This window comes from Condylostylus longicornis, unplaced genomic scaffold, assembly GCF_029603195.1.
Source record: "Condylostylus longicornis isolate FDR11 unplaced genomic scaffold, ASM2960319v2 ptg000077l, whole genome shotgun sequence".
NCBI classification, from domain to species: Eukaryota; Metazoa; Arthropoda; class Insecta; order Diptera; family Dolichopodidae; genus Condylostylus; species Condylostylus longicornis.
Window position 1 is genome coordinate 3,391,321 of NW_026578045.1, and position 212,654 is coordinate 3,603,974.

Here is a 212,654-nt window from a genome sequence, read left to right on the forward strand (position 1 = left end):
AAAGAAAAACAAGAAAGTAGAGCATTTAAAGTCTTCGTGTTCATATCTTTAGAATTGTCAGCAAAATTTGATTGGACTAGATCAATTCTATTCCTGCCAAATTGACTTATTTTACGCAAAATTCTGACTTCGACCATTTTATACCCTCATTGCCTATCAGAAGTTTTCTATTTTAACATAAAAATTATTATAATTCATGAATATTTTGTTTGTTAAATTTTTTGTTTTCTTTTAAACTAAAGTTCCTAAATGTATAACATCATCACTTAATGAACTTAATCCGGTATCAGAATTTGATTCAAATTCATTACCATTATTATTTAGAAATCTCTTTGGACCTAATTTATTTGGATTTGAATTTATTATATTATAATGATTTCCGAGAGCAATATTATTACCATTATTATTATTATTATTATTATTATTATTATTATTGTTATTATAATTTCCATTATAATGTGGAATTGTTGATGTTGTATTTGTTGAAAATGCATCAATTGTTGTTGTTGTTATACCATTATAATTATGCATACCATTATTAACACTATTCATAGAATTTGGTAATATGGTTGATGTTTGTGATTTTATTGTACCAATACCATATTTTAATAATAAATTTTTATTTAAATTTGTTGCACTACCTTGACTTGCAATAGATTGATGATCTATTGAATACAAACTACAATTATTTATTTGGTTACAATTTGATGGTTGTCTTTGGAGTAAAATATTGGTTGTTGTAGGTGGTGTTAAATTTGTTAAAGTATAACTATTTTTTAATGTAAAACAATTCTCTGATATTTGTGGAACAGCAGCGTCACTATGCGGTAATAATGATTGATTATCGATATGTAATTGGGATGGTATCGATACTAATGATCTATCAATATGTGTTGTTGCTGTTGTTGATGATATTGGTGTTATTAATGATTTACTTGTACTATTTGAAACACCAATACCACAACCATTTGAATAATTATTATTAATATTTGATGGAGGAGTTTTAAATTGTGAATTATCGAGTAAATATAAACCGCCTGGTTTATGTAATAAATCAGTTTTTGATAAAGAATTTGTTGGATTAATATTTTTAGAACTTATTGTTGTTAATGTTTTGGAAAAATTTAAATTTTTTGCATGATTTAATGATAAACCTAATTGTTGATCAATAGATGATGCAATATTTCTTGTTGTTGTTGCATTTGTTCCCGGTGGGAATCCGCCTGATTGATTCAATTGAATTTGATATGGTTGATTCAATTGAATTTGTGTAGGTGCTGTTATTAATAAATCATTACTATTATAATTTGGTGAATCAAAACCTGGTGGTGGCGGTGCTATATACATTTGATGTGATGTTAAATTTATATTTGGTGGTATTAAATCTAAATTAACTGATTGTTGCTGTTGGTGTTGATTTTGCTGAGGTTGTTGTTCTTGATATTGCAATTGATTTGAACAAATCGAATTATAATTTATTAATGATGGAGTATTTTTATTTTTAAGAATTCCAGTAGATGGTTTTGATCTTAAAGGTAATGTATTACTATTACTACTATTATTTTTATGATTAGTAGTTGATAATAATGATGATGATGATAATGACGATGATGAAGGATTGGTTGTTGAATGTAATTTTTCATCAATTCCACGATTATTTTTTGTTTCATTCTTTTCATTAAAATCATAATTTGGTTTCGATATATATTGACTATAATTATAAAGATTTGTAACTAAATCTTTTTGATTTAAATTAGAAATGGTTCCAGTTTCATCAATATTAGGTTTATTAATTAAAGTTGTCAATTGATTATGATTATTTTCATCTTGATTATTATTATTGATTTCAGTAGAAATTTGATTTTCTTCTGAAATATTTTCTTTTACTAATTGATTTTCATTTAAATTATTAGATTTATCATTTTCTGATTCAGATTCTATATCATCCAATGGAATATCAACAACTTTTATTGAATTACTAAAACCAACTTTTCTAGTTTCTGATTTTTTCTTTACGCATTTTCTTTCTTCAGCACAATACCCATTAAGTTCATCTGGATTGATTCGTTTACTTGGATTTATTTCATTTTGAGATGGGGTTTGTGCCTGATTTTCATTTCCAAATTCATTGGTACTTTGGTTAAGCTGTTGCAATTTTAATTCTTCTTCATTGTATTGTATTTGTTCGTTGTCTTGTTGTAGTTGTTCTTCTTCTTCTTCCTTTCGTTCTTCTTCTTCCTTTTCCTTTTCAATTAATTCTTTATTTAAATTTTGTAATAAACTAAATCTTTTTTCTAATTGTTCTTTTGTTGATAACAAATCTAATTCAAGTTTTTCAATTTCCATATTACCAGTTTCTAAATGATTATTAACTTTTGATAATGCTTCTCTTATTTGATTTTCATCTAATAATGGATTTTCTGATTCATATTTGCGAATTTTAGCACCTAAACGTACTAAAAGTTCTTCCTCTCTTTGAAGATGTTTATTAATCATAACCAATTTTTCCATCCATTGAATCTTCTCCGATATATTCTCATTATTAGTGATTGTGTCATTATCATGTAAATCTTTAATTTTACTATTATAATCTTTTGAATTTTTATTATAACCAATATGAAAATCTTCATCTAATAATACAATGTTTTCTTCTTCATTATTATATTTTCTATTAATTCGGGAATTTTTACTTGAACTTTTAACATCCTTATTCTGATGATGATCATGATTATTACTATCAACATAATCATCATCAACAACATCTTTATTTAATTCTGTTAAGTTGGATGAAAGTTGATTTTTGGTTTGTTCAGTTTGGTTTTGTTTTTTTATATTAAAATTATCTAAAATTGGAAGTATTGTTGTTGCTGGTGTTGTTGATGAAGCATCAGCATCTAATGATGATAACCATGTTGCTGTTTTTATATCTTTTGATATTGTTGTTATTCTTTCATCTAATTCTAATCCTTTTAAATTAGCATCACTATATTGTTGAAGATATGAACTATATTCTTTGGTTTGTTTATGTTCTTTTAATAGTTTTTTTTCACGATGTGATGGTTTCTCTTTAAATGGAAATGTATTTAATGTTGACGATTTTATACTGTTGATTGGTAATAATGAAGTACAGATTTTTGCACCAACATTAAGTTGAGGTGTTGTTAATGATGTTAAAGAAGAAATATTATGATTAAAATTACTATTAATATTGTTAATATCATTATGATGCTTTGGATTTTGTCTTAATATTTTTGGTGTTGGTAATGAAGCTAATATTGTTGTTGAATGTGATTGTGCTGTTGTCGATGTTTCAATTATATAATCTTCATCTTCATTTGGATTTGAACTAGAACATATTTCTGGTGATGATAAAGCACCTTCTGTTTGTACACCGCTATCACTATTACCTGAAATAAAAAATTATTTTAATTAATGAATTTCTAAAAGAAAATGATAAATTTTGTTTTAGAATTATTAAAAGAGATTAGACTTAGAATATTTCATATAAAAACATGTCGAAACTACGCTTTTCTGAGAATTTTCTAGCTTCTTATTTTTCTTTCCCTATCGTAGGAACGCAACGGGTTGAATATTGCAGATGAAGACCCCGCGCCCCCTCATTGAAACGTTGGAATTTATATTCCTTAATGCCTATATGTAACAAAAACCTTCGTTGGGTCCAGGTCCGTGAATGTCTATTACCGAATAATATAGTGGCACCCAAACATTGCTGATATCCTTCTACCCACTTCGTTTACTCACCCAAAATATATGGAATCACATGAGCACCCGACAGTGGCTGATTAAATTTAAAGTAATTTCAAAATTGAATTTGCATTTCTACTGTCCTACATGATCTCTCTCTCATTTTTTTTTTAATTAAACTGTTTTCTCTATTTATTTTATTTATTTATCTTTTGCATAAAATAGAGTCATCAAGAAATATGCATGGAAACTATAATTATTATTTTTTTTTTTTGAAGAAATCTACATCAATTTTAATTGCAATATATGAGATTTTTGGAACAAAAACTACCATGTTTCATTTACTTTTGAAATTAAATTAAAAAACAGAAAAAAAACAAGAAACGAGAAATCTAAGAGTAAATTTTTTATTTCTCTATTTAATTATTTTAGAACAAAAAGCACGAAATAGTTTTTTCTTACTATATCTTCTATTTCTTTCCAACTCAAATACAAAATTTGAAAGAAAAAGAAAAAAAAAATTTTATTATCCTGTTACACTTTATCTCTGATTCCATTATATTCTCTCATTTCAGTAGATTGTTCTGATTACAACAAAAAAAAAAAAAATTTAGAAAAAAATAATAATAAAAAATATTCTCCCTTAAGTAAATAAATTCAATAATATTTTTTTTTTTACGGAAAATAATATAAAATTCCTTTGGCAAAATATCTTGTAATAGTTAGTAACAACAGTTAATTCAATTCAAACCTCCTCAGAAAAACTCTTCTCTTCTGCTCTTTTCTACTTCTATTTTGCTTTATTGGATTGAATATATGAGATATTAAAAGGTCTTCATTACAAAGTGTAGAATTACGAAAACTTACCAATGAAATAATTTTAAATTTTTAAAGCATTACAAACGTAATATTATTTTGTTTGTATATAGTGAATGTGTTTCTTCTTTTGTTAGACTGGATGAAAACAAAACTATTAACTTTCATATTTCGAATGGTATGAATTCTGCAAAATTTGAAGCCCCCTTTTTTGATAGAAAAATTAACGGGAAATTGATATATGCTTCCATTTTACCTACTATTAAAATAATGTGGAATTGCAATATGGAACTCCAGATAACATATTTATAGCAAGTACTACTAGAGCAATCAATGTGGAAATACTGGCTGATGTACCTACCCTCTGACTTTATCTCGTGACGAACAATAACCGTAACTAAGTCCTATTTCGTGCAGGTTTGTTGCTTTAGTTATTGTAATTTTATTCTTATAAAAATAATTCCTAAATTAAAATAACTTTTTTTTTTATTCAAAATTACTTCAAGTTTTCGAATCACATTTGATGGTTCCAGTTCTGGGGCTGATTTTTTAGGGACTACATTCTATAGAAGAGAAAATTCGCTTATTCAAATTTTGTTTTATACGCTAGTGAGAGCAATAATTGTTCTCTCAATAATACACGAATTTTTTTCGGACTTTATGGAAATTTTAAAGTTCACGATAGGAATTTCGAACCGTTAGTGAGAGAAGGATATTCGGGTGAACTCCTAAATTCCAGTGCACTGCCAATTTAAAATTTCAAATTGAATAACCGAATTAAAACAACTGTACACTATTCAATTGAATAACCTAGAGTTGAGCCAGTTAACACAAGTTTAATTCATTGTTTATGGGAAAAAAAACGAAAAATCAATTAATAGGTTTTCTTTTTCCATTATTATTTTTTGTGTGTTGCAATTCTATATTTTAAATTTTTCCCTTTCTTTTTTATGAAATAAAACGGTATCTTCTTAAATTTCAATTCTCGTATAGCTTGTTTTATTATTATTATTTTTTATAAAACTTGAAAACTTTTCTAGTTATTTAATTTATTTACTGTATATTTCTATTTTAGTAATAATATTTTGCTAAGGCGTTAAGTGAGTTCATTTTTAATGCACGAAAAAAAAAGAAACGAAATAAAAATTAAAATTTTTTACTTCACAATAGTGTGTGTTTGTGTGGGCTATATTGATGCAAAATTGCACCATGATTTCCACAATAAAAGAGTCAACAAAAGAATTACTGGGTTGAATCCAAAAATAAGAAAACAGAAAAAAAAAATCTAAAATTATTTATTGTACTGCAGCATCAGAATAAAAACTTTGCTTTTTTTTTCCATTTTATTCTAGAATTTTTTATTTCAAAACTGTACAGGAAAAGTCATATATGTATAATAAGAAAGTAAGTTTTGAAAACTAAACAAAACATTATAATTTTATTTTATTTTAACCTATTTTTCCCCCTCAGGGTGGTGTCTGTATGATATTTTTAAAGCAACATTGTACAAAATGGTACGTAAGGTATTGAATATGAGTTGTGTGTAATAAAATAAAAAATTGGCAGAATTGAATTCATTTGAAAGAAGTAGAACAAAATTTGAAAATTTACTAGCAACTAAAGTTTCTCTATCCTACATTTTTGGTACCATTTTAATTGCAAATTAATATTATGTGTTGAACAAAATTTTTTAAACTAGAAATACTTAAGATTTGTTGTAAGTCATTCCATTTTTTGTAGAAATTAAAGCTTAATTGGTATTTCATTAGCACAATAAATTTCACGTTTTTATAATTTATTTTGCCATTTTTAATTGAAATTTTAATTATGCGGAACTAAAATTTATTGTACACACTAAAATTAGACCACTGACCGTAAAATAATAATATAACAATAATTAGTAAATAAAAACTTTTGGATATAATATTGAATTCATAAATTTTATGTGATTTAGTTCATGTAATAGTTCATTTTTTCTCAGTGTATCGGTTTTATTTTGCCATAATATTTAAGATTTCAGATAATTCATTTTTTTTTTCGTCCAAATATCAAATATTGCTACAAAAATTATGTAATTTTGTTCTATATACAATGTAAAATTACATAATTTTGTAATACATTGTACGAAAACACATAGATACACTGAGAAAAAATTAATTTATTTAACAATTTAGTGATAACAAGCGTTCGATTTCCTTTTACATAAAAAGAGTGGAAAAGAATATAATTTTGCAACACAATAATTTCTTCTGCTCGATAATTTTCTAAGAACCCTTGTGGATGTATGAAATCGTGATTTATGCCTCACTTTATTATGCCTTATTTATGCCTTAAAATATGTGTACACATATAAATATTAACAGTGAATATAATGTTATATTCACTGTTAATATTTACCTCTTATTAAATACAAATTAATGTTACGAGTATATAACAGTAATTAGAATAAAAAAAGTAGATAGATTGACGTTGGAGAGGGAAGGAGGCTGGCAGAGCTGGGAGGTTATCTGTAGTCGGGTTATCTTCGGGTTTTTGTGAGAGTCTTCTTGAGAAATTATTTTAATAACAATAATATTTTCAGAACAACTTCCGACCCATAATATTTTTTTAAATAATTTTCAAACAAAACAATACCTGTTTTCGGATGCAAACACCTGTCCCATTTCATATAAAATTAATAGTGATTAGATTAGAACTTATAAGTAATATAAAACTACAATTTAACATCTACAAGTAAAAGCCTTTTTTATAAGGAACATGGGTCTTATTATGAAAGATCTCACGAAGCGGAACGAAATTCTGTTTCCTCAACTGTTATATTTTGTTCTGAAAAACTTTAATATTATTATATTGTGAAATAAAGTTGTGCAAAGTAACATTCGACGCTGTATATGTATACAAACAAAATATTATAGAGAAAAGAAAACTTTTAGGAAAAAGATTTCTAACAGAAGAAAGAAAATTTAATTGTTAAACCGCCATTGTTATAAAGAAAAAAAAAACTTTTCTAAAATGAAAACAGAATTTTATATTTTTACAAAATGGAAAAATTAGAAAATGGTGGTAGTTAATATGTGTATTGGAGTTTGTATTGTTAAAAACAAAAATCAAAAGTTAAATTGTGATATTCGCGGATGTTTTTAATAAAACGACAGTTAAAACTCATACAGTTGATAGCTGAAGTTTATAAAAGTTGATGGTGCCGCTGACAGAATTATTATATGTATGGCAGATATTTCTATTACTCGGAATATACTTTTCCACTGCCCAACAAACTTTAAATGTTTACAAAGAAGTTTGACATTTTTTTTTCCAATGCTATACCGTTAGTCAGGAAAAAATATTATTTTTTTATTTTGCAAAAAATTTTATAGAAAATTTCTAAAAATTTTTATAAAATTACCGTTTGCTCAAATGATCAAGAAAATTTTTTCATTGAATAATTGAAATTTTTCTGAGATGCCTTTACGAGATGCAGCGGTCGTTATTGGAGTACAATTTTATCATTAATTTTAGAATAGATAAAGCAAAAATTAAACCTAAGTTATAATTAAGAATAAAAATTTTTTTTAAATTTATGATTAAGAAAATAATATAACAGTTAATTACCCTTATAAGCTGAAATAGCATTAAAAGAAGATATTTTTGTTTTTTAAACAAAAATTTTTTCGAAAAGTTTTAACAATCAACTGCACATTTTACACATTTTCCAATTATAGAATATTATTACACAAGTACAAACTTGTATAAAATAGCAATCAATCATTTCTGTTATACTTTAAGAAAATAAAGTTTATAACATTAACATGAAAATTTTTTAGTAATTTTTACATAAAATACCTATATCACGAAATAATATAAGATTTATGAAATACAAATATTTTCGGTTATGCACGCATACATACATAGTAAATGCATTTTCTATTTAATTACACCTATCAGAGTAATTACAATTTAACTTAACAATTTAGTATTGTTCAGTTAAATAATTTACTGTTTCATCTTTTATGTAATTTATTAAAAATAAATTTAAATAATGGGTTCGCAAAATAGCAAATTTCCAAGAGAAAGCTTTTCTACGGTTTATTATCGTATATAAGAACAATATTTTAATGTAATAGACAACCCAATTTTTAATCGCACCTATACAACAACAACACACGGAAAAATTCTAATACGAGTTTGTCACATTCTGGATTCTGCCATTAACCATATTACTTGACTTGATAATATGAAATATTTTGTGCGAATGTTGAGTAAAATATGTTCTTGTTGTGCGGGTAACAGGTGTTTCGGATCCTCGATGTAACGAAATTACGATATTGAATAGTGAAATTATGATAGTTTAATATTCGCACGTCACAACTGAAAATTAAAATTTTGTTAGTTTTGAGAGGTGATGGATGGCTCTGCAGGATAGAATGTAAGTAAAAATTGAGTCAATAATATTATATAAAAGCTGCTAAGATTTCAGATTACGGCAGTTTGTATCAGGAGCCATATAAATTTTAGATTAGTAAAATTTTCTTCTAGAAAAATGAGTATCTAATTGAAATATCTATACATTTGTGTGTAAAATTTTAGACACCAACCATCAATGCCGTAAAACGGACGTATCAACAGAATGCAGTCAATAAGCACAAATCCAATAATGATGTAAGATTACCTATAGAACTTATATGTATAGTTCTTTTGAAAATAAAGTAAAAGTTATTTTAAAACAAAGTTGAAAATTATAGTTTTTTACATGCATATTCAGGCATTCATGCACATCTACATAACGTACGTACCTAGTTTACCAACCCACTATCCTATATGGAATTAGTTTTTGTTTAATAGCTTCAAGGTATACAAAAAATTTCCTTGTTTAGATAATGGAAAAATTATAATATTAATTGAAATTTTATCCTTTATAAAATGTTACCTTTTATGTTATACAATAATTTTGTATAAAAGAAATTTTATTTCTTAAAAGATAATTATTATTGTAACAGTAATTTGTATATACTCGTATGTATGTAAAAACAAAATACCCAATAATTTGGAATTAAATTACACTTTATAAAATTTGTTTCCTTAAATGTTTTTCTTTTTTTCGTTTGAAAATTTTAAAGTAATTACAGCATATTTTTTAATTATATTGAATGAATTCAGAAATAAGGTACCACTATGCACTTATCATAGATTTAAGTTTAAAATACATTACGTATAGTAGTTGAATTCACAATTAAGTAGTAGTTAATAATGTTATCTAGCACTTGTATTCTGCGATTGTTTTGTAAATTTGTCTAAATAGGTAAATCGGAAATCATTTTAACGAAATATGGCGATCACGTAATGTCATTTTCTTCAACTATTTTTTTTTTGCTGTTTTTTGTGAAGGGGAACGAGGCTCTTAGACCCCTCTCACGACGACCCATAAAATCTTTTGTAATTCCTATCCCTACCTAAATTAACACTATACCTATGCCGTTGGCAAATAGCAGTTTCAAGCTGCGAGACCTCCATCGGAGCAGCATCTCAGTCGTAGGCGAGCCACCTCACATCCAATTCACATAATGAGTGCTCCAGCATTTCGTCCTCTTTCAAGCAGAGAAGGCAACCTTTTCGGATGGACCATCGGGATACAGTGTCAAATGAGTACACCCACCAACAGGCTCAAATCGGGACGACCAAATATTGCCAGTTCCCGTCCACCTCGATGCCAAGTGATATATAAATTTTTTGAAATAAGATAGGCCCGGAAAATTTTCCTAATGATCGACCCTAGCCCATTCCCTCCAACCATTTAAGGCTATTGAAAATGCCCTTTTTTAAATTAGCCAGGAATCCTATTTGAAAATTTTTAATTTTTTTGCGCATCATGCTGGTACCGCATTTGGATTTTAAACCCAGAACAGTGGTATTAATGAATATTTTGCAATGTTAGAAATTACAACATTTTAATTTCAAAATTCTTAAAAAAAAATCTTTTAAATAGCATTCTTCCAAAACCATTTTTATTTCATTACGATTCAGTTACTAATCGATTTTAATTATTAATAACTATAAATTTAGATTTTTATCATAAATATCAAATCACTACTATAAATTATATAGATTAAATGACTAATTTATTAATCCAAAATGAGATTTAAAAAAATTGTTTTTTTTTTTGTAATTAAAAATACACATAGCATGCTATAGGGTTACACTAACTGTTACTTGCTTTTATTTGCTTCATTTGGTATCCTGTAAGACCCCGAAGACGAATTAAAAACAAAACTTGTTTAAATTAGTTCTATGCACTGAGTTTATTTTCGGTTCAACAGTAATAACAAATGTGTGAGCTAGATTTGGAAAATTTGTGCTTGTCATGTGGGTACCACTATCTGTACGAGGTTGAAAATCATCTGATTCATTCGTTTACGCAGCAGACGGAAAAACAAGAAATATTATACTCGTATATCTCGAAAAGAACGAGAACAAATGAATAAAATTATATGTAGATTCTAGCAACAGTAAAATGTATAACATAAATTTTCGATTTGCAATAGTTGTGACTTATAGCAGCGGCAGTATACTGTAGAACATGTGTTAATAATTTGCTTTGAAAAGTAATTGGGTTATAATTATTATTATATTTCAAAAGCAACATTGATTATTTCTGTGTAAAATAAGTTTTTATTTTTATAAAAATTATTTTTTAATTTTAATTAACTACCGTTCTTTTGCAATAATAATAAAACATTCTATATATGGTTCATTAAATCACTACTATTAAATTCATTTAAAATTTTTATTAATAATTAGATTAAAAATTTTTTGTAAAAAGAATTTAAATTATAAAAATATTAAAGATAATAATTATTATAGCATTTTAAAAACCGTAATAATAATAATAATATAATTTATGATAATAGGTGCTGCTAGTTTATAGAATGAAAACAGGTCGAAAATTTATTAGTATATCATATAATGTTTATTTGCAAATAAAATTAAATAAAGGCAACGATTTTGAATAAAAAGCAACTTTAAGTTGATAATGATAATTACTAATTAAAAAATATTGAAACATTGAAAGTAGAAATATAGTTTAATATTATAGCTCATTCAAATAAATAATTTGAAATAGTATTATTAGTTTATCACATGTATTATAACAGTATTTTAACATTTGATACTACACAATATTATAGCACACGCTTAACTCGGAATCCATTGAGAATTCGGTTCGAAAAATTATTTATATTCGTTCGGGAATAATTAGGGATCCGCACGAATTTCATTATACAATAAAATATAACAAATGAATTACGAACTTGCGCATTTCCTGAAATGTCTTTCATCTAGCTTTATTCAATAAATTCCGAACGACAGTAAATTACGGATTCAATAAATTTAAATCCGTTCGTGTACATTTGGCATGGGAAATCGTGTATTAACAAAATTTTCTGAAAAAAAAACGAGTATTTGATGAATAGAAATTTGATATCAAATATTTTACTTAGACTGTTATTCACGTCATAGCGTATATTAAATGATTTAAAAGGCGGCAAATTTCTTTTTAATAATAATTTATTACACATATTAAGTTAATGAGAATCGTATTTTAAATTAAAATCCGTAAATTTTTTTGTAATGAATAGATTCAAAAGCTCATCATATTTTTTATACCCGTACGGACGTGTTTCCGAAGGGTATTATAAATTTGTGTTACCGTATGTAACAGTAAAAAATAATGGTCTAAGATATACACACAAGTATATATTTTTGATCAACGATGAGTTCTGATTTAGCCATGCCATTTAGTTTAGCTAAGCTCACCCTATTATAACAAATAATTTATAACATTAAATGCCACAATCCTATTTTAAATTGTATGTGATCGAAATATTAGTTCGGGTAGGTTCGGCCCGAATATCTCAGAAATTATGGAAACTATAATATAAAAATTTCGCGCAAACAAATATATTATTGCGGCTGTTTAATAAAACTAGTTGACTACAAATCTTCATTCCTACGGGTATTACAGAATTGACAGAGGCAACTCTACATATTCTTGCTTTTTTTTGAAATTCCAATTATTACAGATATTAGATTACCTATGCAACATGGAGGAATATTTTTTTTTAAACTCATTTCTCCATTACATTGTGGTTTAAAGACATTGTTTAAATAAAATTATGTTTGAGCAGTTATCATAAAGTTTATGTTTTTATATTATTAACAATATAATATTAAATTACATGGTATTGTAATTCACAATATTTAAAGTTGAAAATTTTATATAAATTGCATATTTTAAACAGTATTGAATTTATTGTGTAGGCGTTATAATACGAAATAGAAGAAAATTTAATTTAAAAGTAATTTCAATTCATTTTGTATTACATTAAAATACCATTATAAGAATAATGACTAGCTAGCTATACATGTAAAAATAATTTGAATTAAATTCTTAATTTAAAATAAATTTTGTAAAGATTCTTTTTTTGTTGCTATTCTAGATTTTCTAATAAAAATTTAAATAATTTCTTTCGCTTATAGCGCGTTGAAAATTTATTATTATAAAAAGAACATCATTTCCATAAAAACTGTTTTTACAAGCACTCGTAATCTAAAAAAATTTATTAAATATAAAATACTGTTCAAATAATAGATTATATGTAAAGTATATTCCAGCTAAAGTATATTCTAGTATATTAATTTTAAATTTGACGTACAAAATTTCTAATTACACCAATAATTTTATGAGACAGCTGTCTTTAGTGTGAGAGCATTCAAAATCTCAACTACAAATAGCCTATATACCTTTGCGTAAAACAGTTATACTAAATTTCACCAAAGCTCGAATATTAATTAAAATTTATTTCAATTTTTTATTGGAGCTTAACAGTGGCTATGTTTATTTCCCATATTACCTTTAACAAAATTTGAATTAATGTACTTAAGAAACGAATAACTCAATTATAACATCAATTTTTAAAATATGTTATGAATTATGACAAATAAGAAGCAAATGGCCTCAGTTCGGTAAATCATTGAGTTTTAACTATAGAGATAATTTTTTTTCCTTTCTTCACTCCTAGGGGGAGTATAGGGCTAGTAAGTACATGATATCGTAGGTAGCTATGCCCCAGATTCATGGTGTCATAGAGTTTTCAACTGGGTAGGTGACTAGCCTGCCGTATTTTTTTGGTAGGTGCAATAGGTAGATGATTAGCCTGCTGTAATTTTATTTTTTATTAAATATTAAAGGTTCTTGATGAAACATAATTATAACAAACAAAATTATATCGACTGAAAAGCGCACGAAGGTGACCTTTCTTGTTATTAAATCACAACATTAATTTTCAGTGGGAGTGATAAATTTAGTTCCCCTCTTCGTAAACTCTTCAAATATCAATCGAACCTTTAAGTACAAAGTACAGCGCCCTTTTAGTGGAAAACTTTCTTCCGTGTACTCTCCACAGTTGAACTCTTTTTAGTATTCCGATAATTTTGATTCTGTAACGTTTTTAGTAGGTCTTAATAAATACAACGATAGTGATAATATCAGAAATCGCGATTTCCTATAACACTTTGTAAATACAAAAATATGCAAATATTTGTTTGATTCCAAAAGAAAATCACTATTTTGTCCCCAAAAAACATTTTGTTTTTCATTTCATTTCATTTTAATCCCCAAAAATAGAATTTAAAATCTAATAACCTAGTAACTATCATTGATTACCCACGTAATTTTATTTAAACATTTTTCTATCTCTTTGTTTTAATTCCGTTCACTTACACTACAAATTATTCACTACCTACAAAAAAAAAGAGCACCAAACAAATTTTGTTTTTTATTTTAATTTTTTCTTTTCTTTTACCTGTAACAACTTCCTTTTCTTCGACTTCATGTAATCCATTCAAATATGTTTCTAGAAGATAATTTTTTCCATGTTCCTTTTCTCGATTTTTATGCCGCTCCTCTTCAATTTTCGCAATCTGAAGCTCTCGATCTCTACTGGGTCAAATTATTTTTATTTGCATGTTTTATTGTTGTGTTGTTGTTATTAAGTTTTTGTTGATGATTTTATTATTGTTATGTTGTTTGAGTATTATTGGTATTATTGGCATTATTGGTATTATTGGGTATATTATTGATATTGATTGTTTTGTTTTTTTTTTAGGTAATATTTATCCAGTAATTTAAATGGTAATGATGAGTAAATAAAAAAGCGACCATGGATTTTCATTGCACCATAATAAAGGTGAATGGGTAATGAGGAAAAATAAAGAAAAAAGAAAAAAAAAATTAGTAAGCTTACAAGATTAAAAATTAAAAAGTTTTTTATATTTGTTTTTCTTATTTGACTAAATAATAATTCTTTATACAGATTACGTAAAAATTGAAAAAGATTATCAGAAGATTTCAAAAAACTACAATTAATTTTTTACTTTGTATAGTTGAAAATCTAGTAGTAGAATTTGAGACAATTGAAATTTTAGTATTGAAAAATCGCCTTCTATTATTGGTTCTATTTTGTAATAAATGATGGTTTTGAAATTGAATCTATTATGAGATTTATGAGTTATACGTAATTTTCTATTACGACTCTGTGTAAAAATAGTAGAGAACAATGAAATTACGTTTCGAAACCTTTAAAAGACAAGTTTAAGTGGTTTTGCGAAACCTTAGTTGCCATGAAACTAATTTTGACACCATGTTACAAAATAAGAGCTGTAGCTTTTAAATAGTCTTAATGATTTGACTCTTATCGGCATGGTCTTCATATTGAAAGAGGCACCTGTTCTAGCCAGTTGTTGACTAATTTCATTTTCAATGGGTTCATCAATCTGAATAATATACAAATACCTATTTGTGTCAAATTTCAATTACTGACGGTTCTACATATTTTCAAATTAACGTTTTAGTTTTATAGTTTGATCTACATCTCGATTCTGGAGCAATAATTTTTATAAAACTTTAAAGGGTTGCATGAACTCATGAGTGTCGTAGTGTGATGGTCGATATCCCGCCAATTTGTTAAGTTGACTCAAAAGTATGTTGTTCAAAATCATCTTATTGTGATATTTTATTTTATATTTCATTGGGCCAACACTAAGACTAAGAAGATTACAGTGATCATCAGTGGGTATTGCGAATTAGACTTCATTCTCAAAATTCAGTTAAGAATAATAATTTATTTTTGGAACTGCTTTAAGGTGTACCTACCAATCAGTATAAATAATAATTTCATGGTTCATAAATTTTTTTTTCAAAATTTTCTTAACTAAATATACCATCATTTACTTATACAGATTCGATTTCATAAAACAGATTGTAAATTTCTTAAATAAAATTGAATTCTTATTTCTGATTTTCTTATTTTTCAATTAAATTTTCTGCAAAAATAATTGATTTTCGATTTAATTCGTTTTTCGTTCAATGAAAAATGAGAAAAATTTCTAGTACACAGCCATAAGAAAATTACATAGTACCTAAATAGCTTCTAAGCCTCTTTTCCTACTGTCTATTAGAATAATTTATTTTCTTGTTCCACAATTCAACATCTTAAACAGTGTAATAATTTATTACAAAATATTTTTGAAAAAATAAAATTTTTTTTTTACCTTAATTTAGCCAATTGTTGTTGTATTGTTTCACCTTGCTCTAAAATCAATTTCATTAATTTTTCAATTTGAGTTTTTTGTGATTTTGGATGCATTGTATTTGCTTGTGTTACCCAAGCTGCTGTAGATTTTGATGCCCGATGTTTACGTCGTCTCATTATTGCACTATTTGAACTACCAATTGGACTACCCATACCACTATCTTTATCATTATTATTACTATAACATGATGTATCAAGTGTTAACGATGAATCAATTTGACGTAATGTTAATTTGACCTAAAAAAAAAAAATATTTGGAAAATAAATTTAGTTATAAATTGTGCATAATGTTACGGTCGCTGTATAACAATATAAATTATAGTTCGTTTAACAACAATTTAATTTATAAAGTTTGTGGAAATTAAGAAATAAATAAAAATTTAAATAACTCAATTGAATTTAGAAAAAAACTTGTCGCAATTTACAGAACTTGAGTAAAATATTATGCGGCCTAATGTAAGATTTTCGATAATTTTTTTTTTTTTGAAAGAATAAAATGTGAATCATGAGAATTTTTCAATTTAGTTATGCATATAAGATGGGAAATTTTGAATTACTTATTATTTGCATCTTACACAATATAAATTTAATTTCCTTGGATAATAAATTAAAATGTTCAATGAAAATAATTGCGTATAAAGTATATCTATGAGTATAAGGCAGTGATTTTAAATTATTAATAATACTTTCGCTGATAGTGTGTAGTACCTTCAAAGTAAATCTGTAAGAAATTTCGATCAAAAATCACCGGAATCATCATATAATCGACACAAAGGCATATTGTCTACTTTAGCCAAAGTACTGCACAAGATTGTGACAAAGCCTTTCAAGAAATTCCGCCAGTTATTTTCTTAGAAATAGTAACATCGGTCCTAGTTCGGTTTCTGACAGGCATGTCTACATCCCGTTAAAAATATTTTATTTATGCATCCTTACTGTGGAGAAGTGATTTTTCACCGAAAACCTCATTTAATGTATGCAATGCAGTCAATAAAAGTCCTGTTCACTAGAGCGCAACATCTTTTTTGTTTTCCAAATTATTTTATTTCATAGCCGTATAACTTTCAAACCATTTTTTTGTTGAATAGATCAATATACTACGAATTCCACAGGCAGATTTAACACAAACATGATACTACTTAAAGAACTACTAAAAATTCAAGTAACAAAACGGAAAATAAAAGAACAAAACCAGTCTAAACACCTTCTTACAATAAATTGTCATTATAAATATTATTTATTGCAAAATAATTATTTGTAATCCGCTATTATAATAGATGAAGATCAGCTATAAAAATAGTGCATCTGGTTATATAATAATTATTAAATAAGGCAGCTTAAATTCTAATTATTTGTAATTTATCGCCGTTACATAATAATTTAAAAAATTGTTAGAAATCTAACTGTTATTAAAAATATTACAAAATGTACTAGAAAAATTTTTTAATGATCTTTTATTATAGGTGGAAAGAATTTATCACCATACGAGCACATCTATGGAACAAAAATTTATATTAAATTATTTCCAATTCCACCGACCATTCCGCGGTTAAAAATTACATCCACACAAATTTCTAGCCATGTTAAATCTTTATGAATCTAAAATATTACTAAACCACTCAACTGACTGTTATTAAAAAGCATTCTTATAGGAAGGATCTTGAAGCATCCTAAAAGGGGAAATTAACATTTAAACGAACTGAAGGTGTAAAAGCGTATCTAATAAATTTTATTGAAAAACAGAATGAAAATCGTTAGTTACGGCCATATGCTTCACGCTGCATGCATAAAAGTCACATAACGCATGTAAGCCCTCAAAGAATTCAATAGTCCAAATGGCATTGAGACGGGTTTTGTTTGTAATTCCGTGACATTATCTCATAGACGGGTTAATTTTCCTAATTAACACAAAGCATTGCATCAGTTCAGTATGCATTCGGTATAACGTTGCTCTATGATTTCTATGTCGTACCAGTTTATGAATATTTCAATACTTTTGCATTAAAATTGTTTCCTATTATTAGGAAACAATATAAAGAATAACCACACACAAGCAAAAACAAGTTACTGGAATTTTCATAACGCGTGCCTTTCTTCATTAATATTTTTGAGATCATTAAACTATATAAAAATTATTATGTGCTGAGATACACAGTTAAATGAAACTATATTGAAGAGAAGATGAAAAGTATCAAAGGTAAAAATTCCATGTACTCGGAAAAGTATAGAAAACGAAGTTATTTTCAATTTCATTTGAAATAATTTACGCAATTTTTCTTTCACATCTTGCCAGTTTCTTTGCCAGTAATCACATATAATACCTTTCTTCTTCCTGAAAAGACTTATTAGAAGAGTTACAGAAAAAAAATAATAATTTCAGTCCGGTTTCTCTTACATATTTTCAATATTTCATTATTTCTCTTTTCTTTAATTTTTTAATTACGTTTAAGCACGTGAAAAGATAACGATTATTAAACGGAATACCAACAAAATGGTCAATCATTAAATCGTCATTATTACGTCAATGGATTACAAGATGAGAAATTGCGTATTATGATCGAAAAAACAAGTAAATAATTTTTAGACCTATTTGGCTACTGGAATTCATTTAAATTAAATAACAGATTAAATAACATAAAATCTAGTGATTTCTAGTATGTTTTAGGCGCTAAGTAACATACTAGATTAGATTTATGAAAATGATGTTGATAACTGTACGTAGCATTTAGGTAACAAGTAGATAACAAAAACATTACAAGTAATGTATAGCGATTAATAGTTTACAAAATAAATTAATGTTGAATTAATAATGGAAAATAATATTATTGGAATATTGATAAAAGATCATGGAAACAAGATCTATTTGTAACTAATCAAAATATTTTCGCATTTGAAGCGCATTGATGAAATTTGCTTGTAAGCTCATCACGGCATTACGCTGTTCTGTATTTCAAGTCACAAAAATATAAAGGAAAACGCTAAATAGGAATGGATTCAGAATTTCTCAACTAAGGAAAGATTTCTGTCTTTCATTGCCGAAAAGACCCCTGTCCATATCCGAGTGATACTAAACCAATGTAATAGCAGTATGAGTCGACCATTAATCAGTAGAAAAATATCAAACTACGTTTGGACTTCCATTTTCCTAGTTGTTAATATTGAGAATTAGATTAAAAGGAAAACAATTTGTCACTATCTCTGCGAGCATTTACTTGCCGACAGAGCATACTCTTATGTATCCCAGATGTATATGGGGTATGTTCCTAGAAAATGTAGAGAGGTGAGGCCGGTTTTTGTGCCGACGCCTGGTAGGAATGGTCATGTCAGTGCGAGGGATTTCCGACCAATCAGGTTGTCGTCCTTCGTGCTGAGGACCATGGAGAGGTTAGTAAATAAATATATAAGGAATGAGGAAAAGGATTCGGGTCTGTGAAGATGGCGCTGCACACGGTGGTCACACAGATGAAGATGTCTCTATAGTACAAGGAGTATACTTTGACTGCTTTCTTGGATGTTGAGAATGCTTTCAATAATATGAAGGTTGAAGCTATCGTAAGGGCTCTTGAGGTAGGGGTAGAGGAAGGTATAATCAGATGGATAGGGCAAATGCTTACTACGAAGGTGGTAGTGGTTGAGTGGGGCTTAAGTAAGGTGAGGATGTTGTCGGTGAGAGGCACCTTCAGAGCCATGGGGAATTCATTAGGTTCAGGGGGGATAGCGGTTGCCGAGTTACTGCCAATGCGGATAATGTGGTTTCGGGTAAGTATACGGAAGTAATGAGGGGTCTTGATAGACTGGATAACTGTGGAGGGAAAACATAAAAGATAGGGCAAGGAGTGCCAAGAATGGCTGGTAGGCGTTAGGGAGTGAGCCCTCGGCTGCTCTACTGGTTGTATGAGCGTGTGGTTAGGCCTATTCTAACGTATTTGGCATTGGTCTGATGACCAGCGGTTCGTTGGAATAGGGAGAGAAGGAAGTTGGAGAGGGTGCAGCGTATGACGTCTGTTGGGGTGACTGGTGCAATCGACTTGGATGCGGTGAGTGAGCATGTGAAAGCGGTGCCTACTAGGAGTGCCTTGAGGCTACAAGCGATAGGTATGCTGAAAAACAGGGAATACACACACAGTGGGACCCTGGGAGAATATGGAATTCGGCCTATGTACATTAGATCTGACATTGTGGTGCCACATATCAACTGGAGAGTTGATTACGAGGTTGTAGTTCCACAAAGAGAGGATTGAAGTACGGAAGGGCTATGCATGCATAAGGTGTTGTCCATCTATACGGATGGTTCTAGGTCCCCACGTCCATCTATTCGGTTGGGTTGTTTTTGGTGTGTCGATGCAGGAGGGCACTTTGGGCACTTTGCGTGCAGGATGACTGTGTTTTGCGTTCCCGGTCACAGCGGGATACGGGGTAATGAGATGGCCGATCGTCCTGCGAGGGCTGGGGTGGGCGGGGGCGCTGACATTGTGGATGGGTCGGTGCGTCTATCGCTAGGAGCTTATTTTAACGTCGTAGATGGTAAGTGTAGAAGGAGGAGTGGGGTCTTGTGGGCGGAGGATCACACGTGTAGAGTAGGATTGGCTACGATGGATGTATGTCGTAGATGTGGGGATGTGGCGGAGATGAAAGATGTGGAGCACGTTCTCTGTACCTGTCCGTTTTTAATGAGGAAGAGAAAGCATGTCTTGGGGGTTTGTTTTTATAGTGGCCTGAGGGACCTGTCCGCGATATCTCTCGCGCGGCTTTTGGGCTTCGCAAAGGAGGTTGGCTGATTTGGATAAGAAGTCTGGTGGGTTAGATTGCATGGGGGCTGTTGGGTGTTAGTTTTGGGGGTTAGATGGACCTTTTCTGTTGGACTAGTGCATGAGCTTCGCGTGGGTGTGCGGGTGGAGACCCCCTCCCTTTTACTGCTACTACTACTATGGATCAGTGACCTAAGAAAAATAATTGGAATCACACTCTCAGTATATCTATAACTTTGTGAGAGGCTAGATTTTTAGAATGTGAGGCCTCTGTAAGTGACTCGGGAAGAAATTACGTTTAATAAAATTCTAATAATGACATAATGTCTAAAATTTTCTTATAATACCATGTTTTTGAAATTGCATTTTATCATACTGATTTTTTGTTGAATTTAGTTTCCTCTTTCCACTAAAACATTTTCAATGGAATGACAATTTTTTAATAGTCTATCCCACAAAATATAAACAGTTAATCTTCAGGCATAATCATAACATCACCTTTTACACACCTTACATGTTTTTTTTTTTTTTTGTATTTTATTTTTACTTTTCCTGTTATTTTTATCTCAACAAATTTACCAATAGCGCTTAAAAAAAAACAATGTATTAAAAACAATTTAAAAATGTTAAAAATACAAAATAAAAATAAAATAAGAAAAATATTAATGTAATTCCTATTATTATTCAGATTTCTCCATAGGAATCGCGTCGTCCCTCCAAGGTAAATTGTCGTACTTTATGGCTATTACGTTTCAGCATGATAGTTTAATCGGCGTATATATTATTTTTTTTTGTTTTTCTCTTTATTTTTTTTTAATCGATATAAAATGAATGAAATAAGAAAAACGACAAAAGAAAAAAATAAAACGGTTTTTTGTAATCATTATAATCCAATAACCGCTAACCAAAGATTTTGCGGATTATTAAAGAAAACATTAAGAAAAACAAGAAAAGTAAACGAGAAACTAATCATTCCGCATAATAAAGAAAGATAGAAAGAAACAAAACAACAATGTTCTCCTTCTTATTAATGGCTGTTTATTAGTAAATTTATATTATTGAATAGAGTGGAATACAAAGTGTTATATTTTGTATTACCGTTTAGCACCTACTTTTATAATTTGATTGTCAATCCACTCTCCATTCCACTGAAATGATTACTCTCCAAACAAAATTTTTGTTTTTTTAAATACTTAGTATTATATTATACGATATCGGATATTTCAAAGACGAAGAGAAATTGAAAAGAAATATTGAGTAAAATCAAAAATGTACCGTTTCTCCGGCGGAATCCCTATTCTCAAACAAATGTAAGTTCCTTTTCCTGTCTTTGGAAATCTATTCAAAATATTATTCTTGCAATTTGCATTTATAGTAACATTTTTGAATTTTCACAATATTACCGCTCTCTGCACGTGACGTAAGTGCATCACTCTCTCTCTTTAACACATAAATAAGCTAAGGTAGTTTTTGCATAATTTTAAAAAAAAAAGAGCACATTTTCGAAAAACGATTACTCCTGGTTTCACCACAACTTATTGCCTCAAAAAAATCTTCATAATTTCATATCCTATGAGGTTTTATTTTTCTTATACAGAATTACAACAGTCTGCTTTAAATTTTATTCATTTTGAATTACCTATACTTTAAAAGTCCTACATAATTTAAAATGATGATAATATTAAATTTTTTTTTTTTTGTAAAACGTGGGTGAATTTATGACGGCGATTTGTGGTAACCATATTTTCTTTATTTCTTATCATTATTAAAATTATGCAATATTATTTTTGTTTTATTATTTTTTTCTATATACAAATAAATTTATACAGTTATTTTAACGCTACCACTGCGTTAAACATATTTTATGTATGTTAAAAGGTGAAAATATTATTGTAACATAAATTGAAAATATATATACGATATTATATGAGATATTATTTTAAATTTGACAGAGAAAAAAAATCAAAGAAGCATAAAAAATATAAAATATGGGTGAATCGCTTTTAATTTTTAATGTACGGACAATATTTTGTATTAATAAAAATGTCAGGATGACCATGTTTATAAGAACCGAAACACAGTAATTGTTTTAAATTTAGACTGAATAAAATGACGTTATTGTACAATTCAGCAACTACTGCACAATAGCTGAATTTTATAAAAAAGGATATATTTCTATAGTTTTATTTCTACATATATTGGGTTAGATTAGATTTGCACAGAATAGATAAGGTTAGATGCCACGACTCTCGAGGGGTACACCTAAACCAACTCGGTCCGTTGTGGTATCACCGGATCTCTGTTTTTCCGCCTGTTATTCAAACCAGCCAAACCTCCTCAAAAACCAGTTCAGACCTCTAACACTAAAATTTGCTTAGTCAGAAGCGAATTTTTGTGTTAGAGAGAATTAGAAGGTGGGCTACCGTTTCCTCCTCCCCTTCGTCACATATGTATATCTCCTTCATAATTCAGCTATGAGTATTAATTAATATATTATTTTCTGGTTCAATTCGACAATTTACTTTAAAGCTGAATTGAATTTAGAAGCAATGTTAGTGAAAATCAATGAAAGCGGTCGAAATTCAGGAACATTTAATTTTAATTGCAAAAATTCAAAATCAGTTAATACTTAACAGTTGTTATGGAAGGCAACGATGTTCTTCAATTTTTTTAAATTTAATTTTACGCAATAATATTTTTAATTCATTTGAAATAAAAAAAAATATAAATTTTTCTTTTAAATTTTATTTTTTGAAATGTGTGTGAATCCTTTTTATTAAATTTACGCACTGTTGAACAAAAAAAAAAAAAAAAATTGGAGAAGCATACAGCTATAGTGTGATTGTAGTACTGTGCGATTGCAATTATTTAATAAAATTTTATTTATTTATTTTTTTTAAAAGTCTTTATTATTAAAATTATTATTAAAGGTCAAAGGGGTCATTAAAAATTAATAAACCTTATTGTACAAATTAATTATTTTTAAATTAATTTTTTATTTATTTTCTGTTTTATTAAGCAAATTTATTAATCGTTTCACTTTTTACATTGTTTTTGTATAAAAACGTGGAGGAAATATTTACACTAAAGTTTTCTATAAAACAGAAAAGAAAAATCTTTTTATTAAGAATCAAAATGTGTTAATTATTTTTTAAATAATAATTAATTGCCAGCAAGAGAATCTCCTTCTTTTTTTGCGTTTAGCTGGTGCTATTAATTTTCATTGAAGTGCAAAAATATTTAACAAAAAAGAAGGTGATAGAAGCTTTAAATGAGCTTATAAACAATATACAGCATTTCACTTTACATCGCGTCTCTTACAGAAAATATTCTTATTTACTAGATATATGTAGGTCACTGGTTCTTGCCTTAATTCGTTCCCTTGGTTAAGTCAGGCATATGTTCTGCAGTTGCAAGAATAAGCTTTCGTTTATTTAATCAGTTCTAATTCGATAAAGATTTTAATTAATTTCGGTCCACGAAAAGTTTTTTGACATCGAATAAGTTTGCTTATAAAATGTCGGAAATTATAGTTTAATTATTTAAAAAAATACACTGGCAATAAGAATTTTTGAGGCGAAGAAAATTGTAAGTAGTCGCAAACGAGATATTGAGACTGAAAAAAGAATAAATGTTTATAGATAACGAAGAGGAGATCAATTGAATTCAATTGTCAGTTTAATTTTTCTCCACCGAGCACTGAAAGGATTTTTGACTTTGAAAAGAGGAGCTCTGGCTGGTTCGAATTTTTACAACTCCAATTGTTCAAATTTCCGGAACAAAAATATAAAAAAAATCTCAAAAATACTATAAAATATATTAAGGAATATTACAGAAAAAATTTCATGCCTTAAAATATATATTCTTGAAATTCAATACACAATAATAAATAATAAAAAATTAATGCCATTAATTACTGATTTCAGTGCCATTTATCAATATACACTAAACATTTAATTTGATCTTTCATTTAATGAAAATTTAATAAAAAATTTATAGATACTTTAATCTGTAAGCACTTTCATTATAACAATATTGTGCATATACAGGATGTTTCCATCATGACTGAATTAAATCGTGCGTAATGGAATTTTCGGAAATTGAGTTAAATTAAAAATTCTTTATTGGAATGTGTTTATAAATCAGAATAGAATTTATAAAAATGAAATCCAGCCAATACGATTTACAACAGAAAAAGCAGAAATCCAACAGAACTTGTAGAAATGAAACCACAATTCAATCGAACAATCTGGGTGCTATGAACTTGCACTTCTTTATAATATTATTCAATTAGTTACAATTAATAATAGCTGCTAAAATGAGCTTTCATTTAAACCATGATGAGAGCCTTTTAATGAATAATCTATACCGTTCTCAATTAATAAATATTATTATAATTCAATTCAACACGCTTGGAATACCTTACAAGTACTCCCACATATTGTGGTAAATTTTTACCGTGTTAATATCAATTTTCAACTCTAATGTTAATTGATAAACAGAGATCCAATATAACAGTTTTACTATATCAGAGTACTATCCAATAATTTCGAATACTATAACAATTAAAGCACAAGCTCTATATAATTATATAATACCGTGGATTTTAACTTTCAATATTTTATGTTACAATAATTATTGTAATGCGACTTCTACTTTTTCCTATACAAACTTTATGCAATACATTTTAAATTTTTATTCCAATGAAATCTATATGGTAATAATTATTTTTCTACGCCTGAATAAAATAACTTGTCATTATATTTTACCAATATTATTGTTGACTCTATTTCAAATATAAAATATTTATTATTTTGTCATTGTTAATCATTTAACCTGTCATTTGCTATTTTCTACTCGTACATTTATACAAACATTGGAAGGCATATTTTTACAGGAATAACATATTAAACACGCTATTCATGTTTTCATTACATTTTCTTCCCACAATTTAAAAAAAATTATTGTTTATATACCTATGTATACATTATTATTATTATAATAGTATATATAGGTTATATTACCCTTCTTCTTATAATTAAATAAGTAATTGAAATGAAATTTTACCCTTTTATTTTTTATTTCCTAGAAATTACTTAATAATTTTTATTGAATATTAAAAAAAAATCTGATATGATCAATACATCACCGAATTTTCAAGACCATCAGAACATATCCGAATTTGTTGGTCAAATTATTTGCAATAAATTCATTTTAATCTTGATTTCTGACCCTAACCAGGGCACAAAGTCATAAATGCTGTATACCTTATACAAATAGAGCACAACTTGTTTCTCTCTTTGAAAGATTTTAAGTCAAAATCTGGGTAGTAATTTAATATCTCACATAATTTAAATTCAAATACTTAAAATTTGCCTTGCTAGTAAGTAAGGGGTCTGGCCTTGTCGTGAATGACCAACCAAAATAATTTGGAAATATAATTTCCTGAAAATTGTTTCGGGAGATACTGAAACATAGTTAGTTTATCAGTCAGTCAGGTTTTTCAGACAGGCCAACAGAACGGCAAAAAAATCTCCCATAGGGTATTTGGTGCAAAAACAATACCTTCCTTCTTGTAAACCCCACCACCGAGGTAACAGAAAAAGTAAAAAATATTTGTCCTTGTTGACTATTATTATGCACATATAATACACCTGTTACATAATAATTACAAATTTATTTTAGAAGGCGGAAACGAGAGGCGGGGTTTAAAAACTATGCATGCATACAAAATATTGTTTGTAATTGAAAATGTTATATAATTAAATGAAATGCTATCAATAGGGTGAAAGATGAGTCAATTTTCATTGAAAATTTAATGTTGAAAGTTTAAATAAAAGTCATGTAGAAAAAGAAAACTATAAAATGTACAAAGCAATGAGTAGCTGACATAGTAGATAGACTTCTTCCTTTAGATTCCGTTCAGCTTCATTTTCCTTTACATATATAAAGAATAAAATAAGGTTCTTGGAAATTCTCATAGAAATTAATTGTTCTCATATAAAACTATTTGCAAATGACACTTGTAAGGTAATAAAAGGGTTTATTTCCATTACACCCAACAATATTTGTGATTTTTCAAAATTTTAACCTATACAATTTTTATTTACAACTCTGTGAGTTTAGGCACCCATATAACTTAACTCTATTTTAACGACCTTGCCGCCTACATAAATTTTTGTGACTTAACATTTTACTATTAAAATTTGCTCTCTCTTCAATGAAAATTTCTATAAAAAAAATATTTAGGAGTGTTTAAAAAAAATTGACCCCTATCGTAGGGTTTGTGCATATGCGAAGAGAAAAAATTATTTGACATTCTCAAATTAGTTTTTGTGCCACTAAAAATATGAAAGGATGTTAGCATATTTTATTTTTCCATTTTTATATGGTCACTAATCCTTCCTTCAGTTATTCATAAGCATAAAAAAAATTATTATGATGTGTAATAAAAGTGAAAACAGTTTGGTTTTATTTTAATCACATTTTAACTTAGAGTGTTAGATAGTACTTGGGCGAAATCAGACCTTGACAACATTTTTTTTTAATAACCATTATAGTTATGCATAAAGGTACATTTTCTGTTTGAAGTTTGGAGGATATAGGTTTTGTTATTGAAATCATGCACATCATCCACTAATTGGAATATTGTGATACGGGTGTAATTTAATAATACGATGTAATTCCGATTATACGATAACTTGGTTACGCACAGGTAGTAAGTTGTCATTAAATTGCAGAGAAAACATGTACACACTTTAACTTAAGTATACGAATTGAATTACTAATTATCTTAAAATTTTTTCTTTTAGTAATCTCATCTTGAAAATATTCACTATTGAGAAGCTAAGGGAGTTATTTCAGAATTAAGGATGGTAAGAGCGTTTGGTCACAGTTTTTTGCAAAAACGTTTATCCAAAAAAGAGATGATATTAGAAATTTGAGAAGTTAAAAGAAAAAACTATACAATAATGATCTTAGACATAATTCTCTCATCTGAGCTTAATTCTCTCAATTGTGCTTAATTCTCTCATTTGTGTTTACTTCTCTCATTTGAATTCAATTCTCTCATCCTCAAAAACAAATTATGCGAATTGCGAACACTCTTTTTGCAAGAACTTATGTAAATATTTCCACATTCTTCAGAATTCTCTGTAAGCGTAATGAATAGAAACTCACAACCACTGGAGTTCTCAACTACCGGCACAGTTCTCAACTACATAATATGAAACAGTGCGTATATGATCATGAAATATAAAAGAAAACAAAAATTTATGATAAAAATCTTAAGGACATTTTTTTTTTATATTTTTTAGCACACAATAATTTTAATATATGATGAAATATTGCTAGAAAGTTTGCTACTACTATGCTACTATGAATATGCTACTACCAACATCATAAGAGCATTTCGTAATTATTTATGTAGGTATATACGCTATCCCAACAGTTCATGCTCATATCTAAACTGATGATTGACATGAGTCTTGCGAACGCAGAGAAAGAAGAAAATTATCTCCTACCCCATATAATTTCTCATAATTTCTTTCTCCTCTGATAGAAATAATTTTGCAATATAATATTAAATGTGTTTATATGTGAATGTCCTAAATAGGATTAAAGGCAATAAAATAAAGGTCCTCTTATATTTTTTTTCTATTTTGGGTTTAGTTATTTTTTACGCCTGAAATAATTTTTAAATAAACATGTTGTTAGACAAAACTTAACATAAAACTAGACTAACAATACAGAAGAAAAAAAAAAATTCATAATTAATTCAAGGAATGAAAAAAAAAAATTGATGAGGAAGTAGAGAACACTGATAAAAAAAAATAAGACCATAATAAAAAAAAATTTTTTTTCTCACCTCTGATTTAGCCTGACCCCAAGCTGACCAAATTTGTAAAACTTTTGTATCATTACTAAGGATTTGTTCAACACGCCTCCATCTTTCAGTAATAACAAAAATTTTATTATTATCTATTGTTGTTGATGGTAATAATGATGCTGTCTGTGATGTTATTCCTCCCGTTGTTGCTGTTGTATTTGTTGTTTCTATCGTTGTTATTCCCGTTAAATCAGAATCATGTAATTTTGATGTTAAAAATCTTTCAGGTAATCCTATTTGCTTTTGTTGTTGCTGTTGTTGTTGATTATAATGATGATAATATTCTTTCGAATGGTTATTATGATGATGATGATGATGAGAATGACGATGATAATTTTGATATGATAATGGTGTTATAATACCTTCATCAGCTAATAAAACATTTATTAAATCAGAACATGTTGTATCTTCATTAACACCGGATATCCAACGTTGTTCACCAAATGCCCATATCGGTATTTCATCAGAAACTGTTTCAATTGAATCATTTGAATTTAAATCTTCATCATTATCATCGTCATCATCATCATCTTCTTCATTATCATTATCATCATCATCGTCATCATCAGCATCATGTTCATTTTCATTATTATTATTAGAATTGGTATTGATTTCAGGATTATTAATAGTATTATCAATTTTATATACTAAATCATTATCATCAATATCATCATCATATGAATCATTATTACTTTCATGAAAGTAATATTGATTTTTTGTATTTTGATGATGACGATGATAGCGTTTCTTTCGACGGTTTGTTAAATTAAATTGTTGTAAACCAGTATCAATTTTTCCTATTGCTGATGGAATCGCTGTTGACTGATGTGATCTGTAAGAAATGAAAGAAAAAAATATATTATTAGATTTAGCTGGTTTTAAATGTGAAATAACTTTAATATGAATTAATAAAGCAGTGATATTGAATAATTATACTTTGTTGGAAGAGTTGATTAAAATTCGATTTAGATTCACATACGCTAAAATGGTATTATGCAGTGTTGGGGATACAAAGTTTAAGAAGTATCATTCTTACGCAATATATGGGCGAAGTATGATTTAGAGCTTCAAAACTTTTAAAATAATCCAATTGATGGCTGATTCTTAACAATTATTTTTTATTAAGTAATAAATTTAGAATTGTTCCTGTATAAATAAGATGATTTCGCTTCAATTTAAGATTGTTAAGCATAATTACTCAATATAATACATGACTCAACTATTAGCCCTAGCAATAATTACGGAGGCACTGATTCGAACGCAATTGGAGTTGCGATTATTGCCAAATTTTCTGATAATCAATAATTATTGTCAAATTCTTAAATCCCTCATTCTCAGATTTATTGAAATTTTTTTGCAATTTTATTTTCATATGCTTTCTAATATTGTCAAAATTAATAAATTTTTTATATTTCGAAAATTAAAAATATTTTTAGTTGAATGAAGAGATCTTGTTCTAACTGTCATACGCTTACATTTTCAAAAATTATTATCCTTTAATATAGATTTATTGTAATATTACATTAATAACTTTTTCAAGGATTTTGATCCCTTAAAAACATGAGTATAGTCGTTTTATTCACTTCAAGTTTCATAAAATTTTGATTTTGTAACATTTTCAATACATTTCTTTCTCTCTCTCTTTCCCTCTCTCTTTCTTCACCTCCTATATATTTTATGTCAATTTAAATTATTTATTTTCCTATTTTCCTCTTCACATTTATTATAAAATAAAAAGAAACAAAATATTATTAATTCACCTACATAAATTATAATATTGAATTTTCGAAAATCCTTATTGGGATAAAATTTTGTTAAATGCTCGAATTTATTTTGTATAAAATAAAGTTGACATTATGTAAAAGTTGACAATGTGCTCTTTTATTTTATTTTCTCTATTAAATGCAAAAAAAAAAACAAAAGCCCCTGGAGGAATTAAGAAGAAGTTTCTATATTTATTTCTTTCTGGTCATTCAATTTTTGTATGTGATTGTGTATAGCGGGATTAAATGATTCTATTTTACGCAAAATATTTTATTGAATGAATTTTATTACAACTTTTAAAATATAAAAAGTTTTTATTTTTTCAGAACATTTCTAAAAACCTTGTACAAAAGATTTCCTTGTTAGTTTCATTCTATCAGTCCGTATGGCTATAGCCGTGCGTCTTTTATCAAGCTTCTATTCTGCTTAATATGAGAGAATTTAGCTAACCCCCTAACATTTATAGTAGCTCATTATTATACCGGAGGCTCTAAAATTTTCATTTTTTGACAACTCGTCCGGCCGAAATCCCTCAATTTTTCGCTCTTCAAAATTGTGGAGAAAAATTTGACTTTCGGCAACTTCGGGCTTCAAATATTTTCAAATTTTGTCAATTATCAAAATAATTGCTTCTTTTAATTTTTATTGATTTTCTCCCCGGAAGTATGCAATAATTTATTATGTCTTTATCGTTGAGTCAAAATGTGCTACCTTTCGAACCATTACTTCAATTCTCATTATTTATTAGGTAAATCCTTATAGGATTTTTAAATATGATATAATGAAGCATTTTTTGTCCTATTTTAGATCAAAATAAAATGTGTAAATAAGAAGAAAATAATTCTATTGGGAATTGGTTTAGTAGAATCAAAAATAGGAAAATTAATCAGAGATTTTGAAAGGAAAAAGGCAATTGATTTAAATGTGAAATTGTGCAAAACAATAGTAATCTACGCCATTTGTTCGAAGGTGATAAATTATTCGAAGATGTAAGTTTGAGCTCATCGAACTTGATGTACTTGAACTTATTTTTTAGATTTTAATTGATTTGATATATGGGATTCCGAATGTGTACTGAAAAAAAATTAAGAACTACGCAAAGGGTATTATTTCATCGTGCGCCGATGGCAGAGGGAAAGCATTTTCTATATGCTGTAAGAAAAATGTGGCCAGAATACCACCTTAGGGAATCGGATAGTCTACTGGTGATGTTCCAAAGGGAAATTGCCTGCTGAACGGAAATTTACCCCGGACAGTGGCTAGGATTGCCCTTCAACGTGACGTGTCGCAATTGTTTGGTTCTAGACAGGAATAGCCTGGACATATGGGTCATATGGACACAGCTAGTGTGCACCGGGTGTGCACCAAATATCGAAGATTGCAAATTGATTAGTTCTAAAAATTTCTGCAAACATTTATAAAATCCGCATTCAACCATTCTTCCATTAGAAAATAATCAATAAAACTATTTCCTATTTAGTTTAGAAAATAGTTTTCAATAATTTCTTGTATATATAAAATTAAATTAATTGTTTTCTTGTTGTAATTTGATTTACTTTACAATTAAAATTATTGACACTTTATAAAACTTCAATAAAATTGTTGTCACTTTTGTAAACTTTAACAAAATAAAATATTATAAAATTTACTTTATTTATAAAATCTAAATAAAATAATAATATGATACTTTTCTTCTTTACACAATTATTATAACCAAATAAATATGCTAGAACACAAACAAAATATTCATTATTATTTTATGTACAAACAAGGAACTTTATGTATAGTGCATTATCAAATTATTATTAGAAATTTCATAAATTGCTTATTTAGTAGAAAATTTATTACATATTTTCAGTTTATATACAAGAATAAATAGAACAGATGGATAGATGTCCTTTTACTAATACAATTTTCAATAAATTATTATAGAATTTCATATTGTTGTCTTTCATAAAATTTCTATATTGATCTTTATTTTATTTACAAATAATATTATATATACAATACATTGTATATTGTAGATATACACCTGAGAACAAATATTTTATAATATAATTTAAATGACTTTTAATATAAAAAAATTGTGTCCTTAATATAATCAAACTAGAATATTAATGTCAACTGGTAGTATTCAAGATGGAATTAAATTTATATTTACTCAGATAATTTGAGAAATTGTATGAGTATTGAAGAATATTATTAAAAATTATAAAAATGATCTTGAATGGCAAATTTTCAAAATCTTCTTTTCGACAATCCTCAAAAAACGGATGTGATTGCGATTAAACCGGGAAAGACAAAGAATTTTTATGTAAATTTTTTAGAATTTCATTGAAGAATATTTTAGTTATTTTCCATATTTGATATGGAAAATCACAGATTTTTTAGTTGGTTTACATGGTTGTTTGCTAAGACACTCCAATTTAATACAAGTAGTACAACGTGGAGCGGCTTTAATGCCATAATCCGTGTGATATGTTTTAGCTACAATCTATATCTATCGTTTTCAATCGGGAATTTATATCAACTCTTTAATCTTATAATAAAAAAATTGCCGTAAGTAAGTTAAAAAATAGTGATCCAAATACCTTAAGCCTTATTTTAAGGAAGGCCTAAACATTGGCAAAGAAAGAGGTGAAGGGGTTCTATGTTTTCCCTTTCTTCGCAGTCTTTACTCTTCCTCTTACGTGCAGCCATCTAAGATACCATAAATCTCTCAGATCTACCATTGTTCTAGCGACATTCTTACTAAAACTAGCCAGCATCAGCTTCGTTCTATTCTCTAGCCTCATATAACTGTTGGTTGCATCTACTTAGATGTTTTGCAGTCTGTCAAATCATATATGCTCAATTAAAACAGAAATTACAGTTTTAATTTGTTATTTTCAATTGAATATCTGATTAGCTTAACTAACTACATTTAATTTGGTTCCTCTTAATTTTTTCCAAAATTAATTTCTTGATACTAACATTTTAAACAAAAAAGATATAAAATTAATATTGACACACACACTACAACTTTAATTTCAAAACCTTAATTGGAATTGTTTAATTTTATTAATTAAATTTTAATTAAATTCTGTTTTTAACATGAAGATTTTTTTTACCATTATTAAATTATCATTATCACAGAAAATATTTTGGGTATATGTTCAAAAGTTTTTGAAAATTATTCTCATTAAAAATGTGATAACTCATGTTATATAAACCGCAACCCCGATAACCCTATATACTATTCATTTTAAGATATAAACATGATTCTATAATTAAATAAATTTTAATTAAAAACCACATATTTTGAAGTTCAAAATGACAATTTTACTGTTATTTTGTTTTTTTTTCGCAGAAAAACCTGTTCATTTTTATATAAAATAATTTTCAAACTCTCCTCAATTCTCCATAATTCAAAAAAGAACAACAAAATAAAACAAGTATGACTTACATAACGTGTCAATTAAATTTATTTATGATTTTTAGCACATTTCTTAGAACATTGTATAAAAATACGCTTATTACATTCAGTTAGTCCATACATTTTTCGTCGATTTAATTGTTTTGCAAAACTTTTACAAACTCTTAAAATAAAAAGCTAAAATTTTGTACATTAAATACTCTTTTCGAAAAACTGTCTCCAAATTCAATAAAAAAAAATTTATATGACCCTAAAGTTTCAGAAATACGAGATTTTAAATACCTTTTTGTACGGAAACCACAAAAAAATTTCAAATTCTGCATACGCAGCAGGGTACCAAAACTGCAAAACAACATATATCAAAAAGTTACAATGAGCAACGATCGTTGAACAGTTTAAGATTTAAATTGCTTGTAAAAATTAGCAAATAGTAGCTGCTTACTTCTTCTGAGCTATCGCAGCCAAATTTCATTTAGCAAAATTTTCAATATCGGCTCCTTGTTTTTCTGAAACGAAATGGTTGTCTGATTTTCTATAAAACAAGAAACTTTCGTTGGATATCTTACTATCAAAAATATAACAATTATTTTTGTTAACAGTTAATTGACCGAGCTAGGCACTTAATTAACCTTCTTTGGCTCATCCTAAAGATATGCAAATAATTATAATAAATTTGGATACTCATATTACAGAGAATAATTTAAATACAAGACACTTCTTTCCTAAAATTATTTCTCATTTGTTCAAGGAAAATATGCTATTTAACAAACCATTACTTTTATCGTTATGTATTTTACTTAGACATAAAATGTGTGTGTATGTGCATGTAATCCTATAAATTTTACAAATTATGTCAAACATCTACTTTTATTTTGCAAAAATATTAAATATCAAAAAATTAATTATATTCATAAATAAAACAAAAAAAAAAAAAACAATTAATAATTTTAATTGATATCGGAAATCATAATAATGGCCTATTCATTACCCAATTTCCTAATTAAAACTAACAAAAAAAATGGGTACATGAGCAAAAAAAAATATGTATATATATTTTTAATAGCCTGTTAATAGTCTAATAATAAATTATCCTTCTCGAAATTTTATCTACTATAATATAAATTGTAATTTTATAGTATGAACGGTATGTTTTTTATTATACTAAAATGCATGTAGGTTGGTTGTATAACAAACGCAATTATCTCTGCATTTAAATTAACCATGTGTATGTGTATATGTTTGTTATTTTAGCAGAAATACACTTAGAATGTGCTGATTATGATTTACTAGAATTACAATATGATAAAATTGTCAAACAATTTATAATGGACTGGATTTGCTCGCCAAACTTAAAAACTCGAAAAATAAAACATTAAAAATATAACACTCCAAGTGTATAACAGTTTAAGTGTATAACAGTTTAAGCGTATATCAATCCAAATGTATAACAGTTTAAGCGTATAAAACTCCAAGTGTATAACAGTCTAAGCTTATGACACTCCAATTGTATAATACCTTTAAAAATTAAAGAACATAAAACTCAAAAAGTATAGAACTCCAAGTGTATAACACTTAAAATGTATAACAGTTTTAAAAATTCAAAAGATGAAATTTGAAAGGTACAATACTCCACATGCATTACCATCTAATCGTATAACACTTTTAACCATCATTTATGACACTTGCAAAGTAAAAAAAAAAAAATATTTATATACTCGTATAATACAGTAGGCTAATAAGGTTTTCTAGAATGAGTAGTAATTTCCATAAGTTACAGTGTCCTATTTACGTTTAACTACTGTCAAATATAATATTATACTATTTGATGTTATTCTATAAAGTTATACTATCATTATTTAGTGTGTTATACTTATTACATCACAAAAAAAATACCGCTATCAATAATTGCTTATTTTTATTCATTTGTTATACGCAAATATCTTACAGTATTCTGGATTCAACAAAAAAATTCTCACATTTTCTAACAAAATAAAATTTTATATGAAGTGGAAATAATAATACGGTAGCATAGTTAGTTATAGAATAATAATTATTACTATGTAGTGCCAAATTAGCTAAAATGATATTTATCAATGTTTTAGTTGACGTTAACCATGAATAATAGCCACAGTAGATTAAAATGTTTTATAAATACATACTTACATACTTATTTATATTCTATTTCATGTCTACACTTCAAGTATTACAATTGACAGGAGTTTAGATTATAATATAGAGAACAACTATTTTGCTCGCAGAGTAAAGAATTAAGTAATGCATTTAATGATTTCATTATTTTACAAAATATACCGTTTACTGGTATAGATAGTATCCATGCACTGTGGAAAATAATTTTTTTTAAATTCTCCTATTTTATAACAATATTATTTTGTTGTGCTCGTTAATAAAATAATAAGTAAGTAACTTGATTAAACACAATTAAAGTGGTATAATGAAGTTTTATTGAAATAATTTTAACACATTATTTCTCAACTGACTAATAATGGAATAGATTTTAATATGACATTAAACATACATAAGTATTAATTTAAAATAGAGTTTAAAACGTGATTTAACTCCGAAGTATTTTCCAACACGTAAGAAAAAAATAGCTCAACTTGTTCAGTATTATACTCCCTTTTTAATCAATTCAGAGCTTCAATCTTGCTATCTAGAAAAAAAGAACTTTAAAATAATAAACTGATAAATGGCAGGCTAAAATTAAGATTTCTGTTCCAAAGATTGTGCCATAATAGGTAATTTTATATTCCAAGTTTCTGTGTTATTTTAGAAAACGAGTCATAAAAAATATTAACAAATAATTGCAAAATTCATATTAGATCTGGGTTGTTCTTGAATTAGATAGATCTTAAGATTTGACGTGCCAGTTGTTAATCAACTTAAATTGCTTAAATTTTAACTGCGTTTTGTTACAAACTACTAAGTTTTTCACTTTATAAATTGGCCGCTATTGCAAAATTTTAGCAAAAATTTTAAATTTGTTTTGCTTATTAACAAAATTATGATATTGCTACAACCATAACAATATCCTCATTAAATGTTTAATTTCTATTATGTCAGGATTAATCAAATCTACTTCACTTTCAATACATGTTAATTTTATTACGCAAAAAGCTAAAAGTTTCACTAAATGATCACTAACTTTTAATAAACACTACTCAAAATATAATCTTTTGACATTTTTATATTGTCCACCTAAAAATTCATTAAAATCATGTCCTTACCTTCCTTAATTCAAATCAAATAATCCAATAACTTTAATAATATACGTCTTTAAAGAAAAAACGGAAAATGCCAAAACCTACGCTAACAATTTTTTAATTAAATCTGATAAACACGTTTGACATGATTGAAAATTTAATTTTTTTCCTCCCTAATCAGAAAAATAAAAAAATCCTTAACAAGCCAACATCAAATTCTGTCGCCCTTTCAATCATTTCTCAATTAATTTTCTTTCACAAAAAAAAAATATATGTAAGTGGCTCTTTCAAATTATCAACATTATGTCGGATGTAATCTTTTTCGATAACATAAACAATATCAATACAAAAACAATTAAATAAAATGTATTAAATAAATTTATTAATACCTGTACTAAAGGTACTTTGATAAGCTGGAAAAAGGCCAACACACATACACATACAATATAGAGAATTTAAGGATCAAATTAATTTTTTTCTTTAAAAACATTTTTTCATCAAGAGTGAAAATTTCTTGATTACGGAACAAAAGATAAGGCTCTCTTTCTCTATGCCTTCCTTTTTCCCTATTTCTCACTCTTGGTATCTGTTTTCATGAATTTATAAAAAAATATAATACCAATTTTTTCATTTAAAATCATTTGTGCAGGTGGTACGAAAATTCTACGAAAAATATTAAAAACCGCATACCACATGAGATTATCAATAAAAATTGAGGATTAGATAATTTAAAATTGATTTTGTTTTTGTTTTTCTTATTTTAGAATTTTTCTTACATTCCTTGCCACTACCTTCTTCTTTATTTCTAATTTTATTCTCCATGATTCTTATTTTTTTTATAGCTACCTTTATAATAAAATAAAAAGTTTTAAAGGTGTTTTTCAATTATCTAGCACATATCGTCAATTTCCGCAACAAAAGAATAAAAATAAAACCAAAGGAAATATTTAAACTGAAAGATACAAAAAAGGATATTATGTTGGTGTTATTAAATAAACTTTAACACAAGATGATATTACATTACAGGTACGTATTTGGTGGAGTACATACATATTATACCCAACTTATTATGTACATTTTAATGTTATAACTATAATATATAGGTAGGTACATAATTTTGAGCAGTGTATCATAGGTATAGCCATCAATGGTTAGGTTGATATTATCTTGGTAATACAAAAACCTTTAAATAGAAATTGATTTTGATCGATTTTACAGGTTGTACTTATATATATATAAAGATACAAAAGTATAATTAATTAAATGAAGAGGAATGTTGTGTTGTATTTTATATGTATTTGATGGTTTGCTATATCAAATAAAAAAGATTATTAAGGGATTTTTAGATTGATTGAAAAATTGATGCTCATACATTAATTTTTTTTTTTATATTGAAAAAATTTACTTTTGTTTCTTGATTATCCTTACAAATTAAAGGATATTTTATTTGGATAAGTGTCAGGAAAGTTAAGATAATATTAATAATAAATAAAGATCCCAGTTTTAGCAGAATTTCAATTGTTGGTTTTCTATTATTCGAAATTTCAAATTAAAATTTCTTATTCATTAATATTTGAGAATGAATTGGTTATAATTTTGGTATTGCTTTTGGGTACTTGCTATATAGACATTATTTTAAAGAAATTATTTAATATACAGAGAGAATTGTACCTGCTATAGATAATTTTAATTAATTTCGAATAAGTAATATATAATTGAATAAACGGTACGACGTCTCGGACAAAATTTCAAGCAATATATTAAATTTTTGCTAATATATTCCGTATTGCGGATATTATAAATAACATAACATTCTGACATCGGAAACCAACAATAAATACCAACTGATGAACTTGTTAAATTCGGCTAATGATAAATTGAAGAAACATAAAAGATGCAGTGTATACAAAATCGAATGCAATAATTGTAACAAATTTTACATAGGCCAAACGAAGAGACCTGTTACAACAAACCTTAAAAAACATTTAATTAAGGTAAAACTACGTGCAAGGAGAGTACGAATTTCGATTCAATGGTTGCAAAACATATTTACGAAATAGATCACATAGTTACGGAAGACAATTTGAAGGTATTAAAAGAGTTAAAAGGAAAATACAGAAAAGAAGTTCATATGAACTTGGATTGCATTAATATCATACTGAAAAAATTTTATTATACGAGTAAAAGATTATACGAAATTTGAAAAAAAATTGCATACTTCACGGCGAACAAAAAAAATTATTTTTTTTTTGGAAAATGTTATTAAATTTCAAATAAATGTTAATGATTTTTTTTTTCAATTAATAACTGTTATAATATACACATCGATAATTATTAATTTAGAATACTTAATAAATTCATACTGTAAATTTTACTGTAATTTTAACAGATTACATCTTGTTAATTAACTAGTCGTCTTCAATAATTATTGTCAATTTTCACATTTTATTTATTAATAATGAATTAGAATATTCTTTAAAATTGAAATACTTAAAGAACTACTCGAATTTCATTCGGAATTTTATAGTAAAATAAAAATTTTATCCAATTGTCAATATTAATATAAGATTCATTATTAATATTCATCAAGGAAATCTAATATTAAATTACCATTTCTCACTAAATAATTAATATGTTAAGCAATGATAAGCAAAATGTTAGGTAATGTTATAGTGGTTATCAAAATTTTAATTTTATTTTTGATTATGTGAAATTGAAATCGATTGGAATTTCTAAATAAATTTCATATATTATTATGATTAATTGACATATAAGTATTATTGGTTTTTGGTTACAATTATAATTCATGAAGGTTTATTGTGTTGGATAGTTCGAATCACATAAATTTTAATCAATTAATTAAGTTGTTAAAACTAAATAATGTATTGAAGTAGTTTAAGTACTCTGAGTATAAATGAGTTCTTAATAATTTAATGAAAAGTAGAGTAATTTAACATTAAAATTGAGTTATAAAACAATCTTCTTAGGTACTATACGAAAGTAATAATATTTAATTTTTGAGAATATTTTTAACAGAAACGAGTAATTATTAATGAAATTTCTAAAAATTATGAAAACGTTGTACACAACCATGGTATAGTTCAATAATGACCTCGTCAATATTCGCAATATAAGTTTCTAATTGCCTGAATTTGCCACATAACCACCGAGACAATTTCAAATTTAACAAGCATAATGAATCTTTTAACAGTACCTTCCAAATTATTACCAAATTTGGCGAAATGTCCACTATTGAGAGCTACTTCTTAAAAATTACAAGTTTAATCGAAATAGTACAACAGCAATAGGGTAATATTAATTATCCAAAATCTGGTTAGACAAAAAATGTACTCCTATTGCTTGTTATCACACCAATGTAATATTTCATCCCAAAAGTATGCAATATAATGTGATAACAAAAGAATTATTTAAATACAACTCTGCTGATTTGCTTAATATAACAACTGGTTATATGCTCACTTGCATTATCTTATTCACTTTCATGTGCAGAGATTTTTTTTTGCAATACCAATATTATAATATAACATGAATTTGTAATCGTGATATTACAATGCAATCATTTAAACTATAATAGGTATCTGAAATACCATACTGAACAAAATTTAATTCCAAGGTGTTGTCAATGACATCAACACGTTCTATACAATATTCTACATAATATCTTCAATATTTTCAAATTATATTAAATTTTTTTTTCACGCTCATCCCTTGTTATGATTCTTCTAATTAATTAGACATTGCACATTCTGTTTTAAATAATTATAAATATTCTCATATCAATGATCATTTTAAATACATGTAATACATTTATAGTGAGGTGGGGGGCACACTTTGTTATTTTTTAATTAATCGGTTTTAGTTTTAATAGGTCAGTTGGTCAGAAATAACCTAATACATAAAAATGATTATTCAACATTATCTCTATAACTTGAAATTTTTCTTCTATTTTCTAGAATTTACTTAGACTCTTGATTTTAGTATAAATCAAGATTCAATCACGTATAATGTTGTCGTGTACTTGTTGTGGATTAAAAATTTAGGTTTACAATGTAATGAAAATATTTTAATATATATATATATCTATTTCTAGATTTTAATTAGTGTCTACTTAGGAAAACGAGTGATATAGTCACGTATTTAATTTCCATTTATGGTTTTAAAATAGTTTCAATATCATATTCTAACAGCTTGTATTACCCAATTAATTAAGAAATAATTTTAAATTTCTATTATTCGTTTATATTTCAGATTCTTGTAAATTCTTAAACTAAATAACGTGAGTTCATCATTTAGTTGAAAGTGATTGCAACAAATTGCATTTTCTAACTGAATTTCAGTAAATTCTATGAAATTTTCCTACTCAACACAGTGTACAGTGTTGGGAATCAATTGTTAAAATATTGAAAATATATTAAAATGAAAAACTCTAACAAGAACCATGATATCCTGAAATTTCAATGTTAAACTCACGCATTCCGGTTATGAATCAATAATTTTATTATTAATATTTCACAAATTTTGGTAATTTTTCAGGTTTAAGCACTAAGAGATTAAAATCCAACTAGAAAACGTACTAAAAATTCACATTACTTTTCTGCAGATCGCAAAAAATAATTATTAATAAATTTTTTCTGCCCATTCTCAAAAATTTTTCAGATGATTTGAAGGTTCTTTTGTTTGGGCCTTCTTTCGAATGTGTTCCTTTCAAAATTTGTTGAATTTCCAAAAGAATTTGGTTTCATTTATTTGATTACAACACTTAATTTACAAATTTAAATATTTCGTCCGTATTATAAAATTAAAAAGAATAATTTTAATTTCAAGACTATTGTAAGACAAAAGTAATTTCAACACTATTAAATGACCGCATATTTTTTCGAAAATGTAATACAATAAAATTCCAATACTTGTGTAAAGCTTAAACAATTTTTCTGAATTTTTATGAAAAGTATAAAAGAAATTATAGTAGTATAAAAGAATTATAATTCAAATTAATTTTTATACAATGATGAACGCACCATTCTGCATTGCAGATTAAAATGATTGAAGATTGCATTGTAGATTAAAATTGAATATAGAATGGAAAGCAAAATTAATCATAATAGCACAATTTATTTTATCATTACATTAAATAAGTAACTATACAAAAATATTTCAAACCTGATGATTTTTCTGAATTAACAAATATAATATAATGAAATTAATATCATTGTACTCTTATTGTCACAAGAATACAATGACATCCCAACATTTCATTTCTATATTTAATAATGGGTGATTCTTTAGCTTTGTGGTTTTCTATATTTTTAAATCGGCTTAATTTGCTTTCCTGTCGTTTTGGTTCTTAAAATTTGAAACTGGCGCCCGAGCAGCGTTTCCAATTATTATACAGCAAATATTATTGGCAAACAGTTAACTTTATACTTGGGTTAAGTCAGTTAGCCGTCGATATCTTGCATTAAGACGTTTGTGTATAGTAAATGAAATATTTTTTTCATATCTTGTATAGGTGTAGACGTGTAGTACGTGACATTTTGGTAAAAATATGTGAATTAATTAGCTCAACTTTGGATGTTTTAAATAGGATGTTTTACAACTTCGGAAATTTTTCGGTGCATTTTGAATTTAAAAAAACAAACCCTTTAAAAGATCAACCATTTATAACATGCAGATAAGAATTTTAATGAAAATTTTTGATGCTACATGAACAAAATGAATTTTATAATTTTTGTTTCCATAAATGAAATGTACACAAAATAAATTATTTGGTATCGCACTTTTATTCAAAAAAATTTTTTTAACTTTCGGAATTTTATTAATTAATTACTTTTTATGTAATTTTAAAAATATTTCAATTTTAATTACAAATCTTAAATTTAATACTGCGAACGCTTGCATTAAAAAAATGTAATATGAAGTTTTTCCAACACTTGTTTAATAATAGTGACTATAGGTGACAAATATTATTAATGTCCTTGAGCTCTAAAATCATTTTAATTTTAAATTCAAATCAGACAATTAAAATATTTTAACCGTGATAAAAGGTTTTTAAAAATTTTAACTAACAAAAATTTTTAATTACAAAATTATGTTTTCATTTCTTTCCCATTATTATGAAACACAAGGAACACGTGTCATCATATTTAACGTCACAATGAGTTAGAGTCAAAGGAAAATGAGTTAAATGAGAAAATTTCTTAAAGCAGAAGAAGTCTAAAGTTTTATTGAGATATTTTGTTTTAGCAAAAAGACATGTGTCACATAAATTGCTCCCAAAAACTAAAAAATCCACACAGACACTTTAAAAATATTTTCCGGGGGTTAGAAAATCCTAAACAATTTTAATTTCTATAATGTACTCAAAATATTAAAAATAGCTTTTAAGACCTTTTCAATTCTAATTAAATTTTCCAAAGTAAAATGCAAATTTTAATTAAATCAACACTGTCATTCAAAAAACAACAAGTTTCCTTAATGAATTTTTATTCTATAAAGGATCTAGCCTACACATATTATGTTGAAATTCAAAATTTCCTAATAATCAAAGTCAGTTATAAAAGGTCCTTTTAAAATTAAAAATTACTAGGAATAAAACTAAATTTCAATTTACTCACTAATTAATTAGGATAAATAAACTGTAAAGTGGAAAAAAAAACAAAATGTAAATGAAATTCAAAAAATTTCGTGAATTTCTACACAAATGCATAAAAATCCAAAAAAAACCGATTCATTTGAATAAATGATAAATTCACCGGAAAAATCAATTCAAACGCTTTGAGGAGGACAATTATTAGAAATCTAAAAAAACAAGAGAATTCTCTAAAAAAAACTTTTGTTCTCATTGCGAGAATTACCAAAAAATTTTACTTGTCTAAATTAATTTACTCTTAATTTTCATAATTATGTGAAATATTCCAGTAGGATATCGGAAAATTAATGTTTTCCATTGTTAATTACTTAACAACTGCAGAGTAGTTAGTCAGTTAGTCAGTTAACAATAATGCTTAGAAATATCTATATGTAAATACTAATTTGCGGAAACCCGAAAAACAACCCGATTACCTCAATGTTGTCATGGAATTGAAAACAGTAAACAGTAAAAATTTCAATTGTTTTATAATATTAAATTGGTGCTGAAAATCCCATAATATGAATCGATGTCCTAGTACTCATGTCAGTGAATATAGTGGTTTCAATATTGAAGCCTCGAATTCGATTTGTAGTTTCGAAATTTACAAGAAAATTAAAATTTTTCAATTTAGAAAATAAATAAAAAGTTGATAGTTTTTATATAAAACTGAAAAACCTCAATTACTTATTTTATCACTTGTAGGTAATGTCAAATGTAATGACAAATGTAATTAGTTGAATCCGTCTCAGAACATCTGCCGTTAAAAAATGTAAAATGATTTAACATAGGTAACACAAAAACTGCCACTAGTTATAATTATCCGACGATTAATAACACATATCTAATAACGAAACTAGTCTGATTTCGTACAAGTGATAAGAATACTACTAGGAGTAAGCACGAAATACTTAATTGAATTTATATCATAAGTACGTTACCTATAAAGTAAATGGTGTTTACTTATATAACTGTAATTATTGAAATTTTATACAGTAAAATTAATTACAAATTTAATTTAACTAAAATAATTTTTTTTTCGTTTCTGACATTTTGTTTACTTAGTTCTACCTACAATATGAGACACTAATTAACACCGTCGTATTAGTGTCCATATAATTTACATTAATTAATAAATAAGTGTTATTATTAAAATAAACAAGTTAATTTTATACATAATGAAAATCCAACTGCCATTCTTTTGGTGACATTATTGTAGTATACTGAGAGAAACTAAAAAACTGAAGCAGAATTAAATTTTAAATTAAAATAAATGGTGACAGCCTGTCTAAAATTATTATAACGAATGTTAATTCTGTACTACAGCTACAAAATGATTTATTACAGTTGACATTGTACGACACCGAGCTATCAATTTTAACATTCTATCACAAGATTTATTGCGATAATAGTAGAAAATATTATTTAAATAGGTGCAGTGTTTTAGAATTTCAAGATTGAGAATAATTTTCTTTGCAAAAGTAATTAGAAAGAATAATTTGCAAAGCATATTGGAAGTATAGCTATGTATATGTGATTATTTTTCATGAACTTTCTAATCATGGGAAAAAAATTTAATTTAAAAATTTTATATTTTTATTCTTTTTAAAACAAAATTCAACAATTTTATTTAAAGAACAGGGGACCGAAATCGAATTCTGTGGAAGTTTTACTAAAGATGATAAAAGTTTTATGTATGAATTAAGGTTGGTTTGTTAACTTTTTTTTCAAAAATTCTAAATATATACTAGACTTAAAATTGCAGAAGATAAGAGAAAAAAAAATCGAATATCGTCAGTTCGTAACTGACCCCGGAGCGAGTTCCCTGCTTTATCGAAAGTAATGCCCAAAATTATGAAAACTATTCTATCAAATTTTAAGATTGCTGGTTAAGCTTTTGAAGAAAAATATAAATTTTTGTCTTATAGGGAATTAACTTTATGCCATCCGATTTCTGTAAAAAGTTTGACAGTAACTCCTAGTAGCAAATAAAATACAAACATTAAATTTCAAGAAACTCCATTAATTAATTCATTAGATATAATAAAAAATGTAAAATCGACCCCTAGCTTGTTTGAAAAGTCCTAATATTGCCAAGAAACTTATAGGTTCATGATACACGCGCGTAACCGGACGGCTGAAAAACAGAAGGACAGATCAATATCTTGCTAAAAGCTGTTTATTTACGCTTATTTTATTGTTATTGCGTTTTAATTCGAAAACTCGACATCGGAAACTTAGTGCGTAATGCGGTCAGTAAAAACAATAATTTTGAACAAATTTTACAAAAAAAAAGTGCACAAACGCTTATTTTATAAAAATTCCAGAAAAGTAAAACATTTTCTCTCTTTAACAATATTTTGAGAAAAAAAAAGTTTGAAATATGAAAAAAAAAATGACAGCAGAATGAAGGAGAAAATTACTCATTTTTGTCATTCATTTCTCTTTTGCAGGATTATTGCTGTTTTTCCAAAAAAATTTGCCAAGAGAACTTTTTTTAATATTTCCTATATCGCTCGTTCTCTGTGAGTAAAAATATGTGGCAAATTCTCAATTGTCTATTTGAGTTTTTTTTTTTTAAATATTTTTATTTTGTTTGTGAAAATAAGTGAGAGATAATTGAAAATTTAGCATTATTTTCTCATTCATGAATTAAGAGAGCAAGATACTAACATTCCAATTTGACCTCTAGTGCAATGCAATATATTCCAGTACATCAGAGACTCATTCATTCATTCAGAATATATTTTCATTTGTTTGCCTTGAATTTATTTTATTTGCTCTTGGTATATATTTTTCAATTTATTAATTAATTCAAAATATTTAAATATAAAGTAGCTATATAAATCAAATTCCAGCATGAAATCCATAAATTATAATATAGAAAACTTGCTACAAGTTTGGATTGCTACATAAAGAATAATTTCAATATTAAAATGAATTTTAATTTCAATTAAATTTTAAAGATTAAAATGAGAAAACTTTCGGACCCAGGTATTGAAACTATGTTCTATAATTTATAAACAGCTATTGTGTGATTCATCATGATCACACAATCATTTTAAAGCTATACTATTAGAGTAATTATTTTAAATCTGACACAAATATAGTGCTATATTATTTATATAATAAAAAATATATTAAGAAAATTAATTATTTTTTTAGTTTAATAGATTATTATAATAAAAGGTGCCATATTGAATGTGAGAGACAATAATTTTTCCATATAATAAACTAAAATTTTCTAATGAAGAAATTTGAATAGAAAAATTACATGGAATATATTTGACTTGGCATGCATAATAATAAAACCTCTAGGAATTTATTATGGTAACTGCTTAATATGGTAAAAATACTATAAAATGACAGTGTTGGAATAAATTTGTATGTATATAAGTTACTCTGAAATTTTCTAAAATATTATTTTCTCAAGATTATTTTTAATGTCTTTATATTTTACATATAGGTAACAAGCAAGTTGAGTATTTTTAGCCGACATTTTTATAATTTATTCTAGTCAAATAAATATTAAAATAATTTATGTAATTTTATATGTAAAAAAAAATTTATTATATTAAAACTAAATATACTCGTATAATATTTTTATATAGACATTATGTTGTATAAATGATTGACATTAAAGAAGGTATACATAAATTTTTGGTTTTTTTTTTTCATGTATAACACTTAAGTAACTATAATGAAATGATATACAAGTTTTGTGAATAGAACGATTAAAAATTTAGTGAAAAAGAGTATTTTAATGGAAGGTCATGTTATATTATATAATAACTTTGTATAATTGTTATGGTTACTGTTATCTTAACAATCGTATCAAAATTTCTGTTGTATAACAATTGAAAACTTTAAAATGGCGCCCCATCCATGGAATATGAAAAGAATATTTTGCATTCCTAGAATTTTAAAAAATTTCGCACTCCTAATTAAGTTCAGACACATAAATAATTAATATATCAGTACCAGCCAGGACGCTCAGACTTATAGCACGATCAATGTATTATGGTGGAAAAGTGGTGCGGAAAAAGGATAGAGTCTGTTTGCAATATTAATTAACAATTCTTCGACAAAAGAAGCTAAGAAATTAAGAAAACTAACATATCGTCAGATGTTTGTCAGGGTTATGAGAATATTTTGGTGATATATCAAATGTGAATAATGTTCTGCGAACACTCCAAACAGTTTTATCCAAAAAAGATTCAATTTTATCAACTAATTAAAAATTCTGTAATTTATTTTAATGTTTTTGTCTAAAAATCGTAATACTATATTGACCAATAATAGAAGACTGTCCTAGTACGACTTTGTCTAGGCCAGATTAAGACCTAACGCCCTTTTATCAGGGTCTTAACATAACCAGTTTTAAAGAAAAATTAATTATGAATGCGTACAAAAACCATTTTAAATTAGCTATAGTCAAAAGTACTTAACATTAAAATTTTTCTAGCAATAGTGCCAGTAGTTGCATTTTTATTAATCTCATGACATATTTTGATAAAAATAATTTTGACAAGGTTGACAAAGCATATAAAATTTAAAAAATCGATTTATTAGTTATTAAAATTTTATCAAAATAAAATCATGAAAATATTTCAGAAGGTGTGTAATCATGAATATGTCAAAATAAAAAAAAATAATTTTTAATGCATTTTGTTATCGTAAATGTCATTGTGATCACATTATCAATATCAACTTGTACACACAATAAATTTCAATTTATTGTCAAAATCACGACTTTTTATTTGCTTATCATTTTTTTAATTTTTTTTCAAATTTTCAATTAAATTGAACAGCCGACTAAAAAGATAATTCACATATTAAAGAGCCTAAAGTTTTTAAAGCAACAGTTTTGTTTCTACCTGTATACATGATTTTAAAAATCAATTTTTAGAATAACACAAACACAGTAATCTCTCGCATAAATTCACAATGACATTGAAAATTTTTAATTCCAATTTTCTGATTAATTTTCTTTAAGCTCTTTGAACTTTGCTTTGATAATTGAAAAGTCAAAGTTTTTAGTTAAATTTTCGGACCCAAAACGAAGTTGAAAAGAGAGATTACTGTATTATAAATTATAAAATTTAATTTACCGGTAGTGAGCCCTTAAAATAATCCGTTGACTTAGATAACGTCATCTGTAATCGTACACTCAATTACGGCCTCAATGGTGGTCACAGGATCGTGATACAAAAACTGCACATTTATGCTAATTGCTAGGGCAGACCTGCTACGTTAATCAAATTACACTTGTTTAAAGCACCTTGTAAAAGAATATACAGAATTCTAACAAAACCAATATTAAACGAAAAATAATTTAGAACATATTCTTCTCATAAACCAATACCACACATTTAGAGTATTTTTATATTGACCATACCTTGCGTTACAAAATTTACGTTATAACGCTATTGTTTCATTTTGTTTGCGTTACAATTTTAATACTGTCGTTTTTCACATTTTTCTATTACGTATATTATAAGAATGCATGTCAATGTCATGATAGCAATAGTTGATTTCCATTATACCGTTGTTTTAGTCATTAAATTGCGTATGATATGCCATCTAGCCTGCTGTCATAAAAATTGCTTGAAAATCATTAAAAAAAAAATGTTATATGTCCAGGTTTTATTTTTTTCTCACATTTGAAACTTCATTACCACATTTTTTAATAAAATAAATTCACGTATGCAAAGAAAATGATGAAAAGCCCTATAAAAAAATTAAAAAATATAATATTTTTTTTATACGATCAAATTAAAATATTTCGACCAAAAATACTTTAAAATTTTATCTTTGAATCGTAAATTAAATAATAAAAAAAAAAATATTCTTTATCGCTTCTTTATAAAAATATTAGGCTTTGTTCTACATTTTTAACGCGTACGTATAACAAAAATATTGAAAATACCTGTTGAATATTATTTAGATGCCTATATGTATAACACATAAAATTTTTGTTTTATATTAATAAAAATTCAAATTATTGGAATAAATTATTTATATTCCAAAGATAAATACAAAAATATATATATATATATATATTTTTTATGCCCATATTTTTAATTCTTAAATCGTTCATTAAACATTGGAACCAATGATTCAAAACGAAATTCAAATTAAAAAAAAAAAATTATTCACAACTTTTATTAATTTATTATATTGTTATACCTATAGAGTGTGTTGAATTTAATCTATGTCTGCTTGTATGTAAGCATATATGAATTATTACAAATATTCGGAATACATTCGGAGCATTTAAATATTCTTATATAGTCATTCATAAATTTCAATAATATTTTTATCTTGAAATTATTATTATTCTAAAAACATAATCTAAACAGCTCGTATAAATTTTTACCATTTATACAAAGAGAATGATAATAAGAGAGAAAGAGAGAGAACGAGCTCAAAATAATATTCTGAAAGAATACTATTCTGAATTTCTGTTTTTTTTTTTTTTTTTGATAATAAACCATATTTCAAAAACATAATATGTGTACATATACACACTTATATGTGCAATACTATGCATACATAATTTATACAATATGAGTGTGAGAAAAAATTTTGGTATATACCATATAAAATATTTAAGATTATACAGTTATTTGCCTCATATATCATATCATTTAAGAAAGGTAAGGATTTTTAATTAATACAGAGGCTCTTCATTGTCATTTTGTGAATTTTTTACCAATTAAAGTGAAGTTAAAGCGATTCTGGTTCTTGGAATCTCGTTGGTCTGAAATATGCTACTGTAATCCAGCAGCCAAATAGATATATGCAGTCCCATTTCATTGCAGAATAATTCTAGCACAGCCGCAGCATACGTCTTAGAAAAATTAGCTTAAAAATATAAATCTCTGGTCTGTTAAGCCCCCTTCTCAATCTTTTCTTTCTGGACATACATTTAATTTCACCTATATAACAACTCTTATTTCTAAATTTAAAGTGAACATCAATGATACGTTGGGACTTAAGGTCTCAACTTAATATTATAAGGCTTTATCAAAGACAGTACAACACAAGAAATAAAATAGAGCATCTTGTGCCTTACACTTTTTTAAAATAATTTATTTACACCACCTTGGAAGCTTTAAGTTCTAAAAATGAAATTCGATATTAAGTTCAAGTATAACTACAAAATTCCTATTTAATTTTTTTTGAATATTTTAAACCAAAACCATCCTGTACTCAAAATTTTGATCTGAAAATTTATTTTTCAGCACTTTTTCAAAATTATATCTATACAATTCCAATATTTCTGCTTTTTTTGATAAACTAAGCAAAAATTATAGCTTTTATTTAAACAATAAAAAATTTTATGCAAGAACAGTAGAAAATAAATAAAGCGAATGTAGGCATTAAACACAAAGTAAACGAAACGGAATTTAAGAAGGGCGGAAAATTGCTATACTTAAAACTTTAATGCTTATACGTGCATGCCTCAATATTCAATGAGGCATTAAAATATTTTGCTAATATTTTGCTTTTATTTTACATTGTTCTGTTCTAATATTTTTGCTGTCGTTTAATTCTAATATTTCTTTGAAATTAAAAAGGAAACCTAAAAGAATTGTGGGTGTGATCTTAACTTGAAGTCAAGTAAAGTCTGATTATTCTGAATAACTTAACGAAATTAATAGACAACTATTAGATTATCAACTGATATACCATATTTTTGAAGGTAACCATATTAAAAATCGATACCAAAAGCAACGAAAGCAGTCCCACGAACCGACGTCAACACTAACGTAATAACATTTCAACTTATTTTGTGTCTACATTGGCTTCTTAATTTGAATGGTTTGTTGAAAATTCAGCAATTAAATATGGAAAATTCAGATATATCATTAGTTACTATTCGTGTGTAAAAAAAATTTTCTATCAGGAAACAATCTAGACAATCTAAAATTTTATTATAACCTCAAAAAATTTTCAAACTCCTATAAATTTTTCAAATCTTTCGTTCACTCATCATTCTTATGGTAAGAAGAACCACAAAATCACATTTCGTTCCTTTAGATAAAATTTCAAGTGCACCTTTTCTCTTTATTGTTTTCGAAATCGTCATATATAAATTTCAATTTATCATAAGTGTTTACCTACATAACAAATCTGTATACATACATAATATCTTTAAATAAAAGGGTATAACACATGCATACAAACACCAAATCTTTGACAATTTGCTGAAAATTTGAAGATGATTAAAAAAAACGTACACACATTAAGATGAAAACGAATTTCGAAAATTAAAAATTGAAATTTTTTTTCTTGAATTCAAGGTTCTTTCTCTTCTGTTCTACTCCGAGCCATCACATATATTATAGCGTTAATATTTCTTGTTATTGCCACAAAAATTTTTGTAGTTTGAAGCTAATTAGGTTTGTGTTCATGATTATATTAATGTTCAAATCATAAAACAGGAAAATTAATTAAAAATATTAATTGCTATAAAATTTTTAATAACTAGCTTAATTCATTTAATATTATTACCTTATTAAATTTTTTCGACAATAAACTTATAATTTAATAATAAGTGTTTATTGAGGTAAGCTATGAGATATAATTTATGAAATTTTTAGAATTAATAAGAAAAATAAAATTAAATAAAAAATTTTCTCGTGTTTTTTCACTCCCAAGAGTGGTAGAAATTGAAATGTTGCATGAGGCCACCATAAAGTCTATTCAGCTATTATTTAAATTTAGGCAATGCATAGAGTCATTGCAATTTAAAAAGAATTAATGTAAATTTCTTCATACAGCTGCAGAATAGATGGATGGCGTAACCAAAGCAACGAGTCAAAGCAGAAAAATGTATTAAAAAATTTTCCTCCTCGAACAGGACTCCAATCAATCATTAGTGTAATAGACACAGTACCTATTTTTATGTTTTTGTGATTGTGTGTTTCAAATAGAAGATTGTACGCAGCATCTAGTGTATTTGCTGTATACTGTAAACTACTAATCATGTGAAGAACAATTTGCCGGCAATTTTTCATACAACTCTGTAGCTCAGTCGAAAGAGCGTTCACCTAGAAAGCGTTGTATTACGAATCCAGTTCGAAAAGAAATATTCACACAAAAATAATCACAAATATATAGCAATAAAAAATAAAATTTAAATTAAACATATAAAAAAAATTTCCCTCATCTCTAAATCATTATTTTTTTTTTGCAGTAACTCAACCACACTTTATGTTGCAATAAAATATTGGAACAAGACTTGCTAAGACTATAAAAAATTAAATTTTTTTGTTTTTAATTTCATATTATGATTCCATAAAATTTAATTAATTTCCAATAAAATTTTGCTATTTTATTTACCATTTCTATACCAATATTTTTAATAATCGTAATGAATTGCCAACCACAGGATATTTTTTTTTCAACTTAAAATTTATAACTTTTTGTTTTTCAAAATAAATTTTTATTTTTTTTTTTTTTTGTAAATTTATTTAAATTATTTAGTGGATTTATAATTATCGTAAATATTTTGTTTGTAAACGCAATTAATTAAAGCACTATACAGGATGTGACGAATAAGGTGTGCAATATAAGGGATGATTATTTGATCAATTTCTCGCAAAATCATTCTTTGCGTGGGGTGAGGGGACTTTGGGGGGTTGTTCCAAGCTCTGGATGGTTTCTCAATATCGTATGATTCCAAAGCTAGAATCTGTACTTTTTTTTTCTAACAGTCTGTAACTCGAAAACGAGTATATCTGCACCCCACCCAATATTTACAATTTTTTACTGGGAATTAAATTAAAGAATCATCCCTGAAATTATTTTGAATCATTCTGAAATTATTCGAAACACCCTGTATACAATTTTCAACAAAAAAATTATAAAAAATTTTAAAGGATTTATTTTTTTTACTGAATCATTAGCACGTTATTTAAAGTTATTGCCATCAAAATTGAGTAAAGTTATTGAGAATAAAAAGAAAATTTTTAATTTTTTTTTAAAATGCTAAGGGAATGAATTTTAAAATGAACATTTTATGAATAAATTTTCAGAAAAAATTCACTTTGTGATGCAAATTAATTAGTATTGTATGACAATTTTTGCAGATTGCCAAATAGAGGGTAATTTGTACAAAAAATTTTTGGAAAATTATTATTGTAAACATTGTAGTCATCATACATTCTAGATTATTTCGAATGGCGTTTTTTTTCACAATTACATAATAAAGACACTTCGGAATTGAAATGGAAATTGCTTATCAGAATAAAAAATTTCATAATAACAAATTAATAAAAATTAATAAAATTGCATACTTTTAGGGTAATATTTAAAAGTATAGAATACATGCATATCACAAAATAGTCATGGTTGTATTACGATACGTAATATTTAAAGTAAGCGTAAATTGAAGAAACTCTCAGATTTTAAAGCGAATAGTTTTGTAACCATATAAGGGAAATCATATTGGAACATTGTAATAGAGAAAAATATTTAAAATTCAAAACCCAGCCTTTGAAATTGAATAAGTGCAGGTTCAAACAGGGCGAATTACAATATCACAATTATTTTCCTCCATTTATAAAAGAAATTACTCAAACTCTTTTGACAAAATTTATGTAGAATTGAAAAAATATTAAAGCTATATAAAAAAATCCTGTGACAAAATTCAAATTTAATATTTCATGTGTCAGGAATTTCATTTCAATTCCTTAAAATATTCTTTTTTAATTTTATTTGAATATCAAAATATTTTATATATTTCCGATACACCCTTATATACATTTATAAATATTTAAACAATTTAATAAAATTGATTTGAACAATATTTTCTTATAAAAAAGGGAACAAAATATTGTAGGTATCTATATGTATACCAACCATTATACAAGTCTTATCAAGATTCCTGAACTTGACCCAAATCATAATTTTTATTTTTTTTTTCTAAGAGATTTTCTATTTTCCATAACTAATATTAAAATTTTTATATACATATAATATGTGTATACAAAATATGTATAACACTTTATTTTTGTAATCTAGAAATCAACAACTCCATTTTCAAATAAAAGAAAAATTGAAAATATTTTCACCGTTCTTTTTCTTTTCTTTTCTTTATATAAAGTAAAAGTAAACCAAGGCTCCATTTTTTTGTCTATATATGAAATCCAGTGAAATCCAGAATAATCAAATATAACATTCGGAATATGGCCGGAAGTCCTTTAAATTTCTTAAATGTGTTATATATAATATATACAAATAAATTTCCTGTTGTGAAAAGGATAAGTAATAATAATATAAGAAAAAGAAAAGAAATATTATAACAGTAAAAAACATACTTATTGAAAAGATGAGAAACGATTTTAGAATTCGTAAACTATAAAAAAAAAAAATAACAAAGAAAAGGAAAAATATAAAATTCCAAAATTGTGAAGATGTACGTATAACAATGCCAAAGGTATAACTTTTCAAATATATTTCCGAATTCCGTTTTTTTTTTAGGTTACGTATTATTTTCCATATACACACACCAAACAATAGCCAAGAAAGCCAGAACAAAAAAAAAAAAATACCTTTAAGCACCTCAAACTCCTTTAGGAAAATATTTACCTTTATTTTTTTTCGGTTCTGTTTCTATATTTTGAGGCACTTTCATATTTTTATGACTAAACAACCAAACCAGAACAAAGTAAACCAAAAAAAAAAAAGATATGATTGCTCATAATAAGTGGATATGAAATAAGAACAAGGTAAGTAAAATATGAAAAAATTTCCATTAGGACATTTTTCATGATGACTAAAAATAATTTTTTTGGAGAAAAATTGAATTCTTATAATAGAATAATCTAATGAAATAAAAAATGTAAGATAGGAATTACTTTTGAAATAAAATAAATCCGACATTTAAAACTGAGTTTAGAAACCTAGGAAAGATTTCGGAGTAAAAGGAAATAAATGCGGGGTAAAAAATATTTAGAATTTTTTAAAAGAATTCAAAGCTAAAAATTTGAGTAGACATAATAAGGAAAGCACAAAAATCACTAGATTTGCATTCAAAAATTCGGAAACGAAAATTTGAAATTTAATTAATTGCCGGAGTTAACGAAAAAGCTTTAAAATTATAACGTCTACTTAGATATATGCAATAGTAGATATATTTCATAAGAAAAAAAAATTATCTTCTAAAATAACATTACATTCATCATATTTTCAATACTCCGAAATTCGGAATTAAAAATTCGGAGTAAAAAAATTTCGGAGTCGTAAATAATACGAGTTTCGGAGTGATCATTTAGATTCAAAATTTAAGTCGAAAAAAAAACAAACTATTGAAACTATATTAAATTCGTTTTTTAAATAGAAGAATCAGAGGTAGATTCAAAACAAAAATTTTAGAATTGAAATTAAATTTGAGTCGGAATTAAATTCGGATACAAAATCTCTGCTTTGAAAATTTGAAGGAATCAGAACTCCTTAAGATTGTGAGAGAAAATAATTTTACATACTGTTCAATTTGATTTTTGTGGAGCCAAAAATTTCCCATTACAAAACCAAAAATTATTTTACAGTGATTTTACTGTTATAACAAATTCCCAAGATATTATAATATAGGATCATGTATTAATAATCTTACATTGTACTTTTTAACTTGACCAACAGATGGACCAACAGTTTACAATTTAAAATAGAATATTCGCATAATAACAATGATATTTTATTAGGAAATTGTTTGAAAAATATGAAAGTGAACAATACAAACAAATAAAAAGGATATGAAAATTTTTTTTTTGTCTTCCTGTTTGTTTTTTTTTTCTTGTTATATTTATTTTTCTAAAAATGTTCTGGTTTTCATTTTTAATATTCTTATAATATTTATTTTACATTTTTTTTTTCTTTTGTATGTGTTCGGTCAAAGCAAAACAACTTACCACAATATGCAAACAAACATTAAAAAAAAAAGAATTGGTAAAAAAAAACATTTTTAAAGGCGACGAAAAAGGGAAAAAAAAAATTTCCCCTTTTTTTTATGTTTCTTAATTTTTCTTTGTTAACGTTTTTTATTGTATAGTTAAAACCGAACAACGACAACAATAACAATAAAAAAAAATTATGAATGCTATCAGGACGATGACGGAAATGTAGGAGGAATTTCGGTACAAAATACAATAATGAAGTGATAAAAAAAAGAAACAAAAATAAATAAAACCCTTAAAAAATATAATAAATATTTTAATAGCCCGGTGTTAAAGGTAACATCCTCCGAAAAGGAAATGAAACAATTACTGTAATTTTCCAAAAAAAATAAAAAAATGCCAGAGTGAAAAAAAGAAAATACCACAATATTTTTTTTTTTTTTGTTTAAAAGGTAAATTTGAAAAGGTGTGAACAAAACTGGAATTAAAAAAAAATATATAAGAAGAAACGTTTAGTAAATAACAACAATAAAAATAAACAAGAGAATTTGAAGCTTAGAATGCTTGTATAGTGACCCCACTTTTGTATAATTTAGTTCCATAGAATTTTCATATTGAGTTAAATGAACTTATGAAAATTGTTATTAAAATCATAATCTTGATCTTAATTTTTGAAATTATTCTCAACTTAATTGGCTCTAATAACAAGAAAGACTAGGAAACTCTTATTGTAATAGAGATTAAGTAAAAGGTCTTATAAATATCGCATGAGATTTTTTTGTAACATTTTCATTGAGATTTTTAATTTTTAAATTAAGTTTCTTGTAATAATATTTCCTCAACTTAATTCTTCAATATCGAGAAAATCAATGAGGCCGATATAGACTTGAACTTTTTTTCAAAGCATATTGACCAGATTTTTTACATTTCTGCTCTATCTCTTCCCTATTCTGGCATACTGGCGTTGACAGTGAAACTCTTTTTGCCCGAAAATAAAAACTCTCATGCTTTAACTAAGTTAGCTAGCGATTTAATTAAAATTTTAATGATAGCTAGAAATATTTTCAAATTTATTATAACTTTGCCATATTCATCCTAGATGTATGCAATATTACATTCTAATTACATAATATTATTATCACTCACGGAGTACGTCATTTTCATTACTAATACCTTATAATCTATTAAAATATAAATTTAAGATATAAAATGGCAAATGGAAGACATTTTTTAAATTATTAATATAATCGACTACATACTTATTAATCACCTTAATGTACCTTATAATTTTATTCAATTCAATTAGATCCGTAAACCAAAATTTTTAAAACAAATTACGTTTAGGTTTAGTTTGAGGCGGTCATGCGAGGATACACTTAGGCCAATTAGGCCCTATGCAACACCGATGCATCTCCAATCACATTCTCATTTACACTGCGGCATCCCATAATTTCCATTAATTTTAACATAATTTCCATAACATTCCCCATAATTTCCGTAATTTGAAAAAAAAAGAAATTCGCCTAAGGTAGCTCCGCCTTTCCCTTGTCAAATCTTCCTCTTAATCGTCACAGGCAATCAGACAGTGCCTAGTTAAAGCTTCTATGATAGCTCCAATTTCACTCCAAGGGAATGCAAAACAACTAACAATTTAATTTTAAAACAAATCTTCTGTGAATGATCATTATTTATTTTACACACAATTAATGTTTTCTTACAATATTTGTTTACAATAATTATGAAAATTAATAAAATTAATTAACAAAACAAAAAAATTTAATTATTACAAAATAATATTTCAAATACAAATATTAAAAAACTTATACCCCAACCGATCCATAATAAATGAAATGCACTCTGTAATATTTCTAATGTTAAAACAATTTTCAATGGTTGATTTAATTTTGATTTATTAATTAAATCACTATTTGCTTTTAAATTACCATTACCATCATTATCATCTTGATCATATGAATAATAATCTTCATCATATGATAATATATTTGTACTAGTACCTTTTAATTTTAATGTTTCAATTTCAGTAAATGATTGCCAATATAATTTTAAACCACTTTCAAATATTAAACTATTTAAATTATTTAATATATCAATATATGGTGAACTAATTGGCATATAATAACCTAAATATGATATTATTGGACATTCATTCATTTGATGATAAATTGGTTTATGATTTATTAAATCATATGTTTGTCGTATTATTAAACGATTATCAACAGCACGTAATATAAATGATATATTTTTTGGCCAATTAATATATTTTTTTTTAATATCATTAATATCATTAAATTGTAATGTTTCAATTAATTTATCATTTAATATTGACCATAATTTTATATCAAATTTTTTATATATATTTTCATAATTTATTTTATTACCAATTGTTATATGAATTTTAAAATTTTTATCCTCTAAATCTAATATATTATTTAGATCGGGTTCAAATTCTGGATTTATAAATATACTTGATAATTTACCAATAAATATTGTTGTTAATAATTTACTAAATATTATCCAAAATATTAATAATGTACGTAATGAATTAATTTTTGTTATATTTTGTATTGAATCGGACATTAATGAACGAAATATTATTTGAAATATTTTTGAATTATTTAAATTATTATTATTATTTACATCATTTATTATTATAATATTATAATTAAATATAATATTTTTAATAATTATAAATATTATTGATACAATAAAATATGATAATATCATTGCTAACCATGTATTTTTATCTAATGTTTGTAATAAATTCATATAACGTGGTAATAAATTTGATTTTGGTATAACAATACATTCTTTAACTCTTTGATATGGATATAAAATTTCAAAATTATTTTTTAATATTAATGATAAACCATCATATGATCTACCATTAAATGTTATATCAGTATTATGTTTAATAAGATCATTTAATACACCATAAAATGTATTATTTTCTAAAAAATAACCTTTATTTAAACCATCTGTTGCTTCAATATATATTGGTGTTGCATTTAATTTTTCTGTTATAATATATGCTAAATTACCATCAACACCATCATAATGATGATTTTTTTGTAATGATAAATTTTCTAATAATGATATATTTGAATTATATTTTATATTTGGATAAAATCTAGCAATATCATGATATATTGATATTTTTAATGGATATTTATTCATATTTTTTAATTTATTAAAAAATAATTCATTTGAATTTATAAAATTTGATTTTTTTTCATTATCATTATTATAACAGGAAGAATTAGAAATATAATCACTATTACTGTTATTATAAAAATTATTATTTATTATTATTGAATTTAAACTGTTATACGATGATAAATCAATTAAATTAATTGTTTTATTTTTGTTATATGAACCGGTAAATGGTTGAAAACCAATAATTTTATATATAAAATGAAAATTATTTAAATTATTATTTTTGGATAATTTTGGATAATTTTTGGATAATGTTGGATAAATAGCAATTGCATTAAGTATTTGATTTTTAAACCAAATATATTTAAAAAATTTTTTTAAAATATTATTTTCATATTTAATATTAATTATATTATTTGTTATATTATTAAAATTATTTAAAAATAAAAATATAAATTTATAATAAAATTTATTTGGAAATTTTATATGAAATTTTTTTACCGCTTTTATAGCTGATTTTATATCAAATTTATCGATAAGAATAATATGTATTGCAGTTGAATGATAATTATATTTACTATTATTATATAATGTTATACGTATATTATTATTAACTAATACAATTACTGATAAATTTTTATTTAAACATTTTAAAATTAATTCTTTTGATTTATTTATTATAAAATTTATATTATAATTTTGATTTTTTAAATTATTATTATTATTTAATGAGAATTTTTTGATTTCATTATGAAAATAATAATTATAATATGATTGTGATGATTCAATAATATGTATATAATTAACATAAGCATTTAAATCATTACATATATTACAAATATTATCAATAGTTTCAATTAATTTTTCATTAATACTGTCCTGCCAATAAATATTATCATTTTGTATAAATTTTAAATCATTATGATAATAATGATTATATTGATGATTATTATTATTATCATTATTATTGTTATTATTATTATTACTACTGTTATGATAATTATTATTATGATATCTTTCATTTTCAAAATAATAATAATTATTATTCAAGCTTGAGTAAATATTTTTTATAAATATTGCGGAGAAAATAATAATTATTCTGTTGGCGATAATAAAGTCAATTGACATCATTTTTGTTTTTTTGCTTTTATTTACAGTTGCCAATGTACCATAAACTCAAAAAAAAAAACGCTTATCCTTATTTTTTTATTTTTTTTTTAACAAGTTTTATTTTTTATTGAATAATGCAGTTTAAAAGTATTATTGTAGCGTGTTATAGCAATAAAATATTATTAATAATAAAAATAATATTGGTTCTTTGTTATTGTTGGTTCAACCTTTCTGACTTTAATAGTGTTCAAAGTTAACTGGACATTTTGTTTTTATATTATACTTATATAGAGGAGATAATTTAAAATTCGGTCTGTACAAGTGTTAGAAAAGACAAAATTTCGAAAATATTATGAAAAATTTTTGATTATTGTGCTCTTACAGACTAAGAATTGAATGTGGAAAAGTCGGAGCGAAAGGATCGAAATTTTGTAAATTGTAGATTGTAGAAAATCTTGTAAGTTTCAATTAAAGAGATGGGGTCCAAATCAATTTGTTGGAGTAGAAGACGAAGAGTCTGAGTAAAAAGATGGTAGTCAAGAAATCTAAGTCGAACAATCGGAATCGAAATATCAGAGTTGAGGAATCAGATTCAAAGAGCCAGAATCGAAGCTAACCATTTTAAGTGAAGAAGTCCGAACTGCAGAAAAAAATTACAAAGATTGCTGCTGACCCGCTTATCTAAAATTTGGAGTATTATTATAGTTGGAAACCAATTAAATATGAAATTCCCGTCCAAATGCCAAAGTTCAGGCATGGCCGAAGTTCATTCTGAATTTATGGTCGGAAAAGCATATAAATTAAACTTGAGGCTATAAACTGTCTTAAAATTAATCGATTTTAATTTTTTATTTTTTTATTTTTTTTTATATAGAATAATCCTTACACTTCTAAGCTAGTTTTATTCACATTGAAATGAAAACTGAGGTAAATTTTTAATTCTTTAGACAGAGGTAAAGTTATTATGACTTTAAAAAAATTGCATATATTAAGGGGCTACTAAGTAAAAATCCACAATAATAGTAAATTATTTTTCGAAATTCGAAATTTTTAATTTTAATTATACGACCATGAATTTGGCATCAAACTCTATTTTTTTTTCTTATTAGGTTATTGTTAAAACAATTTAAACAAATTTAACATTTTTCTTCTCTTTCTTTTCACTAAGTAAATTTCAATTAATTGGAACAGAATCGGGAGTAAACAAAATACAAAAAAAAAAAATAATACTTAATTAAGAATGATATCGTTACTAATTGGCCATATGGTGCAATAAAATATTCTCTACTATTTTTTATATAATATAATGAGTAAATATTATTTAAAATATTGAGTAGAGTAATGAAGAACAAAAATATTATTATTATTTTATTATAATATTTTTTAATTAAAATTTAAATACAAAAACATTTTGTCCTTTTATATTTTTTATTCTACTTAAATATACAATAATTTTTTAATGAAAAAAAATAGAATGACACTGCAATGCGTTTTCACAAGAATAATAATAATATTGAATATTTAAGAATTTTTTTGTGTTCCACAAAGCAAGCAGTTTAACGCACTAGTTTTAAAGTTCAATAGCTTAAGAGTTATATTTTCTGCAGCGGATTTAAAAACAAGCATTATTAAGCTAAGGATGAATTTTTCTTAATTGACAAGAATAACAATATAATAAAGGTTTTTAATCCTGCTTAAAGAAAATTTAAAAAAAAATTGCATACTTTTAGGGGGATTAATTTTAAAAAGATGATAATTTCAAATATTGTGTTATAAAATAACCAAATTAAAGAACAGGCAACTTGTATGGGAGTTGTTTTTGTTCCTTATTTTTCTTGTCATGTAAATAAACCAAATAATTTTGTCGCTCTCATATACTAATGCACTGTAATCCCAACTAAACATTCCTTTTCCTTCCTCATTAATAATGCTGATTGATTATTTTCACTAATCATTCGAAAATCTGATAGCCGCATTTTGTCTGTCCAAAAAATAATTATTGTTTCGGTTTCCATATTATTATTTTCGATTTGTATAACAGTTAATGATTAGCCAAAGCAATTTCTTTGATCCCATTAGTTTTTACATAGCTTCTACCACTTTATAATTTTTTCTACAATATTTAATTTTACCAATTTAACATCATTAATTTTTTTTCTTAAATTTTACTTTTATAACACAGAATAGAGAAAACAATTTTCATAGTAATAAATTTTCTTTTATCTACTCTTCCTAGAATAGAATATCAAATTATAAAATAGTTCATCTCTCATTTTCTTATCATCTTCTTAGTCGTCTTTTTTTCTCTCGTTTTTGTTTTTCTTAATTAAACGCTCATTTTTAACTCTTTTTGATTTGTGAGTATTTTATGGTAGAATAGCGGCGAGCGATTATCTTTTTCCTTATCAAAAAAAAGAATGAAAAAAATTTTTTAAAACTTTAATGTTGGTTTAACATCATGTAATTTATCATAAAATTGCAATGAGTCTACTGTATAACATAATAATATGTAATGATAAATTATGATAGGGAAAGAGAAAAAGAGAAAGAGATATAGGTATATAGTATAGAAGGAGAAGCAAGGAAATCGTACATAATATTAGAGATGTTTTAGAATTTTAAAATTGAACATTTTAATAATTTTTGAATTAAAAATTACAGTTCTAGTAAAAATTATGACCCATAAATAATTAAATAATTAAATCGTAATGTTAAATTTTAATACAAAAATTATGCAAAATTTTTGTGAATTAGAGATATAAGCTGGCTATAAGACAACTGAGATTATTTTGTCGTATTAGTACAGAAATATCAATACGAATACAATAGAAATCAAGCACAATATGCAAAGAGCATGAGAATTTCTAGTTTTCTCAATATCGTGAAATTTACCGATAATATACAACCCCATAATATATTCGATTTGTATAACAGTTGATGATTAGTCAGAGCATTCCAATTACATTTCAAACGGTTTTCTCACAAATTTCGGCATTCAAATTTAAATATTCGAATCCATACATTTTTTCTAGAAATTGTAATAACAATAAAAATTTATTGAAATTTTCTTAATTTTAAATCACAAACCATGTTGTTAACCGGATCAAAATACTATCCAAAATTTTTGTGTCATCTATTTTGCAATATAATTATATATAGTTATTGTTTTTTAAATGATTTCCTGTAGTGCACATAAAACATCCTTGTAATACTATTAAAATATAACTAGTACTTTTTTCACAAATAATTCTCTTCTATTGCTTGGATTAAGAACAGAAAAAAAAAACACATTATAAATGAACAAGTTATAACATCAAAGAACACAATATGTAGAGGAACACAGTTTGAAATAAAGTTAATAATCATGTTAACAGGATATTAGCCCTCTAATACAGTTAAAGTAATATAAGCCCTCTCATAATATTATCATTAAATACACAACACTAGTAATATTATAATTTAATATTTGCGTTAGAAAGTAATAGATTTTGAGTTGAAAATTAAAATTTTTTTAAAATATTAAAAATGTTTTCTATATTACCATCAAAGTTTGACAAAATTATTTTTTAATACATAAGGTTGATGTGGCTAAATTTGAAGTAATGAACTTTTATTTTGATTAAAAATCATGTTCTTCTAAAATGATAGTGGTAATATTAATTCAAAATTATATTATGTTACTTAGTTGCTTAATTTTTAGTATATACAAGTAAAATTTAAGGTCGGAAAATTAAAAAATTAACAATATTATAGGATTATAAAGGTTTAAATTTACAGGAGGAGCTCAAATTTAATAATTTTGCAAACATTACCGTAATAAGTATTGCAAGCTATATCCTATAATATAAAATTTCATTTTTAGGGATTAATAATCTATTAAAAGAACAAAACAAGCTGAAATTATTAAGAATACTATTTCCCATTAGGCTATTTATACTTGTAGAAAATTTGAATTAAAAAGCCTTTAAAATTCATATATACAATCAAATATTAAAATCTTTGATTAAAAGAACAAAATATATTGTTTTTTAAGTTAGTTGCAATTTCTAATTCTAATAATTCCCATTTTATTTGGGAAATAACGACAATTGGCGAGATTTTAATTGACCTTATTGATACTCTAGTACGCAAAAGAAGTCATAAGATAGCCAAATACAAAAACCATTTCGAGTAGCAAATTTTTTTTAATATAGCTATAGTAGATTATAGATTTGTACAGTTGACATAACAGCATACAAAGAGCCATTGTGCCACAGTCTAAGTGCAGAGCATGCCCTAAAACACACGATAGAGACCAAACCTCCTCATGAACACAAGCAACTTGTAAGATCCGATACATCTCAACTCCGCCATAGTAGATGACATCATAATAGATTATATTAGCCTTAGTTTTGCCTGGCATTTTCGTTAAAAAGGTGGCTAACCAGTCTGTTGTAAGCTATCAAATTTATTTAAGTAACAATCTTATAATCATCTGACTACCATTATTACTCAATCTTTAAATAATAATTTCAAATTTTAATAAATTCACATCTTATTTTTTAATTTAAATATAATTTAAGTTTGTCATTTTACTTGACAGCTCTGTCAAAACTATTTTGAATTCAAAAAACTAATCACTCCTCTTAATTAAGATTTTTAAATAGAAAAATGAAATTTTCATATTTTCCGTCATTTTTTAAATTGAATTCACGCCACCATCGTGAATGAACCGAATAAGAAATTTGGCAAAAATTTCAATAATTTTAATTTATTTTTTGTTTTGATTGAAATTTAACTTTTCAAATGTAAAAATTCAAATCAAAAATTTATTTAAAGCAATTAATTATAAAAAACTGAAATCTACATCTAAAATCTGTCATCACTCATTTTATAATTTCTAAAGAGTATAACACGTCTTGTATAACAAATTGTTGTAATACTCAATTTTTTTTTAAATTATTTTTAAATCAAATATTTAAATAGAAAATCTAGATTAATTTTTTTTTATTATACATGTTTGATTTATAAACAAATTAATGTACTAACAATCCCAAGTTGTTATTTTAAGAGTAAAGTTTAGCAAATCTTGTTAACAAAGACTTCTGGTTCATGTTACACAAAATCATTTACAATAACTACTTTTCTTCTGCCTAGTTACAAAGTATCTGAATTCAAACTCTTTCCTCCTCTTCTTACTCCCAATTTCATGAATTTCACGCACATTTTATTATCTATATTTTAAGAGGAAGCTGATTTGATTTGCTCGTTAAAGAAAAATTAAACTAAATACAAGAATTATTCGTACAAATTTTTATACATTTTTTATTTTATTAATAAGCTCAATATGCATTTTCATTGAATAATCGTAAATTAAGGTGTTAAAACTTTTAACAAAACTGTTTTATAAAAACTCAAGCACGTGAAACGTTTTTCACCTTTTCATTTCATATATATACGCTAGTGCTATTAATTAATTGAATGAATTATAGGGTAACAGTGTCAAGTAAAGGAACTAAATATTACAATAGTAATTTTAGCAATTACTTACCGCTCATGAGTGGATATTCACGTTACAGAGTGGATACAAATTTCAAGGATAATATTCGCACTGTAAAAGAGCTGAAGATTAGCAATAAATTAAGTAACTCTTATACATTTAAAGGGATTAACAATAATAATGAAATAAAATTGACTCGTTAACATTTCCGAGAAAAACCCGATTTTTTTAATAATTTTCACATTTTATTGAATTCATTCGGGATTTTGCGTTTAAAAATTCAGTTATGTCAAGGGTTCATTAATAAGTAAAATAAATTTCACTCAAAAATTTACTTTAAACTTATAAAATTTACTCAAATAAATTGACCGTACTCACAATAAAGTCTCTAAAACCACTCTACGAAATGAGTTAGAAATTTGCTTTTGTGGAGCAGCAATTTTGCCCATTTTTAAGTACGTATTACACATATAAGAGTAGTTTTGCTTTGCAAACATCCCGACAGTATATAGTGATTGAGTAACTCAAGGCACAATATTAGTTTAAGTTCGTTACAATAACATTGTTCGGATTGTCTTTAATTACAATGAAAATAGAAATTAAATTTTGTCACAAAATGTATTTGTTAAATAAAATTGTAATGTGTAAATTTACTCAATGTACACAAAATGTAAATTGAACTGTCAGAGGAACATATCGTATGACAAATTCATATTGTCATGTTTCCTTCCATTCATTTAACATTATTCTCCTATATGAGTGAAATATTTCATTCATAATATTTTCAAGACTATAATATTATACACATTAAAAAAAAAATAGTCTTAAAAAACCTGCCAATAAAAATATTTACTTTTTTATAGAGCAACTTATTAGTTATAGTGTAGAGTATTATGTATGTGTATAGTGCATTTAATAAAATCACCAGGAGCATTTTTATTGAAAAAGATTAAACTTAAGTTTCAATAATATTATATTGAAAATGTGTGTATATAACAATTATTCATTGTATCACAGTTCAATTTTATTAATACACCATAATGTATACAATCAATAAAATTGAAAAAAAAAAAATATATATAGAAAGAAAATGAGGAATAAAAAACATAAGGAAACGCTGAGTTGATCTAGAAACGATGAGTTGAATAGACCATTTGAGAGGAAAGAGTTTGAGCTTTCATATATCGTCTAATACGGAGAGAAACCAAAAAAATATTTGTAAGTGCCAATTATCGAGAAAAAATTAGTAGCGACACCTAACGGAATGCTTAAATTCTGCCTGTAAATAGAATTGTTCTCGACCACAGCAAATAATACAAACGTACAGTTAAAGTGTAACAGTTCATACACACAGATTTTTCGAAAAGTCAAATTGACAAAGTAACGGAAATGACATCTGACAGAATTTAAATAAACGACATCTAACGGAATTCAGAAGCAAAGCGTTATAGAAGAGCTTGTGTAAGAACACATGCTAATTTAAAACGGTAGCAAATAAATTTAAATATATATTATTAGAAAGGATGACAAATGAGATAAACTCCCCAAAATGAGCAAGAACAAAAACCAAATGTACCATCTCTACGCCTTTTCAACATAATAAATGGGGAAACTAAATTATTATACTTCTTCTCATATAACATTAAATCTGCTGTGTACAAAAGTGAGAAAAATTATAAAAAAGAAAACCAAAATTGCACAGTATAAAAACTTCACTTGCAATATCGGAGTTCAATTTGCAATATCTCGGCCTAGATATTTATTAAGTATATTTTTTTTTATTAAAAGCATAAAATTGCTTGTTAAATCCAATTAAAAAGTAATTGCTGATAAACGCCTCATAGTTTTGTGTTGTTATATTTTTTCTTCTTGTTACTTTTATTGTTTTGTTATACGAACATGTACGATGAGGCATAAATATTAAATTGCATAACTTGATTTTTCATTAAAATCATTTTGTGTATAATGATTTTTTGCTTAAAGAATATTCATTCAATACGCTTAAATACATAGATATGAACTTTTTTTTTTTCTTTAAAGTTCAAAGTGTTTATTGCCGCTGCACTTTTGATTTTATTAAATTACATTGATTTTTTATTATACAATCCACTATTATTATATAATAGTTATGATGTAATTATTATAATATCAATTAAATATTATGTGGTTGAAGAAATATATTATAGAATATGAATCACATTATCGATGAAAAAGGAAGATAACTATAATATACCTTGTATACATGACATTTATTAAAGATTTTTATAAAGCACATAAAATTTAATTGTGAAATTGAAAATATTTACCTACATCATGTAAAAGTTGTAAAAACTTAGTTCCACAATTTTTATAATGTTATACAGGCTGGATAAGATTGAAAACGTTTTATTGGTGCTTAACTATACGAAAATTTTTGAAATTTTACGATTAATGTTATGCTTCTCAAGGTTTCTAATTACTGTTATACTCTTCTAAAATTCTTCATTACAATTATAATGATACAGAGAGTTTCCAAGCATAGTTATACTTGTCGAGATTATTTTATTAACTTTTGTAATATCCGAGCATTTTCAATTACTATATTATATTTCTCAAGAGTTTTAGTTACTGTTATACTTCCTCTTTCTATTAATGTTATACTTGTAGTGAGTATGCCAACATACTCACTGAAACACTGTTGTAAAGCTATACTTCGCAATAGTAATCAATTACTGTTATACTCCCGAGAGTTGAAATTACTGTTATACTTTGTGAAAGTTTTCTATAACAGTTTTTATTATTGAAACACTGTTCGAAATTTTTCGAAAATTTTAATAACTGTTATATTCCCCGAAATATACTTTCTATTTTTCGAGAATTTTGAATGTTACCAACATTCACTGCTTTTATGCAATTTTAATTGCTTACAATTCTTTTTAGATTTGTTGTCTTTCACATGAACATTTTTATACAGTTCATTGAATCTCATAAATTTGTATAATGGATATATATTAAAACGCACCAATCAGAGCTCATTTTCTAAAATATTCATCTTCTAAAATAATAATGGTTTATCAAACTAAATTTTTTCTTAATTTTTCAAAATATTCTGAATATGAGGAATAAAATTATTATTATATAACAAATTCATATAACGTTAGAGATAATGTTATACACAACAACTACTTTTATTAATTTCCACTGTAATATTCCCATGAGTTTCTTAGACAATAATAGACAACTATAATATAAGCTATGAGTGCATATTATATTTGAACATGCAATACGGATACCATCACACACAATAAATTATTAAGTACAAATTTGCAATTTCCATCACAAAAAAGTTATAAAAAGAAGGCTAACTAAACTTGGTTAGCCAAACTTGTCACCACTATCACAACCATTTTTATATTAAAATAATCCATAGTTTCCAACTTAATAAGTAAATTAATTTTCAATTATTTTTAAAAAACCACCAAATATAAGCCTTTTCTCCGTCACTTAACTAAGAAATTTCTATATAAAAGATCGTGAGGCTAGATCATTCTCCTGAAGCAGATCAAAATTTTCTTTCCCAAAAAATTATATAGGAAATTTTGTTTATTCTACTCTTCTCTTCAAGGTTTCGGCATCAAGATTGTTCTGGTTGAAAGCTGTCTTCTTATTTTCAGTTTTTCCATATAACACCGAAAATATGACAAATACGACAGTCATAGGCACTTGAACTTAGGTTTTATAATGGGTGAACTTACTTTATTACTCTCTGACTAGTAATAATCTAACACAATTGCATCATTCTTGGTAAAATACCTTGGCGGGAATACCTTTATGCTTCAGTTATTACGTATAATTTATTGTAATTAACGTATATAAAAAGTGATGCATTCAACGGCACTCTGTGCTTAAATTATTAATCTGAAAACTCACTAAAAAGGTTTTATTTTTCAGATTTAGATTAACAATGCAAACAAATTCCTGTTTTTTACCTTTATTTTTTTTTTTGTTTACATGTAATTTTTTGGTTTAATTCTAAAAAAAAAATCACTGCACTGTTAACAATATGCAATGCGGTTAATTTAGAAATTCACAATAGATACTTAAAATATTATGGTATCAATAACGATAAAAAAAAATTGTCAATATTAGTATTATGAATAGAAGTGCCATTGCAACAAAAAGTGCTGTTTTTATTAAAATATTCTAATTTCCCATTATACGATAGGGTGCGCTGCGCTCTACATGCAGATATTTTGTATGATAGTAAACAAAAGGTGATGAAATTATTATAAAATTTTAACGATTATGTCAAAATTTTCTAAAAGTTTTTTTTTTTTTTGGTTTGGTGTTTTGTGGTTTGGTTAGAAACTATTTAATCCGATTTATTCAATATTATGATTTTTTTGTATATTGTGTATAATATTGAAAATTTTGTTTAATATTTCAAATTTTATGTTAGATTTATGGATTTGTCAATTCTATTTTCGGTAAAATATCAAAAAAAAAAAAATACAAAAATTTCATTTCACATATTTTATAATTATAATTTATGTTGACGTCTTGTCATCAAAAATGGGAATTATACAATATAATATGATGTACATGGTAAATTAAGTATTATAAAAAATGACAAGTTTCTATTATTAAATGACAAGTTATGTGAAATTGTTAAGCGTATAGAATTTTGCTATTGTTAAAAATTGATTTGACATCAATTTTGTTAACAGTCTGTGAGTTGAAAATTCTGTATAGATTCTATCATTATAGTGGCATATAAATGAAATGATGTATGAAGTAATTTAACCAAATAATTTAAAAAGTTTTTTTTTTTCATTGGAAGCACTTTAATATTAAAATATTAATGAAAAGCATTTTAATACTGAGAATGTTATAGTAAATTTAGTTATTTTAGTCCACAAAATATTGGTAATTCGATAGCAAAATTGCTTTGGTGAAATTCGAACAAAAACCCCTCTAGTCTGGGTGAATATAATGTAGTGGAGAATGGTGAGTATGAGTATTTTTGAATTATTTAATTAAAAGCACCCTTTTATACTCAAACCAACAAATACTGATGATCACTGAAATTTTTTTATATAAATTAAAATTTTAGAACCAGGGACCTTACTATAATATGTTATTCAATTTTCATGAAACGATTTTCGGAAGTTGAAGAAATTGTAAGGTAGTACCAATTAATTTGTATGGTACTATCTTTTCATTTCTGAAAATACAAAAATCGTTTTACGAAAATTTGAATTACATAGTAAGGGCCCCGTTAAATAGTTTTACTGTTTTAGTTAAATTAGAACTAATGAAGTAAAAAATTGGTTTTAAACGAAATATAGAGATTATCTGATGATTAGGTGACAATAAATCAATTTGACATTATAATTTTGGAATAATGTATACGATTATTAAAATAGGACTTCGATTTTTCGTAAAAGGATGTGGTGGCACATTAAATTGAAAATATGCCTGAGAAACAGGAATATTAAAGAACAGTGCACAGCGTAGACATTAACATTTTCAATTTAATATTTGGATCGTCGCCAAAATTTTAACATTAAAATATGTTATTTGTCTTCTAAGCAGACAACAGCCTTAACCTCATGAAAAAGAATATCAAAGCCGTCACCATATATGAATCACATTGCACTCATGGGTGTTTTTGAGATTGAGTGCAGAGATTGACGGCAGAATTTCTCAATTCTAGTCATTCGTAGCATATCCGTGATTATTTTTTCTTATAACACTTTTTTAGCCAATATTAAAAAGTGTAATGAAAATCTTTTACAAGAAATTTATTATTTCAATAAATCACAATCAAAACTTTAATATCAACTTTTCTTTAATATTATTCCGAACTTTTAATTTTAATGCCTCTTAAAAGTCATGCCCTCTTAATTTTTCTTAATTAAACACCTTTATATAAGCAATAATTATACGACAATTAGTATTAATTATTAAAGTCATGCCCTAATTTGCTATTTTGTTCTACATACGGTCATTAGTGTTTGCGTTTTATTTAATATTAATTTGAGGTCAAGTAAAGTACAGTTTATATTTCCATTTTTCTCTTACCGTATGCATGAATTCCCAACAAATCATCATAAAAGAAAACTTAAAAATTCTAATATAAATTTGAATGTAATTTATTTTAGTTCATCAAAGAAATTAACTTAATTAAAATAATATTACAACAGATGATTCTTATGGTAACCTTTATAACATTATTAAAATGTAATTTTGATATTGTAATACCTAGTTACAAATTAATGTGCGGTATATGAGAGTAGAAATCTAAGTAAGTGTGAAAGAAAACACGGATAATTTTAAACTCAAAACAAAAATTTACAAGACTTGTATTGTATAACTATATGAATAAACTCGAATCAAACCAATGATTTGTAAAGTAGCAATTTTCCTGTGGACAACTGAAAATAGGTGCTTTTTAAAAAAAAAACTATATACTAGTTGACTATTCAAATTACCTTCATATACCCGAATATATAAAATTATTGCATACATTTAGGTGGAATACAGAAACAAATTGAAAGAATTAATGGTTTACACAATGGTAGAGGTTTTTTAATGGGACGGCATTTACTGTTAACTCTTTGTTTAAAATGAAATTTGGATAAGCATTTCGGAAATATAAGGCGCCGAAAACTTGAGTTTTTGCAATTTTGCAAAAGAGGTAATGGCTTAGGAGAGAATGGAAGTGGAAAAAAATTTTCTTCCAATAAAGTAAATAAATGATTAGTGTCTAAGAAACCGTTAAAATTTCAGATTTGTACAACGCAGTGTCTAAAAAAAAGATAATATCAAAAACTAAAACAAACGGGTTCTAGAGAGTGACTATTGTAATAGTTGATTATGCTGTATCGCGGTAGAAGATGCCAGTAGTTTCCTTTCTGTGTTTGTAATTGATATTAACAATATTTGTGAAAAAAATGTTCAAGACGAAGGATTGTGCAGAAATAAGTTTCTAGTAAAAATCAGTTTGTGTATGAGATTTTAGTTTTTTCTCTTACAGGGTGTTGTAGCTTGAAATAGACAAATGGACGAGATGGCGGACAGAGTGAAACTAATAAGCATTATTTTTAAAGTTTTTTTTTTTGGAAAAGTACCAAAAAGGTCTCAAAGTTAATAATAACAAAAACGCAAATTTTTTTCATGGTCAACAATAATTTAATAATAAGATTAATACCTTTAACATTTTAATATTTGTTTAAGAAACGAAAAATAAATAAATAAGAAAATATTTTTTTTAAATTGAAAACAAAATAAATAATAAAATTTTTGAAAAAATTACACCTTAATTACCTTTATTTTGTTAATTAATTATTTATTTTGCATAAAAATACTCGACAAATAGGTAAAGGTATAAAATATTATTGTTGTTTAATCTCTCTAACACATTCATAACATATGTGATTTTAATTTGAATAAAATAATTAGTGCCGAATTTGATGAAGTAATCATTGAAAGTAGACATTGAAATCAAGGTTGTAGTTACACAAAAATAAAGTTTTTAAAATTTTATTTATAATTGAATTGTAAAATAATATTAACCAAATTAAACATTGAAAATATTATGTAATATGGAAGTTTTAGGAGAATCGAAACATTATGAAATTCTAATTGACTTATTATTTTATTCAATTATTTAAAATCATTAAGGTGCAAAATATTGATCTTAAATTGGCATTAAATAAATAAAAGAGTGGAATTAGTAAAATTTTAAAATTGCATATTTGTAGGCGATTTAAAAAAAAAAAAAGAGAAATTCTATCTTTGCTTTTCTCCTAAAACACCTGATAATTCCAGATAATATAGATTTTTCTCGCATAATTAATTTCCTTCCTAATATGGTGGGTTCTTCGTGGTACGTGCGCAACAGTGACATTCATAGGGATCTGGGTGCCACTCAAATAAGTGAGGATATAAAGAAGTGTGCCATTACAGCAGCATGTTAATGTCGAGACCATTCGACTTATAGGAAAAATGATTCGGACCACAGGCGAACAAATTCTATCGATTTGGCCCAAACCGCTGTGACAGCACTGCCTTCACGGAATGTAAACACAAAAACACGGATTTCGTTTAATTGGATTGAAGATATGACTATAGTATAGAACCACCACATCTCTGAATTGCCTTACCGATGACATGCAAGGTTCGGATTCAACTTCCAATAAAAACTACTTGTCATAGCTATCCAATTTTTTTTGAAAATTTTTAAATAAACAACAAGTTTGCTGAGATATTTTCTCAATACTATTGCAAAGTATTATGAATTTAAGAGGTTTAAATGCAAAAACAACCTACGCTATAATAATTACAACAAAATCATGACATACGTACCTAAATGTTATATAAATTAAATAAATTTTTTAAATTGTTGCAAAATTTTCCAACTATGCACATATTAAATATTTGCATTAAAAAATCATATTATTAAATTTTTTAATATTAAAGAAAAATCTTTAAATAAAATTAAACCGGATTACAGTAATCGGAAATAACATAAACGTCGTACACAAACACACACAAAATCACTATTCAATGTACTTGTATTCATAAAAAATAAGGGCAATGGTTCGATATCGTTACCAAGAACATACTCGTATAATGTACCACATACACTGTAACAAAAAAAAACAACCATGCATTGCTTTTGATTTTCAATTTTTCATGGTACTTAAAAGAGTGTGATGAATAAATCAATCAAAAACTAAATGAAAAACAAAAAAAAAAAAAACTATATAAAAAAAAAGTAATAATAATAAACTTTATTATGACTTTAAGATGTTAAGACTATGTAATTTTTATGTGAGTACATAAATATCGCATAAAAATTAATACTTAAACTCAGCTAGTACATGCTAGGATATTGATAATAATAAAGTTGATATATGAAGAACAAAGAAAAAAAGGCTGGTATAAACGGCACATAATCGAACGGTATGTTTTGCAAAATTCATTTGGACGTACACAAAATGTTCAAAAACTACACGAAGCTACTGACATTTCAAAAACAACGGAAATTACTCACATTATCTCTTAAAAAATTTGGATTGTTCATAAGAATTCAAAAAAACTCCAGGATTTTTGTCTGACATAGAGTCAAACTGTATGGCAAACGACCTGTGGCAACGATTAAATTCCTCCAAAACATCTGTTTTGTACCTTGTCTCAGTAATCCAAGCAGTTACTATTACTATTTGCATAAAATATCCAAACAAAACAGATACCTGGTAAAGAACATGTGGTCTTTTTACAAAAGCTAATGGAACCTGGTCTATTACAAAATCTAATCAATCTGTCGCATTTACAAGCTAAACTCACACATAAATTTCCACTTAAATTAATTTAACACAAAACGGATCCCGGAATGTACAGGCAGGCAAGCATTTTTTAAATACTTTTTTAAATACCCCTTTATTAATTACATTTGAATATTGCCTTGCTCTACATCAAATTATGTTGCCTTGCTTATCATGAAAATTTTAAAACTCCAATGATTGAGCTCTCAGATGACGTAGCGAACTGGGAATGGGCTCATCGGAAAAATCTCGATGACAATTTATTATTTTTTCTTTTATTCCTCCCATCTTGAAAACGTCTCCATCTTGGAAGTGACAGGTTAAGATTAACCAAAACATTACAAAACGGAATATCTGCTACCTATTTAAGGGTCGTACTCCATAAAACTTTATTAATTTCTGCACTAGAACACGTCATAGTGACCTGGAAAAAGACTCATTGGAAAGGTCTCGATTGCGGCTTCAATTTTACTAAATTCAGGTAGTTGTGCATGGTATTTGGCTTTTACATTTTATTCTTTAAAAATTTTCGCCTTCAACAATATTTTAGAAGAGTTAAATGGAGCGATTTATGAGAAAATGTAATAATTTTCAGATACAAAACTTCAACGCAACCATTTCTGAGCATTATAATAAGGGTATTTCCCTAAAATTCATGCGGAAAGCTTCATGCATTTCTTAATGTTATCACAATACTTCTCTTATTTTTATATAACGTTATCGATAAAAAATATTGTAAACAATATTTTTAGCTACCTACAAAATGTTTTATGCACCTAAGGTGCGATATGTTTTCATATAGGTACCAGCAAAAATGTCTATAACTCGGAGCATATCAATATTAAAAAACCTTACATTACATTTAAAAAAGAAAAAAAATAAAATTTTTAATAGTTTCTTACTTGTTTCTTTTTTTTTTTTCGTTCTTTGATTGGCCTAGTTTCTCATTTTTTATTACACTATTAACTTTAATGATATATTTATAACTATTATTCTTAACGATTTTTTTTTTTTTTAATAATTTTAACATTTATACTTAATATGCTATTTTGTATGAAAAAGGTAAACTTAATCTTATTAAGTTATTGATTTATATGCGCTGACATATTAATAAAACGTATACTCAGTTGCATAGTATGCCTTACTTATACATTACGCTATGTTATATAGGTTCACTTAACTAGATATACTAAAATAATGAATATTTTGATATTATTCATAGGTTAGGTACAATGCACAACACAGCATAGTAGTAGAAGACGGTAATATGAGTAAATGGTATTTGACGGTAATATGAGAATATGTAAACAAAGTATGTTGCCAGATGCATTATGTATATAGTAAGTAAATGGATATCTATACAATGTATAACAAATCAATAGTTTTGTATAACAAAATTTGAAATGTTGAATATTATATTTTTTTTAATGCAACATAATTTTTATAATACTCTTTATACTTTAGTATATCTATTACTCTCTTTAATTCTGTTTATGTATGATATTATTGAAATTAATGTAAAATGTTGTCAAATTAAATTTTAATTAAATTTGAGAAGATAAATAAAAACAAAATAAGAGAATAATGAGAAAAAAAAAATTTACAAGGTAGTAGAAAAATTTATGGTTTTTAAAAAATCAAATTTACGAGTACGGAAAATAAAATTTTTTTTAAGAAATTCTGGAACAAAATAATAATAATTTTTACTTGTCCGCTAGTGCTCCACTAAAAGTGATTATTTAATGTCCTGCTACACAAAGTGATGGCTCATCTTACCTTAGAAGTAATTACACAGTGGTAATTTGAGTATACTGCGCATTCATTTACTTTAGAATTTGTTCAAATTTATGGCCTTAAGGAGAAGAACTAAGCCAATAGAAACTACTAGTTCGAATTTGTTATAAAATTATTCACCAACAAGCGCAATTTATAGACAGTGCATGCTGCTCACTGCCAGAAATTATAATTGTAAGCAATCATTAATTTTAAAAATGCTACACAATTTAATTTGGAAAATGTGAAGAAAAAAAATGCCCTACAAAAAATAAAGTTCTTGTTTTTTTTTTAAATTATTTTTCAATCTACTCCAAATATACTCAAATATAAAATATAGCAAAAAAAATATTAGAATGATTTATGAGAGGTTAAGTGATATTTTATGCTAAAATTAAATTTAAAGTTATTTTTTTTTTTGATTAAATATTAAAAATATTAATTGATCGTCAAGTTGTTTAACTAGTTAGTAAAAATACCATTTATGATCAAATGAAATTAATTTTTTTTTGTGTTTTTAATTGAAATCAATCGGTAAATTTTTATCCCGATATAAATAAATAGTATTATAATTCTAAATTTCTGGTACATTTATAATACCTTTATTATTATTATTATAAGATTTGTAAAAACAATTTGTATAGGTGTCGCTGTGTATTTGTCATTCATGCACTCTTACACTGTTATCCTCGTTGAAACTTCAAGAGATTGTTAAGGCAAACTTGCGATGGCTTTAAATAAAAATTAAAAATCCTGTACATTCGAAAGTCATATCGAAAATAACGGTTTTAAGTCTAGTATAACACTTATTTAAAATTGAAAGTAGGCAATTGTGGTGATAAAATTCACAAGTCTCGGTGAGATCAATAATTTTTGTTTAAAGAAATTTACGAAAATCAGGTCTCCGAATGTTAGACAGAGGGTAAGTTCATGTTTCAGCCAAAGAAACAACTGAGTTTTCTTTCATTTCAGAAAATTTTATCACCTTTTTCGGTAAACTCAGGCAGTTCGCAGAGACGAGAAGAGATTTATTGCTCTCATTGCCACACTTTGCCACCACATTGGAAAACTCGAAGCTCAGGTAAGCAGGAGACGTCGACCATAATGAGCTCAGATAAATAATTCTAATGTGTATGTATAAGCGAAATATTATACTGTAAAGAGCCGATTTAGAAAGAACTTACTTAAGCAATGATACGATAGAGGAATTTATTTAAGGAACAAATGATTCCGATTAATTATTCCGATTTTAATGTTGTATAAAATTTTCTTAAATATTTTTTGTAATATCCCGGTCTCACAGGGTTTTGATAATTAAACACTATTGTTAATTATCGTTGCGTTTTATAGAAAATTTTATAATTCAACACTATCAAATAGCGTTGAATTACCAACATTTTCTATGAGTAGACAATCCTTTTCTTATAAAAACATTTGCCTGACAATGTTCTCGCTTATTTTTCATAATAATTCCTAGAATCGCTCAGAATAACCCTAGGTTATTTCACTTGTATATCTCGATTAATCCATTACCGGGGTAAATTTTTTTTTTATATGCTTGTAACTCTTATTTTTTTAATAAATAATTTAATTTTATTTTGATTTAATTAAAGTGTAATTAAAGAAATATTTAAAATACTATATACATGCACATTTATACTTATATAAGAACGCTTTATGTTTTCCGAATTTAAAATTTATTGCTAAATTGCAAGGGAGGTCAAAAATGTCATTTAATAATTAAATAACATTTTATTTTGATTTATAACCTTATTTTGTGTATGTAATGAATTTTTTTTTACATAATTGTCACAGTAAAATAAAAGAAATAAAATATTAAATAAAAACACTTGAAATTCCTTTAAAATTACTTTGAAAATAAAGGAAAAATTTTTTAATGAATATTTGAAATATTTTTGTAAAATTGAATGTAATTGGATTGCAAAAATCCACTTAAAATGTTAAAATATTAAAATGGTTATGTAAATATTATTAATAAAATGTTATTATAAAAGTAATAGGACCCCTCCACTGCCCTACCCTTCCTAACTATTGAATTAAAACATCTCCTTTGAAAATATTAAAGTATAAACTTAATTGGACCTTAAATTTTAATAAAAATTACAAAAATATTAAAGTGGCCCTCATATATTGTGTTTAACGATATAGTGAGGGCAATTTTAAATTTAACAAGTTCAATATTTGATAACAGGTTAAGAAGAAAAACTTTTTTTCATTCAGTTAATCATAGAAAACGAGTTTCGATATATTTTTTGTCAAAACCGTAAGTTAGTCCAAAAACATAGAAAATTACCAAGATGAGCCATACGAAAGCGAAATACAAGAGAACTAAACATCTTTCCTAAAGCGCTTCTTAGTTTCTTTTAAAATTTTTAGTGAATTTTTGAATTTATAATGAACCCAATTTCAATCGTAAAACTGTTATACTTTATATTTTTTTGAAAATTTAAAATTCTCAATTTTATCAGCGATTCACTGACATGATCATCAGAAATCCAAGGATAAATTGTGTTCGAATTACATCAAGTAAACAAAATGTTAAGGGTATGATGCCAATTTATAATTAATTCAATTTTAATTGTGAAACTGTTATACTCCAAGTTTTAATTGCAGCTTAAAAACGTCAATTTTTGTCGCTGACTCACTGATACGATCATCAGAAATCAAAGAATACTTTTCAAATGGAGTACTAAATAAACTGAAATTTAACATGTAATTTAATTTTAGTACATAAGAAACTAAAACATATTTAAAAAATTGTTATTTTTCACTCTGCAACCCCTTAAGCTACAAAATGGAAGTTTATATATGTAAGAATTCCGATATATACGGATTATTGTTATAAATAAAAATATAATAAAATATAAATTTCAACAAAGAATGAATTTTATGAAGAGCAGTACATCTTTTATGAAGAGCAACATCTCCCCCGGACAGTAACTAAAAATTATTACCACTACGACAGTGACCGCGTCAATTTTCGATTACCCTGTTTACTTCAAATTTTTTGGAATATACTTGCTTAGGTTTATCTTACAAATGCACAATCATAGTACTGTTACATTAATAATGATACTGTTATAATACTGTTATACAACAACAATATTTAATCCATGGACGACAGTATATACGTATAGGGTCCTCATTTAAACACAATATTTTACATAATCAAAATTTGTACCACAGCCAATTACTATAATGACAAAATTTTTTTCATAAATTTTCTTAAACTGTTATAATACAGGTGGTTGTTTTCTAAACTAATCACGTGAAAACTTTTAATTTTAAAACTATTTCGAATTGCTTTTTTTGTAAATTTTAAACAAGAATTCATCAAGTATTTAAGATTTTCTTTTTTGCAAATACACCAACATTATTTTCAAGATTGCAGAATGTTTTTTTAAAAGTTTTAAAATTTTTTTCTCTATTTTTTAAATACTTTTACAATTTTTTTAGCGTTCTTCGAATAGAAAAATCAAATCTAGAAAAAGGAATTTAAGTTTTTCTCAACAAAGTTTTTCATTTTCTCTCTTTTTGTGTAAAGGTTGATTTTTATTCTATCATGAAAACATCTCACGTTTTTCCTATGATTTTTAAAAGTTAATTGGAATTCAACGATCATAAATATTATTCAAAAAAAAAAAAAAAAAAAAATCTTAAGGAAATTTTTTTCTTTTCTTATAGTTTAAAGTTTAATAAAAACTTGATTAAAAATTTTAAAAGCGAAAAATAGGCATAAATTGCAAAGTTTTCCTTATAAAATATTTAAAATATTTTATAACAAAATTATTGAGCAAAACCAAGTTAATTATAACAGTTTAACTAAAACATTTTAATCTATTTAATTTAAGAAATTTTAAAATCAAATAATATTGTAATATTCTACAACTGGTTTGTCTGTGATTTTAAACCTTTCGACCCAGCTATCAAAAAATGTAACTAGCATATGTTTCACATGTGGGATCTTAAATTGCTTAAATTAGTTTTTGATTTCAAATGAGTTTTTTTAATAAAATTTAAGTTTTTGCACAAGATATCGTTCGTACTGGGCATAGCAATGGTCTATAGTGCTAATATCAAACTAATGTGCTTACCATATTATTTGTGTTTCATCATTATATCAATTTTTGTAATTACAGACATTCTAAGAAAGCACTAAGCCTTTGTTTCGCTACTTCGACCTTGTTAGCTATTTGTACCGCGCAGATTTCGAAAACTAATAAATGTACGTCACTAAAACCTATACCATTGAAAGAGAGCCGCTTGAAACTATTATCAGTGTTAAAAAAACGTATTTTGCTACTTAACATATCTGTGCACTTCACCATCGTTACGCGTTTTAACTGCCTCTTCAAAATTTTCAGAAATTCTTATGCATATAGGTATGTGGACGAAAGAGATAAAAGAATCTCGTTATTATTGAGCAGTATGGGCGACAATCTAATAAATAACTATTAATTACTTACAATAATTAGCAATTTAATAATTACTACAAATTTAAGCTTGTAAAACTGTTAGAACTGCTGAAAACGGGTAGTAGTATTGCAGCACCAATATTATAAATTAAAATTCGTGTTCAGTAATTAATTGAATATTGTTATTTTAATAATCAAATCCATATAATAGCGCAGTTATATATAGAACTCTGACCCTAATAACAAAAACCTCTCACCTACATTACATATAATAATTTGTATAACAATTTTTCAATTCATAATCTCTTAAATTTTTATTGAAACGTAAATTAATCAATTCAAATAAATTTATTTTCTATTTCCAATTAAATTTTCTTTTTTTAACTTTTTCTTTCATATAATTTCATTATTATTATTATTATTATTTAGAATTTTTATAAGCTCAATTGATTTTAAATTAAAAACCTTAGATTTGCATAAGTGCATAAGTTTTCTGTATACATTCCATATTTAAATTATAAATAGCTAGCTTAAACTTTACAAAAATTGTAAAAAAAAATATAAACTTCATGTGCATTTCAAAAAAAAAAAAAAAATACAATTTTTTTTTTAATTTAAATGTAATTGACCTTAAAATTAATGTGAACAAGAACTTTCTATTTTTATTTTGTACCATGTTGTTAACTTTATAATTTTGTACACATACATATGAGGATTTTCCACAGAAAATTATGTAATATACGAGTACATAATACAGTTTCATAAAAATAATAAAGTTGGGTCAAACCAATGATTTGCAAAGTAGCACTTTTCCCTTCAAGAAGTGAAAATACTAATTTTAATAACAATCTAACAATGTACTACTTCATTAAAATTGCTTGCGTTCATATACGAAAAAATTAAAAAATTGCATACATTTAGGATGAATCAGCAAAACAAATTAAAAGAGGCGTTAAAATAATTCTCGAATTTAAGGTTTAATTGCGTGAGTTAAGAAAAGTAATTATACTTTTTAATGGCATGGAATTTACCACTACCTTTTTGCATTTTTAATAATTTGGAAAAGCTTTCAGTTTCGCAAATATAAGTTGTAAAATATAAATTTTACGAATTTCGAGTGGTAGTGGGGGGGTTAAGAAAGGTAAATATATCATGTGTCTATCTTGTCATGTTAAGTTCTCACATGATAGTAAAAATTTTGACACACAGTCTTTTAAAACGTTGCTTTCTTGTTACTAAAATGTACTGTATTTATATACTGTATTCTGTACTATAAATTCGTAAATTAAAATATTGTTATACAAATTTTGAAACACTTTATTGGTATAGTGCTGCATGGTAAAATTTAAAGATGCCACTTCCTCCCTCAAACTAAGCAAACTAAGTAAATTATTATTAACTTACAATTTGCTCACGAATTTATATTTGACTCTCGTAGCAACACTATATTAATTAAATAAAATTTTTTTGTATTTAATATAGTCACCGTATAAAAACTAATTCTTTCTCTATTTAATTCTCAAACTACCGTTATACATTTTGATCAAAATAATAAAGTTGAATGTTGTATACTCTTTTATTAAAGCAATAGCATACCAGTTATAATCAATGTATTTAAAAATAGAATGCAATTAAATACAATGTGATGTTCGTTTACTGCAATGCAAGTATGGTGAGACAAAAATTTTTATTTCTCTTTTTTCTTTTATTTTTTGTCTCCTAATATTATTATACTAAAGAATAATAATTATTATTATCAATAATGTTATCGACATTATCGTGCAATATTCTTTACTGTTTACAAGAGTATATAGATTTAAGACTATAAGAATAATGTTAAGCAAGTACTCAGTTGAATATTTTAATTTTATTTTTTCTTATTTCATTCTTATGATTTCATATACAGCTTTTATAACATAATTTAATTATTGTGTGTACAATTATTATTTTGAGTTGATTTTACTCGCCATTATATGTTACTACATTCACAATAGTATATTGTATAACATTAGAATGTAGAATCTATACAAAATGGTATATAGGTATTTAATTTGATTTCATAAAGTTCATGCAAGTTTCTAGAATCGATTTCAATAATAATTCGATTTTTATTATTTCTTTTGCAAAATAGAACAAAAATATCATTTTTATACCCTGCACTTCGTGAAGGGTATATTAACTTTGGTATGGAGTTTGTAACTACTTGAAGGAGTCATCTGGGGTATGGACATATATATATATTCTTGCTCAGCGTAAAATTCTGCGTTGATTTAGACATGTCCGTCCGTCCGTCCGTCCGTCCGTCCGTCCGTCCGTCCGTCCGTCCGTCCGTCCGTCCGATCGCACGATAACTCAAAAACGAATAATGCAATCGACACCAAACTTTCACAAGTTGCTTCTTTTGTGCCAAGGACGAACCCTATTGTTATTGGACCAATTCGGACAACGGGTTCGGGTAGCTGCCATACAACTCCAAAAGCAAATTTTTTATATTCGGCAAAATAATAAAGTCAGATTCATGAAACTTGGCAGTCGTGTGTCCAATTATAGGTCAAATATATTTCTGAAGTTTTGATGGAATTGCTTGACAGGTTCGGGTACCTGCCATACAACTCCAGAAGCTAATTTTAAATATTCGGCAAAATAATAAAGTCAGATTCATGAAACTTGGCAGTCGTGTGTCCGAATATAGGTCAAATATATTTCTGAAGTTTTGATGGAATTGCTTGACAGGTTCGAGTAGCTCCCATACAAGTCTAAAAGCTTATTTTAAATATTTGAAGAATAATAAAGTCAGATTAATGAAACTTGGCAGTTGTGTGTCCAATTATAGGTCAAAGATATTTCTGAAGTTTTGGTGGAATTGCTTGACAGGTTCGAGTGGCTCCCATACAAGTCCAAAAGCTTATTTTAAATATTTGGAAAAGTAATAAAGACAGATTCATGAAACTTGGCAGTTGTGTGTCCAATTATAGGTCAAAAATATTTCTGAAGTTTTGGTGGAATTGCTTGACAGGTTCGAGTGGCTCCCATACAAATCCAAAAGCTTATTTTAAATATTTGGAAAAGTAATAAAGACAGATTCATGAAACTTGGCAGTTGTGTGTCCAATTATAGGTCAAAGATATTTCTGAAGTTTTGGTGGAATTGCTTGACAGGTTCGAGTGGCTCCCATACAAGTCCAAAAGCTTATTTTAAATATTTAGAAAAGTAATAAAGTTAGATTCATGAAACTTGGCAGTTGTGTGTCCAATAATAGATCAGATATATTAGCGAAGTTTTAGTGGAATTGCTTGGCAGGTTCGGGTACCTGCCATACAACTCCAAAAGCTAATTTTAAATATTTGGAAAAATAATAAAGTCAGATTCGCGAAACTTGGTAGTTGTGTGTTCAGTTATAGATCAGACATATCCGTGAAGTTTCTATAGAATGGTTTCACAGGTTTGAGTAATTGCTATACAACAATGAAAGGTGCAGGGTATAATTCAATCGGTTCATACCGACTGAAACGTTTTTACTTGTTTTTTGTTTTTATTGACTTTCAGGGACGTGTAAAACTTTGAAAGTTTGTTGTTTTTATATTCTAGTTTTACAGTGGTACATGCATACACACACATATTACATAATAGCATATAAAAATTTAAATACTGTTAAAACAATATATTTTATGTACATAATATGTATGTAAGCATAAGGATTTTAAATAATTTATGCGAGATATCAATGATTTTCTTGTTTTAATACAAAAAAAAACATAGAAGTAAAAATATTCGATATTATAATTTTAAGTGTTATACAAAGACATTTAAGTGCTTTCCAAACTTTTTGCTGAAAATTTAATATTCCAGATATATCAGTCTTGCCGAGCAGATTTATTCAATATAATACCCTCTTTAACATCTATGATGATAATCTCTAACACTTTCAACTGCACAAATCTAGCAGAGCAGAGAGAAGTCTAATTACGTACATTTATTCATCTGAAGATGGTTTAACAAAATAAGTGCGTAAATAATAGAAATTTTAAAACTACTTAACTGTTATATACTATAGTACAATTTAATTAAGGATTTTACGATAATTTTCCACACAAAAAATTCATTTATCAAATTCGAATCTGTTTGTCAGAATAAATGTGCATAATTTTATATTTTCAAGTACTGCTTTATGTATTGACTTTCGTAATTGGAAAAATTATGTTCTGAAATATTATACATTTAGAGTGTATCTTCTACTCCTGTAGGGGAGCAGCAATTGTATTGTTATATAATAATATTTAATATTTTAATAATATAATAATATTGAATATTTAATAACATTTCTCTTATTCTTATAGCCGGAAAAATCATTTTCTTATACAGACAAAATGTATAATAATAATGAGACATAATCACTTTATGTTAATTCTGGCAGATATGACATTACCCTAGTGCTAATCTAACAGACTAATAATTAAGTATTGACAATATGAGAATTTTTTCCTGCCTGTGACTTAAACTACAACCTGTGATTAAAACCACTTTCTGAATTTCTGAAAAAATTTTAAAATTACAAGAATTAAAACACATAACCTAAAAAAAATATCATATTTGTCTTTGTATTTTGACATTTTATTATTTTTATTACATTTCGACTTTATTTTTAACACAACAACTTGTATTGTTATAAAACCGAAACATTATGTTTTTAAATTAACCTTGACTTTGTGAATCGAATGACATAAAAAAAATGAAAAATAAATAAAAATGTTACCATTATAACACATAAAATTTTAATATTATACAAAATAATATGCAAACATTATGCATGAAATTTGTGTTATAACACAAAATAGAAAATATAAAAGATATTGAAACGTAGCACATATATATGAATACCAAATGTATGTACGATATATGAAATTAAAGTGAGTCTTATAAGCGCAAGTCAAATATTGTAACCTTTTATTATATGTAGCACCTTTCGAATTTTTGTGTTACAGTATAATAGTATAAAACATACATTTTTTTTAATATAAAATTTTTCTCTTATATTTTATATTTTTATTTTAATAATTATTATATTTTTTTAAACAGGCGCTTCAAAAAAATTTTAAAGTATAATTTTCATGAACTGATTTCAATGTTAAAATTCAACAAAACAACAATATAACACACAAATATACAAGTAGAAAATTATCGTGAAATTGTATAAATTAAAAAAAAAAATATATTAAAGACATGTTCTTGAAAGACAAGAAGGAAAAAAAAAATAATAAAATTATAGATAGAACCTTGAAAAATATTAATGAGAGTTATTAATAAAAAATTACAATAATAAAATATGAAAGTGAATTGAAGAGATAAGAATTACATAACACTAAATATACTAGATCACTAATAGGAGATAAAATATCAGATCATTAAAATATATTCGAGTACTAGCATGTTGTCTCAAAATAGAATCGATGAGATAATTAAAATCAGAAATAAAATCGATAGAAGAAATAGAAAAGTACACGAAACAAATGAGAATAAAAATTTAATTTGGTGTCTTAATAATTTATCCGAAATTGGAATTGTACGTATTGTGTATACCACCCTTCATGTACGACATTGACTTATATATAAGACTCTTAAACACCCGAGCTATGGCGTAAAATCATAGGAAAGAATAATTTTGTAATAATATTTTATTCTAGCAGATGCCTCTGCATTTTTTGTATGGAAAATAAACATCAACAAATATTATTCCGGTAGATGGCTTCACATTTTTTTCTACGGAAATTAAATATTCTTTCACTTTTTAGCACTTTTCCAAAAAATTTTTTGAAAAAAGTGCTTATTAGTTTCACTCTGTTCGTCCGTCCGTCCGTCCGTCCGTCCGTCCATCTGTCCGTGTGTCTGTTTACAAAACTTCTACACCCTTGAAGATAGAAAGCTGAAATTTTATATATACATAGATCTTTACTAGAAACTTATTTTCGTAGAACAAAATTTTTACCTATCTCCCCCCCTCTAGAAGTTATACCCCCCCAAAACCCTAAAAATGGCCTTTTTTAAATATTTGTTGCAATGAAACCATAAGTATTTTTGAAATTTTGCAAACGCAGAAAGGCAGCGGCTTGCTTCCCCTAGCGCGGTATACTATAGTTAAACTTTAGAAAAACAAAATGGCCGTTGAAATTTACCGTTATCTAAAGTCCTTTTTTTCCAAATTTTTGATGTCGTTTTTCTTCTAGATCCTATATTCTAGAACTTTGAAATTTTAGGGGCTTTTAGACATTAACAAATAGTTCATTTCGTTAGAAGAAATTTTTTTTCCATCTCCACCCCCTCTCAAGTTATCACCTCTTGAAAATCGTAAAATTTGAATTTTTGACACCCTATATTTCCGAAACCGGTAAACTTCGGTAACGGGAAACCGGAAGCTAACGGTAAATTTCGTGACACTAAAAAATATAATTATTTTTCTTAACTCACACAATTAACCCTTAAAATCGAGCATTATGTTAACCCCATTTTATATTAATTTTTGCTTTATTTCAAAGACTGCATATATGCGTCATCCTAAATATAGGCAATCCTAGAAATAGTTTTAAGTATGAATGAAAATAATTTTTATAGTGTGATAGGTATACATAGACTGTATTTAAAAGCAGAATTTTCACTTGTTGAAGGGAAAAGTGCTACAATACAAACCATTGGTTTGACCCAACTTTATTCTAACAGGTTTTTATACAAAACAGCATTTCTTTGACAAACAGCTTCTACACCTGTTTCGGAATTTTTTTGTATACTGCTATTCTGCTGCAGATGCACTCTGATTGATAATTTATAATGAAGTCATGGTCGATTATTAAAAATTTTCTTAAACAATTTTTTATGATAAATTTTTGGGAAATTCTTTAATTTTTCTGTTATAATAAGAGTCTTTGCTTTGCGATTGTGCCTCAAATATTATTTTCATTAAACTGGCTCATCATATCAAACCGGTTCTGATCTAAATTTATACTCATTGCTCCCCATTTTTATACCCGTACGTATGTTCGAAGGGTATACTAAATTTGCCTTATCGTTTGTAACGCTAAGAAATAACGGTGTTAGATATAGACTCATGTATGTTTTTGATCAGCGTCAAATTCTGAGTTGATTTAGCTTTGTCTGCCCGTCCGTCCGTCCGTCCGAACGATAACTCAAAAACTAATTGAGCTAAGTTCACCAAATTTTCACAAATGATTTATTGTAGCAAGTGCCAGAACTCTATTTAAATTGGACATGATCGGGGTACCGGTTCGGGTAGCTGCCATACAACTTTAAAATTTATTTGGCTATATCTCAGAAACTATTAAAGCTATGGTATTGAAATTTCACACAAACGAATATATTAGAAGGGCCAATCTGTCTGATAAAAGTCGTTGAAATTACTTGGCTCCTTCTGGTACCTGCCATACAACTTCAAAAGCTATTTGGCTATATCTCAGAAACTATAAAAGCTGTGATATTGAGATTTCAAACAAGTGAATATATTAGTAGGGCCGATGTGCTTGATAAAATTCGCTAAAATTTCTTGGCTCTTTCTGGTAGCTGCCATACAACTTCAATAGTAGTTTGGCACAACCAGTATTTTGAAAAACACATAGTACTGAAATTTTGCATAAATTAATATGGTAATACGGCAACTTAAAGTCATAGTCTTCCCCATAGTTAGTTATCGCACATTAGTTATTCGCACATAGGATAACAAATTCGTACGGGTATCACAGAGTTGACAAGGTCAACTCTACTTTTTTTCTCGTTTTAATATTAATGTAAAATTCAAAATTTACTTAAAATTCTCTTGAAATTCTTTAACATTCTTCCTTAATTAAATACTTTTAATTTTTTTACCCAAATGAACACAATTGAGTTGAAAATGTTCTCAAATTTAAATTTAATAAACGCAATTAATCATCATAAATTTACATAAAAAAAAATTTATTAATCTTTCTCTTTTAATATTAAAAGGATCTTTATTAATTTAAATAAGTAATTTCAGATTTTATTTCATATACATTATAGAAAAAGTTTAATGGAGAGTTTTCAACAAAATTAAACAATTTTGAAAAAGTTTATATCGAATACATAAAACAAAATTATTATAATGAAGACCCTAACAATATAATCGAGTTTTTATGCCTACATCAAAATTATTTATTTTTTTTTTTTTGGTATAAGCATATAGGACATATTTTTAAGTTAATTAATCATATAGATCACCCATTTCATCCCAAAAAACAAAAAAAACATTTTAAATTTTCATAATAAAAATGTTTCTATTACAATTTACAATCTATTACATAATAAAATGTGCTATTTAACTAGATATGAGATAAGCATGAATGTAATTTTGATTTCCCGATAAGTTCAAATTTTAGGTGAGAGAATTTTAATTTAAATAATTAAGTCTTAAATTTAATTATAATGAGAACTTAAAGAAAGAACAACAATTTTGCATTATGGTAAAGATCAATGAAAAATATTAACCAGCGAAAATTTAATTCGAAATATTCCAGATAAGTGTTGCCATGTTTGAGGAAAATTTAAAAATACATGCATTCAATTGAAATGAGGAATATTTTATATATAGGCTACCTAAAATTCTCACTGAAACGATTTGTAGGAACAACAATTTTGAAGTCCGGGATAATTTGTAAATGGCAACCAAAAACATTGAATCATTTTGTGATAATTTTTTCACTCACTGTATTTCGGTATTACCATTAGGCAACCAGTATAAAATTGCGAAAATGAATTTATTTACATATAGAGCTGAATTAAATGCAATTTCTTGTCAATGTTCAGATCCCTTATTATTATAAACTGCTGTTTCTCTAATTTCTTCCTTTAATATTTTTAACTCTTTCAATTTTGAAATATTATTGTTATATTTTTGATTTTCGGTTTCTCAAATTCTTTACATTATCGAGAAATTTTAAGTTCAAATTTTATAGCGCAATATAGTTCATATAACATTTCCACATAATTTCATTTTACTTGTCATAACACATGAATATTATATAAAATGAAAGAATGATGACAAAAAATTTCATAAATAAAAATTTATAATGATTATTCCTTTTTATGCCACAATATATTGTACTCCATTTTATTATTACTTTCATTTCCTTAATCATATATAAAATTATTCACCTCACCCCCCTCCTAAAATATTAATACTACCACATTCATAATATCTACTTAAAATTATGAATATTTAAAATACTTACATGCATATGAACATATTTGCATATAGGGTTTGATAAATTAATATATGGTAACCGATTTTATGTAATGGAAGGGGCGATACTTTAAGAGGTTCACAAAAAAAATCAAACTCATTTTCATTTTAAAAATTTCGTAATTTAATCGACATAATTAAAATTATGAGTCTATACGTGTGAGTGTATTTATGTATAGTAAAATTAAGAGTAAAATTCCCTCTTTTCTAAATATAAAAGTAAAATTAATTTGTTACATATAATTTAATTTTTATAGGAAATTTAATAAAAAATATTCAGAATGTAAAACCCTAGATGAAAAAGGATCCCAAAAATAACCTTGAAAATTGATGAAAATTATTTATGTAAGTATATATGAGTGATTTTATTTAAAAAAATATAATATTATTGCTTTACAGACAGGAAATTTAAAGGGTATAATTTTTTACATAACACACAACCATAACAGACTATATAAAGAAATTCATTAAGATTGACTATTAAAAATTGGTGCAATTAGAAGAGATTCTACGCTCTCATTTACAATAACTGTTCAAAACTAAATCAAGAGTGATATTAAAATGTAATACTTTGTTCTCATTTAGTTACCTCACCATAAGAAATGGTGAGTTACTCAAATGAACACAGAGACTCGAACAAAATTGTATAAAATATTGAGTTTATTGTAAAATTTATGATAAACAGAAAATAGAAATTTTAATTTCACTGACATTGCAGGGTAAAATGAATAATATAACTCAGTAACGTCATTCTACTCACTTAGTATGACTTAATATTCTTCCTGCCACGGCATTTTTTAAACATTTTTTTAATTGATTTTTGTGAGTAAAAAATACCTGAAAGAATTAAACTAAAAAATTATTTTGGGAGACACTTCGACCTGAGGAAAGGCTATTCGAAAATTGTCTCGTCAGTCATTCTTGGATTGTATAATTATTATTTTGAGAGACTGATTGTCATTATAAGTAAATTGAGAAAAATTTTTCGGGTCGTACGATAAAAAAAAATTATAAATTATAATTTATATTTTTTTTTATCGTACGATATTGTCGACCACAAAAAATGGTCGCAGTAGCAATTTCAATAATTATCTTTGTGGCCGTTGTTGACACTAATGTGTCATACCAATTTGACTGACATGGCAATGTTGAATTTCATTATTTATATAGGTATATTATATTCACCACACTACTCACTCTCTTGAGTTTAAATTTACCACCATAATCCGTTAGAAGAAAATGATGAAAGAATGGTAGAATCGATACCAAATACTAAAATAATTTGTTTGTCAAATTTAATTCGATCAATAATCTGTAGTATAAGTCCAGAAATTGGGGAATGACCAGAATGGCAATGAAATTTAACTGCAAAATATTCTTTAATATTAAAACAAAATTCCCAATGTTCTATATTGTTTAAATGACCTTCAATTAATAATAAATCATCATCTGTTTAAATGTTTTACATAATTTTAGGGTGATTTTTACAACCTCTTCCTCCTAAATACATATAATACATTCAACCATCTGGACCCTATATATATTTTACATAACAATGTCATAATATCATGTTAAATGATTGATTAGTTTATATTATTATTTTTTTTTAAGTATCATATTGTTATACATAATTTTAATATACATAAATATTTGGTTATATGTTCAAGGAAATTTGTATATTGTTATATAAAATATGAAATTTATATTATTAGGAAATATTTTAATTAATAATATAGAAATTTCGGAAGTTGTTCTAATTTCAACAATAAATTTTATTAAAATATATATATGTATTTAATTTATTTTATTAGTTTATAATATTGTAATTTATTAAGATTTAATAATTTGTATGTGTAGTATGAATATAATATGCTTCCTGAATATTTATATAGGAAATTATATAATGTAAAGATCTTAATGAAAAATGATTTAAATTTAAATAATTTAATAGAAAAATGGAACAAATATAGTAAAAGAGGTCGAGGTTGTTTTAATCGTATCGATTCAAATGGCATAGAGCACAAAGTCTTCATTATTACTTGGAAGTAACAGATTCTGAACTTAAATTACAATATCTAAGATTCTTGTTTAATATTTAAACCGAAGAAAATATTTATTCGAGGAAGTTCTTCAAAGAAGAATGATTTTGGGGAAAATACTAAATCACTTAAAACAAAATACTATCTTATAATTGTCATATGTAATACAATTCCCATGATATCTGTAATATTGTAATAGTATTCCATTCATTATTCTGTCTTCAAATAAAAATTCATTGAGCACTGTTACATTCACTAAATTGTTATGTACTTACATTCTTAAATTGGTATAAACATACTAATGATGACCAAATTAAAAATAATTTTAGATTTTTAAAAATTAAATGCCTAAAAATATTCATAAACGAAAATTTAGAAATTTTTTTTGTTGCTCTTCATGTAATGAGAATGTCAAAAACTAATATCATATGTAGACACAGACGTGCATAGGTAATTTCACTAAAATTCAATCGACATTTTAAATATATACTGAATACATTTTTATAAATGATCTGACCATTGGTGCTGTGGTTATGGCACCGGTCCTTTATCCGAAGGGTCTCAGGTTCAAACCCCGGTCAGGTCACTATAAAAATTAATATCAATATTATTATAACTTAATATACAATACTAATAAATATTATACAAGTAATTTTCAAATATTCATAATATTCGATATTAAAAAAACTAAGAAAAATAAACAGTAAATATTAATAACCTCAAATAATTGTAATATAAATAAAAACTACGGCAGGCTAGTCACCTACCTAGTTAACTGTATGACGCTATGAAACTAGTGCCTGATTATCATGCACTAGCCCTATGCTCCTTCTAGGAGTGAATAAGGAAAAAAAAAAATTAAATAAATGAATAGACACTTGAGACAGACTGAATTTTTTATTATTACCACCAGTCTATATTTAAAAGTGATATGAATTTAGGAGGCCACTAACGAGAAATATCTTTTCAGTCACAATCTCGTACCTCTGTAGCTCAGATTATATAAAGCGTCTGCAAACAAAGCTCTAAATTACTACTTACTAGTTCGAGTTTAATTTTGGAAAGAAAAAATTTTTTACTTCATTTTTCTCCCTTAAATCGCTTCTTTGGCTAAAAAATTTCCATTGTTCCTTAACGATAATCTTACAGCATACAATGCCTTCCGCCTGAAACTATTGAGAGAAGAGGCTTTACAATATTTTCTTAGTTTGATGCTCTCCTGGTAAAATAACATTTTCGACTTACAGCATAATCCAAAACGGTGATTGTGATTTGAATTTTTAATCAATGAATACGTAATAATTTTTAAAATTCATTAAAAAATTTTATTCTTTAGACTTGTTTTCAATTTATAATAAAATTGAAAGTTTTTTTAAAAAAAACAAAAAAAATACAATTGTAACAGAAAAAGATGTAACCAGAAAATTAAATAACGAGGTAAAAAAAAAAATTATGTCAATTTTTTTTACAATTTTATCATCACCTGAAATCAATGCAAACGGTAGCATTAGTAAAACAAAACTGTTATTCAATTTTTACCTTTATAACACAAAACTGGTATTTTTTTTTTTTTGCTCATACATCGTTTTACTACTCTCCTTCATTTTGTTAGATCACATTAAATGTTATTCTAAATAGTAGTACCAAAGTACTTGCATGCAATAATAATGCTGCTGTGCTACATATAAATATACGTATATTGGAGCGTTATATTGAAGCGTATTATACGAAGCAACTAAAATTGTATGGGTAATTTTATATTATTACTCTCATTGCCCATATTAAATTTATCGTATTCTGATCATCATCCGTTTGTGTAATACACACGTTATACATATTGTGTATATATCTACTATAGTAATACTAAAGGCTGAAATTAAATATTATACTTTACAATCAAGAGTTACTTCAGTACAGGGTTAGGAACAAATGAATCTGAAATATACGAAATTAACTTATTTTGATATAAAATTCTTCTGAATATAAGCATGACTGCCTAGGACACAAAATTGTTTGAACACTAAATTTGCCACTATCATTTGATAATGAATGTACAAACGTCAATATTTTTCTTCTCGGCTCTTCTTCAAATTCTCTTCCTCTCTTTCTCTTTTTCCTATTTTTTCATCAGGCAAATAATGAAGAATATGCATAGGCATGATATTCTGCAAAATGATTTTCAATAAAAAAATTAAAAAATTCGGGTTTTGTAGAGCTTGTATGACAATATTCGGTAATGCAAATTCGAAAGTGCCAAAAACTGAATTATTTTGATGATACCTCTGTACTATATGACCTGTAGAATGCTCGTTTTTTCTAGATATCCAGTTAATTTAGATATATTACATGAACATTTGTTATGCCAGTTTTAATTTCGCACAAAAAACGCAGAATACATAAAGCAATAAAAAAAAATATCACAAAAAAAATTCCAGAGAAAATCCAATTTCCCATTGAATCTATAGCCAAAATACTATATTATTAAAGTAACCCTGTATTTATAAAATTTTAACAAAATCTTATTTATTCTTGAATCTGTTTTCATTTCTTAAAATCTCTTGAGCGTATATAAACAAACAACAAGTCTTGAATTTAGAAAATGAAGGTTTATTTTACTAAAATGCATATACCATTACGTACATACACACACACACACATGTATTTTTACAATTAAAGTAATAGAGTGTAGTATAGCTCGTATTTGAATCGTTTTATAATCATATGGGATCATTTTATGTTTTTATTTATTATTTGAACTTTGTTATTGTTATTATTAGTATTTTATAGTTTCTCTATACTTTAATATTCCCAAATGTCGTCCTCTTACTCAACTTACGTTACATGGTGTGTATTCAGATATATTATAATTTCACATATGTTATGCGATGGAAATAATATAAGATAGGTTGATTCCTTTATAGGGAATTGGAATAATAATTGTATAAAATAGTTCAATAATAGTGTTATCGCATCGCTTTTATTGTAAATTAAAAAGAGCGCAGAATAAATAGCATTTGTCAGAAATAAAATGAAAAGGAAAAGAAAACTTAAAATAATCAACAAGTTGTCAAATTTTACAATACAAGTTGAGATGTTGTCATTGTATAATGTCGTCATTGCAATTTTTTTTTACATAATTTTAATTAAGAGTATGATTTACTGCTTAAGTAATTATCACTAGCCTAAAATCAAAAATATTGCATAATTCGGTAATTGCAGTGAAATGGTGTCCAAATATTTGCATATCTACTACTTAGATTTAGATTTGTTTGACCTATATATTTCACTCAAAATGTTGTGATTATAAAAATTTATGATTCAATTTCCTGATTTTGTAATAAAATTTACTAGAATATTATTAAAACTGTTAAGAAAGTGTATAGAGCAGAAATTCATGCTTAGAGGTTAAAACCTTTTTTATCTTTTATATAATCTTTTAATATTTTAATAGCATGCCAATGTTTCTTGGTCTACCTCTTCTATTTCAGCCAAAACATGCGTCAGTATTTCGACACATTTAATTTTAAATATCCAATAAATTTTTGTTTCAATAATATTTTAAAAATTATTTTATTTTAAAATTTATATAAGCCACAAAAGTGCAAAATCATTGAATATCACACGAACTCAAAAAATATTAATATGTGGAACAAAATTAATTCTTACTCCAAAGAAGATGATCAAATCTAAAATATTTATTATCATTTTAAATGTAAACGTAGCCAACCCTAATATCTTAACCATTTGTAAAATATTTTCTTAAAATAATTTAAAAATCTTATATTTTTTTTTGTTTATACGTGGCCACTGTAGGATAATCCAATAATTACTTTTTTTGAAAGAGTAATATTTCTGTGCTCCCGTCCTGGAGCTGTTACAATTTCTTTATTTTAGCAACTTATTACAATAATTTTTAAAAATTAATATATTTTAGTTATTCTTTGAAAATAATTTTTTTAACACAACAACAAAATAGCATTAAAAATCCAATTTGACCAACTCAATTGGATTTTTAGTTGGATTCCATGTACCAAGCAAAAAAGCAGCAGTTTTAATGTGGAATTAACAGAGAAAAATTGATACATTCTCAATTTTCAAATTAAAATTGAATTTTCCAATAAAAATTTTGTTGGAAAATTTGTTGGTACATTTTGCGTAATTTAAAAATTGTTTGGTACAATTGAAATTGGTATAGAATGGTCGACTGTAACACAATTATGAATGGCAAAAATTTCGTTATAAATGGCAAATATATTTCGTTATTAATTATAAATAAGGTTCCTCCAATAACTAAAATTAAGGAATCGTAGAAATGGTGATTGTATATACTAAAAATTTCATGATGTTTTTAGTGCTTGAAAGACTTATAAGCATTATTTACCTATAATATACTCGTACACACAACCGATAATACCTATATTTTTTCCAATCATAGGTACCATTCAATATTTTATTCGTTTCATGTACTTACGAGTATATATATAAAATGGTATGGTACTAAATTATTAAAAAATCTTGTATGATATTTTATGTAGCTACTAAATAAAACGAATTACTTTCTAATATTAGATTTATTAAGATATTTTTCTTTAAAAAATTTTATCCACAACATATAGAATACTAGAAATGTATAGACAAGTCTCCTGGAATCACTTGAATCTTTTTAGTTGTAAATTTATGTACAAATACAGAGTATATTTATAGTTTGTATGTAACTATATTATTGTACGACGTGTCAAGGTGTTATAAGGAAAAAGTGTGATAATAATAAATTTATTCAATCGTTTCTTTAACTTGTAAGAAAAACTTACATTAAAATTTTAAAGGAAAAATTGAAAGTGTTATTCCATCAAATACAAGGTTTTTAAAGTAGCGATTTTTATTATTTAAAATTTTTAATATTGTGACTTGTACTTTCTTTGAATTCTCCCTATAATTTTGAATTTCTCAATGAGTAGCCATACAATTTCACTACAATCTTGAAGTTACTCTATGCACCGTCTTATGTTTAAATAATTTTGATATTAACAATGAGTCGAACAGACTGACTTGATATTTTTAAGACTTAAGGACTTCCTTTTTTCCTCTAAAATAATATCACTATTTAAATCTATTTTTGTATTAAATTCCAATTTTCTATATTGAACAGCGTACCTTGAACAGACGGACAAGACTGAGTGAAACCACCAGGAATATTTTACTTTAAAAATTTTTTGGCAACGTACCAAAAAACAGATATTTATTTTGGATCTTTAATACAAGCAATCGTGTTGTTGAAAAGTTATTTTATGGCAGAATTGATTTGATGTTGAAAATTTTTTTATCAAGTACTGAAAAAATAAAAAAAATTTTCCAGTCAATATTTTTTCTTGTGCTCACAAAATTTTGCAATAAAATTTACATTTTCTATTTGAATTGTTAATTGTACTTCGGAAATATTTATGATTTTTTTAGTTAAAATTTAATTTATTTGAAAAAGAAATTATTGAGTTAATTTATTTTTTAACATAAATTTACATAAAATATTCATATTAGAAAATTGGCAAAAGAATGTATGAGTAAATTTTGAATTCTCTTAATATGGTGTAATTATAGTATAGCAGGGATCCTCGTGTAACTAATTAGATTCATTTTTTAATTATGTAAGCTATTTAATGACAAAATGTTTATGAAATGAATGCAGTTACTACTTTGAATAAATGCGATGAAAAAGTAATATGAAATGTAATTAAATTAATTCAAGGAGACGAAATCATTCAAAAGAACTCTTCGAGTAATTACCATATCTACCAAGTGTGGGTAAATTCTGAAATTGAAATAGAAATAAATGAAAGAAGTAATGGATCTTCTGTTAATTGAGTGATAGGTAATACAATTTCGGAAAATTTGTTAACATTTTCTGTTAAATGGTTTTTAAATTGTTATATTTGTAATTAAAAAATTGTAATTGCTTCCATTTGCCTCATTTAACCGTTTCCACCATTTTAATTTTCACCTTTATTATTTAATTTATATCTTCTAAGTTTGCCATAGACGTAATAATGCGGAAGTCAAGGTGCCTACAATGGACCTTAACAAGCCACCTGAAGCATTTGAAATACGCAGATGACATCGCTCTGCTGTCCTACACGCATTCAGACATGCAAACAAAATTAAATCAGCTACATATAAAAGCAGCAGAGGTCGGTCTGAAAATAAATACAAGAAAAACCAAATCACTTCGAATCAACGCCGCAAACACTATCCCCTTCATCATAAATACAACCGCTATACCAAGATGTCGAACAACTCAACTACCTCGGCAGCATAATATCGACAACCAGAGGGGCCAAAGAAGAAAATAGATTAAAGCTTGCTAAGGCGGTATTTGACAGATTATGGACCATATGGAAGTCTTCACACTTTCCAGGAATATAAAGCTTCAGAACATGTATGAAGTCAATCCTGTTGTATGGATCCGAAATATAGCTAGTCGAAAATTAATACACAAATAAAATGCAGGTATTCATAAATAGGAGCCTAAGAATCATTTGCCGTGTATTCTGGTCCAGGTGAATCAGCAACACAAACCTCTGGGCTTTAATAAAGAAGAAAAAATGGGGATGTATAGGCCATACTTTGCGACGTCTACCTGAAGCCATCGCCAGACAGGTATTGAAGTGAAATCTGCAGGGTAGAAGAATTGTTGCACGGCCAAAGAATACGTGGCAAAGAACAACAAAGAAAGAAATCGCCACGGCTAACATGACATGGGCAGAAGTAGAATGACAAGAAGAGAATGGCCCTTAACAGAGTTCGTCGGAGAAGCTTTGTGGAAGCTCTATGCAGGAACAAAAAAAAAAGTTTGCCATTATGTTAGCTCTTTGGTTGCTATTTAGTTGTATCAAAGAATTATCTTATCAATTTTTGCTCTTTTCTCACCAATTTTATTTAATGTAATCTTAAAAACATGCGCAATTATTAGTGGTTTTACATACGGTACTATGGAAAGAAGTGTATAGTAAGGTACACATCTAATGAACAATGTTAACAACATGTAGTGTACTAATGAAGTTGGGAAACTTTGTGATTGTTAAATTTTCAGAAAATCCTTTAAGAGCCTCCACCGCATAACGCTGTAATTACAATATGTAAAAATTCGGCAACATCCATTATTAACAGTACTGACTGTCTTGCAACTTTTAAGAATAATAGTAGTGTCTATGGTAATTATAATAACAGACTATGTTCCTAATTTCCGTGCATGTGAGAACCATACTACTTAAAAACTTCACTCCTATGAAATTTCCAAAAATACACATACAACATACCCTTCCAATTTCTGATATTTTCTATTTTCAATTCACTTTTTAACAACACTATAACTATACATAATATTTACTTTCATTTTTTAACTACTTGTAATACAAAATATAAATTATAATTTAAATATTATTTTCTTAGTATATTTTATATTTATTTATTTATTTAAATTTTAAATTTATTGTATAGAAAAAAACAAATAAACAGCATTATATACTTTAAAACATACGTGTACGTCCGAGATTTATTAAAATGTGATTGTAATTTAATACACACACACAAAATGTTCGAATTGATGATGGTAATTATGCAAAATATTATTTAACCAGGCATCAAAATAAACCACAAAGAAAAAGCAAATAAAAAGAGTAAATTTAAATTAATTTTTTCTGCTCTTTCTCTCTCTCTTCTTCTCTTCATTTGTGTAATATGCATCAAGCATTCAGTTACAGCCTCTTATAGGTGATATTTTATTCGTTCATACATGTGCACGTTACGTAAAAAGAGAAAACGACATATAAAATTCATTTTATGCAAATTACGAACATAATTTTAAACATAAAAGACTAGACATTTTATTAGGATAATAGAAAAAGAGTAATAATTTAAATTCAAAACTTGTGAGTATAGAGTATATTTTGACTACTGCAAGTAAATATAGTAGAAAACATTAATTTTTAGTCAAATACTTACTTATCTTTTAACTAACATTACAATTTATAATAAAGTCAATTTATCATTTAACTAAACATTTTAACAACAACAATAACATAAATAACATTATAACAAAAAAAGAAACAAAATTGTGTCTTGAAACTAAATATGTACACAGTCGCCTCTTTTGAAATCAACATACAAATTTTATATTAATAATTTATTTCCGACTTAAATGTTGTAACTAAGTTTTCTTATTTAATTTTTATATGTGAGTACAAGCATATTCTCCGAGAGAAAATTTTGTTATAACAAATATATTATTGTGTTATAACATAAATATAATTACAATTATGTTATGTTGTGACTTGTGATATGTTTATGTTAATTTATTGAACTGTTACAACAGCTTAATAGTAGTGATAAATGACTTAATTATATTTTTGTATTGGCTTATTTCTCTTTTACTATTTAGAGATTATATTCATGTATTGAGATTTAATTATTAAATTTTAGAAAATTAGATAATTAATATTAGTTTCACATCTCCTTGGAGGGTGCGATACTATAGTCCGCAAGAGTATCTAAACACCTGGTAATTATACTATCACTGAGACAGAAATTCGGCCCGTAAATTATCACAGTTTACTTCAATACATCTGGATCGTGTGTCTTGAAGGTGTTTTGCAAGGGGGGCAAAATTTATGCATGGGAGTCGTCATGCATTGTCACTCCAATACACGATCCACAATTTTTATTCATTCGTTTTCAGTTTATATTATAATAAAATTAAGATTAAGTGTAAATAATTGAATAAAATTAAGACCTAATTCTGTATTAAAAGGCAGTACATAAGGACTACAATCACCTTTATATCACTCACGAAATATTTACAAAAGGTCAAACCCAATAAATTATGTTCTCATTTGAAATTTAATCACTCTGTTATTACAACAATACTAGCAATTTACAAAAGATTTCGTTCTCGTTATTAAACACTTGGATTTGGATGAGACACAATGTAAAATAATATTATTACTGATTCAATGAGCATAGTATAGAAATAAATTGTGAATTTAGACGAAACAAATAAAGTCTAAGACGTAAACCATATTATATCTGCTGAACATCTGGCAATAAATTATGAACTTTTACTGTGCATTGGTATAAAAATTAGATGCATAAAATCTTTATTTCTCGCAATACCAGTAAAATTTTAATTTTGAAATTTCATAATAATTAACTAGACAGTAATTATGTCTTGCCACACATTGTCATTCCAATAAAATTCAATCGTAAAAGATTAACCAAGAATATGACATAAATTAAAAGAGAATAAAAAAAAATTAATAAAGGCTCGTAAGTCGTCGTTTATATTTTAAAACTTTCTCTCGTAAACAAAATCCGCTCACATCGGAACTTTTCGTATAAACAAAAATGTAATTAAAAACGGATTTCATGTTTTATTATTATCAGCTATTATAGTAGGTTTAAATAATTTTTTTGAATTAATGACCTACTAAAAGTATATTTTTTTAATTAAAATATCTAGTTCAATAATCTAATGATTCCAAATTGTCCAGACTGTAACTTTCGATATCATGTGATTTACATTCAGACAACAAACAATAAAATTACTGCGATGGCATCATAAAAAGTTCAAATGTTAATAAAACTATAAAATCTAAACAAAACAAAAAATCAAGAGGTTTCGTTATTATCATTTTAATCGATTTAATCTTATATGATACTTGCAAGAGTTTTAACAAACAATATTGATGTTGAAAATAAAGGATTGTTTACGAAAATTTTCACTGTTAGGACAGTATAAATTTCATTTAATATTCATTCCATTATAATATTGTTATTCAATGATCTATTATCCTTATACTTAAAACAAAAACTACATTATAATTATTATGATGTGTAATGGATAGCAAATAATAGATTTAATAGAATCTAGAATAATAAATAACCCTTAAATTCTTAAAATTGGAAAAATACTTTTGAAATGAAAGCAGAAAATTCAAAAAGTTCAATAATCTTTAAAATTTTTATATACTTGCTAGACACAAAAAATTATAATAGCCAATTAGCTACTTAACTATATAAAAATTTATTATGAATGAATCAGACTATGAGTACCTAACAAACATACTCATATAATTTATAATTAATAATCATTATTAATTCTGATCCTTTGTCTGAACTCTTAGCTATTATAATAGATTTATATTAAATTGTATATTGAAAATTTTCAAAAATTTTATTAAATTTTTCAGAATTTTACAGTGCATGATTCCATTTTAAAATATTTTGATTCTTAATTCAAAATTTCATTTATTATAGTAAAACGATATGAATGAAACATTTCAGTCGATCAAAACCATGTGAATTATACCCTACCATCTTGAAAATCAGATTATTAAAACTTGTTTTTGAAATATTTAAAACAATCTTTTGTAGTTATAACGCAGTTATCCGAACCTGCAAAGCCATTCTGCAATAATTTCAGGGATATTTCTGAGCTATAATTCGACACATAAAGGTCAAATTTCACGCAGCTATCTTTATTATTTTTTCAACTATTTGATATTAGATTCTAGAGTTGTATGGCAGCTGCCTTAAGCAGTTTAACTATTTGTTGCAATAGCAGCCGTCCTTGGCAGAAAAGAAAAAGTTTTTGAAAGTCTGGTGGTGTTTTTTTATCCATTTTTGAGTTATCGTGAAATTGGACAGGCAGATAATTCGAAGTCAAGGCAGAGCCTTACGCTGAGTAATAATATACTGCAGACAACTTCTTCAAGTGCTTACAAACACCATAACAAAGTGAATTATGCCGTTCAGTAAGGTGCTGGGTATACAATAATTATAGTTTGAATCAAAAAATATTATTGCAGACTACCATATTAACCCTTTTGTATATATGAGAGTATTTTGATTATTATTGTAGTATGCCATTCTATAATAGAATTTCTTTTTGAATATTTTACTATGATGTAGTATTAAAGTACACTTAAATGTGGTTATCTACCACATTTCATATACAAATACTTATATATCTGCATATTTGCTGTTCTAATATCATTCTCTTTGCTTCATATCAATTCTCGAGCAACAGGATGCTGAAAAATTCTAATAATATTCTGTTTGTACATTTTTGATTTTCCTATTTTAAATGATTTGCTCATTCTATAACTAAAATTAAGTGAATTCAATAGAATATTAAAATTATATGTAAATGAGAAATCATACAAGTATATTATTAATTCTTTTGTATAATAATCAATCAATTTTATATAATGTTATACTGTATATAGTTTTTTTTCGAGAATCCAAAGTCACGATACAAGATTATTTAGGTATTATCAATTCAAATGGGAAATTATATTAAAAAATTCCGAAATCTTGCAAAAATTACGTTAAAATACAGGGATAGAAAGTAAAAAATTTGTTAAAAATCAAAATTCATGATTTTTAATATTTGTTTTACTATTATGGCAGTAATTGTTAACAACATAATTGATGGAAATCTTGACTTTTTTCTCTCTTGACTATTTAGGTATAATATTTTGTACTCCATATTTTCAGTATCTTTCTTAAATAAAGTAATTTTCTCTATTCTTTGTAATGATTTTGTTACAATAGGATTATTAGCAAGTTCTAAGAACAGCAACTGTATTGTGGTGTAAAAATTACTACTCTTCTCAATTAATAAAAAATACCATATGAAATCTGAGGTCCAGATGCCGTACCACCTCTGGCTGTAATAGATGAATTCATGTTATGTATAAACTGACCAATGGGACAGTTGTTATTGTCTCGGTCCTTTAACTGTAGGGTCTCTTGTTGAAAACTCAGTCTTGAGCGAAGTAGGATATAAAATACAATCAAGTAGAGTCAAAAAAGGGGGCTACATTGTTCTATTAATGTCTCAATTTTTTCTAAAACAGGTTGGAGTATAGGGCTGTAGTATGATATTGTCCCAGTTTGTCTCAATTATTCTCAATTAACTGAAATCAAATATGTATTTTCTTCGTGAGTGTAGCTAATACAAAATTATTCGAATTTATTCATGAAAAATGAAAAAAAAAAAAAACTAAATTTACCTCAAGCACTATTTTGATAAAGTCATGACACTTATTAACAGCGCAAAATACTTCAAAAGAAAAGTCATCCAGTTCCACATTTCCTTTATTTTATATACAGTCCTTTTGAATTTTCCAGTTTAATTTGTAAAATTTTAAAAAATTCGAAAAAAACAAAAATTAATTTTAAAATTCCCTTTAAACAGGACTTTCTCTCTCCCTCTTTCTCTCGTTCTTTCTTTATCTACTTACTTGCAAAACGAATGTATTCCAATTTTGAAAAGTGTGGAAATTTTTTAATATTTTACATTTTATTATTACATTTTTTACTATTCTGACTGGCTGTTAACTGTTAAGAGTATGATGACATAAAATTTAATAATTTTCTCTTTATGAATAAATTGAAATATTAAAGACATTTATTATGTATGTATGTATGTATGTACGTAAATATACTTGCTGTTGAGAGTTAAGTTTAGTTTTTTTTTTGTTAATTTTTGTCTATTTTAAAAATATTTAAAACTTTTCTATAGTGTGTTTTAAAAAGAAATTTTACAAATTTTTTCAAATATATTTTAAAAAATGTTCATTCTAACGGTACCATGTTCGGCCATTTCTGAAATATGGCATTGATGTATGATAAGTATCAGGTATAATAAGTATGATTCTGTAAGCGATGACAATGCCATATTATTTATCAAAAAAAATATTTTTCCTCTGATTCTAAAGATCAAAACTCAACAAATTCTTAGACATCGCTCAATTTTGTTAACTGAATTGTGTAGTACTAAATTTGAATATTAAATCACGTTATTATTTTTATTGATTATGTTTGATTATGTTTGATCATGTTTGATGTCAAACCTTATAATGTTTGATATCATTAACGATCAAGTAAAATAACATTCGAATTTTTCAATAATTATTTTTCGGATGTATCTCAAAATATTTAATTTCCATTAAAGCGATTCATTAACTTAATCTTTGCTCTCCAATAAAACAGAATTATTTAAATAATTTGACTAGTTTGATATTGTTTGAACATGATCCATTTTTATTCCGAAAGAGACATTATTTCATACAATTTAGCTAACCAAACACTTTCATTGATTTCAGACATTAAGATTCAGTGTGTAACATTTCGAACATAATAGAGCAACCCCTTCGAACTTATTTATTATATTCTCTGAAGTTCGTTGTAAAAGTTTGATATGTTGAAAATGTGCTGCTTAAGACAAACGCTCTTAAAAGTATTATTTTTTCCTTGAGAAGATTTTTAACAATTATTCAAATTTTCTTTTTTCCAAAAAATGTCTAAATAATTTTAACACTATTTTTCAAAAATTCAGAAATATGGAACATAGGAGACATTATACTCATGTATATGAAAAATGCTCTCATCTCCATACAGAAACTCAACTTGTCTCATACAATACAAACTTTTTAAATAATTCTTTATTTTCAACTTGAAACTCTAAAGCACCATCATATACAAATACTATTTTCTTTAAAATTCATAAGAAATTCAATTTCTAATTCAGTTTAAGTCCTTTCTTCTCAAAAAAAAAAAAGAGAAATGAAAACAAAAGAGGACAAATTTGACTTAACAATGTTTACAATTTATAATTTGCAAATGCACTTTTTAGTTTAAAATGTTGAAGAAGAAGAAAGAAAGCATAAAAAATAAATTCTGTAAAACTATGGCAAAAAAAAGTATGAGAAAAAAACTTAAAATCATTTTTCATTTTAAAACATATTGGGTCTTTTTATTTTTAAAGAATTTTCTGAAAGGATTTTTTTCTACCAAAAGTTTTACAAGTACAATGATTTTCTTTTTTTTTCATATTTTAAACGATGATTAAAGTACAAGTTTATAATTTAAAATATGACAAAATTTTTCATGTGAAATTTTCTAAACTGCAGGAAAACTGGGAAAAAAATAAATTGGAAGTTTGTCTAACAAGAAAAAGTTTATTGTCTTGTGGCAACAATTTTAGTAAAACAGTCACTGATTTAAAATACACGCTGATTTTAATCAAATTATTGGAATAACCTATGACAGCAAACGAACAATACGACATATAAGACTGAAAGAGCTTAGGCAAACATGCAGTTTGCATCATGTTTAGTCTTGCAAATGTGTGATTGCTTATTTTGAAACTGTTTGATTGCTTATTTTGCAACTGTTTGATTGCTTATTTCATAGATAAATTTCAAACGCAGACACGTAATACTGTATGATCACACGCAATTAAGAAATCAAACAATTTAAAATGTTTTACAAACTGATTGCGATCTGTAGTTAAAAAGCAATCGATTTGAATTGACACAATAGTTTAGTTTTAGTTGCTTAGATGTGCGCGCAACCATTTTATAAAACAAACAGTAATTGCAAATTTAAAAATTATATATTCTCTTGAGCCCTATAAGCACCATATGTAAGAGGCACAATAAAATATTTTGAGATTATTGAATAAATAAAAGTATGAGAGTATGAAAAATGAAGTATAAACGACACTGATTGATAGATAAGTTTGATTGTATACTAAAAATGTTTTCAGTATGATTCTATTCCCTATTGATAATAGATGTAGAATATTTTGTATAACGGATTTTTTTATTTTCTAGGTCTGTTAGAAAATTTTTAATATACTAAGTTATTATTTATTCAAATATTACAAATTCTATCTTAATATAATGGTCGAAAAGATTAAAATAGCTCAATCGATAATAAATTATTAATGAAGAAATTCTATGTAATGGAGATAGAAGAACATAGCAATCTCAAATTTTCAAGAAGAGCTCAATGAAATCAGCGATCCTTTTGAACCAAAAACTATTTATTGTGCGATACTTTACATTTTGAATTTCATATTCATCTTCTTTCGAACAATCAAAGCCTTTAACCACTTGCATAAATACTTCATTCTTTTGAAGAACTTTTTAAAGTTTTTTAACTAAGAGGTCTGAGGAATATAAGCAAGGTTAACTTATATAATTTGTAGAACCACGCAGACAAAAATTTTTACAAATCTGTAGCGTATTAAAGTTTAAGATAACAAAGAAAATTTTGTCATACATATGTGGTATACACAATAAATCAAATTTTTTTTTATTACCAAAGAATAAAAATGCTTTGTAATAGGTTGCTAGAAAGTTACTTGGAAATTTCCCTTAACACATATAAAAAGTTTTCCAAGAACACAAAAATAAGAAACAGAAAAATCATGTAAGAGAAACTTTACAATCTTTAATAAATTTAAAATATTAGTGTAGATTCTATATAGAAAAACCAAAGAAACTTTTATTAAAATTCATTGTACCCGCCTTCTAAAGAGGCAAAATAATTCTCCTAAAGTTGTAGTGATTTTTTTAAATTTTAAAAATCAAAAAAAAATTTAATAAAATTTTACATTTTAAATTTTTTTTATAAAAGTCACGTTTTCTACTTTTGTGTCACCCAAAAAGTGTAACGTTACCCTTTATAACCTTAAAATTGCTTTTTTTTTTGGTTTTGTGAAAATTGTGCCAAAAAAATTCATTCAATTTTGTTAAAAAATTGAATTTTTTTTTTTTATAATCTAATAAAGCATACGTTCCTCCTTTACTATTGCGTACTTCACAGTAGAGTAACAGATTTTACTAAGTAAATTTAATGTCAATCAAAAAAAAGAAAACACTTGACTCCCATATGGAAAAAAAATAAATAAATTTATAAATTTCTAAGCAAATTCATTTAAAATGTAGAACAACAAACAGAAGAATGTAAAAAAAGCAAAAACTTGTAATAAAATTTAATAATAATCCCTTAAAAGCTTTTGGAAATTATTAAAATATAGCCTAAGGATGTAAAATATATGATTGGTACCATGTAGAGTAAAAATAATAGAGAACATAAAGTATAAAACTATAACGACACAAGCACTCATACACGTATGTGTATGGCTCGTAACAACGCAAAAAACTTTCAAAACAACACTAAAAAATTCCAATTAACACTAAAAATTTAATGTTAACTAAAACGTGGTAATTCAAAATTTTTGAATAAAATTCAAGTTGCAAATTGAAAGTGTTTACTATAAATTATTGTAATCATCCTTTATAATTTGAGAAAGTGTTTGATATGGCTCACACGCACAAAGTATGATATCGTACGAATTGAATTAACACGTAATGTGAACAACACAAACAAGTTCGATGAGACAATTCCAATCACGAGAATTAAATTTTTTTTGAATAGAGGACATTATTTTTGACATTAAGAATTTAAGTTTAGAATTTGAGTAATCACTTGTAATGTCAATTTAATTGACTATTAATATTGTTACAGAACAAGAGCAAATTGGCAAATTTGCCGAAACATATGATTTATTTCCGATCTCTATTTGATTGAATTGTATTGTTTTAATTATTAAGAATTTTAACATCTTAGGCTAAAAGGCGAGAAAATGTGTGTTAAATTTTACTAGCAGGATATCACAAAGTATTGAAATTTCATAGCCAAATTTCTAAAAGCATTCAGTAAGAATTCAAGCATTTCTTAGAGATTCCTGCTCATTTCCTAATTACAAACGAATTTCTTTCAATATAAACTTATTTTTACGAAAAACCAAGAGCTTCACAGTTAATCCATTTTTTTTACTTATAAATTCATATTTGTATTAACAAATCTCATAAAATCTCCAGGACTTAGTTATAATAAACATTTTTGATTTCTACATTATTTATACCATTTTCTTGCAAAGATTTTAAAAAGGTAGTTTACTAGAAAAAATTTTCATTTCTGTCACTCATTCTTGTCCTTATAAAAATTCACTGCTTTTTTTTATAACAGCCGCAATACCTGTAGTTGTCTGTACGTCATTCAAAATTTGAAAAAAATTTTCCTGTGTCTACTCTACCACAACATGAAAAAATTTTTTTATTAACAGGAAACCATTTTGTTTTTAACATTTTTTTTTAACATTTAAAATAAAAATTCTTGTATCACTTTTAAATTACAATTTAAATTTTTTCAGCAAAATTTTTGGAAGAGATGAAATTTAATAAAATATTTGAATACTCATGGTATATTGTTAAATTAAGTGCATATTGAATTAAATATTAATTAAATTACAAGTCTAGTTACAATTAATTTCAATCAACTAATTTGATTTTTGATTATTAATTGGTCTACTATAAGCAAATAATCAAAATTTCTTCAATTAATTTTAATAAAATGCATTTTATGTATACGTGAGCATTTTTCATTTCTTATCAATTAAAACAAAGAGAAAAGCCATAATATTTGCCTATTTCGAATATTTTACCAAAACCTAAAATCTAATCTAATTAATTTCTCTCATCTCACACTCATTTTTTTTTGGTTTATTTGATTGCATGTGCATACACCCATACATATCGTCTATGTTTTTCATCCAACGAATTCTTTATATGTCCAACACATTTCTGTTTTATAGGTGAATATAGCACGTATATTTAATGTATGTATCTACATCGATTACACACGTAATTTTACACAGAGAGGCAGAAGTTAATATTCCTATTATGACAGTGATAATTTTGTAATGCAATCCGTTCAATACGCACGACACAAATACCCGTTGTATAACCTAATTAATTTTAACTCACCAAATTTCTCTTACCTTACACGATTCTCTTCCATTGTTTTTAAATCAAAATTAATTAATTTTATTAATTGAAAGAGTGAAGATTGTCTTACCTGCAAAGAAAAAATGAAAAAAAACAAAATATTAAGTTTTTGCAAATTAAGACTCTAAAACGAAAATGGTTAATTTAGAAATTGAATTGATAACAGTAAAACAAAAGAAACCTTTTCAATTGCGTAAGGCAATAGCAACAGTAAGAAATCACCATAAATCGCATTCCTTTCAAAAAAATATTAAAGTGTATTATAAATTCTCTTTATGATTTTTGAGAGCATAACGTATAACTAGGCTATTGTGTGATGCTTTAAATTAAATTTAAATAACTGAGTAAACTTTCATATGTACTGGCATAACACCATATTTTCACTGTTGTGACAAATAATACTTTATTCTCTGTGATAAATAATTACAATTAAATTTGCTAATTTCGAAAATAAAAAGAGATTCTTTCTCTTATAAAAATCATATTCATAAATTTTTATTGCTACAGAAAATAAAAATGCTTTGTCTCCTATCATAACAGTTTAATATTTGTGGTCAAATAAACTCAATATGTGAAATGAAGGCTTGAAGAAAAATAGTCCGTTAAGTAACTTGAACAGCACAAATCTTTTTCTAATATCAAACATAATTATTAAAGGAAAACTCATTGTAATATAATTTTATTACTAAATCAATATTATTATTAGAATTGTTGAATATTATTATATTCACCACATTCAAAATTTCACCATATTGTTGTTAAGTTCCTGCCAATTCCAATTCCAGCAATGAAAATTTAAAAATTTTTTATTTCTTGCACCATTTTGCATTTATTCAATACCAACGTACATTATAAAAAGCATTATTATCATTGTTTGTGCCATCAATGGTTATACTTTTACCACATCACACCATAGCGATAATAACATTAATTTATCATAATAACATGGTAATATTTACAAAAACAATGTTATGATTTATGTCTCTAAATCTATCATTTATTCATTCGTGTTTTATTATTATTGCTGTTACTGCTTCAAAAAACATCTATCATATATTATCGTAATTACTAAGACAAATTGTTATTACAATTTAAAATTTGATATTCTATATTCTTTGTTCTCATATACTATTTTATTTACTATTATCCTATTACTGTACTCGTACTATACACGGGCTATCTTCTCTTTCTATACACGGAATTCTCGCTCTACATCTACTCTATACAATTACTGTGTTTTTACTTAAAAGAAAAACATAAAATTAATAGAATCCCTGTTATTGAAATATGTCTAATTTCAAAATTATACCCTCCAAAAAATAGAATTATCTTTTCTTCAAGAATGATTTTTGTTTCTATTTTACACAAAAAAGTAAAAAATGGTAATGTTCTCAATTCTTTTGTTTGTTTCCCATTCTCATTCACTTTTGTAAAATATTGTAATTTAAAAATTATAAAAATTATAGCCTTTATACTTTAGAACAAAAAAAAAATATTAATTATTGTCACTCTTGTAAATCAACACTTTTGAACAGCACGCTCGACATTAATGTACAAAATACAGAAAAACAAAAAAATTCCCGTCGTAAATATTATGGAATGCACCCAATTATAATCGGTTTTTCTTTACATAGCTAGTTTTATTTGCCTTTATTGTGGGAAAAAAAAATCTAATATAATTACGTACATATATAGAATGCATAATGTGTGCATGTTTATGCAATAAAATAAATTTTACACCCATACTAGAGCAATGAATCATCACTGCTCGCAACTATTTATCTAAGGCACTTGAAAAATCATAACACTTTATTGTCATCTCTCATTTTCATATCAACTTTTTTCTCATGTCTCCCATTATTTTTTGTTCTCTGTCATTATTTTAGTTGTTCCACAATTTGCATACTTCATACTTCTTCTCATCATTATTATTACCATTATTTTTTTTTGTTATTTCTTATTTTGTTTGTTTTTCTTTCGTATTTGACATTCTTTCTCTCTTTAATAATCATAATATAGCAAATAAACACAAATTATAATATATTGAGAGTTAATTTGTGCCATGTAAGATTTTTTAAGTTTTATGGGAAAATGAATTATAAATACAAAATTATTATTATTGTTTTATTGAAAGTTCTTGGATTTTTACTCTTAAATTCCAGTTGTGATGTTGTGATATTGAATCAACATGCACACGTTCCTTCATAGCCGGTATCTCTTGGTGCAATGATAGAACTGTTCTTAGAAAATCCAGCAAAAAATAAGACGGAATCAGATTATACTGCTTTGGAAGATAGATCAATCGATTGGAAGGCACTTTTAAGATCCAAAATGTCTACAACCATTAAAATTATGTAAGAGATTGCAAACGGAAGTACTTTAATAACGGAAATTTCCCTAGTTGCTCTATCTTACCCAGAGGTCTTGCTCTATCTTACCCAGATGCAGCTACACCTATATAGACTGATGTCAGTTTTGAATTGTTGTGGTGAAAATTACGAAAATTTCGTACATTAAGTGAAAAAATGTGAAAATTTCCAGTGCAATAAAATTGAAAGAGTGAAGAATTATGACACCAACAGTCATTGGAATTTAATCAATTATAACAATTTATTAATAACAATTTATCAAGGAATTTAATATAAAATGTAAAATATTTCATTTGTGAGTAAGCTTATAACTCAATTCTTTACCGGAACATTTTTTCGACTTTACAATATTTTTCCTTAAAACCACAAAATTACACAATAAAACAAACAATATTATAACTTTTATTATAGATATCAGTTGTATACAAGTTACATTTATGCCATAATACACGCTCTTATATGCAACTACATAAAATTGCATTATACTTTAGAATAACAAAAAAATATATACAAATCCATATAAGGAACACATAGACATAACAAAAAACTAACTATATATTCAAAAGTATATATGAAAAAAATTTCAACAAAAGTAACAATCAAAGCCTTTAAATTGCATCATAAATAACAATCAAACAATAAAATTATAACAAAAAAAAAAATACAAAAGAAATTTAGTTTAGCGCATTGCGTTAGAACTGAAGATGCAAGATGTAAAAATAACTTCATCTAGAAAAAAAATGTAATATATGAAGAAAAAAAGGATTACTAAGAAAAACAACAACAAAAAATCGAAAAATGTGTCGAATGTTGTCAACAACTTCTGGAGAAATGGAACCACTCATTCACATAATGAAAGACACATACGTTAATACATACTCGAGTAGCAATCAAAAGACAATATCATATTTTACAACAGAAATTAAAAGAATCCTTAAATTATTTAGCATAATTTAAAAAAAAATTTAATGAAATTAATAAAATGAAAAGATTTCTTTAAAATTGAGTTAAGTGTCATTAGGTTGATCTCATACAAAATCCGTATTGAGTTATACTTTTGAAGCAGTAATTGAGTCTTATACTTGAACGCATTTGACGCATTAATTATATCATACTTGTATAGTAATTAAATCATACTTGATTTAATAACATTTTTAGTCATACAAGTGCACATGAAACACTTAATTTAATCAAGTTTCGAACTGATCAAAATATGGAGGATTTTAATTTTATTTTACGCCTCATAAAAATATAAAGACATCTGCCAGAATGAATATGAGTAATATTTTAAAATGCTAGTCTAGTTAAAAGTGTTATACGCTTAAAATGTTATACAATTAAAGTGTTATACGTTTAAAATGTTATACAATTAAAGTGTTATACGTTTAAATTGTTATACGTTCAAAGTGTAATACACTTAAAGTGTTATACACTTAAAGTGTTATACATCCCCAAAACAGAGTACACCTCGAAACAAACGCATTGGAATATTAAAAGTATTTCAACAATTCGTCAACACTGGAGAACATTATTGATATGATTACGTTCTCATGCACGGCTTCCGTTTTGGGCATACGTGACCCGTATGTATTGTAGTTTTTGTAAAAAATATATTACTTGTCAAATTTTTTAAAGTATCCGAGAAAACCCGGCGGATATCATAAACGACTTTTGAATGAAAATTGCATAAATACATTTTGAATGTGCTTAATTTCTTCTCAGATGGAGTACATCTTTGGAAAGATCATTAGGTAAAGGAAATTTAATAATATTATTCTTAAGCAATTCAGAAGCGATATCTAATATACTACTTAGAAACCTTCATAAAATAATTCACCTTTGCAATGATGTTATTCACCACTAACTGACATTCACCATAATACTGATTTGCACATTTATTGTCCTAAAATATTGTGCAAGCAGGTTTTATATACTTCATCTTCACTGTATTTCTATATTATTATTATGACTCAATAAAAAATTCATGTTCTACTATGGATAGTAGCCCTTTTATGATATTTTTTATTTCTTTCTCTTTTCATTTCCATTTTTTTCTCAATTTCTTATTATTATTATCTATCTTTTGAGCTATTCATTCATCTGTCAAATAATATATGATTTCACATTACATCGTTTCGGATATAAAAACACATAAACTCACACAAGCAAACAAACAAACACAAGAGATAATCGAATGTGAGAGAAGAAAAAAATCTTTATTTGCTTCATTTGTCCTCATCTGTCATAGTTTGTTGAATTGTCATATTTTGTTTTTCTGTTTTGTTTTTCTGTTTTCTTTTATTTGTTTTTCCTATTACAACTTTTGTGCAGTACCATTAGTCACAATTTTTAGCTTCTTTTTATACTCATTTTACGTCAATTGTAATTTTGTATGTTTGGTTTGCTACAATATTTTTATATGTTTATTGCTTTTTATGTGCATCATGTAACAATACTTTCTACATTTTGAAATATATTTTTTGATTTCAGACAAATGTTTGTACAAATATGAGTTTTTCAAAATTTAGCCCTACAAGGTCAAAATATCACAAAGTTTTACATTGTATAATGTAGATTTTTCAACAATTTCTACATCTCGACTTTGGAAGTAATGAGCTTTAAAAAATGTCCACACAATTTATTAAACTTCGTTCTAGTCAACGTGAGTTGGAAGTTTATTTGTCTGTAACCGGGTAAAAAAATTTCTACCCTACAAGCGTAGATATGGAATATTTTTAATGAACTTGCAATTCTTGAAGTTGCGTTGAATGATGAATTTCTATTTTCTTCGTCAATTTATAAGTAGAACAGTGAATGCTTCCTAATTGATCTATACACTAAAACATCATATTCAGTTACCTTTCATTGAATTTTGATTGCACACTCCTGTTAACGCTTTGAGAACGTCATGTTATTCAATTATACTGATAGCGATTTATCACCACAGTTCTTACTTCTTTGCTCTTTCGCTATTAATGATCGAGTTCAAACAATTTTTAGTTATTATGTCAAGTCACAGTTAAAAGTCGCCACTTTGTTAGATACCAATATTCCCTGATGTAAAGTAACAATCATTTTATTAGACGTACAAATTCATTAGGACCGCATGAAATCTACTCATACTTTTGAATATGAAAAATTTTTTTATCTATTATTTTCACATTTCACATTCACTTGTTTTAAAATTCCTTTTAAGCCGACCCTCAATAAATTGGAATTACGATAAAAAAAAAGAAAAAAATTTATTTGTAATGCACAAGCACATACCACTTTACTTTTCTATGTAATGTGTGTAGGTAAACATTAATTTCTGACGAGTTAGCATAGAAGAGTGGCACATCAAAGGATGTAAAGGCGGAGGGGAAAAACCAAATAATACAAAGTTGTGTCTCTTTGTTTTTTGATACATTGTGTGTTGTGTTCATTCTGTTCTGTTTAATGTAATGGAGCGCACAAAAAAATAAGAGAAATAAAAAATTCAAAAGTGCATTCATAAGAAAAAAATAAATTTAGGATTTTTTTTTTCTTGAACATTGCTTTTGTCTTCTCACATCCTTGTATCCGGTTATATTATTTTGGTTTTTTATTAGAGAAATGGAATAGGTTTCTTATACAGCGAAACTATAAAGAGGATGAAGGTAATTTTTCAATTTTTTAGTTATTTACAATTTGTTTGATCACCCTAGATTTGATTATGATTTATTAAGATTAAAATTTTAAAATCTAAATATCTTAGGTGCAGTAAATTGAGCACTTTATGCGCAAATTTATTGAGTTTTGATAGCGTAACTCTATTTATCACACGATAATAAATGTCTGTCAATTATTTTTTTATCAAATTCAGTTAGAAGTTATAAATCACGTAATGTGAAATCAATTTACAACAAATTTTTGTTGCAACAGTTCTTTAAAAAAAAATTGCATATATCTTGGGGCAGTTTTTTTGAGAAAATTTAATGTAGAGCAAAATTATTGATACTTTTAACAGGAATAATGTCAAATTCACTTAAAATTTCATTATTTAAGCGCATTTCCTTCAAAATCACTTAAAAATATTGTCACAAGTAAAGTAATTATCACAAAAGAAAGTTGATTGAAGTAAATCCTACGATTTCTCGCCCATTTCTTTAAAAGAAACAGTCCCACATTTAAAATTCTATCTTGCAAAATTTGATAAGGGATTGAATGCAATTATGTTTTTTGAAATTTGTTATGTCAACCTTCAACTAAACTCTCTTTTCAAATTAGCTCAGTTTCTCTTGGACTGGAATAATTTAAAAAAAAAATTCTATTTAATTAGTCGTTTTAAAATTTATTTCTTATCTCTTCTTTCATGTTATTTAAAATCTACGATTAGATTAATTGCATAAGGTGAAATAAAAAGTAAAATTTTAATTTAAAGTCAATAAACTTCAATGAACTTACTTCTTTAATGACATTACAAATATTATTATTGAATGTTAAACACAAGATTCTCAGAATACGAGGGTCACTATTTATATTTCGGGTCCTGGCAATACTAGTGCTGCCGGGTGCAACTCACATCAAAAAAAAAATGCGTGGACAACGAGTTCAACACCTGAAGAAGCAGTCGATGCGTTCAAAAACCATGTTTTGGAGGTGTCTCAATCGGAGTGGAAAAAGTGCTACGAAAATTGGTTTCAGCGCATGCAAAAATGTATTGATCTTCATGGGGAATATTTTGAAAAACAATAAAACCATTTCCAATGATAAATGTTTGTTTTTTATTGCTAGACCCGAAATATAAATAGTGACCCTCGTAATATTATTATTGAAAGTGTTAATTCTTTCGAAGGAAGTGAAGAGTATTATAAAACTATATTAATTGGTAATAAATTTAAGGATATAATAAATCTAATCCTTTAGTGGTATAAAACTGTGTATTTAAGGAATAATTTATGTATGAGGTGGGTGATAAGCAGTCGTAGAAGATATTGTATTTTGTGAACTTTTGTGCCATTCCTCGTAAACATTAGTCTATGTGTTCAGCTTTTTGATAGGAGTAACAGAAACTGAATCTGATATTTTGAAAATTTATCTGTATAATGATTGCATATTTCTTGGATGAATTCAATTGATTCTATAGAAATTACATGTTAGTTTTCCTTCATTTTTCATCGTAATTAATAATACCGGACCTGATATCCAACATGATTATTTCAATTAAAAATTAACATACCCACTTAACTGAAGAAGACATTGCGGTCATTACAATCTCGTTGTGTAGTTATAAAGAAATAAATTCGATCATTAATAATATGACAATCATTATTCTTTTGATTTTTTAAATTCTCTTAGAAGAATTTCATCTTAAAAATGCAAAAAATTTTTTCAATATTTGAATATTTCCCAGACATAATTAATTAAAAAACAATAGCACAAAGGAATATACAATATAAACGCCAATAAATATGCAATTTATGTCAAATATTAAAATAAAATACAATTAAAATCAATGAATGCATTCTTCATGCGTTTTTATCTTGTCATTTACATTCTATTTTATTGAAAATCCATTTGAATTTTATTTAAAAACCAATAAATTTTATTTTTAGAAATTTATTCATGTTTTAGAAAAATCTTTAAAGATGTCGCGCGTATTAAAAACTTGAAAAGTGAAAAAGAATAAAGAAAAATCTCTAGTATATCAAATTTCAATAGAGAAGAAAAGAATATTAGAATGATAAGGCGATATTTTTTAAAATTTAATAAATTTCTTTGAAGGATGAAGAATATTTTTAGTATATTAGGTTGCTGTCTATGTCCTACAAGGTGATTTTAAAGATTCTATACGTAACACAAGAGTTGAAAACAAGATGCACATCAATTCAAGATTAACAAATCAATTGTAGATAAACATCATTATAGGCCGAACAACCAACGGTATTTCTTTTATTTTCATCAAATAATAAACGTCATTTTAAACTATTGTATTTGTGGTGCTTACAATTCGAACCACAAAAATATAATCTATTATAAAATTTTACTGAAAAAATTCAAGTAGCTATAGATTTAAAACAGAAAAAAAAAATATTCTTGAAGAAGATTTATCTCAGTTTTTCAGGAAATTTTTTAATTTTATTTTTGTTACCTGGGTAACATTAAATACACCATGTATAAATTCTACATAGATTCAAATATTTTCTAATATCAACTATAATATATTTGAATAATAAATAATATTTTTCTAAAAAAAGAAAATGCTTGAAGATTTCTTTTAAGTATATTTGAACAAAGAGAAAATCCAATAAAAAAAATTATTGAAATATTTTGAGTCCTGGAATATTATTCTATATAAAAGGTGAGAAATACCACTATATAGGTACATAAAACCAGAAACGATATATAAAAGAAATTTTTAACTAAAGCGTATATTGAATTCAAATTGAAATGCTTACCTTAAGCGTTTCAAGCAAGAGAAGAAATGTTTTTAAAGTGAGAATTTTTTTTATAGAAATTGAATGTTATAATTTTTTTTAATTTCTCAGAGAATATTTTAGTTTTTATGCAGCTATTTTGCTTACAAGTAAAAATATCACAATAGTTTTTATAAATTTTGCATTTCTTCTTTTAGAAGCCCTGGACCCAAGAAAGGGAACGCCATTTATCGGATAACCGAAATGCTTACAGAAAGAGTGGATCTGTGAAGATAGCGCTTCATGCAATAGTGACTCAAGTATATTTCGGACATCACCAAAAAATATTGTGAGACAGCACTTCAAGGAATAGTGACTCAATTCGGAACATCACTAAAATATTGGAAATACACAATAGCCGTCTTAATATCAAATTTTACAAACGGAATGACAGACAGAATAAAACTAAATTTAGGCACATTTGTTTTAGAGTTTTTCTGTAACTGTGCTAATAAAGCAATTCATTCATAAATATTTAAACAATTTCAAAGTATAAAATTAATATTGATTGTTGTAATTGTAATAATGAAAATAATACATGAGAGTATGAGGCTGAGGCTTATATGGTTAACCACAATAAAAATCATAATGAAAAAATATTTTCTATTAAATTTAATACAAATTTCTTTTAGTAATATTATTAAATACAAAAAAATCTTTTATACAAAATAAATAATAAAATTTTATTAAATAAATTTCACATTACCTATTATAGTATTTTTGGATTTTAAAGGTAATTTATTGTAAAATTTTCAGTAATATGTTATTGGTTAAATAAAAAAAAAACTGTATGTAATTTTAAGCTTCGAGGTTAAACATAAAATTAATACAATTTAAATATTTATTATATTTTATCATAATAATACAATTACCTCAATGTAATATAATAAAAAAAATGGTGGACACACATATAGTTATAGATGTATATGCATATGGAGTTTTGACAGAATACTTGTTATTCGACATCATCGCTGTCCTGACTATATTACCTTTAGATATAGATTACCTTTAGATATATTACAAAACCTGCAGTAATTTATCATACAATTGCAGAACAGATGGATGAAGCAATCAATGGAGCGGGTCAAGGTACAAAAATTAAAAAATTTTCATCTTAAACTTAACTCGAACCAGTGACTTACTGCTTTCTGCGCGGTATTTATCATCATAATAATGTCTGAATTGTCATCTGAATTGAGTGGAGCAAAATGTACCTCCTGCGCCACCACAGCCATTCGCAACTTATTGTAGCCTCCCGTCGCTCCTATTTATAATATCTCCGATTCAAGTAAAAAGCTCCAGATATTCAAAAGGGAGTTACACAGCAGTTCCCGAAATCCTGTCCAAAACAATTGTGACACCAGACAGCCAGTTTCCTCTACGACTCCTGGTACTTGTCTTACTAAGCATATTGAAATTCTAATAGCAGAAATATTTGTAATCTAAATTTTTGTATGCATGTTTTTATATTGAAATGTCAAAATGATTTCACCTCAATTTACCAATCAAATTTTATTATGTTGACACATAAAGTGAATAGTTTTAAATTCTCGCAGTGTTCGCAAAATAGTATCTAAAATCTCACCAAAACCCTTAACCTTAATCTCACCTTAAATACCAAAATCATTTCCAGAAAATGCCTATAGTAGCTACTGTATGTACATTACTAAATTTCCATTTTAAAATTATAATTTATAATGCCTAAGGTTATACAAAATATAATGTTGAATAGTGTAAAATTGTTAACGCTCCCAATAAAAATTATTGTGTAAAATTTTGATGTGGTTAAAATTTATTTTTCATTTTCAAATTAAATTTTCCCTCACATTCCCATTTAATATTATAACAATAAATTTATTTATGACAATATAAAATCAATAATTATTTCAATAAAATTATAACAAAAATAGAAATTATAAAATTGCTTAAAGTGATAATACCCGATTTCTCAAAGGAAAATTTAAATTTTATTAAATTAAAATATTTTTAAACAATACACACATTAATATTAAAGGTATAAAGGTATGCTATAATCAATTTTAAATAATCAATTTCTGTCTAGTTAAATTACACATTAATTAAATTACTTTCAAATTTCTTGTTTATTATAATTATAAGAAATATTTATTGTAATATGCAATTAAAATATATATATATGAAAAGCAGAATAGGAAGAGTTGATCATCTCAACTATGTGATACTCGTACGAATGAATAATTTTAAGTGCTCTGTGTTAATTGCGACGCTCTTTCAGACATACTCCTGGTTTTTTATTCATTTATGCAAAATTTCAGCATTTAAATTTCAATAGTTTCTATAATAATACCACCAAATGACTTTCGAAGTTATATGGCAGCTACAGCGACCAATTTTAAAGAAATTTTAATTAGTTTTCACCAAAAAATTTTAACTAGTTTTATTAAATATAATTTAATTTCAATACTGTAGGGTCTATAATTCCTGAGATTTAGCCGAATAATTTTTATAGTTGTATAACAACTACCCGAACAACTACCTTAATCACATCCAATTAAAATAGATTTGCGACATTTACTATTATGAATGATTTTTGAAGAATTGCTGAGCTTAGATCAATTAGTTTTTGAGTTATCGTTGTGATGGACGGGCAGACATAGTCGAACGAACTTCAAACATACGTTCGTACGAGTATAAAAATCATATTTAATAGTTGATCTGATGAGTCTCCTGTTAATTCGGAATTGAAGTACCAAAAGGTCTCTGAATGCTGAAATCACAATCGAATTTAAAAAATATTGAGAATTTTAATAATTTTATAAAACTTTCGAAAGTATTTTAAATATTTCTGGAACAATATAAAAACAAGGATTATGAAAAAGGTTTTTTTTTTTGAAAGGATCAGGTGAATTTATTACCTTAAGAATTTTGGATTTACAACAATAAAAAAAATTTTTTTTTTGTTACATTTTTTTTACTTTTTATAATTTGTCAAAATTTAAGTCTCTTTGTTTGCAGCAATGCTTTCTTTACCCCTCGGAAAAATAAGATTTATTTAAAAGAGAAAATATTGAAACTGAAAAGTACAAAGCCTTTAACCATGCAGCATTCTCAATTTACTTAAGGTGCAACATAGAAAATGGCAGTAAAGTATTTTTTTAAAATTGTGAGAATTCGAAAATTTCACAGTGTCAACTAAGAGGCGAGCGGATAACACAACTTATTGATTTCATGAGTTACACACGAAAAGTTCCATTTGAATTGACACAATTTTGAAAGTTTGCTATAGTGACAATGTCATAATAAGAGCATCGAATTTCAGGAGAGAAAACATTTCATCGTTAAAATACGCCAATTTCTTTTGTGTCTCGATCTATAAGTATCTAAAGAAATATTGTAACTATCGGACAATGGTGTGTTGTCATTATTCGAACTACACTTTATCTTCAAAATTTTCCGAACATTAAACAATAATGAACTTTAGGTGACATAATGACTGAATTTCTCTTAATTTTTTTAATGTTTCCTTTCTCTTTTTTTAATTTTTCTCTTTTTGCTCTCATAATATTATTATCTTGACCTTACTGTTATAGTAATGTCATAATATAGTTTAATAATATTAATAAGTCAAGTTAAGTAAGTCAAACAAATTTTTATTTTTAATAAAAAACAAAGGCACATAGATATGTAGAACAATCTACATACATACATATTGTATATACGTATTATATCATAAGATCATAAATAATTCAGTGAGAAGATAATTTTCACAACAGCAAAATGTCATAAATATTTAAAATATTGTACACACTTATTATTACATTCATACATACTTATATTTTTTAATTAAAAAATAACAATTATTATTGCAGTAGAAAAGGTGAAGAAAAACACGTTGAGACTAATTGAGAAAAGCATAAAAAGCAATAGAAATGTCATAACATAATTAAAAAAAAAAAATAAACATGACATTTTTTTTCTCTTTTAATTTTCTAATAATTTATTCGCTATAAAAATTAATTTCTTTACATATAATTTAATTATTTTTTTTGGTGCCTTCTTCTTCTTCTTACTTTTCTTATTCATTTTTATTTTGTTCTTACGTTATGCTTATTTATTTTGACCAGCACGACGATGACCGACCACCATAATAATTTCTCTTAATTAAGTATTCTGGCCCTCCCCCCTTTTCTATCTCTTGAATGGCATTCTATTATATTTGTCGTTCCATGTACAAGAGAGAGAGAGAGAAAGAGAAAGAAAAGCGAAAAACAAAATGAAAAAAAATAACAAACAAAACACAAGCACAACATGCAAATTTTTTTAAACTTCATTTCTTTTTTGTTTTTTTTCTTATCATTATGCCTATGTTTACCGGTTCATGGTAGCGTGATCTTTCAAAACTACCATTCCGATTTTAATTGTTGAAAATATTCTTTGTACTTTTTAACCACAACTTTAATTGTCATTATTGTTTTATTTTTTTTTTTCTTGAAAATACTGACAGACATGTCAATTTAGTTGTCTACTTAATTATACTTGTAATAATTAATTGCAATTCTCGTACATATCAAAATAAAATGTTATGTAAGCGACGAAAAAATTGTGGAATGGAGTTTAATTAAGAAACACTTATAACCACAATAAATTATAAGATTAATTGTAGAATTATTGATAAAATATTGAACTCAATTATTGAAATGTATCGGAAAACATGTGTTCGCCAATGAGAGCGAGGATAAGTTTTGGCCAATGAAGCCGATTACATAAGACGAAATCGATAAAATGTATAAAATTCTTAACAAATTTTCTAATTTTATTGGTATGATCCGTCTGCTTTTCCCCTTTAAATTACTAAATTTCCCGCATTTCCCACATTGTAAAAGGTACCTATATCCTTTATATTCTTACTAGTTGGGAATTCGAATCATACTCAAGTATGTTTCGAATTCGAATTTTAATCAATTTTCGAATCTTACTAAGTAAATTGAATTTATATACAATACTTACATAATAATCGTTAATAATTGAAAGTTATTTTATTCACTTTTATATTTTCAAAATCTCTTACATAATTTTTTATGGCCTACAGGCTACATAATTTGTAAATTCTCACATAATTTCGTGAAAATTTTTTTACCCACATAATTTCTTAATTAACATTGGACTCTCACTCCTATAGCCTGAAAAAATTTTTGAAAGTGACTTCGAAATTTTCGGCTATCATTGTATTTGTTAAGAAAGGGTCTTAGCTGAAATCTGTTGAAACTGAACTTTCTTTAGATATGCAATTGAAATGTTATCTTAGAGTAAGACAAGATGGTCACAAATTCCTTTTAATTTAAATTTTCTTTTCTCAAAAACTGAAAAAATTTCTTTTTTATATGCAAGTTGTAATAAAAGAGGAAAAATTAAAAAATAAAAATTGTTTTCTTTTTTTCTAAAGTAAAAAGTTTTCAAAAAAAAAAGAAAAACATTTTTTTAATGGGAATTTTTTTTTCTCAGTGGAAAAAAACATCATCTGAGTTTGTTTACCACAAATTCTTTTTAATTAAAAACTTTACAAATCTTCTTTTTTCCCTGAGTTTTTACATTTGTTTGTTTTTTTTTTCTCTCATTTTTTTCTTTTCACATTTACAAATTCTGGATATTTTTGTTCTTTTATTCTTTAGTTTGCCGGTTAGATGACGGGGTGCGTACTACAATAAAATGCCACCAGAGTGAATATTAGTAATTAAATACAAATAACTGTATAAATGATAAATGAGAGAAGTGTCATTTTTGGCACCGTTTTATTTATATTTTTGATTTTAATATTTTTGTTTTTGTTATTTTTTTGTAATAAAAATATTTTGTATTTTTAAAATTGGTATTGTGTTTTTTTTTACAAAACAAAAAATTTAATTTGTTTAACATACATAGGTACACTTGTAATTAAAAAGTAAAAATAAATTTATTATCAGTTCTAGATTATTAATTATCCTGTTTCAATTCAAAATTAGAATTCCTTTAGTTGCGCTTATAAATAATTATACGGGTCTGAAAATATCATTCAAACAGGCACAAAATAACACTCTGCAAAATAGTAAAATTACATACAATGTGTGTAAATTTTCTCAATTATAAATTATGATGTGCAAGGTAGCACAAAAATATTTTGTATTAAACGTAAAGTGTAATACTCACTGGTCTGAAATGGTGCGTGATTGTGATTGAATATTTTCAGCCCATCCTCAGAAATACTGAAAATTATTGTGTAATTTTACACTTAAAATAAAGGTTAGTTGATTATTACCTCTTTTTCTTACTTTATTCATTTTGTAGATTTTCATGTCTTTAACTCCACAATCTTCTTGTAGTTAACAAGAAATACTCATAGCATAATCTTTAAGTAATTCCGATAAATTTACATATAAAGACACGTTTAAATTTAAAACTTATAATAATAAGTTTTTAAGAGAATTAAATTTTTATATTTCGATTTTTTGTGTTGTTTTTTTTTTTGTTTTATGTAAATAAAAAACCCAGCATGAGCTTAATTTCCATTTTTATTGAATCATAATTTTTACGATTTAAAAGTTTAATTTTCTTATATTTTTAATGGTTTCTTTCTCAGCTTCCACCCCACTTTATTATCATTATGACCATAATTTAGTATGGGTATACTAAAATGGTCATTAAATTTTGTTTATTATACAAAAATGAAAACACTTATAATATCCCCAATTTTTTTTTTTGTTGATTATAGAAATAAATCAACAAAATAAAAATATTAAAATGAAGAAAATTATTAAAGTCTCATTCACAAATTCTATGTTATAATAAAATATTAAAAATAAAAATCTATTAAGAGCCAGCATAAATAATAATAATAATTTTTGTTTATTAATTTAAAACATTAATGCCATGTTCACCTCATATTTACAACTTACCTTATGTATTATACAGAACACTAATATAATATTTTAATGGCAAAAATAAAAGCGGTCAGGAATAAAAACAATTATTTAACATTTTTATTATAATAATGATGTAATATACAAAACTATTATAACAAAATTAAAATCAATATTTTATTTATTACTTAAAAGGTTAATTTTTTATTAAAACTAAATTAAAAATTTAATTTAAATAATAATAGACAACAATCAGAATCCGTATTTTATAAATAAAAGACAAAAAAACTTACATATTCGCTTAAAACAAAAAATGTGATACGTAAACATTGCTATATAACAATAAATTAGGAAAAAAAAATTACGATATATAAATACGATATTAATTTTTTACGATATCAAATTTACGATATAGCTAAAAGATTATAAAAATTTCGTAAGCTACACTTACAACCAATATCAATAAGTACTGCAGTCAAATTCAGCTATAGAACAAACAAAATTAAATATTTAAGTATAAAATTCATAAGCACAAATATTTTGTAATAATTTTAAGTTTTCTCAATAATAAAGTTCCACAATTTTCTTTTATTATTGTAGACACGCGCTACATATTAAATCTTGAGCAACAATTTCAATTGGACAACAGTTGAGTAATAATTTTTAAATATGAGTAAAAATTTTTTACAACAATATATTATAAGCAGAGCCGGATGTAGCATACCTTTACCAGGCATTATAGCCTCATTCAAAGGGAAGTTAAAGAGTAGGTATCGTTTAATGTAAAATTATTTCATTAAATTTGGGGCACTAGATTCGAGATTTTAAAAAAAACTTGTCAATTTTTACGAGACAAACAATTTATAAGAGCTTGGAATTTATGAGACACTTAAATTGGAGCAAAGACCAGAAATTATTCTGTTAAATAATTCTGTTTAGTTTTCGAGTTACCAACATAAAAACTATGAATCCAACACTGCTAATACTCAAATAGAAATTTTGTGTATGATAATAAATTAATTTTAATATTTTTAAAATTATTCTTTTTAAGAGCTCCCTAGGGTGATACGAAAACGCCATTATAATTATATTATATGGAAAAAAAAAAGAATTTTTTATGTTAAATGATTCCGAAAAAACAAAAAAACCATAATTTTAATTCTTTGTTTTGTATTTCAGTCCAAAATTTTGGTAAAATATTTAGATAACAAAATGAAATAAAAAAAAATATTCTTAAAATAAATAAAATAAAATTTTTTCTCCCAACATAAAAAAAAAATTTGTAAGAAATGTGTGTAATAAATAATCGGCCTAAAAATTTTATAAGAATATTTTCTCATGGAAAAATAAAAAAAATAAAAAAAAAATCTAATATCGTAATTAAAAATTAAGATTGGCGGCCTCCTTACACTTACATACATACATTCATAAACGAAAGTCCCACACTCCATTTTATAAAATATTAAACAAAATATACAAATAATATTTTGCATACTTATTATTGTATAACGGTTAAAGAAAAATCTAGGTCATGGAAATATTTTAATATTTTTTTTTATTTTTAATTATTTTTATTATAAATTTTAAAAATTTAACAAACAGACAATTAAATTTACATGATTAAAGTATAAAAAGTATAACCTTAATATTTTATTTATTATACGATGTTCATTGATTATTAAAACAGGTGCTTATATACAAGGTATATTACATTCAACTTGTATACATATACATACATACATATATGTATTACAAGAATTGATAAATTTTTTCCGTGCGACCAGGTGAGCAATTTGAATTATAATTTAATTTTATTACTAATTTTATAAATTTTAATTAAATTCTGAGTTTTGTCTAAATATTTTCAAAATTAAATTTGTTTTTCCCAAAATGAAGCTTCATAGATTCCAAACTTGACATTCATTGTTCGATATTCTGTTTCATTCATTAAACTATAGAGTGTAGACTATTAGAAAATTTTTGAAAACCTTGAAATTGGGAATACTATAAAATTAAGTGTTAGAAATAAGTTCTAAATTGAGAAGCTTCGGGTATAAAAGACGCATACTCTGATATCGGAATTGTAATGATGCCGTGTCGAAGCTGAATTCTGCATTAATAAAGTGGTATTCCAATTCTGATTTCAGAGATATTGTAATATTTGATATCAAAATTTCTAAATACGGTTTAATCTGCCCTATAATTTGAAGTATAAAATTCAATTATTTTGTTGACGTAACACTTTTAATATTCGTAATGTCTGGACCGTATATCATTTCTGTCATTTAGCGTAACGATTCGAATTGGATTTAAACACTGAACAAACTTACAATTTAAATTCGAAAAAGAAATTGTATAAATGTATCTAGAAGTAACAGTTTCAATTCAACGACAAATTCATTTTCACATATACACGATTAGAATGTCATTAAATACATTTAACTAAAAGTCTCACTTGCAACTATATTAAATAATCGTAATAACTGTTAATTTCTATTAATATAAAGTCACGATTTCAATATTTTTGAAAATTTTTCTATTTCTACCTTTTTATAAACATTATAATGTTAAGTTTAATGTTAAGTGTGAATGTTAAATGTTAATATGTGAAGTACATGTGCGATATAAACAGCTTATATATATTTATAAGAGGTGATTTGAGGAGATGATAGGCAACGAATTTAAAAATACAATAAACACAATACACCACAATAGCTACCAAGAGGTGTGCTCGAATTTTATGAAAATTGACATTTCATACAGACTTTGAACTTTATAAATTGAAACGAATTATTAACAGCTATGTTGAACTTAAAATTTTGTAAGATTAATATTAGATAATAGGAAATTTAAAAATCTATTGTTGAACATTTGAATATCTTACATACTTCCATTTAATAAAATGTTCTTGCGAAAAATTTTTTCTTTGATAGTATGTACACTCTACAATATTCTAAGAAACTAAGGAGAAGGTGGTGGTATATGAAATATAGATGGGGAAAACTTGTTGGAAGGAGCCTCTAGCTCTCAAGACTCATTTGAGTTACAAGGACTCCGGTTAAAATTGATTTTGCCGAAAGTGTTTGAACAAAATTTGTAAGTCTTCATGAAAATCATTTTAGGAGTATATCACACAAAATCATATTTGAAAACTTTCTAAACAAACGATAATGGCAAATATTTCAGAATCTTAAACCTTAGGTGCACAATTCAAATGAAATCTTGCAAAATTTTTTATATGGAATCATTGAATAAGAAAATTATGTATTACGGCATTGCTGAATAAGAAAATTCTGTACAATATTTCCTATATACAATATTTTGATTAAAACCAATTAAATATTCCTTAGAATGTTATTAAAACTTAATACCTATTAAGAACATTACAATAATTATTACAATATAGGTTAATGAATTCTATATAAACTATTTACATGAAAGCATCACATTATGTATAATATAACCCCCATGAATAAATAAGAAAATATATAAATACTAAGTTAACAATATTGTAAAACATAATGAAGCTCTCTAAATGGACCTGCATTCTAGGATATTTTCAATATACTATTATAATAATTATTATATCCAAAATATTAACATACATTTTCACATTACATTAAATTTAGAATTACCAGGAAATCAGTCTCTCTAGTACCAATCATATTGTGAATTTAAGAAGAGTATTATTAAATTTTAATGATTATTATTATTGTGTATAATAATATAATTTTTGGTAAATTAATGTCAATTGAATTTCTTAAGAAAATTTTTCTTATTAATTGACAATGTTAAGAACAAATCCAGGGCTATGTAAAATAGCACAATTTCAACGTTCCTAAGACGTTCAGTTCAAATAATTTTGCCATTTTCACATTATATTGTATATTACGTTATGTTACAAGCAAGAGTTTTTTAGAATTTCAGACAAAATTTTGAACTATAGTACACTGTAGAGCCAATAAAGGTTTTCAGGTCGAATAAATGGATAAACGAAAATCTCTATTTTACCTGATTTGAGATTGATCTTTTGCTCTGAAAGAAACGAAAAAGAAAATTTTTTCTAACGGAATTCAATATTTTAATTTATAGATATTTGGAAGCTATTGCCTTTTTATATCCCTCCGAATTGTCGCTAAAATAAGATCAAGAAATAAAGAACAATATATTTAAGATAAAAGTTAATTTGAAGATTCTGCATTTAACATTATGAGATTGCCGATGCTTCTTCGAAGATACGAGAAATAAGTCATCACCTTTTTTGAGAATTTACAAGAATTAGTTGAGAATAAAAATTTTAACAAGCTGGAGATACTATTAATTTGGGGAAATAATTTTTGTGAATATTGAGAAATAAGATAAGAAGTGGCTTTAGTAAGAAGTTTAAAGTAATGACATTAGAATGCGTAGATATTTTGTAATTGAGCGCTAAAAAGAACTACCACGAACTACCACGTACATTCTTTCTTGCGATTTTTTTTTGAAATGTGCTGAAAGTGCTATTAGGTCGAAAGGTTTTTTATATTAAACCCTTATTTCAATCAAAACCCAACAAATTTAGTTTACAAATTTAAATTTTAATTGTTTTCTTCAAAAACCATTTGAGTTTAAGTTATAATGTTCTCTAAGATTATAGTTATAGGTCAAATTAAATTTTGCCAATATTTATTATATGAATTGAGTTTGAGCAAATCTAAAGCAATTAAATTTTATTCTATATGTATGTATGTGTGAATAAATTCTATACCTATGTGGCTATTCTGCAAAAGAATTTTGAATTTGAACTATTGACAAAATTTTAATGGTTTATTTTGCAATTTTCAAAATTAATGCAATTATTCCAAAAATTTAAATTGTGGTATAATATTATAAGAATCTTAAGTATTATGAAAATATTTTTAGGGTTAAATCAATTGCTGTCCTCAATAGAATAATAATAATAAGAATGAAAATTTAAATTATAAGTTCATTGTCCTTCAACTTTTTAAATCTAGTACAATTAAAAGATATCTTGTGTTTAAATTAAAGTGTTATAATTTTAGTTTAAGAATATTAAGTGTTTTAAATTTGAGAATCTTTAATACTATTTTATTGTTTAAGGACTCTTGAATTTTAGTCAAAATTTTTTATTGCAATAATATGGAAGAATTTAATTATTAATTTTTTGATATTTTCAATTTATGTTGAAATAAAATTTTGGATTTTTTGAATAAATTTTGTATATTACTATAAATACCCCTTATAGGGAAAGTACGAGTAGGTGGTTCCCTTATAAGAGATATTTATACTCCGACTATTACTACAAGTGTAGACTTACTTGTTTTACTAAATACACAACTAAAGAAAATATTCTTAAACTCGAAATTTTGAATGAAAATTATTCTTTCTCAGAATAATAATACTTTGAGATCTCCGGCGAAAAAAATAGGAACAGTTTGGGAAAGGGGATGATGTAGTTCTTCTGTGATTACTATTATAATTTTTATTAGAACATATCAGAATAATGATTCTGATATGTCGCAGCTGCCAGGAAATTAACAAGAACTCTGCTCGTAATCTTACGCTTAATGATTAACTGGTTATCTCGAGGTAGCTGCAGCAAAATGACATATTTGTGTTAATTGCGATGCGATGGGCCTGACACGTCAACCAACCAACCACTGAATAACTATCAATAAGAATTGATGAAGCTCAGTACCAGCAATTCAAGCAAATTCCTAGCAATTTACTATCCTACAACAAATAAATGAGAAAACTCCTTAAAATATAGAAAATATTTCGATTTTTCAGCAACGAATTACGTTACAGTCAAATTCTTTGATAAACTATTGGACTTAAAGTAGCTATAGATCGTTTAACTGCAAAATACTTTACAACAGTCACATATCTCAAACACTTTCAATGATTATTAATGATATAACGAAGTAAATTACGAAGCAATATAAAAAATTAGGCGTAATTTTATTCACTCCCATTACTTGTACTTAAATTGAAAACATTTTTATTCTATTTCAACGCTCTCATACAATTAGAAATTTATTTAAAATTAAAGAGTAGATATATAAGGTACTACCCTATACTGAATGTATTTAGGTATATCCTGAAAATAAAAAATATGTTAAAAGAAGAATTAAAGAAAAAAAAACAAAATTCATTTAAGTGAAAATAATTTTTTTCTATTTTTCATACAAAATATTATTCGCGGAATTTATTCACTTGAACGGTACCTTTTCAAAAAAATAAAAAGAACCATAGAGAAAAATCAAAATGAATCCTTGATGTAATATGTAAATTTTTCATAGACTTCTCTCTCTCTCACTCTCTCTCTCTCTCATTCACTTTCTCTCTGTCTCTCTGTTTCCCTCTGTATTTATATTTAATTCCTCAACTCAATTGAGTTCACCTGGGATTTACTTGATTTTTAATTTACATACGTACATTGAGTAAGAAGCAACCTACCTACACCTACCTACTTAAAAAGGTAAATGAATGCTTCATTAGCATTTAATTTGTACTGACAGAAGTTAAGTTTTTTCTCTTCTTGTTTTCTCTTTTTCAAATATATTATCTTTTCTTCGAATATATTAAAAGGGTTTCACATTTCAATTCAAAAGGGTTTGAAAATGAAGTAAGAAATTTTTTTATAATGTTTTATAACAAAACTTGTGATACATTATCGCAAATAAAACGCGGTCGTATATAATAATTGCTGATTGGTATACCATGAGCTTATGGTCCGCTTGTAACAGAATAAGTTTGAATCTAGTAGCGAAAGAAATAATATACTAGCTAACTATTTAAATTACTTTCATTAAAATAGTAGAATATTTCAACTGATTGCATAAATTTGGGATGAAAACAAAGCTTTAGCATATTAGACGAGTTCAAATGTTGATTGCTTGAGCTAAGATAAATAATTATAATTTTTTTGTTGAGATAGGAATTTACTGCTACGCTTTTGCTTTTAGAGATAATTTCGGTTCAAATTGATAATTTAATTCAATACGATTTTTAAGACGAAATGAGGGCCTAATTCTAGAGGTGTTGAAAAGCTATTCGATAAAATTTTGATTTCCCTATTGAAGGGAGAAATACTTAATTCAAATATTTTGAAAACCGGAACCCTAAGATTCACCTGACCAAAGTTTACTCAATTTCATTTTATTTTTAAATACATATATATATATATATATAAAGGTCTATACAGTTCAGATCGAAATTTGAATAATATTAAAAAGGGTGTAGTAAGATGAGTGAAATAAAAAAACAAGGATCTTGAATATTTTAATTGGAACACAATGTCGGACCATCAGTTTAATTTTATTTAATTTGCAAATTTAAAAAACATGATCTATGAAACTGAAATATCAAGTAAACCATGAAAGTATTAGACTGCGAAACCTCTAATGCAATAGCTTGCCGCATTTATTTTAGTAGCGAACTTTTACCCAGAGGAATTTTTCTAACTCCTACTACTTTCCAACCAAAATCTATTCCAATTTCTTAATATCCTTTCTCGTAATGGTATTATAATCCTTTGTTAATATTATTATTATGTCAGAATTAAAAGTTTCCTTTTAAATAAATCCTTAATTTTAAGGAAATCAACTTTATGCAAATCCTTTCCGGTCTGATTAATTGCCTATTTCTTTATTCATACATTTTCTTTTTAAAATATCTGCCTTGTTTTCATTTTTTTTTGTTGTTGAAAAACCAAAACTGAAAAAGGATAAACGCATGTGACGTGAATAATTTTTCATATATACCGTTTACGTCAAAAGTACAATGTATGCGTGTATGTAAAAAAGAAAAAAATTTCATTGAAAATGAGATGAAAAATTTACAAAGTATCAAAAGGTTTGGTAGAAAAGGATTTGATTATGTTGCCCCCCCCGCTCTTTTGTTTGCTTCTTACCTTACTGTTTTGTTATTATTTTGGCATTTTTTTGTTTTTTTTTTCTGTTGCAAATGAATTAAGAAAGGTGAGATGTAATTTAGATGAAAAAATGGATATATTATTATGTAGCTGTATATAAATAAATTGTTCGACTAATTGCTGGCTTATAAACTTTGTAAAAACTTTTTAACATTTTCTTGTATTTTGTTATTTTTTGCTTTACTTGTAAATTTAATTTTGTAATATTTTGGGCAATAGTGCCACAGTACGCAAAATATCTGTAACGAAAATTATTGATTACAGCAAATTACAGCAATAATATCGGATTCGTAATCGATCGTAAAAGAGTTTTCTAAATGCGTCTTGGAAAATCTCATAATTTCAGAAACTAAAAATCTTCAACAAATTGTAAAATTAAAAATATTTCCTTAGCAAATTTAGAGTAGGTCAAATTTCTATTCTTTATAAAATTTTTGACCCCGATTTTTAGCTTGACATAGCTTCAATGACATTAAGGTACTACTGGCTTTCAAATGTTGTACGAAATAATACTGATTCTTACTGTTATATACGAATTTCCCACATTACAAGAAAAGGTTCTTTGCTTCAAAACAAAAGGTTCTGACATGGGACAAAATATGACATGGGAATATTTCATAAAGAATTTTTACTCCTTTCAAGCGGGATTTTTTTACAAAGGTAACGGAAAAATTTGATTTACTTCTGCGAATTTCGAATATTTCGTAGAAGATTTCACTCTTTTTTCAATTGGCAACACTACTCTCAACTTAAGAACACAGAAAACGAGAGTATGAATAAAAGAAGAAGAAGAGAAGAGTAAAACTCGTTCAAAAGGAGAGAAAATTTTCCTATATACAATATTTAAAATACAAAAGGTTAATTGTCGATTTAATGAGAAAGATTTTCTCATATTAAACAATATGTTAATATTATTAAGAATTTAATTTAAGCATTTGAAAAAAATAAGTAAATCTCATTTATTTTATTCTCGATTAAGTCATACGAATTAAAAATTTAAATAAGAAATTAAATAAAAATACATTGAGACAAATTAAAAGTAGAAAAGTAGAATAAAAATTTATTTTAAGAAAATTTTTTGTTAACTTTTAATTCAAGAAAATTAGTTTTGAATTTTGAGACTAAAGAATTTGAGAGTAATAAAATTGCTGGCAGACGAATTCAAATTGAAAATTTCGTTTAAAATATTTTGTTATCAATGAAAGAAGAGTATGAAATATATTAGACATTTTAATTACATTTTAAAAAATTTGATATTTATGAAATAATTTTATGATTTATGACGGCAGTCTTAAAAAAAAATACTTATTAAATCTGAATTTGGACAATTTCAATAGAGTTTAAATAAAGTACTATACAAATGTTGTATTTAGCACTATACAATGTTTTATTAGGGGATAAAATCGCAAACCCTGCGCTTAACTAAAAAAATTTTCAGTATTTTCTCTCTCAAGGCATATTTTTTGCAAAATATTCAAAAATATACTTTAAATCAAGCTATAGGTCAAAATTTTACAAAATCTCAAAAAATATTTGTTTGTCTCAATGGCCTATGGCTTATTATAATAATTTTTATTGGTAGATGCACAAAAACTATAACACTTACCTTATATAATCTGAATGTATACGATTTTCATTATTTTCGATTATATTGGTAGATTGCTGTTTAGATGAACGTTTACATTTTTCTTTGGTATTTGTTACATTAATTGTTGCTGCTGTTGTCGTTGTTCCTGGTATTGTAGTCGCTATTATTCCTGTTGTTGTTTTATCCATATTTAATTCTTAAAATTCCAAAAATTTTAAAAAATCTTATTTGCTCTTCTTAGTTTTTGTTTTTTCTAATTCTTAAACTATGATTAATCTTCTTAAAATTTTAATTATATTTTTTAATGAACCCATTTTTAATTATTTTTATATTTTATAAAAGTTTTTGTTTTCCGCAAGAATGTTAGGCTTCAGTTTGATCTGTAAAAGAAAAATTTAGAAAAAAAAATTATATTATTATAGAATTAAAAAATTAGACTGAAATTATTGATTTCATTATGATTTTATTATGATTTTTAAAATCTAATACTAGATGAAATTGGAAATATATTAGAGCAATGGTTTCAATTTCATTCCTACAGTTGAGCTTTATACAATATCAAATCAAGGAAAATAATGTAGAAATTTCGTTCTCCATATTAAAAACTATCATAACTCCACAATAAATAATAGGGGGCTTTCAAATTACATTAATATTCAATAGAAATTTAAAATTTTACAATACAGAAAAAATTGCATACTTATAAACGTTCCTTATTTAAATGAAGCTTTCCATTCCTGACTTTGTTATTATTTTGTCTTCCTTAATTACAAAATTATCAACTAAATTGAGTTCATATTAATTGTTTTAAATTATTATACTCGTAACTTATATACAAAAAATTTTCTTTAAGAAAATGATAGCTAGAATGTAAATTATAAAATTAATAAGCACCTGGATATCTACATAATGTTTTAACTTTTACTTTCATAAAGTAGGATCAATACCCCCAAATATTTTTAACAAAAGTAGTTAAATATATAGTTAGGACTACTTTGAATATTTAAATTAATTTTGCAATAACGAATGCAATAATTTCGGGTATTGGAAAACGCATATGAAACAATAATTGGAAACATTAAGTTGTTTGGTTTGTAAGAAAATTCAATTTATCTATAGGAATAATTTTAGGAAGTTCAGATAAAAGAAGTTTTACTGTGAAATATGCTGTCTCTTGTATATTGAACGAGTATGGAATAAGCCTAATAACTGAAAAAAATAATATTCAAAAAACAATGGCAACATCGGGAATATCAAAATAAATTACGTTACGACAGTATCAACACTCTCACGGCGGAGCAAAAAGATTAAGACCCCTATAAGTATGCAATTTTTTAATTACATTTATCACAAATCTAGAGTGACAAGTGAATACGAATTTATATAATACGAACTTTCTACTTATATTGCAGGCACAATTTTTCTCAGTCTATTCAAAATCAAATAATTTAAAAATGGTAACCCTACTAAATAGTATCGAACAATAATATGGGAAGAAAACCTGAGAATAATAGTAAAATAAAAACCGATTATTTTTCTCATCCATTGTTAAAAAAACAAAAAATTTTATTTCTCCAAAAATCAACTTTTAAAACCATTATTCAAACAAAGAACCTTTCAATTTCCTTTCCTTTCATTGCGAAGAATACAATATAAAATAAAATAAAGGATACCAAAAAAAAAATACTTACGAGTTTCCCAAAAAGAGAGAAAGAAAGCAAGAATGAAAAATTTTTAGCTACCTTTAAAAATTAAAAGATTAATTCGTTAATAAAAGAATCCCACAGAGATGTATTGAAGAGAAAATTAAGGGCGAACGGGCGGAACTAAATAGGAAACAAGAGACAAACAAATAAAATTGAGTAAAAAAAAACAATATTTTTTTTTCTCTTTATTTTGCTCTCTTTTTCATTGTTTTTATTTGTAAGTTAATAAATTTCTAGTTGTAATTCTTTTGTTATACCTCAATTTTATTTTCTGTTGTCCTTTTGTAAAGGATAATATTTCTACAAGGATATTAAGGATATTATTGTATCAGAGTTATTATTTTAATTTTATTTTATTTTTTTTTTTTGTTAATGGGATAAGAGAGAAGAACAATTTTTATTTAATGGATTGTCGAATAATTTTTTTTATTTTTATTTTATTTATTTATTCTAACTATAGTTAAAAGGTTCTCTCATATTTCATACAATATACTAATTTATAAAATATATTTACATTATGTATATATTATGTATATGTGCTAATTAATATTAAAAAGAAATAAAATCCATTGTCCGTAAAAGTTAATTTAATTAGTTCGTATTTCAAAAATTGTATGTACAATACGATAATAGAAATTATTTTATGAAATACAAAAATAGTATTAGAAAAAGAAAATACGCCTCTAAAATATACTTTTGTAGATTTTATCAAAAATTTAACCCTTTAATTCCTGAGTTAAGTGTGCTCTTCTTGGTTAATATCGTAAAATATAGTGCGGAATATACATATTTGATTTTACTTAATTGAGTTTGCATATTTGAAATTAATTGAAAGAGGCGAGTTTCGAATATTGAAATACAACATTTCATTGCTTACAATAACACCAGCTCCTCCTACCAGAAACAAATTTTGGGAGTTGAATTGATAATATTACAATTTACGATAAAAAAAATGATAGTAATAATGGATTTCTTATTAATTGAATTTCATATACAGTAGAGCTTCTATATCTCGACTTGTGTAAATATCGGAAAAGTATTCGACCTTATTCCAAGATATTTCATATAAAGCATCTAAAATATATGATAGAATATTTGGAAATTTTAGAAGTAAACAGCAATATGTAGTTCGAGTTAGTGAAAGGTTCGTTTTATAGTGAAAACGAGATACAGAAATTTAACTGTCAGCATAATAATGCGGAGTTGAAATAATTTAGGCATAATATACAATAATTATAAAATAGAAAATAAAGGGTTAATAATCGAAATGAAAGAAAAATGAGTTTTAAATAAAGTTTTTAATAAATACATAACATCAAGGAAGAAAGGGTTAATAACTATTTTTTATATTTCTTTTTTGGAAACAATAAAATGAAATTCGATTTTAACTTTTATAATTTCTAACACAATAACATGTATGCCATAACCATAGTACTTGCCTACAATTAAAAATTCATGACATAAGAATAAACAAATTAATATTAATTGACAGATTCAATTAAATTGTTTGATTTACACAGACAATATGGTGAAAATTAGAAGATGGGAATACGGGAAACATAATAAAACCTCACGAAAAGCAATCAGTCAGATTGAATAAAATTACAAAATTATTAGAATTGCATATAAAAAACCTTCCACACCACGCACTTATGTAACGTTCCTTAAAATTTATTCCACAAATTTAAAGTAAGAATTAAAATTTAAATTCAAAACCCATGCTAGGGCATTTTCCAAAAATATTAAATTTAATTCAATCTTATGTTTTACACCAAAAATAATATTTTTATTCTCAAAAGTTACAAAACAAGGAACTGACTGAGTTTTACTTTCGAAAAATTTTCTGAATAACTTCAGTTATTCCAAGAGGAATTTCAATTGTCTATAAATGTAAGGATTATACAATTTTAAATAGCAAATAGTTTTCTGGATTTTTAATATTTTCTTTACTAAAAAATTTTCTCAATTTATAAACCCTTTTAACTCCTTAATCAAGAAAACTTTTAAGTTACTCATTTCAAAAATTTTTTCTCAATAACATTGGGAAATTTTTTGTTCCATTCAAAATATTAAATTGAATTCTATTCAAATTATTTTATTACCGGGAGAATGTTTGCATTAAAAATTACACCCCAATTCAATAAATGATAAATGATCAAAACTGAATTCAATTGGAAATAAAGAATAGCTAGTTTCATTTTTTCCTACTTTAAAATACAAAACGATAAATTTATAATCCTTTCAAAATAATTTGAAAAAGAAAATGTTAATAATTGTATTTAAAAGAATTTTAATCGACTTTTAAAAGGTGAATTGAATTTTAAATGCTCATCTAGAATGGTTTCTATTTAAGTATAGGTGAACATTTTAGGTAATTCAAAAATTATTTTTGTTATTTGATAAAATATTAGTTAAAAAATTCTACAGATTGAAATTTAATGTAAAAAAAATTAAAATATACCAATAAAAAATTCTTTAAAATATTAAATTTTTGATTAGGTAGATTTCTATGTTGACACGTCCCCCCATAGAGTATACTAAAAATGCACTTAGGTTATTTAGAACCGTTGTGATACTGCCGGATCACTCACTTTCTCGTTTATTAGAACCAGCCCGAGTTCTTCAGAAACCGGCCAAGAAAAAAGTAGAATCCAAGAAGTCTTTGCCTGGAAATTGCCAGTGGCGGACACGAGCATACCAGGTGGCTCACCGTCTCCTTCTCCTTTTCGTCACAGCAACTTTTACAGAAAACGTTTGCGGGGTGGCCCATTCTCCTGGCAGGATCGCCAATTAGAATAGTGTTAAAGTAATACACGTATCACTACGCCAACATCCTCCCGTCGAAGAGACATCAGATCCCTTGTGCGACGCCAGTCTATCTGTGGTCACGAGTTCCTTGTCGCGTTACATACTCGTATATGCGTTAAAAAAACTAAATTTATTTCTTTAAATTATAAAGTGCTATAAATTTAATATAACTAGCAAACGAAATTTCTTTCATAATTGCACCTAGTTACATAAGTACCTAAAAATAAATTGAATTCTTTGAATTCAAATGGAAGTATCTAAATACGGATACTTATTATGTTATGCATGTTAAATTTTCTACGGAAAATCAATTTATTTTCCTCAATAGATTGACTCTGCTTAAGAAAAAATTCACAATAGTTTCTACAGTTACAGTTACACAATAGTACAAACATCACTATGAAACTATTTATTTAGTATAAGAAAAGATACTCTACTTATAGGGATAAATGAAGGATTTCTTAAGATATTTTCTATTAGGAATTGTTCATGTTTAACAATAATATATTCACCAATTCTATATAAATTCCATCTGTACCAATTAAACTATTTACTATAGTTGAAAGGTACTGACCAATTCTTGAACAATATTCCCTATTACATTAGTGTACCATTAATTAAATTTAGCACCATTACTGCATTAGTTAACAGCCACAAAGAAAATAGTAGAGAAAATGAGTAAAATCATTTTGTGATGTTGCGGTTCTAGAAAAAGAGAGATGTTGAGTGAGAATATTCTCAATTTCGTGTGTATGCAGTTCCAAGGAAAGATGCGTAAGAAACATGCATAATCTAGCGTATTATGCTCTAGGTTCAGTCACAATTTTAAATCTAATTAATGCCAATTCTTATTGAATTATTAATTGTTTATATTTAACTGTTTGCAAATGGAAATACAAATTCATAATACCGTATACGATATTAAATGAATATTGAAAAATTTATTTCTTTTTTATTGGTAAAACTATAAAAATAATGCTTAAACATGATTTAGAAATCACGTATTTTGCAATCCCATATGGAAAAATAAATAAAAAACAAAGTTTGTATCATTCCAAGGGATGTTATTAAAAAAACCAACCTAGCTCAATTTTATTACGATATTATGTTATACCTAACTTACATTACACTCATTCATACATACAAACTTTTGTTGAATTCTATAAAATATGAATTCTCTTCGATATTTATTATATTGGCGGTAAAATGACTTTTAATAACCTAGGATATTTTGTTAAATTTCTGTATTTTTTTTTTATTTTTGCCCCCCAATGAATTTAATTGATTTTATTTAGTTTTAATAGAAAATTTACTACATGTGTTAGTATTAAATGTGTTTAGTTGAACAACAATGTTGACATAGAAAAATTATAGAGGCTATAACAGCAAAATTAGGCGTCAACGGCACCTTTGAAGAAGTATAATGCTGAATATAGTGGTTATGAACAAGGGGAAAGAAAATGATCTAGGTGTAAAGAATAGTAAAAGTTTATTTTTTAATTTGAAATTAATGAAGCATTCTTCGGATCAATAAACTTACAGAGGCCAGGGCCGTATTAAATATAAAATCAGCAATATTTTGTCGAACATCAATATGAAATAGGGGCATGGAACAAGTCTTAAATGATATTAATATTGTAATTTCTAACAAGTAGTAATTTTAGAATAAATCGATAAAGAAAAATTGCATTTCTAATGCTTTCCAAATTTCAAATAATTTCCATTTCTATTCTTTAATCTTCAATTAAATTATAATTTATATCTAATGTATATACAATAGAAATATAAATAAATTTTCTATTCAAGTTGTATGCAACAGCTGCTTCAAAATTGCCATATTCTCAGAAATCTTTCAAATTATTTATTTGCATTTTGTTAAATGCAATTTATTAAATAATTTAAAAATATAAGGATTTAATTGCAATTAACATTTGGTTAATGTTTTGTAAATAGTTTTATTCATAAAATCACAACAACTTTATTACCGACCCCATTACATACAATAAGAAAGGTTATGTGATGGCAACAAAATTCGGATGTCGAGTTTTCAGTGGGAACGCACTTCTCCATAATAGGGAAACGTAAATAAGCAGTTTTTAGAGAGGTATCAATCTGTCGGCCGGCTTGTCTGTCTGTTTTAGAGTCTGTGTGTGTTTATACGTGTATCTCAAGTTTGACTACACCGAGAGCATTTTTGTGTTTGTAAAGAGAAACAATCAACCAATTTAATATTTAAATTCGAAGTGTTAAAGCAATGAACGTATAAATTGTTAAGAACATTAAGGGTTTGAGATGGGGGTCGATTTTACATTTTTTATCATATCTACGGAACGAATTAATGAAATTTCTTGAACTTTGATATTAATTGAATTGTGATTGTTAACGAAACTAACTGGTGAACTTTTCAGGGAATTCGGGTGGCACAAAACATACCACACACTGGCGATTCTAGGTACGTTAACTGAAAGCTTACCAACTTCTTTAAAATTGAAGGAAAGTATTCAAAATGCATTTTCATAAACCTGTGTAACACTTTCGCTAAACTAGACAATACATATTGCGGCCGGTAATGTGGTGACCACATCAGATTTATTTCTAATTTCTGGAAAACGCAAATCTGAAACCAGAAATATTAAAATTTATGGTTTATATTCTGAAAACCTACGCAAATTCGAAATTTAAAGACTTTGACAACATGATGTTTAAAACTTTTCTAACAAAACCCTTTCAGTTATTATTAACATTTGCATCAAAATGGATCTAGAAAATATAAACTCGGTAAAATGGATATGGAAAATATGTTTTATCGCTGGAATAGATCGACCAACTGGATTGAATGGACGACAAAAATTCTTTTATTACCTTACAAGAATTCTTTTATATATTTTTGCATTATATATTTCATTTGGTATGATACTTTATCCGTTCATGGCAAACGATACAACGGAAACATTTTTTAACGTATCACTTGGTTTAATTTCCTTAACGTATTGTTACAAATGGAGCATAATGGTTATTTTAGGAAAACAAATGAAAATGATTACAAAATTTTTAAATGTTGTAAACACTTTTTTTATACAAGAAAGTGAAATATCGTATATAAAAAACAAAGTTATAAAAACTTGTGAGCGTATATTTAAAGTTATTTTTAGCTTATTTGTACTTAATACGATTGCAAGAGTAGCAATGTGTTTTGGTAGTCATGATCCAGATAAATTTCTTTTAAAAGTTTGGTATCCATTTATTAAAACTTCTAGAGTATCGCTTTATGCAGGCTACTTTCATAATTATTTTACTGTTTTTGTACTTGTCTTTATTTGTGCAATGCATGAAGCATTAATTCCAATTTGTTTTTTTCTCTTAAAAGGATACTTTCGTGTTCTTTTAATGAAAATTGAAAAAATTTCGACAGTTTCAAATCAAAATTCATATTCGGAATTGATTAAATGCATCCAGTTTCATAAGATTTTACAAAGGTATAATAATTAACAAAATAAACTAGCAGAATAAATTTAAAATTTTTTCAAATATATTCTAGAACTTTCTATATAATTCAAAAACTGGTTGGTTTACAAATGTTTGTTCAGTACATTATGACTGGAATTTCTATGGCATTGTTAGCCGTATATTTTCTGCAAATCAAAAATTCAAATTCTGAATTATCCAGTTTTTTTGTTGTTTATATAACTGTTCTACAACAAATATTTTCAGCATCATTTTTTGCCGATATGTTAAAAACGGAAAGCGAAAAACTTACAAATGCCTTATATTCGATAAATTGGGTAGACAAGGATAAGAAATTTCGAAAAACTCTAATTATATTTATGCAAAGATCACAAAAAGGATTTTCTGTAAATGCTGCTTGGATGCCAGTAAATTTAAATTTTTTCATGAAGGTTATATTTTTTCGTCAAATTAATATCGAAAATTATTTTAATCTTGTAAAATATTTTACCTACAGGTTGTGAACTTTTCATATTCATCATTTTTGATGTTGAGGGAATTTCAGAATTGAAGGTAAACCAAATCCATGAAGATTCATTTAATGTGGCAGCTCTAAAAAAATACTGAACTAAATTTTAGATAATAAAAATATTGAAACTTTCTGAAAACTATTATTGTGATTTTACATTTTATATAAATACTAGAAGCTCCTAGGGCAACTTGTACTAAATATCAATATGCTAATTTAAGTAAGTAATCCATAATTAATTTAATTACGGAAGGAAAATTAAAGATTAGATCAGGCCTTTGACTCGCAAATTATAAAACATTACATCCATATACCAGCTCAATCTGTTAGTAATTTGAGGTGAGCTTGAATTTTAAAACAAAAAATGTTAAAGTATTGCATCTCTGGATGCAATACTTTAACATATAAGGATATGAAAATCATATATTTGACATGATTGTACTAACGGTTTTGTAAGAATACATTCATATTGAAATTAATCCACATGTCAGTTTCATATTATTCCAGAATGCCAGTTTCATATTATTCTTATATAATATTTTGATAATATAGGAATACATAAAAACATAAATGTTTTGATATCGTATCTAACCCCAAATTAGAGCCAAATTTATATTTTTTCTAGGCATGTTATCTACAACCTTGAAGTGGAGAAAAGTATTTCGCTAAACTGCAACATTTTCGCTAAACTGCAACATTTTCGCTAAAATAAACAATACATGTTGCGACCGGCCCAACAAATCAAATTTTTTTTATAATTTCCAACAGTAATTTTACAATAAATCGATAAAGAAAAATTCTATTTGAATTTATATTTCTAATGTTTTCCAAATTTCCATTTCTATTCTTTAATTTTCAATTAAATTACAATTTATATCGAATATATACACAATATAAATATAAGTAAACTTTCCATTTGAATTGTATGCAACAGCTGCTTTAAAACTGCCATATTCTCAGAAATTTTTTAAATTATTTATTTGAATTTTGTTAAACGCAATTTTAAACTATTTGAAAATATAAAAATTTAAAACATTTGATTATTGTTTTCATTTACACAGCTATATTAAATAAAAAAAAAAATTTGATGTGATCAGCACATAAACGACGGCTGTGTTAATAGTCTAGCTTAGCGAAAGTGTTCTTTTTTCAATTTTATGGAAGTTAGGAAGCTTTTAGTTAACAAATTAAAGAAAATGTAAATTTGGCTCATAGCAGACTTTCGGTTTTTTGCTATCTGAATTCACTGAAAAGTTCCCCAGTTAGTTTCGGAAACAACCACAATTTAAATATTAGAATTCTAGAAGTTTCATCAATTAGTTCCGTAGATGTGGTTTAAAAATTTAAAATCGGCCCTGGTTCGGTTCTCGAAGCCTACTCTTTCCAATAAATTTATAGGTTCATTGTTGTAATACCCCCAATTGAAATGTCAAATTTCACGGGAGTTGGCTGATTATTTTTCTTTATATGCGCAAATATGTAAAATTGACCCCGCAATAAGATCCGGTCCCTGAAACCTCACATATCCTACACGTTGATCAATATGTGACATAGGCCATAGTCAAAATAAACTCCCATATATAAAATTTCATCAAACTAAAATTTTAGGTTCAACCGAACTGGCTGACCGGCAGACAGACATATCTGTAAAAAAAAAAACTAATTTACACTTCCCTACTATAGATAAGTGCGTTGCCATCGAAAGTTCGACATCCAAAATTTTATTGCCATCACATCACCTCCCTTATGGTATGCAATGCAGTCGGTAATAATGGACAATATTAATAATAATAACAAATTTATATGCAATAAATCAAAAATGGTCTAAGTCAGAGAAAGAGACATTTCGAGTTCTTTACTGAGTCAATTCTTGAAAAAAATTTAGAAACATGCGCAAATCATGTTTCTTGAATATGAGTCATTAACGTAAATCTATTTTCATATTTGTCACTCACTTTTGAGCCTATTCTCTAGGGTAAAATAGAGAATCTCCTTATGTCAAAGTTTATAATTCGTACAAATTTTCGAAAAAGAAAATTGCTAAACATGTTAGAATAATAGACAAAATTTTATGAAAATTTTGTTGGAACAAAGGTCAAAATTTGCATTATCTCGATTTTGAAATTATTTGACTTGGTCAATTTTACATTTCGGCTACAACTGCAATTATGATTTTAAATCATTTTAATTTTTTAAATATTTTGCTGCAGAACACATACAGAACACATGATATGAGAAATACTAAAATTTCATAGCATATGTTTTCAAACTAAAGCAAATTCGAAATTTATAGACTTCGACATGTTTTAAATTTTTTTTAAAAAACAGTGTTAGTTATTGTCGATATTCAGATCAAAATGGATCTAGAAAATATAAACTCGGTAAAATGGATTTGGAAAATATGCTATTTTATTGGAGCTGATCCACCAACAGGATTGAATAAATGCCAAGCAAGTTTTTATTACTTTTCACGAATTATTTTATTCTGTTCCTCATTATATTTTTCAATTGGTCTAATGCTTTATCCATTTATGGAAAATGATACAACGGAAACATTTTATAATATGTCACTTGGATTACTTTGTTTAACGTACTGTTACAAATGGAGTACGATGGTTATTTTAGGAAAACAAATGAAAATGATTACAAAATTTTTAAATATTGTAAAAGATTTTGTTAAGGGAGAAGACGAAATATCATATCTGAAAAACAATGTTTTTATTATTTGTGATCGCATATTTAAAACGATTTTTTGCTTATTAGTGTCTAATGGGATTGCAAAAGTAATAATTTGTTTCAGTAGTCCAGATAAATTCCTTTTAAAAGTGTGGTATCCATTTGCTAATACTTCTAAAGTATCACTTTATGCAGGCTACTTTCATAATTATTTTACTGTTTTTGTATTTGCCTTCATTTGTACCGTGCAAGAATCATTTGTTCCAATTCTTTTCTTTCTCTTAAGAGGATATTTTCATGTACTTTTGATGAAAATTGAAAAAATTTCAAAAACTACAAATAAAAATTCATATTCGGAATTGATTAAATGCATCCAGTTTCATAAGATTTTACAAAGGTATAACAATTAACAAAATAAACTAGCAGAATAATTTTAAAATTTTTTCAAATATATTCTAGAACTTTCTATATAATTCAAAAACTGGTTGGTTTACAAATGTTTGTTCAGTACATTATGACTGGAATTTCAATGGCATTGTTAGCCGTATATTTTATTCAACTTAAAAACTCAAATTCTGAATTATACAGTTTTTTCGTTGTTTATATAACTGTTCTACAACAAATATTTTCAGCATCATTTTTTGCGGACATGTTAAAAACGGAAAGTGAAAAACTCACGAATGCTTTATATTCAATAAATTGGTCAGACAAGGATAAAAAATTCCGAAAAACTGTAATTATATTTATGCAAAGATCACAAAAAGGTTTTACTGCAAATGCTGCTTGGATGCCAGTAAATTTAAATTTTTTCATGAAGGTTGTATTTTTTATGAAATTATAATTGAAAATTATTTTAATCCCCTACAATATTTTACTTACAGGTTATGAACTTTTCATACTCATCATTTTTGATGCTAAGAGAATTGTAAAATTGAAAATATAACCAAAACATTGAAAATGCAGTTAATATGGCAACACTAAAAAAATACTGAATTCAAAGAATTTCATATAATAAAAAGTATTGAAACTTTTGAAACTTTCTAAAATAATATTTTTTTGTCGTTATTTTTCATGTTTGAAACTCCAAATATTTCCAGTTTATTACTTAGAATGTTTAGGTTTCGGCTGACAATGCATAAACGTGTTTCATTATTCCGGACTCTAAAATTCTAATAAGTGGTTTTAAGCACTTGTGAGAACTAAAATCCTGAATTATAATTATTTTTTGTACTGTCGGATGCACAAATTTTATGCAAGATTAGAAGCACAACATCCTGTAGATATTTAGAATAAAAATCGCTTTAATATAAATTCTAAATAAAGTCGGTTCAAACCAATGGTTTGTATTGTAGCACTTTTTCCTTCAACAAGTGAATATTCTGCTTTTAAATACAGTCTATGTATATCAACCACACTATTAAAATTATTTTCATTCATAAACGAAACTATTATCAGGATTGCATATATTTAGGATGACGCATATATGCAGTCTTTGAAATAAAGCAAAAATTAATATAAAAAGGGGTTAACATAATGCTCGATTTTAAGGGTTAATTGTGTGAGTTAAGAAAAATAATTATACCTTTTAATGTCATGGAATTAACGTTAGCCTCTTGCGTTTATAGAAATTTGAAAAAGCTTACCGTTTCGGAAATATAAGGCGTCAAAAATGCAAATTTTACAAATTTCAAAAGACGATAACTTGAGAGGGGGTGGAGATGGAACAAAATTTTCTTCTAACAAAATATCAAAACAAAATAAGGGTATAAAAACCCCTAAAATTTCAGGTTTCTACAGGCTGGGGTCTAGAAGAAAAACAACATCAAAAATTTGGAAAAAACGGACTTTAGATAACGGTAAATTTGAACGGCCATTTTGTTTTTTTAAAGTTTAACTATAGTATACCGTGTTAGGGGAAGCAAGCCACTGCCTTTCTGCGTTTGTAAAATTTGAAAAAAACTTATGGTTTCACTACAATAAATAGTTGAAAGATAGCATTTTTAGGGTTTTGATGGGGTATAGCTTCTAGAGAGATTGAGATAGGTAAAAATTTTGTTCTACGGAAATAAGTTTCTAATAAAGATCTATGTAAATGTTAAATTTAAGCTATCTATCTTCAGGGTCGTAGAAGTTTTGTAAACATATTCACGAATGAACGGACGGATGGACAGAGTGAAACTAATAAGCACTTTGTTTCAAAAACTTTTTGGAAATGTGCTAAAAAGTGGTACGGAAGGTCCGAAAGAAATCATCATCTTTCATAATAGGAATATTATTTGCAAATTAACCTTAACTCTCTCTTAGGTACTGGCACATTGTGATACCTCAATGATCTATTTGTACAGTGTTTTTTATACACTTTTACAATTTATAGTTCCAACGTTTTATTGCAATTTCATGCCGAGAAATTTAATATAAAGTTTAATTTCTACTCTTCAGTAATTATAAATATAATACTAAGGTATATAGGTATTCGTAATTTAATTATCTTTATTAAAGGTCTTATTTTAATTTATAATAAAGTAGCCTTTGACTAAAGCAACACAATACGAAGCATAAATTTCTTCATCATAAGAATCACTGTAGAGACTTCAACAGCTGGTCTAAAATTTGCATATTCTCAGAAACATTTTAATTTTTAATTGTAATTTATAGTAAACGCAATTTTTATTGAAGTTTACTGAGAAAAAGGATTATAATTTTATAATAACCTTCAAATTATGTGAACTATTAGCAGGCATAATAAATATTATAAATATCGGAATAAAATATATTGTGTAAACATTGCGTTAAAGGGTACACAGTTAAAAATTTAAGTATAAAATTAATATAATTTTGTTATTCAGAAATAGCTCTTGTTAACTTATTAAATTAAAGACTAATAAACTATAAAACATTAACTTGATATGAAGATTACATTAATTGAATATTAAAAATATTAATAAATTAGGTCTTACACTAATTTCCAAATCAAAGTCTTATTCAAACGACAGATGGTAGCTATTATTATAATCATATTTTTAACAGAAATTTCTTATTAATTTTCATATCATGGATTTATTTAAAACGAGAATAGAAACAGTTAACCGCATCAACTCTGTGATACCCTTACAAATAAATAATTTTAAATGTCAGAGATAATTGACGTACAGTTTTATACAATCTCTTGCTTTTTATATATCTAGTGCTATTTTATACATATATGTTAGTTACCATATAAATCCATGCAATCTAAAAGAGTTTTACTAAAAATTATTCTACTAATTTCATCTGTTCAAAATTTCAGCTTTGAAGGGACATTAGATTCTTTTATGATTAGATTCTAGGCTATGAACAACGAGTCGTATGAAATTATATCGAAGCTATCACAAACAGTTGAGAAATTTTAATAACTTTTATCAAACACAATTGCCCTAATAATATATTTGCTTGTGCGAAATTTCAATACCTTACCTTTTACAATTACTGAGATATAGCTAAATAAATTTGTAAGCTGTAAAGCAGATACCCGAACCTCGATCATATTATTAATTTAAATAGATTTCTGGCATTTTTATATAATAAATCATTTGAGAAAATTTGGAAAACTTAACTCAATTATTTTTTGAGAATTAATTTTTTGAGTTATCGTTGCGACGAACTAACAGACGGGCAGACAAAGCTAAATTGACTCAGAATTCGACGCTGATCAAAAACATATACTTGAGTCTATACATCAGACCATTATTTCTTAACGTTACAAAAAAATTATTAAATTTTGCATTCAAACTTATATCAGTGTATAGTTCTTGCTCTTAAAATTTAATTAGATGTTAAACCGTTATTATAATAAATTATAAGGTACTTACTTCCAGAGCATTCTATAAAAATTTCTTTTAATAAATGAAATAAAGTGGAGAAAACATACATGAACATTTAATTTTTACACTCGCGGACTGTCAGTATTCATCAGCGTTCCAAACAAAATGGATTTGGAAAATAGTAAATCAATTAAATATATTTGGAAAATATGTTTTATTATTGGAATTGACCCACCAACAGGGTTAAATAAGCGGCAAAAAGGATTTTACTACTTTTCACGAATTATTTTATTCTGTTCCTCATTATATTTTGCAATAGGTATGATGCTTTATCCATTTATGGAAAATGATACAACGACAACATTTTATAACGTATCAATTGGGTTAATTTGCTTAACATATTGTTACAAATGGAGCACAATGGTTATTTTAGGAAAACAACTGAAAAACGTTACCAAATTTCTACTTATTGTTAACAATTTTATCACCGACGCAGATCAAAAATCATATTTAAAAGACAACGTTTTAAAAATTTGCAATCGCATATTTACCATGTTAGTTTGCTTGATAATACTAAATACAGTCGCAAGAGCAATAATTTGTTTTGGTAGTCAAGATTCAGATAGATTACTTTTAAAAGTGTGGTATCCATTTGCTAAAACCTCAAATGTATCGCTTGTTATCGGCTATTTTCATAACTATTTTACAATTTTTATGTTTGCAATAATTTTCACCATGCAAGAATCATTTGTTCCAATTTATTTTTATCTTTTAAAAGGATATTTTCATGTACTTTTAATGAAAATTGAAAAAATTTCGACAGTTTCAAATAAAAATTCATATTCGGAACTGATTAAATGCATCCAGTTTCATAAGATTTTGCAAAGGTATAACAATTAACAAAAAACAACTAGCAGAATAATTTTAAAATTTTTTCAAATATATTCTAGAACTTTCTATATAATTCAAAAACTGGTTGGTTTACAAATGTTTGTTAATTATATTATCGCGGGACTTTCTTTATCATTTTTGGCTTTATATTTTCTACAGATTAAAAGCTCAAATTCTGAATTATCAAGTTTGTGTGCTTTATATTTGGCTATTCTGCAACAAGTATTTTCAGCATCATTTTTTGCCGATATGTTAACAACTGAAAGTGAAAAACTAACACATGCTTTATTTTCGATAAATTGGGTAGACAAGGATAAAAACTTTCGGAAAACTCTAATTATATTTATGCAAAGATCACAAAAAGGATTTTCTGTAAATGCTGCTTGGATGCCAGTAAATTTAAATTTTTTCATGAAGGTTGTATTTTTTCGTCAAATTAATATCGAAAATTATTTTAATCTTGTAAAATTGTACTTGCAGGTAATAAATTTTTCATACTCATCATTTTTGATGCTGAGAGAACTGCAGTTTTAAAGGAAATTAAACTAAATCAAAGAACATAATTTATTACAGTTAATTTATTTTGCACTGCAGCCCCATAATTTCAGGCACAAAATATATTAAAACTTTAGTAATGTTATAAAAATTATTATCGTAATAAATGTTAAATGTAGTTCTTTATAGATTTTATAATTTGTTATAAATATTTGACAAAAACCTAAATGCCCTATTAGGAATATCTACCAAATATATGAGTAGAGTATCAAATCTTCCGTCTTTCAGAAAATTCATATTATAATTGTGCATAAGAGATTTAAAATGAAACTAATCTTGCTAACAAATTTTTCCAAAATCCACTTTCATTTGGTTTCTTAAATACTACACAATACAATTTTGGTGGAAAATTTGTAATTTTCTTTGTAAAAATGATGTATAGCCTTGAAGAATGATGTCAGCTTGTTAGCCGACGAAGGCATGACGCATGACCCTCCCGTACCATACTAAATATTAGCCCACAAATTAGCACATTAACAACCTTCGAAAACGAAAATCTCTTCTCCGCCGAAAAGAAAAATTGCATGGAAGCACTGCCGGGATTTAGAAAAACCCAGATACATGACGTATAAGTGAAGGCAAAAAAGAAAAAAAAATATTGTAGGCAAAATTTCGATTGCATGCTATACGATTGTATTTTATAACATTGATTAGCTTCCTTGATTTTGGCGCAACTCATTTGCAAAAATTTTTTCTAACGCAAGTTATTGAGGTCTTCCATATCTTTCCTACATTTTTCAGGACCTTCTTGAAACTTTTTAAGATCTGATCCTTTGCACGACTAATTTTTGAAAAGGCTCCCAATCCAAACTTATGGAATATTAACATGACCATTTCTTCTGTATCTTATATCGATGTATTTGCCGATATTCGCTTTGACTAAAAAGGGCTTGGGATGCTACTTAAATCTTGCAGAAAATAAATAAGAGTTAACAAATCTGTATAACATGCATTAAATGCAGCAACAACAAATGTCTAAAATTAAAATGTTGGTCGACACATAAGCCAATTGTCCACTGCTTCGATAGAGGGTGAACAATAAACTGGGATATTAGAATATCTTTGACCTAAAAGAAGTTTCCCTGAATCCTTTTAGATCATAGATAAAGGTCACCAGATCCATTTATTCGTCAGGTTGTTTGCAGCTCTTGTGATATTTCGAGCACAATTCTCGATAATTTACATATACGTAATATATGAACTCACTTTTCTTTTTTTTTTATATTAAAAACAGACGGGAATTATAACACCCCATTGAGCTGATCACCCATTGTCGTTTTTTATATTATTGCAAATTTTTTATAACTGGAATCAAAGAGCTTTTAAAAACAACAAGTGCGACTAATAAATTTTTCAATCAAATCTGTTTAACAGCTGCACTATAACTTGCAGGTTCTCAAAACTTTTAAATTTTTAATTTTTACTAAGCGCAATAGTTTATGTATTTAAAAGGATAATAATTCTTAACCTTGAAACTATATGAACGCGTTATATTTTTTGCCCTAATAAATTAATTTATTGCCGAACAATAATTTTATAACTAAAACGTAAAAGGATAGAGTTGACCGTCTCAACTTAAAGATAACTATACGAATGTTATCCATCAGTTGTATTATAACACTTGCTAAAAGTAATCATATACTGCCAACACAATCTCACTTAATCACAACTAAGTATTTATTTTAGAATATTATCACTTAATCAATTGACACATAACTATGATATGAAAAATTTAATAATTCGATGAAAAATAATGCTTAGCACTAAGTAAATAATTTGCAAGGTTCTATGGCAGGTTCATAAAATAATGAAGCTCTTAGTACTTTGGAAAAATTTGATAATTAGCTAGCACAGACGATATGATAGTCAGGCATCTAAACCAAAGGGCTCTGATCAAAAATATATTTATTTTCTTATATATGGCGTACATTTCAGTATTCAACCATTCATTTGTTAATATCAAAAATAGAATGCTAAATTCATTATACCCTTCGAATATTCATGCGTAAGGGTGTAAAAATTCTCATCATATTAACGGAAGTGGTCAGCACATAACAGATCCTAATATATATTTTCTGAATAACATTCAAAAATTTCTTATTTATTCACTTTTATTAGTTTAACCAAAGCATCGCACCAAAATTATGAAATTTTACTTGGAACACTAATTTCAAATTATTTGAAAATTGACAGCCTTACTGATACTCACAATTTTATTTTATTGAAAAACTGGTTATTTCATTACGATTCGGTCAAAATTTAAATAAACGAGTATGCAAACACACCGATATGCGGACCGAAACCTTTCTTAAAATATTTAATTTATTTTTCACTTCCATGAAAAAAATATATTTCCGTTAAAAATTTAGCACTTTTTTTTAACGTGATTACAATACCTACCTTATTGTATGGAATTCTGTCAGAAAAAAGAAAAATTTCATTTATCATGCATTTAATTTTTTACACCCACAGACTGTCAGTGCTAATTGATATTTGAAACAAAATGGATTTGCAAAATATTTATTCGGTCAAATGTTTATGGGAAATATGTTTCTTCGTTGGAGTTGATCGGCCAACAGGACTAAATGGACGCCAGAAAGCCTTCTACTACTTTTCACGGATTGCATTATTTTTTTCTTCGGTATATTATTCAACTTCCTTAATACTTTATCCCTTTATGGAAAATGATACAGCTACATTTTTTTACAACATATCACTTGGATTACTTTGTCTAACATATTGTTATAATTGGGCCACAATGGCTATTTTGGGAGGAGACCTGAAAAAGATGAACACATCTCTAAATGTTCTTAATAGTTTTGTAACAGGAGAAGAAGAAACATTATATTTGAAAACCAAGATCTATATAATATGCGATCGAATATATAAATTGATATTTTACTTGGTAGTGCTTAATGCACTGGCAAGAGCAATACTTTGTTTTACTGTTAAAGATTCAAAAAAAGTTCTTTTGAAAGCATGGTATCCGTTTATTAAAACTTCTAAAGTGTGGTTATGTGCAACTTATATTCACAATTATTTTGAAGTTTTTGTATTAGGTGTTTTTTGTACCCTGCACGAATCTTTTATTCCTGTTTATTTTCTTCTTCTAAGAGGACATTTTCATGTACTTTTAATGAAAATTGAAAAAATTTCGAAAAGTTCAAATCAAAATTCATGTTCAGAATTGATTGAATGTATCAAGTTTCATAAAATTTTACAAAGGTATGACTAATAAATTTATGCAATAATTTCAAAACTTTTAAATTTTTTTTCCCCCAGAATTTTTGATATATTTCAAAAACTGGTTGGTTTACAAATGTTTGTTAAATATACTATAGCGGGAGCTGCTTTGGCATTTTTAGCTTTATATTTTCTACAAATTAACAGTTCTAACTCAGAATCATTAAGTTTATCAGTTTTATATCTTTCTTTACTTTTACAAATATTTTTAACATCATTTTTTGCCGATATGTTAAAAACAGAAAGTGAAAAGCTCACAAATGCTTTATATTCAATAAATTGGACTGATAAGGATAAAAAATTTCGCAAATTATTAATAATATTTATGCAAAGATCACAAAAAGGTTTTTCAATAAATGCCGCTTGGATGCCCGTAAATTTAAATTTTTTCATGAAGGTTGTATTTTTTGTCAAAATAATATCGAAAATTATTTTAATATCCTAAAATATTTTATTTACAGGTTATGAACTTCTCATACTCATCGTTTTTGATGATGAAAGAACTACAAAATTGAAGAATATCAAACGAAATCAAAAATAAAATTGCAAGAGATGTGGCAGCTCTGGGAAAATTATTCACCCGAATTCATAAGAAAACATTAATGTCGCCAAAAATGTTATCGTATTATCACAGGAAACAAATTTCATTAGCTGTATTCATTTATATTTTTTTTAAGCCAAAAAAAATTATATAAAAAATTAATTTAGTAAAGAAAAACACACAACTTCTCATATGAGAATAAGTAATGAATATTCGTTCATACAATTGCAGAGCACATGGATGACGTAATCAAAAGGAAAAATTAAAAAATTTTTTCTTCTCGAACTGGGCTCGAACCAATGACCGGACGCTCTACCAGCTGATCTACAGAGTTATAAAGAAATTACCGGCACTAATATTGTTCTTCACATTGCTTAATACAATAATCTATATGATTACCAAATATAACTTTACAAGAGATTGCTACTTACGATCATCTTTTTGAAACAAATAACCACAAGAATACACGAATGGGTGTTGCACCTATTGCACTTATGACATTAGAAATTATGCAACGTGTAGTTGTTTATTGTTATTATTAATTTCTTATGAGTTGTTTATTTACTATGAATTTTTACACAAACAATACAACCTTTGCTTTTTCACCAAATATTAATAAATATCTTAATGTTTTTCCTGGCTTTTATTTAATTTTCTCCATATTTAAAACATTAATATAGACTCAACAGAAAGAAATCATGACAAAAATGTAAATATACGCCAGAGCACAAAAAGTTGACTTTTCTTTATTAGTTGATCAGGGCTATCCGGCAGATATGCAAAGCTTACATCGTATTCATAAGGTGTTCATAACCGGAGGAACTTGATTTAATATTTATCTTTATTTATACATCTCATATGAACTGAATCGCTTCTTTAGCCGAATCGCACATAACAACAAAATAATTGCAATTCAATTGTAACCAAAATTATCTATATACCCAATTGAATACCGGGTTATGAAGATTAAATCTAATAGTGTTGGTGAAACAACTCAACTGTTATAAGCAGATCTGGTATGGTATTTGTGTACGGTGTACATTTAAACAAGTATATTTTGTTATATTTTTTATAGCCGAAGAAAATTTTTCATAGACTTTAAAATATAAATATTAAGATTATTGCTGTAGGCATTGCGCCACAATAGAATACAGCGCCTATAAGAACTATTAAACGTAATTATAATTATGTTCCTATAAATACTACAACACTAGCAAGTATATGGGGATAGATATTCCTGTTCGTGACATTAATTAAGATTTCCTAATATGCTTACACTTTCTGTATACCAGTTATCATAATATGCATACAAACTTTTGTATGATTTTCTTCTAAACGTAATATATTAAGTTTGGTTTGCATTCATGTGATGATGTTCCACCCAATCTCCATAACAATTGATTGCTACTTGTACTTTTAAATAAGTAAATTTTTTGATTTACATAGTTAAATTTTTAATACCAAAGAACATCTGCATACATAAGAGCCCTATGTTCAAAAAGACTAAATCTAGGTTTCTTTAGTATGTCCGCAATCATTGCAACACTTCAAACCCCATTTTCTCAATTAGAATACTGAATATAGGCTTAGTTATCAATTCAATCCAGGCATTGAATAAAAACCCAATTAAAATGTCAAATTTTTAGATCATGGACCCTTTCAATACCCTATCGTCTTAACCCTGTAAGACAATATTGTATTAACAGTAACAGTTTTCAAAAGAATCTCTTGATCTTATTCAATTGTATCTACTTTTTAAATTTGAAAGGGATCTAGAAATTTTTTAGGAATACTTGTGAAAAGTTATTCGAAAAGTTTATCCGAAGTACTATGGGCACAGTGTTGTTTTATAATCATTTATAGTAGAAATTTATAGGTAAATAATTTCAAATTTAATGGGAACTGCAAACCAGAAAAACGCATAATAAAAACGAGATTTCTTTGAAAATTTCTTAATATCCTTTAAAAACTTTTTTTGAATAAAATGCACGCGATATACTCGTATAAAATTTTCAATCAAGTTCTATTCAACAGGTGCATGTTCTCAGAAACTTTTAAATTTTTAATTTTAATTTTTGCTATTCTATTTTATTAAAATTTACAGAGTAAAAGGATTCTATTTCTTTATCCTGAAACTATATGAATTGTAAGAAGTTATGACAAGCTTAATATTGGTTGACCATGCCAATTCCATATGTGGAATATGATAAATAACAAAAGTAGTAAGAGAGGAACGAAAAATTTTACCTTTCCTTAGAATTGCAACAATTTTTTAGAGTTTTCGGATATCGCAAAATTATTTTTATAGGAAGTTATTGACATGTATAAGGTATTTATTTATGCAGTGGCATGCAAATCTAATCGAAATATCCTCAATTCAATACTGCCTCATGACCATTAAACTTAATATACGAGTACGTCATTCTTGGTAGAAAAACTCGGATATTATTTAAACATATATGGTATGGTGTTTGTGTACTCTAATATTCATTGCTAGTCTTCATTAGGCATATCTATACATTTTAGTTTATCTCTAGTAAAGGATGGCGTTTTCATTGAAAACTCAGCAATTGAAATTTGATAGGATTACAATACCTTACTTTTTTATAATATGCAATGCTACTAAATTACGCACGAAAAATTAAAATGGTAAACTAACTCAACACACAAGTTTTAGTGTCACAGACTGTCAGTAGTTAGCGATATTTGAAGCAAAATGGATTTAGAAAATATTTATTCGGTTAAATGGTTGTGGAAAATATGTTTCTTTGTTGGAGTTCACGAATTTTTTTATACTTTTCCTCATTATATTTTTCAATTGGTATGATGCTTTATCCGTTCATGGAAAATGATACAACAACAACATTTTATAACGTATCAATTGGGTTAATTTGCTTAACATATTGTTATAGATGGGGTGCAATGGTAACCTTAGGAAAACAATTGAAGGATATTACAAAATTGTTAATTTGTAATCATATTATTTGCACTTCAGCTACTTAAAATATTATATGCAAAATATAACGATTGTTCAATGATAAATATAGTTCTACTCGTAATTGTAAAAAAAACTTTGTTTTAAATATTTCCCCAGGCTGACTAAAAATTACGGCAAAAACTTACGTTGTTATTGAATAACAATGTTATCAAAAAAATGCCGTCCGAGCTTAATTTTCTTCCACCGCCTCTTATTTTCTCTCCAAATATTAAAAGAAAGAATTGAACAAGTAAGTAACCCTTGTATTACAGCAGTAATTTAATAAGAATTCAGTGATGTACCAGTCTAGTCAAAATTATTAGCACAAAGTTGTTCATTGTAATAAATTATGTAGAACCCCTGCCTCTTAAATTTTATTTTGATTTCGTTGGAAAGAATAATTAAACAAACAGCGTTGGATTGAAATTCAACGTTTTGAAGGCAGTCTTCTTGACTATTTCGTTGTTGCAAAGATAAAAAATTTGCTGGATTATGACAATTCATTAGGAAAGCTCTATGTAAATTGGTATTCTAATTTTCTCTATATTTTTATTTACAGTAAACTTATATATCTTCAATTATCACTATAAATCCACCAAATGTGTGGTCAACAAGTTTTCTTAATTTCTAATATTTATTTAAGCTGTTCTTTCTGTGTACCATAAACTTTTATATTTTTATAGAAATTTAATGAGATGCTTTCCTATTATTATGTTAATCAAAGTCGTTTACTAAAGACTTTGTATTCGCTTATAACAAAATAAAATATTTAGATTTTTTGGGTGTGATCTACGTAATTCCTTTGTTCGTTAATTCTTAATAAAAAAAAATTAAATTCGAAAGAAGCCCTAATCAAATTTTTAATGATGATTACTGTAAATTACAAAAATATTTTAAAAAAATTAAAATTTTTATTTCTTTTTCTTACCACCTAAAAATCAGGTCATTCCAAATTAATTAAAAAATTGTGTAAATGTAAAAACATTAAATTTTTTTGGATATTTATAGGTAAATAATCAGGTGTTAATTTTATATTACCATATCAACATTCTTTATACACCATGACTTAAAATTTGACTTTTATTGTTATGATAATAATTATGATGTTGATCTATATTACATATTTTAAAAGATAGCTACTCTGCGTATACCTACATTCAAATAACTCAATTAAAAATCTCTTAAGACAGAATTTACTATATTAGATTTTAATAAGTATAAATAAGCGTACAGTTTAGCCTTCAATAATTTTAGTTCAGTAGATAATATTTATTATTTGGTTATATCAACAAGGTATGCAATACGAAAATGTCGAGCTGTCTGCAATAAAATGAAAATAAAAATATTACACTTAACGGCCAAAGATTTTCTTGTGACCCAATTAGTCTAAGAGACTTCAATAATTTTAATTCAGTTTTGGCCTTGAATTATTCTAAGAGACTAATTTGGTCGCAAATTTCTTATTTTGATTGTGCTGCTTTAACCATAAAAATTATTGAAATTTATAGCAATTATAACTTGTTGTGTCTCACACTTAATGACGAAAGTAGAAAAATATTTACGTTAAGTCACTATGTATCGCCGTTGAAGAAATCAAATTTATTAACTAAAACCAGTTCTCACACGTAAGCATAAAAATATTTTTTTTTAGAAATTAAATTTATCCCTCAATTGCATTTAATCTCGAAAAATTTATTGTCAAGACATTTACTGTCAAAACATTTACTGTTAAGACATTTACTGTCAAGACATTTTACTGCCAAGACATTTACTTTTAAGACATTTAAATATCATTTCAGTCGAATTTGAGATACCCGTGTACACACACAAACCACAGACAGACAAACCAAACCAACGCAGCCACGAACCGTCATTTCTTTGAAAAAAGTTTATGTACGATACAAGCAGAAGTATGTTTCTACTGAAAATTTTATATGTGAATAAATTAGATCGGTTCACAGGTGATACATTAGAACTGAACACGTTAATAATTATCAATAGTATAGACATCAACAAATTTTCATTTGAACGAATTTTTTGGTTTGGAACTGTCAGTATGTTTAATAAGTTCACGTTAGTTAAAATATGTATGTTTAATTTGCATGTAAATTTTAATATTACTTACGAATGCGTCTGTCAGTAGAATAATAAAAATTTAAGCCATAGTTGATTAAATATCTTGAAAATTGTAAGTTGGAAAGTGTAATATTGCAAAAACTTTTACTTTCGTAGGGTCTATGTAAAATTATCTTGAAGTATTAACGTAAAAGGAAATTTGCTTCTTTTTTTTCTTAAATTTTTAATTTTTTTAATACTTCGAGTTTCTTGTTAAATTTACAAGATTTGATCTCATACATATCTCATATTACCTATCTCTTACTTATTTTAATGTTTACTTAATAAATCTTATACAAGAGAAAATAAACCAAAAATTATAACAAATTAACATAGTAAATAGACAAAATTTGTATAAATTATGGTTTTTTATATTGTATAGCGTGTTTCTCTAAAAAAAATGTTATATTTTGACCTGTATTATGGCATTATATTGCAGTTTTTGTTATTGTTGTTTTAGTAGCTATATTTAATGTCAGAAATTTGCCTTAATTTTATAATTTTAATAGAAATCTTTGATATTAAATCAAATTATTTATTTATACAAGTAAGTATAGCAAATAGATTTAATCACACACCTATTAATATGAATAAAAAATATTATGTATATGTATGTGAGAAAAATTTGATGTCGTAAATTTTATACGACTTACGTTCATACCAGATATCATAATGAAATTTTAAAAAATAAACGCTCACAATTATTTTACCATTGAATTAGAATTATTATTAGTATTAAAAGAGTTGGATAAGGCTAAATATCACTGGTGTAGTTAATTTATCATAAAAAATTATTACCGTCTAACTGAAAATCATTATTTGACATAATTTTCATTTCTAGTCTCTCATTATTCCCCACAAAATTGAATTGCACGCATTTGCGTCTAAACAGCATGCAATCATATATACTGTTTCCAAGATTTTTTTATTCATGAGATGGTCTATTTAACAGTTGAAGGCGCATAAACCTACTAGACAGCTACAGGTTCCCATCATTTCTGGTGCTGCAGTCCAAGTTCTATATCTAAAAGGGCAGTATCCCCTTGCGACATTAGTCTAATTCTTAAATTAATTATTTGAAACCAGTTAAAGGATCTATGCAACCAAACAATGGATGTCTTCAAGTAGTATTGTAAGGGGTTAAAGTCACAAAATCATCCATACTTGGCTTTTTATACTCCCTGTTAGTACTTATACATACTTCGTATTCAAATTAATTTTATTAAAAATAAAAAATTCAAATTTTAAAATCATAAATATAAAAATGTAATTTTATAAGTCTGGAATCTCTATATTTAGTTTAACATACATTCATACTAGTCACGTATATATGTAGCTCTTATGTATCAGTGTATTTAAAAAAGAAAGATTTAAAGCAAGATTATTTTGGATTAACAACTAAATTATATTTAAAATATAATCGCGTTTTAATTTAAACTATACATCTGTATAAAAGTAGGTTTATAGGCCAATTAAAGTGTTTTGAAAAATTAAAAAAAAAAAAATACTAAATAGAAAATATTTGGATAATAATTTTAGATTAATTAGTGGAAGAAAAGAAGAATTAAAAATTTAAATTAAAGTGAGGAAAATAAATTTGAAAAAATTTCATTCATGAATACGATCTTATCCGACTGGATAATAACTAACATTCAGGCTATAATTCAGAAGGCTCCATAGATATCTATAACCTATATGATTCGACACTTTCATACCAAATTTAATTGGGTTACCTTAATTAGTTTTCAAAACTAAGATTATAGAATTTTGTTGCTACTACTGGAACCTGGTAGTCTAATCCACTAAAATTCTACGATACTATTGGAATGGATACGTCTAAACCAACAAAAAATTTATTTGCCAAGCGAATCATTTAAAATTAATTAAAAATTACATTAAAATTCAGTATTATTAGTACATCTAGTACAGTCACACATTATACGTGACTAACTACATAATATATTGAGTCGTAATTCTTCTTAATACAATATTATAAACTGTGAGAGCTGAACAGTTGTTATACGTGCAATTCTTTGAAATACATACAATTTAAATAAAATTAAATATATTTCACTTACAATTTCATATAATTAAGTAAAAGAAAATATTGTTAAAGGATATCCAAAAATAATTTTCAGTTTTTCTTTTAAAATTAATAATTTATTTTTATACAAACGCATACGTGGTGACTTTTGCAATTGTACACGTTCTAAACACACATTTGTACATCAAATCAGCAATATTATTTTAGCATTTTTTAATAATAACTGAATAAGTAAATAACAAAAGACACACCTTTATTATTATAGAGTGTGTCATTATTTAGAGATCAACGTTTCAATCATTATATATAATCTCTGTGTTTATTTGAATACTTGAACCAGAGCTCCTGCCTACTTAAACCGAAGCTCCTGGTAACTTAAATACCCTGGAATATTTAGTGAAACCGAAGACGTTCTTACTATAGATAAAGTCACTGTTGTTTTCCCCCAATCTTCGTAATGTCTAGAATTCTGACTTCTGAGAAACGAAACAAATTATTTATTAGTCTCTAACAGCTGTAAAAACGTGTATCTTAAGTTCGGCTAAACCGATTTCGATGAAATTGTATATGTGAATTTATCACGGATCCATTTTGAGGCACAAATAATTTTTTTTTAAAATAATTATTTTAAAAAAAAAATAATCAAGCAATTTCCTTCAAGTTTATTAAGTGAATTCTGGATGTTAAAGCAATGAACCTATAAATTTTTTGGAAAAATCGGGCTCGGAAATTGAATTAGGGGTGATTTTACATTAACCATATCTACTGAACTGGAGATTATGTGCTGACCACATCAGATTTTGTTTCGTATGCATCGTTTTCTTTTTGTATGTTATTTCTTTTGCAAGCATTAGTGATCTTACTTAGGCTAATATATATAAATATAAGAGATAATGGTGAATATAAAACTTACCGTTTTCGAAAAATAACTGTTTATTTTCTATAAATAAAATTTATAGAAAATAAACTGAAAATTTTAAAAAATCAACAAGTATACCTAAATAAAATACTTGCAATAAATCCTTTAACGGATAAATGCTGTTTATTAAAGCCACAAACGTCTGGATTTAATAAACAGCAAAAAATCATTTATTATTCTATTCAAATTTTATTTGTATTTTGTGCCTTATATTTTGCAATTGGTCTACTTCTTTATTCTATTTTCGGAGACGATTCACTACCGACTTTCGAGAATGTGGCCGGTACTATAACATGTTTAACTTGCTGCTATAAATGTTTCGTAATTCTAATATTAAGAAGTGAATTGAAAAGGATTGCCAAATTATTATTACTTGTTAGAGATTATATTACAGAAAACATACAAACTTCATATTTAAAAAACAATATTTTTAAAATTTGTGATCGAATATTTAAAGCAATTGCAATAATATTTGCAACTAATATTGTATTTAAAGAAATTATTTGCTTCTGTTATGAAAATTCAACGAAAATGGTCATGAATGTATGGTATCCGTCTTGGATGAATTTCGGCTTCTGGAAATATTTGGCATATTTTCATAATCATTTTAGTTTAATTTTATATGGATTAATTTTTGTTTTGGAGGAATCTTTTGTACCAATTTATCTTTATATTCTAAAAGGATATTTTCACATTCTTCTCATGAAAATTGATAAAATTTCGGGTAACACAAAAACGAAAAGTTCATATTCGGAATTGATTGAGTGCATTAGGTTTCATAAGGCTCTACAAAGGTAAAATGTGTAGACACTTTTAAAATAATTTTATAAATATTAATATTTTCTATGTTTTCAATTTCAGAGTTTATTTTATAATCAAAAAACTTGTTGGTTTGCAAATGTTTCCGCAGTACTTAATAACAGCAGCCTCTTTAGCATTTTTAGCTTTACATTTCTTCGACATCAAAAATTTTAAAAGTGAATTAATAAGTTTATTATTATCTAAAATTTTTTTGTGTAGTCTGGTGTAGGACAAATAAAACAATGTTCTTTTAACTTTTCACCAACGTTTCGATTTAATTTTAAATCTTCATCAGGGCTAAAAATAATATTTATATGATAATAATGCTTTTACAATATGTCATACATTTCTTATATGTATACTTACATTAAGTTATTGAACAAATTTTAATTTGATTTTAACATAATTAATTAACTCAATAGCTTCCATAAACTAATTTAATAAAATTTTTTAAAATCGTCAATTAATATTTTAATAAATAACATATATATAAATAAATAAATAAAATAAATTAACACAAAATTGTAAATGGGACAAAAAACTAGACTCTTACAAAAACTTAAACTATAATAAAAAATATCACAAATCAGCTGTTTATTGTTTTCATCTATTGTTCGCTCTATTGGGGTTACCGCTTGTTTTAATTTTTTGAAATTTCATAATAACAGATTTGTAAAATGAATTTAAATTATTTGTATCTGTTTTGTAATTTATGTTGTTTTTGTTTAATTCTATGTGTATCATTTCACTTATATTCCTCTTAAACCAATTTTTCTCCCTGTCTACTATTTGTGTTTCATTGAAATCAAAAGTGTGATCATGGTTAAAATGATGTTGCGCTAATGCTGTTTTATCTGTTTTATTAATGTTTTGTATTTTACAATCATATTTATGTTGATTTAGTCTGTTTTTAAGATATTGTTTTGTTTGTCCTACATAGCACGCTTCACACTCTTGGCAATTTATTTTATATATTAAGTGTGATTGCGTCATTTTGTCCTCTTTATCTTTAAGTTTTGTGTATAGTTTGCGTACCACGTTTTTGTTATAGAAAATGAATTTGTTATTTTGCATATATGGTTTAAAGACATTTTTGATTTTGTATGCTATTTCCGGAATATGTTGAAATTTTAAAAATTTGGTGTTGTGTAAATTTGGAGAGAATGTTTCTTGTATGTTGTTTTTATTGTCCCTGTTTTTGTATTCCCTAATTATTTGATGTATGAAAAATTTTGGGTAATTATTGTTGTTTAATATTTCTTTCATTTTTTGTATATTCTTTTCTATGTATTCCTCAGAGCTCAATGAATAAATTTTATCTAACATATTTATTACTACATTTCTTTTTTGTTGCACTTGATGTTGCGACAGAAAATTTAATATTCTGCCGGAAGCAGAAGGTTTCAAGTACCAATCTGTGGAGATCGTTCCATCATCATTTCTAATTAATAACACATCTAAAAATGGAAGCCTATTGTTTTTTTCGGATTCCGATGTGAATTTTATTCTATTGTGAAAACCGTTAAAAACCTCTAACACTGCCTCTACCTTGTCTTTCGGTATTGCCATTAATAGATCATCTACATATATTTTCATTATAGGAATTTTAAATTTTAATTTTTTAACCGTTGCAATTATTAAGTAATTCATTATTAAATTAGCAAATGAAGGACTAACTGGATTACCCATCGCTGCTCCATCTAGCTGTTGATAAACTTTATCATTAAATTTAAAATAACTTGAATCAAACACGAATTCTATTAATTCTAAGAACAATTTCAGAGTCAAGTTAGTATATTTTGAAATGCTTCTCCATTGTATTTTTATAATTTTAATTAATAACTCTTTAGGAATACTTGGAAATAACGATACAACGTCAAGGGAAATCAATATATAATCTTTCGGTAATTTGATATTTTTTAATGTTTGAACAAGAGCCTTCGAATTAACCACATTATATTTAAATGTTTTTATATGTTCATATAAGATTTTGTGTAAAAATACCCCAATTTCATACGTTGGACTGTTTACACACGACACTACTGGTCTCATAGCCACATTTTCTTTATGTGTCTTTCGCATGCCGTATAAATAGAGTTAGATTTCTTCATTTTAGTGTATTCTAACTCACTAATAAATTTGTTATTGTATAATTTTTCCACAAGTATCCTTGCTCGGCTTTGGAAAACGTTGGTAGGGTCCTTACTCAAAACCTTATATATATTATCATCATCTACTATTTCATTCATCGCTCTAATATACTCATTTTTGTACATGATCACCGTGCTATTTCCCTTATCGCTATTTAAAATACATAGGTCTTCATTTTGTTTTAAAAACTTTTGTGTTTTCTTATAGTCACTTATAATATTATTATATTTGTTTAATTTATCTACGTTGTTATAAAAGTTTGTGATAATATTCAGTGACTTGCTCCTAACTATTGCTTTGTCATTTTCAGAAATATTTAAACTAAAGATGTTATACTCTATATCTTTGATGATATCCGGTATAGATATGTCAGTTTTTGTTAGTGGTATGGACATTTTTGGACCACAAGCTAAAATTCTTTTAGCTTCCAATGGTAAAGAAACATTGGTATAATTATAAATATATTTCTCACAAAATTTAATATTAGTTTTCCCATATTTATTTTCTAGTTCCCTAAGTTTTTTAATATTACTTTGTTTGATTTTACTAAATTGTTTTTTGTACCGGTCGGCAACCCTCTTTTTAAATTCATTAAAAGTATTTTCATTTATTATATTTTTAAGTGTGATCCATAATTTGTTAATTAAGCTATTGAGTTCTTCTATTTTGTAAATTGTAATTTTAATCTCTAAATTTAGTATACTTCTCCTAAACGTATGCAAAATTTTTTGACTTTGTCTTCTGTATGGATGCTGATATAATTGAAGTGAATAAATTGTTTTGATGTTATTAACAATATGGTTTGGAAACACTTCTTTCATTCTGCATTGTAATAAGAAAACTCGTCTGTTGTTAAATGATGCTGCATTGTAGGAATTTTTTAATATATTTTTCATAATAGTAACCACATTATCACCGTATAAATGTCTGATGGACTTAAAGAAACCAGTATTATTCATATTGAAGTTCTAATTGTAGCGTCCTTTATTTTTAGTATCTAAAATTTTTTTGTGTAGTCTGGTGTAGGACAAATAAAACAATGTTCTTTTAACTTTTCACCAACGTTTCGATTTAATTTTAAATCTTCATCAGGGCTAAAAATAATATTTATATGATAATAATGCTTTTACAATATGTCATACATTTCTTATATGTATACTTACATTAAGTTATTGAACAAATTTTAATTTGATTTTAACATAATTAATTAACTCAATAGCTTCCATAAACTAATTTAATAAAATTTTTTAAAATCGTCAATTAATATTTTAATAAATAACATATATATAAATAAATAAATAAAATAAATTAACACAAAATTGTAAATGGGACAAAAAACTAGACTCTTACAAAAACTTAAACTATAATAAAAAATATCACAAATCAGCTGTTTATTGTTTTCATCTATTGTTCGCTCTATTGGGGTACCGCTTGTTTTAATTTTTTGAAATTTCATAATAACAGATTTGTAAAATGAATTTAAATTATTTGTATCTGTTTTGTAATTTATGTTGTTTTTGTTTAATTCTATGTGTATCATTTCACTTATATTCCTCTTAAACCAATTTTTCTCCCTGTCTACTATTTGTGTTTCATTGAAATCAAAAGTGTGATCATGGTTAAAATGATGTTGCGCTAATGCTGTTTTATCTGTTTTATTAATGTTTTGTATTTTACAATCATATTTATGTTGATTTAGTCTGTTTTTAAGATATTGTTTTGTTTGAAATTGTTCTTAGAATTAATAGAATTCGTGTTTGATTCAAGTTATTTTAAATTTAATGATAAAGTTTATCAACAGCTAGATGGAGCAGCGATGGGTAATCCAGTTAGTCCTTCATTTGCTAATTTAATAATGAATTACTTAATAATTGCAACGGTTAAAAAATTAAAATTTAAAATTCCTATAATGAAAATATATGTAGATGATCTATTAATGGCAATACCGAAAGACAAGGTAGAGGCAGTGTTAGAGGTTTTTAACGGTTTTCACAATAGAATAAAATTCACATCGGAATCCGAAAAAAACAATAGGCTTCCATTTTTAGATGTGTTATTAATTAGAAATGATGATGGAACGATCTCCACAGATTGGTACTTGAAACCTTCTGCTTCCGGCAGAATATTAAATTTTCTGTAGCAAAATCAAGTGCAACAAAAAAGAAATGTAGTAATAAATATGTTAGATAAAATTTATTCATTGAGCTCTGAGGAATACATAGAAAAGAATATACAAAAAATGAAAGAAATATTAAACAACAATAATTACCCAAAATTTTTCATACATCAAATAATTAGGGAATACAAAAACAGGGACAATAAAAACAACATACAAGAAACATTCTCTCCAAATTTACACAACACCAAATTTTTAAAATTTCAACATATTCCGGAAATAGCATACAAAATCAAAAATGTCTTTAAACCATATATGCAAAATAACAAATTCATTTTCTATAACAAAAACGTGGTACGCAAACTATACACAAAACTTAAAGATAAAGAGGACAAAATGACGCAATCACACTTAATATATAAAATAAATTGCCAAGAGTGTGAAGCGTGCTATGTAGGACAAACAAAACAATATCTTAAAAACAGACTAAATCAACATAAATATGATTGTAAAATACAAAACATTAATAAAACAGATAAAACAGCATTAGCGCAACATCATTTTAACCATGATCACACTTTTGATTTCAATGAAACACAAATAGTAGACAGGGAGAAAAATTGGTTTAAGAGGAATATAAGTGAAATGATACACATAGAATTAAACAAAAACAACATAAATTACAAAACAGATACAAATAATTTAAATTCATTTTACAAATCTGTTATTATGAAATTTCAAAAAATTAAAACAAGCGGTAACCCCAATAGAGCGAACAATAGATGAAAACAATAAACAGCTGATTTGTGATATTTTTTATTATAGTTTAAGTTTTTGTAAGAGTCTAGTTTTTTGTCCCATTTACAATTTTGTGTTAATTTATTTTATTTATTTATTTATATATATGTTATTTATTAAAATATTAATTGACGATTTTAAAAAATTTTATTAAATTAGTTTATGGAAGCTATTGAGTTAATTAATTATGTTAAAATCAAATTAAAATTTGTTCAATAACTTAATGTAAGTATACATATAAGAAATGTATGACATATTGTAAAAGCATTATTATCATATAAATATTATTTTTAGCCCTGATGAAGATTTAAAATTAAATCGAAACGTTGGTGAAAAGTTAAAAGAACATTGTTTTATTTGTCCTACACCAGACTACACAAAAAAATTTTAGATACTAAAAATAAAGGACGCTACAATTAGAACTTCAAGTTTATTATTTATTTATGTAGGTGTACTCCAGCAAATATTTCTGGCATCATTTTTTGCCGATTTACTTAAGAATGAAAGTGAAAAGCTTGCAAATACTTTGTTTTCATGCAGTTGGATAAATAAAGATAAAAAATTTCGTAAAAGTTTAATAATATTTATGCAAAAATCGCAGAAAACCTTTAACATCAATGCTGGATGGATTCCTGTTACTTTGAATACTTTCGCGAATGTTTGTTTATTTCGATTGTTCCTGGTCACATATCATGTAACGCATTTTCCTTATGCAGTTAATTTGAATTTGTCTCTCCGTTTGTTTGTGTATTTACGTGAAAATGTAATTTGTGAATTCTGTAAACGCAGGCAGATTACAAATCCGTTTTTCTGTTATATAAACAACAATTAACAGGTTGTCGAATAAAGCTTCCAAATTATACTTCCAAAGCAACTAAGATGTTTATAGAATTTTAATAATTTATAAATGTTGCAAATTTTGATATTCTAATCAGGGGATTTATTATTGTAGTAGATTGTTTCCATTATTTCAAGTTTATAGCTACAAGATAGATGTCCCATTGAACCAACTGAACATTACCTACTGAGGAATGAACATTACCTCTGTGTTATAAAAAGCGCAATATAATATGTGGTCATCCTCTAAGTCTAAGTAATTTACTTCATTATTTATAAAGCTAATTTTATTCTTGCAGGTTATTAACTTTTCATACTCGTCATTTTTAATGTTAAGGGAATTACAACACTAAACAAATTCAACTGAAAGGAGTCACGTCATGTCTCATTCTCACAAGAAGACATAAATTGAAGCACTCTAACATTACATCAGTTACAATAATTAAATTTTGTTATTAATTTCTTCCAAATTTCAATAAGTAAGTGTAAAGAATGCTTAAGAAAATCATTATATTCTAAAAGCTACATTGCAAGAATGATAATAATATTGTATAACTAAATTAACAATAAAATAATGTTGAAAGCAGCACTTAAACGAACAAACTGTTTATTTTTTACTTTAAATGAAAAATTTTGAACCTTCATATAGCTTGAGCCTGAAGAGGCTGCTACTGAATTTGTTACTGTCTATCTCTACTAAAGTTTGTGTCAATTAAAAAAACACAAAGCTGCTTATTTTGTACATATTATAAGTGGATGGAAATACAAACTTTTGCAATTAATTGTTCAGGCCAGAATAAGAGGAAGAAGAGGTGTGAGGCGGAAACAAATGTCGTGGTTACGAAATATCAGGAATTGGACTAACGTAATATCTATTGGTCAACCTGTCCACCCAGCATCTAACCGTGAACAATATTCTACAGTCATTGCCAGCATTCGTTGATACACGCTAACATCCAGCAGTGCAGCAAAAGAAGAAGATCCGTCCTAAATTTTAACCCTACAAGTACAATAGAAAGTACTCCAAAATACAAACAAAAATCACAAATAGAAATACCAGTTATGGATCTGGTAGATTTCCATAAAAAAGTGATTGCTATTTATGCTCAATACGTCGTTCTACCAGAAAAATTTGTGAAACATACCAAAAAACTCAATTAAAATTCCGTATTGCTATGTAGGACTTATGACTTACTTATTTTTACGCAATTAAAAGCATAGCACTTATTAAAAACGTGGTAAATACATTTTTGGGAAATTAAACATTTTTCCGGATTCTGCTCCTACTTTCATATATTTTCTTAAAGAGCATTCATGCTTACCCGGGTACGTTGTGCTGTACGAAATAGACATATAGATTTGGGTGTAAACGCAAACATTAGAAATTTATACTGTATCCTTTATATGTCGGTCGGTAATCTTCTTTAGGCCATAATATCTAAATTGTTGTCTGTATCTGTGTCGGTTCTTTCTTATTTTAAATCGAGTTAACTTGCCTTGATTACTCCTCTCTGTTTATTTGTTAATCTTTGCCTAGTTGAGTCACAGTTTTTGGACGAATGTATGGTACTTTCCATTTTTGTAATCGATTGAAATACCTTGTGTTCTCATAAGGTAATTGTTGCGATTTCTGATATCCCATTCTGTTATAAGAAATAACAACAAAAATGGTTCCATTTTTGTTGTTCTTACATATTATTTTTAAAAAATCGCAATTGAATTTATTATAATCCTATGATAATGAATAATTAAATAATTTATTACACCTAACTTAAGGATTCCTGTATACACTCAGGGCAAAACAGGACAATATTGAAAGAATTTATGTGTTTAAATTAAAATAGATTTATAAATCATATTAATTCCCAAGGAAAAAAAAATATTTTATTTAAAGTAGATAACGTAAGAGTAAATAATTGACTGATAGTAGAAAATTATCATTTTTTCTTAAGGCTTGATGACACTTTTCTATTATATCCATTATCCAATGAACATTTGCTCTGCAATCTTTACAAGCAAATCCAAATATAAACGTGAACCTGTATATTCGATAGTGAAAACCCTGAACAAATTCCTACAGAAACTATAACTTTAACTAAAATACTGAGAGTATTTGTTTCTGCTCTTAAATTCTTACATTTGACACAGTTTCAGTTTAAAATCTTCAAATTTTTCTGAGTGTATTTTTAATGTCATAATGTATAAGATAGAATTTTAATAATGATATTATAAAATAATTCCTTTATATTAGAAATTGCAAATATAAAATTATAATTATATGGTTCAAGTAATTGCACTAACACCTGCTTCGATTCCAAAATTTATACAACATAACACCAAGGTATGTACATATGTACAATTAAATCGAAAAATTCCGCAACACGAAATTATAATATACAATATAATATAAATAGTAATATAAATTAAAATTAAAAATTAGTATTAAGAAATATTTCAAATACAATGGAAATGGAAAATATTGATTCGGTCAAATGGATTTGGAAATTATCATTTTTGGTTGGAGTTGATCCACAAACGTCTGGATTTAATAAACAGCAAAAAATCATTTATTATTCTATTCAAATTTTATTTGTATTTTGTTCCTTATATTTTGCAATTGGTCTACTTCTTTATTCTATTTTCGGAGACGATTCACGTACGGCTTTCGAGAATGTAGCTGGAACTATAACATGTTTGACTTGCTGCTACAAATGTTTCGTAATTCTAATTTTAAGAAGTGAATTGAAACGAATTGCCAAATTATTATTACTTGTTAAGGATTATATTACAGAAGAAAATGAAATTGCTTACTTACAAAATAAAGTTTTTAAAATTTGTGATCGAATTTTTAAAACTTTGGTATTCTTATTAACAATAAATGTTACATCTAAGGAAATTATTTGTTTTTATCGTGATAATTCTTCTAAAATGGTCATGAATGTATGGTATCCGTCATGGATGAATTTCGGCTTCTGGAAATATTTGGCATACTTTCATAATCATTTTAGTGTAATTTTATATGGATTTATTTTTGTTTTGGAAGAATCGTTTGTACCAATTTATCTTTACATTCTCAAAGGATATTTTCATATTCTCCTCATGAAAATTGATAAAATTTCAGAGAATTCAGAGGCGAAAACTTCATATTTGGAATTGATTAAATGTGTTAAATTTCATAGGATTTTACAGAGGTAAAACAATAAATTTATTTAATGATTTCTAAATTACTAAAATGAATATTTTTGGTTTTGTATTTCAGAGCTTATTTTATTATCAAAAAGCTTGTTGGTTTACAAATGTTTCCACAGTACTTAATAACAGCAGCTTCTTTAGCATTTTTAGCTTTACAATTTTTTGCAATCAAAAATTCTAAAAGTGAATTAATAAGTTTGTTACTCATTTGTGCCGCCTTAGTTCCACAAATATTTTTGGCATCATTTTTTGCCGATTTACTAAAGCACGAGAGTGAAAAACTTACAAATGCTTTATTTTCTTGCAGTTGGATAAATAAAGATAAAAAATTTCGTAAAAGTTTAATAATATTTATGCAAAGATCACAGAAAACATTTGATATTAATGCTGGATGGATTCCGGTTACTTTAAATAGTTTTGCAAAAGTGCGTTTATTTTAATTAAAAGTCTAGTCACATTTTACGTAACACTTTTTTTCTATCACCCTAAGGTGTTACGTAATATTATGTAAGCACATCTTAGGCAATATATTTTTTTTAATAGCTTATTCTTTTAGGTAATGAACTTTTCATACTCATCATTTTTAATGTTAAAACAAATTAAAAATTGAATCAAAAAAAAAATAACTGCAACACTGACACAGGATGTGATAGATGCACGGCAACACTCATGTTTTTAACAACATTTTTTGTTAATTAATGCACTCAATTTTTAACATTACTTAACATTGCAATATATTTATATTTTCTTTGAAAATGTGAATATAAATATTTTAATTAATTGAATACTAGTTCTTAATTTAAATAGCACTGAACAAAACAAAGAACATTACAATGAAATAATCACACCATGATATTTAACCACACAATAAAATTTATTATACAATGTTATATGTCAAATTGAAATTGCAAATAAAGCAACCATTATTAAGTTATTAAATAATTACTTTATTTTAAACCCCGGATCTTTGTAAAAGACTTATGAAACGGCATACAGTCGATTCCGCCTTAATATTGTTTTCTTTTGTCTAAGATTCTAATTAAATTCAAAAGAGTACCGGCCTTTTATTTGCATTTGTGAGCTATAGCGATGTGTATAACCAAGGTAAACAAAAACATATAGAAAAATTCTAATACTTCTAATTACTAACCAAAAACTAAACATAATTCAAATTCCCAGAAAGTATAGAACTCAAATTAAAAAGAAAGTACCCTTTCCAATACCAAGATAGAAATAATAGAGTTAGAATTGGCGGCACGCGACATTTTAATCATTGGGCTCTTTTTACCATAATCCGTACTGTTATGACGAAAATCGAAAGGCTTCACCGACCTTAACCTGTACGAATTTATGAGTATGATCTCAAGATCACTTACAAAATTAACCCGTTTCACCATTCTTCGATCCAAACGAGATAGACAAATTTAATCATAGAAGACCCGCTTTTGCAAAAGTAACTTAATACATAACACATGTCAACGTTCTGATCTAAACCATTACTGCGACACCACAAATTAAAATGGTTCAAGTCGTTCTGTAACGAAAAAAAATCACTCTCAGAAAAAATCGTCCCACTATCATGTAGTATCGTATTGTGTGATCTGCGAAACTGCTCAGTTCAACCGCTACAGAATCCGGTACAAAACATTGGACACCCAGAAATAGCTAAGAAAACTTCCGGCAAAGACGATTGAAAACACACGTGGTACTCTCTATTAGGCAAATACGGTCAAGCTCATCTTAAACTGTCAATACCTTATGAGGAATCCTATCAAAAAACTTACAAATATCAGTGAAAATTATGTCTACTTACTTAATGAGAACCAAGGGGTCATGTTATGTTCATACTTGCGTAATTTTTGGTATGTTATTATTCTTAATGCACAATTTTCACAATAATTTATTAAACCTAATAATTAATTAATTTTCATAATCATAAAAGCATTCACTGTTATAACAATTAAAAATGACAACCCTGACAATATTTTAATTACAACTTTATACTGAAAAAAAAAACTTAATTATTTTTGCAATATTTTTAATTATTATTGACAAATTCTAATCAAAATAGGTACTCTGACTACAGCTATAATTAAAAACTTTAAATATTTTATTACGACCCCCGACCGACAGAGTATATAAAAAGAATTAAAAATTTTTAAAAATTATTTCAATATTTATTTTTAAACTGTGATGAAGTTTTTTAAATTTGCTACTACAAATTTTTTTTCTTTTAATAAATTTGAAATGTTTTTAAAATTATGAAATTAACAGATTTAATGACATTTCAAAAATGTCTAATTTTGATGACAGTGACAGGACAAATTTTTAGTGTAAAACATTTTAAAAGTATAATTGCAAAGAAAATATTTAATTTAGTGTTTAATTTTAATTATTGATGTAGATTTCTATGAAAGAATTTGAAATGTCAATTAATTCAATTAGAGATGCCTGTTCACCACAATTCAAAATTACAAAAGAACAACTGACCGATTTACGGAATGGAAAATTTAATGATGAAAGTAAAGATATCAAAGTAAATCAATAATAATTTTATTTTATTCGAAATCATTTGAAAATATTTAAAAATCTTATTTTGTAGTGTTATACAAAATGTGTTGCTCAAATGGCTGGAACTGTAAGTAAATATTTGAATAATTAATTTTTCATTTAAAAACTGAAAATTGCAATAGTATAATAATGTAGTACAAATGCGATTAACATTTTAATTACTCTTACATATCATACAAGGAAAGTGGGTCGCGCCGCAAACATTCATTATAGGAGCTGCTGTTAAGAAGTGGAGGAGGAAACAGTAACCCACCTTCTATGCTCATATCAGGCGCTGGCGAACTCGTGGTAGAGATTCCTTAGGTGTTACTTCTTCGGGCACGCTACGAACTTAGCGAATGTAAGCGTTAGGAATTAGAACCGATCTTTGAGGAGCTTAGGCTGGTTTGAATGCAGCGGAAAGGTAGAGATTCCGTTGTACCCCAAAGGGCGTAGTTGGCCTATGTGTACCTTCAGAAGGCCGAGACAACCTTATCTAACCTAACCTACTCCTACATATTGCAACACAACTTAATGCATAATTTGCTTATTTAAAAATTTTAATCACGAGAGGCATTTACTGCTGAAATATAAAAACTTTACAATGTGTTCCTTAAAAATCGATCATAAATTCTTTAATCACCAATCTGCTACGATTATTCTCAATCGCGTCTCCTAATAATTTCATTTCAATTATTAATTTCAATAACTAACCACAATTTTAATTATCTTATTATTTTTATATAGTTAAATAAAAAAGGTGAAATAAGTATGCAAAAATCTATGGCACAAATTGATATGCTACTACCAGAAGAAATTCGTGAAATATCAAGAGAAACACTTAAACGTTGCATTCATGTTCGTAAGTATTAATATAATATTTAGCGTATGTATATGTGAGGTTGAATTCAATTTAACAATTAATGTAAATTGCAGAAGATAATTACAAAAATCCTTGTGATAAAACATTTTATGCAGCTAAATGTGCAGCAGATAGTAATCCAAATTTTTCATTTCCATAAACAAATATCTAGAAACAGCAATTCAAAAATGAAGATTTTTATATAAAATTTTGTTTTAATAAGGTTCCTATTACTATATAGCTTATAATCATGTATTTTTCTTGATCACATCTAAATCAGAACTTATGTGAAACTATATTGCATCAGGTGTTGGTGGGCATTATAAAATCATGAATGTCTGAGATTAATTATTATATTACAATTCAATGAATTAATAATAATTTAAATAAAATCACAATAATATTGTATAAGTTCAAATTAAAAAACTGGTATATTTTTGTTGTCTTCATTAATAAGATCCAAGTGATTCCAAATTCTACCCTCATAAAGTCTAAATATTATATAAAAGATATGAGATATGATGCAACGAGTTCCAAGATACAAGCGTTTATTCACAAATTTATCATTAAATTTAAATAGACTCTTCAATCTAGGATAAAGGAAATTGTTGGGTCAATAAATTGGACTCAAACTTTCAAAAAAATCAAATCTAATTTCTAACAAAAGCATTGTGCTTACTAAAAATACAAAGTATAACCAATCACCAATGTCTAAAACATTCGTTTATTAAAAGGAAAAATAAAATGAGAACAAAATTTTAACCACCTTAATTTCACCACGAAATTCCCTTGGAGTTTTTTTAAAAAATAGAGAATTTTAATGTATATATACGTTATGTGTAATTGCAGTTAGTAATGTTGTACTAAAATAATGTAGAAAATAAGTTTGTGGATTTTAACAATATGACGTGTATTAAATGGTCTTCTAATATTCTGGAAATGATTCTGGAATAATGTTGTTTAATGACGATAAAGAAGCCACAAATTTTCTTTTAATGAAAATTTTTTGTAATTTTAATAATTTTGTTAACGTTTATACTTCTGGGAATGTGTGGCTACTATTTTCCCAAAAATTAAAAATTCAATCTCTCACATAGAAGATTTTTGGAATATTATGAATTTAATATTTTAAATATTATTTGTTATTACTAATACCCGATATTATAGATGATAAATGAAACTCGACTTCTAAATCCCTGTAAATCAATAATATTATGTAGCTCAAATTCAACTTCTCATCATATTTCTAATAAGAAAACTAAAAATAGCAATTATTCTATCCTTATTTCAATAAGCATTTCATTGTTCAATAAATAAAAAATAATAATTAATTCAATACCCCTGCTCGGGGGCCATTTAGATTTTTTTTTTGTTTCTTATCAAAACTTTAATATATTTGCTAAAATCGGTTTCGCAAGCAAAATATTTTTTAAAATTAATAAAATCCTTACAGCTATTAAAAATTTCTATGATTTTCATATAAAAATTTTCTACTTTTTCAAAAATTTTATCACTTCTTATAACATTTAACAATATTTTTGTATATAATAGCTTCTGTTAAAAATAATCACTCAGTGGAACACGATGAAAAATGAACATTAAATATTCAACTTTGACTTTGACTACATACTTTAATACATTTAACACTCTTGCTATACTATACCTGCTATACTATTTTATGCTTTTTATTATGTGCATTTTAAGTGCATGAATCCAGTGTACTTAATTGCTCATATTGTATACATTTTAATATAGTGATGTTGCATAAATTGATGCTGCAATTTAATCTTCACTTGAAAATATTCAAAAAAGAAAAAAAAAAATTTATAGAAATCATGTTCTTTTAATTTTATTTTCTTTTTGATTTTCTCTTCTCCCTGTAATAAAAATATTGTAGATATATATATCGTATATTATGCTCATATATCCTTTTCATATATTAATATGCAATAAAATTTATTTCCTTCCGTTTTATATCTACTTCTTTTTTATTTTTTTGTTATAAAAGAAAATCAAGAATATGTTTTCACCGTTCTTTCTAACCTTAACCACATAAAATTTTTAACATGAGTAACGTGAAATTTTTTATAGAAATTATTAAAAGAGTAAAAAATAAAACCTGCTATCTATAAAGGTATATTATAGTAAAACGATACGAGAAAATGTAAGAATATACTGGCATATATACACATACATATAACACATATTTAGAATAATAAAACTTCAACAAAACCATCTACTACAAAATTTACCTTTGAATGATTAATGTTTGATCTGAAAGGAATGGAATGGTCTTAATGTGAACTATATCGTATCTTAAACAATCCGTTCACTTCAAACTGTTGATAAGTTTAATAAAGAAAAAAAAAAACGCAAGAATAAAAAAGAAGAAGAAAAAGAACTAGGAAAATAAATTGAACTATGGATAGTTCTAGCAAAAAAAAATAGAGTTTTTTTATTACTATATAAACTTTGATTACAAACAATAGTAACTCTATTATAGGATGAGAACTTAAAAATTCAATATAATTAACTTGGAAGGCATAATAATTCTATGGTATAATAAGTCTATGGTCCAAAAAAATAATTTAAAATAACAAAATTCCTCTAGTTCTCATATTATTAGAAACTAAGCCGTAACTACTACACACAAAAAAAAATTGGCCTAGAAGACACTGTTACAGTTTACACAAGCTTCGATATGTGTGTTAATTGGAATAAAATATAGGGAGATGGTACAGTTATAGAGCAATAAAAAAGCAAATAATGGTACACTTATAGAGCAATAAAAATAAAATAGAGCTTATAAAATATTGAACAAATTGCTGTATTAATGGCAGAAAACTGAAACTAAGAGGCAATAAAACTCCTAAAAAAAGAATTGAGAACCTTGCCAAAGATCCAATTTCGCAGATCGTTATAAGAGTTTGTTAAAATCAAGAACCGTGACACACATAAATTTAGAAAAACAAATTAAGGAGCTGCAATAAATTATGGGTTGAAATCTAAAATTTGGTTCATAATCATATAGAGTACAAAAAACCTCACAATGGAACCTTTTGGAAGCCTCACAATTATTCAATTTGCAAATCTGTCTGAGTACCGCATAACACTGTTAGTAAACAACATTTCATAACACTTAATCATTAACTTGAAATTTTTTTTTTATTTTACTTCTTATTTTTTTTTGCAACATTATAAACTATAATTGAAATGCCACAATACGTTTTCAAATTTAAATAATAATAAAAAAATTATTATTGATATAATATTATTCAGGTTATGTTCGATTTGATCGTGTTTGAGATTATTTTTTTTTTCTCCTATTGTTACCTTCAATCTTTACGACTATTACAGTTTTACTACGAAAAAAAAAACAATGTTTATTTTAGTGTTCTCCTGTATACAGCCCAAGAGGTTGCAGTCATTTTTGATTTTAAAACTAGAAAATATTTAATAATTACTAATTTCTTAGTGGCTTCCGTGCGGCAAATTCGGGATTTTCAGGAAGTTATATGTTGGATGTATTCTGCGATAGTCTTTTCCAACTCCAAAAGTACAAAACTATGAATTTTTTCAACGACGAAGTCTATAATGTCTTCGTAGTCCATGCAACATCTATTGCATTACGAGTACTTGCAGTTTCTTAAATCGAACCAATAAATTTGCGGTAGTTCAGTAATAGCTTGATGCTTCCTATATATTCCATTTCAACCCAAAAAGTGGGGATATGTTGTACGGATTGCAAGTGGATATGCTGTGTCATAAATTTTGAATTATTTTGAATTATTTCAAAAATATTGTGACATTCTCTTAGTCCATTTTATTTTTGTAGGGCATGGATAACATTTCTCGTTCAAAGTTTTTACAAAATTGTTAAAAGAAATTAATTTTTCTGTTTTTTTTTTTTTTTTTCTTGTTTTTTTTTACAAGTACTCTTGATTTTGTGTACATAGTAATAATAATGATAGAATATTGAAACTGTATTCAGGAATATGAGAAATAAAAAGTTCAAAAAAAAAATTTATAAACCTATACTAACAAATGTTATTACTCAGATACATACACAAGCACATAATTTATATGTTTGTATAATTTTAAATATATTTGTAAAAGTAAAATTAAAACGATGTTTTGCTAAAAAATTTTTGTAAATAAAAATGATTTCGTATTTTTCAATTACCCTACTTGATCCAACTATAAAATTCTATTCAATTATTTACAATTCTTTAAAAAAAAAAAATACTTTAATTAAAAGAATATTGGAAAAAAATTAAAAATTTAAAATCCTTTTTTTTTCACATCACATACACACTTTTTTTTTCGCTGCGTTTATCGATTACACTTTAAGAGAATTCTTTTCGAGTGCAGAACGAGGTTATTCGGTCAATGGCACAACACAAACTCTAGAAATTAATGTTATTTAACCATGAAAAAATTAAAGAGTTTAATTGATTTTACTCTCTTTTTCAATTCTCTCTTTTTTTTTAAAAAAATCATTCATTCATGTACTATTAAAAATGTTAGATAATTTTTGATTTTTGTTTTTCTGCTTGATTCTTCGTGCTTTATGTGATTCATTACATATTGAATTAATGGAAATTAATTCAAATTCTCTTTCACCAAAAAGTGACTGGCGCCTGTTTAATATTCAAACAATTACTACAGATTAACCATGTGTTTTCACATTTTAAATATAATAATTGCCCACCGTTACCCTACAATTTAATACACCCAGATTATCGCCTTTGCAAATATGTAAAAACTCTTGTTTATCCAACTATCCAATTCGAAACTTTGACCGTCAGACAACGATTTAAATTTACAAAAATAATATTAATTATTTAACATGTAAAATTTGTGTTAAATTTTCTAAAAAAAAAAAAAAAATTATAGAAAATCACCCTGTATTATATGCACACATATTATGTATGCGTATTGAAATGATGATAACAAGGTTTTATTCACAAATGAACATGAAAATGTAATTCAACACGAAATGATATTCATTCACGCATTAATTTTTCACTTCACTAGTTCATTTTAATAGTTTTACCTATTCATTTTATTACAAGTTTAGTACAAATTTTTGTAATTAAATGCACAGATAGTAGCACTTACATCCACGTTACACGTTTAACACTGGTATGTTCTCGTACCCTTCATCGTCTTACAAAATACAACACTAACAAAAATTAATTTATTAATATTAATTATTCACAATATTCAATATTTAATCGATTTTTGTTTAAAATTTAAAAGTGTGCACTACGCAAAATAACACAAGAAGGCAGCACACTTCACAACTACAAAATTAGACAACCGCAAAAAAATATATAGCTTCCGAATTATTAAATGGAATCGCACACAATGAAACTGAAAACGCAAACTTTAACTTCAAAATTAGTTCATTTTATGTTTTTGCAACTGTTGCTTCCTGTCAATTATGTTTATTGCCACTGATTTTGGAAATACCATTTATTATATTTTTTGTGTATGTTATTGTATGTTGTTGCCTTACAGCCTTATTGTGTTTCATAAACCGTTGAAGCTAACATTTTTGCAGGTATCAAATTTTTTAGTTTGGGGGTGCGACGCAATTGTGCTATACACAATTTAAGGCATGGAAACATGGCATGACCAACATGGAAATTAAAATGTTCTTTTTACGTTGTTGCGAACGTTTACGTATTAAACTTTCATTACATTTTAGTCAAATCGAACAAGACATTAACCTACTCCAAATAAATCTAAAACTACACTCTATTCAGTAATTAAATTATAGTGTCACTGAATTGATGTCAGGTCGTCATTTTTAGTAGATGGCGTTCCGTGCATGTTTACTCGTATTTAATATTTGTGTATTGCAGTATAAATTACCTATAACATAAAATCTTTACCAGGTGGAACCTTAAAATCATTTGGCTGTCATGCATTTTAAAAGTTAAACATTTTTTTTTTTTTTGATTTTATGAAAAGATTTTTTTGCAAAGTTTTATAAACGTTCAACGTAGTATGAAATTTTTAAATTTATTTTATTTACACAGACAAAATACATACGTACAAATAAATTTGAAGTATGTAAGAATAAAAAGCATGTACATATGTTTCATTAATTTTGTTACTAATTTAATTGCTATTAAAATATAAAATAGTTAAAAAAGGATAAAAAAACAATTTCCATTTTATTAACAAACAAAAAAGTTCATTGCAATTTTGTGTACAGACTGAAAATTTTAAATTTCTGTACTTGAATTTTGTGAATTAAAAGTATTGATTCTCTGTTTTGTTTTTTGTTTTTCAATTAAAGAAGATATTATAAAAGAACTTTTCTTTTATTTTCTCGACATAGAACTTGTGAATGTATTGGAGTATAACATTAATAGAACGAGTATTATAGCTGCATTTTTTTTTAAATATTCCTTTATTATCTTTACTTGAATTTTGTTGATTTTGCTTTTTTTCTTGTCACCAAAATTTTTGAGCTCCAATAAATCTGTGTAAAGATGAACTAGCAAGGAGAGAGAGAGCTCAACAGCGAGGTTTTGGTCTTACCTATTGACTCTATTTGTCCCCACTGCGAAAATGTCTCTATTTTTTAAAATGGCAGGACATGTGTTATAGATGTATCTGGACATGATAAAATAAAATAAAGTTTCGATGAGTCAGCTGTATATAAAAGAAATATGTCAAAAACGAAGTTTTTATTTATACATATACATATTTAATTACTACATGAAAGCCTTGCATTACCAGTACGCATCACAGCCTTACATAAGCATTCGACATGATAAACAACAACCTTGTAAGAGAAATCAGCATGAACAATACACATGACAGCTTTGCATGAGCTACCAATATGAATGGCAACCTTGCATGATCAATCGGCATGACCAACATGCTTGACAGCCTTGCATAAGCAATCAGCATGACCAACATGCATGACAGTCTTGAAGAGGCAATCGGTATGACCAACATGCATGACAATCTTAAACGGGCAATCGGCATCAACAACCTTTTATCGGAGTAATCGGTATTTCCGACTTGCATATGACCAATATAGATGACCAGCTTGCATGACCAATATCCAAAACTAATTCTTATGGTAAACATGCATAATCAATATAAATAACTGACATGCATGAACAGCTTACCTTCGCAACAATATCCTGTATGACCAAATTTATCGAGTTTCAATTTTAGTATAGCAGGGCTTATATAAAAAAAGACCTCCAAAAATTAGTTTTTTCGCTATAAATATTAATTTTGCAAGATTTTTTTAAACAAAAAATTTCTAGTTGCCGAATTAGTAGTATAGAAAGGCATAAGTAAAGCACACACATATACACATTCATTCATTTTTGTAAACTACAATCCCGGTGTACTCAAATCACTTCGAGGTGCGACTTTTCTTTCAATATTTAAGGAAAGAAAAATTAAGGTTCTCCAGTTTTTTATTTCGATTATGTTTTTCATGCGACACTCTAAATTTTTTAAAAATTACTTAAAAAAAATCATCATGCACGGCTACAATATTTTTGCTTTATCATTTCTCCTACAAAATTAAAATAGCCGACAAATAAAATATTTTAAGATGTAATGAAAATGAATGGTAGATTAAAACCCTTATATCATTTTTACCCATTTTAAAGTCAAGAAAGTGTAAACTGAAATGGTACCTATATAAATAAAATATTATTATTAGCTTTATTAATAGTGAGGGAGCTACTCAAAATACACACATTTTAAATACATTTCTTTCGTTTTTTGTCAGTTTAATTCAGATTTCGTTTAAAGATATTTTTATTTATTTTCTTATTTCGAAAACATTAGCAAAACTATAAAATAAGACCATTTTATAAAGAAAATAGAAAAATGTGAATTTAATTTTAATGAAATTTCAAAAATTTTTTCATACATTTTATAGTTCTAACGGTAAATTAATCCAACAAATCGAAGGGGTAGCAAGAAACTAATTAAATCGCTTCAAGTTGATTTAAAAATTCACAATGAAGATACTGGCGCCCGAGCAACAAATAATTCACAATTTTTAGTATTATTGACAAATATTAAATAAAACATTTAAATAACATATTATAAATCTTAAGTTTTGACTCGTCAATTGGACCTTAAGGACAGGCTGTTTGGTCCTTTAATCTTGGATATTGTTCATACTGGCCATGCAGCTACAACTCCAATTTTTGAAATCCATATTGAACTGGTGATATTTTGATGCTCAAATTTGATACAAATTTTACAATAAAATAGGTAAAAATGAGACGCACCAAGCGAATCACGTAAAATGTAGCCCATAGGACAACATATAAATGTAAGCTATATGAGAACTGTATGAAACTTTAAAATTTTTCATGTTCAATAATTTCATTTAACAACGAGACCCTTAAAAATATCACCCATTATATCATATAAAATATTATCCAAATCACGTACAAGTTTTTCTCCTACAGAAACAAGAACATAAGATATGAAAATAAATAATGTCCTTTTTTTAACTTTATATGTATACTGTTGTTGCATTGCATAGCATTCTCTGTAATAAAAACCTGAATTCAAGTAAATATAAACTTTTTTTAACCATATGACATTACAAATGATTTTCATTTAAAATTCGACTATACAAAACATTTTAAACTATTAAGAATAAAACCAGAAACTTTTCAAAATATTTCGCTACTTTTGTAGATTTTCCATTTATTTTCAATTTCATTTTGCCATTTCTTGTTCTGTTTAAAAAAAATTCTTTTATTTGTTAATCAGTACGTTTAACGTTGCATACGCTTCCTGTCGATATCAAATTTCTAGTTATGTACACGTAAGTGGAAATAGAGTATAAACGGTAACTGAACGACTGGCATATTAGACCTTTTTCGTTTATATTTTTCTTATTGAAAAGTTCAGATTGATTTGTACCAACACGTGCTATCGAATAACTTGTATCTAATTTTTACTGGTATACTTTGTAATTCATATTAAAATGTTCACAAATTCCGTATTTTCTATATCAAATTTGTGCAGCAATTGCAAATTTTCGATTTTACCCTAAATTTTCATAGTAACTGCGTGGTAAAATGTTTGCTATTCCTCGATTTTTTTTCTTGATATGCGATACACATGTGTTATGCATATAGTATGCAATGTAAACATTAACATACAAGACTAAAATTATAGAAGCTCTAGAAAATTCACAAAATGGTGTTGTTCAAAGCAAATTGTGAAACAAAAACAGAAACAGAGTGGACAGTAAACAAAATTAAGGGGAAACAGAGACATTTCGGAATCTGAAAGCAAAACGTGGTAAGAAAGAAAAAATCAACAGATGAGGGGTAAATGAGGTTCAAGGAAAAGGTTTAGGAAAAATCACTAACTCACATTGTTGGAACACATATTATGAATGTGCTCCACAAACACAATCACAGTTTGCAGTTTTTGAAGGTATCTACGGATTTTATTCAGGGATATTATATCAGAGAATTCAACCAATAAGGCGAAAGCCTGTTTATTATTCATTTTTTTCTTCCATAAACTGTTGGGCACATATTAACAATATTGGCTTTTAAGAAAACTTCACTTTTACCCTGACTTCTATCCTTTGCGTTCTACAAAATCTTAAGGTATCACACTTCTTCCTATACACCATGTATTTGGTTTATATTCATTAAAATCCACTCATTTTAAGGGACATTATCTCTATACATGTAGACTCTAGAACATTATACCATAAAAATCGTTGGTAGTTTTCGAATGTTTAACAACTTTCGCTATTTTTTTTGTTTACATTACACATTATTTTCAGCTCAAATTTCAAATGTTTTCAAAATACAAAATTTTAAGGATCTTATTTTGACTTTTCATTATTTTGTTTTGCTTTTTTCCCCCCTACCCCTACTGTATCGGATATAAAACAAAATATTTACAAATTTTTCAAACTGATAAACTCACACGTATATACGCAACATGACAATCCGATATAATATTGTATGAAATCAAGTTTGCAGTACGGAAATTAGTATTAAAACAATGTACGCTTGTATCCTTTTTCCTTAAAAAAGATGGATATAGGTTGTTTACCAATGTACAAGAGAAAATTTCAAATTAAAAAATGCTGACAAAACTAAATTAAATAAAGTGGAAAATAAAGACGGTATCAGTTATATAAAATGGTAACTTAACTTTAATTTGACACATTCAATAATGAGAAATTCTACATGAAACATTTTAGTATGAGCATATTATTATCCTTAAAAAGTATTATTCTATATTAGAATTTAAATGGACAAAGAGTTCCTGTAAGAAATAATAATAAAGTGAGGTCCAATTTTAAAAAAGTAAAACTGTAAGAAAATGCTGTCGAAAAAATGCTGATTTTTCTAATGAATGCTTTATTAAACAGTTTAATGTTTTAATTTAAAGACGTTCAGTCGCTTGGAACTTAATAAAAGTAAAATGTAATTCAAATGAAAAGAATAGCAATAAGTGTTACCCTTAAAGAAATAAAATGGCATTCTTCTTTAACAGAAACATTTTCCTCTTGGACATTATAGGAAAATTAATCAAAATTTTTGATTATGTTTCGTAAAAATTTGTTTAATATTCCACAATTAGTTTCGAATTTTATGCACGAAATTGTTAAAATATTTTCTCCAAAAACTAAGTAAATCGGAGTCTTTTCCACCGAAATATTTCCTAACACAGTATTTATTTTAATTGAAGCATAAACTTGGTAAGTTCCGGAGCACAAAGTTGGCAACAAAATTTCTAAATATTTTTTGCTACTGCTCTGATTTCTACTGCCCCTTATAAAAATCCCAAAATTATCTAGATTTCTGTTCAATCAAAAACATTATACACAATTCTGTTAATCACCCATTTAAAATTTTTAGATTCCAAAAGCAAAATAAAATTCTTGAACAAAATAAATTGAGATTTTTTAATTAAAAACGCCAAATTTATACATCAAATATTTTATACACACATTTACAACATAAAAACATCACATGCAACTTAATTATTCCTTAATATCAAAGTAAACTAAAATATTCCAAAAAAAAAAAGAGTTTACTTGTTACTACTATAAATGAGAAGAATAACGATTCCAATCAAAATAATGACATAACAATTTTTGTTTTTTTTTTTTTTTTGGTTACGTTATATAAAATCTAGACATTTTACTAATTAAACAACTGTCAAGGTGATTGCAAATAAAATGTTATACTAGTATATATGAAAATTTGAATATAAATACACTCCATTTCAAGTATGAGCGACATTAATATTTTAACTTAAACAGAATATTTCGCATATTATAATTTTGCATATTCATTTTGGAATAAAAATAGAATAAGAATTTGTTATATTTGAGTAAAACAGTTATAGGGTAACAAGCTGTAACTCAGGGTATAAGGTATAGGGTAACAAACTGAAATATAGGGCAACAAACTAAAAACCAGTTAAGTGGTAAAATATTACAGTTATATCGTACAAAAACGGGAAATTTTTCCAAAAACGGACACAACACTCATAAACACCACCTAAGTAAGTACAAAAACATAAGAGGTGACTAAATTTTCTAAGTTAGGAAAATATATCGGCATCTATGAGGCAAACAATTTCAGTTCTCACGTGTTACATTTTTATATACGCATATAAATCGTTATTTTTGTGATGTCCAACAGAACATTATATTCATGGCAACCCAATTTTTTTTTATTACTGTAGTTCTTTTTCATGGTTTTACAACTTAAATTTAAAAATTTTAAATGTAATATATGATTTTCCAATTAATATTTTAAAATGTACACTTTTGACTACCATGCTAATATGAAATCAACTACAAATTTGGAATGTAATTGATATTCCTTAAAATTACGCGATTTTTCCAAAAATAGCCGAACGAATTTGCTAAAATGCAGAAATGGGCTCTAATGATACTGCAATGTAATTATAAATTATAAGAAATTACGGTGCCAACGCGAAATTGTCTCCGATAGTTTAAACATTGGTCAAACTTCACCCTATAAACCTTTTGATATTTAAATTTTAAAAATAATTTTTGTACGAAATGCATTGGTATCTAAACAATGATATTCTAGTAATGTGAATGCAATATGAATTTTTCTTATTTTTAGTCTATAATGTATTACAAATTAAACTAGAAATTTGTTATACTATCCAGCAACAGTTTTCAAATTCAATATCATCGCACCATTATAAATACTGTATAAATATTAAAATATGTATTACAAAATCCTATGAAAATTCTAAATTTTGCGCATAACAAAAAAAAAATTTTGCTGCATTATGTAAATTTTTCATACATCAACAAGTAAAATATTATTGTTAAAATGAAGGTTAAAACAGTTGTAAAAATTTTTTAAGTATCTTCTTAACTTCCGTATAATTTGATTTATAGCCAAAAAAAAAAATAACAAAAAAGAGATGATTTATGATTCTAACATTTAAGCAACAATGTTATTAAAAATCGTTCCTTAATAATCAATCTAATTATAGTATAACAGTTATAGTGTTTATGGTGCTTTATCAACAAATCCTTTATTAAATAGAGTGCTAAAAAATTAGTATTACATTTAAAATACACACACTTTTTATAACATTAAGTAAATTACAAAATTGAATAAGCAGATAAACTGTTATATTTTTATATAACACTAAATTCTAAACACGATTTCGTATATAAAAGCGAATTAAATTGTGTTTCGTCATTTTGACATCTCAACTTTCTTCTTACTTTTGCAACTCTTTTAGCATTAAAAATGATGAATATGAGAAATTTAAAACCTGAAAATAAAATAATTAAAGAAAATATATTAAATAATTTTTTAATACACCTATAGAGTCCCACAATGCAGTAGCGCACAGTTTTTAAATTCAAAGCGTTATAGCAAATTAAATTTTTGTAAATTTCTTGTGACATACAATTCTGTGGTACTCAAGGGTATTACTATATAAAATTTAATATTTTTAATATAATATATGTATGGTCTCACTCTGTATCTCACTTTTTTATACCACCATCACAGTCGCACTTTTCAAGAATACTTAGGTCTAATTTTTTCACTCATTAATTTTCATATATTATTTATCACTGTTTTAATTCTAATTCCCATTGTTTAACGAAATTAGGAATTCAATTTCGAAAAATTCTAATATTGTTGAAATATGAGCAAAATTCGTTAATCTCCAAAATATTGAGAATAAATTTTCTGACAATATTGGGATTAAATTTTTCTGAATTGAAAAAAAACGTGTTTTTGCTAATGCGAAAAAAAATCTCTTCATTTTTACTTTTGATTTCCTCTAAAAAGATCATACGATCATATTACGGAAGAAAATACCCCTTTGCCACCAATTTCCTGACACGTACACTTATTTATTTTTGTTTTTATTGAGAAAACGACAAGATTATGCCATTTTGAGAAATTAAATTTATTCTCTTCCACAATTGCTCTCAATCTTCTCTCAACATGTTTTTGCTTAAGTAGAAAAAATTCTCTTCACCTTTACTTTTGATTTGCTCTAAACAGATCGTATCATCATATTACACAAAAAAACTCCCTCTCCCCTATTGTTTTCCGACACTTTGACTAATTTTTTTGAAAAAAAGGCCAAAATTCTGTAATTTTCAGAAATTATATTCATTCTTTTCACAAATTGCTCTCGATTTTCTCTCATCGGAACGGAACATCCTTTTGCTTTTAATTTGCTTTAAATATATCGTATTTTTTATCGTATTACGGAAAAAAATCTCTTCTACCATATTGCTTTCGATTTTCTTTAATTCGAGCGTATTTTATTCTTCTTCATTGAAATCTTCATGTCATATGTATATGTCACGCGTTACTCACTCACTTTTTTCTCTATTAATTAACAAAAAATTGATATACAGATTGAGATCCACAATAATAATTTTAATAATAAACTAAAATTATAACCTTCATAAACGTATCCAAATTAACTGGTATCCAACCGGCATTAATATTAAAAATTTTTTGTGATCTTTGCATAAATATTATAAAAATTTTATGAAATTTTTTATCTTTATTTCTCCAATTCGATGAAAATAATGTATTTGTTAAATTTTCACTTTCCCTTTGTAACATATCAGCAAAAAATGATGTTAAAAATATTTGTTGAAGGGATGCAACATATATAAGTAATACACTTGCTAATTCAGAATTTGAACTTTTTACTTGCAAGAAATATAATGTTAAAAATGCTAATTCACCACCAGTTATAATATACTGAACAAACATTTGAAAACTAACAAGTTTTTGTATTGTAAAATAAATTCTAAAATTTTAAAATAAATTAATATAGCAATTTTACAATATTAATTAAATATAAAATTTCGGTACCTTTGTAAAATTTGATGAAATTTAATGCATTCAATTAATTCCAAATATGAATTTTTATTTGATTTTTTTGAAATTTTTTCAATTTTCATTAATAGTATATGAAAATGTCCTTTTAATATATGTATATATATTGGTGTAAATGCTTCAACTATACTAAATATAAATACTAGTAATAATGCACTTAAATGATTATGAAAACATGTTAAAAAAATCCATATATTTGAATTTTCAAAAATTTTCGGATACCATGCATTAACTAGCATTCTTTTTGTATTTTTACTATAAAAACATGCAAATTCTTTAAGTATTATATTTATAAATCCAATTGATAATAGAATTTTAAATAATTGATCACATATTTTAATTGTTTTAATTTTTAAATATAAAAATTCATCATCATCTTTAATATATTCTTTAAGAATTAATAATAATTTTGGAATTTTTTTTAATTCTTTTCTTAATATCATAATTGTTATAGATTTATAACAATATGTTATACATGCCATACCAATTGCAATATTATGAAAAACTGTTAATCGATCATTTTCAATTATTGGATATAATGGGACGAAAATTGTAAAGTATAAGCAAGAAAATAATATTAAACTTCGAGAAAAATAATAAGAAATTTTTTGATAAATTTTTTTTGATTCTGGTGGTTTATCAATACCAAGGATATAACAAAATTTCCATATCCATTTTACTGAATCAATATTTTCCATATCCATTTTGAAATCAAGAGAACTGACTGATTGAACTGAACTGTTAAGCAGGTAAATTGAACAGATTTTTGCGAAAAATTTTGTAGGCTACTATCGGCTGTGATTATTTTTATATTGAATATTGAAATTGTATAACAGTTTAGCAGGAGTTTTAATGTTATTATTTCAAGGATATTTTTAATTAGTAGTATATTAATTACTATTATATTAATTTCTAGTAATAAAAGAAATTTTTCCCTGTTTTCTTAATATATTTACTGGAATTAAATGACTGTCTACAATAAGACTATTAAAATAAATTAATAAAATTATTAATATATTCTAATTGTATTACAAATTATTGATTTGTCATATTTTTTTCAAAGCGACTAATAATTTAAGAGTAGTCAGTAAGCTAATTTATACATATAACATTGAGAGCGAGAATTCTGGTTGTCCAATTAATTACTCCAAAATTCTTTTATACATTAAAATTTTAAATAATTGCGGCTAAAATCTTTAGGAAATATTATAAAAGTTCCTCGTATCATGTAATGAGTCTTCATATTTGATTTTAAAAACTTCGATTAACGCAAAGGGGCCTTCTAGTTAAGCTCACAAATGAAAAACGAAATGTCAAAACATTAATACCAGTTCAATTAAATTTTTTAAATACTTAAAAATTCAGTCTTTTTGCTATTATTTGAGTTAATTAGTAAGTAGCTATAAATACTAGAAATTTAATTTCTATTTCAATTAAATATTACATTTTATTTCTAAATTATTGCTTTTTAATTTTCATAATGCAATAAATTTTAAATTTCTTTTCTTTTGTCATTCACCAGGTTATTGTTACAAAGAGATTCATTAATAAGGTATGTAATTATGATTTTAATATTGTTCGCATTTCATTAATAATTCAACGTCACACTATTACAAAACGTTTAGATTTGATTTAATTTTAGAGCACATGGTATAGAGTATTGAACGGGTATTTGTTTAAGAAACCACCTACAATTTATATATATTTTACTTTAGATATATATTTTTATTTTTAGTTCTAATTTGTTCGGCACCCTACGCATATTGCAAAAAATGCGCCTCCCCTTTAAAAGCATTGAATAAACATTTCGCATTACGCATAACAAATTACTTTCTTCAAACTTTATCATACTAAATACAAGATTAGTCACAGAACTAAAGCTTGCAATTAAAATTTTAACTTTTTGTTTTGCAATATTTGTGTATAGGTGCTTGCTATCATGTTAATTTTGTTGTAAATAGAAAAAAAAAAGTTTTGAAAAAGACATAATGGGAAAAATATTTTCAATGGCGCCCCATTTTCCGCCGCAATTGAAAATGTTAACTTTATGTATATGGTAAATCCGTCACTAGATGGAATGAGAATAATAAAGTTTGGATGTAGTCAGAACATAACCATCTGTACCTGTAATGTCAAATTTGAAATGATTGAATAGACAGTATAATTTTTAACCCTGCAGTTATATGAAAAAGTAATTACGTTTGTGCATTGTGGACGGCACTGCTTAATCACGCTTTGAAAAAATTTCTCAGTAATAATATTGCTCAATAAATAAACAATTTTTTTAAATTTTTTTAATCAGTAATGCCTTCATAAAAATATAATTCTTTCTACATAATTATTATAACATTATTTTCAGCCTATAAAATCAGCCATGCACAGTACTTTTTAAAATAGCTACATTATAGTACTATGAAAAATCACATACAACACATACTGTGCATGTAGATATTTACCATGTCTGCACGATAAGGAATAACAATAAAGGATATTTTAGCAAAAATAATAAATAATTTTCCTTTTATGTTTGTATTCTATGCATAAAAATTGTTGAATATTAAAATTAAGAAATATTGTGGGAGGGTAAAATAAATTGTTGCAATAATAATGTAGAGCTGGTAAAATTATGTATAAGAAGATAATAAAGACAGCCGGTAGCTTTAAAGTTAATAATAATAAAAATAACAATAAGAAAAAATGTCGTCCTTGAAAAAATATTTGGGATTATTTTCAAAATACTTTTGTTATACATAAGTCCATTATTATTGTGAGTACATTAAAGCGCATATTATTTTAAATAACAATAGAGAAATTTTTTTTCTATATATTTTTTAGCACATTTTCAAAATAAAATTGGAAAGTACTTATTAGTTTTACATAGCCAGTCCATTCGTCTCTGTGTTTGTCTCTGTTTTACAAAAGTTTTGCGTTTTTTATAGATAGAAATCCGAAATTTTGCTGGAAAACACAATGAGAGATCTATACTACAAATTTATTTCTATAGATGAAAATTTTCGCTTCTAAAACCTATAGCTCCTTAAAATCTTAATAACGCTATATTTTGACTTTTTATTGCGTCGAAACTACAAATAATATTTAGATTTCGCAAACACATAAAGGTAACGACACACTTTTTCCCCTGCAACATAGCATATTTGAGCATTGGAATAACAAAATAGCTGTCTGAATTACCCGTTTCTTAAAACCCATTTTTTTTTCCATTTTTCGTTGAATTATCGAACTCCTATAATTCCGAAACTGCTAGATTTTCAAAATTTCTATGAAAGCAAAACCCTTGCTTGCAGTAGCAAAAACTTATGCCATTAAAAAAATATGATTATCGATCTTAACTCACTTACCGTCGAATTCGACCATTGTGCCCAATCTTGAAATTTTTAGTTTTTTTTTTGTACCCCTAAAAATATGCAATATTTCACCATTGTTTTGATTCGAATTTAATACATATTCTAGAACGAGTCTGGAATATGGATTAGAGAAAATATTTAACTAGAGAAAAAATTTAATAATGAGAAACGTCATCTAGAAAGAGTCTCATTATTAAATATTTTCTTATTAAATTTACTAACAAATATTGAATGAAGAGAAAAATTTTTATTATTTTAATTATTTTATATATGAGGTCAAATCCAAGCGTTAGAGCACCTAATTTTTTTTTTGGCCAAAGTTAATTTACGAAATTTTGTTATTTACCTTCATATTTAAATTTCCGAGATTAAAATTGTAAAAAATTTGCTGTTAAAACTTACTTTTACATTACAATAACGAGAAAAAATGGAATTAAGTATGTGTTAACTCTGTGTGACTCGTACGAATATTTTTTAAGAGTTTTGTGGTAAGAATCCTCGTACAGTACCTGTTAACACTTCAGTGGAGTATTGACCAATTACCAAACTTATTCTACAGAAATTTGAGCACTACAGAGCAGTCGCAGTTAAATTTTATAAGAATGGCTGCCAAGTTACTAAACTTTCTATTAGGCAAAGTTTGACTATCCTACAGCATTTTGAATCCGGAACACAAAGTTTTTCAAATGGAAAATAATTTTCCATTTTATTGTCAAAAAATTGTACATACCATATTAGAATACCAGAACTAGTTCTGTAAAACTACCAAATTTCATAAAAAATAACAAATTATGTACAAGAAAATTTTATTGTCCCCAAGTATTTGAAAAAATTTAAATTTTCCAAAAAACAAAATTTTCTCTGAATATTTTCTATATCCTACCCTTTCTATTTTTTTTCAAGGATTTCAATTTTATATTCGAGTACCATTAAATCCTATTTGGACGATTGCTTTTTCTAAGGAAAGAACAACAAAAGAAAAATAAAATTTTGTTTTTGTTCCCACTTTTGTCCTTTTCGTTTTATACAGTCAACTTTTATATGGGTTCATTTTAAATAACCACAAAATAATTGTCCTTTAATTGAAAGAATATAACTTGAAGGTAAAAAAGATGAAGATATAGAAAGAAAAGCTTAAATGAAAATATTATAAAAATTGTGGCTTTTAAAATTTTAAAAACAATAATTTAGTTTTCTTTGTTGTTTGTGGGGCAACCCTGTGGGGGCCAGGGGGACACTAGTTTTTTATACTATCTAGTTGATAATTGAAGAGTAGTTCTTTAATGTATAAAGAATTAAAAAGGGAATTAATTTGATAAAGAATAATATAATTTGAAATTTAAAAATTTTTAAAATTAAAATTTGCTTTATTGTACCGTCATAGTATTACCACTTATTTAGCATTAAAAGAAACGTCAAGGTATTCCATTTTAATTAAAGAAAAACATTTGCATTATTATTCTTCGTTCTCCTCATGAATATTGAATTCTCCTAAAAGGACTAATCAAAAGGGTTGATAACTTTAAATTATTATTAACACTGCACGATTTTCTGCATAAAAATTTGCGTTATATTTTATTCACTTGCGTTACAGTAAGGTTATTATTATTTAAATTGTCGTCGAATGGAATTTTTATTCCAACAAATATATTGAACCAATCAAGATATAATATGCAAGTTAATATTATCTACATTATTTTTTTAAAAATAAAAAGTAATTTTGAATTCAACAATTCATTTATAACGCTGAATATTTGTTTGTGTTACGTACAATACAAGTAAATGGAAAAAGAACAATTTCATTAATATTATTCCCTGTAGTTTGAAAATTTTTCTTTACTCTTCAAATTGACCCTATATTCTTTATGTAAATAAATGGAAAAAAGTAGCACAACTAAAAATGTCCTATATAAAAATATTCCTTGTGAACTGCTTCTGTAAATTTTCTTGTGTTTACACATAGTACACTCGAGACACAATTTAAATTACTTAATTTAAATTTTTCCGTTTTACTTCCCATTAATTCATATTTCTGAATTAAACCAATTTCAAAAAATCTTAATTAACAAAATTTTATAACATTGTCTGTTTTGTGAAAATTTTATTCTAAAATCACACACATAATATCTTTGTCGATCTTAACACAGAAAATGTCTATACTGTAAATTAAATTATGTTTCACTAAGAAACAAGAGTGTATTTTAGTAAATTGCGTTTTCTAGCTAAACTAGAAGTAATAGAGCATTTCTGATAAAATTTTTGAAAGATATGGTAGAAGAAAACCATCATGTTGGCGTACAATATGAAAGGTTTTAGATTGTATAGAAATATTCGCCGCTTGATTAAACTAGAAGAAGCAGAGGATTTTTAGCAAAAATCATCCTGAAATTCAAACATATGTATCGATATTAACCCAATAGATCTTTTATATTCACTATTCTAACTTTCTGAAAATCATATTTTAAATGATCTATTTTCAAATTAGACTAGATAACAGCTTTTGAACATACAGACCTATATCTCTGACTTTTAATGCAAATTATGCCCGGATCTATTAAACGCCTACGACAGCCTATGTACTAACCTATCCCCATTCATTACTTTTAGGTTTCACTGTATTATTTTGTATGTACTACACAAAATACTTACTTTAATTACAAAAATACATAATATATATAAAATTTACAATAATTAAATATCAAAGAAAGTATATAAAAGTATTTCCATGCACATCAATATTATATACACATATAATATAAATTTATTGATTGATTTATTGTCAGAATAAATTAATTGATCAATATAATAATACTATACCTGTACAAATACACACATACATTCTACATATAGGTAAACAGGCATTTTGTAAGTATATGTACGTGTACATGAAATTTAATTAATTTCTGTTGATATTTTCGTAAATAGAGCAAATAAAAATATTTGATACCTATACAATAATAATAATAATAATATTGTTGAAATGAAAGGACAATGAAAAGCGATATTTTGTACATAAATACTTATTTATATATACATAATGTTATATATATTATATACCTTACAAAGTAATACAATGTAAAAATGTTAAAAAAGTAAGAGCTTACTGACAGAATTTTCATTTTTTTTTAAAGAATTTTCGTCATCATCATCAACATCATCATCACCATAATCATCTTATACAACATTATTCTTTATTCAATTATTTATGCAAATCTGAAGGACATTTAACACAAAAAAAGTTAAAAAATGTATATATAGATATTGAGTTTTTTGTTGACGATTGAATTGAAAAATTTTTCAATGAGGTTTTTACCCGTAAAATCTCAATTAAATTGAATAAAAATTAACTTATATACAACAATTCCATACATTTTAAATTTACACATATTATAAAATATTTGCATATTTATAGGCTATTTTATTTTTTCATCGAATATAATGTTATTTACGAATTGTAATGTAAATTAACTTGTAAAATTATAATATTGTATGTCGTAAACATTATCGATATACTATATTTTTTGATGGATTTTAAATTAATTTTTTTTTTCTCAAATAATATTAATAATGATTAAATTTAATTGAATTGAAAATTTTTGTCGATTTTATAACCATATTATAGATTTAATTGGTATATTATGAAATTAATGATAATGTACTCAAAAAGAAAAAATTATTAATAATTATTATTCGGTTGTTACAAGGAACATTTTCCTAAAACAAATTCGATGGTCTCATATCTACATTCAGAACAAATTTTATCAGAGTTCCTCACTTATTTTCCAATTTATATGAAGAAAAGAAAAAAAAAAATTAAATTTTCTCGACGAAATCAATTCTAAATTTTTGTAAGTACCTACTCAATTCAGTAACCACAAGCGCAAATTGCCTAACTCGAGTTAAAACAAAAATGAGATATGTATGCGAGAGAACTCTCCATTTCTGTTCGGCCAGAATATTCGGCACATAATTCTTAGATGTTTATTTATGAACACTTGCAATTTATTTTTGAGAGAATTGGTGAGCAACCACGATTCGCAGTTAATATTGATTTTACACATGATTTGAATATGCTCAACTTGGTATGTCTAGATATTCCTGAGCTGTTCCATATGGGACGGAGTGTGCCGAAGGCTGTTCTAGCTTTATCTAGCCTATTCTGTACATCTTCATTAGTACCGCCTGTTGGTGTAATGATACTTCCTAAATAAAAGTTAGTTGTGCATTCAACGAGTTGGCCGTATTAGCTTGATTAGATTGTCATATATAATGAATAAATCTGAATTGATCCGAAAATAATCGGATCTAATCCTAAAATTATCGGAAATGAATTTAATAATTACGCCTTCTTCATGCAATTCTGTAAAACGAATATATTCTATACGATTGTAATACATGAATTAATATTAATTCAAATATATTTTGCAAGTAATCTTATTCTTTAAAAGTGTACAACCGGGGTACAAATCTACAAGTTCTTATATTAATAGATCTTAATACAGTGCCCTGCGACCACGTATTAAGATCTATTGTGTGTCACCTATTAAGATCTATTGTGATTTCTCTTGTAGCCACAGAATAACTCAAATTTACCTATCATATTTTTGTTTTTGTAAAATGAGAGAAATTTTTTATTAAAATTTTAATATAAAATTTCCAAAAAAAAATCAAAAATATTTTTATTTTTAATGTGAAATTTAAAAAAAAAAGAAATTTCAAACAAATTTTCAATATTTTTCTTAGCCTTCATGTGTGTAAGCACAATATCCTTTCTAAAAATTCATTTAATTATATTTTGCTTCAATAGCATTATTTTTCCTTATTTTATTCATGAAATTCGTATTGAATTACTTGAATTTTATATTTTGGTAATCAATTTTTTGAATATTTTATTTTAACAGAAGATTTTTCTTAATTTCATTTATTTTTTAAATTTTATAATACTTGTATGTTATAAAATCTATGAAAAATTACCAATTTTTAATGACAGCAAAAAAATCTTAAAATAATATCCTTTCAAACAAATTATCCTTTCAACAAAATTTTTAAATATATGATAAGAGAAAATATTGTCTACATTAAATCTGTGGCAACAAGGAAAAACTTTCTAACTATATAAGACAAAAGTGAGTTATGTACGTATCAAAAAAATTTAGTTGTTCTACGAAGGTTATAACCAGAGTTACCGCCAATAGTACGCACGTTGCCTAATAACAGTATTATTTTGGTTATGTAACAATAGCTGTATTCAGTACAAGTTAGATAAAAACTCTATTTTAATTTTTTCAAAAAATGCGCTTTAATTGAAATATGTTGGTTTAAAAAATTGTTTTTTAGCTATTTTAGAGAAGAATACAAATCAGTTGCTATCTCTTTAATAATCTATGACTCAGAAGAGAAATTGGCTCAAAAATTTTCTCAATACACAATTTAAAGTTGAAAATTAAAATATTTCGAAAAGATCAAAATAGACTTAATTGGTTTGTGGTTGTTGCCACAGAATGTTACAATTAAAAAAATAAAAAGCTGTAGAAAATCAGATATCTTTCAGAATATTCTTAATTTTTTATTAAAAATATTCAAATATTTTTTTTCTTAATGAAAAATTATACTTTTCAAAATTTGTTTTGAACAATTTTCGACCAATTCTTTTAAAATTTATTCGACACACATATTATTCGTACATACTATCGGCATTTTAATATGTATAAGCATTTCCCAAAATTCTTAAAAATTTTTAAATATTGAATGTGTTTTCTAAAAATCTGGAACAAATGGCACAATTAAGCAACAAAATTTCTCTGAGTGTATAACCATAATCATTTCAGTTATATTTCAGCTCGAAATTCGAAATATTCTGCTATAAATGCAGTAACTATTAACAATAATAGTGAATAATGGCGATGATTTTATAAACCATGCAATAAAATGCTGCCGTGATAACGCTCTCTTTATGAAGACAACCTGAAAACAATTATTTCTAATAAGTTTTGAATTCGATGGCATTACTAATTTTTCGCTGTAAAAAGCGGTGTTAAAATAATAATTGGTTTAGAGAGTCCATTTAAGAATCATCACTCTTTTTGATTTTATTGTCCGATTTACAAATTATCATTGTTAAAAGCTTGAATTTTCGCCATTCAGAACATTTACGACAAAACGAAATTATTAAGCTCGATACCAAAAAATAAAAGTTTATATCTTCATTATTATTTTTTTTTGGATTCTCTGCAAATAAGAAATAATAATCAATACAAAACTTCCGAAAGGGATCGAATTTGATATTTTCATTTCGTATTATTTTTCAATATTGATTTATTGTAAAAATTCGTAATATAAAAATCAAAGTCAAAGTGACGTAATATTATTATAAAATCAAAGTGAACTTATATTTTACTCATTTAAATTTTATTTAACCCTCTCAAACGTAGAAAATATCTTTATTATAGCTTTTACAACACGATTTATACGCGTTTTAGCCATAACACGCAAAGTACTTATATTATTGAAGCGAAAATTCTGAAAACCTTGAAATAATAAAGTTTTCGCAATACTATGATAACGAGGCAACAAAATTGGAATAAAATACAAGCAGTATTAAGATTCTTATGCGTCGCACTATGATAAACCACAGTAATGAAATTTCGTATGACAAGTACAGTAGGTACGTGCTCTAAGTAGCATTACGCTGTTACAGAACATAGGAAAACTTTTGTTTCCAATTATTTTATAACATTACTTATATTATTCAAAAGTTTTCAATAAATATTTGAGTGAAATGCATTTAGAATTCACAATAATTTTACTCTAGTAGAAATTTGAGTGTTATGCACTCAAGCGTTAATTTGTTTACGTTTTAATTAAAAAGATTTACAAATTCATACATAAATAATGTATACAATGCAAAAAAGCAGTACAATGCCAAATAGTTTTCATATTATGTACATAATTTTGAATTATAAATTTTCTGAACTTAAATTGTATCAAATCCAAATTGTATTGAATTTATTTCATGTCCAATTCTATATCGTACATTACCAATTTTTTTTCTTTAACTGATTAGAACGTTTTTTTTTCTTATTCTTTGAATTTTTCGTCTTACCATTTATAGTAAAACTTGGATATTTTGAATGTACATTGATAAATCAACTTTAGTCACTTATAAATCAGGGTGAGCAAGTTTTGTGCATGCAATTTGTTTGTATATTATAACGTATGTAGGTTATAATGTTGTACTTAATGTTATTTAGAATATTTTGTGTATAAAAAAATATCAATTACTTGATTACAGCAGACTAGAATTATGGCAGAATATTTTTTCAGCTAAATTAGGTCAATATTCTTCTATAGCTGCATTACGTATTTGTTTTTGTTGTTGTATTGTTCAACAATTTTTGCAAATTGCTTAACACGATTTTGTACAATTTTTCATTGATTTTTAATACGTACATATTTTTTTTGCATTTAAATTTTAAATTTTTAATAAAATGTTATTTAATTTTTAATTGATATATTTATTTTGTAGATTAAAGATAATAATATGACCTTTAAAATGATATTATACAAAATATAATTTTATTAATCAAAGTTGATTAAATTTCGATTATAGATAATTGATTACACGCTGGTTATAAAGAAAATTACTTTTTTGAGTTTTCTTTCTACAATGTTATACTCTTGAGTGTTTAAATAGATAAGAGTTCGAATAATTCGAAAATGAGTAAATTCGAAGTTAAAACCCAAAAATTTAAAGAATCACGTTTGGAAAATTGGAATTTTTTATTTTGCGGTGTTGAATTATTTGGTAGGAAATCTACGTATTATACAGAGCTTAATTATAAGATTTTCATTGTTCAAGCACATTTGTGTCTCCTATTGTAGCCAGAGTCGGAAAAAATCATTCAGTAATTGTTATTACCGGACAGTTATGTCAAATTCTTACGTTAATTAGAGCAATCTAAAGAATATTACAATTCTCTAATTAAATCTTAAAGCAATCATTAAATATAACAATTTTGATTTATTAAATTTTTTTATACACATCCAATGATTGCTTATTATAAATCAAATCAAAATCAACTTAAAATAAAATATACACTTAATAATAATATTGTGACAGGAAACGATAACAATTACAATAAATTTTTATAATAACTACATATGAAATACATATATGACAATAGTGATTGGGAGAGGCATCATAGTTGAGGCTACTAGCACAGAATATAACGCAATTTGTTGAAATAAACATCACAATAATTTAAAATTATTAATGTGTTTCTGGTTTTTAAGTTTCGAATAAAAATATTCAACAATTTTTTGAATTTAAATTGTACAAATTATACTCGTATTGTAAAAAATTTAAATTTTAAATTATTATTTTTTTTTATTTTTATTAAAACAACATTAAGTTATGGAACGAAAAATATTCTCCTATAAAGTCCTTGAATTCATATCGTATTGTAGGATACACAGTGAATTTCAAAATGTCAAAAATAAATTCGAATAAAAATTGACAATCTAATTGTGTAAAATTTATTGTGTTATACTAAAAGTTCTATTGTATTATTTTGAAATATAATATCTGTTTATGATATTCAATACGTTAGATTTTTAATATTTGACGAATTTCTACATTACTACAGTGTTATTGATGTCTATTTAATCTACAAATACCAAAAGTTTCCTATTAATTGAATTTAATTAATGAATTTTGTTTAGTCAACGTTCTCTTATGCGCCTACATTTCCTGTACATATTGAGGTTTCTCTCTTTTTAGGCACTCTCTGTCTCTCTACTAATTGCTAAATAACCGTATCAATCTTAAATTTCCTTATTAATAGCCTTCTTATTTCATTATATTTATTGCCATATGGAATAGTTGCATTTGTTTTGTTGTTTTGTTTAATTGTAGTTTGACGAATGATGTTTTTTAACAAAATGGTCTCAGGTTTAATTCCTGGTGAAGTCACTATAAAAATTAAATTTTATATTATAAAGTTAAATATACAATATTATAAAAATAATACCATAAAATTGAGTTAATTCTTAAATGGCTACCATAAATCCATAATATTCGGTATTGAATACCAGCAAAAATAAAACATTAATACTATCAATAACCTTACATATTTAATAAAGAGAAACCCTGCGTCATGCTAGTCAGCCGCCTATAGTAAAACTGAATGATTTTATTAAAGTGAAGCATGACTCTGTGATACCATGCAACAGTCGTACGTCCATTCCTTTTCATTATTATTTGCGATTTTCGAATTTAGTATAAGTACATAGTACTTTCTCTTAGAATTAATAAAAAAAAATTTTCTTCGAAATTATGCAATTTTTATAAATTTGATTTTCCTTTCCAATAATGGCAAAAAATGGTCTTATTATAAAAGTTTAATAATTTCTGTTTTATTTGTTCCTATCATTATTACGTCAATTTCAAATAAAGTAAATGAAATGAACACAAAAAGTTTCGAAAACTTTGCTCACTTGTTATTTTTATTTTTTTTTCTTTTTAATATTCACAAATACGTACAACTTTAAATCAAATTGATAGTTCAAGTTTACAAGGTTATCAATGTCAAAAATATATACATGATATATACCATTGCCATATATACATCTATATATATATATATATCATAATATGAACTCAATATTCTGTTCGAATCCCAATTCCCTCCTTTTGAGATTTCTTTTATATCATATATCCAAAAGAGTAGTATATAGAATACAAAATTTTAATAACTAATAACCAGTTTAGTATATACCATGAATTTTATAACATTGAATATTCGACTATATTTTTTCATTATTGTTTTATTAAAAACGTAAATTTATATGCCGAACAAAAAATATCATCGAAGACACAAGAAAATAAAGTATAAAAGAAAAATTAAATAATAGTTATAGTAGCAATAACCATAAAACTTTTACCAATTTCCGGCAATTTCTATCGAATACACATAAAAACAAAATAAAAGTAAAAGCAAAAAAGCAAAAATAAAAAAAAAAATCCTTCGCGCCACCTTCATGACTTCACATAAATCTTTTTTTATATGTTTCGACGATTGAGGTTTTGTTTCCTCTGTTTCTCCTTCTTGGCCAATTTTTTCCCTGTTTTTTTTTTCTTTCTTTTCGTGTTTGTTTAGGAATTTATCATTTTTATGGTAATAAAATTGTTCCATAAAAATGAAATAGAAAGAAGAAAAAAAAAATTAAAACAGTAAAACTTTTCTTTTTTATTATTTATTCGAATTCGACCTCTTCTTCCCTCTCCTCCTTCACTCATCCAATTCTATTTGTCAATTATTTATTTCTCTACTTCCAGAGCACCAGAAATTTGTAATGCTTATAGAATATTCCTTTGAATCTAAAACACATTTCATAGAATAATAGATTTGGTCCATTAAAATGGGTATTGGTGACATGACAACTTTATTAATGCAATAAAAAGCAGGTGCAGAAAATTAAATTTGCCATGCCGCAAATGAAATCAGAATTTATGTAAAAGAAATTATTGTGTAATGCTTTGGGAGAAAATCAAATCTGAAACGTATAGGGAGAGAGTATAAAATGCTAATACGCCAGAATGATGCAAGGGTAGTAGCCTACCAGTAGTAGGAACAAATCACATAGCTCCATACCATATAAAATATATGACCTAGTAGAGAAATTTAAATTGAATAACTCACTGCTCTTCAATAGATAGGCTAATATTTTAACAATAATAATTTGATTACTTTCAATATTTCGAATTTTCAGTTAGTTTTAATTTCTCAAAAGCCAAAGAATAAAAATATTTCGAAATTCGAATAATTTAATTTTTCGAAATTTGAATTACTAGCATATTTTCGAAATTCGAGCAACTTCAGATTTCGAAATTCAAATTAGTTAAAATTTAATATTTCGAATTTCGAAAAACTTAATATTTCGAATTTCGAAAAACTTAATATTTCGAAGTTTGAATAGTTTAATATAGCTTTGATAAAATTCAAGTTGCAAAGGCTTCAATTCAAGTAACACACCGCAACAACAAAAAATGTACCAATCAAATCCAAAACTGTTTTAAATCACTGTAAACAAGTTAATTTCGGCTGCAATAGAAAACATTTCATTAGAATCTAGAAATCCTGCTCAAATACTTTTAACATTTATACTTTATCTTGCATTTGTTGTGTGACAATGACCTATTTTTATCTTTCAACAAATTTTATAGTTTGCCAAGTTAACATTTCCAACATTTTATTAATAACCTTTGTAACTATAGTTCGAATTTTTAATATATCTACGTGTAATAATGGTTATAAAAGTTTTTCACAGATACATGTACAAATTTCATTACCATTTGGAGACGAACTCTCAACTGCCATTAAAAAATGAAATCCAAACACAATATAGAAAGTTTAACTGTGATGAACAAATTCAATATTATAAAATGGTTGTTGGCTCCTTCTTTCTTTATTTATTTTACACAATTTCCAAAAATAATAATAATAAAAAACGTGATAAACGCAATTTTTACTCCTTATTCTCTTCAACAGCCTCTTCTTTAATCGCTTTTACAATAATGTAAAAGCGTTAATACTTTTATAAATAATTCTTTTTGTATATATGATCCAAGATTGAAAACAAACAAAATATAAAAATTATGGCAATCAAATAAAAAAATTATTGTTTAATTTTTTTTCCTTCCCTATATTTTATTCCTTTAGGTAAATATCCTTTCAATAAAATGTTAAAAATAACAAAATACACGCATTTAAGTACGAAAATTATGGCATTCTGTTTCATAAATCCAATTAGAGCTATAAAGGACATACACGTCAAGTTGATGAATACATTACCAAATTATTTGAAATTTTTAATTATTATCCCATATGTATGTATTAGTAGCCAAGCTACTAATTCTATACGCCCTAACTCTACTAGCTCGGACTTCGTAGTCTACATCTTCATCAAGAAAGAATGTTTGAGATGATTTTGTTATCGTGCTGTAATATATAAAAATATTTTAAAATGGTAAGAAACTTTGAATACTCTTATCGTTCGTGTTGCCGAAATGAGCAGGAAAACACTGTTACTAGTATGATTTCAGGCGACGCTCTTAGTCGCCTACTTCTCTCTTTTTTTAATATCTAACAGATTTTTTTTAAATATTACAAAAAATAATTTAATTTTTTGATCTATTCTAAGTATACGATCCGAGGATGCTCTTTATTTTGTCATTTCCTGGGGAATAAATAACTAAATTTTCAATTCCCAAAATAAAATTATTAAAATTTAGTAACAATTATATTTTAATTAGTAAGAAAATTATCATAATATTTTTCTATTCACAATAATTTTGTTTTTTTGCTTTCCTATTGTGAGTAACTTAATATTTGAAACTTTTACATTCGTATTATTTACAAAGTGTTCTAAAAATGCCACTAAGGTAGTTAAAAATCTTTTTATAAAATAATTTCTTGGCAATTCAAAAAAATATATTTTTTTTTTCTTATTATCTTTTAACAAGCAAATTGAAACTTCAGTACTCAATAAAACTTTGTTTTTCTCTCTTTCTCTAACAAAAAGAACTTTTCATATAAAAGATCGAAAAAAAAAATAACTAACTACGAAAATTACTAATATCTAGCAAACAAAGTATCGTATAAGAGCAAAAAAAAAAGAGATACAAAACAACAAAGAGAAAAATAGACAAAACCAAAAAAAAACAAAATGTAAAAACTATTTTATTAAATTACTCGTGTATGAGTGGGACAACTCGAATAAAGGGAAGAGAAAACAAAACAACAACAAAAAAAAAACTAAAGAGAACAAGAGAATATAAAACGAAAACCTTTTGATAATTTCGAGCAAACTCAGAAAAAAAAAAAAACTTTTGGACATTCTCATATCCTCATTTCAAAAAATATAATGATAACTTTTTACTAAAATGTACTGCTACTTCCATTTCTTCTTCTTCCGCTTCTTTTTCCTCTCAATAAATATAAAAGTAAAATCTTTATAACAGGACTTTGTAAAAGAGTTTTCAAAGTAGTAAGAGAAAAAATATTCAAAAACAAAAAAAAAAGAAAAGTTTTCCTCTGATATTTCTTAAATATGCTGAGAAAGAAAGTGTCTATATTTTAGTTATTAGAAACTTTATTTTAATGGACAGCAACAACTTAACTTCATCAAAGATAAAGCGACAATATGAAGTCATAGAGGAAAATAAAAAAAAAAAAACCGAAGTAAAATACGATAAAAGAAAAAGTAAAGAAAAGAGACAAAAAAAAATTTTTTTTTTTTTATTTTTTGTCTTACAAATTTTTTACTGTTAAATTGCGTAATAGAAATTTTGGTTTTTGTTGTTCGCCTTATCTTGTTTTGTATTCGCAAAGAAAAAATTGAATTCTTTTGGTCTTTTTTCCCCCTTTGTGTTTTCTGTTACGCATTTAACTTTACGGCAACACTTTTTTTATTAACTTTAACAATATTACTATATTGTAAGTGTTTGTAACGAAAATTAATCTATTTTCAAAAGAAATTTTTATAGAGATATGAAAATTTTCGGAATGTTAAAGGTTCTGTTCGTTAAAATGTCCGGAATTAAAAACAAAGTTTTCATGACAACGCGTAAGGCCGTAAAATAAACAACTTACTGAATTCGTTCAAATAAAATTTGTTTTTATTTAAAGAAATTTAACACTTAAATTCCACAGAGTTCTATGCAGCTTTAATTAAGTATTTCACGCATAAATTAATGGGAGTATTTGTCGTATAGTGTAGGGCGCGCTACGCTACTCTTATTAATTATTCGGAATTATCCTATATTATCAAAAATCGAAAATAGCTTTTAATGTAGCACACCATTTTAGTTAAGCTCAAAATGCAAATAAAATAATGAATTGAATCTGTCTTTGAAATTAATTTTGATACTATTTTATGTTGTATATCAGCCATTAAAGAGAGGGAAGCAAATAAAGAAGGCTGCTAAGATTTTCTTGTGCTTTCTAAAATTTAGACCAGTCAAAATATGCGTCCCCCAAAAATTTATAATTTTTAAGAAGAACCCATATAGCTACTATTACACTACAATTTGCTATTATACCTGTAATATTAATTATTTTTGCTAGTGACCTGGAAAAAATTTATCTTAAATTATTTAATAACCCTTGCGCGTAATAAAGATCATTTTTTTTTAAATATATTATAATTGTAAAGAAATTTACTAATGGATTTACTGACATTAAATAAATATTATCCTCTTATCTTTGCACTTACGTGCATTTTTCTGATTAAGAAAAAACCACTTTTATACGTGCCAACGTGCGTTTAAACCACTATACTGACTACATATTTCATATTTTCCAATAATTATTTAAAAACTCTCTCTTATATAACATTACGAGTTGCTTTTTTTTTAACAAAATATGAATGAAAACAAAAAAATGAAAATTATTTTTCTCTTTATATTTTTATAATAGTATTACAATAAGCCCCCCATTTATGTATAACATTTTACTTTATTTGAGAAACACCAATTTAAGTAATTTTATATTAAATATACTTATATAGACAAGTTCACAATTTTTCAATATATATATATATATATATATTCGATTACCACTAAAAATAAGTACATAATAGCAAAATAGCTGTACAAAGTATAAAGAACTCAGTAAAAATATTCAAAGATGATAAAATAATAAATAAAATGTTTACATTAAAATTACATTTTTATAATCTTTTATAAAATCTATAATAATATTATATTTAATATTATCTAGGATATTCATTCATATGTATAGTATAGAATTTTTTATTATCGTTTCATCAAATTCCTTTTTATATATTTTTTTACTAACCCGAGCTCATCAAATCAACCAAAGACCATTAACCTCGTAATATAATAATTTCATGGTTTTCCCCTATACTTTACTCTTTCAAAGAACAAAAAAAAATGAAGCTATCACCATAAAAAAAAAAAAGTCGAAAATGTTTTCTTTTACTTTGTTTTCAATTTTAAACGGTTTAAAAGAGATAAAAGACACTTAATTCCGAAATTACGTTGTAAAAATATTTTAAATATCCTAATTAACCCGTTGAGTTAAGAATCAACGGCGGTAATTAAAAGAAACGGAGTGACAACTACCAACTCGTTAAGTTTACTCTTAAAGAACTCCGAAAAATAGTTAAAAATTCCGAATTCCGAAAAAATAGTATGTGATTGTATCGAACAACTTGTCTACACTAGGGAAATATGTGTTAAATAAATGGAAACATGAAGGAGATTTAGAAGTAATAGACCTTTCATTTACATAGATTAATGAGTTTCAATTAAGTGCCTAAGTCATTTCGAATGCAAAATTTCGGAGTAGATTTATAACTTTAGCAACTATTGTGTGTGATGTAATAAATATAGTAGCATACTCACATATAAAACAATGTGGGTCGAATTTGATTAGGATCCATTTCTGTCTAATATATATATTAGATTTATATTATTCGGTAACAGAGTCCAGGGTTATTTATAAATCCAACAATGAAACTGATCTGCTTTTTAGTCGAACAATAAGATGATCGATAATTCTACTATTCTTTCCGGCAAAGGATTGCTCAATTCACTAAAATTCTCTACAGGGATTGTCACAAACATGGGAGGGAATAAAACGATTCTTCTTTTTTTTTCCTTTTTTAATGTTGTGCACAAGATTAAAGACTCTGATATCTTCTTTAATAAAGATCTTAACCAGTTCACGAGCTCAGCTCCAGCTAATGTGTAAGAGATTTGGAATACTAATTAAGTTTAGGTTTCAGGAGACCACGATCACCTTATCTATAACCTAAGCTTTTAATCGTAAAAATTTGCAGTTTACTTTCTTATCAAGAATAATATTTCAAATATAAAAATTTCATATTCAATCCCATCACAAAAATATTAAGAATTAAAGGTATTAGGTGTACATCCATATAATCTAATATATTATATACAGATAGAAACAAGTAAATGGAATTATTCCACAAGGATATCTATGAAAATCCTTTTTTAATATTCGATGATAATAAAAATAATTTTTTTGCTATATGCATAAAAACAGCAAATCACAAAGGATTGGTTCTCATACATGCATGAATTCACTTTATTATAATTTTTCTGGTTTTATTTTCTGCTTTTTTTTTTTTGTGGAAAACTTTTATGTTTAAGGAGCAGACTTGCATATAAATGATAAAATATTTTTACATATGCATATTATATGGAAAATAAAATAAAGAACAATATAAAATCATAAACAAAATATTATATTATTTGCAATTTGTACGATAAAAATCATTTTAAATACAAAACTCTACAAAATATAATTACGTGCAACAAGTGATGATATTAAGATCATTTCACACACAAATACACAGGAATACAATGTTATAAAATTTAGAAATGACTTTAAGTTTTGAGAATTAAATTTGTAGTATAGTAGAAATTAAATAATAATTGTTTGAGAGAATAGAATGTTATAGCAAGGAAAACGGGCCATGTCAAAATAAAAACATTGAAAAAGGCAAAAAGAGTCGATAACCCATCCCTGTTCGGGATAATGTACTAGATTGATTTAGATTTTACTTTGAAACAGGTAGACTTCAAAAAAGTATTGTTATCGTAAAGACATACTATATACGGTAAGTACTCGTAATATTCGCTAAAACAACAATTCAAGCAAAGCTAAGAAATTAAATGAGCAAACGATATACTAAACACTTTGGGGCCATCGCACCACAGTGAAGGACTTTTACACTCTCAACAGTTCCGTTTCCTTTATAGAAAATTGGATGCAAATACTGCACAGTCGATTCCGATTTGTGCAAATGCTCGAACAAATGACACAAAATTTGGGAAATTTTAGTTAGAAACTGGCTCAGTAAAACCTCATTAAATGGAATGAATTACTTTCAAAATATTTTAGTTTCTCAAGAAGGGTATTTCTAGCACAAAATTTGTTATTCTTTTTCTCTCTGAATTACTCACTTAAATTTCATTTCAACTTTGACATTATTACAATATTTCTAAAAATTTACATAAGAACATGCTATACATAG

General features: G+C 26.1%; 2 protein-coding genes across 2 annotated transcripts; one reads left to right on the forward strand and one right to left on the reverse strand.

Moving 5' to 3' along the window:
- Window positions 1-231: 231 nt before the first annotated feature.
- Window positions 232-136,420, reverse strand: LOC129612749 (histone-lysine N-methyltransferase, H3 lysine-79 specific). Its single transcript, XM_055526509.1, has 11 exons — window positions 136,251-136,420; window positions 80,267-80,319; window positions 59,506-59,803; window positions 58,697-58,824; window positions 57,880-57,934; window positions 28,779-29,631; window positions 16,123-16,400; window positions 14,376-14,509; window positions 1,866-3,407; window positions 516-1,436; window positions 232-338 (listed from the first exon to the last, which is right to left on the reverse strand). Exons 1-11 carry the CDS (start codon window positions 136,418-136,420, stop codon window positions 232-234), a joined length of 4,539 nt encoding a protein of 1,512 aa, XP_055382484.1.
- Window positions 136,421-176,601: 40,181 nt separating this feature from the next.
- LOC129612829 (general odorant-binding protein lush) lies at window positions 176,602-177,947 on the forward strand. Its single transcript, XM_055526613.1, has 5 exons — window positions 176,602-176,708; window positions 176,780-176,911; window positions 176,978-177,013; window positions 177,673-177,787; window positions 177,862-177,947. The coding sequence occupies exons 1-5, from the start codon at window positions 176,637-176,639 to the stop codon at window positions 177,945-177,947; spliced, it is 441 nt and encodes a 146-aa protein (XP_055382588.1). The 5' UTR covers window positions 176,602-176,636.
- The last annotated feature ends 34,707 nt before the right edge of the window (window positions 177,948-212,654 follow it).

What these genes read in the sequence shown, in the direction of transcription:
- LOC129612749 (XM_055526509.1), bottom strand. Translation starts at nt 136,420, where the DNA reads ATGGATAAAACAACAACAGGAATAATAGCGACTACAATACCAGGAACA. An exon ending in ATACATTCAGATTATATAAG is followed by an intron (nt 80,320 to 136,250) that starts GTAAGTGTTATA and finishes GTTAAATTTCAG; the next exon opens with TTTATTTAGTACTCCATTTG. An exon ending in ACATTAGATAAAAATACATG is followed by an intron (nt 58,825 to 59,505) that starts GTTAGCAATGAT and finishes AATATTTGAAAG; the next exon opens with TGGTTTAAAATTATATTGGC.
- LOC129612829 (XM_055526613.1), top strand. Translation starts at nt 176,637, where the DNA reads ATGAAATTAACAGATTTAATGACATTTCAAAAATGTCTAATTTTGATG. An exon ending in ATGAAAGTAAAGATATCAAA is followed by an intron (nt 176,912 to 176,977) that starts GTAAATCAATAA and finishes CTTATTTTGTAG; the next exon opens with TGTTATACAAAATGTGTTGC. An exon ending in TTGCTCAAATGGCTGGAACT is followed by an intron (nt 177,014 to 177,672) that starts GTAAGTAAATAT and finishes ATTTTTATATAG; the next exon opens with TTAAATAAAAAAGGTGAAAT.